This window comes from Camelus ferus, chromosome 20, assembly GCF_009834535.1.
Source record: "Camelus ferus isolate YT-003-E chromosome 20, BCGSAC_Cfer_1.0, whole genome shotgun sequence".
Classification (NCBI taxonomy): Eukaryota; Metazoa; Chordata; class Mammalia; order Artiodactyla; family Camelidae; genus Camelus; species Camelus ferus.
This window is the reverse complement of record NC_045715.1, coordinates 32,964,586-33,191,767: the sequence shown is the minus strand read 5'-3', so window position 1 is coordinate 33,191,767 and position 227,182 is coordinate 32,964,586. Positions and strand designations below refer to the sequence as shown.

Here is a 227,182-nt window from a genome sequence, read left to right as displayed (position 1 = left end):
AGTTCATGCCATAAATTCATATAATGTACTACTTTTATTGGTCGACTATCAGTTGTTAAATTCTAATATGCTATTGCTTTCAGAAAATAAAAACATACAAGATTTTATTGTGTGTTAACAGACCTCCCCAGTGGCCAGTAAGCATTACATATGTCTACAGCAGAGGCATTTTGGTGTTCAAATAGCCCTGTGAACTGAAGGCTTAGCCTAGAGTTTTCTTAGTGGGGTGGAAGAGTGGAGTAACAGTGTTGATTCTCAGGTTTCCTGGACTGTCTTTACTTCAAATAGTCTGTCCTATTGTCCACTTTAGTTTTCTCATTCTCGTTAGACCATATGGTCCACAGAACAATGTTAGTGATAATCTTCTGTCAGAATAAATATATGACTGATTATGTTGTACACAAGAAATCGACACAACATAAACTGACTATTACTTCAATTTAAAAAAAAGAAAAAAAAGATTTAAAATGTCTTTTCTGTCCTCCAATGTGAGACTTTAATATAATACAGAAGATATTTGAGATAATTCTAGACTTCCATTTGCTAAGAATCCAGTTAAGGGTTTTTTAAACATCTAATTGTTAGCCAGTCTGTGGGTCTGAATCATTCCTCAGTGGAATAAAAATGGTTCTATGAGATACCTTTCCTCTTGTTTTCTTGAGGATGTGGGATTACCATGATTTACCTGATAGAAAATAACATTTTACTCTGCTACTTTTTTTCTCTCTTTGATGAGCATCAAAATTTCTGATTCTCATCAAAGTCACTATTCAGTTGGACAATAAATTTGTAGACTAAGAGAATAAATAATCAACTAGTATGATTTCAAAGACACTGGCCCAAAATGTACTTTCTTGCATGCTTAGTTGTGCTGGAAGTTCCTTTAACAGAGACCACATCTTTAATTCCAGTTAGGACCGAGTAAATTGTAAATAACTGGGAGAAGTGTTGACAATTCATATTAGATCTTTTTGCACACATGCATTTTGATCCAGAAAAGATTATAAAAGAGCTAAGGGAATTAAAAGGGTATTTGTGTGAGTAATAGAATGGGGGAAGGGGCAGAGAAGAAGGGAAAATTGAGGCACATTCTTGCAATGGGTTTTCCTGAACAATGGGAAATTGGTAGCAAAGTCGTCTTTTTTTTTTTTTTTTTAAATTACCTGTGCACGACCTATGCTCCCATCCACCCTGCTATCCCACCATTTATTCCCAATGAAGATAAGAGTTTGCTGACGCCAAAATTGATTAAAGAACCAGGAGCACCCAACATACATATGACAGGACACTTCCTAAAGAGAATGTCAACAAGAATTGTGGGCTCCACAGAGAATGGAGAGTGGAAAGTAGTATGAATGCTGGAGAATGCTGCACGTACACCTCCTCTCTATGGACACATTTCCTCTGTCAAACTATTTTCATGAAATAAGTTGAATTTTTCTTTTTAATTTGCTGTTAAAAGTCTTAAATTTTTTAAATTTTTTTATTGAAGTATAGTTGATTGACAATATTGTGTTAGTTTCAGGTGTACAGCAAAATGACTCAGTTACACACATAAATACATAAATCTTTTTCAGATTCTTTTCCACTATAGGTTAGTACAAGGTATTGAATATAGTTCCCCGTGCTGTACAGTAGGTCCTTGTTGATTATCTTTTATATATAGTAGTGTGTATATGTTAATCCCAAACTCCTAATTCATCCCTCCTCCCAATGATTTATTTTTAACAGGTACACACGTGTGTATTTGTGTGTACGCATGCGTATGTGTGTGCGCGTGCGCGCACGTAGGGCTAAAAGAAAACATTTTTTTCCTTGCCAAGAGGCCAGTAAACGGTGCTGAAGATGTTCAGGTGATGTGGAAGCTGACTAGTTGTGGGTGTTGATGGTTGTAGTGTTTTCCATTCCTGAGCTGCTTTTAATTTAACACACACCGGGCAGCTTCGGTGTGCCCGTAGCCTTTCCGGGGCACCGGGGAAATGGGAGGTAGTAAGAGCCCAGAATGTAAGTTCCCTTGCCCCGTGCGCCCTCGGAGGGGGGGCCTGGGCTGTCCCGGTCCCCGGGGGCCCCGAGCGCGGCCCCCGGCGGAAGGCGGGAACGGGAGCGGCCGGCGCGGCCTGGCAGGAAGGACACTGACCCCGCCCCACCGGGGCGCCCGGGGCTCCTGGGAACCCGGCCTGCGCAACCCCGGGGCCTCGAGGAGGCTGCAAGGAAGACAGGCCGGCCGGAGCCGCGTCCCGGGCGCTGTCTCTCCGGGCCGTCACAGCGCAAAAGCCCGACAGAGGTGAGTGAGCGAGCGGCCTTCGGGCCCCAGCCAGTAGCCCCAGAGCGTCCCTTCCCCGCGCCTTACACCGGTTCGGCTCGGACTCCCGGCTCCTTCGCCTTCCACCTGCCAGGCCTCCCCTGCCTCCATCCTCGGCTCCTTGCTACTTTCTGGAACCTTCTGATCCCCCCCTGGACCTTTCCTCCCGCCCCGAGACCGTCCTCCGCGCCGGAGTGCCCCCTCCCCAGGATCTGGGTGCTGGATTCAGGCTTTCCCCTTCTCATGTGTTACGGGACCCTTTCTAGATTCTTCGACAGTTAATACCGTAGAGATGAATATCGCTTGCAGGAAACTTTTAGGCAGGAGAAGCTTTTGATAGACGAGTTAGCTCCTGCACAAGGGAGATGAGACAGGAAGTGCCAGCCCCGCAGTTTACGGAGCCAGTTGCTTTTATAATGAGAGGGAGGGTTTGTCTCATAATCACTGGTAATTTCCAGAAATCATCCTACGCCTTAGTCAGCAGCAGGTGGCTGCGCAGTGGCTTTCAGGCATGGAAGTGGGAAAGACATGCATGAGAATTTTGTGCAAGAAAGCACAGGAACAAATAAGGTTAAAATTGATAGTTGAGCTTCTCGTCTTGTGGCAGCTAGGCATACTTGCTCCTGTAAGAGAGTGAATCTTTTAAGCCGGTTTTTTTTTTTTTTTTTTTTTTTCCCCCTTTGGGACTCAGGCCCCAGGGCCTTTGTTCTTTAGTTTGCAAGGCCTGTTTTGCCCAGGTAGTTACCCGGTTTTTTTTTTTTTTCCCCCCAAAGTGTCTGTATTCTTGTCTTCCTGTCTCAGATGCAGTCTGGGGACCCAATCGGAGTCTGGGAAGGTACCCGGGAACCCTCGGACTGCCCTAAGGGCTGGTGAGTGGGCGGCGCTGGTGGGGAGGTCACCCTCCTGCGGACTCTGTTTCTAGGATTCTGATTCCAATATGAAAATACATTTTCCCTTTTCTGCCTTCCGTGCTGTTGATCAAGCTTCCTCATTAGGTTTTTACGATGGTGCACCCAGGATGTCATAACTCAGCTCCACCTCAGTGAATCGTGTCCAGTTGTGTGTAGAAAGAGCACAAACTTGGGCATGAGGTTGACCCAGGTTCTATTTCAGCCTCTTACCAGATGTTGGATTCTGGGCAGCTTAATCCACTTGTCCCGCTGAGCCCCAGTTTTCTGTATACTTTAATGCCCTCCTTGAATTTTTTTTTTATATGAATATATGCCTCAGACAGAGTAAACACTGAAGAGTGTTAGTTTTACTTCCCTCAGGGAGAGAGAAAACAATTGTGTGGATTCCCTAATAAGACAGTGGGCACAATTTTTCACTCAGTTAAGGCTGGAAGGAAAAATAATCAGGCTTTCTATTTTACCTTGACTACTAAAGATATCAGAAGACTCTAGTACATGAGATACGGTATTTATTTAGTCTGTTTCCAAGGTGTGGATTTGTGATACATAGAAATCTACAGCAGTGCAGCCAAAGAAAGTTCTGAAAATGGATTTGATTTGAGTCACCTTGTCAGTTTAGAAATAATATTATGAATATAAGTGGCAAAGTCCCAAGGAAAGGCATGCCACTTAGCTAGCTTTCACAAAACCTAATTTTCCATGCAATCTCCAGTGCATTAAAAAAAATGAAATGTACCATCAGTGTTGAAGGGTATCTCCAGATGGCCTTTTATTAGCTGCCCAGGAGGCTGCTTCCGTTCTCCATCAACTGTACACATCCCAGCAACAGTTTTCACCTTCGTACGCAATAAGCTATGATTGTTGCATTGAGATGTTAAATGACACTTGGATGACTGGTCCCTGAAATATTTTTTGGAAGGCCATGTGCATGGCAGAGTTCACATGACCACAAATCTGGATTTGCTCTATTTACTTGAAGGTCAGACAAGGTTGGTTTGCAACCCTGGGAGTTTGATGGATGAAATCTGAAATTGGCCCCTATACAAGGAGGGCAAGGAGGGAACAAAGAAAGAGGCAGATACTTCAGATTGGTAGGAGGCAGTTTTAATAAGCAAGGGAAGTTACATATGAGGCTTGTCTCGGTAAGTGCAAGGTAAGCAGATCTCCACCCCTGTCCGTCAGAATCTTAGAAGTTCAGTAGAGGCCTTGACTGGGTTCAGTCATGTGTTGAGTCCAGATGGTCCCAACAACATCTTACTTTCTCAGGGCTACGTCCTTGAAATGTCTCCAGCTGTGGGAAAGGTGGGTGGAACATACATTCCAAGGACCGGGGATGGGGTTGATGGGCCTCCAGTTGCCTGGGTTCAGCTCTCAGGTCAGTTGGTGGTCTTGCTTCCCTGTGACCTCCCCTACAGACAATGCCAGTGAGTACTGTTTTTTTCTTTTTCTTTTTTTTTTTTTTTTTTTTTGGTTAATTTCTGCTTTTGACCCCTCTTTTGAGAATTCCATTGAATGGAATAATCTCAGAAGAATTTTAAATTAGAAAAAAGAAGTGATTGAGACTATATTCAACTGAGCACATCCCAACAGCTCAAGACTAGAAGTTCCTTTGTAACGGCAGGTCATGTTAATTTTGTTAAGAATTACCGAGGGTAGGGAAAAATTTTAGCTGACTTTACGTTAGTTTGCAGAAAGCCTTGGCCTGCTTTTCATGGCCTTTATCCTTTCTTCAATGTTTAGCGAATATACTGCCTCCTGTCTAAAATCTGCCTCCATCCTTCTATCTTTCCTCAAATAGTCATGGGATATTGAGCTGCATATTTCTATCAGGGCATTAACTGACTGGTTCCCTGTTAGACTCTGCTCTTAGACCGCAGAGACTAAGTCTGATTCACATTGATTTTCTCCCCAGCCTGAACTTTGCACAGAGAGTTAAGTGCCCAATAAATTGTGTGGAGCTAAACTTCTCAGTTGATCTTGCAGTTATGATCCCTGTCTTAAAATTTACCCATTCATTGGGTGCTCTTTTTTTTTTTTTTTTTTCTTGTTTGCTGACCTCCACCTCTCCTGGACTGTTAGCTGATTTTCGGTAGTGCTCTGCCTGTGAATGGAGTCCTGGTTCCCCTGACTCAGTCTCTGGGCCTTAATGTCTCCATTCCAATTCCAGTCTCTCCCCACAGTTCCCGTGTTTGCATACTGCTAGACTTTACAAGGTTGAAGGAGGCTTGACTTGTTCTATGTTACTAGCCTCTTTCCATCCTGAGTTTCAGTTTCCTCCTTAAAAGCATGGGAAGAGTAATTTGATCTATTTTGCAAGGTATTGGGAAGACTAAGTGAGGTACTTTATTCAGAAGCACTTTGTGAACTGCCAGTCACATCCAAAACGATGTTATTTTAAAGAATTTATCTATCTATTTATTTATTTATTTATTTTGACATATAGTCAGTTTACAATCGTGTGTCAATTTCTGGTGTACAGCATCCTGTTTCAGTCATACATATACGTACACAGATTCCTTTTCACATTCTTTTTCGTTATAAGTTACTGCAAAATATTTTTTCCTTTAAAAAAAATTTTACTGAAGCATACTTGATTTACAATGTTAGTCTCAGATGTGCAGCAAAGTGATTCTGTTATACATATGCATACCCGTATTTTCTTTTCAGATTCTTTTCCATTATATGTTATTACAAGGAATTGAATATGGTTCTCTGTTCTATATAGTAGAAATCTGTCATTTACCTGTTTTATATATAGTAGTTAGCATCTGCAAACAGAATGATGTTATTATTAATAGTCAAGTGTAAGCTCTTTGAAAGTAAAGTGTCCCTTGTACTGTGTGGCCAACGGTGCTGACTGCTCACGCATCCTATGAGTTTACTGATGTTTCTTTGCTGGCAGAATCCTCATCCTGCTGAAAATGCCTAAAATACTGTCTTTGCTGCATGTCTGGCTGCTGGGACTTGGGCACTGGGCCCAATTCTGGCCATAAAGACCTGAATGGAAATCAGCTCTGTGGTTTCTGGGAAATATTTAACTCTGATTAAAAAAAAATGCTTGCAAATAAAATTTCCTATTTTATGCCTGATGCTCTGCTGATTATCTCGCCACGCCAAGGAGAAAAGCCAAAAATGAGAGCCAGTAATTTAAGGGTGGCAGAGCAGAAAGCTGTCTGGAACGCGGGTCTCATTCTGTTGTTGAGTGACCACACAGACCGTGGGACTGCCTGGGGTCCAGAACTTTTGTGATGGAGGGAAATAACCGTTCTTACCAATTAAACCAGCTTTAGCTGCTTGTTCTGTTTCTTGTACCCAACACATGCTAGCTAATATATACTTCTGTCGTATGTTCAGTGTCAAGACCAAGTGTAGGTACTTTAAAAAATTTTTTTAAATTGAGGTATAGTTGACGTACAATATTACATAAATTTCAGGTGCACAATATAGTGATTGACAGTTTTTAAAGGTTATAGCCCATTTACAGTTGTCAAATATTGGCTGTCTTCCCTGTGCTGTGCAGTGGATCCCTGTAGCTTACTTATTTTATACACAGTAGTTTGTACCTCTGAATCCCCTGCTCCTGTCATGCGCCTCTCCCCTTCCCTCTCCCCGCTGGTAACCACTAGTTTGTTCTCTATATCCGTGAACGTTTACGATGCTTCCTGTTTGCTTATAATTATATTTATGTTCATCACATGTTTGTGTAATATGGGGACTCAATGTTCCTAGACTCTTTGCAAAGGCAAAGAGATTGCACCCCAGGAAAACAAGACAGATTGTTTAGATTATACGACCCTGTCATTAGCAGGATGCCGCAGGCCCAAGGCCTGAAATAAACTAGACTTAAATTGAAAGCAGACAGGCTGGAGGCAAAATACGAAGATTCAATGAAAATGGAAACCGTGATTGAGGACAGTGCTTCCAACTGTGACACCGCAGGCTGGAAACCCAAGGCTTCACGGCGTCTTGCTTAAATGGCCCCACACCGGCTTCACTGTGGTGACTGCTGCTTCTTCTCCACTTCCCCCTTCTCCTCTTTCTCATTCCTGGGGTGAAATTTATGTAATTTAACGGGCTTTATAACAACTTAAATTCAGAAAGACTGACCACAAATATGCTCAGAAACACTCAAAATCGTATGCATGCTTTCTAAGGGGAAAGCCCCTAGAAAACCCCAAGGCTATTATTGAAAGTCTGTGTCACCTAAAATCACCCATCTCAAATTGTTTGTTGGGCTCTGACCGTAATATAAATGGCATCAAATGCATTTTACCAGTTGGATAATCTTCATGGTTAAAACTCTGCTTTCTAATTCTATCGTAGCCAGCAATTAACTCTCGGCATGAAGAGAAAATATTGTTTGAATGACTGACAAATGCCCTTATCAAGTGACTGTATTGGGTCGGTTGCAGGGCTGGTGAGAGAGCCGGCTGGCCATTAGTGACTGCAATAGTTTTATGACCCATGAAACTGCTTGGTGGTGGAGTGATGTCCAGGAGAACCGGCCAGAAAGAGGCTCTGTTTTCAACCACAGCTGGAGACCTTTGGAGCCTCGTTTTAGGTGTTAGGACGCAGCCCCTTAACACTGAGAGTTCCGCAGAGTGACAGATGGAATTTCAGTCGTCCAAGGGCCCAGCCTTCCTTCTCTCATAATTGATGTTGCTGCCAAATTCAGTAGTTTTATGGGCCAGTGTGGAGACTCACAGTGATCAAAGCCCGTCATACTGTTCAGTTAGGCAGAAGGAGGGCACAGATGTGAGCAGAAAGGCATGAAACCAGGGAACACAAATGAGAGGGAGAAAATTCAAATCAGTGCTGGAAACCCTGTCGGGAAAAACTCCCTGAGTCTAAAGGTGTCCACAACAGAGAAATCTCCGGTGCCCAGGGCTCGGTGGTGAGGGAGCTCTTAAGGGCCCCCCCCCCCCAATGGTGAACTTGGACTTGGATAATGGCAAGACTGACACCAGGGAGACTGAGGGTTATCCAGCAGCGATGGCCTCTCAGGCACCTCTGGTCGTTTCAGCTCCGCTGCAACAGGTGAAGAGAACAGGTTGACAGCTGCCTCAGTAGGGTTTCCAGTGGAAGGCTTGCAATATCAAAAACGGCCAGGAGAGGTCAGCATTGAGGAAGGGATGGGAGAACTCGGCTGTTAGGAAAGCGGAGATTTAACCACCACAATTAAACAGTGATAGGAATCTGCGACATGGAAAGGAAGGGTGTGGCTTTCTCTCAGGCCCCTGAACGCACAGTAGGTTTTTGGTGAGTATAGCAAGGTGGATTGCCTGGGCCCTAGTCTTGTCTCTCAAAGCCCAATGCTAGGGCTGTTTATTGTCTTTACAACTGCCTACCTCCTCCTACTCCTGTTTCTCCTCCAAATTTATACCCTTTTCCTGTCTTGTCTTTCTGTTGTTAATGCTTAGTATTTTATAAAATATTATATATGTGTACACACGTATATAAGACACACATACACACATCTGTCTGCATATTACACAGTTGGATTTGTTTCTGTGTTTATCCTAAAACTTCCAACTAATACTGTCATGTCATTAAACACTTTTGAAAACATAACAGTTAATGACTGCTTCTTATACCATTGACTGCATATAAGTAACTCATGTCACTATTTCTTATTGTTTGAGTTGCTGAGTTGTTTTGGTGTGGGGTCCACCTGACTGCAGTGCCTTCCTCCGCAGAGGGAGGCAAGCTAACGTGCTTTCTGTGCTTTGAGAACAAGAAACCAAGGAAGACATTGCTCAAGACCTAGGCTCACCAGATCCGGGTCTCCATCCCTGGCCTGCTCTCTCTTAAAGAATCATGCAGCCTCTTTTAACTTTGATTTTCTTGCCTGTAAAAATAGGATTAATAATATATGCCTTACCAGATTATTACTATTAAGTTATAAGGTTGTTGTGAAAATGAGTTAAATGTTAGGAAAGCTGTGGCACTTAGAAACTGCTAACACATATATATGTATACATTATTTGTATTTTAGGAATTATGAGGGCTTTTCTTTTGCTAAACAAAATCATTAGAAAAGGAGAAAGACTAAGCAGCAATGGTACCTGTACCAGTCAGAGTTCTTGGTTACCAAAAAATAGAAACTAATGCTGACTGATGGGAATTTGTTGAAAGGATAATACACAGTTCTCTGAATTTAAGGGAAATAGACTCAGAAAGTGGGCCCAAATTTGGAGTCATGTCCCAACTAGAAATCCCATCCTGCGAATAGGAGCAGTCCCCTGCTCCGTCCTCACTGGGCCGGCCTCCAGGACGCCGGACCCTCTTGTCATCAGCGTCTTCATCCTCAGACTCTGCGACTGCTTGACTCTCGACTTCACCGCCGCTGCTCTGAGTAAACACATTCTCTCTGTAATTTCTTTCAACCACGTTTTTGTAGTTTGTATAAATTTGCTCTTAAGTATTCTATTTTTAGAATGCTATCTTAAATGAAATTTTAAAATTTGCCTTTTTTTTCAGTGGGAGTAGATAATTAGGTTTATTTATTTATCCTTGGGGGAGGTACTGGGGGTTGAACCCAGGACCTTGTACATGCTAAGCACACACTCTACCACTGAGCTACACCCTCCCCCCTCATCTTGTTCTTCATCTTAAGGAAAAAGCATTGTCTTTCACTATTAAGTGTGATATTAGCTTAGTTTTTCCATGATGCTATTTATCAGCTTGAGAAAGTTTTGTTCTGTCCCTAGTTTGTTGAGTGTCTTTGTCATGAGGTGGTATGGAATTTTGTAAAATGCTTTTTTTTTTTTTTTTGGCACCTGTTGAGATGATCACATGGTTTCTGTTCTTTATTCTACTGATACGATGTGTTGCATTGATTGATGTTCAGATGTTAAGCTACTTGGTCATGGTCATACAATTCCTTTTATATATTGTAGACTCTGTTTTCTAGTGTTTTTTGGAGGCTTTAATTTCCTCTGAAATTTTTTGTATTACTTTCTCAAGGTTCAAAGATTCAAAAATTCAGTTGGGACCTCTGCTGGCTAATGTTATGCCTGACACCTATACCCCAACTGCCAGAGGGCTAGGAAAGACAATTTACACTCTTTTTTTTTTAGATAGTGAGAGATGGAACCCCACCTCCACTTCCACATCCCCCTCAAATAGAAAAAAATGCTTGCATGATAGACATCCAAAATTGACTAATGTTCATTATAACACGCCATACAAGCAACCACATTTTGGAAGTCACTATTTTGTGTTATATATTCATATCCATATTTATGAGCATACAGAATAATGCCATGAAAGGGCAAGGCTTTTGATTTCATAAGGGGAACAAGCATCATGCCTGTTGTGTGTCTTCCCTCTGGCGTGCAGCCTCATCAGTGCCTCTGAGCCAACAGCGTAGGTGCCGGGAGCGGTTTCCTACCTAAATCACGGGCCGCTGCTGTCAGCGCTAAGGGTGAATTTTGGTGGCATGAGTATATTTCACGTGCTCAGGAGCCCCCCGCTCTCCTTTTCTTCTCAAACCCACGGCCTGCTGCTGGGTGAAGAGAGTTACGACCATCTCAGGAAAGGCAGATAAAAGTCCCCTCTTATCCCCACTCAGCACCCACGCTTCTGTGTTGATTCTTCCTCTGTGCAGCCTCCTTCCACTCAGCACGCATCCCCAGTGGACGGGGAGGCAGGTGTGGAGACCCCCCCGCCTCCCAGCCCTGGCACTGGATTTGGAAGGTGTGTCAGAGGGAGGGACAAGCCCGAGCTCTTCCTGCACAGGAGGGGTCACCGGGCCAGGTGCTCCGTGCCTGCTTGTGATTGTCTACCTCGGGCTGCATGAAGCCTCCCCGGAGCACTAGCGAGAGAGCGGGGCACCCCAGGCTGTGTGGAGCAGAACTCGCTTCTGAGTTGAGGTCACAAACCCCAGCCCGGCGCTGAGGGCTCTCCTCCATCTCCCTGCGGTTTATCCTCCACGGATGGCAAGGCGTCGCGGATCACGGGACACGTTCAACTTCGGGTGACAGGCTGACGTTACTGCACATCCAGCCTGCCTCTGGGCATGCTGGCCAGGGTGGATGAGCTCATTCTGCGACTCCAGAGTAAACGCGGGGTGGCCGTGCTCTCACAGGTTAAATTAAACCCTGCATCTTTCTCCCTTGGAAAATTTAAAATGATCGGATACACGCTTAGTAGACAAGGCGGAAGGTTACACGTTTGTCAGCAGGGTGGGCGGGGTGTTTTTCCCGGGGGGCCGGGGACAGTGCAGTTTGGGCCAGAAGCACGCGGGTTCACCAGGCACACTTCGTTGACGGTTGTCATACTTCAGGGTGTTCAGCCTCCAGAGAAGAAAGACAGTGCATTCTCCGTGCTGAAGTGCCTCCTCCAGTCAATGCCAGGAATGGTCTTTGGAGATTTTAAATTTGTGAGTCTATCGAGGGACTGGATATTTATTTGAGCCCACTGTTGTCACCAGCTGTGGTGACACTAGTCAGCAAGTCAAGAACTTGAGTTTTCCATTGGGTTCTGCCTTTCATTAGTGGGTCATCTGGTCTCCCTGGGTCCTCCTTTACCACTAGCTAGTTGTAGCTACTTGGATGAATTTTTAAACCTCCTTGGTTTATTTTTCTGCAAAATGTGAAAGATAAAAAATATATCACAGAGATGTTGTGAGGATGGGATGCAGTAATAGATGTAAATCTTTTAAGACAGTGCCTAGAACATAGAAAAAAAGAGATCTCAAATGAGTCTATGCATACTCCCAAAATTATGATTTGGGGGTAGGAAAAAGATACGTGAACATCACTTGTGACTAGACTTTACTAGTGTCTGTGTAGGTGAAGCTTGACTTGGCTCACAGTGGCCAAATAGAGGTTAAGAGGCTTGTATGTGATTCGCAGGAAGTGGAACTAAAATCATGATTGGATCCAATGTTCTTCTTCTTATAACAAGCTATGATAAGATCATAATAATAATATTTATCATATATTTACTATATGTTAGCTCCATGTTTTTGTCTTAGTCATCACCATAAGGCTATTGAATAGAGAAGAGTTCTGCCGAGAATGACTCGCTGATTACAAGTAGGAAAGGGCACTTTTGAAAGAGCCACTATGCTTTGATCTTTGACCCAACCCTGTATATCTGTCTGTGGTTCCTATGTGCCTGGGAGCTGGAAGAGCGAGTATAAAGAGCTGTACCTTTATCACTTCAAGAAACTGAGAGATTATTTTGTGAACTTGTAACAAAATCTGTTAGACTCTCAAGACACCTCAGCTGGAATAAAGTAGGTGGTAAAGGGAAGAAAAAAATGGTATATGGACAGAAAAAGACCTTGAAGAAATCACATGAATGCCTTCAGTGGGTCATTACATAGACTGAAGCCATGCCCATGCCAGTGCCTATCATGCTGGAACCGTCCCAGAGCAGCAGAGTTTAGGGTTCAGGGATTCAGGGAGAGGATGTCATCCTACATGGGCAACAGTGAAAGAATTTAGCGTCCACCCAGGAGAGTAGATGAAGCGTCCTGAGACTCTGCAGGGGCTGGAGGGCTTCGTAGGGTGAGATGAAGGCAGCTTTGCTTCTGCTGATTTCTAGTGGGTATCGAAACTGCTATTGATAAGGTCCATCTTTTTGGTTGTACTCTCCAAGGCTGCAGTGGTTGCAGTGGAAATCAGAAAGATATAAGACAGCTGAGTTTGGTTAAGTAAAAAAAAAAAAAGAAAAAAAATTCGAACTCTGCTCAGAAACAGACAGCAGTATAAGACGGTTAGTTAAATGCTACAAACAGGACTTTCTTTAGCTGAGCGTTTCTGTTTCATTCTGTTGTTAAAAGTGTCCTTTGAAATCTCAAGATGAAAAATCACTTAGAAGTAGAAATCATTTTTAACAGAGTCAGTGATTAAGCCTAAGGGTACCACAAAGCCTTTGGTTACAAGGAGTCTGGTATATAAGATGGCATTCTCCAGAGTATATTTTTTTTTCCCATGGCTCTAAAGGACTGATCATTTCAGCAAAGGCTTGGGCTCTAAAGCACTAGAATTTGTTTTGATCGTGTATCGCATTACTGTTAAATGCCCAGGCAATAGAAGTAATCCATTGTGTCTTCCTGGAATATTAAACTGACAGAAGAATTGTGAGTTTTGGTAGAATGTTCGTCTGTTTGACGTTACATTCTCAGGTGTGGTGCTTTTAACAGTGACCTTCTGTGCACTCAGCATTATGGATACTGCCTAGTAACATAGGGTAACGCCTTTGTATGCTCCCAGTCTTTCTCCAGGTTTCTCCTGTTTTTCTGGGACCCGAGGTCAGCCTACTGGGCTCACCCAGTTCTGGTCTTTCAGCATTTTCCTATTGGCAGGTTATAATCAGAGTCAACCTGCCTGCATCTCCAAAAACCACTCTGATTATCCTCACCTCCCAAAGGAACAGAAACAAATTGCTTTAGGGTTTCAAGGATTGTATACAATTTACCTGTCACATTTCTATTGCTGGAGCTACCACCTAGCTGGTGAGCTAGTCTTTGAGGAGCGGCCTTGTTAGAACTTCCGGGATGTTACACTGAATGGCTGAGGTAAATCACTTGGAAAAACATCCTTACCACATAACTTTATGGCCAGACTAAATATCCGTCCCATGAATAGTCAAAAGGAGGTAAGAGCATGGGGAGAGGAAGATTAGAGAAAGAATGAGAGGGGAAGCAAAGGGAGACAGAGACGAAGTTTAAATCAAGTTGATTTATGGGAGGCATGGGTTTAATCCACAGATGATAAGGGTCCTGACAGCAAAGTGGAGATAAATTATTTCTCAGAAAGAAATGGCATTGAATATTTCCCACTGAGCAAGAGAAGTGAACAACAGAAAGAATAGAAAGTTGAGGGAGTTGCTTAAAAGAAAGAAAACCCCACGGGAAATAGCTTTAGTGTTTACAGTTGCTATTCAAAGATACACATCCTTTAGAGAGAAAATGAAAGTATTGTAAATGCCAGGAGACTATTTTACTATTGTATCTGTTTGTTAAACAGACTTCACATAAAAGAGGCCAGGAAACTCTATATTAGTGAAGTTTGTATGAAAAAAAAAAATCAAGGGAATATAAATCACAGTGTGCAGCCAAGCACTTGCTTATTCAGGAATGGATGGTGATTTCTGAATTATTTATACTCCTCTGTGAGGAAAACCCCCTGCCTTTCAACGCATATTGTATTTGTATTTTTGAAGATTGGCTGGTTTATTAGGGGTACATGATTACGTTTGCATTCGTCTAAGAGTTGAGTTTGGAATCTATGGGTGAGGGATCACTCAGTCCCCCAGCAGGAAACAGCACACTTAAAAGGGTTTACCGAGTAATGATTTAATAAAGAGCTATGTACCACGGTGGACTCAGCGCAGCAGGAGCCAGAGAGGGCTCACAAGGCAGCCGGCCACCAGCCTTTGCCGAGGCTGGTCTGGTCCTTAGTGGGGAAGCAGCAGCCTCTGCCAGAATGCAGCCCGGGGTGGGATGCGATGTGGGTCGGTAAGCGCCCCGACCCCTCATCTTCCCATCCTTTGATCTCATCTCCCTTCAGAGACTCTTTTTGATCAAACCCAACAGGAAGCCAGAGGCAAGAGAGCCTCTGTCATGTGGCCTATAGAGGTTTCAGCCTCTGAACTAGGGCACAAAGAAAGAGGATGCGTTTGGTACATAAGATAATTAAATTTGGGAAATAATTTCCTTGATGCACCGATAGAAATCCAGATGGATATTTTCAGTTGAAGCTGAAAAAAATAAAAAGAAGTTAAGCCTAAGGAACTAGATTTGGAAGGAAGCAAGCATTTGCTGCTGCACTCAGCTCCATACTCAGGGTTCTGCCTAAAACTTTTCCTTTTCTCCCATTACCTGTGTATGTAAGGGACGAGTCTGTCCACACCCATGGCTTAAATTTCTATCATTACACATCATTATGTGGTTATTTCATAAAGTCTGTAGTTGATATAAATGTACATTCTATTCTATTTGTGTGATATTCATATGCATGTATAGTAACATATTCTTGTCAATTCAAGTTTTTCTAGATTTTGTAGTTCAATTCTTCGATATTATTGTTGATTTTTTTCACTGATTACTATCTCAGTTACTGGTGGGTGTTTTAAAATCCTCCAGTGGGTTGTAATTTATGAATTTATTTTTATGATCTTTTTCTGTTTCTTCTTTATATGTTTTGAAGTTATGTTACAGGGGCATAGAAATTTAGATTTCTATATCTAAATTTTTAGGTCGAGCCAATAGGATCTCCTGATGTACAGGATGCAGTAGGTGAGAAAAAGAGAAGATTCAGGGGTAAGTCTGGGATTATATATAAGTTAAAAAAAAAGTTTGCTGTACAAAGCTTCATGTAATCCTATGGCCCTACTTCTAAACTGACTCTATATCTTTTAACTTAAAAAGAAAATGTGTTTGTATTTGTCTCACCACCATACTTTTCATAGACAGGGCAGTTTTCTTCAAAATTTCTTTAAAAACAACTGACTAATTTAAAAAATTTTTCTTCCAGAAAAGATTGGATTTTTCTCAACCTTGAAATTTGTCAGCATAATGGGTTTTCTTTCTGCTTCAAATTCTCTTTCCCTGAACCTGGGGCCAAGAAGAAAGTTAAAATAGCACTGCTACATTTTAATGCTGTTGCGTCCACATAAAACTCTCACACTCAGTTTTCCTTGCTCTGTGGCCTCCCTCCCTTAGCTCTTGGATATTTGAAACAGTGTTTATCTCTTATTGATTTAAACCATATCATTGAAATGTTTTATGATCTTTTTATAGTGAACCTGCCTCTTTGTACAGAAAGTATGTTTTTCTCACTTTTGACAAACACATACAAAGGTTTCTGAACCCAAGTGCATTCGTTTGAAATAGTTTTGCTGAGTACCCACCATATGCGTTGAGCTTGAAGGGGTTAAGAAAAAATATCTGACTTCAGGTTGCGAGGAATGATTTCATGTGAAAATATAAATAGAAGAAAATGCAAAAACAGGCACAGGGAAGTTGATGAATTATGATGCATTGTATTGCTTAAGTTTTATAGGAAGTATTTGCTGTGTATCAGTCACTGTTGCAGTTTTATCCTCAGAACCCACTGAGGTAGACGAATTATTATCTCATTAACACACGAAGGAGCTAAGGCATGAAAAGTTTGGTTTCAGGGTCTCATAGCTAAGAGTTTCTAGAGCCAGAATGTAAGCCCAGGGACTTCTATTTCTGAGTCTCTGTTTTGAGCTGCATTTCCGCCTTGGAATGAATGATATGAAAAATTAGGTACTACAGTTTATCCAAAAAGGGGTCACAGCAGACCCTGGAATGTGTAGTCACATCTCTGTGTCGGAGTTGGGATTTGGGACAGCACTATGAGACGAGCGAGTCTAAATGATTGCTTTTCTGCAGTCTGAAGTCCTAGACACCTTCGGACAAGGAGGCTGTTCTAATGACATCCTCAAGTTTTAAATTCTGTAATGCTGCGATTTTCCCCTTTGGAGTAGGAAGCGATTTTTTTCTTTGTCATTCACATGCCAGAGACATAGTGTAATTTTTTTTCTTATTGTAATATCTCATGCATCTGTATAACCGCATTATGCTCTGAGACTATTAAATATTCCCTTCTGCAGGATCACAAAGTGCAGTAAAGCTTATTCTTCCCGTTTTCAGCCGAGCAAAGTAAAGCAAAGCAAGACATAAAGAGTTTTATATTCTAGATGGTGTTGGATAATTAATGGATCTCCCTGTGTCTAACTGTACAGTGTACAGCACATCAGTTGCACATTACAAATGTTTTCTCCTAATTGTTCCTCAGAGGGCTTTAATAAAAATTGCAGCTTATCTTAAAACAATCGGTTGCTATCTTAAAGCTCTTTGTTGAGGATAATAAATTGATAGCACCTGGTATGCTGGCTTTTCTGCAAACATAGGAAATTTTAACCTTTAATTTTTCTCAGTTTAATTCATTTTTGTACTGCAGTAATAAAAAATGCTTTGGTTAAGTTGTGCTTATGCATTTATGATATATCTGATCCCACCCAGTGCTAAAGTAAGAGCATTTAGTCTTTCATCAAGTGATTATGATAGCTTCATTTCTGTTTCCTTAAACTTTCCTGCCAAGATCTCATCATGTGTACATAATATTTTAACCACTTATTTTATATGCAGTTGAAAAAGAAAACATTTGGATAAGAGTGAAAAATAAGCCTGAACTGTCACCAGATTTACAAACTGCCTCCATCTGTGACCATATTTTATTCCCTTCCTCTTACTCAGTGGGAGGAATGACTGGTTCTGTCACAGCTACCCCCGCTTCCTCGGCTCTGGATCCCAAACACTAGACGACCTTCAGTAAATTAAGTTCAGCGACTGTGTGTGTGCATGTATGAATGAAGGCATTCTTTGTTGCCCTTGGGGGCTAATTTGGTGCTCTGTCTAACTTTGGCCGAGACCCTAAATACTGAGAACCACATAACTGATGTCAAGAATCCCACATTCAAAGCAAGGTACAAGACTGCTTAAGCTTATTTATGAAGGAAAGGACTTAAAACCAAAGTTAGCAGCTACTTGGGGAGAATACAAAGCAGTGTGGTTGAAGAAACAGCATCAGAACAGCCCTGGGGCCATCTTAAAAGAGGCTTTGTCCGAAAGGCCTGTTTGGGGGGCACTGGGGTCCTGATAAAAATGTCTGTGTGGAAATGGACCACCGCGAATGGACCCCCAGAGGCTGGGGGAGGTAGCATAAATGTTCATTTGGAGAGTAAACCAACTCTTTCGGATACCTGCAGGTGAACGAGCACCAGCCATGGGATGGGGGATGCTTCTGAGAGGATGTCGCAGGCTGACATGAGAAATTGTACAGCAGGTCTAAGCTCAGCTTTTTGGTTAAGTAACACATAGTTCTATCAGTCACCCTCCATTATCAAATAATTTTTGTTTGTGCGAGATAGTTAACTGCTGTGGTTGCAGGTGATTTCGTGTTTAAAAGCTATCTATATTTTCCTGATGCAGTGATTGAAGTTTTGAGCATTTAAAAAATATAGACATACTTTTTTCTAGCTGGATCCTCCAGGAATTATATAGTGCCTTAATTTAAATACAAGTAGTGACTTTGTAGATCTGGTTATGAGTTATCTTTAATGTATATAATATATAAACCTTAAATATTTGAGGTTAAATGTATGAGCCTAAACAACATATTTAAATCAAAGTAAGAATTAAGAGCAGTATACACACACACACATACGCATATATTATATACATACATATATACACATATGCATATATATGTATATATATGATTGGACTTTTCTCACTGGAATATAACATGCACTGTGTAGAGACATGTAATTTGCTCAGTTGCTCCTCAGTGGTCTACAATAAGACCCCGAGATCCCTTCCATATTCAGCTGTTAGAACCCATACCAATATTTGCTATCCAAGAATCATCTATGTGATGAGATACCGTAATGACATTACACTTATTGTTCAAGTCTAATTTGGCTTTTCTGGAGACAGAAAAGAAGTCAAGCAGTTATCTGTGCAGTTACTAGGTCATGACTCTTTACTTATTTCTCTGTCACTGTGATATCAAAATTGACAAAAATTGAGCATTTCAAGTGGCTGTATTATACTCAGTAAAATCATAGTGTTTAAAATTCTGCTTTTAAAACATTATGTAACTATGATAATATCCAAGATAAGATAAAAACATGAGGAAGAGAATGACGAGGGTTCTACTCTCCGGTCTTTGACACATCGTCAGTTTATAATCCGCTGTTATTATTCATAGAGTGCATTAAAAACACACCCACTCTTGAACATTCGGACTTTTGTTTTTGCAGATGACACTGGGTCTCAGAACAGCTCATTAATCGTTACTGCAAATAAGCCAAAGGACATGATCACTTTTAGTCTGACATGATTTGTCATACAGCATTAATCTCCTGAGGCTGAAAAAGTTGAAAAGTTGCAGTGTATGCAAAAAGAAATTAGATAAGGAGAGGAAAAGAAATAACTGACTTTTTTTTTTTTTAAAAACACGAAGTCTGGAGGACCTATACATGTCCCAGCTTCACTGTGCTGAGAGACTAAGGGTTTCCTGTTTCCCATCTGGGAATGCTTACAGCATAAGTGTTTGTGAGTTTTCTCATGTGCTGTCGCCTTTAAATCTCACAATAATCCTGTGAGGTAGAAAATACTGTTAACCATATGTACAGAGGAGGAAATTGTAGCTCAAAGGAGTTAAACAACGTGTTCAACGTTGTGTAGCTAGGAAGTGGCTGAGACAGGACAAACTAAGGTCTGTGTTCTACTGAACTCATGCTCTTACCTACGATATTGGGCGGGATAGCAGAGAACATATGAAAATCACCAAGTACACAGCTTGGACCACGGTAGATTTTCCATAAATAAATGCAGCTTCTTTTTTTTCTTCTTACCTCGCGTGCCAGTCTCGCGAATTTTCTAAATTCATAATAAACATTCAGTAGAACCTATGTGAGGTGTAGTCAATGAAGTGGTGAAGAAGAAACACAAGATACTAAGATTTTTCCATGTTTTCACACTTTCCTCCGTTCTGCTCCGTAAATAGGCCCCCCAAATTGACCTACTCTTCCCCATATAGTTGATAATAAACCATAATTTATTCCTTGACTCTCAGGAAAGTCATCTCCAAGGAAAACCATTCCACATGCTGTTAGAGCAGTGGTTCTCTCCCAGGGGTGGTTCTGTGCCCCTGGGACATTTGGCAGTGTGTGGAGACATTTTTGGTTGTCACAGCTTGGGGGGTGTGTGCTATTGGCATCTGGTGGGTAGAGGCCAGAGAGGTGCTAAACCTTCTATAAAGCACAGGGCACCACCTAACAATGGAGATTTACCCATCCCAAAGTGTCTGCAGTGCCTGGATGGGGGAATCCCTGTCTTAGAAAGATCCAGGGGGAAAACCCAGAGCAGTAGCAGTATGAGAACTGGCCACAGAATACAGTTTCTGTTCAACAGAAAAACCCTGACCATACATATGTTTTTGTGTTAGTTTATTAGAAATTACACTCATTTTCAAAAGATGTTTTAGAATGGCTTATGGCAAATACATATTTTTTAATAAAATATTGGTATTAAAATAAAACAGAAAACCCAAGTCATGAAGAATAAGGGCAGGTCTAAGCTGTATGAAGTCAGGGCAGATGGGAAAATGTTGCTTTTTCCTGTGGCAATCCTTTTTTTTAAATTGAGGTAAAATTTATGTACAATATTATATAAGGTACAAGTGTACAGTATAGTGATTCACAATTTTTAAAGGTTAGGCTCTGTTTATAGTTACTATAAAATATTGGCTGTATTCCCCGTGTTGTACTATACATCCTTGTAGCTTATTTTATGCCTTATGGTTTGTATCTCTTAATCCCCCACCCTGGTACCCCCCCATCTGTCTCCCCACAGGTAACCACTAGTTCGTTCTCTGTATCTGTTTCTTTTCTGTTACATTCACAACTTTGTTGTATTTTTTAGATTCCACATGTAATTGATATCATACAATATTTGTCTTTCTCTGCCTGGCTTATTTCACTTAGCATAATGCCCTCCAGGTTCATCCATGTTGTTGCAAGTGGCAAAATTACGTTCTTTTTTTTTTATAACCGAGTAATATTCCACAGATGGTGTTAAATCTGCCATCAGATTATTTTTCAGTTATACTTGTTAGCTGTTTTGAAATATTGAGATAGTAGCTGAATGTGATGTGAGAAGAAACATTTTTTTGTTTTACTTTTTTCTTTAAGGTGGGAGGCAGTAAGTAGGTATGCAGCTCTTGAGAATGACTCACTAGAGGCAGAGAGGTTGGTATTGCAGGATATAAGGGAGATTTCCCTGAGAGAGGAGTGGGCTTCCAATCAGAGAGGGTGTGTGAGCCTTTGAGAGAAGCAAAGACACTGCCTTCCCCTCTGGTGTGGGAGGCAGAGCTGCGGAGACAGGAAATGAGACGCAGATAGATGGGTTGTGGAGACGTGTGGTTACCAGTCCTTGTGCTTCTATCTTCTGAATAACATGAAAGACAAAGTCATTTTCTGGGGTTGGGGGGAAGGAAAATGGGCAGTAGACTTGATAACAGATGATAAAGTGTGAAATAGTCATTTTGGACAGTGGAAAAATCAAGCATACTAGGAAGACGTACGAGGTTGCTGGGCAGTGTTGTGTGATCCTCAGTGATCCGTGGACCTTGTTGAATGGAAGAACACCTCGCTGGTGGTGACGAGGTCAAGGAGTCAGGGACCCTACTGTGTGTTTCCTAGAAGTGATGGCTAGATCTAGGTGTCTGGGCGGTGCTTCTTTCCTCACTTGCCCGTCTGCTCTGCATTTTAACAAACTCTTGAGTTTCTACTTCCCGTGTTTGCCTGTTTTTGGATCCGACTCTACCATGTATTTCCTATATGTAGGAATTAACAGAAGAAACCTGTTATGTTATTGGGTGGGGTTCAGGATCAAGTATATATTTGATGGTGTGGTTACGTGGATGCAAAGACCCCCGGAGATAATACAACAAGCCCATTGGAAGAACTATTTTAGCAATTTATTGAAAGAAAACTTATGTCATAACAAAACTGAGGGGTCTTTCAAAGGGCCTAACCAACACTAACAGAATTTTTAAAAATCACCAACTTTAAGCAAATTAGTAAACTCTGTATGTCAAATTTTTACTTTTCCTCTTAATTTTTTTCCTTTTGATGAAAGATTTTAAAAAGAACCATAAACAATTCCAGGAAGTTTTAATTTTATCTCACATTATGTATAAATGCTCTTTTCCTGTAAGGAACAAAGGTGTCTGCAGACCTCTCTAGGAGTGGATCTTAGGAAGGCTGGGAACTCTTTCTTTATTTGGAGATCTTGGGTTTTTTATATTTGCCATAGCAGAAGTAAATGTGTCGCCCTTTTACTGCAGCCTTTGTCTTCAAGATTTATAAAATGAAAAAGCTCTGCAAAAAGTTTACCTGTTTCCCTGACTCTAATCAGGCACATCTGAGGCATCACTGCTTCAACTAGTGACAAGGTGACAACCTAATGTTACTGTTGCCGCCTTCTTCTCATCCTGTGAGTTGTCACTGGGTGCTTAGACTTTCTTCTGTGTTGCTTGTAAAAACCCACACTCCCTTTGTCAAAATGTGAAACCTGCCTGAGGAAGGCAGTGATGATTAGAAGAAAGACCGCCCTTCAGATCTGCAGTATAGTCTCCATTAAAATTTCTCTTTTAGCTCCCAGTGTTTCCAGAAATGACGTTCCCACTCTCTTGCCTCTAATAAGTTATTTCATTTTATAAGGGTGCTCTTAGGAATATAGAGGCTTACTAACTATCCTATGTAAAGTATGTGTTTGCACTGGCTTCTGCATGGGCCACAACTCTTGATAATAACGCTCTATATCTAAGTTTTCTCCACATATTTCAATAGACTCTGTTTTGCCCTGAAGATAGAATAATACACAAGTTCTCTTTTAGGGGTAACACAAGAGAATTTTTAGGCATAACAAATTACAGTGAGTAAGCAAGACGAATAGCTAGACTACCTATCCACTTTTCTTGGCTAATAGCACCTAAATCCATGACCCAGTTTCCACTCAGATGCTTGTGACCATCAAGTAGGAACGTCCCAGGCTTTTGGTCACGCAGTACCTTTGAAAATCTGTCCTTTATTTGTGGAATTTTACCAGTCACTTTTTGTGTTTTCCCAAGAAGGAAATCAGAAACACTACCCCTACTTCCTTAGAAGCTGAAGTACAAGGATGTGTGACCCCAGCTGTATCCATCAGACACAGTCATTTGTGACTTTGACTCAGAAGTGAGTGTGAAGAAGCAGACGCCCTGGAATCCATTCATTTTGGATCAATCTCAAACCATTCAGCTCGCAGAGACAGCCCGAGTTACAATGTTAACGTCTGGTGCCCAGCATCAGTGGTGCAAGTTGTGGTGCTGGTGCCGAGCCCCAGCAACACAGGACCAGTTACAGAGTAATTCAGAGGAAGTTCCTGGCTGCATGGCTCCTTGTCTGGTGCTTTCACTGCCCTAGAGGACCCATATTACCCTAAAAATGTGATGCCATCATTCCTTGGAGCTGCTGGTTTAACTTTTAGGTACATAGCAGAATATCCATGGTGAACCCTGAACTACCAATTGCAAGAACCCTAGCAGAGACTTCACGTTTCAGTCTCCAAAGGCTTTGTTTGCATAAAGAGATGATCGCCTCCCTGGGGAAAATTATTGAACAAGTTTTACAATTAGCAGTTAGCTCCCAAAAGGCTAGACACTGACACTAAGTTAAGAGGGGTAAAATCTGTTCCCTGTAAGCCCGAGAAATGACTTTGCAATGCAGAGAGTCATGAAGCAGATGACTCTTAAGTTAATCATTCTCTGTTAATAATATTAATTAATTTTCCTCAGGGGAGGTGACTTCGTAATTAGATCATAATTTTCAATGTCAGTTCTGCAATTTGTCCAAAATTTCTTCAAGAAACTAAAAGCATTTATCAACTAAAATGCTGATAACACTAGAGGTGCTATAAAAATATAAGAGAACAGGTCATTTGGTTTTGAAATTTACAATAGTTTCAGCACTGTTGTGGAGAGACAGCACTCTCAAAAAGCAAGCAGCATATGCGTTTATAAACTATTAAGACAGAAAAAGTGATGTCAGTGCACTAAGTAACTCCAAAGTCATTCTAAGGTTAGTTCATGTAATTGAAAAAAATAGGAGAGCAGCATATAAAGCTGTTAGTAAGTGCCATGGTGTAGGTTACTGGTTGCATCAAGGGAAAATGTTTAAATATGCAAAGGAGAATTTACGAACCACCCTGTGATTGTACTGGTAGGGATGGGAGTCCCAGCAGATGAGATATTAGATCCAAGAGCAGTCACTGTTACCATTATTATTATCATTCACATCTAATCTGGAAGTAAATTGGAGTGCCACGTGTTTCAAATCAAGCATGGACTTTGATGCTAGACATACATTAAAAGGAATAATATGCAAAATGCTTAGTACAGCACCTGTCACAGACTAGACATTTAATGAATGTCCTCTGTGTTAAAATTTTCCTCTGTGTTAGCAAATACGATTTTATGGTTTGAACATTCTATATGCTGAGAAGACTGAAACAAGTGGACCATGAAATAGCTGTGAAAACTAGAAGAACAAACCTGGGAGATTTTAGATAGGAAAACGCAACATCTTAGCTAACAAAATTTCCGAGAGAACAAGATGAAACTTATTTATGACCTTGTTTTTATTATAGGAAAATTTCTCTAAATTTAAACGTACTGGAGTTACAGCTGCTGGTGATGGCAGAGTAGCTTGGTTGGATAAACTAACCCCCCTAAGATAACGATGATAAAACCCCACTATTTCTAGGCCCTGGAGAGCAATAGCAAGCCAACCAGAACCGCACAGGAGCTAACCCTTGAAAGGGGAATTGGAGCGGTTTCTGACTTCGTGGCCTTTTGCCTGAGAGCACTCTTTGATTTATACGTAACTTGGGTTTCAGGAAATCATGGATTCATAAGCTGGAGGTGTCAAAGGACAGAGTTTAGGGCTGGAGGACCAGTCAGAAATTTAGGGGATGAAATCCTGGAGGAGAAAGAGTCACAGGGGAGGTGAGCCCCCAAATATGTCCCCGTAATTGGCTGACAGTTCAGTTATACACATAAAGAGAAGACGCCAAGGGGCCCAGTGAAAAGTTAGCAACTGAAAGCTGACAAACTAAACAGAAATGCCAGCTGCTATCCATTATACGGAGGACAAGACTCCGAGTTTGAGGTTTTTCCGGTCAACTATACTGAAACAAAAATCACTATCTAGAGACTATACAATAGTCTTCTTTATATTCTTGTTTATCCAAAATTTATAGACACATGAAAAAGTAGAAAAATGTGACCTGTAGCTCAGAATAGAACTGTCAATAGAAACCAACACTGAGATGGCTATGATGTTGCAATTATTTAAGTTAGGTGTATAAATACATTTTGTGTTCATAGGAAAGTTCCCATAATTAATGAACAGCTGGGGAAATGTCAGCACATAATTAAAAATTATAATAGTGAACCAAATGGGAATTCTAGAACTGCAAAGTAAAAATAACTGTAATGGAAAATCCGCTGAATGGGCTTACAATAAAGCTGGATCCAGCAGAAGATAGAGTCGGTGAACTTGAAGATACACCAGCAGAACGTATTTAATCTTAAATATTTAAAGATTTGACAGTCCCACTTGCAAAGAGGTGGTTGTACTGATTGCCTGCTACTCCCAGCCCCTGAGTTGGAGTGTATGTCTGTTGTGCAATGCTGCCGCATCCAGTGCTATCCTGGGTTAACCAAGTTTACACAGCCTTAGAAGGGGGCAGACGATCAAATCCAGACAGGAAGGGAGGGCTGGTGGATCTCTAGTTCATCCTGACTCTTACATATATTTATACCTGAAGTGTAAAACCTATAACTTGGCTATATGAGCTACAGAGTGTTACTTCTTTAGGAAAATAGTTTCTTTAGCCCAGTTGGCCCTTGGATGCTTCGCTTCCATAGCCAGGATCCATGGGAACACTTGTCAGCTGCCTTATAAAGGCAGCGGGCAGTGTCGTGGGGAAGAGGAACCAAGAGACAGCTCTGGGCTCTGCTCTTTCACTTCACGCTTGCATGATCTTGGCTAAAACATTCACTTTTCTGAGACTGAGCTTTCTTATCTGTGTAATGACATGGTAATACCTTACTTCTAAGCCATAAAACCCTTTTTAAAATGTAAGCTATTCTTTTCATTAGCTAAATGACTCAGATGTTTTCAGGTATATGTAGAGCCCCAACCAGTGGATTCTACTTTCAGGTTCTAAGTCCTAGAACAGACCTGAAATTTGAAGCCAAATATTAAATGAGAGAAAACATAATATATTTAAAAAAATATTTTATTTATTATTGTATTTTTAAATTTTTTTTTATATTTTGGTGGAGGGGGAGGTAATTAGGTTTATTTTTAGAAGAAGCGGTGGGGATTGAACCCAAGACCTCGGGCATGCTAAACATGCACTCTGCCACTTGAGCTATCCCCTCCCCCCAAATAATGTATTTTTAACATAATATTTCAGACCTTTATAGCATTTTACCATTTATGATGTGTTTAAAAACATCTTTTTGAGAGAATATTCCAAGTTAATACCATAAAAGATGTTGAGTAAATGCATTTTGAACAAAAATGAATGACATCTCAAGCTTTTTGTGTGGTTTGGAATAATATAATTATTGTAAATTTTATACGGAACAAAATCAATACAAATAAGAAAGCTAAAAGATGGCAGTATTTTCCTAAAATGCAGTTATGGTGGATTAATACAATTGAGTTAACTAGTAATTATGTTTATGTTCTCCAGTGTGTAAATAATACTAAATTGATGTATCACACAACTAATCCATTAAAGACTTGTAAGTAGACTTTTACATAATTACCGAGATTGATGAGGGTAAGAAGGGAAAACTGATGGCAAAAAGTGGCATCAAACATGATTATTATTCTAAAATTAAACAATGTTATGCCATGAAATGAAAAAGGCCTTTACCAGCTGGTTGTTAATAGCCTAGAAATGCTTTCATGCAATAATTGAAATGCAGAAGCCAGTCATTCCCATTTTATTGGGTGGAGGAGGCCATAATGTTGATTTTTATAGGGATATTCAGAGTTACTGCTATTATCCATAACTCTTTTTGGCCTTTTCAAATGTAACCAACTAATGTGAATTGTTTTCAGTTTTACTGATTTACGGTATAATCAGAGCAATTATAATAGGGCAAGTCCTATTTGACAAGTCATTCAAGCAATTTTAGCCTGGCACACTTGAATTACAGCTTTCAGAATGCACCCCTGGGTCCTTACAGTGTCTATCAACAAACCTTATGTACAACCAATTTTACAAACATAGCAGGAATTGTGGGTGCTGTCTTTCTTTAAGGCTGCCACTTTGGAAGTCTGGGCATCAATGCCAATACCTGCCCCCAATATTTTGTGACTTTTCTTTAAAAATTATTGCAGTAGAATTTGTTTTAAATATCCTCAGTGGTAGAAAATCTGTTCTTTGTGGATAATTAGAATATTTAAAAACAGATACAATTATTTTGTAGCCAAGATGGTGGAATGAATATACAATTCATACATTAATGAATGTATATATAATATTAGATAGATATGCACATTTCTATTTATCTGTCTATCCTATCTGGGTAATAGTGAAAAAAATCCCCAACTTTTTTTTGGGGGGGTGGGGGAGATAAGTAGGTTAATTTATTTACTTATTCTTAGAGGAGGTACTGGGGATTGAACCCAGGACCTCATGCATGCTAAGCATGCACTCTACCATTTGAGCTATACCCTCCCCCAAATCCCCAACTTTTAAATAAACTGTTTAATATTCTCAGTGGCACACAATCTGCTTTTGTGGCAATTCCAAAAAAAGTATCTGAAAGATCTTTTGAACAAAAGATCATCACTAAAATAGTCTTGAAGAAAGATACCTTTGTGAAGTATAAAGAATTATTTAATAGGAAATTTATGGCATGCTTGTTAAGAGATCACTTAACTATTTTGTAGCTGCATATTAACTAAAACAAGCTTTGGATAATTGTGAAAATGGTTTATGTTTTGTTTATTTTTAACTTTTTATTTTGAAGTAATTTTTGACTATACGAAGTTGCAAAAAGAGAACTGAAAGTTCTTGCACAAAAGTTAATGGTTTATTTAAGCAAAGTACAAGTATCAAGACTAGGAGATTAACACTGATGCAATACCATTAACTAATCTACAGATTTTATTCAATTTCCAATTGTCCCAACTGTCCAATCCAGGATACCATATTACATTTAGTTGTCATGTCTCCTAAGTCTCCTCCAGTTTTTAAGACAATTACTCAGTTCTAGAATAGATAGAATTAAGTTGTATTAGCTTTTGTCTCATGTGGGTTGATACTCTGTTGTTCGGCATATACATGTTAAGAATTTTTATAGCTTCTGTTTTTAAATATCAGCTCGTTTTTCCTTGTTACGGTAAAATCTCTTAACCTCCTCCCAGTACTAATACCAAGCCTAGAAAATTAACTCCAGGAATAAAAGTGTCGCTGTTCTCTGCTCATCGTACTCTTCAATGACTTTAATAAAAATTATGGTTTAAAAAATTATCGATGTTTTTGGTTGTTATAGCAGGAGCAAGGATACTTGACAATTATCTGTATCCTAACTGGAATTGAAGCATTGATTCTTTTAATCTGGAGATTAAATTGATGCTTTTGCTGCTTCCTCTATGCATTGTTTCTATAGTTAGGAAAGTGGTAACACTGGTGAGGTCTTACTAACGCTGAGCTCTAACAGAGACAGTGTACTGTGACACATTTGGCAAAATACTTTTGTAAAGGTGTTGTTTTAGGCAGGAGAGTGGTTTTTATATTGAACTGTCCTTAAATCTAATTATATTAAACGTTAGTAAATCAGGTAGATATCATTTCATTGTTTGCATTAAAGACCCTATTGTAAAGATGGTAATAAATAAATTATAAGCTCCTGCTGTCTGGATTTCTGTCTGTGCTTAAGAGCACTGTCAAGAATGTTAAATCAATTACAAATAAATATTATTGGTGGTAATAGATGGACACATGAGAATATGAAGAACTGATAAACAGAATGCATTTGAAGCTTTGGTACAATGACAGCAGATGAGATTAGGCAATTTTTAAGATTTTTTAAACATTTTTTTTACATTTTTAAACAACAAATATTTAATAAATATTCATTGATTGATGACTACTTACAATACACCATAGCAAGAATTATAACTGGTAAACACATTAAAATTTATATGCCTGTGTATACTTGGAAGCTAAATATAAACTGAAAACACCTGGTTCTGGAGATAATAGATGGGATGAAATCTCAGAAGTGACCTTGTGTCTTTCTCTTGCTCTTTGAAGTTTACCTTTTTTTCTTTTCAATGAATGTTGAAGAAAAGGTAAATGTCATCAAAAATAGATCAGAACATTTCTGTTCCATTTATGAAGTGTCTATTTTTAAAAAGATTATTTTTATGGGTGTATTAAAAGGGAACTGAAAATCTGTCATTACAAATTCCTGACCCTAGCAGTGACTCCTGTGTTCTCTGAGGGGGAAATACAAGGAGGGTCTAACAAACATCAGTGGAAAGAAAAATTAAGTGACTTTTGGAAGTGGTTTGGAAAGTAGAAAATACTCGTATGCATTTATTTTGGGAGAGTTTAAGGTCATTGCTTTTGAATGCTGTAAGCGAAGATCTGACTATTTTTAGAAGTTGGTGACCCACCTCCTTGGATATGCAGATTGATTTGACTTCTTGACTTCTAAGCCTCAGCAATTAGTAACCTCAGGAAGGACATCAGAGTGATTCCTTCACGCAAAAGGAGGAACTCTCTTGCTTAAAGCTGCAGTTGTTGTAACATGTTTCTTCTTATTCAGATGTCATTCTCTTATTATTGAAATAATGGTTGATAAAATAACTATTCCAACAGGCATTCGTTACTTACCAAGAATGTTCCAGACGTTGTTTGAGTTGCTGGAGATACAGTAATAATGAGAACAGTGGCCCAACATTTCATCACCCAAGTAAGACCCCTTTGAAAGTGGTGCTGTAAGTAGTTTATACCTGAATAATACATGTAAACTGTGACTGTGGGCATTTGAATAAAAAGGCACAGTCTCTTTAAAGGTTGTTGACATAAAAGAGGAAGAAAATAGTGAGTGTTTACAATAATATGTGATAACCAAACTGAAGACTTGTGGCTGGGGTGCAGGAGGAGGAGAGCTGATTATGGAAATTAGCCGCTGGGTTAACCCCATTCCCAACAATCCTTGTCCCCTCGTGACTGCCCTGGGGGAGTCCCCATTTCTCACTGAACTACTGATGACACTGTGCAACAAAGAACACTTTGTAAAAGAACTTGCAGCATCCTGCTTGCTCTCTTGTAATACTTGTCCTTGGGGCCCCGAGCAGCCACCGAAGGAGTTAGATCACTCTGGGGGCAGGCTGGAGACATCATGTGGAGAGACTCCATGCAGAGCCCCTGACACCATGTGAAGAGAGATTCTTACAAAGCCCCTGGTTTTTCTAGCCTCCAGCCGTTTGAAGTCAGCCCTCCAGTACCGCCTGCTCCTGAGACAAGTCCTCCTCATTGAGCGCTACCCAAATTGCAGATTTGCAACATAAAAAAAAAAAAAGATTGCTTCTGATTTAAGTCTCTGTGTTTGGAGGCGTTTGCTCTGTAACAGCAGATAACTGGAACAGAATCTGGGATGCTGCCGTAAACGTGGAGTGCTGCTGTAGCCCAGAACTAACGTGTGTGGCGTTGGCTTCAGGACCAGTGATGGAAAAATCTGGAAGAGCCTCAAGGTGATTATTAAATAGAGAAAGTGTAAGGGCCTTGAGGAGAAGGTGAAAATCTGAAGGACAGTGACAGAACTGATTTTAGGCTGGAGAAAAATTAGGTACTGGCCAAACGGTGACAGCCCTGCTTGCAGTAGCATGAGCAATAGGAGATATTATTGAATCTCAGGGTTTTGCTAAGGAGGTTCCAGGCACGACGCCAAAATTGCCGACTGCCCGTGACAAACATGAGGAGAGCCAGATGGACTAAAAATGAAATGTTTAGTTTTCAGAACTTAGAGGAAATAGGTCCCAGAACAGTTTTTCCAGCCAGCAATATCCTCTCAAAGAGAAGTGACTGCAGGGCAGAGATCAAAATGCGAGGCGTGGCCGTCATAATTAGTTGTTCAGCACATACATGATTGTTGAAGTTAAACCTTTTTGTTGTTTTGTTTTGCCTCTCATCATGTATCTGAAAGCAGAAGGTAGATGTTTCAGTTGAAACAGAGAGAGGGCAATTTCGCTCACCTTTTGCTTTTTGTTCTATTCTCGCCTCTGGTGACGCCCTCCCACATTAGAGTCGGCTGCTTTACTCAGGTCACCAGTTCAAGTGCTCATCTCCACCCTCCAGACACACCCAGAGCTGGCGCTTCACCAGCCACGTGAGCATCCCTTTGCCCAAGTTGACACATGAACGTAACCACCACAATCACGCTTATTCAGTTCTAAGACTTATTGTAAAAATGCATTATTGTTTTAATTACAGTCTCTTGAATGAAAGGGGAGAAAATGGCATTAAATGGCATTAAATTTCAAAAACACCGGTGTGTGGAAAATAGTCCTTACAGTTGACTCACACAGCAATCCTAGTAAGCCTTCATGCGAAATGAATTAAGGCATTACCTCTGCGGGTAGTGATGAAGGCGCAGGGTTCTAAAGATTCTTCGGGAGATAGCATATTTAAGATTCGGGTGCTAGTAAAGTGTTAAGAGTAAGGGCGGAAGGTTACGAACAGCTGTTTCCAAAGTTTCTAACAGGAGCAACTGTGCAGATGGTGATACTGTTAATCCAGTTGGAAGATGCATAAAGAGAGGTGATTTGGAAGGAAGTGAGACCACTTTGGGACCCTTTCAGCTTGAGGTGCCTGGATAACCCCTGAGTAGTTATATGCAATTGCATATAAAAAGAATGTTCTTAAATGCAGGACAAAATCGGAAAGGCCGTATGCAATGTCAGTAGTTACTGTGTTAGAGATGATGGCTACCGAAATAGTGGTTTTGCTTTATGCATATTAATACTATATAGGAACGTTTTATAAATCTATGTCACAGTTCATTGATTCCAAGATGCTCACATCTGAGCATTTCTCAAGTCAGGATGTATCTAATAGCCCCTGTCAGCCAGGGGCAGTGATGGCAAAGTTATCAGACTCAGTGCATGCACACATTTGGTCATTGGGCATTTATGTTGTCATCACTGAAGTGACAAAAATTGGATTTTGTGTACTGTTGATTGAGTTTGACATTTAAAATTTTTTCCCAAAATCGTCCTATGATTTGAAAACATGAAAATAGAACAGGAGTGTGTAAGGTTGTCACTGAATGACAATGTTTTACATATTAATGGTACCTACAATAAGAGTGAGTCTTAAGTTGACAGGATCTTCTATTGTTGAAACATAGTATATTATTTTTCCAGTTAATATGGAAAATCCAGACATTATTTTCATTAACATGTCAGATAAAACTTAAGTGAAATTTCAAAGTTCGATTTTATCAAAAGGGCTATGCAGCTATTCTGTATGTTGACAAACCTGTCACTCCTGACTGTGCTGCCCCTTTCAACATAGAAAGGGGTGGGGGATGTTTACTCTGGAATTATATTATTTGCTGCCGTGCAGAGAGTAACCAGTGCAACGTTTGAGAGTTCTAGTCAAGCCACGTGCTTTATGTAAGTACATTCTAGGACGTCTAGAAGTGGCAACAAAGCATGTTCAAGTCAAATTCCACGTTGTACATTCTGCATGTGGATAAAATAACAGGGGAAAAAATCATGTAAAAATGTCAAAAACGTTGTCCTGGTTTTCTGTAATTTTTATAAGAATTCTGCAGGGTTTTTTGGTAAGGTGAAGTTCTATGCCATCTATGCAGTGCTGTCCTCAGTCTTTTGTGTAGTAAGTACCCCTGTTTTACCACTGACTGCAATCAAGAAGAGAGCAAACATACCACGTTTCTTTTAACTGCTTATGAGAGGAAAGAACATTTGACGCGTAGAGCTGCAGCTTTCAGAGCTGGAACTCCAGAGGTCAGCTAGCCCAGTCCTTGCTGTTACAGACGAGTCAGTCGCCATCCAGAGGCTGTTTTGCCTGGAGACCCAGAGCTATTTGATGGGAAAGTCAAGTCTAGAGGCGGATGCTTGCTTGCAACTCATTCTAACATACTCTCCATTAGAACCCATTGCCGTGGACATCCAGAAGAGTTAACAACGTTGCTTCCATGTGTTAAGAAGGGCGAGTAAGAGACTTCCTAACCCATAAATTGGCATATGGTTGCTATGTGTTTGAAGTGCTCAGAAATTTCAGAGACAGAAGTGCCACAGGAAGGCCGAGGACCATGTTACATACATCAATGCATTCTTTATAAGACGTTAATTAAAATACTAATGGTAACTTTCATGTCACTAATTAATTTTAAAAGAAAATAATGTCTCCAGGAGAAGTCTGAATCAAGTATGTCATTAAAGGATACAAAATGATGATCCGTTAGCATGCTCGGTGGCAGTGATTTCACAGTATGCCAGGTGTGTTTCTGTTTCTTGAAATGCTGAGTTAATTCTTTGTGCCGTTCAGCCATTGTGATTTTATTATCTCTTGTTATTTCTTTGGCTAAGAATCAATGTGAAATATGAGAAGAATGTCCGCTACGCTCAAAGGAGACTTTGACGATCAGAAACTTGAAAGAGAAAGGGCAATCTAATAAAATTTTGTTTCAGTAATAAAACAAGATTGTAAATTTGTTTTAATGCCAACAGATCTTTTGGGGTCAGAAGCCAGCATGGCAAAAAGCATTTAATCAGTGTGTGCATAAAGGGAAAACTGTTTATAAATAGCATATGATGCCAAGGAAATTACTTCTCTTAGACAAACACAAAGGTGACTTCACTATAGATATATTTCTAATATGTTTATTTCACTTTATAGATTTCAAGGTTATGTCATGATGATTCATGCTACAAAAATATGTGGAATGAGTGCTACTCTGTTTTTTAAAAATTAATTCACATAAAAAACAACTCCCATCTACATCATGATTTTAGAACTTTTGGCTATGAACCATGGTGTCCTGATCTTGATTTCTGAATTAGAAGTTTTCAAAACATTGGCAATTTGGTGTCTGTGCTGAGGCATTAACTGTGTGCATAAGCTGAGGTTAAATTGTTTTCCATGTTCAGCTCACCAAAAAAACCCACCCTCTCCAAAAAGGATTCAGCTCATCTCCTGGCCATGGGTCTGATCCATAGAAAGTGTTGAAATGGTGTTAAGCACTGGTCTGAAGCCGAGCTCCAAGGAAGTAACAACGTAACAAGGTCATTGCCAGCCATTTTCTCTAATCACAAGATGTACTACACCTTTGATCCGTTTCTTAGCTTGGGGACAACTTTTTTCCTTGGACAAATGACAACAGAGTATTTCTCATCAATCATTGTTCTTTTCAACAGAAGACTTGTTTGAATTACAAAGAAGCAGAGGCTTAACTATCACAACCTGAAGAAAGATTTAAGCCTAAATGCACTCATCTGTCTCCCCTCCTACCCCCACCGCATCACACCTTTGGAATTACAGGAGTACTTTGTGATTCTTCTGCATTCTTAAAAATAATCAAGAGACAAACAGTACAAAAGTTACCATGGGCAAAGCACGTAACTTTGTGTCCTTTCTCCCCATCTGCCCTGTAGTGTCACTCCATGTTTGACTGGGAGCCCCCCTCCACAAAGGACTTGAAACTGATTATATCCAAAGGAGAGTGAGAAGTGAAAGACAGAATAGCAGAGGGTCAAGGAGCTGGAGCAGAGAGCAGTGGATCAGCAAGGTCTGTACTTAGAAGTAGGGCTTGGGAAGGGAAGGAGTGAGGATTGAATTATGTTGGAAAGCAGGTTGACGCTAGGATGTCGTAGACAAATTTGACACACCTTTGAAAAGCTTAGCAGGGCAGTACATAAAGTCCTTCCTGGAAAAGTTCTGAAAATATATCCAACGTAGAACTCATCTGTGGCATTTTGGCCTAATCTAAGGGCTGGTTTCTTCTCTAAGCAATGGTTTCTTATCTATGGTTACTTTGGCCTTAAGAAATGCAGCCATTTAGAGTCAAAATGCTTTTACGGGAATTGCAGATCAGACCTTCCTTGGTGGGTTTTAAGTGAGGATGCCAGCTGTTTCCAGAGGGTACTTTAGCTACTGTTGCTTTTATTAAAATCCATATCCAGAAAGGACTGACTGCTTCTGCAATCACTGGGAGTAATCCTGCTGGCGAAGAAATCACCCTTGCTTTATTGTTCCTGATTACTTGCTTTCTGAATGGATAGCTTTCACATGGTTTCATTTGAGACTTGCAGAAAATAAAAGATAACAGTTTACATCTTAACCCGGTATATACACACATGCACATATATGTATATGTATTTAATTTTAAATATAATATAGGTATAGCACAGGGAACTATATTCAATATCTTGTAATAACCTATGACAAAAAAGAATATGAAAAAGAGTATATAACTGAATGACTGTGCTGTACACCAGAAACTAATGTGTTATAAATCAACTATACTTCAATAAAAAATTACAGTAAATGGTTACTCTTACTTTGTGCAACACACCTACATATTTCCTATTATATTCTACTTGATTAAAAATACTGTGATTTGATTTCAGTATCCTCTAATGTATTGGAGCATACCTGCAGTTGGAAACATTGCCCTAATTTATTCTTTAAATTTGTGACTTTTCTTTGTAGCTCTTACTGGGTTTGAGCCAGGAGTTTTGAGTGCAAGTAAAAACAATTTTCCACGGATACAGGAACAAAGAAGGAACATACACAGAAAAAGCCATTTTGGTCAACAAATAGGGAATCAAACAAGGCATTTAACAAATGCTTGGAGTTCTGTTCTGAGCCAGGTACTGCTCAGAGCTCAGAATACTGCAGCAAATAAGAGGGAGAAGGTTTGTGCTTTTAGCGAATTTAGTCTTTCAGAGAAAAAGGCAATGTAATAAGCAAACTGTGTGTGATGAGTTTTATTATTAGAGGAAGTATATCGTCTTATGGGAACAGAGCAGGAAAGATGCGTTTAGTAAAAGAAGGGGAGGCTCCCTGCAGGAAGAAAGGCTGGAATAATAAGTAGCACTTAAATTGTACGTCAGCACCCGTAGGTAGAGAGGAGTGGGTGGGGAGGACAGAGGGTCCTAATGCCCTGAAATGAGATTCTGATTTCAGAGGTTGACGGGGAGTGCGGAGAGAATATGCTTTAAAAACTTCCCGCTGTTGCAGAGAGAAGGTCTCCTCTGGGCCAGGAGTGCACAGCTGGTTGTGGAGGGACAGTGGAGTCATAGGAGAAAAGCTGAGGGAAGAAACGTTGCAAAGAAGGGACTGCACCACAGGGGTGAGGGAGGGAAAAGGTTAAAGCCAGCAAGGACTAGAAAACACTCACTGAATTTAAGCATGTGCAGGCCTTGGCTGACGTTTGAAAGTACAGTTTAAGTGTGACAGTAAGAAAAAGCTGACGTGGGTGGGAGGTTGGTGGATAAGTTTGAAGAGAGATTGAAAGTAGGGAAATGGTAACTTATTTCATAATTTGTTATGATGGGAATGAGGGATTTAAGCCATTTGCTGGAGATGAAAGGGAGAATCAAGGGAACATTTATAAGAAAGATAGTATGGAAAACTGCAATGATATTCAAAAAAAGGTAACATAATACGTCAAATGCCCATGTCATCATCATTCAGTTAAACAGTGATCAGTTTTCTGGTATTGTTTCATTTGTATTCAAGTTCCGCCCTTTGTATTATTTTAAAGCAAATCCTAAACATCATGGAATCTCATTAACAGGCATTTTAGCCTCTATCACTAAAAAGTAGTCTTCTTTCTAAACTAATCGCAATATAATTATTCTGCCTAAAAATTAACAATAATTGCTTAGTATTGTTAAATTTCCAGTCGGTGTTCAGGTGGCTCCAACTGTCTTTTAGTTATTTTTTGCCATTTATTTATTCAATTCAGGACTGAAGTAAAGCCTTTTCATTGCAGTGACTATTGTGGGATAATAGGACGTATGTAGGTGGGTTTCTGGCCCCCGCTCCTAGCATAGAACTCCTAAACCCCTTCTGATTTCCTAAATCACTGGCAGCATCCTTTGTTCTATTGAAGTGACTCTGGATGGCTCCTGTGTGGGGGCTGGCCACCAGAAAGGCCAAGCCATGATTAGAAGCTTGGCATTTTCAGCCCCCCCCCCAATCCTCCAGAGAGAGGAGAGGGGCTGGAAACGGAGTTAATAACTGATCGTGCCTACATGAGAGAGTCTCCATAAAATGCCAATAGGAGGGGGTCCGGAGAGCTTCCAGGTTGGTAAACAGGTGCGGGTGCAGACAGAGTGCATGCCTGGAGAGGCCACGGAGGCTTCAGTACCCCTTCCTATGTGTTTCACCCTGCGTATCTCTTCGTCTGTCTGCTCATGTGTATCACTTATATCCTTTAATAAACTGGTAAATGTATTTCCCTGAGTTCTATGAGCTGCTCTGGCACATTAATCAAAGCCAAGGAGGAGATCGTTGGAACCTCCAGTCTCTGGCTGGTTGGTCAGGGGCACAGGTGACAACCTGGCTTTGGGACTGGTGTCTGAAGTGTGCGTATGAAGGACAGTGGGCACTGAGCCCCTTGGCTTGTGATATCAGGCAGTGTCCCCGGGTAGATCGTGTCAGAATTGAGTTAAATTGTAAGAGCTGGTGTTAAGGAGAATTGTTGGTGTGGGGATTCCTCCATGTGGAATCGGGTCCCAGAATCAGTTACCTTTTCTCATGTCTCTTTTAAACAATAGTTTCTCTTCCCTTACGCCTTCTTTTGTTGTTGTTACTGGTTTATTCAAGAAAGTGGACCATTCGTTTTGCAGAATTTTTCCTGGTTTGGGTGTTGCTGGTTGCTGGATTGTGCTATGTAACGTGTTCTATCCTCTGCGTTTTCTGTACGTTGGTACTTAGATTTGGAATCTTGATCATGTTGCAGTTCAGTTTTGTTTGAAGACCAGTTCGTAAGTAGTGGCTTGTCCTTTCATCTGGAGACAATCTCTGGTTGTTCCTTTTATTGTGAAATTAGCAAACATTGAACATCATTGCCCAGATCTGTTAATGCATTAAGAGTTGTAAAACGTGGTATTTCTATTACATACTCCCTTTTCATTCATTGGTTGGAATAAGCCTATAAAGAGAGACTTTCCCTCAGTAACAGTTTGGTTGCTCTAAGGTACAATTTGTATATAAAAGAGAGGTGTTTGAATTGTTTCCTTTATGGACCAGTTTCAAAATTATGAGTTAATTTCCTGATGTCCTTCAGAGGTGACCAGAACATTAATTTTTTATTTTTCTTTTTTCAGAAATGATCATTATGAACATGGATTCAAAATTTCTTGAACATTTTCTGCTTCTTGGAGTTCTTATTCTTACTGATGCCATGTTAAACTGTACCATGTTTGGACCATGGGAACCTCTTAAAGTTACTGAATCGTTTTGACAAGCCCTCTGTAGTTTCTGATGATTATTTTTTGTTTTCAGACGTGCAAAATGTTACACTTAATTTTTACATCTTCCAGCCCAGACCTAGGATGATTTTTTGGTAAGATTTATATTTAAATACTAATCAAAACAACAACAACAGCCTAAAGAGGGGTAAGTTGAAGACGTGAGAGAGCAAGGAGAGGCAACGCATAGAAAGCGCTTTCTGAGAAGGAGGGTGTTTAGAGTTTGGGAGGAGAGCTTAACTATAGATGGAGGAGGGGAAGGATGTGTGGAAGCTGGTTTAAGGTTATAGGTATGGCAGTGGGAAGCTGAGATGTTCCAGTCCACTAATTACTCTCCTCGCTCTAGAGCAGCTGGTAAAGTCAGCTGTTGAATATGAGGGCACAGTGAGGGTGGGGTGTGTTGAAAGGAAAAGGAGGTGTCTCGTCCACGTTAATGCCTGTTCTTCTAGAACCCTAGAAAGACTGAAGGTTTTCCACTTGCTAATGATTTGGGTTACTTTTTCATGATCCTTTTTCTTTTCTTTTTATTAAATGTTTGTGACACTTGTCTGGAATCACACATGATATTCCAGGCATGTTACAACCACTGATTCTATGCCCAAGTGTCCACGTTGCTATATTAATTTAAACATAGTCAGAAATATTTGTATATAATCAAATAAAGCTTTACATGAATGCACAATTAGCAGCAGGTCATATCTGCTGTTACATTGTTGTTACTAGTGGTATTTTTTTTCTTTTTTTTTTTTTTACTTAACTACTGGTACTCCCCATTTCTTCCTCCCCCTCTCCACCAAGATCACCCCTTAACCCTGTCACGTAGGTATACAACCTAGTGTATCTTCTTACATATTTTCTCCATGTTTATACGATTATGTATAAACATATACACACACAAGTCTGTCTGTCTGTCTATGTATCATCCACAGTCAGACTTGTTATTGTCCAAAGTGGGATGATCATGAATGTTTTTCTTCATGCGCTTTTTTTTTTCCCTCAAAAAATCATGGAAATGCTTCAATTGGTAAAATTTCAGTTTTTTTTATGATGGATTACATATTATTCCAGAATGTGAATATAATATAATTTAGCCAAGCCATTTTTCTATTAATTGATATTAAATTTTCACCCCAGTGGTTTGCCTCTGTGAACAATATTGCAGTTAATATTCTTAGAGTTATAGCCTTATGTCTAAATGCCTTTGATTTTATGAGGTAAGTTCCCAGGAATGTTACTTCTAAGGTCAAGGATGTATTCATTTTAGGTTTTAAAAAATGCTGCCTGACTGCTTTCTGAAAAGGACATAAAACTTGACACTTCCACCACCAGGGAAAAGCATATCCTTTTGCAGGCGTTCTCGCTACAGGAGGTCTCTCTGTCTTCAGAAAATGTTTGCGGGTCTAATAAATAGAAAATGCTATTTTATTGTTAGTCTAATTTACATTTTGCTGAGAACGTATCCTTTTATGTTATTTTGCTCTTTCAATTCGCTCGTCTACAAATCACCCTGACTAATATCCTTTGCCCATTTGTTCATTTGAGCTTTTTATCTTGTAAATCTGTACGGATTCTTTGTGGAGTGTGTGTGTGTGTGTGTGTGTGTGTGTGTGTGTGTGTTTGCAACTATATAATAGGCATTTTCTGAATGTTTTGTTTGTTTATTAATTTTAAGTTTTTTTGTAAATTAAAATATATGTAAGTGTTTTTATTTTATTATGTATAATTTTCCAGTTTAAGCATGTCTTCCTCACTCCTTGATGGATAGTCTTTTTTTTAAACAGACTTTTATTTTATTTTAATTTACATTTCGTTCTTCAATGCCCTTAAAGTTTCTTGTTTTGTTTTTGTTTTTGTTTTCTAATGTGACAGACTGTGTAGGTTGGCTTATTCTGCAATCAATGTCCCAAATCCTGCTGTCTTGGCATTTTTCTGTTTTCAAGGCTAGAAGCTAAGAGTTCATTTCTCAGGCTCCTCTGCAGTTTGGGGGCCACTTGACCTTGGTTGGGCCATAAGCACAAATCCCTGGGAAAGGCATTCTTTTCTGAGTAAAAATGAAAGCCTGTTAAAAACGAATAAAAAACCCATTTTCAAAACCCTTTCTCCCTCTTTCTCGTCTGTAATGTCTTTGGTTTCTGCCGCCATCTTGCAGTGGTGAGAGTGAAAACCACTCAGGGAGGATGGTGGAGCAGAAAGATAGGAAGGAGATGGTGTCCTTGGGCAGCCGCCATGGACCAGATTACACTCCACTAGGCTTAGGTGAAAACACCACCCTCCATGTGTTTAAGCTGCTGAATCATGAGGTTTTTGATACTTAGAACAGAGAGCAGTCCTGACAGACACAGGGCCAGCAGTTTGCTTCCTTCCACGGGTATATGACCCACTGTGCTATGATCTGTCTTTCCCCTTCAGTTAATATGCCGTCTGTGTTAGCTATTAAATTACATTACTGTAAATACTGAGATCTAGTTTTGGATTCTCTATTCTGTTACACTGAGTTGCCTTTCTAGTCCTATGTCATTAGCATGTTGATTTGATTACAGTAATTTTATTTACACACACATTCACACGCAGAATACTGTGTATTCCATTGCTTTGGAAATGGCAGTAGTACTTCAGACCTATTCATTCTTCCAAGGAACTTTCAAAGATTTCAGCAAACTAGTTTTCAAGGGTTCAGATCAAGGGACAGTGCTCAGAAGAAGTGAGTTAAAGAACGAAATGGAATGAACGCAGCATTGCTCGTGGTCAGGAAGTTTTCATTTTAGTCCGTACCTGTCAAGTTTTTGACTCTACACATGTTCTTTCAATTTCCTGGTCTCTGATTGACTCATTTATAAACCCAGGGTTGACAGTAGATGCTCCCTGGTGTCCCACGGAGCTCTAACAGTCTATGATGCCTTGAAGCTCCAAACTAGGGCACTTCTCTGTAAATTACATTCTTCCCCCTTACAGCAATGAAAATATCTGTAGTTGGAATCCATTATCTTCAAATAAAATGTTACCTGTATACTTCTGTGCAATCCAAAAAAAAAAAAAATTAAAACACACACATGGACTTCCATTCTCCTCTCATTGTGTGGGAGGGCATTTGGTGATCTTCTGGAAAAGAGGATAAATTGAGTTTGATTTGACTCACCTATGGGCGACTTCATACAGGCCTTCACCTTGGAAGGAGAGAAGAGGCAGACAGCTCGAAAAAGCTGTAATTCTGAGAAGCATTATATTAGAGAAAATTCAGGGTTCGTGCTGGGGTGAGAGTAAACTTCATTCAAGATAGAATCTGCACTGCTCTGTAGATGGTGCGTACCACTTGGCCACTGCTGTTTCTTCTTGTCCCTCATGTTTTCTCATGTCCTTCAGCTGTTTTCTTACACATACAATCAGACTATTTTTGGAGCGTATAAGGATGCGAGAGGTCGAATCATACACCCTCCTAATAATCCTTTTCATCCACAGGAGAACAAATACATACAGATAATAATCTTGTGCATTTTATAGCTCCCATTCTAGGATATCTCAAGGTGTTGACTTTAATATGAAAAATCATTAAAAGTTAAGAGGGGGTACTTTTCCTCCCTCCTTTCCACTAATACCACAAGTTGATTCTGGTTTTCCAGATCGTGTTTCTTCCCTAGGGTTAAGACAAATGGTTTAACCAGGAGATTGAGTCATTTAAAATTTATTTTCTTTTATTTAACTTTAGGTTAGCTCAGAAATTTTGGCCATCCTAATTCATCTTCAAAGTTAATTTTTTTTAAAATGATTAACTAATGACCTCAATTCAATTCATTTGCAAAACCTCCCAGCCTTATAAATATGGATTATAATAATGATTTATAGATAAAGAGCTTTTTGTCTTTCTCTGGAATCTCCTCATGGCTGAAGGAGTGTGAAAGGTCAGGTCTGCTGGGTTCTATCCCTGTCTTTCTCTGTGTCCATCACTTTAATTCCTTAATGTTACCACTTTTCTAGGACAGTATGGTCCAGGATAGATGGCATGCAAAGGGGGAGTACCAGGATACAGACTTGCTTATATTTTGCTCGTCTTATGAGGTTAAAACTACCCCAGACTAATGTTCTTGTTTTCCTTTTCTGAGTCCCGTGAAAGGCAGGAAGAAGGATCTGTAATGCTTTTCCTTTTCTTCCACCAGGAACGTGAGAGTCTGTGGAAGTGCCGGCTATTATGAGACCGTTTGAAAAGGAGGAAGCGGGAAGCTGGAGGTGAGCAAAGTGTAGAGTTTTTGGACATGATGTTTGCTAAACTGCCGCACCGTTGTCACTGATATATCATTTTTAGACAAGATTTATAAAATTGAGTATAATATTATGCAAAGTTAAGGAAATAGTTTAATGGCGCCCGTGGACAGTGGTACTGCTCTGTACCTTCTGGCAGGTGAGAGCATGCTGGATGGATACCACAAAGGTAAGGTCCTGCACTCTTGTTCTTCATTTCATTAATTACTGGTTTAGTGACATTAGACAGGTAATGTGACCTTTCCGTAACTCCTGTTCCTCATCTGTAAAATGAGGTTAAAATGAGACTAACAGAGATGCCTACTTTGTGGAGAGCTTATGAAGGGCGGGTGAGAGTGCACTTACGATATATAGCTGGATGTCTGCACGGAGTTGACAGTCATGAAATGTATTGTCATTAGGGACACGTGTACTTGTCACAGTGACGTGGGAACCAGCACGGTAGAAGCTACTGAGAATCTTTCTCCTTAGCCTTAGTGTCACAGAGCGTCATGGTAAAATGTTGATGGAGTGTTATCGTAAAATGGCATGGTCACTGCAGTAGTGAATTACTCACCCCTCTCTCCTGGAAAACCTACACAAAGTGCTACATCCTTCGAAGCTTTTTGGAAACATTATATACATGGTTTATGTTTAAGAAAAAGGAGGCAGAGACTTAACAGATTTTGCCCAACAACAGAGTTATTAAGTGTGATTCAAATAACAGTCCTGTTAATCAGCACTGCCTGCGATGAGAAGCAGAGGTTTTATTTAATACTTGTTACGTGTATTTTACACTGCCTAGGGGGTGTTGTCTAGGAAGTGTCTTTAATTGTTTACCTTTCCTTGGCATAAACGCATTAATGACACCTAGCATATTTTTTAAATTTTAGAGGCTTAGCAAAATAATTTATAACTGAATACATGTAGAGAGCACAGCACACGTTTTCTCTTCTCCACTTCCTCCACCAGAGTAATTACTTTTTCAAGTTTGCAGTAGGCTGCTTTTTTTAAATTTATCAATTTCATAGGCATTGATAAATTTCTAGATTTTAATTTATTCTAAGAACAAGATTCCCTATATCTATTAATTATGGAGAAAGGGTTATAAATTATATTGTGGGAATTGGGAGGGTGTTGGGGTGCAGGGAAGAAGTTGTAAGTAATTTGAGACATTTTAAACCATTCTAGTATATTATACTGACAACATAAAAGTACTGAGTAGTAATTTGGGTACTTTAACTGCTTTAGAAATCAATAGTAAGAGAAATCCCTTTAAAAATAACTTGTTTTTTTTTTAAGGCAGCAATTTTACATAATCTACAAAAGCATTGAGTTCATTAATATTCCCATCAAAATCAGTAAACAAATGGCTGTTTATGTATAACTAATTTTTACATCCAGATTGATATCATGTATTATTTACTTCCAGTGAATTTGACTACCTTAAGTCAATTACTTTTCTTTTTTTAGCATCTAAAACATTCATAAGGAAAACTGACATTTGTTCACAAAACATGATCAGGGAAGTCTGTAGTAGTTCTTTGAGATTATTCTCCAAACAGCTGTCACAAATGATCCTGTGAAATGATGGAATACATGAAACAGGAGGAAACAAATTTACTGTTTAGGGGGTAAAAAAAGAACAAATTTCAATGATAGAATCCAAAGTGAGCTTGTCCTCATTACAAATAGGCCAACAGTCAGGGTCCGATTTGGTAAAATATCCTCTGAATGGTCACCTCCTCCATGAAATGTGTTCTGGACGTTCAGTTTGAGTTAATTTTTCCTGTTTTGCCTTTTCACTGCATTGCTGTGTCTCCATTTGTCTCTTGATTCGTTGGCTTTGGATGTTAGTTGTTGACATTTCTGGGACTGTGTCAGCCTGTGAATATCTTGAGGGGAGAGGTGGTGTCTTATTTGACTTTGCTTGCTCTAACTCTCACAATATCTGGCATATTGAAGGAAATTAATAAAATTAAGCAAGGAAACCAATAGGTCATATTTTAACTGTGCATTTTTTATTTTACTCTAGTCCATCAAATTAATCTAACAAAGTCACCTCAATAAAGCATTTTTAGTTCATTTTCTAATTAAGAGACAAAGAATTATATGATTGATTAAATTAGGATTCTTCCTTGATATTCATCAAATTCAGTTGCTTCTCATGTGGGCTAGAAAGGCTGGCGTCTGTGTCCCAGTGTGAGTAGTAAGGGGTTTACAATTAAGCAATCAAGTGGAATTACCAAAAAATAAGTAAGATGTTCACACACAAGGACAAATTACCTAATGTGAATTCTTGTGTAATAAAGCTTATTGAGAAACAATATTATCAGGACCCTCTCTGAGCAAGACACTGGTGGCAGACAACTGTGTATAAGAAGATGGTAAGGATTTTGTCCTTTTTCTCAAGGAGAAAGGACGAGAGACTGGTGTATGTGCACAGGCCAATGACATAGCTCAGTAAAGGTTGTAATTGCAGTAACTTAAACTGATGAGGAATTGAAGAAAGAGTGAAATGCCTTCATTAATCATACACATTTCTTAAAATCTATAAAAGGTGTGATGAATTGCTACAGGAATATAGAGGAAGCAGCGATGAATCATGCCTGAGCAAGGGAGTCATGGAAAGTTTCTATGAAAAGAAGAAGCTTGCATTAGGGCTTCTCTGGTGACACAGATTTGATCAAGTCAGAGGGGCAGTATTTCAAGCAGAAGAAACCGCAGCAGCAGTGGTGCTGTGATGTGGGTGTGTCTTGAACAAGAACCAGAGATCTGGAGTGACCGGCAGTGAGGGGCGAGAGGTGACTTCCAAGCAGATGTGTAGGATGCTAGGGAGAGGATTATAAAAACACCATTCCGATGCATTGGGATGCACACATTGGGGCTGAGGGAGACAGGAAGCAGGACAAGTGTTAACAACCATTGTCCTGGCGAGAAATTACGGTGAGTGAAATAGACTAGTAGCAGTGAAAAAAAGAGGGAGGAGGAAATGAGAGATTCTAAGAGCATGTTAACCTTTCTAGCTTAAGTGGGAAATAAATTATGATCCTTTATATGCTATTGGGAGCACGGGAGAGGGAAATTTTTTAATGGAGTGGGGATAAAACATTTCAAAGGCAGAGTGTCAAATGCTGCAGTAGGATGAAGACCAAGTATTTATCATTTAGGGTGGTCATAAACACTTTTCATTTTTATGTGAAAGCATAAGCCGACCATTCCCTTTTACAGCACTGTTGTTCCCTTAGTCAGCCTAGAACCATGAAATGATCAGCCGACGTGGAATGGGAACAGAACTTGTGGTTGATCGCTGCACCCTCTGTCAGGTGATCACCTCCTCTTCTCTGCACATCAGCGGCTGGGGACCCAGCTGCTCGTAGCAGCAGCTATTGCCAGGGATCCCACCCCAAGCAGGAGCCAGCAGGAGTCAGTGCTGGGTGGAAGGCGAAGGGAGACGGAACTTGCAGGGGGGGGGCAAAATATGACCTCTGCCTTCTTAGGGGTTTTTGGTTGGGCTTGAAAATTAAACTGACCTAAGACAGATTCACGGGAGGAAAGCTTACAGACGTACATGTTTTACGTGACACGGGAGCCCTCCCGAGAGAGAAGGCCCAAAAAAATGGTGAAACCTAAAGATTTTAATACTAGGTTGAACAGAGAGGCTACTGTGGGAAAGTAGCTAGAATATACAGGGAGGTGAAAGTAAGGTGAGAATTATTGTAATGTCGACTGAAAAAAATGCACAATCTTGAGAGTTATGTTTTATTTGGTGGACTTCCTGACGGCGTCAAGCCCAGGAGATCGCCTCTCAGACAGCTCTAAGAGACTGCTCCAAAGAGGTAAGGGAGGAGGCAAGATAAATAGGAGGTTTTGCAACAAAGACCAGGGAGTTGGAAAGTCAAAAGGTTACTGTTAAATAAAGAAAACTGGATACCTCAAGTTAAGGAATTTAGCGCTTTTCTATGTAGGGGAAGATGCAAGAGTCTGGGCTCATGGAATTCATTCCTTTGATGTGCACCTAGCTGTCCAGTAGCCTGTGCTTTCCCAGCCTGAGTCTCCTCGGGGGCACAGTTGGGGGTGCCTGCAGTGGCTGAGGGCTTGATGGTAGGCATCCTGTTTCCATCCTGAGTTCCCTTAGGGCTCACCATACAGGCTGCTGCAATGTGATGGCTTGATGTCTGTAACACCCTTTGTTTACTGGTATTGTAGGCAATATTTTTCATTCGCAGTAAGAAGAAGGTCTATTTGCACAGAATTCTGTTGGCTTTGTCTCCCCATTTAGGACTGTTCTCTTGGTGCAGGGAGGGCATCTTGAATCTGCTGCTTTTTAAGTACCTTTAGCTCAAAATAATCCTTATGCCAAAGTGGCATATTTTGGGGTAGTAAATTCTTCTGTCCCGCAAACTCACTCAGCAGAGTCACTGCCTATTAAATAAACAAGGAACAACAAACCTAAGAGGGTTTCCCTTTCCCTCTTCTCTGCAGTTCATTAGTTTGTGTTCAGTTAAAGAAGAGAGTTCGATGGTCATGATATATTTTGTTATTTCATTATAAGTCATACATTTGAGATATTTTAAAAGGCAGCTGTTGGGCTGCCATGTTGGAGGTTCTCTCTGTTGGCATGAGGGGGTGGGAAGGGACGGACCCAGTGGAGAATCTCCTGATTCCTTCAAGGGGTGGAGTTGGAGGACACCGAGGGCTGCAAATCCCGTCACGTTCCTTTCCCAAGAAACAAACCAAAGATGAACAGAAACAAACGAACAAAAAAGGTAACATGCTTCGTTGGGTTGATGAGCCTGGTCTTTTGTCTTGTTGTAGAGTCAGTAAATTGTGTTTATTGTCTTTTGTAAATAATTATTTAGTGTCATCTAGAATCCCAGGGTTTCTTCCCCGCGTGTATTTTATGTGCTGTGAATGGTCACCCTTGCTTCAACAACCATCCTTCCGCTGACCCCCAGGCGCTAGCCTTTTCATGGTGTTTCTTGGAAAAGTAAAAGGGCATGAACTTTTTTAAACAAATTGTATTTTCCCTTCCTCCTAAGAGCATTTATAAATAGGTGTATTGCTTTGTTCTGAATTATCTTGATCTCCCAATCATGTAAAAGTAGACATTTAATTATGTTTTTTTGTTTCCCCCAGACCCTGTCAAGTTATTTGTTCTTAGTGATCATAGCAGTATTTCAGCTCACTTTAATTTAGAATGCTAGTGTTCTTAATCCCCCCAAAATCACAGTTCTACTCAGAAAGACACAAAGTATAAAATGGTAAGTCTTGCTATCTCAAAATACAAGAAAATATAACTGTTATAGCCAGTTTCCCTAGAAAAGAGAGCCTGGGGCAAAGCTAAAAGTGATACTACAGCAGTTATGAAGGTGAAACCCAGCCCAGTGGACGAGGAAAAGGAAGTGAGGCCGTGGGAGAGGCGGAGAGCAGGAAGGCTCGGCCACGCTAGGTACCGCTGCATGGCGGGCTGCACAGAGGCACCGCAGCTCAGCAAGGACGTTGCTGGACACAGGGGCTGCTCTGGAGGATGACAAGGAGAAACAGACTGTGGCTTTGGGCATTGATGGAAGGGAGGAAGAAGGGGGAACTTACTCGCCTAGAAAGCTCTCTAATCTTTTGCTTCCCATTAAGTCAGAGTTTGCTTTTTGTGGGAGTTAACTCCCCCAGATTCTGGGATGCATCCTGTGTCTCCTTCTGTACAAAGTCAGAATATCAAGCCCTCTCCTATGACGTGACGTTTCATCCAAATTTGGATGTAGAAGGAAGAGGCAGAAACGCTGGCCATGCAGCAGATTTGGCCTGGCTGCGCTCAGCCAAGTACAGGGCTTGGCAATCCCAGGGTGAGTGACTGACTGGCCCCAGACAGGGGACTGGGGAGACCCCATCAAACTCCGTTTAGCATTTAGCACAGCAGCTCTACAAGGGAGCCAGTGTCGAGGAGGCTGCCGGCACCAGGGGGATCTGAGGAAGTGCCTGAGATTTGTGTCTTGTGAAATAACCTGCATCTTTAAAAATAACAACGAAGCAACACAAAGAGTAAGAGAGATTGATCAGGAATCCTGTCAAATGTAGGTGAATACAAAATACATGATGATTTTAAATCGAGCAGGTTCTTACATGCTCAGGCTCTCACGGGTTAGTTTCACACAAATCAACATTTTGTGCCACGTGACACTTTGCAGTGTCATCTGGACTTTTCTCCTGCATCGGCATTCATGTCACATGCTCTGCACTTAACATAGTGGGGAATTTTGTGCTTCAGGTGAAGCACTGACCACATACTGGGTGAAAAATCACAGCCACAGAAGGAGGTCCAGGACGGCTTCCGGAACTCAGTTGCAGATTTTGCAGGAAGTTGCGTCTGTGATTAATGCTTTTGTATTTTTTCTTATTCCAACTGACAATCAGCTTAATTGAGACCCTGGAGATTCTGTGATGTGTTCATTGAAACCAGATTTTAAATGACTATCAGGGTTGTTGCTAATGGTTGGAAAATGTCCTTCAAACGCAAGGTGGTGTCGTAATTCAAGGACTTGTTCTTTCAAGGACTGTTCATATTAACCAGCAGAGTTCCATGGTGGAAGAAAGAAAGAAAAAAGTCTTACTCACCAAGTAAGATTTTTTCCTCCTCCATCTTACTATTAAAGATGTTGCAGCAAAGTTAACAGATCTGCAAGGAACTCTGGCTTACAAAGAATATGAAAAAGTGGAAAATTATGTTTTCTTCTGACTTCACACCATTAGGATCTTCTGGGGCAGGAAAGCAGAGGACAGTCCCTGATCATTTTGTTATAAAAAGAGTGGGTCTGGCTCCCCTTCTGGCCCCAGTTCATCCCACTGGAGAGAAATAGCAAAATAACATGAAGAACATTGCAGATAAATAATTCTCTGCTACCCATTAGACACAAATTAATGGCAAATTTACTGAAAGTCTGACTTGCCCAACTAAGTTAATTTGGGGACCACCTTTGATTAAAAAAAAATGTTTCCACTTATTGCATGCTTTTCTACGTGTGACACTTTTCTGTTTTCAAAAGTAATTTAAATCTCCCCAACAACCCTAAGAGGGAGGTACTGTTATTACCCTCATTGTGTGAAGAAGGAAACTGGGGTTCACAGGGCGGATGTGTAAAATCTGCCTGGGGTCACACAGGCAGCAAATAAAATAGCAGAGCTGGAATGAGAGTAATCTGGTGCCAGCAATTTCTTCTTAGCTACAAATGATTGTTTCCTCAGTCCTAACACTTTAAATGATGTGTGTGTGTGTGTGTGTGTGTGTGTGTGCGCGCGTGTGTGTAATACAAATATGAGTGTATAGGACTTCTTATTTCTCTTATTTACAGAATATTCTACACAATTTTCTAAAGAAGTCTCATTTTTTATCTGCTTTGTCAGAGAGTCAATTAAAATGAGAAAAGAAGTCTGTAGGACCCTGAAATTATCCTTCCCTCAACTCTCATGAGCTTTATATCAAATACACTGAGGACCCTACCTCCTTGTCCTTCATAAATGTTCTCAGGTTTACGAAACTTGAAAAGTGACAGATTGTTTACTAAGTCTAATCATGAACACATCTCCTTTCTTTCTCAAATAGTGAGATGCTACTCCAGCTGCTAGGGAGGTTAATCAGCTCATGACTGAGTGACTGAGGAGGGCTGTAATGCACCCGTAACTGCCTCGTAATGCAAGGTAAATAAGCTGGAAATTATGTGCTGACACTCACAGGGCTGCCAGGAGACAGAAAGCTTCTCTTCCTGGCTCCACTGGATTTTTTTCCTGTAAATTTTTCTGGCCCTTGCCAGGGAATACAAATTTAGAGGGCAGAGGGTCTGAGGGATTCAGAATACCCTGGGATTCTGCCCCCAGAACAACTGCAAGCATTAAAACAAGTAATGCTTCCAACTGAAGATTTAAGATGTGCACAGATTCACAGTAGTTTCAGCTTTGGCTCCTTCCGTGGGGCATTCAGAATCTTCTTTCTGTGCGCACCTAATTTCCAGACCAGCACGAAGGCATCTAGAATCAAACTGTTGACAATACGAGTTATAAGGGTACCGTCTCCCATTGCTTACTTCAGTTGGCTCAGGTTTAAACTCCCTTTTTGACACCATTTTTCTGGCTCCTTTTGTCCTCATCTCCAGCCCGTAGCTGAGGGCTCACGCCCTCCTTCTCTGCAGTGTGTGCGGGGTCCAGCTCCCAGGGTTGCCTAGGCTCACGCACAATCCACAATGGGTTTACTCACTCCCGACACCAGGCTGGGAGGTTCCTGACCATGGGAACTGCCACATCAGATTAACAGCACCCATGCCTGCAGTTCAGCTGACGGTATCGGAATCAAGCTGAGTTTTTCTTCTTTTACATGATTTTTCATTTTTTGTGCTCTTCATCTGTTTTAAAATGCGTTCTAGACTACTTCATAAATGAATGTCAAGCTTACTTGTCTAACTACATTTATTTTTCCCCTCCTTGAAAATTGGAACATTTACTACCTTTAACTTCTACTTGCACTGTTACTCTTCCCGGGCTGTAAATGGTTGCCAGAGGTGGATCTGCACATACCTGCAAGGTATTTTAGTGTCTTGAGGACTAGGTGTTTAGCTCTACAGCTCAGGCTTTTCGTCTGTTCACTGTGGTATCCCCAGGGTCTAGGACAGAGCTTTGCACCCAGTATGTGTTCAGACAATATGCAATATTTGTTGAATTTGAACAGCAGAAAGACAACGGACTTTGGGATTATGTAGATCTGGGTTCAGACTTGAGTTTTTGCCACTTACCCCAGAGTGGTTTTTTTTTTTTTAAGTGGTTTAAGGCTTTATTTTTATCTATAAAGACATCTGTTATGCTATTAAGGTGTTCCTGCTCTATGATGTTGTGTATTACTGGGGATTGTGGGGGACCCTCCTAAAAACAAGACAACAAGCCCCAAATGGGGTCGCTTATGCTAAGCCCCCATTACCAAACCAAGACTTAATTACTTTTTCAGCTCTCCTAGAAATGGAATATTAAGCTAGTCATTCAGGAATCGCCTTATCAGCACTAGTTAGGTAATCTGCCTGGTGGACCCCTGCCCTCCCCTGGAGGACAGTGACCTTCCGTAACAATCCACCTTTTTTGCCCAGTACCACTTCTTGTTTCTGCTCCCATCTGCTGATAAAATCTTCCATTTTGTACAGCTCCTCAGAGCTCTTCTCTATTGAAACCATGCCCCATAGAGTTAACAGAAGCCAATAAACTAACAAAATTCTCGAACAACACATAAAAGAACAGCTTGTTAAAACTCCTTTCCTTGTAAGGTGGCTTCCCAGCTTCACGCAGCCCAGTTGTTTTACAGGAACTTGGAGTCAGCTCCTGGCCTGTGTAAGCCAGCTGGGGCTGGTTGGGACCATCAACCCTAAAACCGGGCCTGCACAGACGTCCAAGGAATGACCTGTTAACGTCAGAGGGCCAGAAGACTCCATCCTCAGATCATGCTAAGCCCCTTCATTTTGAATATGCAGAAGCATATGACCCAGATGCGCCTGCACGGATCACGGATTACCTCACTTCCAGTCACCTCTCCCCACACCTAAGTCCACTCTGCTTACCCCATAAATGTCTCAAGCCCCTCGCCTTCAGTGAGATAAATCTGAGAATTGTCCTCTGGTCTCCTCACTCGGCTGCCTTGCGAATAAACTCTTTCTTGGCTGTAAACCTGGGAGTCTCAGTGTTTCGCTTTGCTGCATATCAGGCAACGGAATGGACCTGGTTCCCTAATGCTGTCTGCTAGACTGGACGCTGCTCAGTTCCTGCATCGTTGACTGAAGCCAGTAAGGTCTTTAAAGTTTACTCAGTTGAACTTTGTTTCTTTTACAACACGGAGAAGCACTGCTCAGCTCTCTTTTCAGGAAAAGACTCCCTGTTCACCTACCAGGAACATAGTTATCTGAGCGTCTCCAGCCATTCACAGTGTTTAGTGTCTGCTTCAGCTTCCGACCGTGGTCAGCTTTTTGAGGGGAAGCTCCTGGCTAATGATGAGCGAGGAGAGGGTAACAGAGCTTCACCGTTTCTCCTGGTGAGAAACTTCTCTAATAGGCAGTCTCTGCTCCAGAGCTCTGGTTGGGCTGGGGAATCTGTCTAGTGTGCACTGTGGTCTGACGGCTCCTCCGGCCAGAAAACTCCTTCCTTCCCTTCTGCCCCTGAGTAACTCACAGTCACTGGAGCTCTCAGATCACACATCACTCCCTCAGGAGAACCTTCCTGCCTAGGCCCGACTCCCCTTTCAAAAACTCCCACGGCACTTTCTCTTAGTTTAGTTTTATTTTCGCGCGTGTCTGATTAAAGTGTGTTTCCTGCATGCGCCTGTGAGTGCCCTTGTGTGAGTGCCCTTGTGTTTATTTTTGCTCAGCACTGCGTTACTGTGACCTAGCGCCACGGGTGGTAGTTACTCAAGTAATCAGTCAACATTTGCTGAGCTGAGGTTGCAGTAAGTATTGTAAGGGAGTTTTACCTGTAACTTCATGCACCAGCTGGTCGTGAAGGATCCGGTGTTTAGAATGAAATATTTCAGCACTTTCACGACAAGAGCTTGGCTGGTAATGCAAAAGATTATGTGGAGGGGCGAGGTGATGAATAGAAAGAATTTAGGTAGGACGTGAATAGAAGTGAAGGAAAGGTAACGAAGACATGAGAAACTGGAGAGGAAGTACATCTGAGCTTAGTGAGTATCGAATGTGAGAGGCAAAGTGTTTTGTTACTTAAAAAAAAAAAAAAAGAAATGACAGAGACTCAAGTGAGTGAGAGTGGAGATTTCTTTTTGATGAGTTTTAACCACCTACTGGTTTTTTATTTACCTTGTCATCCTCTGTGGTGCTGAAAATAGCCAGAGAACCAGGGCAGTTTAACACTTGTCCCTTTGCTCAGGGCTACATCCGGCAACTTAATTATTTCTTCAGGGCCCGATAGATATAGTTCAATTTCCTTGCTTAGTGATTTTAATGAAAACAGGTCATCTTAAAGAGATCTTGTGCAACTCTTCTAAAAGTTAAGAACAGGGCAGGAAGTACGTTATCTGTTGAGAAAGAATACACAGTTACACGCTTTCTAAAGCAAATGCTCAACAAAAGAAAGAAGAGGGACCTAGAATCTGGGAGACGCCTGTCTAAAGTTTAGTCACACTGAGGGGAACCCTAACCTTGGAGTCATTTAAGAAGTCACCTCTTTTCCTGCTCTTTTAAAATTTTTTTTTTAAATTGAAGCATAGTCAGTTTATAATGTTGTGTCAATTTCTGGTGTACAGCATAGTGTTTCAGTCATATGTGTACATGCATATATTCCTTTTCATATTCTTTTCATTATAGGGTTACTACAAGATATTGAATATAGTTCCCTGTGTTCTACAGTAGAAACTGGTTGTTTATTTATAGTAGTTACTATCTATAAATCTCAAACTCCCAATTTATCCCTTCCCATCATCCCCTGTCCCCACTGGTAACCATAAATTCGTTTCCTATGTCTGTGAGTCTGTTTCTGTTTTTTAAATAAGTTCATTTGTTATAATTATTATTATTTTTAGATTCCACATGTAAGTAATATATGGTAATTTTCTTTCTCTTCCTGGCTTACTTCACTTAGAATGACGACCTCCAGCTCCATCCATTGTTGCAAATGGCATTATTTTATTATTTTTTATGACTGAGTAGTATTCCATTGTATAAATATACCACAGCTTCTTAATCCAGCCATCTGTCGTTGGACATTTAGGTTGCTTCCATGTCTTGGCTACAGGAGCACCCGAATATATAAAACAAATACTAACAGACATAAAGGGAGAACTTAATGGGACACAATAATAGTAGGAGACTTCAACACCCCACTAACATCACTGGATGACTTTCCAGACAGAATCTCCTGTTCTTGATTTGTCTCCCCCCAACACTCTAGAATGCTTCTTAACATCTCTCCATCCGAGAGTATGGGCTCAGCTGTTGCAAACTAGCAACAGAGAAAGGAAATCATTCTCTTCCTTAGTCCAGTGTTCACTTTCTTTTCTACCTCCAAATTAAACTTTTCGGAGGATGATTCACATAAAAAGTATCTGTCCTTTCTCAGAGAACCTGAAACCTGATCTACCCACGTGAGGTAGTTCCCAGTGACCCAGACAGAAAGATCACTATGGTTCATTTTACATTTCACAAGTCTGGATTATTCAGGCCTCAGTGACAACATTGCAATTAGTCTTCAGGATAAAGCCAAGTGAATTCCTTTTTACATTCTTCTTTCACTATCCATTTTCCCAATCTCCAGTGAGTAATCATCTTGGGTAAGAACCTATTGAGAACAAGAGAAAATACTAAGTCAATATTAAGTCAGTCTAGGCTTGGAAAAACAAATCTACAATTCTCATGCATCACAGTTCTGTCAAAGCTCTTCAATTCATATTATTAAGCTCATTCTAAGCTCTGTATTTGGGTTTCTTCACTGTAAATGAAGGTTCCCTCCAAATAATAAGTAGGTACTTACTTGTATTACTAAAAGGGCTCTCTCAGAACAGAGGATGCGAATTTTGGTTTCCTCCCTGGTAGGCAGAAACTGCTTGAAATCCCCCAAATGATAATTCTTTTCCAGCCCAATAAAAACGTTACTATCCTGCCTATAGCAGGTGCCCTGCTGTAATTAGGTTATGGTGATTGACCAGCATCTGCCCTCTTCCCAGATCCCTCCAGATAACGCCGTTTGTTGATTGCCTACAGCTGCTAAGATTGAATTTGGAATCTATTCTGTATCGAGGAGCATGCTAGTAATTCCGTTAGCATTTAAAATTAATGTTTTCAGGCTGCTAAGAAAATAGAGAGACAACTTTAAATAATGAAGGATATCTCTTTCCCCTGATGTGCAGAAAGAGTTATATTCTCTGGATGGGGCTATAGATCTCCTGTCCAGGTTAATTATTGTTTGTGTGAACTCCCTAAGATAAAAAAAAAAAAATGTATCAGGGAGCTGCACTTTGTTTTTCTAGTTCTAGAACCAAGGTTTAGAAAACAGAGAGGAAAAGAAGCTATGGGATGCAAAACCAAGTAGCGCCCTAACAGGATATATACCTCAACTTTCCACAGAATTCTAAGGAGGAAAGTCTTAAAATGCTTGTTTCAGTTGCAGGAGGGTAATACCAGATGTATTCTATGACTGGACATTGATCTTGGTAACACAGAACAAGTGAAAGGAATTATTTTAATTTTAAACAAAATTTTGTTGAGAATCTGAAGCTGATGACAATCATCTCCAAAGTCAAGTAGCCATGAAATTAGGCTGTTTGGTACAGGATGTAACTGCACAAACCGGGGAGCTGGGCCTCATCAGCGGGAACACCGTGCGGTTTCAGTGGTTCTGTTTTCCACGTGTGATGAGTAGGGCTGTTTCTTCCCGTCTGAAGACTGCTGTCAGACCCCAGTGCGGGATGGGCTGGCAGAACCAGTTAATAAGGTAGCAGTGGGAAGGAGGAAAGTGTTCAAGCAGAAGGAACAAAAGTGCAAAGGCCACGGGGGAGGAAAGAACGAGATGTATTTGGCCATCAAACTGGGAGGTGAATGTGGCCCAGTGCCCTGAGCAAAAAAAAGGGAGCCGTGGAAAATTACATCAGAGAGGCTGGCGGAGGTTAGAGCTTGCGGACACCCACGTGACTGCACAGACACGGACCTGAGCAGGTGTCAGCAATGGGGACCCACCAGGTGAGAAGCCGAGCAGGGGGACAGCTCAGGCAGGCCACCCCGTAGAGTCAGCTGACAAGAATGGTTTAATACTGTTGTGTTATAGCTGTCATTTTTGTCAGGAAGAAATAAACGTTTAAAACTTCAGAAAAAGGGCAGGAAAAAGTCCTGTTGTGGATTCTTGGTAAGTTAGGAGTGACCTCTGGAAGAATAAAAAAATCATATGGACCTTTTAAGGGAGTAGAAGAGACTTCAATCTAAGCCATCGAAGTTGGCGAAGAGGAGGAGGAGGAGCTGGAGAAAGAAGACCTAAATCATAGTAAGCAGATTAAATTACGTGGCAGGTATAAATCTTTGTATATGTGATGTTAGTGAAAATGGAAGACTGAGGACATCTAAAGCTTTTCCATAAAAGCAGCAAAATTAATCTTGCAAAAACGATCAGAGTCAACTTTACCAGAACTTTAGAAGTTAACTAAAGGCTTGCAGTGATCTAAAGAGCATTTAATCAAGAAAAATCATTAAAGCAGGATGGAACCAGTGAGCATTGAGGTGTTTCCAGTCACCCTGGTTCCATCTCCTGCTTTCAGTTTTTGTCAGTGCCTCAAAAACTAACTGCCAGAGTTTGAGGTGACAGCTAGCAGCCTGGACGTCCTGGAGGGAGCAGAACCAAAGTCTAGCTTCTTATCATTATTTGACCTCTCAGAGGGTTCCTAGGAAGACCCCATTTGTAGCCTGTGTGTGTTTGACCGGACTCAGAACTCACCACTGTGAAATGCCTTCTCCTCGGGGCGAGGGGGAGGGGGCAAGGGGGGGGGAGGTGGTGATGGAGGATAAGCATTTGTCCAAAAAAAGAAAAAGAGAAAGAACAAAAAGCAATGTGGTTTCATCCCATCCTCCTGGGACCAACCAGGTCAGAGAAGATCTCCCCCTTTGGGGTTTTGGGTCCCTATGGGTCCTTGCCGCTGCAGCCCTCACTCCATCTGCTGCCAAAAGATGGCCTGTGGCCGGGGCACTAGAGAACGGAGAACAGACAAGCAGAGGAGATGCTCTCTGCACTCTCTTTCAACACGGATGCCCAATTTTAGGTTTTAGCACATGTTGAGTGAAAGCCTTGGGATGTAGGAGGAAAGAAAACAAAAACAAAAACAGTACACACCACTGGTCCAGCAGTGCTTAGAATTCTGCTCTTCTTCCCCAGCCCACCTGCCCTAATTACCTTTCTCACTGCTGCTCCGAACATCCTCTCCAGGTTTTACAGCTGCGTTCAGTGGGACAGCCAGGGCCTGTGTGCTTGTTCCTCCTCACCCAGAACCAGACCACAGTCTATTTTCCCTCCTTCGCTTTCTGGGCAATTTCAGTTATGCAGCCTGGTCATCTTGTGCATAATTTTTCCTGTGTTTGCTCTGTAACAAGGCAGGGGAGGAAAAAAAAAAAAAAGAGAAAAGAAGAAAAGAACGAAGGCGTTGAGGGAGGGTAAAAGATTAGGAACCAAGGAAAATTAAAAAGGAGGAAGGAAGGAGGAAAGATCTGTGCTGTAGATTTTCTGAAAATGTTTTGGTTTCTAGAAACTTTATTCCATCTATATGACAGAAGAAGGCAAGTTCTTACACAATAATGGACATTCAGAGGCAGAGAGGAATTGCGTCATAGGCTTAAAAGTATGCTTTGTCGTCCTTTCTTGTCAAACAGTTACTTACAGAACTTTGTGACTTGTTTTTATTCAGGGATGTCCAATAATAGAGCTGGCATTTCAGGTGTCAATTCTGCCACAGAAATAAAGCAATTAGAGGTTGCCATCACACCCTGCAGAATGACATCAGTGTTTTCTGATGCTTAAGTTGTCTGGCAGTAAGGGGTGTCTCCTGGCCTTTCCAGAACGACATCTGCCCTGTGCGTCAGTCTCCATTTTATGCAAGCCAGCGGCTATTTGGAAAATTGATGCATTAGTTATCTAAAGGTTTGCAAGCGTCTGAATTCTATTCATATTAATTTTTGTTGTAAATAAGGAGATTTTTTTTTCATAGAAATCAGGCTTGTGTCGTGAGTTTTATGATTCTTTCTGATTTTTATGTATGGAAGATTTGTATTTGGGATGGCACTAGAAATCCATATTTCCTGTCTTCCTAGTGTTGGCTGAAAAAAAATGCACATCCTACAAGTTGAAAATTGTATTTTATTTGGCAGATATACTGAGAACTTAAGCCTAGGAGTCAGCCTCTCAGATCGCTCTGAGGGACTGTTCTGAAGAGGTAAAGGAAGAGCCAGGATATATAGGAATTTTTGCAGCAAAACCCAGATAGTTGCTACATCAAAAGATTACTGTTAATTAAAGAAAAACCAGACATCTCAAGTGAATGAATTTAGCACTTTTCCATGTCTGAGGACAGTGGACTAGCAGGGCATCCCTTTCATGTAATTTTACTGAATGTAGCAGAAACAGTTTTCAGACTAGTACGCATTGAGTAAACTATTGCAGAGAACTGTTTGAGACTGGTGCTGCTTCTCCCTGGAGTCTGGGCACGTCTCCAGATGTAAGGAGTAGACAGCTGCTTAAGATCACGTGGCATTAACAGCATGTGGGAAGGAAGACAGTTGAACGATAAATAATCTTTTCACCAGTGACTATGTAATATATATGGATAGAAGAAATTTCAATAGAAAAATTGTAATCAATTTAAAACCAAAAAAACCCAACACTGAACTGCTCAGAGCTGTGACGCACAAAAATAAGCACATGGTATTGGAAGATGTCAGTGATGGGGATGACTCTGTGCCGTTGAAACTGTCCTTGTGTGGGTGTAAGTGCTCCAATGCCCAGGCTCTGAGCTCCTCAGAGCACAGTGCGTAGGTCTTCACTTCTGTAGCTCTTTGAGTCATGCATTCATTCACTGAGTTACTGAGGACACACGGAAGCTTGGCACCATGCTAAGCATGGAAATCATGGTGAACAAGTTAATATGATAGCCCGGCTTAGTGCAGTGTTGAAAACAAGGTAGATTTAATAACTTTTTCCTAAACTGAATTTTCCTCCCTTCTTTCCCCTTCCCTCCCTTCTCTCTGCAAACATTCATTCATTGATGATGTTAAATTATCAGTAATTGCACAGCTAATCTGTACGTTTTAAAGACTTATTTAAAGGTAGTTCTGCTTATGTTGCAGAATTGGGGCTCTTCATAAATGGGTTTCCTGATCTTTACTCATTACCAAGAAAAATTTTATAATGAGTGGTGAAGGGCTTAGCATCATTTTCAATCATTGCCTTTCTTCAGAGCTTCTTGTGTGCATCCTGATTCATTTATCATTTTAATTGCTTTCGTTCTAATCACTAGCGTATCTTCTTTCTCAGTTCTCCTTTAAAGCTGTTCTTGTGACAAGAATCATTCATTTAGTTTGTTACATTTTACTATATGTCTTCTGTAAAATATGACCCACTGACACTAGGATTTTGTCTGTACAGTAAGCTGTCTTCCATTGGATAGATGGTTTGTATTTGCATTTTTATATTCTTTTATCGTTAGAATTAGTGAGGAATCTATCTTCCTGTGTATTTATTTTATTTTCCGAAACACCAAGAACAGATGTTATTTATTTTAAAAAATAGGCACTTAACTCTGGATAATATAATCCATGTTTTCCTCCTGACCTTCAGTAATGACATTTTTTTTCATACTGCGTGATGGGTTTGTGTTTGTGTGCTGTTAGATTATCTCAATGAGCATACATCAAATCTCATTACTTTGCAAGGAAAACATGGTATTGTTTTCAGATTACATTCTGTTTTTTTTTGTTTTTTTGTTTTTTCATTTTGCATTGTCTTTAAAGTTTCTCACGTACTCTGTACAGCTATTTCCGGTTACCATTCAAATGGTGAATCATTGAATATGGTCGAAGAGAGGAGTGGATTATACAGGTCAAGTTTCTAGGGATTAATTAATTGCTTTTTCTAGGTAAATATTACAGTTTGAGTGGTGGTGGGTTTTTAGCATCCGAGAAACTCGGGAAATATGCATGGGATACCATTATCTGGGCACTTCAGGGAAGGGCAACAGCAGAGGATGTGAGAGAGGGGTCTGACCGTGGAAGGCGCTACAGGGTCCTGCTCGGTTACAAACTGTACAAACTGAGTTTTTTGGATGCAAAAAACCACCACCAAGGGGAGAAATTAACTACTTAATGATGGAGACCATGTAGCCCCGAGACCTTCTGGCACCTAGGGGTTGATAGTCTTGACCACCCTGTTGCCTCAACCTCAACCAATCAGAGAATTTTGCATGAGCTGATCCTGCACCCTGTGACCCCCTCTCCTTCCCTGGCCTTTAAATATGCTTTGCTGAAACTCTTGGAAGTGTTCAGGGTTTTCTTGGTCATGAGCCACCCCATCTTCCTTGCTCAGCCCTGCAATCGACCTTTCTCTGCTCCAGATTCTGACATTTTGGTCTTCTTGGGCCTCACGGTGCACTGGGCACACAAACTTGCATGCAGTAACACTACTTATTGAAATCAAACCAGTACATATTTATGGGGCACCTCTTAATTTCTAAGAATACTATAAATTACCGTAGACAGCAGAGGCATACAGCATAAAGGTCAGCCACCCTAAGTGTTTACGCATCAGTGGGGGACACTTAATCAGTCTGGGCTCTGAATGGACTCTCAGGTTTAGCAGCGAGGATCTCCTCGTGTTCTGTCCTCGATATCCAAACAGAGGGGTTGTTGGAAAGTTGCTGATGATCCACAGGGCAGGTATTCAGAAAAGGGGATGCAAGTTGAGTATCTGCTTATTAATATGGAAAATATAATTCAATGGATATTATATTATAATTCAAATGTAATATAATGGAAAATATCTACCTTAGGACGTTGGTATTCTTTTACCAAAATCTTCATAAAAAACTTAAAAAAATAAAACTTTTACTGCTGCTAAATGGAAACTCTCTGGCATTGGCTAACATTCCTATATTTCACCCCCTTGCTTTCTCTGATAATGACTTTCAATGTTTCCTTTCCCCTTCCGACCTGTGGAAATAGCTTTCTCAGCAATGTTGCCATTTTACACAAATAGCAAGGTCCTGCTTCAGAGATTCCATAGATAAAACCGCTGCTCATTTTCTGTTAGTCTGCGAAGCTGAGCCGGGCTCTGGCACTCTCAGAATACCACTTAGGTTTCCCCGTGCGCCAGTGTGATCCGCGGTGGGTGACAGCCTCAGCACTTGGCTGTCTTGCTTGCTTCCTAAACTTGGACACGTTTTCACATATTAGTCCACAGAAAAGTCTCCCCTGCTCATCCAGGGAAGGGAGTAGTGGGAGGAGCATGGGGCAGGAGGGGAAGCACTGAGATGAGACGTGTCAGTGATGCCTGTATCCGCCCTCATCCATCCATGCGACCCTGCATGTACCTCCAACACTGTGGACCTCATTTATTACTTCACTCTTCTAGACTTTGGAGTTGGGTGGGACCCATCATTTTTATAAATTTCATGTTCTTTACTGTGGGAGCCCATGATTGGGTTAACAAATTGTAACAATCCCAGCCACTTATCTCCTTAAAGAAGATGTGCTTAGTACCTGCCTTGAGGTTTTAGCAATGACCCAGGCCCCCAGCTATAAATGCTAGGCGTGCCTGCTATTAATTAGTCTTCTGTCCCCAAAACAGCCTTGGGCTGGAATGGTAAGAAGCTGCAGACTCAGAGGTGAGAAGGCTGGTGAGCCAATGACGGGTAAGATCCCCTGAGGGGGCAACCTAAGACAGGTTTAGCCGCCTGAGTCCAGGAAAATCTTGTCAAGCAGCTGATTCTCATAGGTTCAGCCCTGATAAGCTGAAAGGCTCGACACATTATGATTCACCAAAAAGGGTCTTCTAACCTTGAGCCAAACACCAACAATAAACAAAGCCTTTGTACTCATTGTGATCCCACCCTGTCCTTCCCTAAATTCCTGCTTCGACTGTACTCAATAAATATGAGAGATTTGAGAGGCTTGTGGAGTTGGCTCCCGACTCCCTCTTGCTCTCTTGACTTTTCCCCAGAGTCTTGAGTAATTCATTCCATCTTGGTGGGACTTCTGCTGGCCAGAACCCACAACTTGTGACGAACCCACACTTTACTAAAATGTTAAAGAGTAATATGAATTAAATTTTATTTAAAAATTTGTTATTGTAAAATAAAACAGATATAGAAAGCCACAAGCAACAAACTGACTGCTTATTTTAAAACACTTACAACCACCACCCAGGTCAAGAAATCTATTTCTACCAGCCACCCCAATAGGAATTCATGCCCCATCTTAGTATCTTAATCCTACTGTTCCTTTTATTCTCCCAAAGTAATCACTCTGCTGATCCATATACTAATTACTTCCATTTGCTTCTTTAAAGTTTTAGCTCACAAATGTCTATTCCTGGATACTACAGTTTAGTTTTGTCCATTTTTGTATTTGATATATCTTTTAAGTCTTGAATCTTGAAGGTCAATGTGTAGGTTTTCCTTCCATCTCTTTTCTTGTCATTTATCTGTTGAATAATGGTGGCCTTGGAGTTTCTCATAGTCTAGATACTTTTGATCACTCACTTGTAGTACAGTTTACCCCATTCTTCTGTTTACTGTATTTTCTGCAAATTGGCAATGGAGGTTTGCTGGCAGTATTTGGCACTGGCTTATAGGTGTATTACCCCAGCTTCCACTTTTTTCTTCACGTGGTGTTCCCCCTCTGTGTCCAAGCTTCCTCTTTTTATAAGGACATAGTCATGTTGGATTAGGTCCAACGTGATGAGCCTGTGTTAACTCAGTCACTGGCAAAGAGTCTGTTTCAAAATCAGGTCACATTCACAGGTACTAGGGGTTAGATTTTCAACATATTTTGGCAGGACGCAATTCAACCCTTAACAGTAGATAAATACTTGACCATGTGACTCTCAAAGCTTATTGTGGTAGCTTCAAAGTGATTTTTCAGAGATTAGCCAAGATTTAGGAAGGTGAGACACACTGCATTATATAGCTGCTGTGTTTGCACCAAGCACTCACAGCAGTAAAGAAACCGAAAATCAAAAGGGAAAATCAGTGTGTGATGATTTGACAAATGCCTGTCTTCTTGATTTTCTAATCAGATACCCCATCTTAGATAATGATCTTTTAACATATTTTAAACTAATCAAGATGAAGCAGATCAGAATTTTAATGAGACTTCTCTAGGCTAAGCTCAAGTACACTAAAATCTCGGGTAGAAGGAGCAGCACTAACATGATTTCCATGAGTGTGTGTGTGACCCCCAAGCATTAGCACCCTAGAATTAACTGTGGCTGAATATGATTACTCTTAAGTTATTTGAAAACTGAATGACCTCCGAGTTGGGGTGTTTGTAATCCTTGTGGACATTTGCTTCAGCCAGGAGCCATCTTGTTCTGATTCTAAGCAGGCACACGTTCATTGTGAGAAAACCTTGTATTCTTCCCACCCCTCTAAAGCTGAATAAGGAAAAAGGTATCCTTTTGTCAAAATATCCACAAAAAGCCCACTCTTTAAGTCATTCTGGGATCGTCTTGTGTGTTACCTTTTCTGTATTTTTTAAGTTACAGCACTGCACTAAATTTGTAAAGTTCTCCCATTTCAGAGGTTATTATGGACTGCACCCACCTCCCATTCATCTGTGCAGGACATGTCCAACCCTCTCTGCAAGCACTGACAGGCAAATACAGATATCTGAAAAAAATCCTCCCAATCTGAGCATGAATAATTAGCACAGACCTTTTGAAAGTTTTCTCTTGTTTAGGTACAGATTTGAATAGATAACATTAGAACGCAGACAGAACAGAACGCATCGTTTTTAAACAGATTTTGTTGTCTTAAAGATCACAAAATTCAGAAAAAGTCTTCATTTTTTTTAGGTTTTTAATCGTAGTTATCTGGGAAAATCCATTGTGTTTGATTTCCATGAGCAAAAGTAATTCCTAATTCCTTTCTTAAACTGTTCCTCTGTGAATGTATGTCTAGGAAAAGTTTTCTCTTTTACTGATTTAAACATTAAAAAAATCCTTCCAATGTGCAGTGATGTTAAAATGAAGATAGTAGTGCTCGCGGAAAATTCACTCATGACGTCTAAATCATTTTCATTTTCAGGAGTGCATTTTCTTTTCTGTTTTGATGCTTCCATAGCTAACTTGCTGAGTCCTCGCTAATAATTCTGGTGAATGTTATTTTTAGGCTGACTCTGCAATGAGTACCGTGACTGATTAGCATCCTCTGCAGTAGGTTTGAGATAGCGGATGGTAGGATGTGGGAGGGCTGTAAATATCCCATCTAATGAGAATAAATGGGGGAAGGAGTACATGACAAAGCAGGTTGTCCCCTAAACTGAGTAACTTGTGCTTATCTTATACCTAATGCCAATTTTAGAAGAATAGCTCCCTGTTAAAATCTGCTCCACTAGCAAACAGATAATTTTGTGTGGCAAACTTGCAGTACTCTCCCAAACAATCTAGTTCAGATGCTTTAAAAACTACATTGTTCTAGGTGGATGGTGCCACGCTACCACTGTTAAAAGAAATTTGTAATAAAAATCTCCTTCTCATTAGTTTGTCTTGTATTTCTCTTTATTTATTACATCAGGGCATTTGGGAAGATCTCACTTTCTCTACTTTTAGGTTCCACTTCACGTTCTGTTCACTGCTTTTGTATCTACAAAAATGTAAGACACTAAATTGTTTCCCCTAGATTCCATGAATATGAATTAAAATGAACAAACACAGAGGACAAATGCCAAGCCAGTTGTGAGCAACTTTTGCAGCCGTGTGTAAATGTTGTTAAGCTGTGGTCTGGGTGGGACAAAACAACTTACTTTTTAGGTCCAGGATTCCACTTCTTCCTAATCTCAAGGGACACGATTCTGTGCTAGCAGCCTACTCTTACATCTGTTCCACTTTATTCTTGTATTTTTTGTTATTGTTTACTCATGCCCTCCCCAGAGTCGTAAACAGATGGTTTGGCAAACTTTGGTTTTCTTCTTTCTGTGCAACTTTAAATCCATTCAGCTACATGAATTTAGGTACTAATGAAATTAGGCCTTTTGGAATCATTTAGTATAAAATGATTCTCAGGTTTTAAAACATTAATTACTATTTCCCACAGTCCCAAATATAAACCTCAGCATATTAGACTTGTTAAGGTGAAGGACTTTTTATAGGTCTTTGGGGAAACAGATACTTTTATAGTGAATTTTAACAAATGGTTATCAAAGGAAGTAACATTCTTTGGAACCTTCTAGCAAGAAGTATTGAAGTTATACTGAAGCATTATCATTACTTGGAACAGTGCTGGCCTCATGAAGGTGACCTGATTTCATGGGAAATAGAATACACCCCCCCAAAATTCTTCCATCTGCTTTTTGATGCCTATATTTGTTTTTCCACAAGGAAAAAAAAATATTTTTTTTACTGTATAAGATTAAACTGACTATGGACATACTCTGCAAAGATGTGAGCATGCTGCACCTCTATAGTAAGGTGTAAATGTCCGTCCTGATTACAGATTATCATGGACATTTAACACAGTAAATTACACAAGCATATTTAAGGAGGATCACAGGCAACCAAGAATGAGAAATAGTGGAGAAGAGTTACCTTCCTTTTCAAATGAATCCTTCATTTCTGACTCTGAAGTATCGGATGCTGCATTTCTTCATTTAATTCTGTGAGCAATTACTATACTCATACCTGCTAGATGAACCAAATAATTGCTGGTTTTGCATATTCTCCTTTGGGTTTTTGTCACTTTTAACTAAGAGATTCCTGACATATACATCAATCAAGAAGATGAACTGGAATTATAAACTAATTCAAAAGATCCTGCAGCCTTTCTCAATAAGAACTCTGTCTGAGTCACAGAACACAGGAAGTGATTACAGTGACTACGCTCTCAATTTATTCCAAAGATGATACCTAATTAGTATCATTCTAAATGAACAGGAGAGAAGTTAATTCATTGCATCAGTGAATGCCTTAGGGCTTTAAGTTTTAATTCTCTCAACAAATACCAAGTTTGGTTGAGAAATGCTGCATGATCCCTTAATAACTGATTTTTCAAACTGTCCAGATCTGTCAGTGTACATTTTTCTCCATGAGTTCGTGCCCTATTGTGTGTAATCTCAGAAACCTGACTACTGGACATCAGATCAGGCCATACAGCTTACTAACGGGGTGACCTTGTACAAATTAACTTCTCTGCGCCTCAGGTTCCTCAATATGTGAAAGATGGGTGGTAACTTACCCCATAGGGCTGTTATGAAGATGAAAAGAACATGTGGTTAGAGTAGTTCTTGGCACACGGTAAGAAAGGAAGTCTCTGCTGTTGATGTTCTTGGCATACTCATTACTATTAAATATATCCTATTTTATTTCGTAACATAGATAATTCTGGTTAATGAAAGCCATTTATCTTTACATTAAATACTGCATTTAATGAAGAAACAAACCCAGCCTTTTAGGTTTAGTGCTCCCTAATATGTCATGAGTACAAATTCTTCACTTCCTGTAATTTAAGGGTCACTGAAGTCCCAGTTAGTTAAAGCTTCAGGCACCCAGTGAGGTAGAATTGAAGAGATACGCAGATTTTTACAGTGGCTTGTGATTCAATTTGTAAAAATGAGTATTCCAGGTTTGCCTGGACTGTATAATCATTCATCAGAGCAGAGGGAGAAGGATCACAGTATTTTGGGCTAGACTATGGGAACTTTGGGTTTTTATTTCATAAAATACTCATGAACCCCAAATCGCCAAGGACCCAGCATAAAAAACAGTCATTAATGTCTATAAAGTGGTGGGAAATCTATTTCCAATTTGTGTTTAGCTTTTGGACCCTAAAAAGAAATCAGAATTAATTTGCAAGCATCTTAGAACAGTATTTAAATCAAAAGAGGGAAAAATAGACTTTAAACTTTAACCTTGTATTCCCCTCCCAATGATTATACTAAGAACATAATTCTATAATATAATTTTTTACAACATGCTTTATAATACAGAAATAGAAATAATCTAAAATCTTAATAAAAACAATTTTAGGAATATTACTTATCAGAAGAAAACAGCAATACGGATGAATATTGAAGAGAAGAATAAATACACATCACCTAAAGCAATTTTCTACTATGTTGTGAATCAGATACAGAAGTTTTATTAGTTTTCTAAGTCAAATTGAGCTAGCAATTCCCACGTGAAGTTTGTGAGATGTTTTATATATGGTCCCGACTTATTGCAATGTTTGAATTGTAGCTCAGTTCCTCTCTAGAGAAGAAAATATTTACCCAAGGAAATCCCTTTCTGTACACTGTCCAGCAGTCCCAATGTTGGGACACCTGAGGTCACAGCGTAAGTGACACTTTTGGACCTCTCCTTATACTTCTTAACCCACCAAATGAACCTAAGTGTTACGTGCCATTATGGGTGAATACCACACATCCTTGACATACTCCCTGTAACAGCCAGAGGCGCACAGGCTTGGGAGGAATTAGCACAGTTAACCAAATTTATGCTCTAACTAATAAGATACTCTTTGAATCCATCCAGAGAGACCACTTACATTTGGTTCTTCAAATGTGTCTTGTTTGATTATTTCAGAATCACTTTTCCTAATTTGTTTTAATAACTCATAACCCACTCAGTAAGTTTATCATTTATTTCTGACTTAGCTCTTGCCAATGTAAAAGACGTTCTTGTTCTATTAATAACTTCAGTATTACATTTGTATTACATTCATTAGAAGAACATTAGGGTGCTTTAAATACCTTCTTCCAGCTACTCTTGCTGCATAACAAAGTAACCAAAAGTTAGCAACTTCAGACAGCGGTTTTTCTCAGGCTCACAGATTCTGAGGCAACAATCAAACAGAGCAGACCAAGCCTTGCTTGATTCTGCTCCACAATAACTGTGATCTCCATTTGCAAGACTTGAAGGTGGGGGTTCATCTTCATTCACTCATATATCTGGTGCCTGTGTTAGAATAACTCTAAGACTAGTAATGCTGATCAGGGAACCCCCACAAGGTCTCCCCATGGGACTTCCCTGCAGTATGGTGGCCTCAGGATAGTCCATGGGGCCAAGGTTCCAAGAGAAGTGTTCCAGCAAAGAGGAAACCGTATTTCCTTTTGTGACCTAGTCTCAGAAACACATGGTATCATTTCCACTTTAAGTACTTACAAACCTGCCGAGATTCAAAAGGAGAGGGTCTAAAGATCCCCAAGATCATATCATACAGGAACATATGAGATGAAACTTACTGTGTTTTTTTTTTTTTTTTTTGGTGGGGGGAAATACAACCTTCCACATATCTAAAGAGTATAAAATAGATTGAATGAGACACACAAGTGTGCAAACTTACTTCTTTATTTCAACTTACATGTGTGTATAAAGTGCTACAGTAATATACAATGAAAGAAGGTCTTCTAAAATATGTTACTATTTCACTCCTCTTATAGTTCTACAACCCTCCCCTCCCCCCCAAAAGATGGGGTAAGGTAAAGGAAAATGTTATGGAGCTCAAAAGTATAACATGCAAAAGTTGACTCCACTTGACCTGCATTTAAAATGCAATTTTTAAATATGGGTAAAATTAACAGGCTCATATAGCAATATCCAATTAACAAAGGCTTTCATCTTTCAGACTGATGACAGAGGTGAATATTGTCTTTGCTGTTTTGTGGAAGCTGAAGTCAGGCTCCAAGGTGCTGTGTGACTTCTTACGTGGTGGAGCCGGCACCCTTAGCTCATTTCCACACTGCTCCTGTCTCAGTTTCAGAAAAGCATTCTCTGCACTGAATTTCAATCACTAAATTTTCCTCCTCTCAGTTTGCTGGGCACATATTGGCCGTTTGTATTTTTGGAGCCTCTGTAGTAGTATTTACTTTATAATAGAATACATTGGCAGAAATCTGCATCTTACAATATGATCATGTTAAGCAAAATTTCAGAAATGGAGACCTGATTGAAATAAAGAGGCATTTATTTGGGGTCCTGGAAGACAGAGTCAAGAAAGCACTTGAATTGTGTCCCACGCAAAATGGGGGACTACAAAATGGGGGGGCGGGAGGGATTTATAAAGGCAAAAATGATAAAGCCATAGTTTGTTACATAAGTTGTTTGTCAAGACTTATAATTGGAACTGGCAAGAACTAAGAGTGCTTGTTAAGCAGGGATTGGCTGGTGTCTGAAATGGTTGCATAGTTACGAGGGGATCTTGAGATCAGAAGGTTGCAGCCAGCAGATGCACTGGGTAGTGTCCTTGGGTTTGATACATTTTAGAGAAAATGCGAGTTCCCAGTTGTGCAGGGACATGTCTGAGACCAGATCCTCCAATAAGCACAGACCAGGAGAATGAATGTAGCAGTCAGCAGGCAGCAGGTCCAAGCGGGCAAGTTAACATGCAGCCCCATCAGAAGCTGGACTGATGGTGCCTGCCTCTGTCAGGATGGACTCAGGACCCACCATGTGGCCACTTGTAAGGGTCGTGGGTTGTGAATGGGCATCAGATGGTCCCACGACCAGAGACTGAGGAAACCATGTTCGCGTTAGTCTTCGAGGGTACATAGTCACTCCCTACAGCTCTACTAGCTTAGATATTTCTTCATTAGAGAGCCTCAAAAATCTATAAAAATAAACTACTTATGTTTCTATTTGTGGAAATTCCAGGAAAATGTTGTTTATTGGAGGTCTTACATTAAGATGCTCATATTAAAATGCTCTTACCTCACATTTCATTACCGTAACACATCCCTTCTCAGTATGGCTCTTAGTCGTTCCTGGAAATGCAGACTTAATGTCCTAAACATGAATCATATTTTAAAAATATTTCACACACTTTAGTGGGTTCAGGTGAGGGCATGAAAGAAATAGACTGTTGCTTGTAGGATTTGGTAGCCTCTGATGTGGGTTCATCCACTTCAGGATACCAGAAAAGGCAAAAGAGAATAACAAACCACTTTTGTACTTTATAGATTCTTACTATACTTCCCTTCAGACACAATATTACTGCGTCCAATTTGGTGATAATTCTCCACCTTTTCCCCTCAGCACAGACAAAAGGTTCGAAGCTGGATGTCTTTATTTCTGTCTAACAACCAGGATTATGAATTGATGATTGCATTGGCAGTAGTAAGCCTGGCAGAAAGGACTTGAAATACTAGACTGAATATTTGCACCAATAGCTTATTTCTGTTCATGTATTGTTTTCTTAATGGCTAAAAAAGAGCACCTTGAAGTAAGATAAATAGATGGGGATGGTGAAACAAACTTTATCTTGGATATTAGTATTTGAATGAGTTTATGTTGCCAAATAAGTGAAAACAGTGAAGCTGATAAAAATTAGCTACGTATTCATATTTTAATACATAAATATTAAAATAAACAAATTATTTCATTTAGAAGAGTTTATTCTGCATGTTCAGACATGCTTTTCCAATTACTTAATTGCTTTAATCTCATTACAAATAGGTTCTGATGAAGCAACATATTTAATATTTTTAAAACACTATTAGACATCTCATAAATTAAAAACAGCTTCTGAAAGGATGAGGCTATTTAACTGGCAGTGTGAGATTTTTAAAAATCTAAAAAAAACGAATTTTGAAAAGTATGAAGACTATTAACATCATGTGAATTACCAAGAATAGCTCTTGAGTCCTGGGCTGGTATCTCCTTTCTGATTCTCATATTCTAAGGTAACTGCTTTTTTTTTTTTAATAAGAGGGAGGAGGTAATTAGGTTTATTTATTTATTTTAATGGAGGTACTGGAGATTGAACCCAAGACCTTATGCATGCTAAGCACATACCCTACCACTGAGCTATACCCTCCCCGCAAGATAACTTCTTTAATCAAACTCTTAGAATAAAAATTAATGCTGTCAAAGTAAATCGTATTTATATGGGATGACAAAATTAATTGGACTTAATGATTTAATAAAGAAGTCATAGCTATCACAAAACATAACTTAAAATTTTACTAAGGTCCAAGTGAGTATAGCTAATTTCAGTGAACCCACTGGTGTTCACTCAGTTAACACGAGCGTCAAGCACATAGGCCTCCTTTGTATCATAGTGAAGGTTTTCTATTATAACCTTCCCAATTCCTCATGAACTCAACTCCACTTTACCGAATGCCGTCATAATATATGACTCATTAGTGGTATCCACCCCTTCAGCCCCTCACCCCAACCAAATATGTAGTACAGAAAGGATACCAACGCGCTAAGCCTTATCCAAGTCCTTTAAGTTAATTATAATGTTTTATTTTAAATATGTATCTCAGGATACGCTGTTTAATACTCTGACCAGATCACCAGGGGATGATGTGAATTCGCTCCTAGGGTGTTCCTTGGGAGCCTGGAGGAAATGCTAGCCCACAGGGCGTGAAAGTGAAACCCCTGAGTTACCATTGCAGATGGTGGGGAAGGATTAAAGAGCTCCAGGAAGTGGGTATTCTGAAAAGGATGCATTACATGAGGCCAGGAGACCCATCAGAAGATTATGTCCTTCAGGAAGGCCCAGAGGGCCAAACCATTTACCAAGACATTGAGGATGCTCTGGTGAGCGGAATGCTGGCATCACCAAAATGCTCGGGAATGATTCTTCTGTGCAGGCTAGAAAGAATTCATGGATTTTGATCATACATAACGTTGCTCAGTCTTATTGATTACTGTCTGTAGTCTAAAAGAAGCCAGCTTAACTTTTCTAACTCTTAAATAAGCTCTTTTCTAACACTCAGGCCCTCGCCTTTTATCAGTGGAGACTGACTCATTTGTGAATGAACATTTTTCATTATTGGAAAACCTCCAAGATTGCAATCTGTCATCTCTCTAAAAATGCAAGGAATGAAATGAAACAGCCTTAAATACACTTGATTAATAAAGCCTTTTTGCTTTTTATGGACTCAAACTGAATTGATCTACTGGCATTGCTAAGAATAGATGAAGTGCCCTTAGATCAGTCTGCCAATAGCTTCAGTCTGAATTGCCCATCATCGTAAAGTCACTCATAGCCAAGACTGATTGTATCTTGTGTTTTCCTGGACCGGGTTCTTCCTTCTCTGTTATTCAGCAGTTTTGAAATCCGATCTCTTTTAGGTGACAGTCCTATCATCGTCTCAATTGAGACTGTAACTAGAAAGCGTCTCATCAGTCAGACAACCCACTCGTTCATTAATGACAACCTAGGAGAAGTATAACAAAAGAGTCCTTTGTAGTGGAAATTCTGAATAGTGTTAAAAATATTGGCATATGCATGAGAAGACTGTGGGTATGTTAGCTATCACAGGGCGTTCATTCTGTAAATTCATTTACAGAAGCAGTTCCTATGTCTGTCATTTTAATTTAGTGACCACGGTCTTAGTTCTGTTAACTATGTTTTTTTGGTTTATGAACAGATGCTGATTTCAAATGAATTACAATTCATTTGCTATGGAGAAATTTTGGGAAAATTTAAATAGCCCTGGAGAGAAAAACATAATAGGATTTTGGAAACCAGAATGGAGATCCCATTGTTTGCTTTCCATACAATTGAAATAAATTTGCATTTTTTTCTTAATTCAGTATGTGACATGTTAACATTCCAAACCGGATATGTCCTTTAACTTGGCCCTTCATTTCTTTTCATATTCAAATAGAACATGTTGTTCCCCCAAATGAAATTTCAAAATTAGTTTTCCTCACTGTGTATATAACAAATAATTTAAAAAGCATTTTGAATTTACTCTTATGCAAGTATTACAAAAGAGACAATTAGTCACTGCTTAATAAGTAAAGATTACCAATGAGAACTTGGGACCATTAGAGCTGTTCTAGATGTCTGCCTACCATGTGTAGTCATTTATGCTTTTTTCTCGTTTATTACCCCAAATTGGGAGCCATTATAGTAACGTGTGATATATCGTACCTTTTTATTGTTCTGAAAATTTAGAAACATGTTTGTGGGATCTTTAAGTTGTAGAGTGGAGCAAAATCCTCTTATTCCAATAGAGGAAAACAAATGAGCTTTTTTTTTTAAATACCCCATTGGCTGTAATTAACTTTTAAAAAATTCCCAGTTAGCAGATTTCTTTAGCAATTTAACTGCTATTTAAATTCATTTTATTTTATGCAGGGACATTTAAAAACCATTGGCCAAAATTAATGGACAATAACAATCCTGTTAACTTTTGAGAAATTATAGTCACTTATGAATAAGTTTGCACTGGCAGAGGCCATTTTGTGAATTGTCTGAAAAAGAGCTAATACGTTTTCTATTTGTATTTCTATGCATCTTTTTTTTCTGTAATTTTTATGCCACACATGACTTCTGTTGACTCCCAAATTAGATCTTGATTTCCAAATCTAAATGAGAGAAGGGAGCATTCTAGTTTTAGCTGGAGGTCACTTTGAAGCAGGCAAATCTAGAGATGTCGTGGAAAAAAAGAACCAAACAGAAGACATACACTACATGTTCTCAGTGTCTGCTTACTGCGTTCTTTTGTGTTTTGTTTTTCTCTTGGTGGGGGAGGTTCTTAGGCTTGTTTATACATACATATGTATCTAGTGGAGGGACAGGCGATTGAACCCAGGACCTTGTGCATGCTGGGCACACACTCTGCCACGGAGCTACCCCCTCCCCACTGCTGTGCCCTCTTCTTTGCCTCCTGATTATCATCATCATGATTAATATACTTATTTACTATCAACGTAGATCTTCTATTGAGCGTTTCATATTATTTCTCATTTAAAATCTTTGAGACATCCACTAGTATATTTTGTAGACAAGGCAAATAAACCTTCAGGAAGGAAGTTAACCTGTCCAAGATCCTACAATTAGCAAAACGCACAAGCAGGCTTCCTACCCAATGAAAGCTCTTAGTTTGCTAAATGATACTAGGATAATAACAGAGATGGTTTGAAGGGAACAACTGAAAAACAAACAAAAAGCATGATTAAAACATCAAAAAAATAAAAAGATCAATCTCAATCTTACCTCAAATCAAAATTCAGTCGGGGAAAAGTGCTGGACTTAAACAGCCAAGTTCTTCTTTCCTTTGACTCTGTGGGGCGTTTTGTTTGTAACCAAGCTTCACAGTTCAAAAACAAAAAGTATCTACAACAGAGTGAATGTCGTGGTTCTTGCATAATTTTAGGACAAACAGACTCACTTCCTCTAGGACAGGTGCCGACCAGGCGCATATTCAGTAGATACTTTAGACGTTGAACTGCCAGCACTGAAGTGAAAGAGGAAGAAATAAATTCTAGCATATGCGCTTACTATGTGGCATTTGTCTTTAAACTTGCGTGGACTCCTTTTTTCCCCTCATTTGTAAAATTAGATTCTATGATTGGTGTATTTGAACTCTCTTCTGCAGTTTCTATGCAATTTAAAAAAGATAAAGTATATTGAATTACCTTTATAAGTTATAAAGTACTGTAAAGATATCAGGCATTGCTTAGTATTGCTTGATACTGATACATGGTGTTGAACTGATACGTGGAGTAATTAGCAATCTTGGTATCAGGAAACCTTAGTTTTTGTCAGTAGCCCATTTGTGCTTTGTACAATTGACTAAATTTTCTAGTCTAGTGTTTTAGTTTACTTTTTTTGGTTGTTGTTAAATGAGCTGTAACAACAATTTGAGTCTAGGTAGGCCGTGGAGATTAAAACTTAAAAATAGTCCCTAATATAGTACACTTTTCTACATTTCCTAATGTCCTTTAAACTTTACTCTTGTTAGATTTTCCCCTAAAGCCTGCCGTTTTTATGCCATTCTCTAGAGAGAATTTGTTCAAAAAAAAAAAAAAAAAAAGAAAGAAAGAAAGAAAAGAAAAAAGAGCTGAGCCCTTAAATATGCAAAGGCAGGGTTAATTAGGAATGTTTAGGGGTTTTGTAACTACAGGAAGGAAACTTATTGAAAACAACAGTGTTTTTCCATAGGTTTTTAAAGTGAAAAAGCGAAAATAATCAGGCTTCTGAAAAGATTGCTTCTAATATGATGGCACTTTCAACATTTATTTCCAATGGGAAGTTCTAGTGTTGGTCAAATGCAATCAGGGATCTGATGGTTTCTGAGATTAGAGATATCTTTTCCAAGAAAGAATAATTAAACCATTGTCTTTGCAGTAAAATGAAAAAGTTTTGAAATAATGATCAAAGGAAATGTATTCAGTACTACAGGGTCATTCAGGTCAATCACCATTATTTAGATCTTTTCTTTTCCGTATTCTATGGATTCATATAGTGCTTATTATTAAAAAATGAAGTTTGCTCGGTAGTTGCTTTTATCTGAATTGCATATTTTTTCCCAGTAAAGTAGAGAAAAAAATCTGTGCATTCATATTACATCCTGTAGATGTTTTTTAAATATCTGCGTCTACTTCTACAATCCTGGGCCTCTTCAGAAGTTTAGCATTCAGAGACTGGCTATCAAGAAAAAAGGATATGGGCCAAAGACATAAATACAGGGTGTTTCAAAATTGGTGTGAAGTTAGATCTTGAAAGTCTTTCTGGACCTTCAAACTGGCCAGGCCCCACCCTGGGGTTAACTGCATAGTCCTTTGTCTCAACTATTTCAAAAAAACCATGAAAGGGACAGATGCCAGATCGATCGGTTGTTCTCCTAACACCAGAGACCAGGCCCAGAGCCCTTTAATTGTTAGATGTGTGATATTGAACAAGTCAGTAAATCCTTCTGTAGCAGGAGGGAAGGGGAGGGTACAGCCATTAAAAGAATGACACAGTCGGTGAGGGTACAACAGAAACGGGTTAGAACCTACTAGACCCAAGATGGTGGAAGCTTCAAGTCCCAGTAGACTTTTTACCTCATTACGCAGCTCATTGTAATACATCAGCATGCTAAATGGCACACCGCCAGTGCCATGACAGTTCCGAGGCTGACCATAAAAGGTCAAAAGTGGGCGGTGGCCCAATTCCTGGAAATTCCCACCCCTTCCCCAGAATAGTTGGATTAATCGTCCCACTCTTTAGCCTATGAAATTACTTGCCCATAAAAACTAACCACTCCATACCCCAGGGCCACTCTCACCCCTGAGTGGGACCGTGTTCTGCCTATGTGGTGTGTATCTCTCTAAATAAACTTGCTTTCCCTTGACTGTGGCTCGCTCTTGAATTCTTTCCGGCACAAAGCCAAGGACCCTCACTTGGCGGTCATCCCAGGAACTCACCAGAGACCTGGGATGTGGTCATTCTCTTGTGCCCCTTCTCCTGCAGCACTTCTTCCCTTCAGTTTCACAGCTGTGTGACCAGGAGCTCAGTGGGAGCAGCAAATCCCTGCGAGTTCTGGCTCGCACTCTGCTTGTTTTCAGACATGATCTGACCTGTTTGAGGTAAGATATGTCCAGATCTCATGAGATTTAATGAACTGAGTCCTTCACACCCCACCAGCTTCTAAACAAATCTGTGTGCTTACAGATAACCACACTTCTTGGTGGGGTGGGGAGTGGGCAGGTCACCAAAATGTGTCGTGCTTTTGGACTCTTCTCTTACAATACAATTCAAAAGTTGATGTCACTTAGAATAATGCAGTGTTTAAAGACAACAATGGCTCTCAGCTTACTTATTTAGCGAAGCAAGGCATGGAGCTTTAGAGTGTTCATCTCATTAGGAGAAATGGGAAATATTTTTTAAAATCCTACAGAAGTAATAGTTATTGATGTGGTAGCCTTATATATCATTTACCTTTGTATGTACATCTGGGCTCAGAATTCCCAGCAGCAATAAGAACGTAGGTATTTTTGGTCAACAGGACATAATGTGCACATAGTCATGCTAAACCAAGTTGCATGATATCTAGCAATCCACGATTAGACCACATAGACCATGTCCATCTTATCCAGCAGAACCAGAGATTTCACTTAGTGTTCCCTGGAAACCCCAAGGTCAAGTCCAAGACCTAAGGTGCTACAGAAACTAAAAAAGATGGCTTCTGAGGGGACTTAGACACACATATATATGATAATAGTCCTATACGTTGTCTCAGTATCAGAAAAAAACTCAACGTGCCTGTCCTTTCTTTAGTAAACTTATTTAAATTTTTGACATTTTCTTGAATTATTTGATGTCTTGAATTATTTAATCCTCTTGTCTACTTTACTCTCTTCCTTTACAAATGAACCCTAGTATTTTCTGAAAGACGCCCCACTAATCATTGTCACTCTGGATAGGGAAAGAAAGAAAAAGCTTCAAGTCTATTTTCAGCTAAAATCATTATATTTCTGGTTCTAACAATGAGGAACAATAATCTTAGTAGCAGAAAAGCAGGATGCAGGCCTCCCTGGATTATTTTTCTGTTGCCAAGATTGAACTCTCAGCCTTTGACCGTCTTTCAGAATTATCAATGACTCATCAGCCTGTCCATTCTGAGTTCTTGTATTCGAGTGTCTTATAGTTAAAAGTGGCTCAAAACAGGAAGATATTAAGTGCCCCACATATGTGAAGGGGATTCGTAATGCAGAGATTAAGCTGATGGCTCTCAATGCTTAACTCTTTTTCTCATGCGTTAGTTATATTGACATAAGAAGACTCGGAATTTGTTTTCATGATGAAATAGTCACGTCCAAACAACTGAGGGAGAATGTTGTAACTGCTTAAATTATGTGATAGTTGTGCTTCTTGGTAAGAATGTAAAACCCTTTTAAGGGTACCCTTAGGTAAAATAGGAAAGAAAAAATTCTTTATGTGCTTGTATATCTTAAATATATATTCACATAATCATTCTTTATTTAGGCTTTCCACAGATAGGAATAATTAGCAACAATTATGTGCTGGATTTTCAGCATCCCTTCTCCCCTTTGTGGAGCTTAGCGTCTAAGAGAGAAGACAGGAAGTGAAATAAAACACAATCTTTTAATAAAGCAGAGTGTGGGTTATGTCAGGGAGTGGGGGGTGTCATGAGGGTAAATGGGGGTCAGTCTGCAGCCATGAAGCACCTGATCAGCATGAACACAAGGGGCAGACTCCTGAGTGGGCCGGTCGTGGTCTAAACCAGGGGTTTGCAGTCTTTCTCTCTAAAGGACCAGATGCTAAACCTTTCAGGCTTTGCAGGTCACGTGGTCTCTTTCATAGTTACTAACCTTGCCTTTGGAGCGCAAAAGCAGCTCATAGGAAATTTGTAAATGAATGAGCATTTTGGCTGTGTGCTAATAAACTTTATTTATGAGCACTGAATTTTGAATTTCACATAATCCTCCCATGCCATTATTTTCATTCTGATTCTTTTCAATCACTTGAAAATGTCAAACCTGTTCTTAGCTCTCAGGCTAAGATTGGGCCCGCGGACTGTACTTTGCCAATTTTGTGTGTCTGGCCTAAGAAACAGGGAATAGAAGAAAATAATGACTTTTAAGTAGAAAAGAGAAACTAGGTAAGATTTGTTCACTTAACCTTTACTGCATTTTATTTCATTAACACAAATATTCTGGAAGGGAAATAATATAATTTTGTTAGGCTCCTTTTACAGCTGAATAAACAGGCTTTTATGTTTTATTTATTAATATTTATTTGTATGTTTATATTTATGAAGTATGTATTTATATTTTATTTATGAAGTCCCAAATGTAGTGATATATCATTTTTGAATTACTTTATAGACCAGTCAATGCACTCATTGGATAATGCAAAAAAATTTGTCTATGATGATCACTTTATTGAGAATTTTACCTTATTCCATATATTTTTCTAGGTTTGGGGCACACAAAAGAAAAATGTCATAAGCTCAAAGAACTATCAATCCAGTGGGGAACGTTGATGTCTGAACAATAAAAGGATAGTGTCAAAGTAAAATCTTACATATTTCAACAAACATTTATCAGACAACTTTTATGTGCCGGGTTCTGTTGTAGGCACTGAGGAAGTAGTTCCACAGACGCACGGGTCCTGGCTGGGCAGTCGTGGGTTTCACTTTCTGTTGGTGTAAGACATAATACATGAACAAACAAAGGAACATGTAAAATAATTCCCGCTAATTGTAAGTATTATGAAAAAATAAAACGGAATAATGCAGAATGACTCGTGTTATATTGGGTTGAGTAGTTAGGAAAGTTCTCTCTGCACATGTGGTATTGAAACTGAGCTGAATGATGAGCAGGGCCCACTGTGTGTAAATCAAGGGGAGAGGCTGCTAACAGGTTTGCTCTGTTGGAGGAACACAGTGATGACCTCTGCTGTTGGCAAAAAATAAGCAAGAGAGAGATAAGTCAGAGATAGATGTGACCTATGATCAGAAAGGTAGGCAGGGTCTGGGTCATCTTATGGTAAGAAATTTTTGTTTTATGTTATATATGATGGCAGAACTGAGGATAGCTGTAAGCGAGGGAGTCCATGATAGAGCTCACACTGATTGCTGTGTTTGGACTGAAGGAGAGCAAGTGGGATCAGTCAGGCTAGTTAGGGTCCTAGTGCCAGAACCCAGGTGGGAGAGATGACTTGGACTAGGATAGTGACCGTGAAAATAGAAGAAAAGTGTAATTCAGGATTCAGTATTTATAGTGAAAAAGAAATAAATTTCTTTTAAAATATGTAAAGTACTTTAATTTTAGAAATACTACTTTCGTGTTGATTAGGGCATTAAACCCCTTTCCCTCTTTAATCACTTTAATTTACTCTCACAAATCCCACTCCCAGGGAAACTGCACATAAAAATCCTTAGCATCTCGCTTCTTTACTTTCTCTGACCCTTAATATGCAGGCATTAATTTTTTTTTACTGAAGACAGTCTTTCTTCTTAATGTCTCGTTCTCATAATTCATTTTCTTTGACAGCATTTATTACATCTATCTTATTTTGAAAGCATTCCTGTGCTGACTGCTCGTAAACCTCTTGTCTGCAGAAGCTTTATCCCTTGCAACTCTGGGTCAGTCAGTTGCTTTTTATGTCACTTGAAGCAGTAATTCTTCATCGTTAGCCTGCCTCAGAGTCATCAGGAGAACCTGTTAAAACGCAGATTGCTGGACCCCGCTCCCAGGTTCTGACTCGGTGGAGCTGGGGGGCCCCGGCTTTACATTTCTGACAAACTTCCAGTTGATAGTGGCCTGGGGACCAAGATTTAAATTGCATTGGCTTCTGTTTCCTTGTTCAGAAGACTTTTGATCTTAATTATCTTGACATCCCCACATGCCTAGCTACTTGTTTCTCCAAATTTCTTGCCGTTTGTTGTCTAATGTGCATCCTCCTGCATTTCTTCTACTTTCAGTTTGGGTGAAGTTCACATTATGTCTTATTTCCATAGAAAAACTTCTTGTGAAAATGAGGATTAAGCGTATACGGCTCCTTGTTACTACTGCAGTTACGCAGTTGTACAGACACAAAGGACACGCACATGCTGCCGTGACACAGAGATGTGAGCTAGACGTGCGTTTAGTCTCCACCCAAACACCCGCTCTGGGTTTAGCACCTGCTCCTAGATTCCTGTGGCCGCCCTGTGAAGCGATCAGACTCCTTCAGCTGGTGGTTTGGGTGTTGATACGAATGACATTTCACACACCAAAAACATGTGAGAAGAAATTGACCATTCCCGCATGTGACTTCTGGGGAGAGAGGGTCTTGCACAAGCTGATCCAGAATGGCTTTATGGAAGGGAGGGCTGCTTTGGCTTTGCTTTGAATTATGGCCAGAAGGTGGTGTCTGTGTAGGGGTTTCTACATATGGGATAGGGCGTGTGTGATTTGAATTTCCCAGAGAGAGTCTTACCAAATTTCTCGGAGTCTTACTGCCTTGCCCAGGTATAGGGCAAAAAGCAAAGAGAAAAGGTGGCACTGGAGAGATGTCAGTGTTCAGACATCAAAAGTGAAGCCAGACTTTTTATTACATAGCGCTGTTGGGTCATAGACCTTGCTAGTCAGCCTCTAATTTTTTTTTAATGTCTGATAAATTTTTTTAACGTCTGTTTTAAACGTCTGATAATACAACATAAATTAATTAATTTCAGGGTCAAAATTTTCATCTTTTAAAGAATACATCATCTGATGCAGTTCGTGAGTGATTTTGGAGTACTTTAACCACAGAAAAAGACATGGTTAAGTAAGCGTCTGACAGGGTTTAACGATTTGAGTTAAAACAAAAAAGAAAAACAACAAAAACAGTGACATAAAATGTATTTCAGAAGAGAATGATTTTTGTACAAGCGCTTTAGAAAACAGTTTGGCAGTTTTTAATAAAATTAAACATTTATCTATAATGTGACCCAGAAGTCCCATTCCTAGGTATCTGTGTAAGAGAATGAGAACATGTGACCACGCGAGGAGTTGCTCATAAATATTTACAGCACCGTTATTCACAATAGCAAAAAACTGAAGACCTCCCAAATGTCCATTACCAGGTGAATGAGTAAACAGAAACTGTGGTCTAGGCATATAATAGAATATTACTCATCAATAAAACGGAAGAAACTGCTGATAGATCCACAGTGTGGATGAACCCCCAAAATATTATGCCCTGTGAAGTAAGCCAGACACACAAGAGTCCATACATCATGATTCCATGGATGTGAAATTCTACAAGAGATCAAAATGACCTACCTACCTAAAGAAGGTCACTCGTTGCCTGTGACAGGGGAGTGGAATGGGGAAACAAATGCAGATGAGCAGAGGGGATTTTCTGGTGGTCACAGAAATGTTTTGTACTTTGATTTTGGTGGTGGTTATGTTAGTGTATGTATTTGTAGAGACTCAATGAACTGCAGACTAATCAGATACATAAATATATAAATTATACTTGAATAAAGTTGACTAAAACAAATAAAAATTATTTAAAAATCAAAGGATTAAGGAGAACCTCTTAAGAAAATGATGGCTAAAGTTGCCAGGAAAAATGTAAAGTTGCCAGAAACAGGAGGTAGGTGGGCATGGGGATGAGAGAGGGGGCACTAAGGACACATGTGACGGAGGGATGGTGGTACCATTCTCTGAGAGGGGACTTAGAAAGGAGATCAGATTTGAAATGAGGATCATAAGGCCGTTCTTGGACCAATGAAGTCTGAATTTTCTTTGATACATCCAAGCAGATATATTATACAGGTCGTGGTTATACGTCTTTAAAAGTAAAATGACTTTGATTTTGACATATATCATCATTTTGTATAGGAAAAGACTTGTTTGCTACCGTGGTGATTCCATTAAAAACATTGTGTCCATGTTAATTTCCTGCCTCTGATAATTGCGATATGGTTATGTAAGATGTGAACATTAGGGTGAGCTAAGAGTATAGGGAAATGTCTGTATTATTTTTGTAATATTATTTCAATGCCTAAAACTAAAAATTAAAAGCAAAATATAAAAGACTGCATATGCATAGAGAAGGTGGTGAACAGTTCTAATCCTGAGCATTCAATGTGCAGATGTACAGTAAGAAAAAAGTTTTAAAGCCTTTATTAGGGAAGAGAGACAGCAATTAGGCTCCATTGAATACTTTTGTTTATAATAGGAGCTCAATAAATGTTAAACAAATGAACAAATGGATGAGTGAAAGAGTGGTGAGAGAACATGCAAAATGACACAAAGTAAGAGATATCATCCAGGGTATGTTGGGATAGTCAGTGGTCTTTGAACAAAATCAAGATATAAAACACGGTCTGGCACCATAGTAGTGACTCAAAAATTGTAGATAGATGAATAAACATAAAGGAGAATTCCTTTATTACATAAAACAGATAAAAAGTAGAAAGGTTAACGCTTATGTAAGCATTAAATGGAAGCATAGAGTGAGAGAGAAGAGCATCACCTCCCTTGCCTTCCTTTTTGGCCTGAAGCACCTCTGTTTAATGTTTGGGATCAGGAGAAACTGATCAGTAATCATCTGGAGTCATCAGGCAGTGGCCAAAGATCAATGGGCAGTTTTAGAGAAGTGGTTTGATGTATTAGATGTTAACTGAATGTTAAATGAATGAATAATCTACATTAACACATTAATATTTCATCTGCCTAGATATGATCTAATAATTGGACAATAATATATAATCATAGAATACCAAGTCATTAATAAAATCTGGATCTAGTTGGGTCAGGCCTTGGGGTACATAGTTCAGTTTGTCGATTTGGCTTTATCATACATGACAAACTGGACCCGAATGGTATTAAATGTTGGTATGCTGTATCAGTTTGAAGTATTTTTTCTCCTTCTGTATCACCAATGCTATATTTGTGGTTTACATTAAAAACAAAATAAAAACTTAAAAACCATGAATATTTTAAGATTTAAAACTCAGTTATGGAGGCTGAGGAGCTCTTCTCTCTGTACACTTGTATCCTCCCCAGCTCTTTTGATGCATTTCAGTGCAGTCACACTGTTGCCAGGACTCTGACCCGTTCAGGCACCTGATTTTCATAATGCCAGCTCCACAAAGATGGTGACTCAGCCTGAAATAGCTTGATTGCTGAATAAGTCTGTGCATTTCAAATGAAGTTTCTTTTTTCAGCCAGATAGTATAGATTTTTTTTTTCAAATTGTCTTTTAAGGCAGTCTCTTATCTTCTTGCCTCATTCACTGTAACCATGTAACATCACTTCCAGTTTTTCTTTCTTTTCTTTTTTTTTTTTTTTAATGAACTGAGGTTACAGGAATTCTGAGAATAGAAGGAAACAAGTCATCATTCTCGTATATGGAGCAGAAACCTCAACTATTAATGAATGTGCCCTAGGCATTTATTTAATAAAACCATTTATCCAACATTATGGAGTTTGAATCAGTATTCTTGACTCAAAATATTAATTTTCATAACAGTGTGAATATATTTGCAGTCTAAGTTCTTGCTAACTTGCCTGTAATTATTTTAAATATTTCAATGTGTTGATTTTAATTTATACCCTAAGAATGGTTAGTTAATCCTTGATATTCCCTAGCTTAGAATATAAATCTCAGGTAGAGTGTTATTGCTATTCAGAGTTCAAAATTTCCAATTTTATCTCCAATCAATGCCAGTGGGTTTGTTAATTACCATACTGTATGGAGAAATTGGTTGGTTGGCTAAAAATATAGTACATATTCTCAATCTTGCATAAATAAAACGTCAGAGTCTTGTGATCCTAGTAGTAGCCTGTATACTTTGAAATGGCTCAGGATCCTGACTGGTCCTACGTTCAGCAGCCTACAGAGGATTCTGTTACCTGACTGAATCCTGACAGCGGGGCATCCTGCTTTGGCTTTACTGTATCTTTCACACAAAATGATTGTCCTAGTGCCTAGAAGGACAGATCATTGAGATTGTGCTGAGTTTGCAGAAAAGTCTGTGAGACTGTTTTTGCACCAGTTTACACAAAAACTGTATACACACCAGAATTTGTGACTTGCTCTCAGTGTCATAGGGAACGTGATAATTGGAACATCTACATACCGCTTATCACTGAAGGCTGTCCCTGTACTGAAAGAAACTTAATAATATAAACAACCAAACTGAGTTTTGTAAGTTTGCAACACCAAAGGCCCTATCTTGATATATGGTGAATGAAAAATATGTAAGTTATATAAAATACCTAAGGTTTAATATAAAATACAATTTCAAAAGTAAAGGAAAGCCACGATTTTTAAACATAGGGGGTGATTTAAGTGCTATGCTGTGCTGAGACCTCTGCTTGGTGCCTTCACCTGTTTGAATGTATCTGTCTTCAGTGTGAAGATACACAAGCTCAGGCTGAAACCAAAGAGAACAAGCTCTGGCTCCCCTAAGAGAGGTGGCATCCACAGCAGTTTTCTGCCTAAAGTTACGTGTGTAAAGTCAACATTTTCTAGAGCAAGAAGGGGTGCTTATTGGCCAAGAAAGAGAGATTTCTGGAAAAAAAAAAAAAAACCTTCAAAATTCTTTGCTGCCTCTGTACCTGTGCCAGATCTTAGAGAAAGGATAACTGTTTCAGTTCAGCCCAGGCACCTGAAATCATCAAGAAAAATATTCTAACCACATTGCGAGTCCCTCCTGACAGCTACTTTTTTCTCAGAAAATTGCTCTGCTTATCAGGAGTGAAGTGATGACTCATAGCTGCTCTTCAGTTTTTCCTTGCCCACCCTGGCCCATTCTGACGACAATTCATTGAACTACCTAGCAGTTTCCCTTAAAGCATTGCTTTTGGGAAATGGGAGAAATGTGTCTTGTTAGAAAAGAATTTTTCTTACAAGCTAATGGAGGATGGCTGTTTTTGAAAAGATAAAAATGCCAAGGGCTTATAAAAAATAGTCCAGGAAATCTATCCCATAATAATAGGCATGGCCACATATTCCTGTTTTGGGCCTGGAACACTATAATTGAAGAAGAATATAAATGACAGAGATTTTTCCCTTGCCAGGAATATTTGGGGGGCTATTAATTCTATAGCAAAATTTTTTCTCAAGTAGGGAATTTCATATTTTCTGTTACCGCATTTAAAAAATTCATAATGAGTGCTAATTATTACATCAATTGCCTATCCAGCCCACGTTGACTTCACCAGAAATTTCAAGATAGACTTGGAGTATGAATTTAAATGACAAAGCTCTCACACAATATTTTTTTTTAATGTGTGCATGTTTGCATTTGAGAAATGAAGACATTTTACCAGGCATTAAACAGTTAACATATATGATTTTTTATTGCAACGTAAAGTGCTGTTTTTGCTATGATTAGACATTGGAGTTTTATTAGAGTTCTATTGCATTTTAGCAGGAATTTGCTTTCCATATTAACTCTATAGAGTTAACATAAAATACATGGTTAATCCATAAAGGGTCTCAATAATGTACTTAGCTCCTCCTACTGCTTTAAAAACATGTGATGCTGGGCTGTTTCCCTCAGTGTGTCTGTCGTAGGCACGGCAGATGTTTTCCTGTCTTTCCTCATTACAAAAACTACAGCAGTTCATCTTATTTTTAGACTAGACACATCTGTCTCCCTTCATTTTCTGTTTTTTTCTTTTTCCAGGAGTATTAGCTAGAAGTCCGTGATCACTGTGTAAATACGTTTTGTGACTATGTAGCTGAGAACAGGAAGCTGGCTGTCCAGATCACAGAGCTCATGCTTCATTCTCCCATCTCTGTTGTGGTGAAGACTGAAGCAAGAAAATGATTCCTTACATAAATTGCTACTTAATAGAATAGATTTGTCCCTGGAAATCCAGAGCCGTGTATTCCCCTGCTGTCTCAGTGTCTCCGTTTGCATATTTCACAGAGCCTTCTAGCCTGACATTGTCGTCACTGTCATCTAAGCAAGATTTTCAAAGGAGAAATCTTGGGATTGTCCCTGATCCCTCCTTTTCCTGTGTTCTCCATTTGCACGTCACTCATTTCAGGTGATTTGCACCCTATTTTTCACACCATTGCATGTTTATTGCTACCAACTCAGTCCAGGTCTTTAACACCCCTTTATCTCCGTACTGCAAGTCTTCTGACTGGTTTCTGTGCCCAACCTTTGCCTCCCAGCTAGCAACCCACTCTTCACATTTTAACCAGAGCAGTCTTTCCAAGGTGGACCTATATCAATACTGAGGTCAGCAAACGTTCCCTCTGAGGGGTCAGGTGGTAACTGCCTTGGGCTGTGCAGGCTGGAAGGGCTTTCTGTGTTGTGGCAGGAAAGCAGCCAGGACAGTATGTAAATGAGTAAGGACGGCTGCATTCCTTAAACGCATCGCTGGCTTTCCAATTACCTTAGGATGACAGTCATCATTTGTAACATGGTCCTTTATTATCTGAACCTAATTTTCTCCCTACCTGTCCCTGGGACCTCCTCATTTTCTTGTAAGTCTTTGAAACACCAAGAATTGTCACTCTTCAGGGTCACAACGCGTACTTACTTGGAAACGCTTTTCTCCTCTGTTCAATTCGATAAATGCTACCCAGTGTTCCTCTTACTTCTTATAGGGGGCCTTCTCTTTTGCCCAGACCAATTTACGTTCCTCTTACTCGTGCATTCCTTTCTGTGGAATTATGATGGGATCCATACAGAGACAGTGGACTTCTCCGAAGTCCAAAATAGAATAACCGAGTCCTTGCACCCCTTGACCAGCCTCTCCACATTTCCCCCCACCCCAGCCCCTGACGACTGCCGTCCTACCCTCTGCTTCTGTGAGCGTGACTGTGTTGGAGTCCATATCCTAAGCAAGACCACACTGTAGCTGTCTTTCTGTGTCTTGCTTATTTCACTTAGCATCGTGTCCTCCACATTCATCCACGTTGTTGCAAATGACAGGACTTTCTTCTTTTTTAAGAGTATAGTACTATATATATATACATGTTTTACATATATATATATATATATTTATATATATATATATATATATATATATATATATATATATATATATATATGCCACATTTTCTTTAATCATTCATCTGTTGACAGACAGTTAACCTCATCAAAACATCAAGGTATACACCTTAAATATATATAATTCTTATTTGTCAATTATAGCTCATAAAGCTGGAAAAAATGTGTGTATATTATACGTGTGTAAATTATATTAAATGTGGTATATGGATTCGTTTTAATATACTTTAGTATAACATAGAATGAGGTATCAAGCAAACATTTGCTGAATAGCATGACAACCAGAAAACCATTATTTTGATTATGCGTCATATTGTAACTTTTCTGTCAAGTCTAATAACCCCCCACTTTCTTTTTATGGAAAAAAGTCAATATTAACCTTTAGGACTGAGAATGCTAAATTTTTCTATCTTTTTAAAAATCATCTTTCTCATATATCTTCTAGTAAAGGAGACATTAGTGATGGGGATGAATGAATGCAAAAATTAGTGAATCTGACTCACAAAAGGAAGTTAAGCAAACTTTAACAAGCCGGGAAGTTTACCTCTTTAGCTCTCTGCTTTTGGGAGAGCTTTCCAGCATAATTCGGAAAGCAATTAAATCAGAAAAAGTAATCTTAATGTAGCCGCAGATATCACTTTTGTAACTGAACTTCTAAGGGGATTAAAACTGGGATTTTTTTCCACTACAATTTTGTGGAATGCAAAACATGTTTCATCTAATTTTTAGAATATCCCACTCATGAATTAAAAAATGTCTCTCATCTGAGAAAAAAGATTTCTCCTACTTGGGCAATGAGAAAAAATAAGTACATGAGGGTGTTTAGTGCTGTATTTTGTTATTATACTTATGTTGATTGTATGATTGCATTTTACTTTTGGGGGGAAGAATTATTAAGCAAATTAGTTGGCAAAACTTTCTCTGAAAATTTAGTACTGTCCTGAAAATGGGTTTCTAAAGAAAGTAGATTAATTTAGTAATCTCATTTTTAAATGCAAGACCATTTCCTGCTTAGAAATGTTATCACTAACTTGAGTGTCTTTAATAGGAGAGTTTTGAAAGTCCACAAAATCAATCAAATGGTGTGTTTATTTTGGGGAAGGGATGTAGAAAAAAATTAATGTAATAGAAATAGAAAGTTGTCTTGACAGACTCTGCAAGTAGACTGAAAAAAATTCATTCTTTCTATCTCACTTATGAAAAGAACCATTTTTACTCAGGGCTTGTGACAGAATAGGTTAAAATAAAACAAAAACTATATACAGTTACCCCATCCAAACAAGGTGAAGATTCTGGGACGCCTTTCCTGACAACGAGTCCATTAAGACTTTCTTAATATGCCCTTCTTCCTCCAGCGATGCAGATAGGAGCAGGGGCTTAGACATGAGACTACCATGGGGGTGAGGGCTCCATGCTAAGGATGATGGAGCAGAAAGACAGAAGGAGTGTAGGACACCGAGGATTCTGTGGAGCTGCTGTTCTAGTCCTGGTCTGCCTATCTATGAACATTATGTTCACACATAAAAAGAAATCCACATTTGGCTGAGATATTCTGAATAGACTTTAATTCATGCATTAAACCACCAGTCCTATCTAATAAAATCATCAGATACAAATATTTTATATCATAACAAATTTTTAAATGATAGACAATGACATCTCTTAGACAGTATAGGTCTCAAATACATCCTTGCAGAGTGATTGGTTACAAAAACTGAATAATTTATTTGTACATAAACAGAACGGTTGTCTGTGCATTATTTTATAGAACACTTTCTACAATACAGTGCTAAAAGTTCTAGAAGTGTATGTGTATGTGTATATTCAAGTTAATGAGAAAACTTAATAACTATACTTGAGTTAACTATAAATATTAGTCTGAAAAGATCTATCTCAAATATGACCATACATGCCTGATTATTTTTGTTTTACAAATAACATAGATCGAACTGTTGTTTCAGGGAGTCAGATTTATTATAAGATAGTCAGCAAAACCCTTCCTATCTACAAAACCCCAGATTCTCACATGGAGTTTCTTGTGCTTTTCATGTTTAGAGGCGCACAGTGGTATAGAATAAATTTTCCAGTGAATAAATTGTTGTGTAATGTTACATAAAATGTCAGTGCCTCCTGGTAGATGCCTGAGGCGTATTTACAACAGAATCAAAAAGATGAAGGAGCATTTTGATGAGGCTTTTTAAATTGATTCACGGCTGACTTCTCTTCCATCCTTTTTCTCAAAACAGCATCTTCAACTAACTCTTTGGTCTATCTAAATGCACACCTAGCCAACCATCTGGATTTCAACTGCTCTGGGAGTCTGTTCTGTCATTAATGATGTAAATACTTGAGTGGTCATGTTCGGGGAATTTCAGCCAGAGGCCAGGGCAGCTAAGGGCAGGAAGCCAGACAGACTAGATAACCAAATGATTTTGTGTAGTTTCCATGTATCAGACAGGTAGATATGAACAGGTTCTATTTGTATGTATGAAATTTCTCTTGCGTTATTTTAAACACTAAATAGCCACCTTTGTTAAATGGTAGAAGGTTTGCCAATAAAAGTCTGTGTTCCAGTGAATAAGCTAAAAGCTAAACATTTATAGGAAGGCAGAGTAAGAAGTTATGGCCAAGATGGTGGGGTAGAAAGCCCCGGAGCTCACCTTCTCCCTCCTCATGGGCACACCAAAATTGCAACCACGTTCAGAGAAACTGTCAGTGGGAATGACCTGAAGACTAGTGAAAATATTTTCCACAGCTAAAGATATTCAGAAGGAACCACAGTGAGACAGGTAGGAGGGGCAGAGACATGGTATAGTCAAGGGCTGGCCACAGCCTTGGGGAGGTGAACCACAAAAGGGGGGGGTAATTACAACTGCAGAGGTTCTCCCCAAGGAGCGAGGGGTCCGACCCAATGTCAGGATCTCCGTCACGGGGGTCCTACACCAGGAATAAGAACCTATGGAGTGTATGGCTTTGAGGTCTTGCAGGGAAAAAAAAAATCAAGAAAAAAATTCTAAATTGATTTTTTTAAAATAACACGAAATGTGGCACCATACAATCATAAGACGGTAGAAACAGTCCAAATACAGCAATAGTAATAATAAATATAAATCTACCAAACATACCAGGTAGGAAATATTTTTCAGTTGGATTTTTAATGTGAATCCTCCTCCCACCACCAGCCGAGGATTGTGGGATGATATATAGAGGCACCTTGGAGTAAATGGAAGGTGATAGAAAGTGGGAGTGTAATGAGACTTTGAGTAGCTCAGTCTATTAGAGAAATCTACAAACCAATAGACTCAACTTTTTAGCTTCTGGCTTCCTTAATCATTAAAGAATAGAATATTCTCACCATCCTTTCTGACATTTTTCTCTTACATGAAAGAAGCTCCCACCCTCCCTTACGTTAGATCATCTTAGCAAAATTTGCTGCCAAAAGACGTACCAGGAGGTTTTCAGCAACTGTCAGCCAGCTTTGGTGCATGTCTATTGAATAAAACCCCAAGTGCAATCATCTAATGTAGAGAGTAAGGAAAAGCCAATATCGTGGAAAGGTGAATATTTATGACGTCATATTTGTGATGGTGATGACAGCCACACACTAGGGGCCAGCAAAACACTGGGAGAAAAATTAATAAGTGGCACCACAAAATTCAGAAGGCTGACACCGTCCTTTGAGAAACAAAATGTGCAGCTATTGTCCTGAACGATAAAATTCGTGAGAAGAGAGCGGTAGCACTGATTTTAAGTGCCGTCACTGTAACAGTCACACTCCACGTAACTAAAATATTTTATTGAGTACTTGTAGGCAGGAGAAGATTCAAATTTATGTTGAATAAAAATGCTGTGTGACATTTTTAACTTTTCAAAGTATATTAAAATCCAAATTATAAAGCATAAAATGCCCAATAAAAGTTGAGGCGTTATTGCTAGCTCTGTGAAACCGAAAAGGAGATGCTCTATTTCTCTGGAGGTTTCAAGTTCAGTGCTAGTTTCTGAACTGTGCAGAAGCAGGTTTTGGGGATCAAAATCATGCTTAGGACTGTTTGTGACTGCAAGCAGCTGTAATAATGATATTATTCTTTGACCTCCAGGCATCTCAGTGTAGGAGTTGAGGTAGAGATGCCCAGAGGACCAGAGCAGAGCCCTCTCTGGGCCCAGGAGAGAAGGCTATTCTGTGGAGTACAGTGACCCTGAACTCACTCACCATGAATTTCCAATCTGTTAATTTGCTGTGAGGAAAATGCTTCTGAGTTAGATTAATGGACATTTTTCTATCAAGAATTTGGAACAGATGGCCATGCTGTGAAACTGCTTATACTCAGCCCCACAGACACAGGTTAGACTTGTTGAAACAACCAGGCTGATGAAGATGTGAGGAACATTATGTATAATTCAACTGTTTGAAGACCAAAGAGCTTCAGTTCCAAGACAGAGTTGTCATTTCCCAACTAGTGGTGCATGGTATATAAGATGTGTTATGCTAAGTACTGTGTCAGGTTATATAATATGCATTATGGTGCATTAAATGGGGTCAGAAGGACAATACTTGTACCAAACACTGGTTTAAATAAAGTTAGACTGTTTACTCGCAGGACAAACGTTCGCTGTCACAGTTGGCTCTGTGCCTCATGAGAAAAAGTGTGTCAGTAGACCTCAACAATTAGTAAGCTCAGAACCTTTTTGATCCTTTAGCTGATCGTCCACAATAATCATTTGGAAAACACTGATTCAAATGGATAAAGAAAAGAACTATTTCCCCCTCTACATTAGAGCAATCCTAAATAGCGAAATTGTGAAGTTAAGTGTGAGAGCTGGACTGATCTCATTAATCACCGCATTTCTTATTTGGAAAATAAAGAAATGGAGGGAAGGAGAGGTGAACTGACTTACAGATGTCACACTTGATGTAGTCTGTCTGCGTGTCTTCACAGAGCAGAGCTTAGTAAACAAGAACTTGAAAAATATTGAAATGCTAATACTATGAAAAATAACGTTTTGCTACTATGAATTAAATGTGAATATTGGAATAAGTTATTACCATCTATTCAATAGACAATATATATAGCTTTACTTGCAGTATGTTGACTAAGTTATATTACTTAATTTTATTAGAGTGGGTTTTTTTTTAAGAGTTATGTATAAAGAAAAAAATCATTTATTATGTCTAACAGTGATTTCCAGGTTCACTGAAATATTGTAAAAGTATGACCTAGCACAAGTGAGAAATATACATATATATATATACACACACACACACATTTTGTTCCCAGTGGCTAATACAACAATCTATGTTGTATATATTAAATATATATACAAATACTGAGTAAATAATGGATTTTCCTTTGTTTGCTGTGTGTAAAATTGGTGCATTATGTAAAAATCATCACTATTCAATAATATTTAAAATTAAGATCAACAAATAATATAAAAAAAACTATTTTGTATTTTGTATTTTGTGCTCCTGACAACAGAAGTGAATAAACTCTTTATATTTGGGGAAAAAACCCAAATAATATCAATCAGTGAATATGATAGACAGGATGGATTATAGGTAATTATTTTCATGGATTTCAGCTTTTATAGAGTAAACGTATGATTTGTAGCTCTCTATCATAATTAATTATTTTAAATATTTTAAAAGTACTTCAACATTAAAATTTTGTGAAATAAAAGATAGTGTGTCAAAATGATTAAAAGCTAATAGTGGCTCATGGCTTCATTCATTCATTCATTCAGTGAACATTTATTGAGCACATATTGTGTGTCAGGTAAATTCTGGACCTCATAATACCAATCAGGTAAGAGAGATCTGCTATATTGTTTCTTTTTTTTTAAGCAAACAAGTAAGTGCATTTTTACTGTGAATGCCTTTCATCCGACTTCAGTCTTCAGTCACTGTTTGCCCCACACGGACCGTATGTGCTAATAGAAACTTCTGTTCTTGAGTATTGAAGGTTGAATTATCAAAATGAAAAATCTAAAGTGAGGCAAATTTTTAACAGGCATAAAATGTGGTTAAATGTGGACTAGATTCATTCTCTAGCCAGTTGTAAGGGAGACGGATCTGGCAGGACATCTCAGGTGCTGTGAAAGTTGAGGTAACCTATAGGCTCAGTCTTCTGAAGAGAAGTCACAAAGGCTCCTGAAAAAGAAGTTAAGGCTCAAAAGAAGTTAAGTGACTTGTTTCAGGGTGTGTGTGTGTGTGTGTGTGTGTGTGTGTGTGTGTGTGTAAGTGATGAAAGATCTGGAAGTTGAAGCCAGATGTTTAAACCATTGGTTCAGTGTTAAGAAGTGGCATTAGTAGAAAGTACTGAGGAACATGGCTTCATAACAATACATGAGTGTTTAAAAGATCTTACTTACAATGTCAGTGTTTATGTAAATAACATAGCTAAAGAACCCTGAAGCTATTTTCTTTGTAAGGGAATTAAACTGACCTTTTATAGCCATGTTTGCACTGATAATTTTGCTCTATAAACACCCTTTCTTCATAGACTTTAAAGCTGAAACAATCAGGGCACTCTCTGCATTATTTTAGACTTAATGGAATTTTTCCTCTACACAGAGAGGTAACATTCCTTTTTTCCCTATATTTAAGTGCTACAGGGAAAATAAAAGTTAAAAAAAAGAACTTTGCCCTTCATTTTACTCTTCTGGCAGGGACATAGCTGCAGAGCAGATGTCAAGACTCATATCAGCATTTTAGGAAGAACATTTGTTAGTCAGATGCTAACTGTGGGGAGCAATGGCAGGGCTTGGAATTTGGCAAAAGCAAGGTTTAGATTTCTGCAGTGAATTTCCCCAGACAGACTTGAGTTAGGAGATGTAAGGCTTGTTACAGGGCAGAAAAGCTGGTGAATCCATCCCAAGTGATACCAGTCGTGCTGTTTCATGACTTACAGAGAGGTTAACATAACTGTGACATTTACCATGAAAGCAGTTTAAGGTCTGTTGTTAAGTGGGAAAAGCAGATCACAAAACACGATGTTCATTTTATGAGTTCATTTTAATTACTTACATATGTATACTTATGGGAATATTTATTCCCCTAGAGAAAACAATGTATTTCCAGAGAGAAAGGTGAAGATGCAAAAGTTAATCGTGGTGTCCACGGAGTATGGTGGAAATAGAGTGGGTATGATTTCTCTTTCCTTCTTTTTACCTATCAGTTGCTTCTGAGTTTCTTTGCAACCAGCACTTGCTCCATATGAGATACTTTACGTTATTGTTAAGTTATTGATGAGCCACATTATGTACAGCAGAACACGCACCCTGATGTAACGTTTTTGTAATCAGCATCCCAGAGGAGGGAAAGAGAATGGGGGCTGAAAATGCATTAGGAAAAATGAGAGCTGTGGCCGAGTAATATTCCACTGTGTATCTTGCTACTTGAAATAACATGGGTAGACCCAGAGGGTATTATGCTTAGTGAAATAAGTCAGGCAGAGAAAGAGACATACTGTATGATTTCACTTATATGTGGAATCTAAAAAACAAAACAAGTGAACAAACAACAAAACAAAAACAGACTCACAGACGCAGAGAACAAACTGATGGTTGCCAGAGGGGAGTGAGATAGGGGTATGAATGAAACAGGTGAAGGGGAGTAAGAGATACAGATTTCCAGCTATAAAATAAATAAGTCATCAGGATGTAATACACACATAGAAAATATAGTCAATAATATTGTAGCAGCTTTGTATGGTGATGGTATTTTTGTCTTATTTTGGTGGTTATTTCATAATGTATAAAAATATCAAATCACTGAGTTGTACACCTGAAACTAATATAATATCGTATGTAAATTATAAGTCAAAAAAGAAAATAAGACCTAAAACCTTGCCAAATTTGGCAAAATAAATAAACCTAGAGATTCAGGAAGCTGAGTGAACCCAAATAGAATAAATTCAAAGAAATCCATACCAAACCACATCCTCATCACACTTGTAACTAATGGCAAAGAAAATAATCTTAAAATCAGCAGGAGAGAAAAGACATCTTGCCTCTATGCAGAAGAAACAGTTTGAGTGACAACAGATTTCTCATCAGAAACCATGGATGGAGTCCAGAAATTGCCCTGCCCACCTTTTAGGATAAAACTGTCAATATTTGATAAATAGGTCCTCAATATCTAAATTCTTTTTAAAATATTTTATTTACTTACTGTTGTATTACTTATTTTACTTTGGTGGTGGGAGGAGGCAATTTGGTTTATTTATTTTTGGAGGAGGTACTGGGGGATTGAACCCAGGGCCTTGTGTATGCTAAGCATGTGCTCTACCACTTGAGCTACACCCTCCTGCCTCTAAATTCTTATAAGTTGGATTTAGCAACAGTGGTTTAACAAAACCATCTTTTTGCATTTTGAAGCATTGAGATCTAACTTTTGACTTAGACATCTTGAGATCTAACTTTTGACTTAGACTTGGAACCTAGATCCCTGTGTCATTAATGAATCTTAGCATCAACCTTGTATAACTTTATTCTTAGAGGCCAAGTGATGCTCCAAATTAATTCTAAATCCATGGCTGTGTTTTCCTGCCTAGAGAGGGTTGCCCCCAGTTAAATCTGAGTTGTAGATAAACAAGAAATAATTTTTTTTTAAGAAATAATGTTTTTAATATAAATATGTCCTAAGTATTGCATAGAACATATTTATACTTTAAAACACATCATTGTTTTTTAAAATTTAAATTTAACTGGGTGTCCTGTACTTTGATTTACTAAATATTATAACTTTATACCTAGAACTTTTTGTATAATTTATATTGCACCTTAACATGTAGGTGGAAACATAGAGTACATCCCCAAGTTGTTAACCACAGCCCTTTTCCAATTACACTGATATTTTTTTGTTCACTCTACTTCATCGTTACTCAAGTATGCCATACAAATCCAGACAAGGAATCATCTGGAGAAGTGATTGTTAAAAATTTTTGTCCCTCAGACTGTCTGAATGCTGAGATTGAGTCAGCTCTAGCAATCTGCGTTTCAAAAAGCATTAAGGCTGATTTTTATGCACCAATAAAACTGGGAGTGATTAGATTAAGGAGATGCAACAGAGCCTCCGAAATACAATAAAATGTCAAGGAGATAATTCTGAGCTTCTGGCCTAAGTGATGCTCCCGCTGAGCCTGGCAGTGGAAAGAGGAGGAGGAGACACCAGGCCGGTGCAGCAGGTGCCTGGGCCGTCTGTGGTCCCACCCGCCACTTCAGCTGGGGCTCTCAAGGTGGGTTCCTCTACCCCGACGTCTGGACGAAGGCCTCCAGCATCTCCAGCTGTAACCGCAAATGGGCTGACTTCAGTTTGGCCAGCTGCTGTGGACAGCCACTAGGCCCCTAATCAATTCCATGAGTCATAAAACCATTTTAGCCAGTAAACAACCAACAGCTTTCCTGCCAGCAATGCATCCAACATCCTGCAATCATTTGAGAAGATAATTCATCAGTCATTCAAGACACATTGTATCTCCTTGCTGAGAGCTAAATTGCTGGCGAGGAGCCGATTGGAAAGCAGTTGTTCAGCACTCTTGATTGCTTACCTGGTAAAATTTATTCGGTGCAATTTATATCATGATCGCAGCCTGCAAAACAGTTTTTGAAATCCTCATAATCAACTGATTTAGACAACTTAGATTCTAGTAATAAAATTGAGATTCTGTAAGGACTCACCTCTGGGAAAGTATTGCTCATAAATCTGAGTCTTCATAAGCATGTATTAGGTCAGTGAGTCTGAATTTAAATTCACTGTGGGACAGAAATTCCTTACATTTAATAGTGTTGATCCTGCAAGTAAAAGATGTGCAGATGGGAAAAGTATAGATCAGAGATACTCTGAGTGGTAAGTCAGGGAACAATGAACTGTTAGCTATAAACCTGTGAAACCTTGTTTTCCAGTCTGCACAGTACAGTACACATTGCGAAACTCTGCTCTAGGGCAGACTTCTAATTTTTACATCAGATTTTTCTTCTTACTTAAAGCAGGTCTTCTTTTCATTTTAATCTCTTTTACTTCGGGTTTTAGGCCTGTGAGAGTCAGGTTAAGCATACTGTCACATGTTGAGGTACATTTTTTCTATACCCATTTTACTGAGAGTTTTTTTTTTTTTAACCATAAATGGATGTTGAATCTTGTCAGATGCTTTTTCCGAATCTATTGAGATCATCATCATGTTTTTATCTTTCACTTTGTTAATGCTGTGTATCATATTGATTGATTTGTAGAAGTTGAGGCACCCCTGGAATAAATCCTACCTGATCATGGTGTGTGATCCTTTGAATGTATTGTGGTATTTGGTTTGTTGAGTATTTTTTGCATCTGTGTTCATCAGAGATACGTAATTTTCTTCTTGTGTGTGTGTTATTTTTGTCTGGTTTTGGTATAAGGGTGATGCTGGCCTCATAAAATGAGTTATGAGGTGTTCTCTTCTCTTCAGTCTTTTGGAATAGTTTGATAAGGACAGGTGTTAAATCCTCTGAATGTTTGGTAGAATTCACCTGTGAATCTGCTTGTTTTGGGGGGAGCTTTTTGATTACTGTTCCAATTTCTGTACTAGTGATGCATCTACTCAGCTTTTCTATTTCTTCTGATTCCGCCTTGGAATTTTGTATGGCTCCGAGGGTTTGTCTTTGTCTTGTAGGCTGTCCAATGTGTTGGGGTATAGCTGCGTATAGTATTCTTTTATAATCCTTTGTATTTCTGTGGTGTTCATTGTTATTTCTCCTATTTCATTTCTGATTTTATTTATCAGAGCCCTCTTTCTATTTTTCTTAGTGACTCTAGATAGAGGTTTATCAATTTTGTTGATTTTTCAAAGAACCAGCTCTTACTTTGATCTTTTCTTTTTTTATTGAAGTATAGTTGATTTCCAATATTGCATTAGTTTCAGGTGTGCAACATAGTGATTCAATTCAGTTTTTTATAGATTAGGCTCCATTTAAAGTTATTACCAAATAATAGCCATGCCGTTACCAGTGGGGAAAGGGAAGAGGGGGAGTAAGATAGAGGTGAAGGATTAAGAGACACAAACTATTATGTACAAAATTAATAAGCAACAAAGATATATTGTACATCACAGGGAAATATGGCTATTATCTTGTTTATATTTGGTATGCTTTATTTTTAACTACCATATTGGATTCCAAGAATGTAGGACTCCTGTTTTATGCAACACTGTTTCCCTGTCTCTAAAACAAATAGTCTGTCGGTATAAAATACATCGAATGATTGGATGAGTGAATTAATGAATAAAATAAATATTACAATGAAAATACCTGTACATGAATTTTAACTTCCTCATTATTGAGCATAGTGACCAGTACCTAATACATTCTTTAAATATTTGCTAAATAACTGGATAACTAATTAAATAAATGAAGAACATAATAAACTAAAGCACAGTGAAATATGGTGCATTGTAATGAAATCAGGAAGTAACACAGGAGTAAGAAAAGGAACACACATTTTTTCCTGAGGTTTCAAAGAAGAAAATACTTGAAAACTGGATTAAATTGCAGCATAACCTAGTTCATTAAGGTGAAAGTAACTCTTTCTTTTTTCTATAAAATACATTAGGTATTGTGCCAATCTGTAGGCCATTGTGACCTCTTAATTAATTCTGGAAAAGAAATGTCATTGTCCTTTCAGTGTATCCACTTGGGTGTATTTTCTCAGACCTTAGAAAAATACAGTGCCCTGGACAGTTATGCAAGTTTCCTTTAAAAGATTCCGTTGAACAAAACAGGCAAAAGAGGCAGTGGAAAGAAGTGGGGGAATATGCACCTGCAGTCCCACACCCACTCTGTCCTGCATCTCCCCACTGGAAGCTGAATGGCTTGTGAGCCTTCCTTACGGTCCTCTTGGGGAGCCTCGCACTCTGGCTGGGTGTGCTGCCTGCTAACTCTGACTTCAGGGCTCTTTCAAGCTATAAAAATACAAAGCCCAGCATAGCTCAAAACATCATAAGTAAATGGTATTCTATGACTTTTGGCTTAAAGCTGGGTGGGGGGGTCTTTTTTTCAAAATCTTTCATTTTTCACTTAGTTCTTCATATAAGAAAACAAAGGAAAGTTTTGAAATTTCAAGGACACCTGTCAGTCATTTTGTTGTTTGCTTTTGTTTTTAAACACGTTCTTTTATTTATTTATTTATTTATTCATTCATTCATTCATTTATGGGGAGCAGATAATCAGGTTTATTTATTTATTTATTTAATGGAGGTACTGGGGACTGAACCCAGGATCTCGTGCCTGCTAAGCACATTCTCTACCACTGAGCTCTACCCTCCCCAACCTCCTTTTACTTTTAACTTATGTTAAATAATGAATATACTTTACCTTCAGTGGTTTCTCGGACAGCCCTCTGCTAGGAGCTCCGCTCCTGTGTCTTCACGTTCCAGGCGGCACATACTCTTTCTGTTCTTAAGAAGGGTGGATCGAGAGCAATCCAGCTCTCTGGTTAGGAGTCAGGGTTCTGGGAGGAGTGAGGTGACCCAGCTCTCGCTCTCTCTGTCTCATGATAAGATGAATGAGCAGGAGGGCATCCAGCAAAGGCTTTTATCAGTTTTCACTTGGGGCCCTGAAAAATGAATTTCTTAAGCTGTAAAGGAAATAAGAAGAAGCAAACAGGTGTGATTTCTCAGGACAGAGAACAGGATATAAAATGTTGCACGATATATTTAGTTTTTGTTTCCTTGCTTGACTGAAACCTACGCTTATCTTTTTGGCAGGCTCCGGCCCCAGCCCTGTGGGACTGTGCTCCAGGGCCACTCTCGATGATAACTTCTCAGGCCTGTCTCCCTCTAGATGAAGTGAGAACTGGGCCAGAGCCAGTGATCACCTGTCTATTCCTAGAAGCAGGACTTTCCAAGGGAAGCCTGCCACTTTAAGAAAATTAGTTTCACCTTCCTTTTGGCAGGTAGACAGTTTATTATCATGTCTAAAATCATAAGCACCTGGAGCCGCCAATCCTTGTGTTCGAAAATTACATTGTGTCTGATATATAGCGTCTTGTAAAGAAAAGTAAGTCAATGTCACTCAAAAACTAACGCATGCAAAATCACAATTCAATGTTAAATATAATTATGGTTATCGATCACCATTTTTCTGATACTAAACTTAACATTTAATTTGATGTGTATGGTAGTCTATTAATATAAATTCTATTGTTCTGAAAATAACAGAGACAATAATGAGCGTGCACCAGTTTAAATATACCGCGAGCGACGTGGTGAACAGGAAATAGCAAAATGTTGTAGTCAGAGCTGGGTTCAAATATTGATCCCACCATCAGTGGGCAAATTATGTAAACGTGCTGAGTCTGTTTCCTCATTTGTAAGTTGGAAAAGTTATTCCTGAGTTTCTAGAGCGGTTGTAAAGGTTGAATGTGAAGTATTTGGATTTTTTTGCTAACATTCCAGGGGCAAAAAAGTTAGAAGGGGAAACAAATGATGAGTCCATAAAACGATCAGTCAGTCAAGAACTACAGCTCGTCTTTTATCATTCCATGCACACGATGAAGCACTCATTAATGCAGATGGTTAATGGCAACATCAGCATGAAGATGCATAGCTGGCTGGAGTCCATCAATTTCTGAACTCACCACACCAAGTTACTTGTCATAGGCACTACCTCTCCAGCTCCTATCTGAAGCTCGTTCCATCATGCTTCAAAGTAGCAAACTCCTGCAACATTTGAAATACGTTTTGCTTTATGTGGATTAAATTTGCACAATTATTGTGCACAGCAGATCTCTAGCATTAGCAGATTTTCTGTTAGCAACATCGTCAGAAATCCCCAGATACACGATTTCTCCAAGGCTAGCCTGATGAGCAACATAGCCTGCTGGGTTGATGATCTCTGAAGAGCAATGTAACTCATCACCGCCTGTCCCATGGTCTGTTGCTCAATTTAGGGAATTCTTACTGCTGCTCTCCTGTTCGGGGAGCTGCTGGGCAGAGGCAGAGTCCAGGCTGGCCCTGACAGCAACCATTCCCAGGCAGAGCAAGCTTCCCGTGGCTTTATTTAATAGGAAGGAGCATTTGGCAACAGGATAAACCTTTCATCTTTGAGCTGAAATTAATTCACCAGCATCAGTTCTTTCAGAATTATTGCAGCTCTTCTGGGAATTAATGTTTGTGATTTTTTTAATTGGAGTGCAGTTGACTTGTAATATTATCTTAGTTTCAGGCGTACATCATGGTGATTCAATATTTTTACAGATTATACACCATACAAAGTTATTATAAAATGTTGACTGTATTCCTTGTGGCTTATTTATTTTATAATAGTTTGTGCATCTTAATCCCCTTCACTTCACCCCTCCTCCCACTCCTCCACCTTCTGGTAACCACTCGCTTGTTCTCTGTAACTGTGAGTCTGTTTATGTTTGTTATATTTGTTCATCTGTTCGTTTTAATTTTTGAGGATGGGAAAAGTAATTTAATGGCTTAAAAGTCTAATCTAATAAGCTTTCCTCCAGTTTTACCTGAAATGCAAACCCCATTGCCTTCCTTTTAACTTCCTTACTCAATATCTAAATTTTAATACCAGTTTTCTGGCACTTTAAACTCTTTGAAAGAATAAAAGTGAAAACAGAAGATAAAATTTTAAGTACCAGCAGGGGGAAGTGAGGAGACATCTTGAGACTGACACGTGATAATTTCTACCAAATCACAGCAACTTTAAACTAGAACTGATTTTAAAGTCGTGTTAGTTTGAGTCACCTGGGATGCAGACACCAAGATGAATTTAGATGTGCAAGAGAAAGGAAGGGAGGTCGGAGCAGGACGATCCTGTAGAGTCTGGTGCAGTCTGGGGCCAGTGACGGAGAGGGGGAAGGAAGGGAGTTTTGAGAGGAAGAGTGTTCTGGAATGGAAGAACAGCTCTGAGGAACTTTGGCAAGGCCAGTGGGGAGTCTGTGAGGCAGAGATGCCCACTAGAAGAGAGCTGGTCCTGCAGGGATGGGCGCGCTCCAGCACTCCTGCTGGGCTCAGTCAGTGTCTGGAGGCATCAGGAAGGAAGTGGGCAAATGTTATGAAGGACCCAGAGAGAGAGCCGCTGGGACCATCAGCCTGTTTTGCTCCTTCCAGCAGGAACTTTGAGCAGCAATGCTTGTGGCTACGTCAGTCCACCTCTGGTACGACGTAGACCTTTTCCACACATGTTCACACAGAAGCTCCTACATGGTCTTCATGAGCCTCGAGGGAAAACTTGCAAGAGGAAATTAATGGGATGAACTACAATCCTTGTTGCTACAGTTGGTCTGGGAGTCACCACTCATACTCATCATCTGCCTCTCCTTTCCCGTCTAAATTCCTCGTACCCACTGCTGTCACTTCAGCTGATGTGAGTGGCTGCCAAGTAACTGAAAGCCATTTCTGACATGTCTGAGCCGTGATCCCAGCTTTCCCAGGCTGGGGTTGCTGCCCAAATCTCTTCCCAGATGAAACAAGGCGAGGAAGTGCTGACACGCACCCAAACCCATTACCTGGGGCTACTCCTCCTCCCAGACTCACATGTTTATCGTGTTGGGAACACAGGACCGCATAGAGGTCTCCAGCATCAGGCATACCATCCTTTCCGAGTATCACCTCTGGGTGGGAACTTCAGTTGTGCCCTTTGAAACTATGAATTCATACAGTCTCAGTAACTTAGGAGGCAGTGGATTCTGAGCAGTGCAGTGGATAATGTCGGTGAACCCCACGGACACAGGCCCACTCCCCCACCCACTTTGCGACACAGTGGATGTCTTATCTCCATGTTCTTTTGTTTGAAATTCTGTGCTTTGGATCAGGCATTTTGTAAGCACTCAGATAATGATGCTTCCGATTTAAAAAATTTTTTTTAACTTATTTTTAATGGAAGGATTGAGGATTGAACCCAGGACCTTGTGCATGCTAGGCATGCACTCTACCACTGAGCTCTACCCTCCCTCACGATGCTTCTGATTTCTATCAGCAAGAAAGGCAAACATATCCTTAGGGTAGTATCTGTCCTTGTGAAGATGAACCACTGGCTCTTTCAGAATATAGGAGGCTCAGTGTCATTGGCTTGCTCTCCAGGTGGCCAGCGTTTATTTCTCATGAGGAAAGGTGCCACATTAGGGACTCAGCCTTGGCCTTCACTGCTGACAGTTTCAGCATGCAGAGGGAGCAGTAGCTAGGTGAGCCTTGGTGAGCTAGTCCACACTTCTGGGCCCGTACCTACCTCTCATCTCTTCCACCAGGGCCCCTCTGTTTATGTGCACGTTAGGCCAATTTCGCGGTGGCCAGTGAAGGCTAATGTCAGCTGCTCAGGTCTTTTTTGAGTGACTGATTGCTCAGTTCCTCCCATCAGGTGCGTACTTTCTGGTGGGGGGTTCGAGTGTGATACAAAAATGTTCACGCTGTGTTCGCATCCTCATAGATGCTTCTATGTGCTGCTACACCAGCCTTGCCAACATCTGATCTTCCAGTCCTTTTCCTTCCAGGCACCTACCCGGAAGGCCAGGTCATCGGTCATTTCCAGGGATATAGATGCATTTGAATGTATGTATGTATATAAGTAGCCAGCTTTCATCTGTCTCTAATCTTTTTCCCTTAGGTTCCTTCTTCCATAAAAGGTGAATGGCCAGGTGTACTGCTTAGAGCTTTTCCCTTTGGGAATATTTCATCTTTTACACTATCTTGCAAGACTAGCCTTCCATGTGGCTACAATACAGCCGCTGTCCACTCTGACCTTGCATCCCACATACTGAGATAACCCTTTACTGTCTGTGTCTGCTTTGGGCGTCAGACAAATACTGGATGTATGAAATGAGTGGCAAGTATTTTCTCCTCTTCTGCTGTCTGGAAGAGATTTTTTTCCTTAATTTGTGCTAATCGCATAAATATTTGGTAATATTCTCTGAAACCAAGAGGGCCTTCAGATTTCTCTGAGGGGAGCTTTTTAATAACTGCTTCAATTTGGAACACTTTGTTGGGATATATTGGGGTTTTAACACCTTGGCAAAGACTCCTGAGGATGAGGCTGACTCAGTGATGGGAGACCCTCAGAAGTTTGGATAAATCAGTGACCAATCTTGAGTTAAAGGGAAATGCCTGAGTTTTTCCCCGGAAGATAGGAAATCTTACTGTTAGAAAGTGCTAACAGTTCACATTTCTAGAAATCTTTCATACAAAACTAGTCAAGTCCTGAGGCAGAAAGTAGAGGGCAAAGGGACTTTTGAAGTTGGTTTCTGAAAAATAGAGATATCTCAGGGCAGAAAACAGACTACGTGGCAAGCTGGAATGAGAGCTGAGGTCCTAAACATCACCGATCAGACCGGAGCAGATGGGTATAAAGTCAGGTCCAGAGTTCATACCCACTTGGTAGCTTTACCAGTTCCATCACGCGAGATACGCAGGAAACCTAAATCTCTCCCTCTCATCAGCATTCCCAGACGTCAGTAAGATCCTAGGACCCAGAAGCACTCAGGGGATTTTCAGACATCATCAAGATTCCACATAGAACAACTGCAGAAGGAAATTCTGCAAATTGTATTCAGTCCCAAAAAGGAAAATAGAGGATGCATTGGCTGAACTGAAACAAGTGAAGTCGGTGCTGGCTAAATGGCTAGAGAGAAGTAAATAGCGGTCTCTCGGCTGTGAAATTAAGATCATCTCATCCCAAATGTGCTGTGTGTGTATCTTCTGACTGTCACTCAGTGATTACTGAAAGTGAATGAACTTAACAGAAAACAGTCCCTATCTATGCTTTGCAATTTCTGGTCCTTCTGTGTTTTTTTTCCCCCCAAGTCATAACCAGTTTTATTGCAAAAGGACCCTGTACACATTTATGAATTCTAGTACCTTGATAGCGACACAAGTGGTTAACATACAGAAACATGCGTCACAAGAAGCAAGAAATATCACGCATCCCTCCTGCATGTTAGCAGCCCGTCCCTCCTGAGCAACGGTGTTCACATCACTGAGGAACACTTTTTGCATTCATCCGGAGTGAACGATGGAGTGACTTAAGTACAAGTGTAACATGGCGTAAGGAATTCCAACGAATAGCTGAAGAATGTGTCCCTATGAAATGCTATCTGTTAAGATTCGAAGTATGGGAACTAAATTATGTACAATATCACAGTATACCAGAACACCGTAATGTGTCTTACCTTCTTGCAAATCTGGTACTGGGCACAAGTTTCTTTAGGTGGCTTTTGGGTGGGAGCAACGTAATTAGATTTACTTACTTTTAGTGGAGGCACCGGGGATTGAACTCAGGACCTCATGAGTGCTAGGCATACACTCTACCACTGAGCTATACCCTCCCCCATCACAAGTCTCTCTTAAATAGAAAGTTTCTGTGCATTCTTTTAGTACTTTGCCTTATACCAAATAGCATTTTAATTTTTTCTGGTCTTAAGCGTTGTGACCAAAGGCTTAGCTATTGCCTGTTTGAGAGGTAACTCTGTTCTTGGTGGTACTTAGATGGTCACTGCTGCCTCCTTCCCAGTCCAGACCTCTCATGCTCACTTGTGAGGGCTCTTAAACTGCAGTGTCAGGGTGATAAGGACTGGTACTTGTCATCTGGATGCTCCGAGAAACATCTGCCCCCACGTAAGGAGCTGCAGTGTGTTGGCAGCAGGGCCGGCTTCATGCATGTGTGACTTGTGTAGTCACACAAGACCCCTTGCTCAGCAGGGCCCAGCGCTGGGTTTAGTGCTCTGCTCTCACTGTCTTTGAAATTGTTAGCTTTCAGATAAGGAGCCTAGCATTTTTATTTTGCACCTAGTCGTGCGAATTGTGCGCCTGGTTCCTGTTGGACCTGAAGTCAGGGAATGAGAGTGGCGGCCTCTCTCAGGATGGAGATGACCTGGCACGCCTGGAGAGTCCAGTCCCGGCAGATTTGACGTGGAGGGGACTGGACCCAGCTGACATCTCTCTCACTGCTGAAGAGTCTCTCTCTGACAGGCCTCTTCACAACATCTCAAGTGTTTGGTTTACCCGGGAAATAGTTTATCCAGAGAGAGAAAAAAGGAGGAAAGGAGAAGTAGCAAACCGAAGCCGAGTCCTGTCAGTTACTGGAGAACAGGGGGGGGAAGCCACGCCCTCTTGTGCTTCCGGCTCTTCCTCTCATGTATAACACAGCCATCGGCAGTCTGCCAGGTCTTGCCCACTCTCACTGTGCCGATGGTATTACAGTGCTTGCTAGTCTGCAAACTGTCTCAGGCAGCGGAGGTTTAGTGTGTGTAAGCCACTTGCAAATCCTGGGTGGAGAGACACAAAATACAGTAGATGTTCAGTCACAGCGCAGAAAAATACTTCCATCTGTCCACATGGAAATCTCACAGGTGCCATCTTTGTTCTAGCTGGCAAAGACTTACAACTTAGGCTGAAGGTAGTATAAAGCCCTTTCCTGAGCTTAGGCTCTAATTAAGGAGAGAAGGGAAAGAAAATGACAGCTTAGGAAAGGAAGCAAGACAGGCTCAAAGATGTATATATGCACATACATATGTGTGTGTGTATATATATACATACACAATTGCAATATAAATGTTTGCATATACTATACATACACACAAATACATATATACAATTGCAATATAAATGTTTGTATATACTATACCTACACACAAATACATATATACAATTGCAATATGTATATGATATGTATGCACAAATATGTATGTACAATTTCAATATAATATACTATATATACAAAAATATAAATATATAATTTCAATATATATTATAATTTCAATGTCATCATTCTGGTTTTTACCCAGCACTATAGATGACTGGCATAATATTGAACTTGAAGTTTTTAAGAAGTCATACCACCTCCGCCTTCATGCTCAGGGAAACCATAAATTTGATAATTCTTTCTTTTTTCTTTTCATTCCTCTAATGGCGTTGTTAAAGAGGACACATTTAAGCAGATTAAAAGTTAACTTCTTAGTCACATTTATTAATCATCGTATTTCTTATATATCGCTGGGCTTTTTGAATTTTTATGGGAAGTGATACTATCTTTTACATCCATGTAGCATACTAAGTTTGAATGTGAAACGTTCTGTATCTAGCCATTTTGCAATATGTTTCTTTTTTTTTTTTTTTCCGGGAGAGGGAGCAGATTCTTCATTGACCCTGTGAAATGTAACATGTCAGCCCTCATCTACCTCATTTATTCTTCTATTTGTTTTGTATTGTTTCTGTTTCTTATGAAGGGGAGGTAATTAGGTTTATTTATTATGTTTGGAGGGAGTACTGGGGACTGAACCCAGGACCTCGTGCATGCTCAGCATGTGCTCTACCCCTTGAGCTATACCCTCATCTCCCTCATTTATTCTTAAGTATGTCACCATGAACAGCATACAGTCTTTGATGGAAAGTGGTTCCACCAATTGGCTTTTCTTCCAATTCTGAATAGATATCTTTATTTAATTGTTTTCTCTGTTACTGATATTCAGATACAGTTGGAATAAAATTCTGTCTTGGTCAAGGACATTGCTTTACAAATATATCAATATTGCAAAGCTATATCATATCATATGACTGTAGACTTAAGAAAAAAAATGTTCTGTTTGCCATGGTTTCATAGTGCCACCTTTTTTCTAGATCTCACCTTACCTCTATTTTTTGTCTCCTAAACTTTCTTAAGGTTGACAACTGCTTATGCAACTGTCCTCTCAGGGCCTTTTGTAAATATCATTAAGACTGTTTCCAGACAGAGAGAAATGCCTTGGGTTGCTGCCTAGCCTGGTCTCATTAGTATGCATGTGCGTTGCCCTCCTGTGACAGACAGCAGAGAAAATACAGCGTCGGGAGGGTGGGGAATTACATTATGTGAATTTTCCTCTGGTGACAAGGTGATGAATCAAATAACCGTACTGGTCTCGGAATATCTATTTTTATTCCTCACTTCAGGAAATTCCCTAGCAGGTAAGACAAACAACCAGAAAAGTCTAGAAAATTCATTTATATTGAGGTTAGTTGAGAGTCTTTCACAGAGTGGGTATGAAATTTGCCCTTGACTTCTGAATCAAGCGTATATGTTACAGAAGAAAAACACAAGAGCTAAAGTAATTAAGCATTAAGTTTTGTTCAACATTGAAGCCTCTGTCTAAATGTATATCTGCGTGACCTCAGAAGAGAAATAAAGTTTTATTGATTGGAAACTTTAGCTTTTATCCTGTGTATTTGCTCTCATTCCTGACTTTTCCCATTAGTTCCTTTAATAAGTGAAGATAATGTGAAAACTGTTGCTTTCTCCTATAACTTACACATTTTAAAGAGTTTTGTTTCTTAATAAATGGGATTGTTGAATTTGGAAAGAAAGTTAGAACAGAGCTGTACGGTTGGATTTTCCAGGGTAAATACAGAGAAAAGTAGTATTAGAAACAAAATGGTGAGGGCTAGAAGTAGCGACTGTATCTGTTGTGATTCTGCAGGACATACTCAGAGATCACTCTTAAATAATACTTTGTTGCTCAGAGAAGTGACTGTAGATCCATATCTGAGGAAAGAGAGAAACAAGACAAGACTGATTCAAAGTGCGATCATTGGAAAGTCACCACATACCCTCTTTACCCTCTTCGCTCACAGGAAGCAGGCATATTTGTTGTACCTGTACATCAACCATCCATCCTTCCATCCATCCATCCATCCATCATCTACCTATCAATAATCTCTTTATCATCTTATAGTGGAATCCATTATTCAAAAGAAGCTAAGGAACCAGATGTGAAATAGATCAAAGCAGAGCTTTTTTTTTTTTTTTAAATCAAGGTAGAGACTCAGGATCTGTGTGTTACAGCCTCACCTTTGTACCTTGCTTCTTGGGCATCCTAGCTTTTCAGAAAGACCGCGAGGTACACAGTGCTCAGCTTGAAAAACACTTCCCAGAGTCATTTCTGTAATAGGAAAACCCATAATTGACTTATTCCCTATGTATTGCAAGTTAGATTGTTTGCCAAGTTATGAAGGAGAACAAGATAATTCACTTTCTTGTCTTTCTGGCTACATCTCTTCCTTTCTGGCAACTTCTTTCTTTTTTGAATGCCTAGAAATTCCCCACAGCTTGTAGTTGGTGAGATCTGCCTTCTACTCCTAATTTATATCCTGCTCAAATTTGCCCATTCTTATTCATGCCACGTACTTCATATGAATGACTACTGTCTTAATTTATCCAGAGTTAACTGATCGCATTATGCTGTATAGAGGAAAAAAATCTTATTGTATGAAATGAATAAAAACAAAATGATTACTGGCTTAATTTGTTTCCTCTTAGAAAATAGGCAAGTCCTGAATCGTGCCTTGTAACATTTAGGTGAGATTACAAGTTGTATTATAGGGCACAGCAGTGTTTTAGATATACTGAAAATTCTGCTACACAGGTGTTTGCTAACTCACCTGACATGCAGCTCTGCTTCTCCTTTGCCAGGGGTGCTCATAACCTTGCGTAGCGTTGGTGCACGGCATTATTTTACATATACTTGTTGAATGTTATCAAAAAACATATTTATTTATGTCTAATAAGAGAGCCATGAGAATCAGGACCCTGTTTGTTAGAGAACAAGGGCTCTTTTAGCATTTGCAGGTGAGAGGTTCAGTGGGAACGGGTAATACAGGGTATAGTAAGAGGGAAAGGTGGTTGAGGTCTGGATCTTACTTAAAACACTACACTTCCCCTGCTCGGAGTGGGTCTGTGTCTTCCAATCTCACAGAATCATGGGATGGTCTGAAAATCTTGTGAAAGTTACAGACCTTCTTTATGTAAAATATGCAAACAACAACATAGGCAGTGTGTGGACACTTTAGGAGCTTCACGATACCTTGGAATCCAACCCACTGGATTATAAACTCTATGTTAACATTCTCTGTTCTGTTACAATCTAAAATAGGGCTTAGAGAGGTGGTCATTGTGGAAAATGATATTCGCTATGATTATTTTTCACTATAGGGCATGGAATTCTCCTATTAGGGAAACTGCAGTGGCCCTGTGGGGAGCAGGCTCTGATAAATGAATTGTGACTTCTGTAACTTAGCCCCAATTACAATTGATGGTGATAATTTGTATATGTGTTGGTCTGTGTGGCTGAGTGTGCTGATAGATAATGCTGCTAAATTAGTTCTATTTGATTCATGAAAAATGCAAACCGATGGAGACTCACATGACAGCTAATTTGCATAATGATGACTTAAGATTTTGTATTTAATTAATGAGTATTGGTGACTCAAATAAGCTCTGGGAATTGACAAGATGCAACTTGAAAGCTGCAGCTTGTAAAGAAGAAAACAAAGAATGATGCAGTGAGATGATCCTCATTGTCCTTAATTCAACTCTCTCAAACAGAGAAGGTATGCTTTTTTGGTCGTTTTATCCAAGGGCAATAAACTCACCAAGACCTAATTTTACTCAATATCTAGCAATTCCTGCATGCTCTAGCAAGAAGCAGCAGAATTAAGTTATGGGGCTCGAGCTGAGCCATAGTTGATGGATATACTGTTTCTACAAGTCCAGTTCCTACTGGACTGGAATGTTGAAGTTGATTATATTCAGTCATTTGAACAACAAATTTGAAATTTCACTTGGTCAGTTTTCAAAGAGGCAGATCATATGTGCACCTCTTGTTGAATAGTTAATAGTGATTCATTTGCAGAATATAGGCATCTAGCACATTCATATTGTGCAACCACCACCTCTATAAGGTTGCAAACATTCTCATTTACTTCCCAAAGAACCCCATACTGTTAATCAGTCACTCCTCATGTCTGTACCGCTCAGCCCCTAGCAAGCATGAATTTACTCTGCCTCTATAGATTTACCTATTCTAGACATTTCATATAAATGCTGCCATTACAGTACGTGACCTTTTGTTTCTGGCCTCTTTCAATTATCATAATGTTTTAGAAGTTTACCCAGATGGTAGCATGTGTCAGTACTTCAATACTTTTTATGGCCACATTATTTTCCATCGTATGTATTTGCTACATCTTGTTTACCCTTTCATCAGGTAACAGACACTGGGTTGTTTCCACCTTTTGGCTGTTGTGAAGAGTGCCACCATGAGCATTCATATAGGAGTATATTTTGAGCACTAATTTTCAGTTCCTTTGATGTATATATGAGCAGAATTGTTAGGTCATATGGTAATCCTGTTTACCTTTTTGAGGAAAGGCCAAAATATTTTCTAGAGAAGCTGTATAATTTTTATTCCCACTATTGTTGTATGGGGGTTCTAACTTCTCTACATCCTCATCGACACGTGAAATTTTATCTTCATTTTTCACTATAGTCATTCTAGAGGGTATGACGTGGGACCACACTGTGGTTTTGAATTGCCCTGCCACTTCTGACCCCTGATGCACTTGTTAAGCTTTCTGTGCAGTTTATCCAGCTTTTCCTTGTAGTGGTGAGAATGATATTCTTTCCAATTTCCTACATCCTAGGCAGAAGCAGTACTCTATGAAATACATATAATGATGAGGCAACAATGTCTTATTCTAATTCCATGGAATAGGGAGTACACTGTATACACAGATACCTATTTCACAATAAAATCATCTCCGACTCTCTGAGGAGATATTTGTCCGTTTCCCCTGATGCACCCTGATGTCATCTGACTTGTCTTGCAAGTTTCATTTTTTTATATGCGTTTCCACCCTTTTTTGTTTTATCCATTGACTCTGATTTAAATTCAGCAATTTATGGAGACTCAGTGCATATGTTAATCTCATTGCTGAGAAACATATAAAAAACCCTTGGTCACTTCCTTCTTAAAGTTTATTTTTTTATTCCCAATACCTAGTTTATGTTAGACACATAAAAATAAATAATATACATTTAATTGAGTAAAAGAAGGGATGGACAGAAATTGTATATATAATAACAATATGAACTTTCAAGTGGAGGTATTTGAATGAAAGCATGGTAATGAGAGAAAGGGCCACTCCAGTAGAGGCTCAGTGAGTTTGCTTTTAGGTTCATGGCTCTTAACCCTTGGTTTTGTATTAGAGACAATAAGCAGGTTTAGAAAAATACTCTTTGTTTTGATAGGGGAGTGTGGCCAGGCTGTCAGGGTAGAAATACATTAAGCTCACTTCCTCTCAGGGGCACAACAAAATTCCAGCTATTTACAGAGCAGCTATCCATGAGAACAACCCAAAGACTAGCAGGAAATATTTTCCATGACTAAACATGTAAAAATGGAGCCACAAGTAGACTTTCAACTTACTGCCTCTGTGCTGGGTCTCGGAGCATGTGGGATTTTGTGCATGCCCTTTAAGAGTTGAGTCTCTTGTTTCCTACAGCTCTCTGGCTCAGAAGACTTGCTGGCCTTCAGAGCCAGACATTCTGAGGTCTCATGTACACGATGCAGAACCCCGAGGCTGGAGACCCTGATGTGGGGTTCGGACCCCTCACTCCTTTAGGAGAACCTCTGAAGTGTGATTATCCTCCCATTTGTGGGTTTCCTACCGGAGGGTGTGGGTCCTCACGGATACCACGTCTTCGCCGCTTTTTACATAGTGATTTGAAAGTCGCCCCACATGCTGATCTTGCAGAGCCTCCAGGTAACACAGGGGGCAACTGATGCTCCCCTTGAAGACACAGGTGCTGGCAGCAGCCATTTGGGGAGCTTGTTCAGCCACGAGGACACTGGTACTGGCAAGTGCCTTTCTGAGGTCCTCTTTCTAGCCTGTTAGCCCTGGGGGCTTCTCCACCCACCAGCAGGTCAGCGCCATCCCCAGGGGCAGAGAACTAATTTGAAGAAATGATAGCTGAAAACTCTCCTAACCTTGGGGGGAAAAAAAGCAAACATCAGTGTCCAGGAAGTGCAGAGTCCCAAACAAGATGAACCCAAAGAGGTACAGACTAAAACACATTATAATTTAAATGGCAAACATCAAAGATAAAGAGAGAATCTTAAAAGCAGCAAGAGACAACCAACCAGTTACATAAAAGGAAACGCCCATAAGATTGTCAGCAGACTTTCAGTAGAAACTTGCCAGGCCAGAAGGGAGTGGCACTGTGTATGCAAAGAGGTGAAAGGGGAGGAAAACCTACAGCCAAGAACACTGTGCTCAGCAAGGCTACCATTCAGAATTGAAGGGGAGAGAAAGTTTTACAGACAAGCAAAAGCTGCGAGCATGTCACACCACTAAACTGACTCTACAAGAAATGCTAAAGGGACTTCTCTAAGAGTAAAGAAAGGACCACAGTGAGAAGTATGAAAATTAGGCAAGGAAAACTCTCATTGCTCAAGGCAAACGTCCAGTAAAGGTAGCGGATTAACCACTTATAAAGCTAGTTAGGAAGGTTAAAAGATAAAAGTAGTCAGGTCATCTGTATCGACAATAAGTACTTAACGGATGCACAAAACAAAAAGATGTAAAATGTAATATCAAAAACACTAAACGTGGGGTAAGGGTATTAAAAATGCAAGGTTGTTAGAATGCATTCAAACTTACGTCATCAACTTAAAATAATTTTATATACGTAATATAATATCTGTAACATACACACATAGAAAAAGAGAAAGTGATCCAAACATAACAGTATAGTCTGAAGTCACAAGGGAAGAGAGCGAAAGAAGAAGAAAGGAACAAAAGAGAACTACAAATAAACCTCCTGTTTTGGCTGTATCCTCAGAGTGTATTCTTTATAATCTCTGAAGTGGGTCTTGAGGATTTAGTTCTTATCTCCCAGGTGATTTCTAATGTACAGTGAGATTTGAGAACCATTGTTTTGAAACATCATTCCTCTTCAGATCTGAATTCCGCCTTCTCCTGCCATATAAAATGTTTTCTTAAAGGCCATATTCTAGTCACACATGCTTCCTTCCCGCTGCAGGCAGACGGTGGGTTTGCCACTGCATAGAAAGCTCAGGGGACCAGGTCTCCTTCCTGGCGTCTGGGTGATGGGGGACCTTCACCCTCTGCTCTGACAGACGGCACCTGCGTTTGAACGGGTCACATCTAAGGGCACCTGCTGCCACAGCAGATAAAATGTGTTGGCTGCTAAATGGAGAAAATTGCTGTCCTGACACTAAGCAAATCACAAAACCTCTCTCCTGAATTCCCCATCTGCGCTGCATCTCTGGATGTGGGCTATTTACACTGAATGTACAGGGACAACTTCTAGCTCACTAATCACCGATGTCGGGGGGAAATTAACATGTGTAATTTTATTTACACAGCACAGAGTCTCAGGAAAGTCACTGGGCCTGGTGTTCAGGTCCTTTATTTGTTGTTACAAGCTGTATGACTACGAACAAGTCATTGAAACTAAATGGACAAAAGGTCTTTTACTTGCAAAAGTCAGGGGTTGGATTGGGGATTCTCTGCATTTCCTAATGGCTCTAATAATCTGTGATTTTGCGTTCAGTAAAAGACGTGTTTGTGACTTTACGGAAATCTAGAAAATGGAGTTTCTAGTATTTCTTCTAGTATGTACAGAAAAGGCTGAAACGAATCATAATTAGAGTTAAATGAGACGACCTATGTTGTCTGACCGTTATCCCATGACAACAACTGTTTGTGTAATAGTAAGTGTCAACTCTTTTAAGTACATTGTCATTTTACCTTTAAAGCAACCATGGAGGTAAAGACAGTTGTTCTCCCTATTTTGTAAACGTGCAGCCGAGCGCAGAGCTCTAATCACACGGCCACGTTGTCACAGCTCACAAGGAGCAGAGGGGGCCTTCCACCCAGACCACCCTTTAGAGCCTGTGGTCCTGACTGCCTGAGCACTGCCTCATGCCTCCTGCTTGATGGAGACAGAAGGGCACTGACTTGCAGCGATGTTACAGAAACAGCGAACGAATTTTAACTAACTGCTAGTTATGGATCATTCCATTTGAATTTCTCCTGCCTTATTTAATTAGATCTGAGCTTCATTCCTTCCTGACTGCTTAGAGCTCCAAGTGAAGCCGTGATCCAGCCAGTGCTGGCATGACTCTGCTGGTGTCAGCGCCCCTCCCACGGAGAGGAACAAGTCCCTTCACTCCAGCCTTGCCACCCTCTCCGCTTCTCCATGCCTTTTGTGTGGCTGGCAGAGTGGTCTGCCTCCTCGTGTGTTGTATTTGGCTGGCAGAACAGTTAATTCACATATTTTTAATGCCATTGAACAGGCCGTGTGCTCTCCAGCTGACCAGGTTCCACAGCTCCTTACTGCATGAAAGGAGTGCATCTCATTCATGCATTTGACGCATCCATCGTCCTGTTTGATTTTTGACCTCTGCCTGAGAAAGAAGAAATGGATTGTAATTAGCATGGTTTATTTTTTGTTTAGTGTTGGTTTGAATACACTGGGCAGCAAGTTTTCTTCCGCAGTAGTCAACGAAGTTTGTGGTGTGGAGACACGTAACTCAACCATTGGATATACAAAGGCTGCAAGACCGTCACGACCTGACTCTTAATGTTTTAGAAAGAAAGAACAAAAACTGGCAGTTTCGAGTCAAATCAGCAGCGAAAGGATATGTCTCCTGGACCATCAAATAAATACAGTTCTTCAACAAAACCGGGAACAGTTAATTCCCTGATGTGTTCAATAAAAAAGCATAATCTTGTTTAAAATGCAATAGACTAGAGAAAACTACAAAGTGGACTTGTCAGTGCAGAGAAGACATAAAATCTCTCCCTGTGTTTTTAGTACCATCTCCACAGGTTTTCAAATTTATAGTCTTTTAACTTAAACACTGCAGAGTATCATTCACAGCTTTTCAGGCCTCAGATATTAACACTGTGAGATAAAATTAGTTTTAGCTGTATATTTCCTATCGTAGTGAAAAATGCTCAGATTAGGGAAAGATATCAAGTCATATAAAGGAAGGACATTTTCAAGAACATTTAATCCTTTAGTCGTTTTTCCTGAGGAGACATTCGAGGTCATCGTGTGATGTTGCTGGGTGAGTCCCCTGGGGGCCACCACAGCACTGTGACCTGATTAGTGTGTGGGAGGCATTGGTGAGGATTGGGGTTTGCTTAATTAGCAGCGTGAGCCAGACTCCTTACTGATGAGTTTGGGATAAGGGTCATCCAGCGCCCAGGGCGCCCAGCTGTCCTCATGCCAGGGCTCTCCCACCGGCCTCTGGAGAACACCAAGGTCCCATGAGAGCTGGCTTCCTTGGGGAGAGGGGTTAGGACGGCAGCTTCTCGGGCCTGATTCTGCCATCTTCTGAGCCTCTCCTGCTCGCATGAGTTGGTCATCAGTTTCTTGGTACTTCAACAAAATTTTTATCATTCAGACAGGAACCTGTGCATAATGTTTTAGATAAGACCTAATAAGTGTGCATAATTGTCCTAAACACATATTAACCTCAAGGTAAAATATCTGGGCTTCATGAGATGGTATCTTTCTCTTCTTGAGCTCTAAGAGCTGTTAAAACCTTTGGAAAATCTCCAGTCCTCTCTTTACTTACTATTCTCTCGAAATCCTGCAAAGAGATTTCTGTCTATCTCTCGAACTATACAAAGTCCCACAGACACACACGCACTCTCAAAACTGAAGAAATCCTCACATGGAACTCTTTTGTAACCTGACCACTGCATTTTAATAAAGTCTTGAATAATAGGCCTCCACAGACTTTCCCAGTTGAAAGTTTTCTTACATAAAGAAGAAGTTTCATTCACTGAGAGTCAAAGAGTCAAAAAATAATACTTCTTTTTTTTTAAAAAATGTTTTCTAGTTTATAACAAAAATATTCACTAGACTATTACGTTTCTTATTATCTCTTCCATTTAGAAGTAAGCTTAGAAATCTATATCTCTTTTCTTTTATTCTCCTTTCGTCTCCATCTGTCAAAACCAAACTCTTCTCACTCAATGCAACAAAGCAGAAAGATGAGTTTGTTGCAAAGCTTTTGACCAGCAAACCGGGAAACTGAAGGCTGCAGGAGCAGTGAGTTCCGAGTTGCTCACAGATGACAGGATTTTTTTTTTTTTAACATTTTTTATTGATTTATAATCATTTTACAATGTTGTGTCAAATTCCAGTGTTCAGCACAATTTTTCAGTCATACATGGACATATACACACTCATTGTCACATTTTTTTCTCTGTGAGCTACCATAACATTTTGTGTATATTTCCCTGTGCTATACAGTGTAATCTTGTTTATCTATTCTACAATTTTGAAATCCCAGTCTATCCCTTCCCACCCTCCACCCCCCTGGCAACCACAAGTCTGTATTCTCTGTCTATGAGTCTATTTCTGTCCTGTATTTACACTTTGTTTTTGTTTGTTTGTTTGTTTTTGGTTTTGTTTGTTTAGATTCCACATATGAGCGATCTCATATGGTATTTTTCTTTCTCTTTCTGGCTTACTTCACTTATAATGACATTCTCCAGGAGCATCCATGTTGCTGCAAATGGCATTATGTTGTCCGTTTTTATGGCTGAGTAGTATTCCATTGTATAAATATACCACCTCTTCTTTGTCCAGTCACCTGTTGATGGACATTTAGGCTGTTTCCATGTTTTGGCTATTGTAAATAGTGCTGCTATGAACATTGGCGTGCAGGTGTCATCCTGAAGTAGGGTTCCTTCTGGATACCAGCCCAGGATTGGGATTCCTGGGTCATATGGTAAGTCTATTCCTAGTCTTTTGAGGAATCTCCACACTGTTTTCCATAGTGGCTGCACCAAACTGCATTCCCACCAGCAGTGTAGAGGGTTCCCCTTTCTCCATAGCCTCTCCAGCATTTGTCATTTGTGGATTTTTGAATGACGGCCATTCTGACTGGTGTGAGGTGATACCTCATTGTAGTTTTGATTTGCATTTCTCTGATAATTAGGGATATTGAGCATTTTTTCATGTGCCTTTTGATCATTTGATGTCTTCCTTGGAGAATTGCTTGTTTAGGTCTTCTGCCCATTTTTGGATTGGGTTGTTTATTTTTTTCTTATTGAGTTGTATGAGCTGCTTATATATTCTGGAGATCAAGCCTTTGTCGATTTCATTTGCAAAAATTTTCTCCCATTCCATAGGTTGTCTTCTTGTTTTACTTCTGGTTTCCTTTGCTGTGCAGAAGCTTGTAAGTTTCATTAGGTCCCATTTGTTTATTCTTGCTTTTATTTCTTCTAGGAGAAAATTTTTGAAATGTATGTCAGAGAATGTTTTGCCTATGTTTTCCTCTAGGAGGTTTATTGTATCTTGTCTTATGTTTAAGTCTTTGATCCATTTTGAGTTGATTTTTGTATATGGTGTAAGGGAGTGTTCTAGCTTCATTGTTTTACATGCTGCTGTCCAGTTTTCCCAACACCATTTGCTGAAGAGACTGTCTTTATTCCATTGTATATTCTTGCCTCCTTTGCAGATGACAGGATTTTTATGGGGTAAATGCAAACGTTATTTGGCTTCTTCAGCAGATTGGTTGCCTACTTATCTTCCCCTCCAAGCATTTGCATTAGGATAACAAAGTCAGAGGAAGGAGCAGGTTGAGTGATGATGTGAACAGACATGGCGTTTGGAGATTGGCTGGGGTTCGCTGATTTCTGAGTGGAGCTGTAAAGTTCCTGTAAAGTTACGTTGTTTCTTTTATGCACCTGTGTTGACTGTCTCCATTTTGTCCCTGACCTAAGTGACTCCATTTTAGTTTTGGTTCTATACTTCCAGGACATATTTTGCTTCAGAATTATTTAAAATAAAAAATTAGACATTTTGTTGCATGACACATGTCAAAAACCTAGCCATGTCCTGTCAGTCCCTAATTTAATGCCATACTTCTCATATTTCTTTCTGCAAATACTGTGTATGCAGAAGCCATGTGGAGTACTTCTCCTTATCAGAAAACCTTTGTAAAAGCAGAATGTGGATGAATGGTTTCAACCCCAAGGGGGTAAAGTGGCAGCTGCAAAATAAAAATATTCTACAAACAAAAGATGCCTCAGCAGGAAGAAGTGCCCCTGGATTCAGAGAGAATGTCTGGAAATAGTGATGATTTCTATTTTTGATAAGGAAGAAACTATACTAGCAAGTGAATAAGCTCTTGAAGAAACTAGAAGTGCATTTGTCAGCAATAAACTCAGAACTGGAAGACAAGAAAAAACAGCAGCTAAAATAAACTTCCACTATTTAAAGCCATAGTACTTACTTTAAAAATTAATTGGGCAGTGTGCCGAGAAGAATGAAATGAAAATTTCAAACAACGCTTGAGGTGATTTAAAATTAGGTTTCTATTAAATTCTTTTTCATTTGCTCTAGGACTTGATTCTCAAAGCCTTCAATCTAGATACAGAAAAGAAAAAAATATATATATATCTCTCTCACAATGTTACAGTTAAGTAATCTCAGTGATGGATTACTTTCTGTATCTAAATTTTAGGTATCTATTTCTATAATATCTATAATCTATGTCTAACATAGATATCTATATCTATAATTTCTGTATCTAAAATGTAGATCTGGGAACTGATCTGATGTGTGGAGCTAGGGCTCTGTTGATTGAAGCCTGCCTGCCTCGTGCAGTTTAAAATACACAGACGTTACTTTGCTTTTCTGGGTGTTTGCCTGTGGACTCTTCATATACGTTAGCGTAGATGGTTTTCCCATCTCCAGCAGTGACCTTTAAGAATGTTTTCTGAACTGAATTTAAACGAATCCGAAGAATAAAACATTGTCTGCATGTGATTAAAAAAATAAAAAAGCTCAGTCTTAGTTGATTACTTAAATATTTCATTTTTTTTTCAAATTAATTTAAGCTGTAAGGCTTACTAAGACCCCAGAATGACGACTCATCCAATGTTCTGGTCTTCCTCTCAGATTCCCATTTGCCGAGCTTTACTGCATGCTTCTTAGTGATCTCTGTGGTTTCTCAGAGGTCATTAATATTCTTATTTAATGCTATTACATTAAATATAATGCTTTCCCCTAATGGCCTGTGGGTGAAAATGTCATGACTAAATTCATGTAAAATTCCAGGGACCTTTTGGAAGCAGCCTGACTCACCAATTGACAGGGGCCCCGGTAGTTTTATGTAGGGTTAGGAGCAGATTGGTGACTGTTTTCCCTAGGTCATCACATTTTCCAAAGTAGATGAAATTAAGAACTAACTTACAGGACAAAATTCAACTGGTTTTAAAATTTAATATGTAAATATTAATGTAAACATTTTAAACTAATTAAAATTAGTGTTTTATCACTAATATTAATGATTTTATTGGGTTTGACTTAATATTTAATTTAATTTTGCAACTATTACAACATATCTTTGCCAACAATAGAGACACAATAGAAATTAAAGGAGCAAAATCTCTCTTGGCCCTTTTTAACCTCTATTTTGTGGATGTTTAAAGGCCCAAATTAGGTTTGGGGGAAAGATATTACTTCTCATTTTTGAAAGAATTCTTCATTTTAATAATACTGTTTATTGACCATCTCCTATGGTTCAACCAGTGTAATGGGTAATTTATATATCTTATAACTGATACCAACAGCAATACTTCAAGATAAATTTGATTATTCCTGTTTTATAAGTGACAGAACTGCAGCTAAAGTTAATTAAGTGACTTGCTATATGTCTGTCTTACTCCAAAGTCCATGCATTTTCCACTCTCTGAAGATAACTATTTAATCCTACTCAAATATGAGGAAGTTTTCACTCCATATTTGAACATACCATCTTCAGTGAACAGGCAGCAAATATCTCCCCGAATGCCAATTAAACAGATCCATTTAGCTTGTTAGCAGTTCACTTAGAACTGTTGTTTCTCTTCTCGGTTCATTTATGAAGCAATTACGTCTCTGGCAAGTGAAGGAGATGTATTGACTTAAAGGAGTGGCTTTGCCAGAATCCCACCTTTGAGTTCTTGTGCACCTAACATTGAGACTGCATTTCACTTAGTAAAACTTCCATTCTCACTTAGCAGCGTTAACATTTTTTATGTTGTTGTATTTGGCAAAGAATAATTAAAATGTACTTCTTTTCCGGGGGAAAAAAAAAAGTCATTTAAAATGTTACGTTTCACAGTGATCAAATGTGGGGAAATAAACTGATCTCACTTCAAAGTATTGAATTATTGTTTCAAGCCATTGCCACATTAACACAGGCTTGAGGAACACCTTGCTGATGTGAGCCTTGGGGCCAGCCCCCATTTGGCTACAGCTCTTGCTTCTAAGTACGCAAGCTCCAGTTCGAAGAGACAATTTTGCTTTACACTTGGACTGAAGTTTTCTAGCAAATGGATTCTTCTTATTCAGGACACATACACAAATTGCTCACTGGACGGCAGTGTTTCGAGAATGCTGGGCCTCTTGAAAAACTGCAGCAAAACTGAACAAAACAGCAGAGAGGAGTGAAAAGAGGGAAGCCCTGATGTCAGAGTGATCTGCGGGAGGGCCCGCCTGACAGAGCCTGGTGGAGAGAAAAATTCCTTGTCACCTGAATATGTGTCAGAGGAGGAGGAAGTGACCCGGCACAAAGAAAGAAGAACAAGAAGGGACATGAAGGGAATTCTATTTTAGGGGAAATGTCAAAGAGCATTGCAGCATGCTCCCACGTTGCAAAGCTTTCAGCTCCAAGACTGAGAGCTGCGTGGCATTTTTAAATAGGCCTAAAGCAATTTACATCTGCAAAATCACAACCTTAAGAATCTATTTCCATGAATGAAAAAACTAACTTGGCCTTAATGAATTAGGAGAAGAGGGAGAAGAGATACTGATGGATGTGTCAAAGCCACCAGGATCTTTCTTGGTGTCATTTGCTATTGCCCAGTTCTTTCTGAAATGTTTGTAATTTTGAGTGATGATGATGATGATGATGATGATGATGATGATGATGATGGAGGTGGTGGTGGTGATGATTTTATTGCCGCTTTTTGTTTTCTGAGCATCCTTTTTGCCCTGCACAGGATGGCCTTTAGGTGGCTGTTGGTTGCACAGGCTAGGTTCTTTTCAGATACTTACCTTTCAATCCACTACCTTAGATTTAGATCTAAAGTACTCATCCTTCAATCCATTAACTTCTAGAATTTTAGCCATGACTGAGGTCCACTCTCACATGTCACTTCTGCTTTAGGATGTTTGCAGTAAATGTATAGCTGCCTCGTGCTGGTCTTTTAAATTTGTTTCTGCCCCTTATGATCTCAGAGCAGTGGAGGAGAAATAACTACACACCGCAGCATCAGGTGCTGAGCTGTGCTCCTCCTCCAGCTCTGCGCGTGGCGTGTGTAAGTAATTGTGCCACCTCTTCTTATCAAGGGATTTCCTAACACAGCATCCATAGCGTCCACGGGTTAGTGTGAGGTTGAAACTTGGACTAAATTTGCCACCTCAGTCTTTTTTGATTGCCACCAAGTGGTCCCACCATTTACAGTCCAACCAAAACCTGAAGAGTGGAACCATGGATGTAGAAATGTAATGAAATCACAGACTCACCCCGCTTCCTGTGGTTTTTGAGGTCCCTAGGTGCACTGTCTCCCCCAGAATCCATGGTCATCTGGAAACTCATTGAATGTGACCTTATTGAGAAGTGGTCCTTGCAGATGAAATTAGGTGAGGAAATCACCCTAGGATCAGGGTGGATCTTAAATCCAGTGACTGGTGACTTTATAAGAGAAAGGAGAGGAATGTTTGGAAACAGAGACACAGACAAGAGTGCCACGTGAAGACAGAGGCAGGGATTGGGGTGACACAGCTACAAGCCACGGAACACCAAGGATTGTCCGGAGCCACTTGAAGCTGGGAAGAGGCAAGAAAGGATTCCTCCTGAGAGTCTTCAGAGGGAGCGTGACCCTGCTGACACCGTGAGTTCAGGCTTCTAGCCTCCAAAATTGTGAGGACATATTTCTGTTATTTTAAGCCACCAAAGTTGTTTAAGTTTATGCCACAAAGTGGTCCTGAGAAATGAATACACCAGGAAAGAGACAGGAACTCTCCTCAGCACCTCCTCCGCGGGTGTTTCCTCAGCACCATCCCACCAGTGGTCCGAGAAAACTACAACTGGCTTCTTTTTATGTCAAGTTTATGCTTTGGCTTGGCTGTAATTTTCACAGTTGAATTATGAAATTTGAATTGAATGAGACTCTCACAGTGAATATAAACTTGAGTTTGGTGCGTCATTTTTATTAGTCTGTTAACCTCTCACACCATTTGGATTCAATATTTATTCAGCCCTAGATTACCTGCATCTTAAAAGGCGCCCTATACTTAAACATTGTCTATAGAATAGCTGACAACTCTTTGATTAAAACTTTTTATGCTCAGGGACAATTCATTTCTTTTTGAGGTAGCTCGTACTGGCATTGCAAAGTTCTTTACTAAATTCCTCAGTGTGGAGTTAAAATGTTGCTAGCTATTAGATTTACACTTTATCCTAATTCTAGCCCACAGGCCAGCCAGATGAATTCTACTCCCTCCATAAGAACATCCTTAAATTATTAAAGTTAGCTATCTTTTCTCTCGTACCTATGTTTAACAACAGTGGTTTGCCCCTCCCCCCCTGTTTTCCTGTGAGTTAAACATGTTTACTCCCCAAACAGATGCTCAGAAAAATGAAGGTTTAATTTCTCGTACTGTTCACATCTTTGAATATTTCCCGAACAGTCTTTGTCTGTGCTAGAGCACGACCACCAGAATCGAATATGCCGCCTCTGTAAACCTTCAGGGCGTTGTCCGGCAGTGCGGGCGTTGACACACACAGGTCCGCCAGCATGCTAGATCTTCAGTTAGAGGGGGCTGAAGAGTCCCTGCACTGGGGATTCCATACAGAAAATATTCACACACAAAATATGATTAATCTCTTAAAGAAACTAATTTTGACATTTAGAAACAAATCACATATTTTAAAAGTGTTCCCTCCTTCCCATTTAGGGTAAATCTATGTATTCTGAACTTAATATTTCCCTTCCTTTGGCAAACATCCTCTCTGCTTTGTTTTGAAGTCTAAGACGGAAATGCAAACGATGCGGGTTTCCCAGCAGTTGGTTCTGTGGTGTGGTGAGCTTCAGAGTCACTTGTGCTGCAGGAGTCGGCGTGGATAGAAATTCGTGTACACGGTTACCTGACTCATATTTTCTATGACTGTCTCTCCTAGAAGATTAACTAGCACATCGACTAATTAAAAAACTCTCAGTGGAATCACAGTCTTTGCAAACAGGATGCACGCCACATATTCCACACTTAGCCTGTCATTAGTAGCTCATTTTTATACTCTAGTGGATCTTGGCAAAAAAAAAGAGACATTTCGTAGGTGATGGTTGCACTGTGTTGGGAAAAAGGGCCCACAGTGAAAATGAAATTTGTAATTGGGAAAGTGCCAGAAATTTGGAGAGAGAAAGTAAGGTGGAAAGTCAGTAACTCTGAGGGAAGGAGCAGTAGGAATATTCCAAATGGATAATAGAAGAGTGGGTGAGGAAGTTATATTGAAGTCTTTACTGGAATCCAGCTTTGCTCAGAAGATACTGACCAAGGGAGACAGACCACAGTCTTTTGCCTGGAAACCTGTCATAATTAGAAATGTTAGCATATAAGAAAAGAAGGGCATTGACCCCAAATCTACCCATATCTGTCATGCAGTAAAGTTAAATCTTCTTCTTCTTCTTATTTTTTGCCATTCATGGGGAAAAATAACTCTTGGGGTAAAAATGCTAATGGGAGAGCAGATTTACATGAATGGCAGTGAAAATTCAAAGACACTAAATTATAAGATAGATGAAAAAAATTCTAGAAGCTTCTAGAGACTTCACCAACGGTTCTAAGATAACACTTCAGTTCAGACTATTTTTAAACATTTAGGTGAAAGAGAAGCAGGTGCAAAATGAAACCTCATTTGGTACACGGATTTATTCTTCTATCTTCAGCCGGGTTCTCCCTAACTAGGAGATGCTTTCCTTGAAGGCTGGTATAAGAATATGTCTTGCCAGTGCTTAGATGAGGTCATCCAAGCAGAAGACGCTGTGCGTGTGTTGTTCAGGATGAACTTAAGATGGGCCCTCTGTGACTGTCAGGGCCGTGCACCAGTTTCACCCAGAGCTAGTGAACTCAACTTCTCCCCCGGCATCTTGTCAGTGAAGCGTATATGAGCCACAAGAATTAAAACTAACCTTGGGGAACTGGCATTGGAAAAAAGATCAAGTCCTTTAGCTAAATTTATAAATTCTTAATAGTGGAAATTTGAGTATCAGCAAAAATTAAGGTAGGAAAAATGAAAGAAAACTTAGTGTAGGCAGTCACCCTACATTATGAAGAATACGGTTCCAAATTATAAATATTTTAGAGTTACTTAATAATTTTTTTTTTTTACAAAAATCGCCTGTTGCTTTCACCATACTGTACTGGCCCCCAGGAACGTGTCAGTTCCCTACAACATGCCAGCGATGGTTTGGATGATTAACAAATAAATGTACATTAAAAATAGCAAAGTAAGTAAAGCTAGCATTTTTTTTTCAGAATCACTAGTCTCAGTCGTGCGATTCCCCTAGGGTGATAATTTGGAGGCTTTTGAACTTGATGAGACCAATTTGAGCCAATTCCATTGGACAGAATATTAGATCCTCTAGGTTGGCCAGAAGGGACACATCTTGTATAAGACGGAATATTCAGGTTATAAATTAATTTTAACCATGTCTGTAAGATTTCTTTGGCTAGAATACTCTGAACACTTTAAAATTAATGCTTTGAGTTTATTTCTTTTTTAAATTTGAAAGTTGGGAGAGGTTTAGATATGTGTTTGGCAGTGGGGTGTGCCTGCCTAGACAAAATATCATAGAGAAAATTCTTTTCTATTTAGAAATGACTGGAGAGAGAAATTAAAATTGCAGAATTCATTTTAGTGCATTAACACATTTAAATTCACGGTTTCCTCTTTTAGCCTGTACTCTCTAAAATATACTAAGACTCCCTTACTTGGTGTGGCCGCCTAACATGATAATCCAGTGTATGACTTACACGGGCTGGCCCTCCCCTCCCGGTACTGGAAGGGTAGTGACATTTCTCCAAGTTGCTGAAATTAAAAATGACCAGGACTCCGTGTTCTGAAAAGCAAAATTTCATTTCATTTTCATCTGTCCTCTCGCCTTCAGAGCCTCAAGTGCCAAATGAACACATGTCACTGGCTTGTTTCGGGTGCTGAGGGACGTCAGGGCTCAGCCTGACCTCCTCGATGTCTTATTTTAGTGAATAATGGTGTCACTCATCTTACAGTCTATAAATTGGGAGCTTGGGATCATCTTTATTGTTTACTATACCTTCCTTATTATTCCGTATACCCACCTGGGCTCAGGTTCTGTTCAGTTTGCCTCAAATCTGTCTTTAGGATCCTGCTCTTCGTGCCCCTGCTGCTTGCTTAGTTCACACCTTTTTGTGAATTAGCGTCTGCTGAGTGACCGCTGTGTGTCAGACACTAGGGAGAACAGGAAGTCCAAGGAAACAAAAGATGACCAAAAAAGTTAAAAATCCGTCATCTTCATCATCAGCCCATTGTTTTTATATGAAGAGATGGAGGCTCAGAGTTGTTAAGTAATTCAAGATAAAACTAAGTACTAAAACCTGTGAGTCTCTCAGGATAGATGAGGTTTTCCTGCAGGGACAAACACCCAGATCTCTGATGGACCACAGACAGCAGGCTAGGGTTCCAGGCTTACTTCTGCTGCCCAGTAGGTTTGAGAACCTCGACAGGACTCTTATCCAGCCTGGTTTCAACAATTTCCTTCTCAGTAAGGACATTTTCTGGGACAAGAGGTTGGCAGGATGAACATTGTCAGAGCATTTTTGAAAGGAAAAAGGTTGATTAAAGATTTCTGGACTCTTGACTGATCGCCAGAAGGATGGGGTCATTAGTTTCCCTGAACACATTTAATCTTCGTAAAGTCTGTCAGATAATTTCTTAAGAAACTTACCTGCCAAGAAAGAGGTTGTCAATTACATTAAGCAGAAAGTTCTGTCCCAGATCAAATTTGGGACAATTTCTTTTTTTCTTATAACCATTATTTATAGATTTTCTGTCACATTAATATTTTGAAAGTAGAGAGTTACTTTTATTGCCTCGAATTTCAAAAGTAGACAAAATATAAGGAAAAACTGAACACTAATATTTTGACTTTAAACCAGTTAAAATAAAGGTACAGAGAAGAAGCACAGACCAAAAAAAACCCAAAAAACAAAAAACAAAAAACAAACCTCCCTGCCTGGATCTCCCCATTTTTGGAGAAACCGCTTCCCTGGCTCTTTGCAAATTCAATTTGTTTGTCAGCTGCAGCAATCAAACCTTTAGTCATCAGTCTTGGTCCAAGCTAGTTCTGCTTCTAAAGGGCGATTTCTTATTTTGAAATCACAAAGGGATTTGTCAGCAGAGGCTGAGACAAAGGCTACAAGGAGAAGGAGGCATATTTGCTGCATTTACCTCATGGGCTATCATTGTTTTCTAATTTTTTCGTTCATAAATCTAGTTTCCTTTCTTATCTAGAATCCAAACTGCATACGTTTTTTAAGGCCACTGCATCCTGGGGAAATAGAATTTTTAGGTGTAAATGAGAGGCGTTTGGGGCTCCAAGTCCTCACCAGGGAAACTAATGTAACCCAAGCCTCCTCCTCCCCCTCAGCCAGTGTCCCTAACTTCCCACCGCGAGGGGACGTCAGCGTTCTTCACAAAGGTTCTGGCTGCTGGTCTCTTGACTTGCCACTTTGTGGCTTTAGCTCAAGAAATGTTATCAATTCTTTTTTCATTAAATAAAAAGCTCCTTGCAGAGTCCACAACATGGCCACTTCTCTTTAAGTCACATGTGCTTTCTTCTGAGATCCTCAGCTCTCGAGCCTTCACCTTGCCAGGGGGCTTCTGGGTTGCAGGCTGGAGGTGTTTCTACCTCTGCCCCAGCTCTCTGCCACACTCTTTCTCAGACCAGAAAGCAGTTCTGCACCCAAAGTCTCCTGATTTTGCATAACTTGGCGCGACTCCACCACATACACATGCACATCCCATCCTTTAATTTCTCTTGAATCACTGGGATAAGAAAAACTTGCCTTCCCCCCGCTTTCATAGAACAGATATATCCGAGCATAGATATGGACACAAACAGATCTTGTGTGCGTGTATAACACGGAGAAAGCTTTTTTACACTAGCACCATCTGTGCCCTTGTTCAACCAGCCTAACATTTTACTGCTCAACATGCATGTCTGTAAAGTGTCACAAGCAATCATTTCCTTCACTGTTCTGTGGATGAGCCTGTAGTGAATGAATAGTATAAAAATTCCAAGGCCTTTTATGCCCTGAAGCACCTCTAGACCCACGCACATCTCCTGACCTCCCAGGTACGGGAGGATTCTTGGGACCGCAGCATGGAACCAGCTGCTCCGAAGAGCCTCCTGGAAGAATCCAGAGCCTTCAAAGAGCCTTTAGGAGGAAGCTCCCCAAGTCCTACCTTCTACAGTTGTAGGTCCCTGCAGGCAAACTACAGGTCGCACTGCCAGACTCTTTGAAATAGTTGAAGAAAGCCAAAGAATGATCTTAGCCTTAGTAGCAGAAATACATTTAAAATAGAGTGGATACACCTCTCTGGGTTGCCAGATGGGCTTCAGAAAATAAAAAGAAACAGCTAATAAAATCTTGTCCAACGAATACAATAAGAAAATGCATGTATCTGGGTGTCAAGATTTTATCCTCCCCCTCTCCCTCCTCCGAACCCCCTGTGCTGTTTTGAGAAGAAATGGCTCCTGATTAGTGGCGTGTCCTTGTTTGGACGGGGGATGGAATAGGTGGTGGGTGTGCAAGTTTGCTGAATTTTTCTGCATAATTAAGTGAGGGACCAAGTGCAGTCTGGGGAAGCAGGAGAAAGCAGAAGCCTGGAAAATGGTGCAGGAGGAGGGGCTGCATGGGGGGAAAAGGGGAGATTAATCCTATAGACAGTCTTCTGGGACTGGAGGATTTTGGACTAGCCATGCTTGTTTTGAGAAATTTGCTGTAGGGTGGGTAATGTAAACGTCTTCCAAAGTTACTGCAGTCTTTTCAATGAAATTTGCGTAGCTCACTGAGCTTTGAGTAGATTATTTCTGGGTGATGTGAATGTGGTCTGAGTTCTCTCACAAGAGCCAAGTGGGGGAAAGGAGCGCCCACTTAGAGATAGATTTTTATGTGGGAAATGAACTGATAGAAATTTACATCACATCTTTTATTTTTATTACAACATCCATTTGAACATATTTTTTGCTTCTAATGAAATCAAATATGTACGCTAGCAGCCACTTAAGATTCACTTCTAAAGTATTCTGTCTCGTGTGCTAACTTTTCCATAAATTATTCATCACACCAGCATTTGCCAAAATACATTTTTGAAGACGGAACCAATTTTAACAAATTGGGAGCAGAACTGGTTTTGCTCAGGACTAGTTATCTGATAATGCTATTTTGCCAAAAATAACTAGCAGGACTTAATATTTTTGAAAAGATACAGGATATATCTAGGAAAATGGCCAATTAAATTAGAATTGTGAAGGAAGACACATGTGTGCCTGAGTATAGAATTTACAGTGTAATTAAGTCCATATGCATTTTATGGTCTAAATAGTATTATTATTATTTTATAGTTGAAGCAACTGAGGTTCAAAGAGCCTGAGAGTGTTTGCCCAAGGTCACAGAGCTCATCAGCCTCTGCCAAACTCTCCAAGACTCTAGACAAATTGGAAAAAGTTACTCTTTCTTGATACCTGCAGGCTGAATGTTGGCTGGATTTCAGCCACCCCCCACCCCAGGCCCGGCATCTTTGCTCACGGCAAACATTGTTCAACTTTACTTGGCTGCCCTAGGCTGCTGGAGACCCCTGCTATGTTTGCCCTTCGCCCAAGAGAAGGTGAAATCTATTTATAACTAATTATTTTGGGCACAAGTACAGACGCCAAATCATTTTTGTGTTTTAACCTCTAAACAAGTGCCAGTATTTCTTAAATAATGATGATGACTTTGTGGAGCCAAAACTGATCTCATAGGAAGCAGCCAGTGTCTTAATAAAAAGTGAGACTCAATGCGTGATAAGACACAAATGTGTGTGAACTGGAGAACTGCATCACCAGTGAGTTAGAGAAATCTTTTCTGAAATACCTTCTGGGCAAATGTGCTTTGCCTCACCATCAAAACCTCGCCTCCCCGGAGAAGCCAAGTTATGTTAAGCGAGGGTTAATACTCTATTTCATGATCATCTGAACTGTCATGAAAATGGAAAGATGGAGTTATTTTGGGTGATTTCTCTTTTTTGACATAAGTGGATACAAATTTAATTTCACAAAAGTGTAGTTTGTATAAGCATTTCCTTTTCTATAATAATCCAGCCCGAGTAGGGATAAAGCCTTTAATGTAAATGAATTCCCCTTATAGCTGAAACTTTCCATTTTAAAACTGACACTTAAAATCTTTCTAAAATATGTTACACCTTAGCGTATTTTGTAAGAGGATGTCAGGAAAGCAAGGTGATATAAATACAAAGATTAGAGGTCGTGACTTCAAAAAGAACTTTTGTTTTGCTTTGCTTTGTTATGTTTTGTTTTTGGCAATGGGGTGATTGTTTTGTTTGCCTTAAATTATATTCTTTATTAACTTCCATTTCCTCCTCCAAGAAGGGGCTTCATTCACCTCACTCACTATTTCTTGTGATCGCTGCTTCTGTGTCATAAAAGTAGTAATATCACTAAATCTTGCCTATTAAACCAGCCGCACACGTTCCCCAGGACTCAGACTGCCAGGGAACAGGCTCTTTACTCAGGCAAACCCCAAAGGGAGTTTCTCCTTGTTCAGGGGGAGTGAGAGGGCGTTTATTGTTACAGGGGAAAAAACAACAGAACCAAAAGCCAGTTTCAGGCAGGGGTTGGGGCGAGTAGGAGGGGAGGGCTGTTGGAAAGTGGTGTGGGTCTTCTGGGCTTGCAGGCTGGGGACCCGTGCCTCCCACATCACTCAGCTTGTGAGGATGAGTGGGGATGTGCACACACCCACCCACACACACCCACCCACACACACACACACATGAAGTAATGATATCGTTTACCTTACGAGATTACTGCGAGGAATACATGAGATTATGTACAGGTACCATTTGCCGTCCAGCTAGCTGTGACGTCATCATTATTACTATTACACAGCATGATTATTGAAAGTCAGAATTTCAGCTCCATTGGTTACATGACCTTAAAGAAGTCACGTATCTCCAGTTGGCACGTTCATTCATGTCAAGCCCTCGCTCAGCCTTCTAGATGCTGCCATCAATCAGAGCCAACTTTCCAAAACAAGAAGCCTCACATTCCCTAGTAGAGTCACCTTAGAATAGCTCCCCGCTGTCGGCAAAGCTAAGTTCAAGCTCGGTAGCAGGGCCCACAGCGAGGACCTTGCATTTCATTCCTCCAGTCCCAGCCCAGCGTCTGTAACTTGTCAACATCTCAGCACCTGTGGCCTCAGCCACTCCAGTGAATTCCTTGCTACTCACCCCCACGTACACCTGTCCTCCTTTGGGGCCAGTCTCCACGTGAAAACCAAAGCTTTCTTTTTTTGGAATCATGTTTTTCCTTGTTTAAATCTATCTGCAGTCTTTTTCATTGTGATTTTCACAGCATACGACGTCCTAAAAAGTCTGCCACTGTCTCAGCGCTGGTCTTGGTTTCTCTCTCTGTCCCTTGTCCTTTCACTCCACACATTTACGTCCCACGCGCGATGCGCCGGTCCCTCTCGGCGTACAGAGGAGGAGGAAGCAGTGCAGATCTCCGCTGTCACAGGGGGAGAGACAGAGTCGTGCTGTGTCAGAAGAGACTACACAGGACAGGAAAATAAGGTTTTCAAGGGGATTGGTGAGTGCTGGGAGGGTGTAATTTTAAATTAGGTCGTCAAAGAAGACTTTCCCATTTAAGCCAAGACCTGAATGAGAGGAGGCCGTGAGCCACAGTCCACGGTGGGCAGAGCGCTCAGACAGAGAGAAGTGGGCTGAAGCTCTGGGAACTCTTACCCCAGTAAATTCTGTTTATACTGAATGTCTTTCACTTTCTAGATTTTTCTGTGCACTTGTATTGCCTTCTGCTCCCTTAAATTTAACACCCGCTTCTCCATACTCACTCTATATCTGACTTAGACTTTCCCTTCAGGTCTTAAACACCGTGTTCTCAGAGAATAACTTCCTTGATCCCCAAGGTCTCTCGTGCCCCATTGTCATTCACTGACAAGGCACCTTGTCATTTCCTTCCCACGTCTCCTCGCCTTCGGAGGCTCATTGCCCACCTGCCTGGCTGGGCTGCTGGAGGGTGAAGCCTGGGTCTCTGTCATTGCACCAGCCCCCCTCCACCACCTTGGAGAGTTCCAGGTACCTATTGGCAATTCAGTGTCTATTTCATGAATGAACAAATAGTGTGTGAATGCCCTTGATCATAATTTCATAGCCTAATTTATGTGACCTTGGGCAAGGGGAGAAGATTGTTCCTGAGTCTCGGATTCCTCATTTGAAATATGGGGCAAGAACAAGTGCCTGTTTGCTTTGTAGATAAAATTGAAGGAAGGAGAAAAGAGAGAGGAGAGAGAGAGAGAGGCATGGAGGAAGGAAGGAAGCAAGCAAGCAAGCAAGCAAGCAAAAAAAAAAAAAAAACCTTTGAAAGCTTTCAAGAACTAACAAATATAATGTGCTATTACTTGGAGTGAGGAACAGAGTCAACAGTTAACATTATTAACACACAGGGACTCATTAAGCACAGGAAATGATTTGTCCCAGATCAGCCTCTATTTATTCTTTTCAGAGAGAGAGGAACAGGACATATTAATAGTGAATCCAGCTCTGTTGAGGCCAGTCCTCTGGAAAGGGGGAGAAACGCCTACGTGTGATTTAGGGCTGCATAGTACTTGCAAATACATTAGTAAATGGAAAGCTTCATCGGGAGAGCCCATGAAGGAATCAGCGGAAAACCACCAGCTGCTGGAGGGCTCCAATCCCACGTACTACTGATTCCTTGCCCTCCCCTTTCTAGTTTTCCAAAACACAGAAGTGTTAAGTCCATGTCCGTCTTTGTAATTTGCTCCCCAAATAATTTTTCCAACCTTCTGAAACCTGCTTCTATTCTGTTTTTATTTCATTTTGTTTCTTTTTTATAAATTGTTTTGGAAAGTATTTTAAAATGGTTTTCAGAAACATTAACATTTTATATAGACATTTTTCACTTTAGGTAAAGGTCAAGACAACTTGGGCAAATGCTGTGTTGAATATGAGAGTGACTGAACTGGACTATGGAGCAATGTATCAAACCACAGAAGGTCAAAGCTCTAAACTTTAGATAACATGCAATGTGGGTTATAATTAAAATACTTTAAATTTGTAGAGAGCTTTACTAAATAATTGCACTTATATGATCTTGTTTGACCATCAAAATGATGGATTCGATATTCTCATACTCTTTTACAAACTTGAAGACTGAAGCTTCGAGAATTAAAAAAAAAAAAAGAAAAGAAAAGAGTGGAAACTATTGTACACTCCCACACAACCGCCCTGGGACGTAACTAAAGCTTCTTTGACTGAAGTCCAGGTGAACGAGCTCTCTCGGCCAAACCAGCCTTTTGGCAACATCCCCCTCATCACTATGTATTTCTGGTGCTGCTGCTTTCCCTTCCAACCTTTCTCACACACTTACACATCAGTCTGCTGAGCCCAGTATATCTAGAGTTATGTTTGGAAACAAAGGTGGCGACTGGTGCTTTAGATGTGTGGCAGTGCTGCATCCTATCTCCCACCCCGACGCCGTCCTGATGGCGGAGGGACAGTCAAGCGTGACCTGATGGTCTCTAACAAGTTGATCGCAGTTTCTTTCCAGGTTGAGGGACCAGCCTGCCACTGCCTGGTTCTGCATAGTTTTCACCATCTGGGCATTTACACGGAATGGAGTACTCACCCCAGGCTGAATTTTCATGTACGGGAACATAGCATTAAGATGCTGAAACATTTAGACACCAAAGAGTAGATGAGCTAGCAAAGGGGGCATAAAAAACTTTCTTAAATGACAGTTGAAATGCTGGCAATTTTCTAAGCCCTCATAGGCTTGCCACCCTTTGGCATTATCCTTAAAAATGTAGATACTTGGAACAATAAATTACTAAACCATTCAATATGCCGACCAGCAGCATATCTATTAAATTTTTTTCTTTCTGCCTCATTTGACTTTCAGATTTTATGCTTACTAAGCATAGGAAGGCCTGTTCGGATGAGTTACGGGTTCCTGGGGTGAGAGGAGAAAAGGCCAGAGGGAGAGTCCTTAGAGCTAGACAGACTCTTAGAAGCGTTTTCTTAGCCCAAAGCACTCCTTTTATACAGGTAGGAATAGGGATCTCTTGAAGGTGAAGTGCCTTTTGCAGCCACTCGTCAAGGGGCGGCATGAGATTGGAGCCAAACTCTCACTATGTTGCTTCTCCACCATCTGTTGCTTCGGCGCAGATAACATGTTTGACGAGGGCTGAGTCTCTGGGGCGTAACCATGTGGGTCAGGCCCTGTGGGGTGTATATTTTGATCCTATTTTGATGGCGGATATTTAGGAGTCTGATAAAAGCCAGAGACACACTTCTTAGAATTTTGTATAAATACGTATTAACACAATCTGGTAGTCAGTCTCATGGCATCATCAACAACCCAAAACTTATCCTTGGGTCCACATAAGTTAAGAATATCTGTTTAGAGAAATTGTTTCAACAGATCAACAGGTGACTCATGTCACCAAAGGTAAAAGTTCTTTTAAACATTTTTTTTTCCCTCCAATTCTTCTAACCTCTCAAAGTGTTTTTGCAACCAAAATAGTTTTGTGGGATTCAGTCATGCTAACTCTTAACTCTGCTGAGCTGGAGAGTAGAAAGCTAGGAGAGCATTTGTCCATATGAGGTGATGAAGTTTGCTTGTGTATATGATGTCACTTTGGGAACTACAAACTGCTGAAGACAATATATTTAAGCAGAGAAAGTATTGTTCTATGAGGCTGTAAATTAAATTCTTAAAGATAAATAATATAATTTATAAATATATATGTTAGAATATATAATATATATCACATCTATCTAAATATGCAGTGTAGTATATGCAATGTGTTATATATACTTATAAACTATGTTTATACAATATTTATTTATTATATATACATTATACTTAAATTATATATAATATAAATTAAATCCTTAAAAATATATTTATAAATTATATCATTTGCTTACAAATGATATCCCGTTAAGGAGCATGACTTGGTTTTGATAATCAATAACATGAGAAGAAAGTTTTTACCTACTTCTTTCAGTTTCCCTGGACGTTTGATCATTGCCAGCATATTTTTCCTTTTGCTGCTAATTCTTGCTTTCTCTGACCCTGTTTTACACTATATACCTGTCTTTCTATTGCAGCCTAAAAATCTTTATATACATTTTCATTTTTGACTCCTTTTCCATCTGCTCAGCACATGTGTGACTCTCCCACAATTCCTAGTTTTTTGACCTCCTCCTTTTATACTTTTTTTTTTCCTTTTATAACAACGACAGTTGACTAGAGCTGTCACTGACTTGACTTTAGGTAGTTACAATTTCTTTTTCACAAAAACCTGAATTTAATGAAAACGTCTATTTTTCCCTATCCCCAAAATATTGCTAGGGAAGAGAGGCTCACATTCTCAAATGTGAATGTGCTTGTTAAAATTCACAAATGGAGAGCGGGCGTTCTGTGCACAGGGCAGTGCTGTGAGATTTGTCCCCTGGAGGAGACACAATTCTCTGGCTTAGTTCCTGATGTCAAATGAGAGTGTGGATGCTCAGGTTTCATCTGTCCTTAAATTACTTTTAAAGATTTGTGCAGTTTCTTGGGGGAAGCAATAAAAATTGATATTTAGGAATTAGAAAAAGTCCTTCATTTCTGGGAGGGAAAATCGCCCTGATTAATTTAGTGACTCTTTTTGAGAAAACGTATACCTGGCTCCTGTACTAGTTTGGGTTTGGCCTCGCTTTCCTTTCTTCTGACTTCTGCTTCCTCTCTCCGTGAACTCCAGGAGCCTGTGGCTAATGTGCTGCTCCCATGGTTTCGGTTTGTTCAGACAGCAGCCCTTCCCCCATCCCTGCCCTAGCTGCCCGAGTGGGTACTCATTTCCTCAGGGTTACTTGTCTCTCCTGGGGGGACATGGGAAGTGCAGACAGAGAGTATAAACCTTAAAAATAAAACACAAGATTTAAAGGAAGTCAGAAAAAAATGTGAATGAATACTAGCCTGTATAAAGTGTTATTAATCCTCTGTGGATTTCCATTTAAATTACAGTCTTGTGAATACTGACTCCTTCTTATCACTAGACTCTTTAAGTCTTTGGTTTATCTCTCCTTTATTCCCCCCCCCCGCTGTGGGCTTACAGTTTCTTTGGAAGTATAGGGAGATAATTACTCAGTTGACCTGAGATAACATTGTATAGAAGGAGCTGGCCATGAAGAAGCGGGGAATCTTCAGGAGCTGGTAGGCTTCCTGGGAATTCAGGGAAGATTTTTAGAGCTAACTAATTTGGGAATGGAACATGCAGGCAAAATTTTGTTGTGCCTCCATGTTGCTTACAGTGAGGAAAGCTGTTGATCTCTTCAGTGATGGGCGCTTGGCTCTTCGTGGGATCTCTTTTGTCTGTATCCCCTGTAGCGGGTCCCTCAGCTGCTCCACAGGTCAGCATAAGGACAGTCAGGACAAAAGCCATTTAACGACACTCTCATCGTCCAGTCTTTGTGAGTCCGTATTTTCTAAACAGTGCAGCAGATTTAATTACTAATATACACGGACGTAAAGTTCTTTCCTTTTTATTTGCTTAGCTTTTAAATTTCTATTATCCATCTTTTCTAAATGCTGAAACAAATCAATTTGATATTATTTTCCCCAAATAATGAAATACATCAGATAATCTAAAACCCCCATTTTCCCTGTATTATACCAACCAGGGCCCTCTCCCTTCCCCTTCTCAGATCTGAATTGGCTTCACTGAAGAACTATTTAAAGAGGCCTGGTATTATGTAGGTACTCAAAACCTCCAGAATAATAATGCTTCTAAATGTTTTTCAAATGTTTTTCATTTCTTCCATTTTTTAAGCAAAATTTATTTGACCACATATCTGTTATACACATTTCACATGGCATTCAAAATACCATATCCAAAATAAACCATTTTTAAAAGAATGTTTTAATATGACAAAGCTTCAAGCTATCTAGGATAGCAGTTTCAAGAACTGTAAAGAGAAACAGAGAAATCCACAAATTATAGTCAGAAATTTTAATATCGTTCTCGCAACAATCGATGGAATCAGTACAAAGAAAATGAAGATTTAAGAAATACGAATATATTGTACTTCATGACAATCTGTAGGCGTTACTGACCCCAAATTACCTAAGGCAAGAGACGAAAAAGGAGAGGGGTACTTTTGGCACGGAAGCCATGGAGATGCTCAGTGCGAGCCGGAGGCAGGTTAATAGTTATGCTTATGAAATCATCCATCCTCACTGCTGTCCTGTTTTGTGCTCTGGGGCCTGCTGTTTATATGGCCTAAGATTCCTTTCCCTTTTTCTGACCGTCTAACGCTCAAGTATGATTTATGATTCAGCTCAGTGGTGATCTCCTCTTAGAGGACCTCACTTATCCTCCAGGGTTAGATTAACCCCTCTGCCCTGTATCCTTCCTATTCTCCAGCACTTTTTTTGTAACCTTATTTTAAGATTTGTTTTTCTCCCACTATATCTGCTTAAATCACCCAAATACCATCTGAAGAAAACACTTTTGATGAATGTTATTTATATGCAGTTTCAAAGTAAAAAACCACTGCATAATGAAATGTCAGTATTTTACATTTTCTAAAGCTTATTTTAAGAAATGTAAGTAAAACGGCATTAATTGAACAGATATATTTAACTAAAGCTTTAATATGAATCACATCAAAACAATAAAACTTTAATTAACATTAAAAACATTAAAACTTTAATGTTTTTCCTTTTAAAATACAGGTTTCTCAAAATAGCTTAGGGCAAACACCAGCTCACAGCACAACACATTTCCAGGGAGTCTGAATCTCAGGGAAACTGAAACTGCCTCTTTGTAGAATTTAAGAGAAATTCATTTTGACCTGCTTAAAGGTATGCTATTGTTTTTAAAAATCCTCTGCTAAACACTGTAATTTTCCCCCCTCCCTTCATTACTGAAGCTGTGTGGAATTCACTCTCGCAGGCAGGCTGAGGACAGCCCAGTGTCTCCGCCAAGGTGAACGGCATGGTGGACACAGCCACCCACCATCGGGGCAGGACTTGCTCTCTGGGAAGCTGGCTTCCCAGCCAGGGCTAGAAAACGTCAGGCAGGCAGACACCAGCCCTGTGTTAAGTGGTAAACTGCACGGCCAACTGAGGGACATGGAACAGTAGCTATAGAATGAATGGAAAGGACAATGGTTGAGCTGACATATTTTGGAGAGATTTAGATCCTCCAAAGGCATCAGAGGTGAGAAAGGGAGCTGGAGCACATAGTGTGTCATTTTTTGATGTCTTTAAAAAGGGGGGAAGTGTGACTACCCTTGATTGTCTTTCTTCAGATACAACTTCAGTAAAATAGCACAAAGTCATTCCTCAGACCTTTACTTTCACTCCGTAATTTTCAGCATCATCAAATAAAAGGACCATATTTAAAAGGAGAAAGGTTATAGATTACTCACAGAATTTAAAATCAACAATATTTCAAGAATTTATATAATATGTCCCATTCTAAAGAATGTGGGTCTCCACTATAATTTTTAAGATGTGACTTAATCCTTATAGAATGGTTTATAAAACTGTGTATGATCTTGTGTTATAATTCTAAAGAGTAAAAATTGCAATAAACTTGTTGGAAATTCATATGCTGCTATCCACTGCTAATGTCTATGGAAATTCTGCATTCTAATTAGACCAAGGGTTTTTGACCTCAAAACTATTGACATTTTGGTCTGGCTGTTCTCTGCTGTGCAAGTGTTCTGCTCATTGTAGGACGGTTAACGGCATCTCCAGCCTCCACACACCATATGCTAGAAGCGTCCTACAGTTGTTACAGTAAAAAATACGCCAGAAATTGCTAAATGTCCCATGGAGGTAAAATCACCCCCATTCAGAAATGAAAATGAGGTTTCCCTAGGCGGGGAGACACACAGCTGTTTGAGGTGCCGAAAAGAGCTTTTTACTGAAACAAAACTGACTTTGAATCCCAGGTTTATCCTTTCATACCTCTGTGAATTTAATGAATTTATGTAATCTCTTAAGAGCCTCATTTTCCTTCCTGAAATTTATGAATAATAAAAGCTAAAATAAATTTCATATAAAATGCACTGTAAGTAAGCAACATCTTAAAGGCTCCATTGGTTTTATATTTAGCAATATTTATCTTAATTAGCATGCATGCTGACACTAAAATACTTTAGTTGCATTTCAAATAATAGCTTTATTGTATACATTCATTTCCACTCCCACCAGTTACCCAATTAAAATGATTTTTGAAAGGGATTTTTCTATAGCAAAAAGGGAATGAAAGAGGTAAGTAGTAGACAAAGAATTTCAACTAATATCTGAGGGGCTATAAATGAATCGGGGGAGTGATGACTAATGAAAATTGAATGCATTCCTCATGGAAGGAAGTTTTCAAAACCTGTTAGTTAAGAAGCATCACCCATACACTTATTTCTCACAATTATTTGCATTTGTTGCTTTGTCTTTAAACATGAAACAAAGCTTATTGATATTTAGAAATGTCTGAAAAGGGGGAAAAAGGAAATAAAACACACTTTAAAATTATCATAAAGTAAATTCAGTTACATAAAACAATTTGAAAAATTGGTATTTACAGAGATTTTAATCTACTTTGTACATAAAACAAGAAAATAATATAATTAAAAGGAAGAACTAGTTAACAATAAAAAACTTCAAAATTTAAAAATTGATTTCTGAAATTAAAAAGAAAATTGTGTAAGGGTAAGAAGACAAAGTTGAGAAAGTCTCCAAGAAAGAACAAAAAGTCAGAGATTGAAAATAGCGAGGAGCAGCAGAGACACTGAGGAGTAATGCGAATTCCCATCATCCGATTAAAGACAAAGCAGAAAGCAGAGGCCAGTACCCCATGGCTTAACGCATACAGATGAATTATTTTATAACTGAAATCGCGAGACTTCAATTATTCAGCAAATGGGGCAGTGCTTACTTAGATATGTCCCTGTGAAAACTGGAGGAAAATGAGAGCATTCCGTAAGGCTCCAAAGAGGAAAGAAGAAGAAAAAAAACAACCCCAAAATAGAAGACACTTGACAGAGGAACAAGAAACAAATTTTTGTAAGACTCAGTAGCAAGAATCAAAACTAAAAGACAATGAAGTGGGTCTTTTGGATTTCTGGTGGCAAATGGTCTCAGCATCTACACTAGTTAAGCTTTCCTACATGAATGAGGGCTGGCAACAGGTATTTTGCGTATTTAATTACTGAAATAATGGATTCTCCACAATCCTTTTCTTTAGGAAGTTGCCTGCAGGGTAAATTTGGGAGGAGATTTGAGAGGAACTTTAGAAACCTAAGTAGCTGGGAGCTACAAAAAATTGAATGAAAATAAAAATGTAACAAAGGTAACCTATAACGAACCTAAAAGCATTAATATTACCATTTGCAAGAAAAATGGAGGGAAACTGGTGATAGTATCATGAGCGAACAACACTCTAAATAGTCGTGGGAGGAAGACAATACTTGACTAAAATTGAAAAATCTAGAAAAGATGATACAAATCCTATTATGAAATACTGAAGTTGACGTCTGAAGAAATATTTAAAATAAAAAGTATTTAGCTTAAGGGAATAAAACCGTAGATAAGGAAAGGTATGGAGGGAAAATATTGTTTTTCATTACAAGTCATTTTGTAGCATTTTAATATTTTTATGCATGATCATACTTACAGTGTCATGTTCTCCAAATAAAGACATGGAATTAAATAACCCCCCCAAATAGAATTTACCTGTAATCATTTCTGAATCCAAATGTGACTATGAATTAGGGGATTTGTAGCCCTTCAAATACAGAAGCAATACCATCCTTCAGCACAAGCCAACCTTGATGCACACATAGTTTTAATTTATTTTTATCTGTCTGTATGTCTGTCTCTCCATCTTTACCGTCCTCTCTTCTTCCAGTCTCACCTTGCTGTCTTTACTTGCTCTTCACTCTTCGCTCCATTTCGTTAACTTATGATGTAATATGAAAGCCTTAGGAGGCATTCAATGCCTCTTATATACCCACTGCAGAAAGAAAGAAAGAAGGCAACTCTTGTGACTTCCCTTGTTGTAGGGAAAGGGTGAATGCAGGGTCAGATATAGAAGGTGAGGGTGTCAAAGGAATTAGGCAGCAATAATAATAGTTAACATTCATTAATGTCAAATAAATGCAGGGCACTTCATAACCCAAATCTCATTTGACTCTAAAGATAAGATCTTAAGGATTTAAGAGCTCTGTTTCATAGACAAATGCACTAAGATTGTGGATGTTAAGATACTATATCTGTCAAACTGTGGAGCTTGGATGTGAACGTGGTCCTATTTGAAACCAAAGATCATAGTCTTTTCTCTCTACCAAATCGTTTAAAAAAAAAGAAGTTACATTTCTGGTTTTATCATATGATTCTTATTTGTTGATTCCCCTTAAGGTTTAAGCAGGCACCTCATTAAAAACAAAATACAACAAAACAAAACGTAACAGGTCCTGAGCCATTGCGGTCAATACCGTCCTTAGCCGCTGACCTTGGTTTAAATTCTCATGGCGCGCTCCATGTAGATGCTGGTTCTTTGGTCCCACCAGATTCTAGACCTGATCACCTTGCTTCCCTAATTTCATTTGTTAGGCTGGCGATGTAAAGATTCCTCCGGGGTGAATCCCATCGATGTACAGTGCGGGGCTAGCAAAAAAATGACGTGCAGAGTAAATTTCAGCAGAAATAATAAGATTAGGAAAAGTCAATAAGAGATGCTGAGACAGGGAGGCCATGCTTAGAGATTAGAGGAAGCAGCGTGAGCAGGCAAAAATGGGGATGTGGCCGAGGAGTGGAGGAAGGTCACGGTGGAGAAAAGAGCAGCGTGATATGCGCTGTTCTTCCACCTCCTGCTCCGGGAAATGTGACACCAAGCTGACTCTAAGTTTCTAAGGTTTTTTTTTTTTTTTCTTTTTTTATTTCTGAGCCATAACAACTTCATTTTTCAAGGAATAAAAAGAAGCACATAATAAAAGTTTATAAGAAGTCATCTGTCATGTCAGACGAGAATCACTGACAAGGTTTTAGTGCATGTCAGTGACAAAACCCAGATCATATCAAACTCCATCTCAGTTTAAGTAAAATGTGGGGTCACAGTGACATGCTTCCTTTATAGGTCAAAATTACTTCGTGGAAAGTTTTGTGAAATTGTTTTCTGAGCACTTCAGACAAGGCCACTGTAACATGATGGAGTGATGGTAGCTCGCATGTGGTTCTAAGCGTCAGGTTTTGTGATGCGCTACAAATTCTTCAGATACTGCAGCACCAAGCAGTGCCATTTATACACACACAGACATGTGCGTGCACACACACAGTATCTACCTGAAATTTTTGATGAATTAAATCATAGAAAAGGAAAGGAGGTTTAGTTTTCTTGCCCTTTTATTCTGTCTTGTAGGCTTGTTCATTTTCATATTTTCTCTGCAAATGCAAACCATTCATAGATATGTGAAATGTATCATTCTAGATATGTGAAATATATTACACATTTAGAAAAGTCCAGCAGAAAATGAAAAGCTCAATGATACATCACAAAGTAAATACAGCACCTGGACATGATGGACACGATGAAAGTCTTAACTACAAAAAAATGCATCACAAAGTCTCAGCACCTCTCACTGCACTCACTTCAGTCACCACCCCTCCCCTCCACAAAGTGACGGCAAATCAGACTTCTGTATTTTCATATAATTAAATTCCAGAAAATACTCAATAGTATTTCTTCATAATTTATCTCCTAAGGACCTCAACCCTAAATATATTTTTATGTGTTTAATAAATATTTTGAATTTTGTACAAATGTATCCTATTGTATGTGGCTTTTGCTTTTGCTTTGGTTAATGTTATGTTTTTATGATTTGTTTTCCCCCAAATTCTCAAGTGTATCATTTTCATTTTTATAGAATGTCCCATTTTATGCAGATGCCATTTTAAGCTTGATGGGCATTTCAGTTGTTTTGAGGTTTTTGTTAATATGGTGTGACGATGTTGCTGTGGTATATTCTTGTACATGTCTCTTGGTAAACATGAGCAGGCTTTTTCAATGGATATATTCCTAGGAGGACGATTGACAGGTCCTAAGTATGTCTGTCTTAACATTTGTTTGTAATGCCCAACAGTTTTGTTATTGCATTGATTGAATGTCTTTTCATGAGTATTAATCCAAACACAGGACATCACTTGTAGTAAATCTTCTCCCACCTCCGGTTTGGACTGTGTCCAGCTGGGGTCCTGGCTCTGGGACTCTGCTTCTCTGTTTTGCCAGATGTTTTGAATTACTGGAGGTGTGAGATGACTTGGTCACTGTGCTTGTCCCAGGAGAAATCTGCTGCTTAATTTTATCTTTAAATTTGGGATGAATGCCCCAGCATCCCATAAAATATATTTTATGTATCTTTACGAGGAGACACTTCCCCCTCAAAACCCTGACACGGCTCCACCTCGGAGGGTTCTGCTGTGCAAAGCCTGATCACATGTCCTGCATCAGCAGGATGTATGTTTCAGGTAAAAGTGAACGTTTTCACTGTGTTATCCCTGTCATAGCTATGCCTGGCTGTGCTTACATCTGCAGCCTGCGTCTTTGGAACACAAATATTTTGTTTTCTGGGTTCTGTGTAACAAAACTATGACAGATGCTTCAGTAAACACCACACTGCAAAGAACTACTTTAAGGAGCATGGCATACCACCCTTACTGCACACAGATTAGAGAAGTGTGAAACGGAAAATGCCAAGCGCCGTGTTAGGTAAATGTTCATGAAATGTGATATTTTAAAAAGAGTTGAAGAAATATTCAGCATTGCTCATTATCAGAGAAATGCAAATCAAAACTACAGTGAGCTGTCATCTGACACGGATCAGAATGGCCATCATTAAAAAGTCCACAAACAGTAAATGCTGGAGAGGCTGTGGAGAAAAGGGAACCCTCCCACGCTGCTGGTGGGAATGCAGTGTGATGCAGCCACTGTGGAAAACAGTATGAAGATACCTCAAAAGACTAAAAATAGACTTACCATATGAGCCAGCAATGCCACTCCTGGGCATATATAAGGGGGAAACTCTAATTCGAAAAAATACGTGTACCCCAGTGTTCATAGCAGCACTATTTACAATAGCCCTAAGGCATGGAGGAAACCTAAGTGTCCATCTACAGATGACTGGATAAAGAAGATGTGGTATATACACACAGTGGACTACTGCTCAGCCATAAAAACGAATGAAATAATGCTATTTTCAGTAACACGGATGGACCTAGAGATTATCATGCTAAGTGAAGTAAGTTCAGAGAGACACAAGTATCATGTGACATCACTTACATGTGGAATCTAAAAGAAAAAAGATACAAATGAACTTATTTACAAAACAAAAACAGACTCAGACATAGAAAACAAATTTGTGGTTACTAGAGGGGAAAGAGGGTAGGGACAATTAGGAGTTTAGGATTAGCAGATACAAACGACTGTATATAAAACAGATAAACAATAAGGCCCTGCTGTAGAGCACAGGGAACTACATTCAATATCTTGTAATAACCTATAATGAAAAAGAATGTGAAAAGGAATATATACATAACTGAATTACTTTGCTGTACACCAGAAGCTAACACAGCATTGTAAATCAACTATACTTCAATTTTAAAAATTAAAACAAAATAGATTAAAAAAAGTTTTTTAAAGATGTGGTAAAACTCAAAAGAACTGAAGAAAATAAAACAAAATTGGAGAGTGGATGAATATACCAGGTAAGTACCCCCACTGGACTCCAAATCACACAATTTTGAAGACTACTTTACATAGAAAAATAAATGGTATGAAATCAAACTGAATCATCAGACTGTGACTAAACTGAAGCCAGATCTCTGTATAAAGTTATTTGATTCAGCTACAGTCAGCAGAAGTTACAGTGAAATATTCTAAATCCACACAATAATGAACACACACATGCTAAATATTGTAGCATCCGTCAATTAAATTTAAAACAGCCAGGAAGAGAAATGACAAATCTCTTTCTTCACGGTCAAGAAAGGACCTTAATTAAAGACACAGATACCAGAACAAGGACCCTGTGTAAACAATACGAATGTCTAGAGCCCAACACAGCTTTCTCCAATCCTGAAAGTTACGGGGAGTCTTCATTATTCAGAGGATAATCTTCTCACCCGTAAAGGAGGACACTGATCTCTAAGAGAAACTTCCACATTATCTGAGGAAAGAATTGATTATGAGTTAGTGCCCAAATCAGCCCTCTGCATTCGTCTTGTCCTTCTGAACGCACACATCTGTGTGCCTTGATGAATGGCTTCTACTGATTTTCTCAGAGCCCGAAGATATTAAACACACATTAAAGATTCCATTGATCTTACATAAATAAGCAGAGGAACGGCAGAGAACTCATCCCTCAAAGTTGACAGAAATAGGTTGGACTGTTTTAATGAATCATGATTCAAAGTTTCCCTGCACGATATCAGTTCTCTTTCAGATGCTGAGTGTGATTTCCTGTGATGTTTTCAGACATAATACATTTGATAGAAAAATGTTCAGAAACTCCGTGTGTGGTGTGGGATCTGGGTAAGGGGCAGTGACAGGTATAAGGGATGATAATTAGTATTTATGAAAATATCCTTCTGCCATCCGCTTCACTTTTGTTATCTAATGTATTTTCCCAAACAACCCTTTATGAAATCAGTATTATTTCAGACAAAGAGGTGGGTAACTTGGTGGGAATACAAAAATCAAATGCCACAGATAATGCATCTTGAAACCTGGAGAGGTAGGATTTAAATTTAGAATTTTCTAGCCCTTAAGTCAATAATCTTTCTCCTACAGCACACCAGTCCTGCAGAGAAAAGACAATTGTATTTTCATCATAAATGTTTTCTCCATGAGGCAAACAAAGATCACTATGTATTGCAATACAATGTTTAGGAATTTTAACTTTTGAGGAGAGTAAAAATGCTATATTTCGTTTTTTATATTCTCAATGAGGCAAATGATTTTATTATCTTTGTAATCAGGAAGAATCGCATAGATATTGAAATAAGCAAAAAATAAATGAGAACGGTGGTAAGAATAGGGCCTGGGTTATGATGGCTGGTCCTTGCCTTGTCCTTCCTTTCACTGGACTTTTGCACTTGCCAGAGCTTATTTGGCATCTTTGTGCATCATTGTGAAAGGGCGCCGGGGCCAGTCAAGGTGCTCTGTGGCACTGGTGCGGACTTTGGCCGTCATCGGTGGAGTATGCAAATGAAGGAACGGGCAGAGGGATTCAGATTCTTATCTACCAGCTCACTGTTAGGTAATACGGTAAACTGGACTTGGCTGCTCGTTTTTTTTCTGCATCTCTCAATTGCTCTTTTTTGAACATAAATATATGTGCCCATCCCCTCTGAACTCTCAAGTTCTCCATCTCACTTCACGTTGGCACAGTCTTCCACAAATCAGGTCAGGCAAACTCAAAATTCTTTCATATTTGTTTAAGTGGGTGGTTTTGTAGCAGACCTGATTATCAGTGCAGCTGAATTGATTTTGCATGTGGAGTTAAGTTTAGGAATGACGTGAGGATCAATGAAACTGAAAAATGCTTTGGAGATCATTGGGGAAGTCAGTTGTAGACTTACTGAATTCTGTGTTTCTAGTCTCTTTTAATAAGCCAGTTAATATAGTCTTACAAATGAAAAGATGTAATCAATATATTATTCGCTAATGTTGCCAAGAAGAGCTTCTGTAATACTCCACTGGTATATTTAAATACCCTGAATGTGCTCAACATGAGGCAGAAATTTTAAGATGCAAACGTAAATGGTGCACACACAAAAAATGAAGTATCGTGCATGGCCATATGTTACAGGAACGCAGTAAGTGCTATGTGTGGACAAATTCAACCAGAATACCAAGAAGAGAGAGATTAATGTGAGCTGAATTGGTCCAAGAGAATCTTCGAGGGAAGATGTGACTTTGACAAATCTTAAAAGATACGTTTAGAGAGCAGAGGAGAAAATGAGAATTACGTGGGTGGGTGAGAATACAGTACATAGTATGTCTTCAGGACGATGAGAATAGGGCAGCTGAAGTAGAGCTATTAGGTTGGGAAATAGAAGGACATATTTGGAAACGTAAATTAGGACAATTCATGGCACCACGAATGTCCGATGCAGACTCAACAAGAATGCCCATTTGATAATGTTGCTCTTGTTCATATGACCATGATAAACTCACATCACTTACAGACATCAGTTTTTTATTTTAGACCACGCAGGGCTTGGGTCTGATGATTTCTGTGTTCCTGAATAGACTGAAAAGTCTGTTACCCTGAGATTCCAAGATGTTTAGACTTCAGGCTGCAGGCGGTGGGGGAAGTCACTAATATTTCTAAGTGAGGATATCTTTGACAAAGTTCAATTTGGGGTAATTGTTCTGGTGGTATAGATTAGAGGAAAGGAGACTTTAGCCCAGAAGACCAGACTGTAGAATATTGCATTAGCCCAACACTGAAATAGTGTGGTAGCATTGACAGTAAAAAGAAAGGGATAGATTTGAGGAGTAAATTAACAAGTAACATCAAGAAAACAGAAACCTTCTTGGTGGAATTCATCGCCTCCCAAATTTACCTTGACCCCCCCCCCCCCCCGAATCTCACCTGAAGGGAACTGGTGTGAAGGTTCAGGTCTCTTGAGACCCTGTCAGAGATACATTCAATGCCTAACTCTCGTCTCCTCCCAGCGCTGGGAGGGGGATGGTGGAGGGTGGGTTTTATTCTTCCAGACTAATTGTTCCTCAGCTTGTGAGTCTCTGGGAACACAGCAAGAAAAATAAATAAAACATCTCTGGTGTATTCTCTGACAGCTGCTCTCAAACATTTTAGTCTCCATATTCTTTACATTACTAAATGTTGCTAAGAAACCCAAAGAATGTTAGTTTATTAGAATTATGTTTACTGGTATTTATCATGAGAAAGTAAGACTGACAACTTAAAAAATTATTTAACTTAAAACCCATTACTTGTTAATATAATCAACCTATGTTTTAATGTTTAAAACAACCTTACTTTCCTAAACAAGCAACAACTAGTAAGAAAAATGTCATTATTTTATATTTTTACAGATCTTATTAATGTGTGGCTTAACAGAAGACAGCTCGTCCTCAGCATCGGCTTCTGTGTTCAGCTACCACACTACCTGGTAGGTCGCCTCTAGGCAATCCACCATACATTCATGGGAAAATGAGACTGAAAAGGGTAAGTCATGTTATTACGAAGAGAGTTTTGCTCTTCTGGGTTCTCTGTGGTTGGGATCTCCAGATCACACTTTGAGAATCCGTATACTATGATACTTAAAGGGGGAAAAAGGAGATTTATTTTGTGTACGTTCAACTCAGGAGCATCTAGTCATTGGTTTGTTTGCTGTGATTTTGATACTGTATTTTTAATGCCTTGTTGTTTCATTTTTGGTTAATACGTAGCTCTTTACCTAATAGCATATTATGTTTGCTCCGTGGTGTCAGGTCTCTGCTGGAACTTCACATGTGACAAGTATTCCTGTCATTCTCAGGAGTAGAAAACACTGACTCAAAAGACATTTTTGTTACATCCTGTCCTGACCCACGCGAGAAGAAATAGTGTCATCACACTGTTGTGTTCTACAGGGAAAAAAAACCCCCAAAAAACTGAGTCTTGGCTGAAAAAAATTTAGTGATGGAGTATGATCCTTGTGCTGGCATAAAACGAAAAACTAATGTCAGGAGTAAAAGGAAGAGTCACAGGGTGACGACTTCCCTTTGCCTGAGATGCAGGCTAATGAGTCTGCGACTGATGGCTAGGATGGGAAGCTGCCCATAACAGAGGAGCAGGTGCTGCTGGAGGTCATTCTGGGGAATGTTTGTTAGCAGGACAGTGATGGCTTTCGACATTCTGATGTGAGATGTTTTGTGTAACTGGAGTTGGAATTAGAACAGCAGCAGTTTGGAGTTAATGACAAAAGCACAACCTCTGAGCACATGAAAACAAAGGAAGAATCTTGTTGCAGTAGGAATGTTAAGAGGGAGGACATATTAAAGGTCTGAAAGCTATTGATTCTAGGACGCATTCTAGGATGCTCCTGTAGGCTGTGCTGAGCTCTGCTGCCACCACGTTGCCGTTGGACCCCTCACACTGCTTAGTCCCGCCTGTGTCGCCCCTGACGGTGCTGGTCCGCAGGCTCCCAGAGCCACATCCAGAGCCTCAGTCTCTTGCTGGGGAAGCTCACACTGTGACAGAAACAAGGAAGAGGAGAGAGAGAATGGCAGCTGACACAAGGGAACCAATTAGAGGCACAGACAGAAGAATTGGTTAATGCGAAAGGTGCACACTTCTCTTGCAATGAAAGTAAAAGGCATGTGCATGTGGGTGTCGATGAATGATAAAATGGGAAATGGAGGTTGTTCATGCCTGGAAGCCCTAATTTTTTTATGCAGGTGACAACCTTGTTGAGAAGAATGCGATCTTTGAGGTGTGGGGAAAGTAATGCATTTTTACTATAGTAGATGTGGAGAATGGAGAAGGAAGGTGGCCAGGACAGGGAGACTGACTGTTTAGAGCAATGCTGAGGGCAAAACTGAAGTTGGAAGGAACACAGGACTGGAAAGAGCAAAGATGTCAAATTTAGGCTGAGTTACTTCTCATGCATTGATAACTCTGAGTTTCAGTCATGCATCTGAGCACATGGGATAGTAATGCCAGCCCTTCCCACTTCATAGAATTGTCGTGATGATTCACACACTATGTGAGTTAAAGTGAATGTTAATACATTGTAATAGACAAATGCACGTCAACACTTTTGTTCATGGAAAGAAATACTGACTGCAGTTGGCAAAGAAAATCGAACGATGTGTAGAGAATATGATGTGAAAAATCTGAAGCATATTAACATAAGCCCTGTGCCCTGAAGTGTCACTCACTGCGGGCTCGCATAAAACCTCTACCCAGTGATTGGAATTTGGAGTTGATGACCAGGTTTGTCAGGAAGATTTATAACTGGCTACCCTTTGGAAAAGGGTTACCCCTGGGTAGATCAGTGCACTCGAATGGAACCTCTTACCACTGCACTAAATGCCATGATTGCAGTTGTTATTTGATTCTATTCTTCCTTCAGTCTTGGGTAGCAAGTCATCTCTGATGGGTATGTCTTGTCTTGGCCTGAGGCGCAGCTATGCAAGTCAGTGGAGCTTGAATTTTTTCCTTTGCTTGATTTGGTCATGTTATTAAAATTGAGTCCACTAGCTCAGGGTCCTGTTCGATCTCTGGAAACCTCCGAGGAACAGGGGCACAGCCCGCATATTGGCTCCTGTTGTTACTGAGCCCAGAGGAAGGCTGAATACAAGGCAGCTTCAAAAAATAAATAAACACAGTAAAAAAGACAAAAGAAATGGCAAGGAGGACTGGTATCTTGGCTTGCAGTTTACAGACTAATTGTTTTCCCAGATGCAGAGAGGAAACAATGTATAGTGCCCCACAAATCTGCCTTGGGCTAAAAAATGTTTAAATGCCAGGTCCAGCCCTCTGTCCACAGGCCCGCAGAGACACTCCCCCACACTCTCTCCTCGGCCGCTTGCATGTTGGCAAAATGCAAAATCGATGAAGTTTGATTTTTAATGCCAACCCTTCAAAGCGATGCCAGTCTTGACAGCTCTTATTTTGTCCTTTCTCTCCTACCTCCAGGAACCCAGCCCTTATCTCAAATAAACATTTGCCAAACATAACAACGACCAAGGGTAAAGACCTCCCAAATGGTCTTGCAAGCAGAAGGAATACAAGGGTGATCAGAAAAATAGCCTTTCCTGCAGGAACCTCACTGCCTAGTAAGGCCTTAGTTGTAACTTCTAACAAGGAAGTAAGGAAGGTTTGGGGATATAAGGGGAATTAGGGAAAAAATTCTACTTGTTTGTCATAGGGCGAGTAACACCTTATTTTCTAACTGGGAAATAATGGCGGCATTGTAAGCAAAGTAATTAATGTTGAGCCATTAGTATTGGCCAGGCGTTATTCCATTAAGTTTATATCTCAACTTGTGTAATTCTCACAACAAACTCATTTGATGATTATTTCACCTACCTCCATAGACTCCTGTTGCTAGACTGGTGGTCTAAGTTACACAAACTCAACAGGCAGGCACGCTGCTGCTGAATGCTTTCCGTAGGACATCAGTCATCCGTCCATGCTACGGATGAGGAAGACTGAGGCTCGAGGGCTCATCTGCTTAACCACAAACTCTTAGCAAGTGGGAGTCAAGGTGCTTGACGGAAATCCTTTAGAGTATTTTTAGTAAATATTTCATTGCCTCTAATAAGAAAGGTAATTACATTTTAAAGACAGTTTTCCTTTTGTGGGAGTCAGTGGAGGGGGAAGAGTGAGGGGCCCTTCAGATACTGCCCTTGGAAGAGTTTCAACCACACTGGTATTTGATACATTGAGGGATGTAGAAAATGCTTCCAGCATTTCAAAAGATACTGCAAATCAGTCATCATTTCAGTTGATGAAGAGTTACCTAGAAAGCGCAACAAATTTTCTCCGTTTTCTTTTCTCTTAGTGACTCAAGAGTTTTGCAGATCAGATTTTTTTTTTTAAATTTAGTGAATTACTTAATACTGGACCTGAGATTCCACCTGTGCACTGATTATAGGTGAGAGGTTTGTGAGATGATGGGGAGGGAGGAGGAAGAGATCTAAACAGCTCAAAACATCATCTCTTTATCCCTCCTCCAAAAATGTTCTCCTGATTTGTACTGATTAAATAAAATGTGAACCAATTTTACTGTTTACACAGCTTAAAAGATCGGCTTAGAGGACATCTGTGCTTTTTCTTTTTCACGTAATTGCAGGCAGAGAAAGGCAAAGGGTTAGTGATCTTTGGGAGATTTAGTAAAAGAAAAGTAGTTTTAGATTCTAGCTAAAATAAATGAATCAGCAAATGCTTGTGTGTGTGGCTTGAATATCATTACTTATCACTTAACAAAGCTATAATAAAAGATCTCACCTCAGAATTTTTAGGATTTGAGCAGTGTGCACTCAAAGCTGACATTTGTCCAGAAAACCATGAGTAAGAGTGTTTCTTTGGGAGGGAGAGGCAGGGTTGCTACGCGACTCTGTGAAAGGGCCTGCGTACTGGGCTGCCCGCCAATCATCTGCTGACAACCCTCAGTTCAGAAATGCTAGGTGAGGGTGGGGAGGGTGTAGCTCAAGTGGTAGAGCATATGCCTAGCGTGTACAGGGTTCTGGGTTCAACCCCCAGCACCTCCTCTATAAACAAACAAAGCTGATTACCTCCCCCTGCCAAAATAAAATAGTTAAATAACAATAATAAATAAAATAGTAAAAAAAAAAAAAAAGAAAGAAATGCTCGGGGAGTAGCATTTTGTTATAAAGCTAAGGGCGTACACATCCTGATGTAAACTGCTTAACACGTACTGATGCAATTCTACTCTGCAGTCGTGGGGAGAGTGTGGGAGGGTCTGTGATACTGAGACGATGGCACAGATAGAAGGAAGTGGAAACTGCTGATTTTGTCGGGTGGGGAGAAGCATAGAGTGCAAAGAAAGGTGATCCACGGAGCCCTGACCTGCCCTTAAAGCGGCGGCGTGTCAGAGCCCTCCTCGCAGATGAGTGCGTCCAAGTGGCCCTCTCCTCTCTGCATCAGTTTCTGACGTCAGTCAAAATTAAGTGCACCTTCTCTTGCCTTTCTGCTGAACTCCTTAAACCTCAACTCACCTCCTGCTTTATTTGGCTTTTTACTTACTTTTTGCATATGAGTTGCATCTGTTAATGAAAGGCTTGTAGGACAGCCAAAAGACCATGAGAGGTGGAATCAGTGCGCCTGGGTTCACATTCTGCTCAAATGCTGACGGGTTCTGTGTTTTGGGCAAGTCCTGTGCCTCAGTGTCTTTCTCTGTAAAATGGGTGTATTAATAGTACGTACCACAAGGGGTTGTTGTGAAAGTTAAACATGCTAATTTATATAAAGTAAACAGAATATTGACTGGCACATAGTGTGTGCTTGTTATTATGATCAATAGATTGAGTTTTTAAAAATTTCTACTCTTCCCCCTCAGATATACTGGGTGTGCTCTTTGGCCATTCAAAGAAAACTGGGAAAACTGTAAAATAAATGGAGGCAGTGATTAATAATATATTCTACCTGTAAGATTTGAATTCCAGTCTGTTCCTAATAGGGTATCTCACAAAAAAGTACAAAAATTACTTCAAAAGAGTGTATTTTCAGCTCATCTTCTAAATAAGAGACAGAATAGTAAGGCTAATTAAAGCAAATTTGTTTTCAGTATTCAAATAGCTTCTCACCAGGGGTCATAGAAGCCAGGGTGTATCTTCAAATTCTCTCGTAAAACATAAAACAAGGGAATGCATTCCAAAAACAGTCAGCAACAGAACCCCCAAACTGGACCAATTACTTACTTGCAATACATATGCAATACATTTATTCAGCTATAATTTATTTAGTGCCTCTTATATATCAGGTGTTTGAAATGTGTTGGATACACAGAAATGAATTTAATTTTGTCATTCAAATGTGATAGAATAGGAAACATGGTGAGCTGACATATAATGGCAGAAACAAAAGATGAACAACAACAAAAGGAGGTGGGAATGACAGAGGGTTCTAAAGTCCTAAACACCAGGCTAGAAGAATTCAGGGAAAGGCAGCTGGGTAATTCCTCAGAAAGGAGGTCCTGTTGGTTTAACTACGTTTGGGGATTGGGTTTTGAATAATTTGCAAGGATTTCATCAGGTGGTCCAGTGAGTGGCATTTCAGAATGCAGAGACGATGTGAAGAAAGATTCAAGGAAACAGAAGTGCTCTGAAAGGAGCCAGCAGAGATGCAGGTATCCCTGGAGAGACTGAGGGATTCAGGGAAATGAAGCTGAAAAGATCAGTGCACGGTGCGCTGCAAGCCTTCCCGTTGGCAGGAGGGCCATAGAAAGAATCTGAGAGTGGGCGGAAGGATCTGGAGAGAATTCTGGAAATATAATTCTGATGGCAAGAAGCAGATGGGTTGGAATAACATAAGTGATGGATTGAGAAAATGCAATGAGAAGACCACACTGTGAACATGGTCCAGGGGAAGTGTAACAGCCGACAGAGGGTAGTAATAGAAAAAGAAAAAAGATCAAAGGGAGAATTTAAGAGATATACTGAACATCAAATTGCCAGAATTTAAATATAAATTGGAAGTTTTGAGTGAAGAAGAGGGAGAATCAAAGATAAATCCAATCTTTCTTGTTTTCATCACAAGTGAAATATGATTCCATTCCCCGAGATGGGGGACAGTGGAGGGAGAGAACTTTCAAGGGACTGGGGATAATGCTTTCAGTTTTGAGAAGGTGAATTTTGATTTTCCAGGGAAGGATTAAGAGACAATAACCAAGAGTTTGGGGCTTTGTGAGTTTGGGGCTCAGGGCTGCAGAAAGAGATCTTAGGGCTCCTAACAGGGCACTGTTGGAAAGCGTGGAAGACAGTGGCCCTGCTGAGAGCTGGAGGAGCAGGGGGAAGAAGACCTTTCTCTATGTTGCACTGCACGAAAGGCACTGAACTAGACTCTTTAGCTCTATCGTTCAATTAAGGTCAAAGTCACAGAAGTAAACGTAGGACAAAGCAGCACTTACTGGGTGAATAGATAAGAGCTAACACAGGAAAACTGGGACCATCAACCCTGGTGCGGGGAAGCACAAAATGAATCGCTCTCAAGACAAGGGAGGGAAGTTTTTTCAAGGGATGTGATGGTGAGCAGTGTCACGTGCTGCACAGGTACTGGGCAGCATGAAGGCCCGGCACGTGGTAATCGGCAGTTAGGGTGGTTATCCTGATGCATGTTTGGTTGACTGCAATTTGTGCAAACATAGGTCATAGCTGTAAAACATCCACTGATGATTTAGTTTTACATCGTTCTTGTTCCTCTAGTCATTATGATCCTGGGAAATAGTCTGTAGAACTAAGGAGCCCAGCCAGCCTTGGAGAGGTGTCATTTAACGACGTCTGCATCCTGATTATCTTCTCCCATGCAGAGCTGGTTCTCAGGATTCCAAATGTTCGTACTATCAGCTGTTGCTACAGAGTCTATTACAAGTACCAGCTGGGAAGCCAGGCAAAATGGGAAAAGGAAGTTGGGTCTCATATTTAGCCAAGTCTTTTTTTTTTTTTCATTTGGATCCATAGAAAGCATTAATGGGACTATATGATCAAAAAGAATGTTCCTCTTTTTCCTGAGACTTTCTACTCCTCATATAGTTTATGCCAAGTTGGAAAGGACCCTTGGTAGCCAAAGTGTCTCTCTGTGCATGGCTGCCAGTTATTCTGTTTTGTTGAAATGTCATTGATCCATCTGCTGTTGGAAGGGTCTTCTATGTTGGGATGGGATATGAGGAGAATGAATAAATATATAGAGTCTCTCTGTCTCCATCAAGAAGGGAAGGTGTCATAGAAGCAAATAAGTAAGTTATATCCTTTTCTTCCCCAGGGAACAAAGCAAAAGATTAAAGAACAAAAAGTAAAGGACAAAAAAGCAGCAAATAAAGGCTCTACAGGCAGTGGTGTGTTGTTGAATTAGCTCACCAACACACAAAAAGTCCTTTTTTGTGTCAGTTGACAATTTCTGAGTCATACTCTCATCGTGGCCAATTTCAAACTATCAAGAGTTTAACAACCAGTGTGCAAAATATCTGGTCTAGTGAGCCATGCAAGCTAGTGTCAGCACACCACTGCCTCTGTGTGTGTGTGTGTGTGTGTGTGTGTGTGTAGGTCAGAGAACTGGGTGTGGTTTTTTGTAGAATGTCTGCCACTTTGAAGAATCACCTTTGCTTTTTTAATCTGCCTTTCCTGAACTTACTTGCGCACTGGGAATAACTTCCCATACCTCCAACAATCTTTGTGTGTGTGTGTGTGTGTGTGTTTGTTTTCTTTTGTTTTTTTTCCTTTTGGAGATACAGTAGTCGTTCTCTGCTCCCAAGACAGAGGAAAAGGACAAGCCTTGAAGGACAAAATTCATGTTCCTTTCCCTCCCCCAAAGCACATGTAAATAGAGCCCCTGAATGCTCTGACTTGACTTTGTTTCATGACAATAGGGCTAAAGCAGACCCTTATTTATCTGCTGTTTCTAGGCTTCATCAGGGCACCTGTCATTACTGGTCAGATATTTCAGTTCACTTTACATTAAGAGAAATGTGGTCCAGGCAACCATAAATAACCTCTCAGTTCAAAAGAGAAAAACAACTGAAAAGTTAAGATAAAAATCAAATGTATCTTGTTTTTTTTTTTTTTTGAATGACAGCCTAGGAATAAATAAATAATGATTATGATTTTAAGTTGTAGCAAAACATTCTGCCATCAAATGTAACTGCATATAAGAATCATGATTCTATAAACTCAGTTTAGAGTTTATCTTAAACTCTAATCAAAATGAGAAGCTGTTATTTTTCTAAGCTTTGGTTTTTCATCAATTAGTATTCATAAAAAGTGGCGTAAGAAGATACTGAGATAAACTTTTTTCTTTTATTAACATTCGTATCACAGACTCTGTCATTAATTTATTTTATTACTGTTAAAGGCTCACTGACTTTGTCAACACTGGGAGGGAAAAAATAACTCTCTATAATCATCAGTTACTACACTATTTGGACTTTCAACCTTGATTCTCTTGCTTTCAAGTTTTGCTGAACTACAGAAAAAATGTCTGTGATTAAGGCACTTGGGGTTATCCTTGTTCAAACCTCCACTCAGCTTAATTAAGATATTGCTAGTGTTAATGGATATCCTAAAATATGCTTTTATAATTTTGCCCAGCTTCAGTTTCCACTGATCTATGTATAGTTATTTAATTACTTAAATAGAGATAACATGTTTGGAGGGTGAAGTTTCTTAGGAATACAAAACTGTGATATTTCAGTTTTTGGCTATTTTTATAGTAATCACCAATGTCTGATGGTGTAGTGGGGGAATGGGGAAAGACCAGAAGGGAACACACAGGGGATTTTTCCATGTCTCATTTTAAAACTCTGAGAGCCAAGAGGACAGATTTGGAGAGAGAGGTGGTAGGTTGTGAATTGCAACCAGTAATTGTACCTTTGCTCAGCTTCAACACAGCCAAGATCGTCTGGTTCTACAGCCCTCGATGAGCCACGGTTAAAGAAATCTCTGCTAAACTCTCATCAAAACACATGTAAACACTTTCTCGGCCACTTACTAATCCTGATGCAAAATAATATTAAAAAATATCTCCCAACATGTTATAATAAATGAACTCTTGTCACATTATACCAGGAGCACATTAATAATAAATTTATTTGAAGCCCTATTTGCTTAAAAAAGTAAATACTTTAAAAAGTTAATTCTGATTTGTTAAAAAATGTTTCTTTTCTACTAACTCACTCTGTGTGTGTGTGTGTGTGTGCGCGCACGCGTGTGTGTGTGTGCGTGCATGTGTGTGTATATAACTGTGAGTTTTCTATAATCACTTACCTTTTCCAAACAATCCAAATAGCATTAAGCTCTCTCTGTTTGAGAGATGGGATGGTAATCTGATGCACTCTGAAATTCTAACTCTTCAACACTTATAAATATCTTGAGCTTCATGTCAAAAAAGCTAAGGAACTAAGATTCTTGTCTTTCACAAATGTTCTCAGGTTGGGTGAACTATGACAAGTGATGGATTTGTTATTAAGGCATTCATGCCACTGTCACAACCCCTCTCTTTTCAAATAATGAGATGTTACTCCAGCCGCTTGGAAATTTACTAAACTCATTACCGAGCAACCAAGAAAAGCTCTGATGCGTCTGTTAAATATTTCATAAAGACAAGGCAAATAAAGCAGAAATTACCTAGTGGAGAAACAGGGTACCCTCAAGCAGCCAGAGGTTCGCACCAATATCCGCTTTGAATAATTTATTTTCCTGCCATCCCACAGAATATAAAAATACGTTCAAAGTCTCCAAACATTTTACCCTTAATAAAAGCAGAACAAAAATCAAAGAGCTTTATGAGTAAGTACTTAGTTTTGATTTAGCAACTCACTGTGTAAATTTAAAATATTTTGACCTTTTAGTTCTTCCAGCATGCTTCTTCTATAAGGTTAAATACCTTCTACAGCACAAAATATTTGGAATCTTGTTCAGCACACAGCTATTTTTATTCTGGGATTTGTTTCAGGTACAAAGTGTTCATTTTTCACCTGCACATTGTGTATATTATACAGTTTCTTCTTCCTTTACTTGGCATATGTGTTTAAAAGATAAAGATTCTTAAGGCATCTTTTTTTTTCTCTTGTAGTTTCTTTTGTTGTTGTTGTTGAAATATCTTATTTCTAGCTCTGCCTTTTTGAGCTCTCTTGCTGTTTCTCTCTGCCTCTCTCTCTCTCTCTCTCACACACACACACACACACACACACACACACACACACACGCAGTTCTAAGATCCCTGTGGAAACTGCAGTTCTTTCCTGTGGAAGTTTTAGGTTTAATTTCGTTTGACTTGCTTCTCTGCCCAGTTAAATTGTTCATGTCTGCTGAACACTTGTCTAACACATTTTGCAATTGTCCCTGATTCTGGTCACTTTTTCATCTCTTTCTTACTTGTCTTAATATGAAAATCCCATTTCTGAAAGCACGTTCTGCACCGCTCAGTGACTGAACTATAGCAAATTTTTCAACAAATGCTATTATACTAATACTGTGATTACTGCATTATCTCCCCAACCAACCGGTTTTCATTCCTTTGGCTTTTTTCATTTACATTCCTACTCTAACTATCCCTAATTCCTCATTTGGTGGTTTCCGTCCAGATATTTCAACGGAACTCCCATCTTCCCAGCACACACATCCACACACAGAATCATAAACACATGTGCAGACACACCCCTGGTCCATAATAGTGTGTCCTCTTAGTATGTTTAAGGCAGCTTGAGAGTTTCCTGCCCAAAATGTATCACCACTTTCAGTTAATCAATCTCACGGTTACAGTGCAACATGCAAGAACAATATCAAAGTGAATGTGGTGAGATTTTTAAGCTCTTTTATCCAGCTTCCACTCTTAATCTGTCACCCAGTATTAACCACTTTTAGTTATTGTCTAAAATAATTTACACTTGATCTGTATCTAGCATCTGCCTATTATCTATCTATCTATATTTATCATCAGCCTCTATCAACCGTACTATACAGTCTATGTGATTTTATCTACTTATGAAATTTGTTTTAAGGCTTTAAATCACAGGAGGAGGCACCTCAGACTAAAAGACAGGTAGGTTTCCAATTGTGTCCTGGACACGTGACTGAAGTTTTTAATCTTCTAAAGAGCCTTTTGTGTGTGGCACACATTCTCTACTATTTATATTTTGTTTAATGCTCAATCTAGTAATTTTTTTTTCAGAATTTTACATTAAGACCCATAAACAAACTCAGTATAGTGTACATCTTACAAATCAAATACTATTCAACATTTAAAAATTCGTTGCAAGCGTAAATAGTCAAATCCCTCTAAATAAGGGGTTCTTGTCCCTGACTGCACAGTAGAATTGTAGGGGAAGCTTCAAAGGAACACTGAAGCCCTGGCCTCAGCTCCAAAGATTTTGATTCAGTTTTCCCACTTGTCAGTAGTTTTACACCTTTCCCAAATGATTGCAATATGTGGTTAAAACTGAGAATGGCACGCTAACACATTTAGGGTTTTGTGTGACTTTTTTTTTTTTAAGCCTTTAAACATCTTTAAAACACACACACATCATTTTAGTGATTATAAAACTCACCATTGTTCTTATATTTAACATAGCACCAAATTATTCTATTAATTATTGGTACATTTTGTTGATTCCATTTTTTCCTATTTATTTCATACATGCTGAGAGTGATGTAAATATTTCTTTATACAACTACTTGAGTCAGAGTAACATTTATAGTTTTAAGAGGAAAAGATACTGTCTCAAGCCAGTCAACATTATACTTTCTAGGTTAACGATCAGTTGATTTTTGACTGAGACACAAGGCAGGTGAGGACCTCAAGGTGGTTCATGTCCCTGGAGACCCTGACTGTGCGGGGTCCCCGCCTCAGCGTGGAGCTGGATCAGTGGGACTGCTCCAACCCGAGTCCCCACCTACCTGCTCCTGTATCTTTTCTGTCTCTTCCGCATGTGCTTTGCATGCGTTATATTAATTTGGTTATGCTTTAGTCGCATCTCATTATAATTCATAGGGACGCCCTGATGTTTATACCCTAGGAGTCAAATAGTTGAGTCCACACAGCCAGCTGGCCCAACAGGACATTATGAAGCCATTGCTTTATGACATGCTGTTGGGCCCATTTTCTGTCTGGGTATTTTGCTCGTTCTGATCAGCACCACTATTTGGGTCACAGCTTCTCTGTTTTTCATTGTTTAAGTTTTTTAAAAAATTTATCTGCCTGGTTTTTTTTCGCTTACTCATAATCATCTGTATGTCTACAATTACAGAGAAGGGAAAATGTGCATCTATCCATGATAAAACTACTAAAATAGAAAATCCAGACAGGTCAGTGGTCTACTACGTATGGAGTTGATAGAAATGAATGACAGACTACTATTTCAGTCTTCCTTTTTATCATTACCACTTGAAATAGTTTATAAAAACTTTTTTTTTTTCCATTGGTCTGTCATTACATTTTTAGGTTTTTCAAAGACTTTCCTGGCAGTGGAGATATTCATTGTCTCTTTGGATACGAGGTGAAAATTAATCAGAAGGAAAGGGACATAATTTAACATAGAAAATGGTTAATAGGAAATGTGTTCGAAAGACTCTCTGGGCAGGAGCAAAATAAGTGAACAGGCCACAGAGCATTGTTGCAAATGACGCAGATATCTCATGTTACAGTATTTTCACATACAGAAAAGTTGATCCTGACGAACCTGGCAGGGTATGTCATGGCCACAACGTGTTCCCCATTCAAAACAGTCCAGCATCAATTTCAGGTGGTCTCATTTCTCAGTCACAGTGACTGTGATGAATTTAAACTTGGTGGAAAATAATAGAGTCTAACAATTAGGCCGTAAGGGAGCTCTATCGTGAGAAGATAAAGCAATAAAAGCAACAAATACCTTCTAGCGGGTTTGGGGTAGAGTCTTGCTAATGGTATAGAGAACGATTAAAAAGGAAATTAAAGCAGGTGTTGAGACAATTAAAGTTGAACTAAATTCAGGAGAAAAAAAGCAAGAAGTAAATCAAATTCAAGATGTTGACCCACTGCAACTTCTCACCTACTGCTCTGTCCTGGATTCTTAAAAAATGATTTTTTAAAACTTGTCATGCTAATGGAAGTGGCAGATTCATCGCAGTTGGGGAGCAGAGTTCTCAATACGATTTACAAATTAATTAAATAAACTCGTGGCAACACCAACAGACTATTACAGGGGAAGCCAGAAAAGTCCATGTTCTATAAGCCAGTTTATGTCTTTTAGAGAAGCCACTGAAAACACATTTAAAATGTAAATGTTCCTTTCCAAAATTTAAAAAAAATAGCAAATCTAGGTTAAAAAAAAAACCCAAAAACTTACCAGGCTCTAAATTTACTGTATCATTAGCTAATTTGTGCTACAACTGTCTGCAGCAGTTTTGTCCCATAGAACTTTCCGAGATGACAGAAATGTTCCTGTGTGCCCTGCCCGATTGGTTGCCACTAGCTTGTGAACATTGAAATATGGCTAGTGCAACTGACACACTAGACCTTCAATTTTATTTAATTTTAATTAATTTGCACTTAAATAGTCGTATGTGCCTAGGGGCTGCAGTACTGGCTATGTCTGAGGCTGCAACGGTGTATTTTGAACATTTGAGCTTTTCAAGACATGAAAAGGATGAGTTAAGGTAGTTAAAAGACGATGAAACGTGTTCTGTGACTCTGAGAAATTAATCTGGAAGTGCATGAAACTAATTTTTCAGCAGTGGGCTATTTTGAAATGCGGGCAAGCACGCTCACATTAGGGGTGATGGTGCTATTCAGTGAATAGTGGTGCTATTCAATATTTCAAATGAAATATCGTATGTGTCTCTTAACTCTGTCCGCCAGTGCCTGCGAGACCAGAGCTGCACTGTCCCAACGCAGGGGCCACAAGCCACGTGTCCCTCCCGGGCCCTTGAAATGTCAGGACTGAGTTGTGCTGCGAGGGTAAAACAGACACCAGATTTCAAAGAGCTAGTGCAAAATATAGAATGTAAAATATGTCGAAAATTTTATATATATGTTGGAATAACAGTATTTTGGCTGTTGAGTTAAGTTAATATATCATACGTAATTTCACCTGTTATTTTTACTTTTTAAATGTGGTCACTAGGAAATGTTAAATTATGCATGTGGCTCATGTTGGCGGCCAACATTACGTTTCCATCGGGCAGCTGTGGCCTGGAGGGGTCTGAGTTGGACGGTATTTATCTCTCTCCTCACACCTTGCTTAGGGTCTACCCTCTGCTCAGTGCCTCTGAAAACAAAATTGCCATCGTCGCACCTTTCCTTGCCCGGGGCCAAAATACTGTCTTATTCGTTGTGAGGAGATTTGCTTCTGCTTATATGTATACAATACACATTTCCCCCAGAGTTCTTTCACATGCATTTTTATATTTCATCCTCACAGTCATCTCAAGATATAGGCGCACCGTGTTTCAGGAATCCTCGGAAGGAAGGGACGCACTGCCTGGGGCAATAGACAAGGATTTATTTAATAAGTGAAATTGCAACTGGGTTGTGAAAAATAAGCAGGAGTTGTATAGGCTACAGAAGGAAAGAGCATTCAAATAAAGAGAGTTTGCCATGCTTGCAGATTTGAAAGATAATCTTTTAGGGCAGGTGGAAAGAGACCAATGAATATTATTCAGCCGATGAAGGAAATACTCAAAAGTTGTATTTAGATAAGTTGAAGTTGGAATTTATTTGGAATGGAAGCCCTAAGACAAAATAGAAAGAACAGTCCTTTGTGAAAGGGAATATTTGAGCAGGAAGCCTCCAGCGCGCCCTGGCCCACTCCAGTTGCTCACCCGAGGCGCCCTTTCACACTTTTCTCAAGTCACATGACGTGACATGCCACGTCTGAGATGTCTGGCCCCTTATATAAAAACTCAGTGTATTACTGGGTCCCCTCCTGTGGACAGAGGAGTTGTGGTGTATGTATACAGTGGAGTACTACACAGCCATGGAAAAGTGAGCTTTTGCGTTCTGCAGCCACATGGATTTACGTGGAGGGCGCTGTGCTCAGTGAAGTAAGTCAGACATGAGAAAGACAAATGCTGTATGATCTCACTTATAGGTGCAATCTAAAAAATAAAACAGGCTAGTGAATATAACAAAAAAGAAACAGAACTAGCTAGTGGTTACCAGTGGGGAGAGGGAAAGGAGGAGGGGCAAGATAAGGGTGGAAGATTTAGAGGGCAAACAGTTACATGTAAAAAAAAAGGGTACATTGTACAACAGGGGAATAGAGCTACTATTTTTAGTAACTATAAATGGAGTATAACCTTCAAACATTGTGAGTCGCTATATATTGTACACCTGTGACATATAATACTGTGCAGCAACGGAACTTCTTAAACAACATACTTGACAGCATGCTATAGGGTGAGATAATCTTCAGAGGCGCTCGCATCCCACTGGAAGGGCACTCAGTAATCCCCTTTGCTTATTTCAAAGTCTTAAATTTCCTCTTAGATCAGAAAGGCTTCAGTGAGAAATAATTTCATTCATGTCTCTGGCTGTTAGTATTCTCTTACGTGCTGGGCCAGCAAAGAGACTAGCCAGTGAAAATTACAGTGATTATATCTCTAAGAAGATTTGTATGAACATATCTTAAATGCAGAGGTGGGCTGTAGGGCAAGAGAGAAATATTGTGGGAGTAAATGGGCTTCAGGTTTGCATTTTCAGACAACGTGTTCTCATTTGTTCAAATGACCTCGTCTTCGTAAGGCTTTGTGAGATAGAGGGGCGCTAGGGGACAGCCCTGCTGTCAGCCCGTTCTGTTCTTCCTTGGAATATAACGTATACTTGAAAGTCAATGCAAGGTCTTAATATAATTAATGCCAAGTTGGAGACTGAGGCAAAATGTGTTTTAACAGCTAAGGAATAGGAGTAATTAAGTGGTTTAGGGTGAGCTGGAAAGGCTTCTGAGAGGAAATAGAGCTTGAATTGAGTAAGTAATAAGGATCAAAGTTTACAAATACTAAGGACTGGAAGGCAAGGTCTTCTAGGCTTTCTATATTAATTCGGAAAAAAACTCTAGTTTGCCAATGTTCTTCTTAAAGCTTGATGTCTTGAACCTAAAATAATTTTATTCTGGACCTCATATATTCAGTTTTTGCTTTGTTAATCTATTTGGATAGACAACATTTCTCATGATAAGAATAAGTAAATAGGAAGAATGGGAAGGAACTAACACTTCTTAAGCTCTCCATCTGCATGCATTAAAAATACAGGTAAACAAAAGTTCCTGTCATTTTTTATGTTTCTTTAATTGGAAAATCTTAAAAACATTTCTAAGACATAGGTGTTGGTGACAAAAAGCAACCTTGTCAACAGAAGACGCCTCTGTACCAATACAGAAGAGAGAGACAATGATTTCATACTGAGTAAGCACTGTTGGATTTACATGCACCTGAGACAGCGTAAACGTGACTACGGGATCCAGACAGAGGTTCCCACCTATTTATATAAACAAAGTAGAACAAAGAACAATTAAATTTCTCTTACTTGCATGAGAGACAAGTAGCTGTATCCTGTGACTGTCTCCTGTACATCTTATGTGTTTGCATTGCTAAGTGAACAGGTTGGGTCTTTTACTGGGACTGTTCAGTTTTCAAAGAGACATCTGGGAGGTAATAGGATGGACAGGTGGCTGCCTCAATCCTTAAAAAAATATTGTTGTATTTACTTCACATGGGAAAGGTGTCTGATACATGGAAGGCAGTCTTCTCTAAAGCTCCTGCTTCCTCCATCCTCACGTTTGTTTACTCCTCTGTTTGAAGAAAAGGAATTGTCTGGTGTTTTCCCCCTGACCAGGAGGAAACAGCACAAGGCGAGGTAGTTTTAGGATCCACGGGGAGTGAGACCATCACGGAGTAGCTCGAGGGTCTCAGCCATCATTCCAGAAGTGGGGGTAAATCTGGAAGGCAGAACGTAGACGCAAGCCATCCCGACACCCATCTGGGCCCCAAACTATAGCAAATATCTGCATCAATGACAAAACCTCAACTTCAGGGAGTAAGGGTTTTAAAAATGGCTTCAGAGCAGTGCTCCGGCACTAGAGAAAAATTTAATTATCTGTTGAAATTATAGCATAAGGAAAAAAAAACAACGTAGAACCAAATCTGATAGAGAAGTAAGCAAGATGTTTGAGAAGGAAAAGGACGCAGGTGCCTGAAAGCAACCCCAGAAAGAAGCAGATCTCAAAACAGGCTGGAAACTAGATAGCTGCAGGGACCACTGCCACCAGGACTGAGTGATGGGCTCGGTCAGGGGCTCTCAGGTTAATTCCAAACCGAGGATATCGACAGAACCGGAGCCTGCCTGTCAGGCTTTTGAGAACCCCTGTGGGGGTACTGAGTCTGAAGCTGGGAAGGGCGCACACTTAGACGTCAGAGGTTGTGAGGAGCCAGAAGAGAGGCCAAGTTAACAAGGACAAGCACATCCAGGCACTGGGGTGATGAAAAGCCTGGTTAAATCTCAGTTGTCCAAAGAGTTGTTCTATATATTTGCACTAATTGCTAATCAATTCCAAGAACTGCTCAAACACTGTTCCATTTGAAAGCATAAGGAACATTATTTTTCTGATCAAATGAGCTTTCTTTGTCCCTTCACATACCAATTTGCTGCCAATCAATTTTCTATTTGTAGACATCCTGACATGTTGTTAACTGGGTCTCCTACCAAAAGAACAAAACAAAAAAACAGGAAAAAAAAAAAACACCCAAAACAAGTCTGGTGATCTGTTACATAGTTAATTATCCACTCCACAATGCGCTCAGTTACATGTACAAAACAATTACTTTTAACCGCTGTTTATTTCCTGAAAGCAAGCAATCTGAAATATTTTTAGTCTGGCACAAAAATGACAGCATTTGGGGCAGCTTTGTGTTCAATGCTGTAATTTGCCTGTTGCCATTTTTAATTGCTAGAAACATTCTGATTTTTTAAAAAGCAAATCAGACTGTGTTCTTCTATCAAAGAGAGTTATTTAGAGAAGAATGGCCATGGCATTTTTCATAAACTTCTTCCTTACCACACTGTAGTGTCCTAGAGTGAAGTGTGTCTGCTGGAGAGCAGTTTATTTTTAAAAGGATCATTTTTGCTCATTCTGCTAGCGCCCTACATGTAATTAGAGATCTGACAAGAACAGGAACAATGAACAAGAACTAGGGAGGCGAAAATCGTGAATTTTAAAATTAAAGCAAAGAAGCCCTCCTTAACCCAACTCCTTATCCATAAGCAACACAACATTTTTTCTTTTTGAGTAGAAGCAACAAAGACCAAGTTACGGTGTTGCAGTCACTAAAATGCTTGTGTACCAAAAATGGGGTAGGAATTTCAATTAATGAGAACAAGTCAATCTAGGGAATATTGGGGGATCATCATGGCAGGAGCAAACAAAAACAATAATATAAAGAAACAAACATGATCACATGAAATATACCCAAAATACATTAAAAAAAAAAAAAACCCTTCTTGTCTGCCATAGAAGAGATGCATTTTTCACTTCAGTCTAAGTTGTAGAATCTTACATAGCGAGGAGAAGAGATTGAGCTCATGTTAATTGCTCAGTGACAAACTGGCAGGAATCAGTCACTCAGGAAGGAGTTACAGAGCGCCCCGGGGCCGCCAGCTCCCTGACATATGTCACAGGGATGCAGTCCTCAGTTTCACATTTATAGCTGCAAAGCAACCAGACTGACATAATGTCATAAAAAAACTTAGATAAGTCATTATATAGTCATTTGTTAAAATGAATTCAATTGCTCAAGCTCAGGGAAAAAAATTATTGTGAGGGGAAAGGGGGCTGGGATGTTCTCATTGGAGACTGTGGTGTTAGAAAGATTAGGTGAACTTTGGAGAAAGGGTATGTTCTATGCAGGTAATGAATTAAAGGGTCCAGGCTATTGCAAAGCCAGTGGAATGGCAAAAAGAAAAAAAAGGCATAGAAGTGGAAATAGAGATGGGTTGTATGTGTGATGTGAAGAAAACTAGGCTGACACAGCGAGAATTCTGTGTTGAAGCTAGAGTGGCTAAAACTCTCTAAGAGTGATTAAGGCTGGTCCTGATGAGAGCCGGGCAAAAGCATTTAGGTTTCCAAACGTGAGCCCTCGATTAGAATTGTAGGCCGATAGCGGAGTCAAAAAGACTTGAAAACATATATTGCTTTCTTCTTTCCTGGGCTTTTAAATCACACACACACACACGCACACATGCACATAAACACGAACCCCTCAATTTCTTAGAAAGATTGCAGGTTGAGAAAGCATCCGGAAGCTGCCTACGGTTAAACCGTGGAAAGCAGCACAAATAAAGTGCATCGCCTTGAAGGAATGTGCTTCTCACCTTAAGAGCTCTCAGGAAAGGGGCTGTCACTTCCAGGCCAGCCTGGATTATCTGGTATGTCCTCACGGTCACTTCAGAACAAAGGATAGAGACCAATAAACCCCCCCAGGGTACAGATCTTAGGGTTCTTCTCCCCTGCGAAGAGTGTTCCTGACTTGGAACCTGAGATAATTCTCCACCTCTGCCCTCGCCATCTCCAGCCCTTCCGTGAACAGCAAGGTGACGAACGAAGGGGCTGTCAGGTTCTCTTTTAATAACCAGAAGCACAGGTGGATTGATTGTCATGTTAGTGGCAACTCTCTGAGAAGAAGGAAGTGGAAATAGAAGCTCCTCCGGGCAGTTGCAGCCAGCAGAAACAGCCTACACTGCCAGCATATTCTTGTTTGGTTTGTTCAGTAGCTTAGTTACCAAAAGTGGGAAATAATTACCTGAGGTTATTGAACAAAGTTCTACTTTAAAGTCTTAGCTTCCTAATAAATGTATAACAGCAGAATTCTCAAAACAGTGAAGCTCACGAAATTAGCTGCAGAATCCTTTTCTATTAGGAATAAACATATTAATAATCATTTGCATCACCAGAAACCCGTGACTTAATGATTTTAACTTCATTAAAAACAGGCTCTGAATGAGCATATTTTCAATGTTTTAAAAATGAGCACCAGAAATTTTATAAAAAGAGCTTCTGAAACCAAAATAATCTTAACTAGTTTACTAGGTGTGTTTTTAATAGTGTCTTAAGAACATAAAATAAAACCACAGCAAATAGGCATTATCACCGCACAGATGACCAGTAATGAACATTAATCTGTGGGCTGACGTGTCCCTTGTAACAATCCCGTATACTAGACACATTTCCCCAACCCCTTGGAGTGGTGCTCATGAAAGAAAATCAATCCTATGACAATCAAATTGCGTTCTAGCTGAAGTGCGGATTTGATGACAGAAAAATGTAACATCACAACGTATATTTTCAAATCTTTATGAAACCTAGATGCATGTAGCTCCTTTCAATGATATAGCCAATTTCATTCAGTTACCATGAACTTAGAAAAAAAAAAGGGGCAAAAAAATAAGAGAAAGCTTCCATTGTATCTTAGGTTTTCTATTACACATGTCATCATGTAAATACAGGCACTAATCCACTTCAGTGAATCTAATTAAGAAACTGAGGTTTAAAAAGAAAATAAACGTTATTATATTTAAAATGGCCTCTCACCCTGCTCTTTGGCTAGCTCTGTGGCTCCAGAAAAATAGGCAGGGTTCCAACGTTAGAAGCACTATGCGTGAACCGTCGGTAAATTAGTTCACAGTTACAATCATTAGTCTCGTAGTTTTGTGACTAGCTTTATATAGAAATGGCAACTCACAGTTTATCTGAAACACTTTATATATACACACACACACACATATATACATATATTCACAAAACATCTTATAGATGTTTATAGGTGCCTTTGGACATGATTAAAATGATCCTAAACACTTTCAGGACATATTTGATTAACACCTTTTGGTCAACCTGAGATATTGAAGAAGTATTTTAACGTCTCTTTTTAAAAATACTGAAATAGGGAAAACCCTGCAGAAATATACTTCCTCGGTTCAACTGAGCAATGGTTTTCTGTCATATTCCAGTAATAGTCTCACCTCTTTTTTTACCAGCAGATAACAATTCATTTGTGATTGTATACTTTGGAGTCAAACTATTTTATTTTTTTGTGGGTGGTAGGTAATTAGGCATATTTATTTTTTAGAGGCGATACTGGGGATTGAACCCAGGACCTTGTGCATGCTAAGCATGTGCTCTACCACTTGAGCTATACCTTCCCCTCATGGTATATTTTGAATTACTGGAAAGCCTCCAAGTCTGCAATCTGTTCTTCTGTAAAAAGAAAGCAAAGAACACAATAAAGCAACTTTAAATATCATTTGATTAATAAAATTTAGCTCTTACAGAATTTTGGGCTTAATTGGATTGCTGGCATCGCTGAACTCTGATTAAATGCATTTGGATCAATGTTAATATGCTTAACTACAGAGAGCATATCATAGAGTCACTTGTGGTTGGAAGAATGATATACCTCTTGCTTTTTCTGGACTAATTTCTTTCTCCTATATCATTGGATAATGTTTAAAATCAGTTATTGTTTAAATGACAGCCAGACTGCAAACTCAAAAGCTTATGTAACTGGAAATCTTCATAGCCAGTCACTCATGTGTGGTAAATGACCATCCAGGCAAGACGTAATTCACAGACTCGGTTTTGTCTATGTGCGCCATTTTGGTTTTCTTTCTTCTATTCTTTTCCTATATACTAAGGAGAGAACTGTTGAGGTAGGCACTCTTCCGTGTACCGTGACATGATTCCTTTCAAGAAGAAAAAATGCCAGAGCCCACCACATTGTCAGACTCCGGTTAGGAGAAACCTAGGATTACCCTCTTTTGGAAGAAGACAGGCTAACCTCAGAAGTGCATTCATTCTCTTTGTTCATTTCAGACAGAAGCAGCAGCAAAAACACATTGTTGAAATAAGATGCACGGACACTCTGACTTGGATTTGTCCTCATTAGAGATGCTATTTTGTTGTCTTTATGTAATTTAACATAATATTTAATATATGTGAGAAATGTTTTACCGTCAAACAGATTTATATCAGGGAATTTATTGCCATAATATCATTTAATCTGTATTACTACTCTCTGACCTAAAGTAAGTAGTCATCTCGTTTTAGAGCTAGGATTTAATGATCTTTCTTTCCATGGTTACACAACTAATAAGGGATGGCTTGGGTTTACTCGCCATGATGTATTTCAGTCTCAAAGCCCAGGCATGTATGTATTTTTTGTCCTATAGTCTTACAGAGATGGATCACACAATGACATGGAGTAAGTACTGAATATCTCTCCGTTTTACCAAATTTATGTTTGATAAGAAATATTGTAACATATAAAATACCTGTTCCTTTATGGACCAGAGTAGAGGACGAGTAAGACCAAGCACCTTATTGTTGGTGTGTGTGTGTGTGTGTGTGTGTGTGTGTGTGTGTGTGTGTGTGTGTGTGAATTCTGTGGTCAGTTAGGCATTTATAGTCACTAATATATGTGGATTTAATTAAATGATTCTCCAGAGCCAGAATTACATTTTCCTATCCACAATTTTCCCAGTGAGGCATTTAGAATCAGAGAAAAGCCAACGTAAGTTTTCATATGACACCTAAATGGCATGCACTCTGACCCTGGTGCTTTCCCCCTCATTCCTGGAGGGGAGGGGCTGTGTCGTATTCCTGGCATCTGGGTCAGCATCTGTCACATAGTAGGGCCCCAGTAGACTCCTAACCAATGAAGAAGAAAACTTTGTAAAGGTAAAAAGCAGCTCTTTATAGTTAAAATTAAAGACAGGCTCTTTTTCAGACAAAAACATTGTTTTAAATTTATTTTTTTTATTCCATAACACATATGCCATTTCTCACGGCACTGCCAGGCCTTCAGGAAGCAGTGTCTGTGACAGGAGGTAGCTTCTCCCTCCTCTGAACTAGGGCTGGACTGGACTTTGCCTCAGGCTCTGAACAATACAGGTCACTATATTTATTAATCATGATGAGCTGTCTTAATAGTTACCCTTTAGTTTGTAAATAAGGAAAACAATTACAAATGAGTTGTTAATCAGAGGCTCCTCCAGCTGGGAGGAAATTCGTTATTCCCCCAGTTACATCAGTTTCCATTCATTCTTACTTAGCTCAGGCCTCCAAAGCTGTGTTTTCCTCTGAGGTGCTAACTTGGCAATGAGCTAGCTAGCCTTTAACCTCTAGCTAGCAGAAACCAACCAAAATGTGGTTCGTTGTGAGCTGCATCCTTTTTCACTGACCTCCCTGCAGATTCAAGAGTGTTTGAGCACCATTAGGCATCAAGACCAACAAGGAAATAGGGTGCTGTACGTGTTCTGTCTTACTCAGTTTTTCTGTTTCCACAAGCACAATAAAAAAATCTCCTTAGCAGGGACAGTAACTCAGTCACCCTATTATATATCCAGGACTGAGCTCCGCAAATAAATATTTATGAATAAATGTTGTCATGCAACCTTTCTTGAGGGAAACAGTGAAACAAAACATGGTCCCTATCCAGTTTGGATACAATTTTCATGGAGTCTTCAGTGCTGTTCTTAAATGAATACTCAACCTATCCTGTCTGAAAACAGAGGTCATTGTCTTTCCTGTAATTATCTCAGGTGCAAAAGAAAACCAATCACAAAGATAATTAAACAAACAAACAAAAAATTAAAAAAAGTTAGGTCAAATTCACTTTAAACCAAAACTCAGTGCTTTGGAATGTGTGTATTTTAAGTCACCTCACCTCTGATTTTCCCGAGCCAGTGTCTTGGGATCAACTTCAGGGGAAGATATCTCACCGAAAGTCAGAAGACACAGGTCTAAGGGCTAACGTCTGGGAACACCGGTACTGTCCACATCCCTGAGATTCCCTTTCCTCATCCCTGAGGTTCTCAGTCTGCTGTGGAATGTTCCTATTAGGATGGAAGAACAGAAGGAACCTGAAATTTGTTTTATAACCTACGAGGTGGAGCGTTGCTACATTCAGTGCGGTGCCGGGGAAAGCTAGTGACCTCTGAGTCAGAACTCCTGGGCTCCAGCCATCGGAGGGCGCTGGGGATGACGGCTGGATGGCTCTACCATTCATCTGTCGCCTCGTAAATGAGGGCGCGCGTTTAGCAGTCCACTTTAGTCATGGCACTCTCTGATTGTAGGGGAGCTAGGGTTTTGGAACTTGAAACCAAGTAGCCCTAAACCTAACTGATTCTGTGAAACTGTCTGGAATCATTTACACCACCAGCCTTCGGATCTCTCCCTCAAACACTCTTCCCTAGGGACTCACTGAATACTTTTGGAATTTTTATCTGATTTAGTAACCACTCCTGGGGGAAAGACTGCTGATGAGACGGACTGTTGAATGGCCTGTTTTTTCTTCATTCTTTACATTCAATTCATCTGAAGATTCTCTGTACATCATGTCATATATCAGAACCTAATATGCACATAGTCTCTTAGACTGAAAGCTAGAGTTAAATTATTCTTAAGATTAAAAACCAGAATAAATAAGATTTATTTTTCATGAGAATCATAAAGTTAGAGGAAAATGGGCAGTCTTGTAAAGTTCCTTAAGATAATTAGAAAGGAAAAAAAAAAGCTTGTATTGCCAGAAGGAATTGTGTTGGTAGTAACAATGCCTTTTAGAGAAGAGAGCGAGGTGTTTGATACAGCTGGTCTACGAGTGATTGCTGCTAATGTATTCCAGCTTCTAACATTTAATTTCTACTGTCGTAAGGCTGATTAACTGTAATCAGGAATCTGATGTTTACCAAGTATTATTTGGCCCTTTCCCCAGTGTGCTTTATTTAACAGATTAAATAAGTGCTGGGTCACTCTTTGCACATTTAAACTGAAAAAGAAGAATTTTAAATATCCAATATAGGAAGCATTTTCCATGCTACTGTCATTTTATCTAAGCATATTCATTTACTTAGATCCATCTTGTTCCTCAATTTTCTCTGAATTTATACAGCATCGGTCAGAGTTTCAGTGTACAGTTATTTTTAACCCAATTGTCTATTCTTTTCCTTGAAAGCACCTTTATTAAAATATAATTCACATACCATACAATTCAACCATTTTAATCGTACAACTTACTGGTTTTTAGTATATTCATAGAATTGTGCAACCATCGTGACAAGTCATCTCCATCATCCCGTAAAGAAACACCATACCAATGAGCAGTCACTCTCCAATTCCCACCAACCCCTCCAGCCTTAGACGCTTAACTAATGTACTTTCTGCCTCGGTAGACTTGCCTGCTGTGAACACATATGTGGAATCATACAGCTGTGGTCTTTCGTGACGGACTTCTTTCAGCTACTCTAATGTTTCCAAGGTTCAGCCATGCTATAGCATTACCGGTACTGCATTTATTGTTACTGCAAAATGCTCTTCCGTTATAGAGATATACCACTTTTACTTACACAGTAATCAGTTGATGAACATTTGATGAATAATGCTGCTGTTTTAGTGATCTGTTCTCTTGAAGTTAAAACCGAATCCGTCAACCTGGATTCTGTAAACCTGCGTCACTTTCCTGGGGCTTCTTACATTCAATCTTTAGGGGACCCTTTAAATCTGGGTTTGAGAGAACAGGTTGAAATGCTGTGTGAATTCCTGACTGTACAAATAATAGGTGTCCCTTGGGGGCACTTTGGTGTTTGAAGTTCAGAAGAGGCTGTGTTTCTATTCATAAAGTGAAAATCTAGCTTCCACGAATATCCACACAGTTACGGTAAATGTGGGGCTTTGGGGAGGATTTGATGTCTTGAGTCATGTATTTATTTCTCTTGTTCAACTTTTGTTTCCATCACCTCCTCTTTTGTATATAAGCCTCAATATGTAAAGGTGTTTCATCTACTCATTAGCATGTTGTGCCATTTTCTGAATTTCTCCCTTACTGTCTTTGTCTGTCTGTGTCCCAGGATCACACTGTCTTAATTAATGTAGTTTCAGAGAAAGTCAGATTTATATTCTCCAAGCTTGTTCTTCTTCAAGAATGTCTTAAGTATTTTAAATCACTTACTTTTTTATTGTTTAAAAATTTTTTTATTTTGAAATAATTATAGAATCATAAGAAGATGCCAGAATAGCACAGGGAGGTTCCGTGTAGCCCTCATCCATTTCCCCACAATGCTAATATCTTACGTAATTATCAAGTACTATGAAAGCCAGGAAATTGAGATTGTATTGCCTTTGCTTATTAAAACATATTTTAAAAATTTTAATTGTTGCAAAATACGCATATCATAAAACTTACTATCTTACCTAGTTTTAAGTGTCTAGTTCAGTCATTGTTAAGTTTATTCACATTGTTGTGCAACCAACCTCCAGAAATTTTTTTCTTGAAAACTGAAAATATGTACCTGCTAAACAACTCTCCATTCCCCTACCCCTAAACCCTGGCAACTACCATTCTACTTTCGGTAGATCACTTACATTTTCACAGAAATTTTAGAATACACCTTGTCAATTTTTAGAAACAAACAAAAAAAAACCCTTGACATTCTGAAGGGGGAACACATTAAACCTACAGACCCACATCTTCACATGGGGTCTTTCCATCCTTGAACATCATTTGCGTCTCCTTGTTTCTGTTATTTTAATTTCTCTTAGCAACATTTCGTTTTCAACACTGAGGTATTACTGTCATTTCATTAAATCTCTTGCTGCGTATTCAAGCTTTCTGATTTTCTTAACTGAAAATTTTATTTCATTTTCCACTTGTTTCTTTCTATGATATAAAAATACAATTGATTTTTGTATTTGACCTTGAATCTAGAAATTAGCTAAATTCACTAATTCTAATGGCTTGTTTGTAGTCTTTTGGATTTTCCGCATAGAAACCATCTCAATTGGATTAAAGAAAGTTTTACTCCTTCTACTCCAGTCCTTATAATCCTAGTTTTTGTTCTTGCCCTGCTTGATGATCTAGAACTGCTCCAGTCAGTATGGAGCGACCAGCCACGTGTGGCAGTTCCACGTTTAAAACGTGGCTAGTCTGAATTCAGCGGGCTGTACGTATAAAATGCTCACATAAAATCAAAGACTAAGCACACGCTAAATATCTCACACTAATTTCTAAGTGGATTGCATGTTGATATAATAATGTTGATATATTTATTTAAAAATATTTTCCTTTAAAGTTAGCTTTACTTGTTACTTTTTAAAAAACATTTGCTACGAAATTTAGAATTACACGTGGGAACTGCATCTGCGATTCACATTATGTGTTCATGGAGGAACACTGATCTAGAATATGCAGTACACTCTTGACTTGATATTAGTGAATGTTTTGCAGGGAAGGGTCTTAGCTGGAAGCAGCAGATACTCTCCTGTCTGTCTCTCTGTCTCTGTCTCCATCTCCATGTCCGTCTCTTGTCTCTCTCTCTCTTCACAGGCTGCACACAGCCAGAAGTGGAGGCAGGCAGGGAGCAGCTGGAGGTCTTGGTCTCCCTGAAACCTTCTCCACATTCACAGCCACTCAGCATCCTTACAGTCGATATGTTGACATTACAGTTGTTAGCGCTGTGATTGGAAGACGGGAGCCACAGTGTGAAAGCAGGACTGTGAGAAAGCAGAGGAGGAGGACGTGGGGTGCTCGCCTTCCTGTTAACCCACAGACAAGTGGGGAAGCTCCACCCCCAGGCTTGCCCCCCACCCCTCCCATCCCACTCCCCTCAGTTAACAGAATCTGGCTGCACCTCCCAACACCACATTTGAATCATGCAAGACTTACATGTTGTCCCTGTGTAACCAGGAGGAAAAGCTTCCTTTTATATAAATTATCTTTGGCAAGCTGATCATTCCACAGACCAGTGTAAATTATTCTCTGAAAGAGCTGAAGAAAGTCAGAGTGATAAACAGACTGGGCACATCTGTGTCTGCAGAGCTGGAATCGTTCCTGCTGGCTGAATATTCTGCATTCTGCTCATATCATGGCACCCATCCAGTGCAGCCCGGATATCCTTGTCAAGTCAAATAAAAATAAAATTTCTGATTTGATTGCATTTATCGCATGATGCTGAATAGTGATTTAGCTATTCGTGCCAGATGCTTCTTTCCAGACTCGTTCATTCTGCCTCTTTTGAGAAATCCTAACTTCTAGCCACTTCCCATCTCGACAGCTATCCTCAGTCCTGATTTTATTTCATCCTGTAGCTCGTTTATGCTTCCTGCTAGTTCATTAACTTCTTTCTGTATTTTCAGATAAAGACTCGGAGCCAAAATCTATGTCTGCACATGATTATATTCTCGTGTTGCTTTTGGAAAACTCAGTGTTGCCAGACCCTATGTCTGAAAAAATGAAAGTTATTGAGGAGTGAATGGGTCTGAATCTGTGAGCCGAGCTGTGCAAACTCCGAATGTGTCTCGGTCAAATAGTTCTGCCTCCTTGACTTCCAGATAATGTGTGTGGCTTGAACAGCCACTGGGGTGCTTTAGAGCTGCTGCTGAAACATTGCCTTCTCTCTCTAGAGGTTCTCCAGGAGGAGCAGAGAGAGTCTCCTTTGAAAAAAACGCCTACTCCTTTCGAGCTGGTTACTTACATACTTCCATTCACACGAATCCACACTTGATAGACAGCATTTATACATTTTATGTCCTTTTAAAACTAAAATACCCATTCTCATTTTGCCCTATAGCTAGGGTGTCACAGGTCTGAGTTCGGGAGGGACAGTCCCAGCTTATGCCTGTTGTCCGAGTCCCTCATCCAACTTCACATTTGTCCCAGAATTTTTAATTTTCTGTTGTTAATAGTTGCATTAAAATCAGCCTAGATAAGCTTGCTAGAACTCCTTGTGTTTTTCCTACTAGCTTGTGCAAGGTTCTTGTCTAGTAAGGTGTGAGGTCCATGGGCAACGGACAACTTTCACAATTTAACGTGTGGCAAAACCTGAAAAAGCAATAAGGGCTAATCGATCTCTTTTTTTGACCTTTCTAGACAGTTCTAAATCAGCATCTTACTTTAAAGGAAGGCATGCAGGGGATGCAAAGATTAAATAAAGGATCCTTAGACAGGACTCGGGTGGGGTAAGTAGCTCCCTCCAGTTTCCTTGAGTGGTGAGAGAAGTAACCTGGCCTGTGCCAGGTGACCACTGTGCCATCCTTATGGTAGCAACCTGTGATCTGCGATCTGCGATCTGCGATCTGCTCGGTCTCCAGGCTGCCAGTCTGCTGAACAGCGTACTGTGGTGGGAAATGACAGGGTAGGTGTACGTGAAACGCATGCAAGGGGCAGGATGAGCTGCACTGCCTTTGAACGTGGGATAGTCTGAATGTCTTACTGGGGTTTTGCCATTTATTGTGATGTGTAAAACAAAAATAATTTAATTTATTGTTAGGTCGTGCTTTTTATTCTGTAACAAACCAGTTTGTCATCATCAAACTGAAAAATACAAAAACCTCATGTTAATGAAAAAAATACTGAATTTTTGCCAATCAGGAATATTAGTATATACATAACTTGCAAGGCAGTTTGACAAATACCGCTCACCAGAGAGGCCATGGTGATGTCAGGGACCACATAAACACTAGAAGAGAGGATTGTGTAATGCAACAATCTTCAAAAGTTAGACGTTATTTGAAAAGACTTTGCTCAAAGATGACAATTTACTTCTTGCAGCTTCAGAAAGCCTGCTTACACAGCATTTTGGGAAGCCTGATTTTTTATTTATATCGAATGATTGTTTTCCAATTTAACATTACTCAATTTTTATTGTAAGGTTTTTCTGTTGTTGTTGTTATTCAAATATGGATCCTGAAGTTATAACTCTTAGTGTGGTAATTCCTTTAGCAGTAGTGGAATCTTGCAGAATTAAACAATCCAAGTTTTATGTTAGTGTCATCATAAGCTTATTTTGAAAATCAGGTCAGTTAATTCTAAGAAGAGTTCAATTTTTCAATCAATTTTTGAAATCAAAAGAAATGTTTTAGAAGCTTAGTTCATCGATGGTGAAAGATCTTAAGCTACTGTGGATAGCAGTGCAGGTAAAGTTTAGATATTCATCATTGAAGATTTTTACCTGCCGTGATCATAGGACTGTAAATTTTGGTATAGTCGTGGTAAAAATAATATTCTCACTAAGTTGAGAAAGTATGGACTGAAATGTACTTGGAAATGGTTGTGTTCACACATAAATAATGTATCCAAACAAGCTGCATTATTTCAAAATAAAATCTGTAATTTGACAGTGTAGTTAGCAAATATTATACTCACATGGATAAATTAAATTACAACATGTTGTGATGGAGTGGATACTGGATGTGAAAAATATATTAAACAAATCAGTATGTACTTTCTATGCTGCCCACCACTAATCAGATTTTAGAAATGTTTGAAGCTTTGAGTAATTACTTTGTAAATCAACATAAGCATTATGCCTTTGCTTTGAAACCATTGTAAAGGTGTACCTTAATTTTTTTATTGAAGTATGATTGAGTTATAATATTATATTAGTGTCCAATGTACAACAGTGATTCAGTATTTTTATAGATTATACTCCATTTAAAGGTATTATAAAATAATGCCTATATTTCTCTGTGCTGTACAATATATCTTTTTTGTTTATTTATTTTATACATAGTAGTTTGTATCTCTTAATCCCTTACCCCTATCTTGCCCCTCCCTGCTTAGTTCTCCCCACTGGTAACCACTGATTTGTTTTCTGTATCTGTGAGTCTGTTTCTGTGTTGTTATATTCATTCATTTGTTTTATTTTTTAGATTCCACATATAAGGGATTACACAGAGCATTTCTCTTTCTCTGTCTGACTTATTTCACTAAGCATAATACCAAGTCCATCCACAATGTCGCAAATGGCAGAGTTTTTTTTATGGCTGAGTAATATTACATTTTATATATATACCACGTCTTCTTTATCCATCTATCTGTTGATGGACACTTAGGTTACATCTATATCTTGGCTATTGTAAATAGTGCTGCTATGAACATTGGGGTGCATGTATCTTTTCAAATTAGTGTTTTCATTTTCTTTGATATATGCCCAGGAGAGGAATTGCTGGATCGTATGGTAGATCTATTTTTACTTTTTTGAGGAATCTCCATATTGTTTTCCTTAGTAGTTGCACCAATTTACATTCCCATCAATGGTGTACTAGGGTTCCCTTTTCTTCACATTCCCATCAACATTTTGTTAAATTTTGTTAAATTTACTTTAAAGGTGTTGGAAATCATTATTTAAAAACTTCTTAAAAGAGTACCTCCACAATTTGGGGGAAACAAAAATTGCAAATAGGAAGATATTGAACTTCAAATTAAAGTTAGAAACAGATACATAATCAGTGGTGAGACATCAAAGTGTGTACCACATTTAATATTATAATTTGTTAATTGTAAACTTGAATTTAGAAATACGCTTGATTGAGCTCATATTTCTATTTAGATAAATTTATAATTTTTACTTGGGAATAAAATCAAAAGGTCTGTAATTTTTGCAGCCTCTAAATAAGGCAAACCATTGCAAAAAAAAATCATTAATAGAAGCAACATACTTAACAAATTTTAGTTATAAGAGTATTTTCATCAATACGTACCCCAAGTGGATATGAGAAAATGCTATCTATGAAAATATCCAGGTTGAAAATCTGCAAACTTCAATGAAAAAAATATAAAATATATAATTAGAAGAATTTCTTTGAATTTATCAAGAACTTCAGCACTTATAGAGAAGGTATTTACTCAATTTAAAAATATGGTATATATAGAGAAGAATTAAATAAAATTTTCAACAATTTCCAATTTATTAAGCGTAGCAACAAGTTATAATTTCAGTCAATGTTTTATAAGATATCAGTTCAAGATCATACTTTTTACGAACTACGTTCATTAGGAAAATATCAAAATGAAAGTGAAAGTGTGTTAAAATAGATACAGGTAAAAGCCTGATTAATGTACATAAGCAAAAAAATTGTGCTTATTATGTAATGTTCAAATGATAAATCCGAAGAATTACTTTTGCTTTGAGGTACACAGATATATTTTAAGTTTTAAGAAATTATTTATTCTTAAAATTATTTTCACATGGAAATATTTTATAAGATCACTGATAAAATAGACCAATATGTCAGGAAATTATATGATGTATCTGTATTTCATTGACCCTTTTCCATATAGAAGTCTCATTTGAGATTAAAACATATCGTTCCCTCTAGCTCTGTAATAGACTTTTAGGCACATGCAATTCCTGAGGGCGCTTTTATACTCCAATTTAATTAATAAAAATTTGTCTAAAAATCTTTCTTTAGACAACATAATTCTATACACCTGCCAATTTCTGGAGTTTCTTTTTACCGATCCAGACTTGGAATCAGCCAAAGACTGTCTTTCTTAACAAGTAGTTTAGAAACTATGAGGACACAAAATGTCTCCTTTATGTAGATTTTTAAACCTGACAGCCTAGTAAAGTAACTTGTAACTGTAAGATAATTAGTCTCACTTTATTTTGTAACAAAAATTGTATTTAAGATGCCAATATGATGTTTTGATATATACATACGTAGTGAAATGGTTACTACTGCAGTCAAGCTAATTAGCATAACCATGTCCCCCAGCGAACTCCCCAGATTCTCCACAGTCAGAACTTGTAAAGAGCTGGTCATGTTCATAGCTTGGCCAGAGAAGCAAGCCCTCTCAATGCAGGCTGAACAAAACGTGTTTCTGCTCAGCTGGGAAGATGGCATACTTTACCCCAAATCATTTATTAGTTTATTTTAGAATTTCTTGAGTCCCCGTGTCTTTTCAAAGAAGCTGAATGGTACACATTTGCCCTCCCAACAACGGCACTCTTTTTCTACTGCTGGAGTGCATTGCCGTGCCAGCTGTGGGCACAGTTATTATGCTTTTATTTTTCCCTTCACGTATTTTATGAAACTTATGAAACTAATGCTTAGTTCTAAACTATATTCCATTTCACTTATAAATAAAACAACATTTATCAAATTGTCTAATATCTGGTCTACCCTGAATATACCAAAGCACTGAAAAAGTCACCATGTGGTTGCAGAGACACAGAACTGTAGTTGGGAGGGATGAAGCATTCTGATAGGGTGTTATGTGGATAGAAACAGGAATAACAATTACTGGGTAATGAACAAGCCAAAGTACATTGCCTGAATACTGACAAGGAGATGCTTACGCTTGAAATTATTCCTCATCTTTCCTAGATGCCAAGTAAATGCCTTCTTTATTCTCAACTGCAATTTATACCCAGCAACCCAGAAAATATAAAAGCCATTTGGAAAAAATTTTCGAAATAAATAGCACAATATTTTTCTTTATTATGTAGATGGGGAAACGAATAGGGACCATTTCATATAATGATCATGGAAAAAAAAAATGGTCAATTTTTATCTAAAAACAATGAAGTAGATAAAAATAAATGTTATATACCCTATTAAAGTGTCAATTTCCTAATTATCAGCATATTTCATCTGCAGAATATCTATTCAGATATAGCATAAGAAGAACTGAAGTGCACAAGCAAAAAATTCACATCTTTTCAATAGTTGTCTTTGTTTTTCAAAACTTAGTATCAAAGAAAATCATAGAAATTACCATGGTCTTACTATTAGGATTATCATTATTATTTGATTTGTTGCTGAATATAAAGGGAACAGATTGGACAGCAGTTTAGGGAGTTGGAAGGATATGCAGAGCTTCCATCAGTAGATCTGCTGTCCAAATTGATGGGGAATCAACAGCTTTATTGTATTGATCTGATAGCACTTTCTGTTCTTTGGAAAGAAGTTGCCCTATATACGTTTGATTCATTTTGCAAGATCTGGAGATAATTCTGAGGCAGTGGATTAAAACTCTGAGGCAGTGGATTAAAAGTTGAAAGAATAAAATTAAAACATGCATAATGATAATGAAAAATTGGGGGGCTATTTTCTTAGTAAGTATATACAGAAGATGTAGGATTGTTCTAGAAAAACATACTCCGAGTAAGTTATTAATTCTGATTTTGGTCATCGTTTGGAAGTGAAGTGAGGTATAGCTGTGGCTATTAAAAGAACTGAAATTTTATGGTGCTGACATGTGTTATGAAGCACAATTTTTAATACTTGTTACAGGCTGACTTGTATTGTCAGACCTCATAACACAATTCTTAAATTAATTGCTGAGCATTGTCAACATTCACCAGGTCTATAATGATGTCCTGCTATATAAAACATGCTAGAAATATTTTCAGATTTTTTTGTGGTAAGAATGACACATTGTTTTATTTCAAAACACTGAAATGTCTTTGTTTGCTGGTGTGCAACAGCTTTCATAAATTTGCATCTTATCAGTAGGTGATTAGGAATTGTTACTCTGGGTGGAATGTGGTCCAGTCTAGCTCCTGGTCTTTGTGAGCACTCAGTACCTTGGATAGCACCTTGCATAGCCTACATGCAGAACTGGGTGCAAACAGAGAAGTAATTCATCAAAAGGATCTTGAAGAAACATGCATTACTTCTGTAGCCTTCCCAGCTCCTGATAACCCAGGAATTTCTGAATATGCACCGTAGTGAATTCACTGTAATTCTCTGAAAACCCTATCAGTTTGTTTAAATGTGACTTTTTGTAGATTCAGTCAGGAAATCATAGATATTAGGTTGGTTTCTTACAAAATCTTGTGTAATTACATATATTGCACCGAACATATCACAGATTAAGTGCTTTTTTTTATTTGAGGACTCATCAAAAACATGAGAAACTCCAAGGGGAAACTGAGGAGAGTTTAATAAATGTATTGTTGATATATAGGTTTAGGAAAAACCAGCAAAGAATGATGTAGTACCCTTGGGTTAGTAACAGCAAGGAGCTTCTATTTCTAGGCTAAGGAGGCAAAAAGAGGAGAAATAAGTGGAGTCTGAAAAGAATATCAGGAAAAAAAGAAAGTTTCCTAATTGAAGCTGTGGTCTTCAGTGAAGGTAGGAGATATTCTTAACTCCTAAAAGTGGACGTAGGAGAAATAAACAACTAGGTAGAACACATAAAGAAAAAGAAGTTCTCCAAGCAGCACAGAGAAATTTACTAACAGTAGTCAAGATAATGTAATCCCCCTTCCCCACAGGACCCCAGAGAGACTTAAGATTCAGGGACACCAGATATTCTGAATGGAGACATAGACAGGCTTGTCTGACCATGTGGTTAAAAAGCTATGAGAGGCCCAAATTCCCACCCATCCTTCACACAGACAAGCAACACTCCCTCTTCCATTCTCTTTAAACAGTCTCTCAGAAGTTTAAACATAGGGAAGGCTCCACATGTGGGAACTCAAGTGCAGAGGAGGTAGGGCGGAGGCGTAGGAATGAAATCAAGACCTTTAAGGATATGTGGCTACTGTCTCAGCAGGGCCAAGCTCCTTCCCCACCATAGCTCCCACCTACAGAGCAGTGCTTGCCAGCCGCATACTCCGCAGTCAGGATCATTTTCAGAAGAAACTGCGCTATCTAGAGAAAACTTTTACAAATAGGAACATGAGGGGACATGCTCCCTACCAAATAAAAGTGAGCTGGCCATCTTATCATCTTACTATGAGGACCACACTGGGACAACCCAATAGACCTAATTTCCCCTCAATGAAGCTCCAAACTAAATAAACACCAGCCAAGGTTTAACAGACTTAAGTTCTCCAAAATAAGGACAGTGAGGAAAATAAAATAAAAAGGAAAGAAAAAAATAGAGGAAGCAGAAACAATGAGAAAAAAAAGATATTGAAAAAAGACATTGCTTCTATAAAATGTGAAAAAAAATGCTTTAAAGGGAATAAAAGGAAAATAGAAATTTAAAATGCTTGAAATTCTTTTAAAAAAAATCAATAAAAAGGCTGGTAATATGAAACTGATTGAAACCCCCTGAAAATAAAACTAAATAAATGGATGCACAATAAGAGAGAAAAGAAAACAGGCTCAACTCAGGATGTCATATGTGATTCATAAAACGTGCAGAAAGAGGTAAGAGAAAACATTGTGGAGGAAGTTTTCATAGAAATGATATTTTTTTAAGAGTCCCAGAGTTGAGTATTATGTGTCTCCAGATGGAAATGGCTTACGAAGTGCTCATTTCAGTGGATGAGAAAGTCCATTTAAAAACATTAAAACACACCAATGATTTGTTGCTAAGGAAACTTCTCTCCCACCATAGGATGTAGCATGAAGGGAGCCCTCAGGAAATTCTGTTTCCTTCAGATACTGAAAACAGATTGACTTCAAAGGGCCTCAGAATTTTCTGATCCTGTTTCTCAAAATCTAGTCTGGAATCAACCTGCTTCAGTATTCGGTTTTTAAAATGCAGATTCCTAAGCCCTAACTAGAATTACTAAATAAAAATCTTAAGAGACTGAGCCCGGGAATTTTTATTTTTTATTACTCTTCCCACCCCCACAGATGATGCTGAAACTCACAGAAGTTTATAAACTGTTCCCTTGCAATTTTAAAACAAATGCATCACTTATTTAAATCTAACAATCGCTGTTTAAAGAATAACACAGGATAGATATCTTCGTGTGAGTTTTGTAGATGGAGGCGAAGCCCTGTGGAGAAGAGAGGAAGAGAGATGGAGATGGGGGTAGCAGGGAAGAAAGGTGGTAGCAATCATTTCAAAGTTTTCATGCTCAGTATCTTCTTTTGAATGAAGGGACATAAATGTTGCAGGAGATGGGTTGAGGGTTATTGGAATTTCAAGAGTCAGTACCTAAGAAATAGAAAATATTCAGTTTCTATTTTTTTCAGTCGTGGTAATCCAGGAACTTTCTCATAATGGACATCCAGTAGGAGGGGATTAGAATCAATCATCTTTCAAGTGCTCCTTGCCTCCTAGATTCCATAACAACTGACACATAACAAGCAGCTGAGTAAACATTCAGGGCGTCTTCCACTTCTGCTTTCTCCATATTTTACTCAACTGTCATTTTGTGTATGAACATCGACATGGCACCCTGGTGTCGTCTCGTTGTGGTTTCCGAGCTCAGAACTCCCCAGAAATCTTGACCCCAGCCCGTCATAACCAGTCATAACCATAATAGCCGCAATCCTTAATCACTGGTTATTCAGGAGAGACTCAATATCTTACCTCACGTCTGCTTGTTTAGCAAGCTGGGGGTGCTCACTGCCATCACTTAAAGGGAGGTCGTGTGAGATTCACAAGGAGTTACTTAAGATTTCACAATGTTCAGCTGAATTGGAACTTGTGTAATTATAGAAAGAAAAAACCCAAATTACGTAAATAAGATATTTATTTTAAAAACTCATAAGGTGCAAATGTAGTTTGATCCACAATCCAGGTAAATACAAGATGAAACTAAAAGCTATTTTTTTTAATTAAAGTACAGTCAATTACAATGTGTCAATTTCTGGTGTACAGCACAATGTCCTAGTCATGCATATACATACATGTATTCGTTTTCATATTTTTTTCCATTTAAAGTTATTATAAGATATTGAACATAGTTCCCTGAGCTATACAAAAGAAACTTTTAAAAATCTATTTATATATATAAACTATTTTCTGAAATCTAAAGTCTAATGAGAAATAGACCAATTGTAAAGCAACAGATTTTTTCCAACTAGAGAAACTTTTTCAAGCTTTTATCAATTGACTCAAACTCTTGGTTCAGCACTTCTCCATTCAATGCGGAAAAGCCTTTTCGTATCTATCTATAAATCTTGATGAGGTATTTTAAATTGTGTTCCAAAAATTGTATTCTGTTATAGAAAGCACAGACCCCTCTAAAACAGGGCTCTCTGTATACTCGCTGAACTAATCCAAAAATGTCAGAAGCAAAGTAGGAGGTATTTGCCTTATAAAATTAGGCAGATATTTATAAAAGTTAATTAACTCACAAATCTCAGTGCAGTTTATAAAGGACAAAAGCAGAGACTAATAGGATTGGCTATATGGCTAAAAAATAATAGTAATTCCATTCTTTTTGAACAAAAATTCATCCAGAGATGTTTAGCTTTGGAACACGGAGAGAGACCAAGGATTGGAGGTAGACCAACCGAATGACCCTGGGCAGGTCGTTTCTAATGGGTCTGGGATTCAGTGAACTTATTTATAGCACAAGAATATTAGACCAAATAAGCCAGTGGCTTTTACCTGTGTCTCAAAGAGTCCTTGTGAAGATGGAGAGAGCCGAGTGGACAGACAGATGAGTTTTACTGCTGCTTGCTTAATATATTTGGTTTTTGTAGTAGATTTCTTTAGAAAATGGATTTTTCCAAAAACTTATATTCTCCATTTAGTAGAGAAAAGACACAGAAAATCCAGAGATCATGTCAGCAGGCACCTCTTCACAGGTGAACAGGTAGCAGAGGACATGGGAATTTAGGAGCAAGACACAGTCAACACTGAGAAAGCCTCTCAACCAGGTAACTGCGGTCCTCGGATGGGGAGGATTGGTAGAGCAAGGAAGAACTTCCGTTTTGGAAGGACTAAGGTCCTGAGAAGATGTGCGTATCCAGGTTGGGACAGAGGAATGAGGTGGGAAGAGTGGGTGTAAGGAGGACCTGAGGTGCCAAAATGAGTCCAAGTTTGTTACTAAAACTGAGTCATACCATCAGAATGGAGCTGCTATCAAAGGGAGCATATCTGTACACTGTTAAAGGGCAACAATTAAAAAAATTCTGATGCTGACTACATCGGTCTAAGAACCTGCAGGGGTGATGAGCTTCCAGGAAGGGAGATGAATGACCCCTCTCTCAGGAGGAGCAATTTGGAGACAGACAGCAGGTCAGGGCCGTGAGGAAGAAAGTGGCGTTGAGTTTGCTTCCTGTTTTGTTCGTACGATGGAAATTACCTCGTCACTATAAGAAGAAGGAGAAATGTCACAGTTGTAGAGTGTCTGGACAGACTTTAAGTTGGACCTCGCAAATGTTGATTGGGGAGGACGTAAAGCAATGTCTAGTCTTTCCTAGGATCGGGAGGCTACATGGGATTTGAAACTAAGTGAACATATATTAATGGACATCTCATAGATTTAGAAAATAAGTATCTGTTGAAAAAATGAATAAATACATGATGTTTGAATAAGTCCAACCTTGTGTTTTTAAAATACTTAGATCTCCATTGATAACATGATAAGTTAAAGGTTTAAATATTTTTACTAGAAGTTAAAAGGGTTTATCAAATGAAAACATTTTTGACACTCCTACGCAAAAAGAGAAATGCAGAATTCACCTGGTCTGGAAAGGGAAGAAGAAAGATTTTTTTTGGAATCCCACCCACTCAGCATCTTTGTTGCCACTAAGGTGCCTGTGTCCTGCCATAGGTCTCGAAGCAACTTGTTTCCGTATTCACGTGGGGATGGAACATTCTGCAAAAGCTATTGGTTAAATTTCACTGAATTATTTCCAGGCAAGAGCATAATCAGAGTTTGCAGCTACATGATAAATTTTATGTCGCCAAAAATCTCATTTAATTTTACACTCCAGACATTCTGCTGCTGTAAACTTTTCAAAGCTCCTCAGCTATCACCAAAAAAAAAAAAAAAAAAGGCTTTGCCAGGCTCCATATGCATCATTAATATTTCATCCAGGAAGATAACAATGTCCCCAAATTGCTACAAAAACATAAACACAAAGTGGAGAGCTTTAATAACTCAGGTGGAGTTCTATCAAGCCTCTGAGGCTATATTTTCATTTGTCAAATGTCTCTTATGACTCAGGACCAAATATATTGGGGATGTATTCAGCACTGTTTAATTCATATGGGTAAGAATCTTTGTTCTCCATCTTCCTAGCAATGTTGTTATTGTTCTCACTTCTGTAAAGAAACTTACGATTCATAAATATTTTATGATTCTAATCTCAGTCACAGAGACTGAGAAAAGCAAATGAAAATTTTGGCAAAGATTGCAAAAGAAAATGAAAGTGGACATGGAGGATGTACACATCTACTTCAAAGTAGAGAACGTATTCTATGTGCATATTCTAACATTTCTTCTAATGCAATGATTTTAGTTTTCTTTCCTTTTTTTTGGTTTTGATTTGTTACAACTTTTTCTTTTAATTGAAGTATAGTCAGTTACAATGTGTCAGTTTCTGGTGTACAGCATGATGTCCCAGTCATACATACATTCCTTTTCATATTCGTTTGCAAATGATAACCACTGTGTACATATGAATAAATAAAAAAATTTCTGTATAGCACAGGGAACTATATTCAATATCTTTGAATAGTCTTTAATGCAGTGATTTTCTAAGTCATGTTTTCAGTAGAGGGAATCCCAGTGTCTGTCAAGTAGCTAACAAAGTACCCTGCACTATGCTTAGCACCTAGAAAGGAAAGAAAAAATGTTTGATTGTTATTCAGCGATGGGAGCTGTGCTCTGAAAAGGGTACAGAAAAATTATGATGAAAATGAAGTGAAAGGAATAAATAATAGAGAATTATTTAGAGAATAGATTGTATGCTTGACCTGTAGAGAGAAAGAGTAAACATTTTAAAAGATACTTTAAAATGATCCTGTGCAAAGTGGATTTGATATTTTTTATTGGCTGTGAAGATTAGACTTAGGATGGGTGCAGACGTAGGTGTGTTTCTGTTCCACGTGAGGAGGATTATTACCCTCTCCTATCAAGGCAAACAAATAAGCTTAACCTAGAAAATTATTTGGTAAGTGTACGACAGGGTAGTTTGTATTATGTTCAAGTGCAGGATGGTTTGGCATGGTTTCAAGTTCAGGATCGTCATGGTGGACTGCAAGCCAACAACAGAAATGACATAGTGGAATTTATAAATATGAAATAACTAAAGAAATCCAATTGTTATGCTGCATGGTAATGCTTTGTATGTACACAGGACAATTTCTAAAATTGTAATGAAGTTACTTTTAATTTTCCTATATCCCAGGGGTCACTGGAGAGGGAAGGGTGCTCACAAAATACACTTGAGTGAAGCTCAGGAGGAGGCAGTGCTGTGAGCGACTCTGCTGATCTTCCAGGAGGGTCAGGACACACTGCTGAGCTGGAGAAACTATGTTACAATGAGGATGTCTGGGCTGTCCCTGTGTGTGAGGGTGATGAGCGTGCAGATAAGGGTATGGTGGATATTTCTCCTATATTAAAAAAAATTTCACATTATGAGTCTCACTTAGCCAAGGGGAAGCCAGAAATTTCATATCCTCAGACTGTCTTTAAAGTATAGGCATGTGACTGACGTTTTCAGATATGAAATTCTCAAATGAGAATTCAGTTCAGAAAAGACTATTTTGGGGTGGTAGCCATGGTCTTCTGAGAAGGTTGATGACAAAGGTTTTGGGTCCTTTGACGAGGCAAGAGTATAGATTCCGGCACCTTTTCTGCGTGTGTTTGGTGCTGACTGGCCCCGTCTCGTGTCCTCACTAGACAAGTCCCATTGAATGTCATTGGGTACTTTTCCTGTCATCAAAGTTTGGCTCACGGAAAGACAGAGATTTTGTGACCTTCCTAAGAGGAGCTCCCTTTTTCAAGAGAGTTTTCTAGTAGTATGAGATGTTTCAAAAGCATGATTCTCTTTCTTGGAGACTCTAGATGTGTTATGGATGCTGGAGATTCTTCATGGCCGGCAGATGACTGAAGCAACCAGCTGCTCTTTGGCCTGAGTTCAGAGCTGTGTGCCTGGGATGACTTTTGTTATTGTAACATCTCTGCTATACCATCATGGAGTAGTTGCATATTCCACTACAAGCTCTGAAAATAGGCAAAGCCACTCTGCAAGGGGGAGAAACAAGGAAAAAAAAAAAAAAGGCACCTGGTAGATTAGGATATGAGCATGAACTCTGAGCAGATGTGAAGTACCAATTGCTGTGCTATATATTCCAGTGGCGAAAGAGACGACCCTAAAGTAGGGACAGTCTCCAGATGGATGCTCAGAGAACGAGAAGTAGCAGCCAAGAAAAAATAACAGGACACCTCCTCCCCCACCGCACCCCCGCATGGGTCCAGGTGTCTATCAGTGTCGTGTGAATGAGGACTTTCTCCTTCAACACCACTGCTCCGATTTTCCCTTTTGCAAGACAGAGCCCTTTCTCAGGGCTGAATGCGTGTGATGAACTGTCCCTGCTCTCCATCTACCCCTGCAGCCTCACCTCGATATGCTGCCCTTGATCCTCGCTAGCCACGTCCAACCAGCTCTTAAAGGACCCACACTTCTGTGAGTATGGCTTTGCTGGTCTTTTCTAAAAGGCATCAGGTATTATCCTTAGTTTATTGGCTCAAATAGTATTTCCCGTCACTCAGTGAGGCTTTGCAAATAAATGCTTGAATTTGACTACTGGGCATCCTTAGCTCACCATTGTTCTCTCTGACATATACCTCATATATACATACATATATATATACACACACACATACATATGCATATATTGGGCTTAATTCATTCATCATTCCTGTGAATATCAGTGTTGGGACTGGAATTTATTTGTCCTGTGTAACCCCAGGAGTAGGGTCAACTGTGGATGGTAAGTTTGTGAAGATGTTTAATGGAGAGAACTCTTAACATCAGAGCCGAAATGTATTTAAAGATGTAGGCCTGAGGAAATGCTGAGCTCATCATCTGCCTTGTCCTTGGTGGGGACCTTGCCTTGTAACCGTTGCTTCCACATTTATGGTGTAGGCTGAAAGCTGCTTCTGGTTCCTGAGAATTGCAGGAATAATAAGAGTTTGGATGTAACTAAAGCAGGTAAAATGTGTAATTGATTGTGAAGGTCATAGACACGAAGTGAAAGACAGTATCTTCAAAATGGTGGCGGTAACAATACATTGTAATGAAAAGTGTGCCTGTGACACATGCTTTTCTTAATTATGTAAGGATGACTTGCAAGATGCCCAGTTGAGATATTCATTTGAATTTTTTAATCACACTTTTTTTTTCCTTCATGATATTTCCTCCATCAATCCAAAGAAACAGCCAGTGCATTTTTTTTTATCTCAGGAGAGTTGAGTTTGGAGACAAACGTGTTTCCAGATACCTGGAAAAAGAGATTATGCAAGCTTTGAAACATATTGAAACCTACATTAAGAGAACACTATGCAAACCTGGTTTTCACTGTTGAATTACTTGGGATGATTTCCCAGGACACGTGGTTCATGGGATATTGAATACTATCAAAGATGAGAAATGATTATTTGTGGTTAACATCTGTAGAGATTTGTTTCCATATTCAGAAAACATCTTCATGTGCATCATCCCATTTAATCTATACCATGATTCTGTCAGGTAAACATTATATTATTATCCTTGTTCTGTGATAAAAGATTTGATGCTCAGGTAGATTAATTATCTTGCTGAATAGAATGACATTAGGTTGTAATGAATAGTTATTTGAAAGTCTGCCTCCTGATTTCAAATCCATAGGCATTCCTCTGTGCACAGAATCAGCAAATTACTATTAAATTCCAGGAAGGTCTTGTAAGAAATAATAATGACACGCTGGAAGTTTTTCATGCATTTTTAATAGGGCTAACCTCTCACAACCTTACAGCATACAGAAATTTGCATTTTCAAAGGAAATTACTTTGTTTCCTATGAATTGGTTGCCAACTGACCCACAAATTCCAAAACAAAACATGAAATTAAAGCACTCAGAATGACTGCCTGGAATTCGCTTAATTTCCCTCACAAAATTAGAGTGAAAGCACTTGGTAATTTTACTTAGTCTAAGGGCTTTAGAAAAACCGACTTTCAATGTTGATGAAATAATATTTTAAATGACAAATATTGGCAGGAAGACAACATACTCTGTTGATAATGTTGAAGAAGGCATTTTCATCTTCAGATTTAGTCAGAAATCTCTGGAAGAATGAAATTTATAAAAATGTTTGTTTTGTGACTTTGCAAAATAGCCTTAACCTTTGATGACTCTGAATGCCAGCGTCTCAGATGGTGATTCCTTTGGTTTAAAAGTCACAATGGGATAGAGAGTCAACTGTAAAATGGATTAAATTAAGGAAAGTGCACATTAAAATTCTAAATTCCATCGAGAAATAATAAAAATCCTAGAACAGTTCTCATTTCCAGGGAAATGCACCATATGTCCTCTGAAACACAGGTTGCACCAAGTGCATTAAGAGAGCAATTAAAACGCTGTCCCACAGTGCTAGAGTATCAGTTCACACATGGCATCCTTACCTGCAACAATTTTTTATTTTACTTGGCTTCTTTCATAAAACCAGCTATTTATTTACTATTTTGGCAGCTTATAAAGATAAAAAATGAGCTTCATTTACAATAATAACAAAAATGGAATACTTTGAGAAAAAATATGTTGATCATGTTCAAGTTCAGTAATATCAATTTTTATTATGTCATGTAGTCCTGAAAAATCTGTTTTTTACTTTGCTAAAAATATTCAAATGGTTGACAGAAGCAAGTGGATTATAGACAGAAGGATGATGGGAAAGAATAACTAGTGTCCTATCTCGATAGCATATGTGGTTAGAAAACATTTTCCACACTGATAATCAGATGACGTATTTGTTTATAATTACCTGTGGATGGTCATTACCACATATCATATAATTACCACATATCAACCTCTATTCTTCCTTATTGCTTGGATTTTTTTTGCATAATATTGAATTGAGTTTTGAAGGCCATATTGAAATTAAGTAGATAATACAGCATGTTGGTTAAAAACATAGACTGTGAAATACTTGTTTCAAGCACAGGCCCCAACTAATGTCATCAGTATACTCACAAAACAACTTACTTAACTGTATAAATCTGTAGTTTCCTTGTTTAATTAATTTAGAAATTCATAGACTTTAACTCAAAGGATTCTGTTTGTATTGTGTTGTGTGTGTGTGTGTGTGTGTGTGTGTATTAAGTAGAATGAACCATACAGAAAAGTATTTCACACATGGTAATACTCAGTAAAAACTCGCGCACTCTATCATCATTATCATCACTATTGTTGCCTCCTTATGGATAATGTTCCCAAGAGATAAGTGTAGCTGTAAACATCTTTCGTTCCTTTGAGTAACAACGTAAGAACATTCCTTAGTAAAATTATGAAGTCAGGAGTTTTACATTTTCGTGTCATCAAATCTTTTCAGCACCTATGATTACATCAAACACTTTTACTTTCTGTCTTTCAAAATTTAATACTAATTAATTTATTAATTTAATTTCTCTTCTTTAGTATCCAATACTTTGAGTGAAACTCCCAAGACATGCCCGAGTTAAGTGTTTTATCTGTAATTACACTCCAGTACCAACCTCTGTGTATCCTTCTAAATGTTTTGCTATTATTAAAAATAAATATTCTAAATTAATTTTCTTCTAGAATTACTATAAATAAACTGCAACTCTATTTCTTTTTTTAAAATATATTTTGATTGAAGTACAGTCAGTTTACAATGTTGTGTACAGTGTACAGTCTGGTGTACAGCACAATGCTTCAGTCACATAGGAGCATACATACATTCATTCTCATGTTCTTCTTCATCATAGGTTACTCCAAGATATTGAATATGGTTCCCTGTTCTATAGTATAAACTTGTTGTTTATCGGATTTTGTGAGAATCCTCCTGTATTTCGACATGCGAGACACTCTGCCAGAGTTCAGTAGGTGTTCTGTGCGATTCAGTGGGTTTGTAGGTGTAATTCTTCGTGTGTTTGTGGGAGAGGGGGAGCTGCGAGTCTTGCTACTCTGCCATCTTGGTTCTGCCTCTGCAACTCTATTTCTTATTTCAAAGCGAATGTTATTGATGTTTTTATTTATTTTATATGGCACATTGTTCTAAACGCTTGTCTGAGAAGCTGACATTCCACAGTCAGGTCTCAACACACTCATGAAATTTCTCTTCTGCTATTACTATACAGCAGCTGTCTCTGTTCATTCTCCCTTAGACTTTCAACTCATATTAAAAGTTTGGGGAAACTGTTGGAAAAGATAAAGTTAACAAAGAATATTTATCCTAGAGAAGCAAAGGATGAGAAATTATATAAATGTTATCAATCAAGTATACCAAATATGGAAAAGGAAAGGATACCAGCCTTAGCTGACTTCACTAGAGAAACAATGGAAAACAGAAGACATTAGAATTACATCTTCAAAGTCCTAAAAGTGCAACTTAGTGTCTTATATACTCCGTGAAACTATCTTCAAAAAATAAGCTTAAAAAGTTAAAAAAATATTTTAACACTATGTTAATTTATTAGAAAACCTTCCTTGATATGTAACCATATTGGATAAACTATAAGAATACCCTGTTGTGTATGCCTGGCCCTGTGTGGAATTACTAGGGCCCTGAAAAGAAAAGAGAATGAAAAAGCTGTGACTTCCCTGGGAGGAAATGTTGGGTTTATATTACGCTGGTGACTCAGGCTTTATTGCTTACTTGGTGACAGGAAGCAAAGCTCTGGGCCATGCACATGAGACTGAAACTGGGACCTAAGACGGTCATTTAAAGCCCAGAACCTTAAACGAAGGGACGGGTGCATAGAAAGTTAAAGAAAAAAATAAGTTACTGGTAAGAAGACACAATAATGCAGGTGCTATGAGTCAGCCAGAGGGATGTGCAGCTTAGAGCTAGATTTTTAAATATCTTTCTCTCTCTCTTTCACTATTTTTTTTTAATATTCCGTGCTCTTAGTGTGATGTACCTAATGGTATTTTTCTGTGCAGTTGTGGCTTTGGCTCTGAATCTTTTGCTCATTGACTTTAATCATCTTTGAAAAATTTTCAACTAGTAGCTTTTCAAATATTGCTTCACCCATTCCATCTCTCCTCTCCTTCTGGGTTTAAATCAGAAGCTATGATTATATTGCTTAAGTTTTCTACATTCTTTTTTGTTTTTGTTTTTCATCTCTTTTTCTCTTCACTTTGGCCTGGAGTTTTTCCTCCTTCTGGCCTCATCTCCAGTTAAGTAATTGTTTTCTTACCTGTGTTAAACCTGATTTTAAATCTATCCACTGTTATTAATTTTAATTGTTTTATTTTTATTTCTATAATTTCTATTTTGAATATATTTTTCACTTCCCAAGTCTCTACTAAAATTGTCAACTTTGTATTTTTGCCTTGTAAAATTTAATCAAAAGTTTTAAAAATCCACGTTTGATCAGCTTTGTCCTTATCCCCTTGTTGGGCTTTTGGTAAGATTTAATTCAGGCATGGCTTATCTTTCATATGCCTGCTTATCTTATCTGGTTATATATGAAAATTTGAAGACATAATCTGAATCTCTGGAAGATGTATATTCTTCCAAATGGGACTTATTTTGCTTCCGGAAGGCAATTGTGTGATTATATAAATTCTACAACAACTTAAATGAGTCATGGGTTTCGATTATTCAAAGCTGGGTAAAGTCATTGTGAGGCTTGGTATAGTTTTTCCATGTAATTTTACTCCCAGGTAATAGTTCTTTGGTGTTCCAATGGAAAGCCCTTCCCACATGGGGTGGCCTCAGACTGATGAATGTGTAGAAATCTGTGTTCAGCATCTTAGCTTCTCAGTATCCACATTCATAATTGGCAGATGGACCTATTTCTTTCTATACTTTCCCCTTAATGTGAGGGATGGTTCTAAACCATTCATCCCATTAGTGAATGTAACACCTATCACTGTTCCCTTGAAACACATCACTATGTCTCACTCAGTGTATATTATGTTTTAGATTTTCATCCCCAAGATAGTATCAATTTAATAAAGTCAAGGGTTTTGTACTAGTCTGTTCATTCCTTGAGGTTAGTGGTTAAGGCTGTTTACGTATATTCTTGTTCTCCTGCCAGACACTTTGACTGCTGTCCGACCCCCACATTGAAGGCACTTGCCTTGTATTAGTTGGCTTGACCAATATAAAGTGAAGGACGTGGTTGACTCTTAGAAATTTCAGGCATCTGGATGCCGTGCTCCTTGCTGTCTTTTCTCCTATGACATATAAAAGATGCTGGGGGTCTGGTTCCCTGTGTAGTCAAAATGTGGATAAGCATCCCCAGCCAACCCTAATAGCCACTGGAGAACACGTAATGAACAAAACTCAACCCTTCTTGTTATAGTCCACTAATATTTTGGGATTCTTATCACCACATAATTAAGCCATTTTTGATGCCTGCATCCCTTGTGTCGGATATAGTGCTGGCATATTGTCTGTGATTAATAAAAATTTGTTAAAAGGCTGAGTCTGAAAATCAAAGGAAAGGATGATTTTATCTAGCACTCGTGTATCATGCATGGTGCTAGGCATTTTACAAATATTATTTCATATAATCATTTGAAAAGCCCTCTAAGGTACATGTTATTCTTTACATTTTGTTCATGCAAGAACTGAAGTTCAAATTACCAAAGGAAATTGTTGACTGGCACACAACAGGCAGGCCGGATATCCAAAATTCAGAGCCAGACCCATTACGCTAAAATAATGTGCCATTAAACATTGATCTGGAACAGAAACTGGAGCTGTATTGTATTGTTGTGAGTAACAAGGAAAATTAAGTGCTTCTGAACAGTATAAAATGACATATCTATTATTAACCATCTTACCTGTAAGGATCCATCATTAAAAGCAAGATAGCACATGCTAGTAAAGAATAAAATTTTATTTGAAGGCATGAGAGAGTAACTACTATACAAGTAGTTACAAATAGTGGTAGTCCACACATATACTGTATTTCAGACAGGAAGCCATGGAATTTCTCTTTGGTGACATACAGGATCTAGAAGTCTCAACTGCCGTCGTAGGGACTCCACTCACAGGACAGCAGTCCCAGCTTTCAGGCACAATACGGATATCCAACATTAGCTCAAAGAAATTCTCAAGGTGGCAGAAAACCCCATTGTCTTTAACCTTCCTAGCTGAAGGAGGGATCCACGATAGCAACGGGTCATTTCTTGAAATGAAACTCAATCAGTTACCTCTGCAGTGTTGTTAGTGACCAACCAGGAGTGAAGGTATTTTTGTATCTCCAATAAAGTTTTACCTTGATCAGAAACAGAATGGGGAATGTGTTTCCCCAAAAATGAAGGGAGAAAAATGTCAATAAAATGTAAAATTTTAGTTAGTATTTTCTATTAAGATATAGCCACAAGTTAAAAGCACAATCTATTTTAGTATTTGTTTTTATTAAAAGTTCAAATGATGAGAATGAAATAGAATGCTTATTCTATTTCTAAATTTTTTGGCTTTACATTTCTGGTTCGGTTCAAAGCCCTTAGAGATTTAAAATTTCTGTGGCAAAGAAATAATCTTAACACCTTTCTAACATTTCTTCAAGCAAGCATAATTTTAGTGTCCTTATTTGCATTTTCTTTAGATGAATGGTGTTTTCATGACATTTGCCTTAAGTGATATTACATTTAATCACTAAGGAATCTTGAAAGAGAGAGTGTCAGAATACTGAATAAAATCTGTCTTTATGATTGTGTTTAGAAATGAGTTGTCTTGGCTATGAATATACAGAAAATTGACTTTGAATAATTCTTCCTCTCTAAGACTTGTCTAACAAAGACATTGGTGTGGCAGTCCGTATTTTGAGAACATAGGTTAGGGAAATACTTCTTATTTATGATACCAAAAGCACTGTGCATAAACTGAAAACTGTTGAGCATCCAAAAAAGAAAAAAAATCAAGAAAATAAAGAGACACGCAACAGACTGGGAGAAAATGTTTTCAAAAGATGTATTTATGAAGGACTTACATCCAAAGTATACAAAGAACAGGTCCATCTTAATAATAAGAAAAGAAACAACCCAAATAACAAAGGGGCAAAAAGTTCTAATAACTTTCACCAAAGAAGATATGAAAATGAACATTAATCACGTGAAAAGGTTTTCAGTATCTTAATCATTAGAGAAATCAAAATTAAAACTACAACGAGATACAATTCCATACTCACTAGAATGAACGTAGTAAGTTAAAAAGACAAGCTATAACAAATGTTGGGAAGGATATGGAGAAATGGGAACCTCAGACTTGCAGGTGGGGATGTAAAATGGTGCAGTCACTTTACAGACTATTTTGGCAGTCCCTTAAAATGTTTAACATGAGTTCACCATACGACACAGCATTTCCATTCTTAAGTATCTACCCAAAGGAAATAAAAACATGTATCCACATAGAAACTTCACACAGATGTTCATAGCATCACTATTCAAAATAGTGAATAATTGGACACAGTTTAAATGTCCATCAACTGGTGAATGCATAGACAGAACATGGTGCACGCATACAGTGGAATCCTACTCAGCAATCCAAGGGAGGGGACCACGGATGTATGGTATCACATGGGTGAACTTCAGAAACATGCTCAGTTAAACATCAAGGACCTACTGTAGAGCACAGGGAGCTATATTTAATTTCTTGTCATAACATATAATTCATAAAGAATCCAAAAGAAAAAAATATATGAATGTATATGTATAATTGATCACTTTGCTGTGCATTTGAAACTAACATTATAAATCAAATACATTTCAGTAAAATTAACAACAACAAAAAAACCCCATGCTCGATTAAAGAAGTCAGGCATAAAAGACCACATGTTACATGATTCTATTTATGTAAAATATTTAGAAAACTCAAGGGTATAAAGACAAAAAGTAAGACTAGAGGTAGCTTGAGACGGGCAAAAAGTCAGGAGCCTAGGGATTAACAGAAGGCTGCGTGAGGGATCTCACTGGCGTGATGAAATTTTCTAAAACTGATTAAGGTCATGATCGCACTTCTTTGTATATTTACTAAAAAAATCATTGAGCTGTACACTTGAAAATGGTAAGTTATATCGTATGCAAAACTTGCAAAAATGTTTTAAAGTTATTGAAAAACGGTCCCATGTAGGTGACTGATGGGTGGAGACAGGGTGCAACGGCAGTGTTTAAGACATGGCTTTTCTATATAGTTCTTCCCACATAGCATTTACTTTTGAATCTTGTACACTGCCATATCTGTTCAACACATTAAAATGAATTAACTTTAAAAAATAGGTTTGTTATGCTCCTTTAAGCAAAGTTGTTACATGTTGTCTTCTCTCAATGTGCTGTTCTCTTCTTTTCTTCTTTTATCTTTCTCTTCTTCACCTTTTGAGGAGTTTCAGAAGATTTATGGACATTTTTTTCATGAGTGCTATCCAGATAATCCTTTGCTGCAACAACCTACAAAGGTTTATTATACTTACAAGGAATCTGAGAAAGGGAAAGCTAGCAGACCTCCCTCTTCATGTAAAGTTCATGAGCTTGTTACGTGTTCCCAACGCATCAGGTTGGAAAGACAGTGGTTATCATCTTTTCTACACAGTTCCTCTTCCCCATCTTGTTAAAGGAAACATGACATTCAAGCTTCAGAATTAGACACTTGATCTGGACTAAATCAGCCACGTTCTTTCCTTTATAAAATAAGGATATTTTGTTTTGCATAAGACATAAAGCCCAAATCAAACTGGTATTTTCCCTAAATGTCTCCAAAAAGGTATTAATCCAATCATTGTGATTGACACCTTAGTCTCCATTTAATTCTGAATTTTTCCAGCGCTTAAAACGTGCTTTGCAAGGAAGGGACTGGTTTTATTATCTTAGCAGGAAGAGCGCTCTGATCCAGGCAAAATGTACTTGTTATCTCTGGAGGGAGGAAAATGCAGGGTTGATGGCTTCTAACCATGTGTTCAATAGCCTGTCAGTGACTTAAAGTGGAGAAGGACGGCCTGAGGGTCCACGTTCTTCCAGGCGACTGACCCGCACCACAGAAGGACGTCTTTGGCAGCACCATTTACACTGTGGTTTCAGGTTGCTCCTAGGCTACACTCTTAAGAGGTGGTTATTTCCTAAGTTGGAATTGCACTTTTACAAAATCATTTTGTAAACACTTCGTTTTTCATATATATATATATTAGTCAGCCCTCTGAAGGTTCCACACTGGGGATTCAGCCCCAGTAGCTGTTTGAAAATACTGAGAAAAAAATTTTTCCAGAAATTTCCAAAAAGAAAAACTTTAATTTACTGCACACTGGCAGCTATTTTCATAGCATTTGCATTGCATTTACAACTATTTACATAGCATTTACAACTATTTACATAGCATTTACGTTGCATTTGGTATTATAAGTAGTCTAAAAATGATTTGAAAAACACAGGATGAAGTGCATAGGTTATATGCAAATACTGTGCTATTCTACATAAGGGACTTGAGCATTCCTGGATTTTGCAATCTATGGAGAATCCTGGACCCAATCCCCCATGGACGCCAAGGGACTACTGTATACATACAAGTGTCCCCTGCTTTTTGAAAGTGTGCTTTGCACCACTTTGCTTTTATGAAAGATCTACATTAGTACCTGTTTTCACTAACAGAAAGAAATCTGAAGAGGATTTTTACTTTTACAAAGAAAGGCAAAAATCACAAATAGCTTTAAGCATTTATTTTGCAGAGAGCTGTGATATAGAGGAATAATTTTTAACAATGTACAAAAACTAAAATAAAAGTGATCTATGTTTATCTAAATATTATTAGAAACATGTATTAAAGCAAGAAAAATGACTCAAGGGATAAAGCTATCACTATATACACAGAGTGCTAAATTTTTCACAAACCTTTAGCAGACGATTTTACAAAATAAAATGTAACCTAAAAGGCAATCGGAACCTGTAAGTGACTATATTTTGTTATATATTTTTCTATATATTAGTTTTTGTTCCTGGAGAGAAACTGATGGAGAAAAATCTTAATCTCATGCATGTTTCTTCATGATACAAAATTTGAACTGATATCCATACTACTGAAAAATGGCATTGGTTATAAAGAGTAAATGTGTATTGGTGTGATCAGCATTCCCAGTCCACACATAACAAATCCTTACATCAGCGTAAGTCCTTCTTCAAGGGTGTTCAAGGACATGGAGCTGACGTGTGGTTATTGTGTAGTTACTATTAGAGTGAACATTCTCTGCCAGTAAACATGATTCCGTTTTCTGATTTGTTCACTGTTTCGTCTGTGGAATAAATCAATGAAAGCTCACTATTGAAAAGTAACACAGGTACTATAAGAGAGAATGCTAAATCACAAGACAGAAACCTAAGCTCCAAAGTGGTACTGGGGAGACGACAGGGAGATAAAGGGAGTGTGTCTTCTAATCCTGTATTTCCCAGCAGGGGAACATACCGTGAAGAGGTTTCCATAAGATTGACCTTTGTATGTCAAATGTCCACAGTGTCGAGTGCACCTTTTTGTGTTCCTCGTTTCTTTTTATCTGCTATGCTAGTTACTTATTTCCCAGTAATACTCTATGCTGGCCACTTGAACAAAGCATTTTAATCTGCATTTATATAATCCTTAAAAGCCTTAATATAATCCTGTAGAATCTTTATTTTACATTTGAGAAAACCCAAGTTCGCAAGTCTCTCAGTGAAAGTCTCATAGAAAATCAGTGAGTAAAAAAGTAAAGCCGGAGATGGAATTGATTCATCCTTGTGTAACTCACCACGTCAGGTCCTGCCCCCCTGCGGTGCCTGGGGCTCCCTCTTGGCAGGGCTGCATATTCTGTGAATTCATTTCTCCACGTCCCTTCACCCATAATCCTCATCCCATCCGCAGTCCTACAGGACAGAGATTGCTAATGGAGATTTAATTGAGGAGAATCTGATGGGCATACAGGGGTTGTCAACACAGCCGGAGAAGATGTCAGGAATCATGGGTTCCAGTCATGCTCTGGCCCCAAGTAACAAAATGAACAAGGTAGTTTGCCTCTGTGTGCTTCTGACTCTTAAAATATAAAAAGAGAACTAATTGCTCGTTGTGAAAAAGTACACAAGCTCATGGATTTGAGGTCTAAAGCCCTCTACAAATAGGAGCCACTGACAGCAGAGATAAAATCCACAATCCTAAGACGGGTCCTCATTCCAAGGTTAGTCTGCCAGTGCTGTTATACTGAAATATAAATTTTCAAAACCTTCGTTTTAGGGTTTACATTTCCTCCTCTGTTTTTCTCTTTTTTCTGGGAATGGGAGCCACAGGAAGCTTTCTGTGATTGTAGGAAGAGAAAATAGAGTCTAGAACCTAAGCATAGAATTTCGGACCATCCCACTCAGTTCTTACCCAGGAATCCACGCTTTGGGTAAGTCCCCCAGAAAATGCTAAGAGTCTGGAATGGCTCAAAGAGTTTAAAACTTCGTTTATTATTCACGTTTTACCAACTGTTGTTTCTTAACACGGCCACAGCAGTATTTTTGCGTGACTTGACAAAAATATTAAATTGATGCTGATTTTGTACCACACGGTATTCTCTGCCCTGAATATTCCTCCAGCAGCAGGTGGCTCCCTTGCGCTGTCCTTTCTGTGATTCAGAAGTCTGCCTGCCCAGGCTTCACCCACCACTTGGTGGATGGCAATCCCCTCTAAGTGCTCTGGGAGGAAAGGCCAGCTCCCTCAGGAAAATCCAGAAAATCATATTACTTTCAAAGCTCTCTAACCGTGAATACTGTGTTTCTTAATATGTACTGGAAATAGAGCAATTGACAGAGTCTCTCTTCTATTACTAGGAAAAAACATGCACATATTTTTCCTCCAGTTTCTCTGATTCAAGCCTAATATGGGGTGAATTTATAATTCTCTCGAGCATAAATAGCTACAAAAGATTACTGACATGCTCATCTGCTGTACGTTCTGCCTCCTACACTATGCTTGATGGTGATAAGAAAGATGAAAGTAGGTGAATTGCACATCACACTGCTCACATTTGAAGTTCCACCAAATCATGTGGCTTTATTTCCTTTATTAGATCAACACTTTGCATGGTGATTCCTGTGCATAGCGGGAAACCCCAGCCAGGCTATGTTGAGGTTAAATGTTTTCAGGTTTTATATTTAAAAAGCTTTCTATTGGGAAGGTAGAAAATGGTTTCACTTTTTTCTCTACTCTGCAGGTTATTTTCAATATATAGACTCCTGCATCTGTCTTTGCCACACCCCATCCCTCACTTTGTAAGGTGAACAGGGAACGTTGGGGTTCCTTTGTTCAGTTGCTTAAGTATCAGGCCAGGAATTTTATTACACTATAAGGTGGCAGAAAGTTGCTGCCCAGATCATTAAAACTGAAGCAAAATGGAGCAAGTCTAATTCAAACAAGTAGGTAAGTAAATATATCCAATCACCAAGTCAGGGTCCCAATGCTAAATACATTTATTATCTGTCAGAAACCAGGGAGATAATAAAGAGGAGTGAAGCACATTAGTGTCTTGAGAGGAACACTGGAGAAATAGAGAAATGGGGACTTCTTGTCTGCCTGACAGTGTTCATAGCAAAGCAGTTTAAATCAATGTGCTAACTAAGCAGAATCTGTGTGGCCGCAATCCAATGTCGATGCATGTTTAAAGCCCAGGCAGCGAGGCGAGAAGAGTCTGGTTCTCCCTATTGTTCTGTTTTGTTTTGTTCTGTTTTGTTTTGTTTTTCTGCTCTGTGTAGTGCTGATCAGGGAACAAAGAGCCATGGCCAGCTGTGGGCATAAACTTATTACCAGCTACAGAAAATCTGGATGAATAACATACAGATTAAAAAAAAGAATCATTTCAAAAGGGACACATTTTAGTAGTGATGATGTCCTAATCAAGAGAGTTTGTTGTGCCTCTAAAGTTACTTCAGAACAAACCAGTCTTCTGTTTTTCATAATAGAATAGATAACACTTATGTGAATTGGCTGCTTCAACATTTATTCTGGTAAGTTTCTGCTGTCTCTTAGATAATAGAAATGCTGTTTATTAGAGTTCAGGGGAGTTCTGGACAAAGATTGCTATTTTTTAACATAAAAACAGCATTTTTGAAGTGATAGGAAACAATATTCAGACCAACTTTCATCTTAGAGATGAGTCAGGGTTTCAGTTAAGTTAGACAGCTAATCCAAAGTACATTTTTTAAATGACTAGAGCAGTTGTTTCTTAACTTAATCTCCTTGTGATTACCAGCCTTCCCAGTTGTGGGCAAAATATAAAGCATCTGCTGTATTTCTCCCTCCTTTGCCACTTTCCAAGCCAGTAGCTCCATGCGGTCATAACCACAGAGGTTCACCCAGTTGGAAGAGCCACCAAATTCCACAAAACAGAATTAACACTGGTAACTTGCACACAGCCAAAGCAGCACGTACCTCTAGTAGCAAAATGCAGTCACCCTCTATGGCAGCAGGGGACATCAGACACAAAACTCTCAAACAGAGACTCCCGGTCACGGCAGAGCACGTGACCTTCTCTAGACGCAGACGGGCTGAATGCAGACCTTGTCTTGTGAGGTTCGTGTGTGAGGTCAGACACACCGTTAGCACTCCCCTGAAGATGATACTTGGTTAACAGCCCTTCAGACTCAGACCTCCAGTAAACTTACACATAGAATTCTTCAAATTCAATGACGTCATCATGTGCTTGGAGTTTTCCGAATTCAGTGATACATCCCCGTCTCATTCAAATATTGCACATACTGCAGTACACCATATATGCACCTTTTAGAACTCTGTATAGAAGCTACCTTTGCATCAAAATTGTATTTAATTTGTTTTACGTTGCTACTGAAATACAAAGAGGAAACTGTCAATGAAACTGCCTCAAAGTATTAGAGTTATGATTAGCTCTTACCAGAACCTCTCATCAAGAGTTTAGATACCCTTGCTTTTTTGAAGCAATTTATTATTGTGATTAAGAACCTCTATGGTGGGAAGAATGTGAAGGTGTTTACATCATAATGTGTGAAGGAGAATAGGAAATTGCTGAGAAGAGTGGTCATTTTGTTTTCAGAAATTTGAGGCAAACCAAAACAGTTTAAAATAATCACTAGTAGAATTGAAGGAGGAAATTACTTGGAACTCATTCAGGTCATTTCTAGGCTGCATTAAATACTCAGACGTATTTGCAGACCATGAGTCTTATAGAGACATCTCTACCTGGTTCTGTTATTGTCTTTAATCATACCTCATAGCCCAGGTATAGAAGGAGATTAATTAGATGATTATATCATTCCACAGATGGGGTTGCTTTATTTTATTTTGTTTCTTGGTGCAAAGGAGATGAAGACATTGGAAAGAAACGGGTTGACGTTTTGTCCTTTGAAGCTCTAACTGGATAAGAAGAAGGTAAGACGAGAAAGGTTGTACAGTCTAGGGACTGGAGATTCACGAATATAAAATAGTATATTTTTTGAAATAACGAGAAAGAAAAGATGTATCAAGAATGATTGACTTTTGAATTTAACATTTCTGGGTGATGCCAGTTTACCTGTGGCTGAAACAGTGAAGGTGTTAGTTGTTGAAGCTGAGGACGTAAACATGTTGAAAGAAGAAATGGTTATAGAAATGTCTCAGGGTGATGACAATACGTGTGGTAAGAAGAGACAGTAAACTAAGTATCAAAGTCAACAGTGAAAGAGGGCAAGTGACTTAGAAATGACAGTAGACTGACATCGACTGAGTTAGGAGGTAACTTCAGTCACAGTTTTAAATGCAGCTTCCGCATTAGAGAAAATCAGTACGGCCCCCAGGCATGGTGTGCAGGCATCACAATGGCAAGCGCTTTTTCTCCTTGCTGTGGGTTTGGATTGCCTTCTCTATCCAGGATGCTTTATCCGGAGCCATCATCCATAAGAATGCCGAATAGCTTCTATCTCTGGAGGGCAATTAGTAAAAACTTCCTTCGGAAGAAATTCGCTTAATTGTAAAACAAAGAAAACAAGAATTTCATAGCATTCAGTAATACTACCCTTTATCTTATCATCCAGAAACAGTTAGTGGGTAAGATTGTGGAACAACCTAGTTAATATTCAGTTGTAAAATGTACTTGGAAACACATATCTTGAGTTTCTGCCTTGAACCAGCAATCAGTATACAGTGGTTTATATTATAGCATTAGTAGGTTATTGGAAAATATATGACAGTAACAAGGTTATACGTTGGCAACAAACACCTCTTATCTCAGTGACTTAATACAACACTTGTTTTCTGCTCATACTAGGTGTTAGACAAGGGTTGATGTGTATGTGTGTGTGTGATGAAGAACGGATGTTCTATTTTACAGTAATATAGTCACTAAGGGACCCACCCTGATGAAGACTCCAGCATTGGGAATGTCAGTAGCATGGCTGCCATAGCAGGAGAGGAAATAGTGATGCTGTAGTGCATCTGTGCTTTGGAATAGAAGTGTCACACGACACTTCTGCCCATAGCCCATTGGTCAGAACTAGTTCTGTTTCGCCAACCAATGGGATGCTGAGCAATGCAAATATTTGATGAGCACTGTGCTCTCTGCCACAGGAATCTTCCCTTTGACACCCGAGAAAATTTTACTGCCTGGGACAAGCCCCCATAATAAGACTTGTGACAGATAAAATACTTGCCTTTTTGTGTAATGTGGAAGAAAATTATGTTGAATGGAGGTATAACATCTGCAGTTCGATTTTAGGAAATATTATCTATAGAATCTGAGGTCCTATAAATTGTCTTAATTTTTTATTTTTACAATATATGCATTCTCAGTAGACTGTGGTTCCAAGTGAGCAAATGACACCAACAGGCGTTGTTTGATCTTACTTTGTTTCAATTTGAGGGTTCTCTTACTAGTGCAGCAGCCTGGGAATAACTCTGCCTCTTGGATTTCAGCTCTAGATTTATATTCTCACCTTCACGCTCTCTTGTTCTGCCAATTTGGTTTTTTGCAATTCACTTGTTTTAGTTTCCTAAATTAATAGTCTGTTTATTGTATCCCTATTTTTATTTAGTAGTGTAATTATTTATCTTATTCCTATTTTTATTGATTCCATACCCTCTTACTTTCTTCCGTCTATGCCTAAAACACCCTTCTCAGCTCTGATCTTCTTAGCAAAACATTGAAAAAAATTGCATCTCTGAGGGTGTGGGTCGGGAATTGTCAGCACTCTTAAACTGTATTGTGTAGGGAAACAGCATATTCGAAAAAGCAGGTCAATAGTCTTCACCTCCAAACTGAGCCAAAGAGACAGCATCTACTCATTCAGGAACCAGTAGCAATTTCCTCTCTAGTTTTTGAGTGTGTAGTCCACTCTTAGGTGCTCAAAACATTCACAGCAAGCAACATTATGCATTTCTGTCATTATGATGAAAAAAGTCATAGGTTTAGAATGTTGATATTATATTGTTGACATTATAAAATGCATCTGGTCTGCATACACATCTTGTGATCTCTTCCAAACAACTTCTCAGGATCCGTGTCCTACAAATTGGAAATGATTCATCAGTGCAAACCTGCTTTATCGCTGATATGTTCCCTCAGTAACAGAAATAAGAAGTGAACGTTCTGCTCCCTGCTTTCTAAAAATTCAAAATTAAAAAAAAATTTTATATAATCTTTAAAGGTTACACTTCATTTACAGTTATTACAAAATATTGGTTACAGTCCCATGTCATACAATAGATCCTTGTAGTCTGTCTTACACCCTGTAGTTTGTACCTCCCACTCGCCCATCCCTATATTGTGCCCCCTTCCCCACTGGTAACCCCTGGTTCCTTCTCTGTACCTGTGAGTCTGCTGATTTTTTTGTTATAATCACTAGTTTGTTGTATTTTTCAGATTCCACATATAAGTGATACCATAGACTATTTGTCTTTCTCTGTCTGACTTATCTCACTGGCATCATGCCCTCCACGTCCATCCATGTTGCTGCAAATGGCGAAATTTTGTTTGCTTTTACAGTTGAGTAGAATTCCCTTGCATAAATATACCACATCTCTTTTATCCATTCATCTGTAGATGGACACTTGGGTGGCTTCCATACTTTGGCAATTGTAAATAATGCTGCTGTGAATGTTGGGGTGCATGTATCTTTTCAGATTTATACCCAGGAGTAGAATTGCTCCTAGGGTAGTTCCATTTTTTAGTTTTTTGAGAAAACTTCGTACTGTTTTCCATGGTGGCTGCGCCAAGTTACATTCCCATCCATAGTGTACCAGGGTTCCCTTTTCTCCGTGTCCTCACCAACATTTGTTGTGTTCTTTTCGATGGTGGCCATTCTGACAGATGTGAGGTGGATGTCTCATTGTAGTTTTGATTTGCGTTTCCCTGATGATTAGCGATGTTGATCATCTTTTCCTGTGCTTGTTGGCCATCTGCATTTCTTCTTCGGAAAAAATTCTTCTGCCTATTTTTAAATTGGGTTGTTTGTTTGTTTGTTTGTTGATGTTGAGTTGTTTGAGCTGTTTATGTATAAGAAGTGAATATTCCTTCTCCTTGCTTTTTTTAAACTTACTTTTTATGAAAGACTATAAAGCCGATCCAACGTGCCAGTAAGGAATCCATATAAAATGGTTTTTCAAGTCCTCTGAAATGCCCCTGCTTAATCAGCCCTTGTTTTCCTATTTCGGAAAATAAGCTATTGGCAGAGACTGTGGGTACTTCTATTTCTCACTTATCAGGGTGCAGACAGGTGTGCAACAAGTTTGGGTGAGTTGTTTTAGAAGAGAGACGCATTTTCTAAATGAGATTTGGATAACAGCCTATGTCTAAATTCCTCTGTGACTAAAGACGCAAAGGATTGTCAGAACGGTTTGGTTCATCAAGCTGTAAAGTGCAAATGTATCATGACACTCTCTTGGCACATGTGAAGCCGACAAAATTAAGCCCTTTATCCTTAGGAATCCTTCAAACAGGATCTTGTTTCTTAAAAGGCAAGAGGCAGTTTTCTGGAGTGGGTATATACTATGTGGTTGGGGTGAGTTAAAGGTAAAATCGTTTGAAGACCATTACTAGTGACTCACTAATTAGTTTTTGGTAATTTCCTGGCTTGAATATCACATTTGCAGTTAAATCTACTCATAAACAGGGAGCTATTTTCACTCTTCTAAGATTGAACATTGATGGTTATTTAGTGAAAATTGATAGTTCTTTAAACATTTTTTTTTTTGCCTTTTTTTTGGGGGGGTTACTAGGCATATTTATTTGTTTATTTTTTTAACAGAGGTACTGGGGATTGAACTCAAGACCTCATGCATGCTAAGCGTGCCCTCCACCACTGAGCTATACCCTTCTCCCGGTGATGGCTCTTAAGACCTGCTTTTACATTAATTTTGATATACCCAATTATTATAATGTATATAATTTTAAAATTTTGATTTTGTTCCCACTACTTACAGTTAAAGGAAATATGAGGCATTTCAGCTCAACAGTGAACCATTCTTTATGGTCAAAAAGTTGTAAAATATCAAGGTTCATTTATTTTGTCCAACCTTCATTGCTGTTCTCAAAAAAAATGAGGATGTTAACAATGACAAACTTTCCTTCAATATGTCTGTCAAACAGTAACTGATATCAGAAAAATCGAACTGAAAAAAAATAATTAAATAGAGTACAAAATGTAGTTCACCTTTAGGAAAAAGAAGTTAGGTGTCTGGGATCAGTCTCAGCAAAGAGATTGATGCTCTCAGCTAATGATGCCTGGAGCACTCACCTGGTAGTGACGGGGATGGCTGCTGGTGCCCTGCTCTTTTTGATGATACGCAGGGAGTGGGCATGGGAGGAAAGGGTGAGCTGAGGGCTGGAGGACCACAGCCACGGGGTGAGCTGTTAATGGTGTATACTGTTGTTTACTCTTCGGTGATTAAAAGTGCTTCAGCCCTCAAAAAAAAAGTACCAGAGCCCCTGATTGTGGGAGCCCTCATAGACGTTTCCTATTTCAGAGCCAGTGCTGTGGCTGGACTGGCCCCTGTGGTTCGTCTTATGATGCCAAGATGCACCTCAGCACCCATCAGCAGGGAACTTTGAAAAGACGTGGCTTATGACTCACAGGTCCTGGAGGATACATGGCAAGCCCGGGGCCACAGAGTGAGGTCCCGGAGAGAAAGAGAGAGAGACAGAGCAGACATGGGATTGCACTTTGATTGGGATCGAGGGTGGGGTGCCTGGGGTTTTGTGGGCTTACTTTTTACTGGTGAAATTAAGACTCAAGAGCAGGAATTCAAGTGTGGGAGGGGAAGAGCTAGCTGTCAGTCACCTGGCCAGTTATCGAGGTCAACCAGAGCTTTCTTTTTTTAAAAAAAAAAAAAGGAATTTCAGGGATGGGGCGTCCTGGCTCTTTATCCAGTTGCGTTGCTGGCGATGCGTTTGTTCCACATGGATGTCTTTGAAGCAGATGCCTTGGAATCAAAAGCTTAACGCCAGGCACTTAGGTTACATCAAAAACACCAGTTGTCAGGTGCTTACACTGTAATAGGTGTCAAAATATTGAAGTTAAGGAATTTTCTTACACGAATAGTATTCTCATCTCTTATGCCTTTAATAGCAGAAAGCATTTAACGGCACATCACTAAGTGTTGGTTCTTTAGACCAAATAGAATAGTAAAGTTTTTCTGTTGTTTGAATTCTTCAGATGTATTTCAGAAAAGCAATTTTCTTTCCTATTCTACTTTTAACAGGTTCATGTTTGCTTTGGTATCAAATATATTTTTGTGCAAGGTTTTCACACGAATCTGATCCAGGAGATGAGCCAGCTTTATTTGGTAGGCTGAGTACCTCTTGCAGATTTTGGCGTCATCCTTGGAGCACAGATACCCCAGTTCCAGAACATGGAATTGAAATATTTCTCATTAAATTTTTCACTAAAATCACTAAAATGACTAAGGCAAAGATAGAACCACTTAACTGACCATTAAAAAGTCTGTGACGTTCTTTTTTTTCTGCTTTAGGTCTGTTATACTATTGCTGCTACTCTTCCTACAATTTCTGATTTTCTTCCTAAGGTATTTAAGGCAAAAAAAGTAATTCCTTCTTTAAAATGTGATTCGCTAGATACGAAAGTTACGGTAAAAATATTTACTTGTGTCTGCTATGTATAGAAGCTATTTTAAATGTTTGTGATACACACAGCAGAAGATCCCTGTCTTCATCCAGATGACCTGTCAGTTTGTGTGTGTGGAGAGGCAATAAACACACTAGTAAGTGTATTTTATAGTAAATTGGAAAGAGTTAACTACAAAGAATCATGAAAAAGGACAGGGTAAAGGTGATTTGACATACGTGGTGAGTATCCAGAGGTGCAAGTTGAAACTTTAAATGAGGTAGTCAGGTTAGGGATCAACAAAAAGATGACAGTAACGCAAAGACAGGAAGGAGGTGAAGGAGTTAGCCGTGTGGACCTCTAGGGGAGAATTTCCCAGACAGGTGCGTTAGCAGGGACAAGACTCTATGGTGGGGTTGGCAGGGAGGGTGGTGGATAATTGCTCAGTGGTAGAGCGCATGCTGAGCATGCACAAGGTCTGGGTTCAATCCCCAGTACTGCCATTAAAAATAAAGCAGTAAATAAACCCAACTACTCATTCTCCCCCTCCCCCAAACAAACAAACCAACCAACAAACAAACAAAAAACTATGATGGGGATGTGACTGTCAAAGGAATGGCACAGAAGCCACTGTGGCTGAATGGAGTGAGGGGTGAGAGGGTGGTCGTATGGCATGAGGTCATCAAAGGTAGAGGCAGGGCAGACCCTAGGAACTGAGTGAGGGAAATGAGGAGACATTGCAGGGACCTAAGCAGAGGCAGAAAACGGCACAACTTCTATTTTTAAATTAAGCCACTCAGCAGTTCCCATATGGGGAATAGATTGAAGAAGTTTCAGAGGAGAATCAGAGAGATTCTTTTGGAAGCTTTTATGGTTACCAAGGTGAGTGATATTGGTAGCGCTGACTGGGAAGCTGGTAGTAAACATGGTAAAAAGTGGGAAAAGATTCTGGGTCAATACTGAAGGTGTTTCAATAGCATTTCCTGCTGGGTTAGAGAGAGTAAGAGGGAAGCAGTTGGCTCCAGCCACTGCAAGGGTGGCATGCCGTTAACTGAGATGGAGAAGGCTGAGGGTGAGTACGTTTTGGAGGGATGATCAGAATTTAATCACTTTTGAATATACTGATTTGAATACACCTTCTAGTGAAGAGAAGTCATCCACTGGGGTTAAGACTGAAGTCCATAGAATAATCTTGACAAGAGATCTTCATGGGAGAGTTATTGCTGTTAAGATGGTGACAGATACAACTGGACAAAGTCATGAAAGAGTGAATATAAAATAGGAGGACATAGGGCAGCACTAAGCTCTGGGGAATTCCAGTAATGAGAGAGAGAAAAAGACAAGGGGTCATCACTTTTAGGGGGAGAGGATATAGCTCAACTGGTAGAGCGCATGCTTAGCATGCACAAGGTCCTGGGTTCAAACCCCAGTACCACCTCCTAAAAATATGTAAATAGATAAAATAAATTAACTACCCCCCCCCCAAAATTGAAAGGGATCATTGCTTTTGGTGAGACTGAAATAGATTTGATGTAAGGAAATAAAGCTGAACCCTTAAAATTTAAGACTAAAATGGAAGAGTTTACATTAAAGAATTAAGGCTTATTATGATAGAATTTATAATGTACGTTTTTTTAGTTGAAGTATAGTCATTTTATAATATTATATTAGTTTCAGGTGTACAACATAATGATTATTTTTACAGATCATACTCTATTAAAATTTATTACAGAATAATGGCTATAATTCCCCATGCCATACAATATATCCTTGTTACTTAATTATTTTATACTTGGTAATTTGTATCTATTATTAACCTACTCCTATGTTGCCTCTCCCACCTTCCCTCTCCCCACCAGTAACCACTAGTTTGTTTTCTGTTTTGCTGTATATGTTTGTTTGCTTTAATTTTTGGTTTCCACGTGTAAGTGATATCATACAGTGAGATGCATGCGACCCTATTTGCTCACCCAGATGCTACTTCAATAAGTTCCCTTCACTTTAGGAATCATCTGTGGCCGCTGCTAACCTTGTTTGAGCTCACTATATCAGTATCCAATTTTAAATACACACAATAATCAGTGTTAGAGATCGTCAATCTATTTTTGAAATACCTAACTACTAGGTAACTCTTTAGGTGGGACTTGGCCCTTCAGCAGCTATTTGCATCTTTTTCAGTGTAAAACTCCTAGGGCTATGGAACCTTGGGAGATGTCATTCTGCCATCATTTAGTGGATCTTACAGAAGTAATGCGGGCATTTTACAGAATGAAAATGGGTCACAGTGGCATTACTGGACTCACAGGAGTCATAACATAAATCACCTTTTAAATAGAGAAAAACAGGGAGCCGTAACATAAATCACCTTTTAAATAGAGAAAAACAGTAAGGATTGAAGGTTCTATATCACACCACCCTGTGTTCTTCCTTTTCAGTATCTCTCTGTCCTGATGCATCTTGTCATTTCCCCCCGGGGCTCTGTTTGTGTCACTCACCATGAAGAGTATTAAACTGGAATGCTCTCCAGATTCATTGCTGTGCTAACCAAGGCACAATCATAGTGTTTCTGTATTTTATTTTAAAAAATCAAGATAACTTAAAAGCATAAAATCTACGCTCCTAAACTACAACTTTTCCTGCACAGATCGACCTGAGTTCCTCTCACCATCGTTACTACTAAGTGAGACCTGTTTATAAAATCATTTTCATTGTAGCCAAGTTCTTCATCAGCAGAACGCTATGGAGGGCTGTGGGTCTTCTGCATGTGCTATTAATGACAACGCATCTACATTTTATTGATTTTAAAAGCATTCTGAATGGATGACAGTTTATTTTTTCCATTGCCTTGTCTCCTCAAGTACAGCTTCCCCCCTTTCTTGTTATTGTAGAAAAGAAATTCTTAGCCTGGATATAATGACTGTAGTATAGTATGTGAGTCTCAAAGTTTCAAAAATGTCCTAAAACGGTAAAATGTTGGGAACTGGTATTTGGCTTTCTTTTCTCTCTCTTTTTCTTTCACAGGTTTCTTCAGAGTCCATAAAGTCTAAAATGCTGCTGGCTCCCCAGATTCCAGTGCAATGCAGGGATAGGTGTTACAGTCCACAAGCAGTTCACGCATAGCCACCTCCTTTGAGTTTCCCTTTGTCAGGTGCCATAGCACATCTTTCCTAATGCCTCACCCATGTTTGAAAAGCGAATGAGAACCTCCCTTGCAATACACCTGCTAATGCTGTGAGTGCTACCCTTCTTGCAGAAAGAGAAACAGAAGCAGGTTTCTGCATAAGAATTGAGAAAGAGGGCAAAGGCCTACGTGGGAATTTCGGGGTGCTTTCACGATACAGTGTCCCTAATAACCTGTAGCCCCCACTAAATTGCCTTGATAAACATACAGCACTGTAGAATGCTGAGATTTCTGTTTTTAAAAGGGGAAGTACCCATAGAAGTGTAAACACATGGCCATTTGTCACTTTTTACATTTATCGATTTCCTTTAATCCCTGGTGAACTATTTACAAGGAGATGCCAGCCCTTATCGTACGAATAATTAAGTAGATGGGGAATACGGAAGACTAATTGTGGACTACGGTAACTTGTTAGCACAGATCTGAGGAAGACATACAGTGAGGGCCGGAGAGGGACAGTTCTAGGCTCGTGGGAGGAAGAGGAGAATTCTCAGCCCTCAAGAAAAATGAAAGAAGGGAGACAAGAGGGGGTGTCTTTTTCCTCTGTAAGTTTTCTAACCAGAATCAGGTTACATTCATGGAGACGTGTTGCATCTGTACCTTTTTCCCATCAAAATACGGAGAATTTAAATTGCATGAATCACTAAGGCAGTAGTTTTGCATCTTCCCAGGCTATCTGGGAATCCTTTCTGAAACACAGACACATGTTCCATCCAGGGAAATGCTTCTCAGTTATCTGGGTTAAAGGATGAAGTTTTTTCTTTTTTCCAATCCTTCATGGACCAGTACCTTTGTAAAATACCATAAAAACAAAATAGGAGAAACAGTAAAATACAAAGAGACAAAATTCAATTTCCACTTTGTTATCGATAGATTCAACAGGCATAAAATGACTCTGTTCAATTGCTATGCAGTTTCTAAACGATTACTCTCCAACTCTGCACATCATTTCAGACCAGTAACAAACATTTTGCAGACCATCACCAGTTGGCATACTGCTTTGGAGCACAGAGAGAGCAGTGCAAAGAGAGAAAGCAAAGACCATCTTTATTCCCAACAGCGAGGCACTCTGCCTTGTAACCCTTTCTTATGCGGCAACTCCGCTTAAGATTGGCTTTGAAGTATGTTTCACCGGTTTACAAAAACATTAAAGTTCATTCACGTGCTAGATGGAGACGTATACTGACCCTTTCATCTTGTGGTTCCTGAAGGATTCTCACATTTAAACATATTTTGTAATTTTGTGGACTCTTTTTGCTTGTACGATTGTCCTTCTCTGCTCATTTTATTTAGCAGAATGCTTTTAATTTCTCTTTTATACATGTTAGGCTTTTATTAATTTTGAAACTATATGTGTGTAGTCAGGTTAGACATTCAATGAATTTCATTTCAAGATAGTATAGGGGACAGTTTAAATTATTAGTTTGGAAACGGTTAGAATGCAAATGATCTACTGGATAGGGGTTGAAAGTGCCTTATATAATCCTGTGCTGTGCACCAGTCATATATATATGTACATTCCTCTAAGGGAGAATCTACATTTTGTCTTCTAGACATCTGAGCATTATTTCAGAGAAATACTCGTGCACATAGACCTAAAAGTAATCTCCTTTTCTAAGCTTTACAAACGTATTTCTGGTCTTATTTTCTCCTTCTCTTTATCAGACTGATCCTGTCAAAACCTGCTAGCTTTAACCTCCCTGTCAAACTTCATACCCTCATCCATAATAACCTTAAACAAAAAGACAAAAGAAAAAGAAATGTGTTACAATAAAAGTCATACTCTATCTTAGCTTCATCTACACACTAGAAACTCAGGCACCCAATAAAACACAAAAGGAAAAGAAAAGTAAATCTCAAGACCCCTAAGTTACCGACTTAATGAAATTTTTCATTTCTCATCTTGGGTTTCCTTGTGCATCTATTAATATACAAAACTCAAGATGGATCATAGGTTAATGCTGGAGTATTAAATATGACCTGTAGCATTTAACTTTTCCCCCAAACTCCATGTATTTTATTTTTCATAAGCTAAGGATAAATTCAGTACATACTTTGTGAAAGATAGTCAGCTGACCTCAATGTGTGTATCTTTTAGATATGTCTTTGGATAAAATCAGTTGCTTGTCTTAATGCTAGATGATTTCCTGGAAGAAACTTAACGGTAAATAAATAAAACTTTAGATACCTAGTCAGTTACTTAATCCATCCTCCACTAGTGCAGGAAAATCCACCTTTCATTTAATTCTTCCCACCTTTCATGTGTTTTAATTTTTTCTCTGTCATGGTTGGTCAGTGAGGTTGCATACTGATGGGAAAAGGCTGTGCAGAACCAAGAACATTTATTCAAACTGGAGAAGACATCAGGACAATGTTTTTAAAAAAAGTCTTAGGACAATTATATAACCAATTGGCCGGTTATAAATGTGGAAGTGTAAGAGGCAAGAGAGGACGAACAAGGTGAGATTCAGTGATGGAAACCAGCATCCAAGAGAAACCTAGAAGCATTTATTCTCTTGACTCTCTTGATTGATTTGAAACCATAAATGTAATATTTATAAGAATAGCTTTAATGCAATTGCAACAAAATGCCCTGGAGCCAAGGAGTTTGTTTAATGCAATATTTTTGACTTTCACTTTATAAAGTGGAAAACCAAAACATCAGTGTATTCAGAAGTTAGACGATAATACAAACTAATGTATTTCAAAATGCCACCAAGAAAATTTCCGTAAGAGACAGTGTTTTGTTAATAGCGCATCCATATGATTATTGTAAGATTTCAGATGTTTTAAGTCGATTCTGCTTTTCTTACAAACTGAAGGCACAGAGCTCCTTTATTCACAAAAGTTTACATTAAGCCTTTACTGTTTGATGTAAAATGAAGCCTCATATTTAAATGCACACTACAATGAAGATATTAAAAAAAAATATTGACTATTGTGCTGGGTCTACTAAAATGCCATTTGTTTGACTTTACCTGTATTCTCTAACAATATTGTAAGTTGAAATGTTGCAGAAAAGCATGTGACAGCTCAGTGTTACAGCTCAGTTGTGACAGCAACCTGGATCCAGGCAAGAGACCAAGCAGCACTCAGAGAGTTGGAGAACTCAAGTTTATTATGACAGCGGGCCCAGAGGAGTTAACACTCCTAGCTCTGGACCCCGTCTGTAGGTTTACACAGGCTTTTATAGGCTGCCAGTTTACACTTTGCAACATCATGTGCAAATAAGGTATAACAAAAGTTGACTAATTAGGAACTGAGCTATGTAGAAATGAACCAATCAGGAGTGATAGAAATGGACCAATCAGGAGTGAGCTCCATGCAAATGAAGCACTAAAAATGGACCAATCAGGAGTTAGCTCAGGGAACCAATAGAATTTTAGGGATAAGTTCCACTTTACTAGAAGTAAGTCATTTTAGAGGCAAAAAGTGAGATAAAGCTGCTGGGCCAGGGAACAAGATGGTGCTGGCAGGAGAGTAGTGGCCCTGCCTGGGGGTCCTGTCGGTCTTTTTCATGGGGCTTCCCACCTCAACATGAATGAGTATGTAGAAAGAATTATATTCACATATATGGTTGATACAAACTAGGAAGGAACACTAGTAAGCTTTTAAGAAATAGCATTTTAAATATTGAGTGAATGCTAACATGATGGAATTTAGCAGGTTTAAAAATTAAGCCTTGCATTTAGATTAAAATGAAATCAGTTGCCCAGATGGTCTGCCTTTAGTTTCCACATTGATGTAACCAGGAGATTTCACTGACCTCAAATTCTACTGGTGCAAACATTGAGACTGAATTAAGCAAAACACACGCATGATTTCTAGACCTCTTTAATAAAAGTGCAATCACAAGATCAGTAAAACTATTTGCTCTTCACTGTTTTCCAAAGGGTAGCCAAATGTGGAGCATTGATTTAAATTCAAGGCGTATTATTTTAATAGAACAATTAACATCTCAGATGCATAATCAGAATGATGATCTGGAATCCAGGATGTGTGAATAAATATCATGATGTCCAATCTGGACAAAAAAAAAAAAAAAAAAAAGTCAAGAGGATAACAGAGGCAGATTCAGGTATCTGAAGAGCCGTAAAGGAGGACACACCTATGTTATCCTGCTGCAGAGGGCTGGTTTGGTGGTAGGGGGTGGGTTTTGTGTAATAAGGAACTGCAGGGGAGAGCAGCTAAGTGCTGCAGCCAGGCTGCCTAGGCTCCAGGCTCCTTCACCACCTGGAAGTGCAGTATTGGGCTTGTTTGTTCAGCTTTTCTGTGTATCCTATTCTCTTAATCCACCCCCCCCCCCCAAAAAAAAAGTTTAGAGTTCTTGTGAATACTAAGTAAATCAGTACAAGGAACGCATTTGGGCATTTGGAAGATTGTCTGAGCCCTTGGAATATTCGTGAAGCCTCAATAAATATTAGCTTATATTCTGGATTTTCAGTCTCCTCAATAATAAGCATGATTGTGAGAAATGCTCCCCCTGATAATTCAAGTATGTAAGCTTTTGCTTCTTGTAAACAAATTGTAGGATTGGTACTGGTGACATTTAAAGTTCCTATTCATTGTGAGTCATTCATCATTAGGTATTTACATTTATGTGACACTTTTTACAGAATCTTTGAAGAATGAGATTATTAGGTGCACAATTAGGCATCAGGCGATGTGAATTATCCGGCTTTCATTCCCCTTGTTACTTTTTTGTGTGGTTGCTTCTTTTTTGTCCTTCTCAAGACCTCTCTCTCCTCCAGTTGATACAGTTTTTATTCATTCAACTAAAATGTTACCTTAAAAGGTACCTGCCTCAGGGGTTTTATATATATATATGTGTGTATTTAACGTAACAGATAGTCCCGAAGTTCCTGTCTAAAGGACTGAAAATCTAATTTGAAATTTTTACTAATGGTAACTGTTTGGGTGCATGGAGACTTTAAAATTATTAAGTAAAAGTCGCTAATTCATCTACTTTTGAAGAAAGATAAGGCCATTGGGTCTCTGCACCTCTTAGGAAGGGGTGATAGTCTACAAAGAAAGAATCCGAGAAAAGTCATTATTCATTCATTCACTCAGCGCAAATGTGATATATGATCACCGTAATATTCTAGAGACCCCCTCTTAGTCTGTTTGTTGGTTCATCTTCATAGATAAGGAATTACCAAATCTCTTTCTTGGTCTCTTCTCTTCCTAACTTTCTCCATTTGTCTCTCCCTCCTTAATATTTTTAAAGCTTTGTTTACCATCATATGTCTAATGAAACCCCATTTTTAAAATCTCCAACCACACTCACATCCAAACTCCTACTCAACTTGTCTAACTGCAAAGCTTTAAATGAACCATAATCTTGACATTCCCTAAATTGAATTGAATAGTTTCCTCCTACCAACCCAGTCCTGGTACAGATTTCCCCACAGCAGACCGTCCAGTTGAACAAGACAAAAGCCTGAGTCCTGCTTTAATCCCCTTGCTCTCCCTCCTTCTTCCTCACCCCAAATTCAATCGAGCATTGATAGCCACACATTTTTACCTCCAAATATCTCTCAATTTTTTATATGCCTTTGTGATCAATAACGTCCTCCACATTCCCTAGAAAAATTCAGAGGCTGGCTAACGCTCTCCTTTCTTACAGTCTTTCCCCTTCAGTACATTCTTCACAACGAAACCAAAAAGTGCAAACAGGAAATGCTTTTTCTCTTTCCTTATTCATAGACAGGTTTAATACGAGTGACATATAATAAATTTTACAAGTTGATACGTGTTGACATCTGTATAATGCCTGAAACAATCAAACAATCGTGGTCATGGACACACCACACAATTTCTTTCTGTCCCCTGTAGACCTTGTCTTATTCCCTTTTATCTAGTCCCCTTGCTCCAGGCAACTGAGCTGCTTTCTTTCCCTATAAATTTGTTTGGATTTTCCAGAATCTTATATAAGTGGAACCATGCAGTGTATTCTTTTTCCTTTCTGGCTTTGCTTACTTAGTATAATTATTTTGAGACGCATCTATGTTATGTGTAACGATGGTTTATTCCTTTGTGTTGATGGATCACATTCCATTGTATGGCTCTGCCACTGATTGTTTATCTGTTTACCTATTGATGGACATTGTATGGATACACCATTGATTGTTTACCTGTTTCCCTGTTGATGGATATTTGAGTAGTTTCCAGTTTGGGGCTATTATAAGTAGAGATGCCATGAGTATTGTGTCTGGGTATATGTTTATTTGGGCAAACAATACCTAAGAGTAGAATGCAAGCGTCCTCTGGTAGCTTCATATTTCACTTTTTAACTGAAAAGTGTTTTCCAAACTAGTTGTTCAAAACTGCACAGTATGAAAGTTTCATTTGATAACCATCCTTAGCAACACGTAGGCTCAATCTTTTTACTCTTAAATATTGTTCTAGGAGTGTTTGGGGATCACATTGTGGTTTTAATTTGTATTTCTCTAACGATGAATGATATTGAACTCTTTTCATGTGATTGTTTTCCATCCATAAATCTTCTTTAGCAAAGTATCCACTGAAATGTGCCTATTTTTGAAACATCAGTTCTATGCTTCTTAATATTGAATCATAAGAGGTTTTTTTTAATATATTCTAGATAGATTTCCTTTGTCAGGCACATGTTTTACAAATACTTGCTACCAGTCTGTGACCTACCTTTTCATTATATTGTATGAAATATAATTATATTGTTATCAATGTATTAACAACATCTTTTAAAGAGCAAAATTTTAGTTTTGATGAAGTCCAATTTATTGATTTACTTTCTTTTAGTTTGTATTTAAGAATCTTTGCAAGCCAGTGGTTACACCAAGTTTCACCGATGATTTTTTTCTAGAAATGTCATAGATTTAGGTTTTCCACTTAGTTGTATGATCCTTTATAGTTAATTAGTATGTAGAGTGCCAAGTAAGGGTTGAGTTCACTTCTTTTTTCCAGCATCGTTTTTCAAAAAGATTATAATTTATCCCACTTTATTGCCTTAGTACCTTTGCCAAAAATTAATTGATCATATCGATGTGTATTTCTACTCTTTATTTGACTCCTTTATCTGTATATCTGTCTTTACTCCCATGCCACCCTGCCTTGATTATTGTAACATTGTAAGTCTTGAAGTCAGGTAAGGTAGGTTCTTCCTTTGTTCCTCTTTGTCAGAGTTGTTCTTGCTACTCTGTGTTCTTTGCATATCCATGCAAATTTTAGCATCAGTTTGCTCAAAAAAAGCCTGCTGAGATTATATTCAACCTATAGATTGATTTGGGGAGAATTAACATTTTACCAATATTGCATATTATGATCCATGAACATGATGTATTACACCATTTATTTAAGTCTTCTTTAATTTCTCTCAGGAATGTTTTGCAATTTGAAATGTGAAGAATTTCCACGTTTCTGTCGTATTAATCTCTTAGTACTTCAGATTATTGAAGCTATCTGGTTCCTATTATCCCACTTAGCCTGGGAGCAAAAATTTCCTTAGTTATTATTATTTTTTCCCTTCGTGTTTGGTTACTTTTACTGTTTGCCGTAGATTATACAAGATATTACAGATTTTAAAGGTTCTGGGTTGTGTTTCCTCTAAAATACGCTTTGTTCTGGAAGATAGTTAAATTCCTTGTAGGCCACTTTGATCTGGTCAAAACTTGCATTTTTAGCTTCATAAAGGGGAATGTATTTCAGTTTTGCCCCGACTCCTAGAGTATGGTTCTTCCTTGGATAGCATGGTCTTTCGTGTTGCTAGTAAAAGGCGAAGCTCCCTTCACTTTGGCACGCTAACTTCCAGCATCTCTGCAGTACTTTCCGGCTTCTGAAATTGCCCCTCAGCTTCCCAGAAGACCTCCTTGTATGAGGACAGCATAGGAACCAGCCAAGTGTGTTAGAGCTGGTTTTCCTTCGTTTACTGTCCCGACCCACCCACAAAAATCAAAACTGTCTTTACAATCCTAAACTGTGGATGTTTGACATTTGTGTGCAGCAAGAGTGAAACTGCCTGGATTTTATTCCCCTGAGTAGAGCCTTTAAAACATCCTCAGAGAGAGAGCCTGGTTATATGCTGGGCTCATTTTATGAGATTTCTTTCCATCAAGGATTATAGTCTTGGGTTGATTGCTATCCAGAGCCTGTAAAAAAAAAAAAAAAGATATTTTGTGTATTTTGTCCAGCTTTTATAGTTGTCTATAGACAACTGTCTAGTCAAAAAATGAGCTAATTTGTTAAGGCAAGAACATAAATACTGTTTTTCTTTTAAAATGCAAATCCATCATTTATCAGCTGAAAACTCCCATATGGCCTCCATTCTTCTTTCTTTTCTTTTTATTGAAGTATAGTCAGTTTACATGTTGCATTGATTTCTGGTGTACAGCATAATGTTTCAGTCATACATATATATGTATATTCCTTTTCATATTATTTTTCATTATAGGTTACTATCAGATATTGAATCTAGTTCCCTGTGCTGTACAGTAGAAACTTGTTGTTTATCTATTTTATATATAGTGGTTAGTATCTACAAATCTCAAATTCCCAATTTATCACTTCCCATCTCCTGTCCCCACTGGTAACCAACCGTAAGTCTGTTTTCTATGTCTGTGAGTCTGTTTCTGTTTTGTAGGTAAGTTCATTTGTGTCTTTTTTCTTAATAGCGTACCTGATGTGTCCAGTATTGTGTGACCCCTGCCTGCTTCCTTTACTTCCGGAGTTTTGCACCTTCCCAGCACAGGCTCACGTATGCACACCGTGCTCGGTTAGAAGGGCTTCTTTCACGTTACAGGAATGAGCTGCTCCCTTACCCATGACACCTTTTGTGCATGTCTTGTGTTCCATGTGCTTGAAATGCTTTCCCCACACCCTCTTTGATGTGTTAATTAAAATTAACCTCTCCAAGAACAAATCAAATATCCTTCATGACCTCTTTCTTTGAATACTTCATTTCCCACTGTTGCTAGGGAATGGCTCCACCCTTATGAGCTAATTACCTCCCGAAGGTCCTACCTCCAAACTCAATACTATTGGGATTAGGGGTTTCAGCATGGTTTTTAGGGAGACACAAACATTCTGTCCATTGTACCAACTCAGGAAGAACCATGACAATGATAATTCACCAAGGCACAGAGAAGATGCTTGCTACTTACTCAGAGGTTTTTAAAAATAAAAACTTAAATTGTCAATATTTAAAAGCACAATAGTGTTTTAAATAACTGTATACTAAACAAATACTAGTTTTACCATTTTTTTTCCACTTTCCCATAATGGACAGTAAGACAATTTTTAATGATTTAGGGATGCTGAAAAGCTAGAATTTGTAGGCAAAGTAAAAGAGTGGATGGAATCAAGTGAGGGCTTAAAATCAGCATGTGGCTCCCCTATATATGCTTGGCCAACGGCTGAGTTTTAGATGTGCAAGAGAAGACTTCGGAAAACCTCGCAGAGATTATTTGCTGCATGCCTACCATCTAAGTAGAAGCAGTGCAGGGAAACTGTAGTGTCACCCAAGCTGCAGTAGAGACACTGTGCTGAGTACCTCTGGCATCAGCTAAAAGTCCACGAGGGTTACAGTTTGAGAGTAATGACCACGCTCTAGGTGGAACTAGATGCCATTATCAGTCTTTTACAATTTTATCAGAGAACTCTGAAACTGAGAAGCAGGTTTATGGTATAAAATATAGAATCAAAACTTAGAGATGTGAAGTGATGTCTCATTGTGGTTTTGATTTGCATTTCCCTGATGATTAGCAATGTTGAGCATCTTTTCATGTGCCTGTTGGCCATCTGCGTGTCCTCTTTGGGAAAATGCCTTATCAGGTCTTCTGCCTATTTTTTAGTTGGTATTTATTATTTTTATTTTTGATGTTGATTTATACGAGCTGTTTATATATTTTGGATATTCAACCCTTATTGGTCCTATTACTTGCAAATATTTTTCTCCCATTCAGTAGGTAGTCTTTTTGTTTTGTCAATGATTTCCTTTGCTGTCAAAATCTTTTCAGTTTAATTAGGTACCATTGTTTATTTTTGCTTTACATAGGCAGAACACTCTGACATAAATCGTAGCAATATTTTTTTTGGATAGGTCTACAGCAAAGGAAAAATCCTTTATTAACTCAAAGATGTGTCCTTGGGGCAGCTTCTGGGAGTGGGGAAGGGGAATGGGGGAGGCGAGAAAAGAAAATGTCCTTTGCTTTTGGATACCTAAATAGAGGGCAGCAAGGCAGGGAAATCAGCAAATAATAACAAAAACAACATAAAAAACCTTCCTCTTCAAAGGTATTCACAGATATTCATGCACAGGATGGGCTGCCTTCTGGGTCAAGAAAGAGAGGAAAAATAAGTCCCTTGTATACAGTGGTGCAGTATTTGCATATAAAGTCCGCAGTCCTCCTGTATACTCAGTCATCTCTAGATAATGTGTAATACCCAGTACAATGGCAGTGCTATGTAAATAGTTGTAAATACAGCGTTAATGCTATGTAAATCATTGCCTGTGTGCAGCAAATTCAAGTCTTCTTTTTTGTACAGTCTGGAATTTTTTAAAAAATACCTTCAGTTCTCAGTTGGTTGAATCTATGGATGTGGATACTGGAGGGCCAACTGTGAAACTTCACATCCTTTCAGTCCTTTCTGTTTCTCTCTTCTAATTCCCTGAGCCATCATCTTTTTTTTTTTTTTTTTTTTCCCAAAATGAATTTAGTAAGCCTCTACACTGGCAGTCCTATCTCCAGTTTCACATCTTCCAGATTATTCTTTAATTGCAGCAAACCTTTTCTTTCTCAAATGTAAACCTTACTGTGTCGCTGTATACTAAGGCTGCATCACTCCCTCCCTGCGGGCCATTACGTGAAGCCCAGTGTTTTAACATTATTGTAAACTCCCTGAGAATATGGACGACTTTTTCCTGTTCCAGGGCCTCCCACACAATGTGTGAGCAATAAATGAAATATCTGTTGAATATTTTGAAGAAACATGTTTCCTTTTTACAGCCATGTCTTTATTTTCACACATGCCCTTGCAATCTGTGGACCTAAATTCCTAAGAAGAGACAAATTTTCATAAAGCCATTAATAAGACCTGTTTCAGGAGTGCAGGGCAGAATGAGAAGTGTCAGGCTGCCTGCAAGTGGCAGAAAAGGCAAGGAGGAGAGTCCTGGCAGAGAGGGCCGGACAAGAGTCAGACCCCCAGAGATACTTGGAAACCAGGGAAGAAGGGACACAAGGCAAACAGGAAAAGAGACAGATTGCACCAGCCACGAAGAACAACCCTGGTATTGAAGCCAATGGCTGAGGTGCCCTTAGTTTATGTATTCTCCCGTTCCAGAGCAAATCTGGCTTAGAATTTATTGTGCTTCACAGAGATTCTGCTAGGTATTGAGCCAATGACAATTTTAGACCATACGAATACTGCCCAGGACTCTACCATTCCAGTTTAGAAGGCTGACACGAACACAGATCAGGATAAGATGGTGAGGCAGGCACGAGGCGTCGTGGGAATGTGAGTGAGGGAGGGGCATCTTATTCCACTTGGGGGTTTAGGGTAGGTGAACTAGAGGTAATAACGGTAATGTGCTAGGGAAGAACAAATCTGAGTCTGTGTTAGACCTGTTCCTTTAGCTTTCACCCTGTGCTCTCTTTCTAGTGCTGAGTCATGCTGGTTCTGCACCTTCTGTAAGAGTGTTGCCCAGAGCCTGAAATAGACCGAGCAGCCCATTCTCCAGGCTCTGACCTTTAAGAGTATAACACTTTTTTTTATTCCTATAGAGATGAAAAGTTGTGGAACACAGGATAACATTTGTCTTGTTGGAGGTTTGCAGGAACATCATGACCTGACCTACATGGCCAGCTGCAAAGACAAAGTGTTCCGATACCAAGACGTTTGCAACAACCAACCACACCTCCTCCCCTTTTTAGTATAAAAGGAACCTGAACTCTGACTTGGGGAAGATGGTTCTCCAAGACATTAATCCTCCATCTTCTCAGTCTGCTGGCTTTCTAAATAAAGTCATTATTCCTTGCCCCAACACCTCATCTCCCGATTTATTGGCCTGTCGTGTGGTGAGCAGAACAAGCTTGGACTCGATAGTAGTAAGAACTAGTGAGAACCATATAAAAGTTTGAAAAAATTGCACTTAATCTTTGAAAATCCAGATTTTTATTAAAGGAGATAAATTTAAGGATAATAAATGTTATAGTACTGCATTTATATAGGGCACATATAGAAAAAATTTACAGACTGGTTGTTTCCTGAGGCAAGAGGAAGGACACCTAGATTTTTCTTCCCTTTTTGAAAAAGGTTGAGAACAGTAAAATTCATGGTGAACTATAAATCTACATTTATACTCTATTTTTTTCGCCTTTTCAAAATCTGATCATGGATATTGTAAAACTTTTTAGAATAAAACAGTTTTTGGCTTAGATGTGTGGGCATTGAAGTAAACTAAAATAAATTATCC

General features: G+C 39.1%; 1 protein-coding gene and 1 long non-coding RNA gene across 2 annotated transcripts; both read left to right on the top strand.

Annotated features, from left to right (window-relative positions):
- Positions 1-1,753: 1,753 nt before the first annotated feature.
- On the top strand, positions 1,754-3,484 carry LOC116658306 (collagen alpha-1(I) chain-like). Its single transcript, XM_032463222.1, has 2 exons — positions 1,754-2,284; positions 3,104-3,484. The coding sequence occupies exons 1-2, from the start codon at positions 1,980-1,982 to the stop codon at positions 3,222-3,224; spliced, it is 426 nt and encodes a 141-aa protein (XP_032319113.1). The 5' UTR covers positions 1,754-1,979; the 3' UTR covers positions 3,225-3,484.
- Positions 3,485-8,431: 4,947 nt separating this feature from the next.
- LOC116658307 lies at positions 8,432-148,883 on the top strand. Its single transcript, XR_004313636.1, has 4 exons — positions 8,432-8,472; positions 15,427-15,490; positions 42,510-42,579; positions 148,797-148,883. It is a non-coding gene; the product is annotated as an uncharacterized LOC116658307 (long non-coding RNA).
- The last annotated feature ends 78,299 nt before the right edge of the window (positions 148,884-227,182 follow it).

Coding starts and splice junctions, on each gene's coding strand:
- LOC116658306 (XM_032463222.1), top strand. CDS start 1,980: ATGGGAGGTAGTAAGAGCCCAGAATGTAAGTTCCCTTGCCCCGTGCGC. Junction 2,285..3,103: donor AGCGCAAAAGCCCGACAGAG/GTGAGTGAGCGA, acceptor TTCCTGTCTCAG/ATGCAGTCTGGGGACCCAAT.